Source organism: Mus caroli, unplaced genomic scaffold, assembly GCF_978045245.1.
Source record: "Mus caroli unplaced genomic scaffold, Mus_caroli_1 scaffold_18, whole genome shotgun sequence".
Taxonomy (NCBI): Eukaryota; Metazoa; Chordata; class Mammalia; order Rodentia; family Muridae; genus Mus; species Mus caroli.
This window is the reverse complement of record NW_028227273.1, coordinates 74,311,357-74,561,191: the sequence shown is the minus strand read 5'-3', so window position 1 is coordinate 74,561,191 and position 249,835 is coordinate 74,311,357. Positions and strand designations below refer to the sequence as shown.

The 249,835-nt window shown below is 36.4% G+C and overlaps 2 protein-coding genes and 1 pseudogene across 3 annotated transcripts; all 3 read left to right on the top strand.

Moving 5' to 3' along the window:
- Nucleotides 1-14,927: 14,927 nt before the first annotated feature.
- Nucleotides 14,928-35,221, top strand: LOC110288881 (vomeronasal type-2 receptor 116-like; annotated as a pseudogene).
- Nucleotides 35,222-65,038: 29,817 nt separating this feature from the next.
- LOC110288953 (vomeronasal type-2 receptor 116-like) lies at nt 65,039-187,476 on the top strand. 2 transcript variants are annotated; one of them, XM_085832796.1, is made up of 7 exons: nt 65,039-65,339; nt 120,293-120,436; nt 167,598-167,892; nt 168,224-169,015; nt 169,658-169,873; nt 173,696-173,819; nt 184,211-187,476. In XM_085832796.1, the coding sequence occupies exons 1-7, from the start codon at nt 65,056-65,058 to the stop codon at nt 185,137-185,139; spliced, it is 2,784 nt and encodes a 927-aa protein (XP_085688922.1). In that variant the 5' UTR covers nt 65,039-65,055; the 3' UTR covers nt 185,140-187,476. The 2 variants fall into 2 exon arrangements, with proteins under 2 accessions (XP_085688922.1, XP_085688923.1); XM_085832797.1 differs by lacking the exon at nt 120,293-120,436.
- A 20,830-nt stretch (nt 187,477-208,306) lies between these two features.
- LOC110288954 (vomeronasal type-2 receptor 116-like) lies at nt 208,307-249,494 on the top strand. Its single transcript, XM_021155180.2, has 6 exons — nt 208,307-208,589; nt 228,963-229,257; nt 229,782-230,573; nt 237,022-237,237; nt 239,492-239,615; nt 247,737-249,494. Exons 1-6 carry the CDS (start codon nt 208,321-208,323, stop codon nt 248,663-248,665), a joined length of 2,625 nt encoding a protein of 874 aa, XP_021010839.2. The 5' UTR covers nt 208,307-208,320; the 3' UTR covers nt 248,666-249,494.
- The last annotated feature ends 341 nt before the right edge of the window (nt 249,495-249,835 follow it).

Genomic DNA, 249,835 nt, shown 5'->3' with positions numbered 1-249,835 from the left:
TTATTTTGAATTCTTAATATTTTTTTAATATTTTTTATTATGTATTTTCCTCAATTACATTTCCAATGCTATCCCAAATGTCCCCCATACCCTCCCCCCTACTACTCTACCCACTCACTCCCATTTTTTGGCCCTGGCGTTCCCCTGTACTGGGGCATATAAAGTTTGCATGTTCAACGGGCCTCTCTTTCTAGTGATGGCCGACTAGGCCATCTTTTGATACATATGCAGCTAGAGTCAAGAGCTCTGGTGTACTGGTTAGTTCATAATGTTGTTGTACCTATAGGGATGCAGATCTCTTTAGCTCCTTGGATACTTTCTCTAGCTCCTCCACTGGGGGGCCTGTGATCTACCCAATAGGTGACTGTGAGCATCCACTTCTGTTTTTGCTAGGCCACAGCCTAGTCTCACAAGAGACAGCTATATCTGGGTCCTTTCAGCAAAATCTTGCTAGTGTATGCAATGGTGTCATCTTTTGGAGGCTAATTATGGGATGGATCCCTGGATATCGCAGTCTCTAGATGGTCCATCCTTTTGTCTCAGCTCCAAACTTTGTCTCTGTAACTCCTTCCATGGGTGATTGTTTCCAATTCTAAGAAGGGGCAAAGTGTCCACACTTTGGTCTTCGATCTTCTTCAGTTTCATGTGTTTTACAAATTAAGTTTCTGGGCTATTATCCACATATTAGTGAGTACATATCATTTGAGTTATTTTGTGATTGTGTTACCTCACTCAGGATGATGCCCTCCAGGTCCAACCATGTGCCTAGGAATTTCATAAATTCATTCTTTTTAATAGCTGAGTAGTACTCCATTGTGTAAATGTATCACATTTTCTGTATCCACTCCTCTGTTGAGGGGTGTCTGGTTTCTTTCCAGTTTCTGGCTATTATAAATAGGGCTGCTATGAACATAGTGGAGCATGTGTCCTTCTTACTGGTTGGGACATCTTCTGGATATATGCCCAGGAGAGGTATTGCGGGATCCTCCGGTAGTATTATGTACAATTTTCTGAGGAACCGCCAGACTGATTTCCATAGTGGTTGTACAAGCTTGCAATCCCACCAACAATGGAGGAGTGTTCCTCTTTCTCCACATCCTCGCCAGCATCTGCTGTCACCTGAATTTTTGATCTTAGCCATTCTGACTAGTGTGAGGTGGAATCTTAGTGTTGTTTTTATTTGCATTTCCCTGATGATCAAGATACAATTTGCAAAACACATGAAACTCAAGAAGAATGAAGAAGAAAGTGTGGACACTTTGCCGCTTCTTAGAATTGGGTACAACACATCCATGGAAGGAGTCACAGAGACAAAGTTTGGAGCTGAGACAAAAGGATGGACCATCTAGAGACTGCCATTCCCAGGGATCCATCACATAATCAGCCTCCACACACTGACACTATTGCATACACTAGCAAGATTTTGCTGAGAGGACCCTGATATAACTGTCTTTTGTGAGGCTATGCAGGGGCCTAGCAAACACAGAAGTGGATGCTCACAGTCAGCTACTGGATGGATCACAGTGCCCCCAATGGAGGAGCTAGACAAAGTACCCAAGGAGCTAAAGGGATCTGCAACCCTATAGGTGTATCTCTAGTTGCATATGTATCAGAAGATGGCCTAGTTGGCCATCAGTGGAAAGAGAGGCCCATTGGTCTTCTAAACTTTATATTTCTCAGTACAGGGGAACGCCAGTGCCAAGAAGTGGGAGCGGGGGTGGGAGGGTTAGGGGAGTGAGGTGTGGAATGGGGGACTTTTGGGATAGCATTGGAAATGTAAATGAAGAAAATACCTAAAAGAAAGAAAAAAAGAAAGAAAGAAAAATAGTTGATCAATTTGCATTCTTCTACATGATAACTGCCAGTTGTAACAATTTCTTGAAAATGCTATCTTTTTCTTCCCTGGATCCTTTTATCTCCCTTGTAAAATAGTAAGTATCTATAGGTTTGTTGGTTCAATTCTGGGTCTTCAATTCTATTCCATTGATCTACCTGTCTTTTGCTGTCCCTGTACCATGCAGTTTTTATCATAATTGCTCTGTAGTACACCTTGAGGTCAGGCATGGTGTTTTCACCAGAGGTCCTTTTATTGTTGAGAAAAGTTTTTGCTATCCTATGTTTTTTGTTATTCCAGATTAATTCATAAATTGCCCTTTAAGACTCTGTGAAGAATTAAGTTGGAATTTGGATGGGGATTGCATTGAGTCTGGACATTTCTTTTGACAAGACAACCATTATTACAATATTAATCCTCCCAATCCATTAGCATGGAAGATCTTTTCATCTTCTGAGATTTTTTTTTCTTTATTCAAAGACTTGAAGTTCTTATCATACAGATCTTTCACTTCCTTAGTTAGAGTCATAACCAGGTATTTTATATTGTTTGTGACTATTGTGAAGGGTGTAATTTTTTTCTCAGCCTGTTTATCATTTGTGTAGAGAAAGGACACTGTTTTGTTTGAGTTAATTTTATATCCAGCTACTGCACTGAAGCTGTTTTTCAGTTTTAGGAGTTCTCTGGTAGAATATTTTTGGGGTCACTTATATATATTATATCATCTGCAAATAGTGATATTTTGACTTTTTCCTTTCCAATTTGTATCCCCTTGATCTCCTTTTGTTGTCTAATTGCTCTGGCTAGGACTTCAAATACTGTATTGAGTAGGTAGGGAGAAAGTGGGCATCCTTATCTATTCCCTGACTTTAGTGGGCTTGTTTCAATTTTCTCTTCATTTGGTTTGAAGGGACTACTTTTTGCTTTAGATTGCTTTTATTATGTTTAGTTATGGACATTGAATTCCTGATCTTTTGAATACTTTTATTATGAATGGGTGTTGAATTTTGTCAAATGTTTTCACAGCACCTAACAAGATCATCATGTGTTTTTTGTCTTTGAGTTTGATTATATAGTGTATTAAGTTGATTGATTTCCATATATTAAACAATCTCTTCATCCCTGGGATGAAGCCTACTTGATCATGATGGATAATCATTTAGATGTGTTCTTGCTTTTGGTTTGCAAGAATATTATTGATTATTTTTGCATCAATATTCATAAGGGAAACTGGTCTGAATTTTCTTTCTTTGTTGGGTCTTTGTGTGATTTAGATATCAGAGTAATTGTGACTTCAAAGCATAAACTGGGTAGAATAACTTCTGTTTCTATTTTGTCAAATTGTTTGAGGAGAATTTGAATTAGGTCTTCTTTGAAGGGCTGATTAAACTCTGCACTAAACCAATCTGGTCCTGGCCTTTTTTAGTTGGGAAACTATTAATGATTGTTTCTATTTCATTAGGAGATATGGGATGTTAAGATTGTTAATCTGATTCGAATTGACTTTGGTACCTGCTCTCTCTCTAGAAAAATTTCCACTTCATCTGGGTTTTCCGGTTTTGTTTAGTATAGCCTTTTGTAGTGAGATCTGATGATTTTTTGGATTTCCTCAGATTATGTTGTTATCTCTACCTTTTCATTCTAATTTTGCTAATTATGATACTGTCCCTGTGTCCTCTAGTTAGTCTGGCTAAGGGTTTATCTATCTTGTTGATTTTCTCAAAGAACCAGCCCCTAGTTTGGTTGATTCTTTGTATACTTTTTTGGTTTCTACTTGGTTGCTTTCACCCCTGAGTTTGATTATATCTGTCATCTACTCCTCTTGGGTGAATTTGCTTTCTTTTGTTCTTAAGCTTTTAGGTGTGGAATCAAGATGCTAGTGTGTGCACTCTCTTTTCTTTTTGGCGGTACTCAGAGCTATGAGTTTTCCTTTTTGGACTACTTTCATTGTGTCCCATAAGTTTGGTTATGTTGTGGCTTCATTTTCATTAAACTCTAGAAAGTCTTTAATTTCTTTTTTTTTTATTTCTTCCTTGACCAAGTTATCATCGAGTAGAATGTTATTCAGCTTCCATATCAACATTGGCTTTCTAATATTTATGTTATTATTGAAGATCAGTATTATTCAATAGTGATCTGATAGAATGCATGGGATAATTTCAATATTTTTGTATCTGTTGAGGCCTGTTCTGTGGCCAATTATATGGTCAATTTTGGAGAAGGTACCATGAGGTGCTGAGAAGAAAGTATATACTTTAGTTTTAGAGTAAAATGTTTTGTAGATGTCTGTTAAATCCATATTTCATAACTTCTGGTAGTTTCAAAGTATCTTTGTTTAGTTTCTGTTTCCAGGATCTGTCCATTGATGAGAGTAGGGTTTTGAATTCTCCCAATATTACTGTGTGCTGTGGATTGTGTTCTTTGAGCTTTACTATAGTTTCTTTAAAGAATGTTGATGCCCTTGCATTTGGATGATCGATATGCAGAATTGAGAGTTCATCTTGGAAGATTTTACCTTTGATGAGTATGAAGTGCCCCTCCTTGTCTTTTTTGATAACTTTGGGTTGGAACTCGATTTTATTTGATATTAGAATGCCTACTCCAGCTTGTTTCCTCAGAACATTTGCTTTGAATATTTTTTCCAGCCTTTTACTCTAAGGTAGTGTCTGTCTTTGTACCTGAAGTGGGTTTCGTGTATGCAGCAAAATATTGGGTCCTGCTTATGTAGCCATTCTGTTATTCTATGTCTTTTTATTGGGGAATTGAGTCCATTGATATTAAGAGATATTAAGGAAAATAATTTTTGGTTCCTGTTATTTTTGTTGTTAGAGTTAGGATTTTGTACTTGTGGTTGTCTTCTTTTAGGTTTGTTTGAGGATTACTTTCTTGCTTTTTCTCTGATTTCATTTTTCTCCTTGGATTGGATTTTTCCCTTTATTATCCTTTAAAGGGCTGGATCGTGTGAATTTGATTTTGTCATGGAATACTTTGGTATGGTAATTGGGAGTTTTGCTGGGAATAGTAGCCTGGGCTGGCATTTGTGTTCTCTTAGGATCTGTATAACATCTGTCCAGGACCTTCTAGACTTCATAGTCTCTGTTGAGACATCTGGTGTAATTCTAATATGTCTTCTTCTATATGTTACTTGACTTTTTCCCTTACTGCTTTTAAAATTCTATCCTCATTTAGTGCATTTGTTCTTCTAATTATTATATATCAGTTGGGAATTTCTTTTCTGGTCCAGTTTATTTCTTGTTCTGTAGGCCTCTTGTATGTTCACAGGCATCTCTTTCTTTAGTTTTGGGAAGTTTTTTTCTATAATTTTGTTAAAGATAATTATTTGCCCTTTATGTTGAAAATCTTCATTCTCATCTATACCTATCATTCTTAGGTTTGATCTTCTCATGCTGTCCTTGATTTCCTGGATGTTTTGAGTTAGAATTTCTTAGTATTTTGCATTTTCTTTTGCAATTCTCTCTTCCATCTCTTGATTTCTGTTCCTGATTTATTTCCTAGGCTTTCTATTTCCAGAGTTGTTTTCCTTTGTGATTTCTTAATTGTTTCTACTTCAATTTTTAGATCCTTGATGGTGTGGTTCAATTCCATCACCTATTTGGTAGTGTTTTCCTGTAACTCTCTAAGGGATTTTTGTGTTTGTTCTTTAAAGACTTCTAGCTGTTTGCCTGTGTTTTCCTATAGTTCTTCTTAAAGTCCTCCATCATCATCATGAGAAGTGAACTTACATCCATGTCTTCTTTTGCTGGTGCCATGGTGTATCCAGGACTTGCTATGATGGGAGAGTTTGGTTCTGATGATGCCAAGTAACCATGGTTTCTGTTGCTTCTGTTCTTACACTTGCCTCCTGTCATCTGATTATATCAAGTGCTTACTACTCTTAATATATCTGACTGGAGCCTGTCCTTCCTGTCATCCTGGTTGATTCAGGACTCCTCAGAGTCCAGGTTTCTCTGTGATCCTGTGATTCTGGGCTCCTGTGAACCAGATATTCTGGGTGTGTCAGAGTTCTTGGCAGTCAAGCTTCCTCTGAGATCTTGAGATCCTGGTGTGACCAAGCTCCTGGTATCCTGGTATCCTGGAAACCTAAGATCCTGTTTGTGTTACAGCATCTGGAAGTCCTGTCTCCTCTGAGGAATGTGGGACTGTCTGGAGTGTTTGAAACCAAGGTACACCAGTAAATATAAGAAGGATCCCAACCTTCTTGTCAGGCAGGGATCCTGTGTCCTTGCTCTTGCTGACAAAGGCCTGTCTCAATTGGTTTGGAACCATTGTTGTGTTCCACTCACCAGTGATCCTAAGACTGGATGGGGAGTCTTTTGGGGACCATGGGACTGTCTGCCGAGTTTGTGCCCAATGTGACTTGGTGCTGGCACTGACCAGAAGGGACTGAACTGGAGCCTACCAGAAGAGACTTGTGCCCCTGGTCAGGCAGGTTTTCTGCTTCCCTGCTGCTGGCTCAGGCTTCGCACAATTGGATTGGAACTGATGTTGTGTTACACTCACTAGTGATCCTAAATTGATCCCAAGATTGCATGGAAAGGCCTCTGGGGACCTTGGGACTGTCCGCTAGTTTGTACCCAAGGTGACCTGGAGCTGGTGCTGACCAGAAGGGACTTGTGCCCCTGGTGTTCTTCACATTTTAATAGGGTTTTTATGAGAAACTTCTAATGGATCTGAAGCCTTTTTTTTCTTTTTTTCACATGTTCTAGTACAGAATGTCCATAGAATATTTACATTCATCTTGTAAAGCATTCACCCACATGAAGTAAATATGATTTAAAAAAAAAAAAGAATAAAATTTAAGGAGAGTAAAGTCGGTAATCACTTAAAACTGTTTGCTTGTAAGCCTGAGCCCAAAATGTTATAAACAAGACCCAAAGATGTATAGAACTGCCTCTACCTAATTGCCCTATAGTTTCTACAATGATGCACACACACACACACAATTTAGTATATAAAAAATTCTACTTAGCACGAGTGTACATAGATAATTCCCCTCTTTTTATACAAGAAAGAAAATCACATAATCAAGAAAGTCTTCCTCTATAGAAAAAACAAGCAAACCAAAAATACTGAAATAGTAGAGCTATTGAGGGTGACATCCACTATTAATGGTTAGCTTGTTCACACATCCAAGAACAATATTTATAAACATACATAAATGAAAAATATGATGAAATAAACCTGGGCAAACTGTATGTATTATATTGTGCCACATTAAAAAAAAGTCTCTGTAAGTTTTAAAAAATTTATGAAAGAAATCCTTATTGATCCTCTGAAAATTCATAAACTCTCACTCAAAGTATTTTCATTTCCTTAAGACGAAACTTTCTATTATGAAGACTGATATTATGTCTGTTTATGTGTCTATTGTGAGGGGTGAAGCATAAGTGATAGATGATGAATGATGTATAGTTTTTGATTTTTCAGAAGGGGTGGAGAAAAATAGTGTTAGACCTTCACTCTCTAATCTCTGATTAGCTTGATAGGGTGGGTTCTCATCATTTGTTTCTATGAAAAAAATTCAAATGAAAAAGCATAGAAGAAAAAGTGCTTATTTGATTTAGAATTTTAGGTTATAGTACATCATAAGAAAGAGGTTAAGGAGACAGATCCTTAAACATGTCAATAGTCAAGAACACAAAGCATTGTCCTACCACAGTACTTTTCTCTTGCCTTAGACAGAATCTCTATTGTAGACTGGCTTCCTTCCTCTGTTACTTATCATCCATAGGCCTACTTCAGTTGGTTACCAATGACTCTATAGCCAAAACAGACGATTTTGTTTAGGGCATAACATTCCCTCCTCTTCTACAGTACCCAGTTGTTCTATAATGATGTGTCTTGCCTCAAACAATCCCATTCTATCTGCACATCTCCCACTATTTCCATAAACAACTTTAAACTTCCATGAGAAATTGTATGTAGAGTAAATGTCATTGGATGAAATAATAAAGCTAAAGCTTCAATTGGTCATCTTGCCTGCATACAGTCTTCAGACACACAACACATAAGTCATTGTGCTGTGATAGATATTTATTTCTAAGAGATTTATATTCAACTTCAGTGGATAGAAATGGAAATGTTAATGGTCCCAGGAAACCAGTATTTGACTAACTACTATAAATGATTGGGGACCTATATTGAAAATAAAATTAGGTTTACGATATTGAAGGCCTAGTGAATACCAATGTAAAAGTAACAATAATTTCACTAAGCTATTAGAATCCAACATGGCCAATTCAAAATTTTTCTTTACAACTATTAGGTATTGTCACACGTAAAACAGTGATATGTCTTGTGGAGACACTCAGGTCTTGAGGTATTTATAGATAAACTACCTCTTGTTTCCCCATAGATAAGTTAGTAACTAAAATAAAATAACAATGTTTAGTAGAACTATATCAGACATAAATAATATAACATGTTGTTTCATGTGAATAATATTATTTCCCTTGTGGTTTGAATATTTTGCCCCAAGGAGTGAAAATATTAGGAGGTGGTACCTTGTTGGCATACCAGTGGCCTTCTTGGATTAGATGAGTCACTGTGGGAGTGGTCTTTAAGACCCTCATTCTAGCTGCCTCAAAGTGAGTCATCTCCTAACAGCCTTTACATGAAGTAGTAGAACTCTTAGATCTTTTTGCATCATGTATGTCTTCACTCTGTCATGTAACCAACTTGATGATAATAAACCCAACATCTGAACAGTATGCCTGTAAATTAAGTGTTTTCCTCATAGTTATTTCAGACATTGCTTCTGTTCATAGCAGTAAAACCCTATGATATCTACATTGTAGTTGTTAGAAAATAGTTTATCATTTCCTGTCTCACAATATCTTTGTATAGATACCTGTATGTTTCATTTTTCAATAATACCTTAGTAAAATATTAACTCTAATGATAATTCAAAGAGGTTTCCTGGCCCATGTAAAAGAAATGAAAAAGGCATACAGAGCTTAATAATGCAGTTCATCAGAGAAATATGAGGAAATTGCTTACTATTACTAAACAGCCTAGGGGCTTGCTCTGAACCTACCTGCCCCCCAAAATGAAATGAGCTATTTATTCTGTTACTTATTGGGATACTCTTCTAGAGAGTAAATTGGAAAGTGAATGCTTGATACAACAAAGTGAATTGCTCTAAACGTATCACATGTTCCTCAATTAAAAGGGGCAGACTAATACTAATGAGCAGAATAAGATTTTAAAGATATCAGGAAAAACATATTTTGGCAAACTATAAGTGCTATAAATGTTAAACTGGATCTTAGCTCAAAGTTAAAATTATAATAAGATGGAATTGGGATTGATGGCCTAGTAAATGATGGACAGATGTAAAAATAATTTCACATGACTTTTGAAATTCAACTGGGACACCTTAAAAAGTATACTTGTTGGGAATTGGGACATTGCCTAAGATAAAACAGAGACTAAAATAGATTAAATGTATTGGACAAGAATTTAAAATATTGATATGAAAGCTATATGTGACAGATATAGCCTTGGAATTATGTGGAAGGAATCTATTATACCAATGGAACAAACAGACTAATATTTCTTCAACTTCATTTAGAAGCAACAAATAATGGCATGTCCAGATATAGATTGAAAAATGTTATAAAAAATAATTAAAGACATGTTTGACTCTCCTAATGTTAGAAATTTGAATCTGTTATGCCATTGAAATGGTTAACTAACAAACATGGTCATGTAGAAAAATGGCCCTTAACTAAAAAAAAAGTTTACAAGCCTTAGAGGAGTTGGGCCAAGAAGAGAAGAAAATTGGACATATAGAAGAGATCACCTATGCTTAGAAATCTCCAGTATTTATCATTAAAAATTCATATAGTAGCATATGTGAATAGAATTGGAAGCTATAATTAAATTCATTCTATTTTCCTTAAACTCTTTGGTGTCTAAATCATGATGTATTTTAATTATTCAGTTAAAAGATTGTTTTCTTTTACTACGCCCGTAAAAAACAGAACAAAGAAAAATACTATTAACTATGCCCACCCCCCAAAAAAAGATATCAAGGAAAACTCTTGGCATAAGGACTTTACACAACCATTATTTTTTTTCATAAATTTAAAGATGATGCTGGGAATATTAATTACTAGTTTTCCCAATCTATATTTTATCATAAAATGAATGATATACTATTGAATAATCCGAATATTGATACGTTAAAAAGTTACTAATTGAAGTAAAACTATTTTACCTTACTTGAGATTGCATTTTTTTTCTGGAAAAATACAAAGAGAAAACTTTATCAACTATTTAGCATTTAAAATATGTCTTCAAAAAAATCCAGTAACATAAATTGGAGATTAGATAAGATCAGTTATAAAATATTAATATTTTAGAAAATTACTGGTTGATATTAATTGGCTTTGGTTCACAATTGAATTAAATCCTCAAATCTTACTGATTGCTATCATGGGAATACCTTTACACATTAAAGCTGATAATGCTCTGGTTTATATATGCAGTTAAATTTTTAAAATAACATATTATAACATAAGACCTATATGGGTTTTCTGTACAATTCTATAGATCAAACAATTTTAGAAAAATCTAACTATATTTTAAACAAGATAATAATAAAAGAGGGATATGAGATCACCTAGAGATGCATTTCATAATGATTTATTAACTTAAAAATTTTGTATGTCAGTGACACCGTGTAAAAACTCTTGAATCTTACCATGGAAAGTACAAGAAGAGAAAAAGAGGACAGCAAAGCCTTTGAAGATGTCAAAGTTGAACCCATTACATGAGAACAACTCAAAAGAAAGAGATGTCAAAAACATTTGAGTGCTTAAACTTCTTCCTCGTTTAGGTATTTATGGTAATAATTAAGGTCACAATGCTCATATTTTCCCCCAGAACACCTGCAACAATCAGTTGGATAACTGAAGGAGATAACATAAATGCCTCTATAGTAGCTATCCTCACGCAGAGCAGAGAAAATATTAGCTTCTATGTGCACACCACACATTTCATAATATATCATCAATATAAACATGTCCCTACAATGTTACTTTTAAAGCATTGTGGATTTTCAGATAAAAAGTACCCGGCACCATTAAATTTAATATCATCCTGACAAGAATCACTTCGAAGATGGTAATATCAACAACTCTTCCAGAGTCCAGCCTGGACTCTGTTCAGCTGTTCATTCGAATTCTGCATCCAAGACAGCTTCAAATATATTAGCCCTAGTTTTTCCAGATTCAATGACTGCATCATGTGGGCTTGTAGTTTTCTAGTCACAGATGTTTCCAAAAGGCCTTTATACTGAATGAAAGAGCCAATGCTCCCAGGGCTTGGCCAATATCCCAATTTATTTTGTGTCTCCAAACAGTTTGTTGCTGCCACACAGGAAGAAGTTTTCTGTAGAGAACATTTCTCTCATTCCCGTGAGAGGTGGGATGACTGGTTGCTGTTGCCAATTTTTGGTCATATATTGTGGTTGGTTGCAGTTTGTTGATGGTCAAGGATGAAAGAAAAAATATCCAGGGATTCTTTGTCTCTCTTTCTCCTCTCTCCTTTCTCTTCTCTCTAGTGTTAGGGTGTGAAACCAGGGGTAATTTTGTGGAGAAAGGAAAAGAAGGATAGAATATTATATCTCCCTTTAGAATATGAAAGGGACAAATGTCTGGAGTTAGGTTGATAAGGATTTTTGGTGATGATTGAAATTTTAATGTCATAACTAACTAATTAGATTAACAATAATTAAAGAGTTATACCTAACTACTATGTCTTTGCCAATTGTCCATCATCAAGCTGTTAAATAATTTAGGTAAGTAACAACCTAGAGGTTTTTGGTTGCCCCAAGAAAATAAAATCCTTTCCCAATGTCAGTGATTTAGACAGAAGATTCAACAATCAAATAGAAGGTTGAAGAAGGTGACTACATTCCAAAAAGAGAGCTGTTCTCCTTCTGAGAAGCAATACTTTATTCTCTTCCATTAATATAGGACTGGTACCCATTGCTATGTCAAAGTCAATACTGGCTACTAAGACTTCTCTATGATTTCCTGGAAGAGAGTTTTGGTAAATTAGAATTACACTTTACTCTTTAACCCATGGATGGACTATTGTTTGTTTGTTTTTTAATTTTGCCTATTGTCATGTTCCGTTTAGTCACCTGTTATCATACAGAATGTGTCCATGATTACATATTTAATTTGATAATAAAATAGCTTGATTTTAAAATCCTTAGTTTAAGTTTCTACACTTACAAAAACTACTATTATAAACTGTTAGTAAAAATTAAGAAATTCGCGTTGGAAGTCAGTCACCTTACAAATGAACAAATCATTTAGGGCATTCAGAAATACCACTTAGCCATGCTCAGAATTGATGCACTTATTTTAGCAAATAAGCCTAACATTGTCTGCTGTAATATGTTTCACAGTTTGAGCTTAGAATGACTAACGAGAAATAAGCAAAACTTTTTCTATTCAGATAGACATTAGACAGATAGTTCTTATCAACTACAGAAAACTTGGGAATGTGTCATTTATATTTTAATTAAAAAAAAAAAAGCTTGTTTTGTGATAAAGATACACATCACAGAAGGCAACACTCTGAATCTCCTCCAAAGAAGATGATGGGCAAAAATCAATCTTATGCCCTGCCCCCGACTTTGCTACAAATTTTAGCAAAGTGTCAACTAGACTATACAGATATCTTTATCTTTACTGATGACAGTACAGAGTCCAAACTGTTGACAAGCAAGATACTGAATAGGAACTTACCCAACATTTTCTAGACAAGGTAGGGTTGAATTCCCATGCCTGATCTAAAGCTGTACTACAGAGCAATTATATACTGCATGGTACTGGTATAGTGACAGACATGTAGACCAACGGAATAGAATTGAAGACCCAGAAATGAACCCACACACCTATGGTCACATGAACTTTGATAAGAGAGCTAAAACCATCCAGTGGAAAAAAGACAGCATTTTCAACAAATGGTGCTGGCACAACTGGCAGTTATCATGTAGAAGAATGCAAATTGATCCATTCTTATCTCCGTGTAAAAGGTTTAAGTCTAAGCAGATCAAAGAAGTCCACATAAAACCAGAGGCAGGGAAACTTATAGAGGAGAAAGTGGGGAAAAGCCTCGAAGATATGGGCACAGGGGAAAAATTCCTGAATAGAACAGCAATGGCTTATGCCATTCCAGTAAATGAAATCTCATAAAAATTACAAAGCTTCTGTAAGGCAAAAGACACCATCAATTAGACAAAAAAGGCCACCAACATTTTGGGAAAGGATCTTTACCTATCCTAAATCAGATAGGGGACTGAAATCCAATATATATAAAGAACTCAAGAAGGTGGACTCCAGAAAATCAAATAACCCTATTAAAAATGGGGCTCAGAGCTAAACAAAGAATTCTCACCTGAGGAATACCAAAATGGCTGAGAAGCACCTGAAAAAATGTTCAGCATCCTCAATCATCAGGGAAATGCAAATCAAAACAACTCTGATATTCCACATCACATCAGTCAGAATGGCTAAGACCAAAAATTCAGGTGACAGCAGATACTGGCAAGGATGTGGAGAAAGAGAAACACTCCTCAATTGTTGGTGGGATTGCAAGCCTGTATAACCACTCTGGAAACCAGTCTGGCGGTACATCAGAAAATTGGACATAGAACTACTGGAGGATCCTGCAATACCTCTCCTGGGCATATATCCAGTAGATGTTCCAACTTGTAAGAAGGACACATGCTCCACTATTTTCATAGCAGTCTATTTGTAATAGCCAGAAGTTGGAAGGAATACAGATGCCCCTCAACAGAGGAATGGATACATAAAATCTGGTACATTTACGCAATGGAGTACTACTCAGTTATTAAAAAGAATGAGTTTATGAAATTCCTAGGTAAATGGATGGACCTGAAGGGCATCATTCTCAGTGAGGTATCCCAATCACAAAAGAACTCACATGATATGTACTCACTGATAAGTGCATATTAGCCCAGAAACTTAGAATACCCAAGGTACAAGTTACATTTTGCAAAGCACATGAAACTCAAGAAGAACAAAGACCAAAGTGTGAACACTTTGCCCCTTCTTAGAGTTTGGAATAAAACACCCATGTAAGGATTTATAGAGACAACTTTTGGAGCTGAGACGAAAGGATGGACCATTTAGCGACTGCCATAACTGAGGATCCATCCCATAATTAGCCTCCAAATGGTGACACCATTACATACACTAGGAAGATTTTATTGAAAGGATCCTGATATAGCTGTCTTTGGTGAGGCTATGCTGAGGCCTAGCAAACACAGAAGTGGATGATCATAATCAGCTATTGGATGGAACACATGGCCCCCAGTTGAGGAGCTAGAGAAAGTACCCAAGGAGCTAAAGGGATCTGCAAACCTATAGGTAGAACAGCAATGTGAACTAACCAGTACCCCTGGAGCTCATGTCTCTATCTGTATATGTATCAGAAGATGGCTTATTTGGCCATCATAGGGAAGAGAGTCCCCTTGATCTTGCAAACTTTATATACCTCAATACAGGGAAAGCTGGGGCCAAGAAGTGGGAGTAGATGGGTAGGGGAGTGGGGGAGTATGGGGGACTTTTGAGATAGCATTTGAAATCTAAATGAAGAAAATACCTAATTAAAAATGTTATTTTTTTTAAATACATACATACATAACATACATACATACATACATACGTACATACATACATACATATATACATACATACATTTACAAAGTGAAGTAAAACAAGAAGTTAAAACTGGCAAAGATTTAATTTTTCAAGGGAACAATGTTACTGACCTAGCATGGAACATACCTTAACAGGTTCTGACATGTGGTTATGGCACTAAGAGTCAAGTATTAAAGAAAGACATTCTGGCTTCATTCTCTGTAAATAAGTACATCAGTTAAAGCCAGGCTTATATAAGGGATATCTGTGCATGGAGAATTAGAATAGCCATTATGTCAAACTCCAAAGTAGAAGCCTGGAATGCTTCATGATGTTGAAGATTCAAGAGCTGTGATATAACTGTCCAGGGGAACTGCTAACCGAGAATGGATAAAGCCAAAGATAAAGAACTATTTCGATGTCAGTTAGAGATGAAAGGAATTGGAGATGTAATGCACATTTTGATATCAGACATGGAGGTGCAGAGTTTGTAGTTTGTTCAACTTGTTTTCTGTCTTGCTTTGGTACAGTATTTCCTGACTATGTTCTTTTATCTCAAAATTGAAATGATATTGTAAATTCTGTGCCATGATATGTTGGAAGTATATGATCTACATTTTAATTGTTATTTTTCAGGATTTTACATTGCATGGTAGCATAAATTTCAGAAAAGTCGTTGAATTTGTCCTTCAAACAAACTTGAGGTTATTTTAGGGTATGGGAAATTAACGTGGACTAAATACATTATGAACTATTGTATGGCTACAATCCTATCAGGGTCAGGGAATGAAATGTAGTAGTTTGTACAGGAATGGCCCCAAAGACTATTCTGTATAGATGTTTTGACCATAATATGTGGCACAGTTAGGATGTGTGTCCTTGTTGGAGTAAACACTGATTTGTTAGAGGAAGTGTGTCACTCTGGTGGTGGGATTTAACTATTGAGAAGAACAAGTCTAGCCAGTGTGCCCTAATTTCTACTTTTTCTGCCTGTGGATTAAGATATATAGCACTCAGATAATTTTGAAGAACATTTATGCAGGTATACTGTCATGGTTCCCAACATGACAATAATAGACTAAAACTCTGAAACTGTAAGCCAGCTGCCATTAAATGATTTCTGTATGAGAAAATCCATGTTCTTTGTGGCTCCTCACATCAATAAAACACTAAGAAGAACTCCATCTTAGATAGGGATTGTACATCAGGTTTCAGCGTGAAGCCAAACTCCATTTTGCTTGCTTGTGTTTGATTCACTTGAAGATTCACAGTTCATTTCATGTTATTATATTTAATGGGAGCTCATAAATATAGCTTTCTTCCTGTGTTGAGATTTCATTTTTTCCCTAAGGTTATGTTTATCCTCTGATTCTTAATTTATTTCCACTGCTTTTGACCTAACATTTTTTTTTTATTTATTTATTTATTTAATGTAAGTACACTGTAGCTGTCCTCAAACGCACCAGAAGAGGGCATCAGATCTCATTACGGGTGGTTGTGAGCCACCATGTGGTTGCTGGGATTTGAACTTCGGACCTTCGGAAGAGCAGTCGGGTGCTCTTACCCACTGAGCCATCTCACCAGCCCTAACATTTTAAGTATTGTGGGAGAAGAAATATTTATACAATGAAACCTTAATGAAAGTTTTTTTTTTCTGTGATCAACTGACTTTGACAGATATATTAAGTAATATTATTTTGTTGGTATGTATTTCTGGCCTTTGAGAGTAAAATGTATTTTTTTCCACAAAAGATATTATTAAACAGATAAAGATTCGTTTCAGAGAGTAGAACAAGGCAAGTGTGAGTTATTGAGTTCATAGCTCCCAAAAGAATATGAGTATATGCCTTTAATCCCGTGATTATATGGAGTATATGAGAGAGAATCAAGAGAATCTCTATAGGTTTGCTGTGTAGAGATCTAGGCATATGTGAAATAAAACTAAGAATTTCATCAGGCAGATATGCTGGTGCAAGCCTTTATTCTGTGTAGTCTGGAAAAAGAGACAGGTAGGTGTTTCTGAGTTCATTATCAGTCTGATATACACAACAACATACAGTCCACTAATATATACAGAGTTATTGAGTAAAGGAAGCAAGCAAGTGAGCATTAAATGAATGAAATGCATAAATGTATTAGTGTATTAATACAGAAATACATAAACAAATATAATATACTATAAGTAAAGTGAATAGTTAGGAATCAAACTTGTGTTTTCTTGATTTGAATTTATTCTTTCTGAACTATATACAACTGCATGCTCTAAGAGACATACATTCAAACAGTCTCATATACAAACACCATAATATACACAATGATAACAATGCAAATGTCAAGGCACTGTACTCATTTAATGTCATCTATTCAGATACAGAAGCAGCCTTTTCTGTTTCTTTATATGACACTAGTAATTTCATGCTGTTATACTCAAAAAATTATATGAGAAAAATAGCTACCAGGGTCACATGCAAAGAAATGAACTTTAGATATTATTTAAAATCTGTTTTTAAAAAGTTGTTAAGTTGATAATTAAAATAGAGGGTTTTTATATGTGAAGACTGCAGAAGGCCAATGATCTACATTCCAACAGATGTGCTCTTTGGGGGTAAATAATTCCTGACTTATAAACAGAATGTGTAAACAATCAATCTATGTACTACAAATAATATATTCTTTGAAAATATATAAATAATGGCTAGTAATGGTAAAGGAGCTTACCTAAAGCTATTTACCTAATTTAATGCATTTGGTCATGTTTAAGAAATTAAATTACATATTTTATAGATTCAAAATTAAACTATATAATGTACTGTCTTAAATATGTAAATGGGTGTAGTAAATTTGGTCATCTTCTTATGTGATTTTATGCCACTTTAACAGGTATAACTTTAATAACTACAAGTATATTCTTGCTCTGCAATTTTCAATTGAGGAGATCAATAGGAATCCCAATCTGTTACCCAACATATCTCTTGGATTTGATTTCTACAATGTCAGATTCACTGAGAAGTACACTCTTGATAATGCTTTTATTTGGCTCACAGGTCTTGTGCATAGAAAGTATTTTCCTAATTACAATTGTAAAAAGAGAAATTTCACTGCAGTACTCACAGGAACATCATGGATAACATCTTCCCAAATAGGGACATTGCTTCAACTCTTTAAATTTCCACAGGTGAGAAAATTTGGATTGTGGGAACTGAGAGTCACTTCTCTTTGTTCATATTAGAGCTGTCTTTAAACTGAAAGAGTAATTGATCAATTATCAAAACATCAAAGAAATACTCAGAACATGGAGTTAAATTCTGTTTTCTCTTCCTTGTAAAATAAAGATTTAATGTAGTAAATGAAATCCTAAGTCCTTGAGACTTACAGGCCTAAAAAAAATTCTGTTAAATGTAGTGACTGCAATGACCCTTTAAAATATTCTCCTGTCTTCTATTGCTTTAGGGAGGAAATTTTGATTGATGTTATATTCTTTCTCTTTTATCCAATTTACTTCAGATTACCTTTGGACCTTATGATCCTTTATTAAGAGACCACAGTCAGTATCCTTCTCTCTACCAGATGGCCCCTAAGGACACATGTCTTTCACTTGCCATTGTTTCATTGATGGCTCATTTATGTGGTCATGGGTTGTTCTCATACTCCCTGATGACCACAAAGGAAATAAGATTGTATCAGATTTTAGGGAGGAGATGGAGAGAAAAGGCATCTGCCTAGCTTTTTTAAAAATGATCCCTGCAAATGGACTTCACATTTTGCCAAATTCTGGGAACATATGGATGAGACAAATGTAACAATTGTTTATGGTGATGTTGATTCACTAGAAGGTGTAATGAGGAATATTGAACAAAGCTTATTAACACACAATGTCTGGATCATGAACATTGAACATCATGTTATTGACAGAGCTGACTATTTCATGTTAGACTCATTCCATGGAAGCCTAATTTTTAAGCACAATTATGGAGAGAATTTTGAGTTTACCAAATTTATTGAAACAGTTAATCCTAATAAATACCCAGAGGACATTTATCTTCCTAAGCTGTGGCATTTGTTTTTCAAATGCTCATTTTCTGACATTAATTGCAATGTTTTTGACAACTGTCAAACCAATGCTTCCTTGGATGTATTCCCTCATCACATATTTGATGAGGCAATGAATGAAGAGAGCTCTAGTATTTACAATGGTGAGTATGCTGTTTCTCACAGCCTCCATGAGATGAGACTTCAGCAACTTCAAATGCAACCATATGAAAATGGCAAAGGGATAGTGTTCTTTCCATGGCAGGAAATCACCTTTTTACTGTATTTTATTGTCAGCACTCTGGCATAAGAGATTTGCACCAACACTAACTTAGGTATTGTAAAATTCATTTATCTTGTCCAGTATCAAGAATTGTTTGTTTCTAATCTTCCCTAGAAGTCAAGATAACATATCAAGTGAATGATGTTGGGAAATAGTGTGTAAGATACCAGGAGCAAATATGCTCAGTCAAAATTAAGTTCTTTTCATTGATATCTAGCTGTACAGCCTTCTTACAGTAATAGAGGCAATTAATATACTCATTGCTTAATATATTTGTTACAAGAGAAATTAAAACAGGAACACTTAAGTGAAACAATGATGGTTGGTTCATATAGAAATAATGTCTTTTAATCAAATTCTAGACATATTCTAAATGCAAATGAGTCTTGTTAGGTTTTAAAAAGTTGATATTTTCATAAATCAGTTGTTATTGATTGCTTACTTGAGGTTGGTTCTCTATTTTCACTTGAAGATCAATAATAATGGTATTCTGAACACTTAGGTTTTCACTTAGTCATCATTAATGGAATCTTCATTAATGTTGATGTTCACACCAGAATTTAAGAACAATAAGACATGTTCCAAAACCAATGTTTTATTCTGCCCCTTGTGCACAGTTAAATATAAATTTTTATTTTTTTTAAGCTTAACAGATTCCTGAAGGACACTGAAGTGAAAGACAAAAGGTATTTAGATTGTGGACAGACAATAGATACAGAGTATGACATTCTTAACCTTTGAAATTTACTAAAGGGCCTTGGATTGAAATTGAAAATAGGATCATTTTCTGCAAATGCTTCACAGGGTCAACAGTTATCTTTATCTGAACAGATGATACAATGGCCAGAAATATTTTCAGAGGTGTGTCATATATTATCTAAATGCTTAGTGCCTATATTAATAACACAATTATGTTTTCAAATATAGTGATGCTTGGCTCAAATTCCATGACACTTTGATTATCAGTGTAAAATAGCATAAAGTAATTCTAGTATACTGGCTTTTGATTTTTTTTGCATCAGATAAATGGAATTATATAGTCTTCAATAAGTCCTCCACTGCTAACTCACATGAAGATTTGTTTTTCTCCATTTGTAAATAATTAGGGGTGTGAAACAATGTTAAAGGACATTTTCATCTCCAACTGCCTCATGTGTTAATGTACTCTATAAAAATCTCATTTGGGATTAATGTCACAAAACAATATCACATTTATTTTTTTAATGTATAGTCAGAAAAATGACCAAATATTTGTTTTATAAGAAAGAATAAAGGTTTTTATGGTTCTTGAATTATCAGAATCTACAAATTCCAAACCACTGTGCCATAATGTTATCAGAAAATAAATTCCCCTGCAATTTTGGTGAATATATAATGTCACCAAAAACAGAAATAAGCATTCAGATGCTTTATCCTATATGGAATATTTTTCTTTCATAATACCATATAAGAACTTCATTAGCATCCCTTAATTGTTCTTTGATTCTCAATATGTCCTACCTCATCCAATGTTTAATAATAACTTAAAAGTACTAACAGAACAATTTGAGGGTGAGGAGTGTCATATTTTAAAATACATGATTTACACATGTAAGATGGTGCCGATGATATGATATTCTCTGGATGCAGAAAGCATTGACTACTTTAAATCTTTTCTATCTTCCTTGCAATTGTGACATTTGTAAAATAAATAATGACATTCAAAATTCAACTGTAGCTTTTCGCCTTAGCTTTATCTATATGTTTTATCAAATACGCATATGTACAAATTCATGATTTTTGCTTCCATGGTAATTATAAATCCCCTCAAATTGAAAGTCAAGATTCACAGTAATGGTTGAAATTGTGATGCTCAACATAGGTGTCAGAAAATAGAAAGATAGTATTAGACTAGATGGATCACATTGACTCCTATATCATGTTGTTAATCCCTAATGTTTCAAAAAATTGCCCTTAATACTTTAAGGTTCCAAATATTTTCACACTATGATAATTCTCAGATTAGAATTTTAAAATTTATTCCTTCTCCAGGTCATAATCGTTTACTGTTTTTTAAGTATCTTTTAAAAAATTTTATTGGTTACTTCATTTATTTACATTTCAAATATCTCCCTTCCTTGTTTCCAGTCCATCAATACCCTATTCCTTCCTTCTTCCCTGGCTTCACTTTTGCTGCTGCTCCCATCCCCCTCCCTACTCCTGCCTCATTGCCATAGCTAGCATTCCAGGAATCAATCCAACAGAGGACCCAGGGCCTCCCCTCCAATTAATGCCAGATAAGGCCATTCTCTCCTATCTATGTTGCTGTAGCCTTGGATCTATCCATGTGTATTCTTTGGTTGATGGTTTACTCCCTGGGAGGTCTGGGGATTCCACTGCATTGATATTGTTTTTACTATGGGGTCCCAAAGGCATTCACCTTCTTCAGTGCTTAACTCCTTGACTGGGTGCTGACTCAGTGTTGACTCCTTGACTCCTTGTACTCAGGTGGTTGGATGCAAGCATCCTCATCTGTATTGGTAAGACACTACTGGAGCCTCTCAGGATACAGTTATATCTATCCCCAGTTAGCAAGCAATTCTTGCCATCAACAATAATGTGTGGGATTGGAGGTTGCATATCTATGGATCCCTGGAAGGGGCAGTCTCTGGATTACCTTTCCTTCAGAATCTGTTCCACTCTTTGTCCCTGTATTTTCTTTAGGTAGGAGCAATTCTGGGTTAATATTTTTGAAATGGTTTAATGCCCCCATCATTCATCCCAGGCATTGCCTAACCTGGGGATATGGCCTCAACGGGTTATCTCTACTATTTATGAGGTATATAAAAGCTAATGTCATTATCAATGAATCCTGGGAGTCTCTTGCTTTCCTGGAATCTGTGACTTTATGGTAACTACCACCATTTACTCGTTCCTTATTACTACAAAGGATCTTTTAAATAACTCTTCCTTCTGTATATGACCTTCAAAAACTGTTTTTATGTTTTTTTTTTCATAATACACAAAGCATTAGATAACATTCTTTTCATTCTTTTCAGATTCCCCAATCTGTGTGCAGTGAGAGTTGTAAGCCTGGATTCAGGAAAGTAACCTTGGAGGGCAAGGCCATCTGCTGCTACAAGTGCACTTCTTGTGGAGACAATGAGATTTCTAATGAGACAGGTAAATGCAGATATTATGGAAAATTTCATATTTCTCCACTGGATTCAACTTGGGTGTTCTGTTTCTGGGCTAACATCCACTTATCAATGAGTGCATATCTAATAACTTCTTTTGTGATTGGGTTACCTCACTAAGGATGATATCCTCCAGATACATCGATATGTCCAGGAATTTCATAAATCTATTGTTTTTAATAGCTAGGTAGTATTCCATTGTGTAAATGTATCACATTTTCTGTATCCATTATTCTGTTGAGAGACATCTAGGTTCTTAAATACATTAGAAATGAAAAAAGACCTGAGTAAAGAAGACCTGAGTAGAGTCATATATAATTATTTTTAATTTCTATATAATTATTTTTCATTTCTTCTTTTTTTCTTCTTTGTTGTTGTTGTTTTTCTGGTCGTTTTTCGAGACAGGGTTTCTCTGTGTAGCACTGGCTGTCCTGGAACACACTCTGTAGACCAGGCTGGCCTTGAACTCAGAAATCTGCCTGCCTCTGCCTCCCAAGTGTTGGGATTAAAGGAGTGTGCCATATTGCCTGGCTTTTAATTTCTTCTTTTTTATTAGATTTTTTTATTTACATTTCAAATGTTATCCCATTTCCCGGTTTTCCCTACTAAAATCCCTTGTCCCTTCACCTGCTCAGGAACCAACCTATTCCTATTTCCTGGCACTGGCATTTCCTTACAATGGGGCATAGATATTGCAAAGGACCAAGGGTCTCTCCTTCCATTGATGATCAACTAGGCTGTCCTAGCCTAATATGAATCTGGAGCCATGAGTCCCACCATGCATACTCTTTGTGGAGGTTTAGTCCCAGGGAGCTCTGGGCATACTGGTTACTTCATACTGTTGTTGCTCCTATGGTACTGCAAACCCCTTAAGCCCCATGGGTCCTTTCTCTATCTCCTTTAGTGGGGACCCTGTGTTCCATCCAATGGATGGCTGTGAACATCCATTTCTGTATTTGTCAGGCACTGGCAGAGCTTCTCAGAAGACAGTTCTATCAGGCTACTTTCAGCAAGCACTTGTTGGTATCCACAATAGTGTCTAGGTTTGGTGATTGTATATGGGATGGATCCCAAGGTGTGGCACTCTGAATGGTCATAATTTCAGTCTCTGCTCTATGCTTTGTCTCTAACTCCTTCCATGGGTACTTTATTCCCCCTTCTAAGACAGATTGAAGTACCCATACTTTGATCTTCCTTCTTGAGTTTCATTCAGTTTGGGATTTGTTTCTTGAGTAATCTGAGCTTTTGGGATAATATCCACTAAGCAGTGAGTGCATATCATGTGTGTTCTTTTGTGACTGTGTTACCACGTTCTGGATGATATCTTCCAGCTACATGTATTTACCTAAGTAGTTCATAAATTCATTGTTTTTAATAGCTGAGTAGTACTCCATTGTATAAATGTACCACATTTTCTGTATCCATTCCTCTGTTAATGGATATCTGGGATCTTCCAGGTTCTGACTATTATAAATAAGGCTGGTATTAACATAGTAGAGCATGTGTCCTTATTATAAGTTGGAGCATTTTCTGGAAATATGCCCATCGGTGCTATTTTTGGGTCCTCAGGTGGTACTATGTACAATTTTCTGAGGAACTGCCAGACTGATTTCCAGAGTGGTTGTACAAGCTTGCAATCAGCTTTGCATTGCTTTGCATCAGCAATGGAGGAGGGCTCTTCTTTCTCCACAACCTAGTAAGCATCTGCTGTCACCTGAGATTTTATTCTTAGGCATTCTGACAGATTTGAGGTAGAATCTCAGGGTTTTTTGATTTACACTTCCCTGAGTACTATAGATGTTAAACATTTCTTTAGGTTCTTTTCGCCATTCAGAATTCCTCATTTAAGAATTCTTTGTTTGATTCTGTACACCATTTTTTAAAAGTTTATTTGGTTCTTTGGAGTCTAACTTTGTGAGTTCTTTGTACATATTGAATATTAGCTCTGCATCAGATATAGGATTCATAAAGATCTTTTCCTAATCTGTTGGTTGCTGTTTTGTCCTACTGATAATGTCCTTTGACTTACAGAAGATTTGCAATTTTACAATGTCCCATTTTTCAGTTCTTGATCTTAGAGCATAAGGTATTAGCGTTCTGTTCAGGGAATTTTCCTCTGTGCCCATGTGCTTGAGGTTCTTCCCCACTTTCTTTTCTATTAGTTTCAGTGTATCTGATTTTATGTGGAGTTCCTTCATCTACTTGGTTTTGAGCAATGGATCAATTTGCATTCCTCTACATGCTAACTGCCATTTGAGCTAGCACCATTTGTTGAAAATGGTCTCTTTTTTCCACTGAATGATTTTAGCTCCTTTGTCAAACATCAAGTGACCATAGGTATTTGGGTTCTTTTTTGGGTTTTCAATTCTATTCCACTTATCTACCTGCTTGTCACTGTACTAATACTATGCAGTTTTTCGCACAAAATTGCTCTGTAGTACAACTTTTGGTCTGGGACGGTGATTCCACCTGTAGTTATTTTATTGTTAAGAATAGTTTTCAGTGTCCTAGGGTTTTTGTTATTTCTGATGAATTTCCAAATTGCTCTAACTCTGTGAAATATTGAGTTGGAAATTTAATGGGGATTGTAGTGAATCTGTAGATTCCTTTTGGCAAGTTGGCCATTTTTACTATTTTAATCCTTCCAACTCATTAGCTCAAGAGTTATTTCTACCTTCTGATATATGCTTCAATTTCTGTCTTCAGAGATTTGAATTTCTTATCATAGAGATCATTCACTTGTTTAGTTAGAGTCACAACAAGGTCTTTTATATTATTTGTGACTATTGTAAATAGTGTTTTTTGTCTAATTTCTTTCTCAGCTTGGTTATCCTTTGTGTAGAGGAAAGCTACTGATTTGTTTGAGTTAATTTTAAATCCAGCCACTTTGCTGAAGTTGTATATCAGGTGTAGGAATCCTCTTGTTGAATTTTTCGGGTCATTTATGGATAATATCATTCTATCATATCATCTGCAAATAGTGATATTTTGATTTCTTCCTTTCCAATATGTTTTTTTTTTCTAATTGCTCTGGCTAGGACTTCAAGTACTATATTGAATATGTAGCAAGAGATTGGGCAGTTTTGTCTAGTTCCTGATTTAAGTGGGATTGCTTAATTTTCTATATATTTAATTTGATGTTGGCTACTGGTTTGCTGTATATAGCTTTTAATATGATTAGGTATGGGCCTTGAATTCCTGATCTTTCCAACCCTTGTATTATGAAGTGGTGTTAGATTTTGTCAAATGGTTTCTCAGAATCTAATGAGATCATCATATCTTTTTTTTTGTTTGTTTGTTTTTCTTTCATAGTGGGTTGCTTTGATGTATTTCAATATATTGAACCATCTCTGCATCACTGGGATGCCTACTTATCCATGATGGATGAACATTTTGATGTGTTCTTGGATTCATTTTGCAAGAATTTTATTGAGTAATTTTGCATCAATGTCCATAAGGGAAGTTGGTCTGAATTTCTCAGTCAGTGTGCAGTGAGAATTGTAGGCCTGGATTCAGGAATGTAACCTTGGAGGGCAAGGTCATCTGCTACTACAAGTGTACTCATGTGCAGACAGTGAGATTTCTAATGAGACAGGTATATATAGATATTATGGAAATTTTTTGTTTTTCTACTGGATAACAATGTGCTAGCAAGTGAAAAAGATCTGAGTAGAAGTCATATATGAACATTTTATTTCTTCTTTAAAGGACATGAAATGTCATATTTATCACCAACCACTTTAAATTGCTCAACACATTCATTAAAGATCCTTCTTCATTTATATCTTTAATCCAGTGCCAATTCTAGTATTTGTAGACACAATATACTTTCCTGTACTTTTCTATGCTTTTCATTTCAGAGTACTACTTAACATGTATTAATAAAGTATCAAAGATAATCTTTCAAAATGCATTTTAATGATTTTTAAGAGCCATTGAAGGCTCAGACCTTTTGAATCTTCATAAGGAACAATAACAGCTTATTTCTCATTTTTACTTATTTCATAATTTTATACAATTTTTTTTATCACATTCACCACTCAAACTCTTCCTAGATTTATTGCAGCCTTACTAACTTTTATTGTAGGAATAAAAAAAATCTAATACACTTCAGGATACTCATGTATAGTTACATTTGTGAATGCCACTTAAAGGTTGTTAACCAACCAGGTCCTGTACACTGAAAAGGAAAACTGATTATCCTCCCAGTAGCTATCAATTGCTAATACCTCATTTTCTGGAGATAGGGGTGTCTTCATGGCTATCTCCAATATCTGTGCTGAAATTTGTCCGTGTTAAACCAGTATGCATCTAATACAGTTTCTCATGTGATATGAATTCATGGGAACATTTTCTCTGTGTTCAGAAAATATTATTTTGCAATCTTCTGTACTCTGAAGGTCTTGGTAACTTTCTGGCATCTATTGGATTAGAGTTTTACATAAATTTTTATTTAGATACTAGACCCGTTAGGAAAAATTAGGGATTTTGGTCTTTTGGAGGAGGTGTACTGCCAGGAACTGGTTTTAGGTTTTAAATGTCCATGTGACATCTGATCTCTATTTTTTTCTTTTTCCTGCTGCTGCCTTCTAATCAGGATTTAAGCATTTAATTTGTGTTTCCATGAGATCTAATCTCTCCCTGGCTGCTTCTATGCTTCTTGCTATTATGGAAATGAAAAAAATTCTCTATATCTGTAAGCACATACCATCTTTAACTTATTTATTTATTTATTTATTTATTTATTTATTTATTTATTTATTTGCAATCCAGTAATGGTACCCTCTCTGTGGCAACCCTCCCACAATTCCTTATTCTGTGATTTCATCTCCACTTTGACCTTTGTGCTTCTTAAGATTCTTAATTTCTGCAGGTTTATCCAAGGTTATCTGTGCTTTTTGGCTAATATCAACTTATTAGGAGAGTACATGTGATGTATTTTTTGGGGACTGTGTTCCTTACTCAGGTTGATATTTTATACTTAGATCCATTTTCCTTCAAAAGTCCTTATGCCCTTGATCTTAGTAACTGAGAAATATTCCACTGTGTAAATGTGCCACATATTCTGTATCCATTTTTTTTCCATTATAGGGCATTTGGGTTGCTTCCAGCTGTTGACTCTTACAAAGGAGGCCACTGTGAACATAGCATTGCATGTGTCCCTGTGGGAACTATTTGGGTATATACCCAAGAGTGGTATAGCTGGGTTTTCAAGTAGGTCTATTTCCGATTTTCTGAAGAACTCCAAGAGTGATTTCAAGAGTGGTTGTACCAGTGTGTAATCCCAAAAGCAATAGTGGAGTGTTCGACATTCTGCTCATCCTTGCCAGCATGTACTCTCACCTGAGTTTTTGGCCTCAGCCATTCTAATAGGTATATGTTGGAATCTCAGCGTCATTTTGATTTGTACTTCATTAATCAATAAGTGCTTTTTAGCCTTTAGAGATTTGTCTGTTGTTAATTCTCTGGTTTATGCTGAGTTTCTTGATCCACATGGACTTGAGTCTTCTGAAAGGTTATAAATATTGACCTGTTTTTATATTTCTTAATACAGACTGTTAATTAGAACAGCACCATTCATTGAGTATGCTTTCTTTTTTATTTTTATTTTTTCATTCTTTCTCTCTCTTTCTCTTTCTTTCTTTTTTTCTTTCTTCCTTCCTTCCTTTCTTTCTTTTTTTCTTTCTTTCTTTCTTTCCTCCTTTCTTCCTTCCTCCCACCTCCCTCCGTCCCCTCCCCTCCCCTTCCTTCCTTCCTTCCTTCTTTCCTTCCTTCCTTCCTCTATTCTTTCCTTCCTTTCTTTCTTTCTTTCTTTCTTTCTTTCTTTCTTTCTTTCTTTCTTTCTTTCTTTCCTTTTTTGGATTGTATGTTTTTAGCTTCTTTGTGAAATTAAAAGTGTCCATATGTATGTGGGCTTATGGCTGTGTCTTCTTCTCTATTCCATTTACTGACCTGTCTATATATGTACCAATACAATGATTTCTCTTTCTTTTTTATCAGTATTGCTCTGTAGTACAGCTCTATGTCAGGGATGTTATTTCCACAAGAAGTTCTTTTCCTGTTAAGAACTGTTTATGCTAAGCTGTGCTTTTTGCTTTTCTATGTGAAATTGAGGATTGTTCTTTCAAAGTTTATGAAGAACTGTGTTGGAATCTTGATAGGGATTGAATTGAATCTGTTGATTGCTATTGGTAGGATGGCCATGTATACTATGGTAATCCTACCAATCTATGAGCATGGTTGGTCTTTAAATTTTCTGAAGTCTTCTTTAATTGTTTTCATGAAAGACTTGAAGTTATTGTCATATAGATGCTTCACTTACTTGGTAAAAGTACCACCAAGATATTTTATAATATTTCTGCCTATTGTGAAGGGTGTTGTCTTTCTAATTTTTTCTCATCCTGTTTATCCTTTGTGTAGAGGATGGCTAATAAGTTGTGTGAGTTAATTTATTATCCAGCTACTTTGCTTAAATTGTTTATAAGCTGTAGAAGGACTCTGATAGATTTTTTTGAAGTCGCTTATGTAAACTAATATATCATCCACAAATAATGATACTTGATTATATCTTTTTAAATTTGTGTTGCCTTGATCTATTATTGTTTTCTTACTGCTATACCTAGAACTTCGAGTGCTATATTGAATAGATAACTAGAGAATGGGCATCCTTGTCTTGTACCTTTATTAGTAGGACTACTAAAAGTATCTCTCCATTTAATTAGAGATTGGCTAATGATTTGCTGTATATTGAGTTATTATGTTTCATTAGGGCCTTAAATTCTGATCTCTCCAATACTCTTAACATGAATATTTATTGTATATTATCAAATGCTTTTTCAGCTACTCGTGAGATAACCACATTATTTTCTTTGAGTTATTTTTTTTTATGTAGTGGATTACATTCATGGAATTTTGTATATTCACCCATCTCTGTATCCCTAAAATTCTACTAGAGAACTCTACAGCTGATATAACCAATCAAGAATATAGCTGGATACAAAATTAACACAAAAAAATCAGTACTTTCCTACACATAGGCAAAATAATGTCTGAGAAAGAGGTTAGAGAAACACTACCATTCATAATAAATGCAAATAACATCAACTTCATGTAGCTTTAAGTATGTGAAAGATCTGTATGACACAAACTTCAAGTTTCTGAAGAGAGAAATTGTGGAACTTATCAAAAGATGAAAACATCTCCCTTGTTTGCAGATCCATAGAATTAACATAGTGCATATGGCCATCTAACCAAAGTCGATGTCCAGTTTTATTGCAATCTCCAACAAAATTCAAACACAATTTTTCACAAATTTTGAGACAATTATCAACTTCAAATGGACACTTCTGATTATTATAAAGTGCTCATACAAATATCACATTTCAATAATGGTAAATAATAACAAATTTTCCTCTCAAAATTTTAACCAAGCATAATCCTCACACACACACAAACATAAACATGAATATATAAGTGAATTCTTGAATGTATCCTGTTTATGCATAAAAAGTTTCATTCACACACTAAGAATACATCTGGTCAGTGTATTTTAATTCATTATATTTTACAACAATATGTAGCTCAAAAAATGCTAAACACTGTAAATCTAAAAAGATAACTGATAGAAAGTTAAACAGTAAGTTAATATTACCTATTATAAATTAAAATATCAATTCAATGTTCTTGATGAAGTAAAATTAACACTCTGGTTGTCAATTACATTTTTTAGAAATATAGAAATATTATGCAATCCACTGTCTTGGTGTTTTACTAATGTATGAAACCACCATGACAAAGTCAAAATATATAGGGACAATATTTAAATTTTACTGGCTTACCAGTTCAGAGGTTCAGTCAATTATCATGGTAGGAGCATAGCATCATCCTGTCAAGCATGACTGAGGGGAGCCTACATCTTCTTCTGAAGGCTGCTAGTAAAAGACTGGTTTCTTGGCACATAAGAAAAGGGTATTAAAACCTATGCCCACCCTCACACAACACCTTCAACAATACGTTAGAACACCCTGGGCCAAGTGTATTAATACTAGGACTTTCCACTCTCTGGGCTCCATTTGCATGTTTAACCACTTGAGTTTATGAAGTCAATAGCTAGGCATAACCTTATGAAAAAGTACATTTTGTCCAAACTATAACATTCATATATTTTATAAAATACAACATAAATAAAAGTCCAATTTCAAAGTCTCTTTTGCGATTATTTCAAACTCTTAAGCAAGACACAAAATAGTTGGGCAAATTCCATCCCTGGATATCCAAGTCTGACATCAAAGAGATCTTCAGATCTTCACTACCTTTTCATCTTTGTTGAGTACAAGAAACTTTTTTGTCCTGGGCTTGTTCCAATTCCTGCTAGCAGCTTTCCACAGTAGATATCCCATGGCTCTGGAATATTTAACATTTTGTGGTTTCCAAGGCTACTTCAACATTATTGCTTCTTTCAATATCAGGGAACTAGACATGATCTTCTAGGCTCCCTCAAAGGGATTGCCATATATCTCTAGCTCTGCTCTCTATAGCAGCCTATTCCCTTGATGATTCCACTCTATTCATGTTCATGATTGTGTTGATCATCCCATACAGTTGGCATCTCCAATGCACTAGGTCTTGTATTTCAGCTAGGCTTTACTAATAGCCTCTCATAGGCTCTCTTCATGATGCTAAGCCTCAAATTCATTGCATGACTCCTCTAATCCTAGGTCATGAACTGCAACTGAGGCTCTAACATCTCCAATGCCATTTCAAGGCTTCTTATAGTACCAAGCCTCAGTTACTCTCCACGAGCCTTTCATAATTTGAAATCCAGTAATACCTGGGTAACTGTGACACCAAGTCAAGTTGCAGATCAATGTAAAACCTTGGCCATCTCTGGAACACAGCTTTTTTACTCTCAGAAATGACTTCACAGATGATTTCCCCTCAGTGATGCTGATCAATTCTTAATTATTGCTAATTTCCTAGCTCCAGCTAACCAGCATCCATTGTTCTTTTAGTCTCTTATTCTTATTCACTAATAAGCCAGAACTGAATGGCCAATGATTCTGAGTTTGGCTGCTTACTGGGGCTGGAATAAGGCTCCCCTTTGTTCTATTAGCAGCTTTTGTTTTAAAACTCTGTAACTGCAGAAGCTTGGCTCTCCATCGACTTGCTCTGTAATTTGGCTTTAAACTCAAAATCTGTATGGCTCTGTCCCTAGAATACTTAGATATAATATATGTACTATATCACATGTGGATTTAAGATTTTCCCTGCATTGAACATGCTCTGTCACAGGCAGCCCTGAAACTCAAGGATCTGCTTTGCAGGAAAAAAAGTATGGTAAAATATTTGCTCAGGGTAGGTCCACTGGGTGATGTGAGATTCCTGAAATTTGAATGTCCACATCTCTATGGGACTGCTGGGCAGGTATCACTTTTGGGGTGAGGGAGGATACAGTTTGGGGTCCCCACTGACCAGCTGTATTCAGGCCCAACTACTAGCCACTACAGATGTCATAGGGTTCCATGGAAGAGCCATTTCTAGGTGCCCTGGATTTCAAGGAGGCCAGGGATGACAGATTCTCACTCATAGACATGCCACATGCTGCTCTATGTCATGGATGGGCTGAGAACAGATTGGAAACTCATGGGCAGACTCTGACCCAGGTCTGAGGAAAAGGGCAGCAGGAGATCTCCAGCTGTGTTCCCACAGAGAAGAGAATGTTTAGTTTGGTCAGTGGGGAGGTTGCTTATCTGGAAGCCTTGACTAAACTTTAGGGAAGCTTTCTGGTGGGAAGTTAGACAACACAGCTCTTTAGGGGAAAATGTACTCCATTGCTCCTGCACACTAGATCTCAAAGAGAAGAGGCAGTCCATGGTCTTAGCATGTAAATTGCAGAAAGGTAGAGAGAGGAAGAGAGTAGGGAAATAGAGGCAGGATATACTGGACATGTGAAGACAGGTGGGAAGGGAAGGCAGAGGGGGGGGGAGCAAGGGAACAAGAAAATAAGAGGTAAGAGTGAGGAGCAGGTACGCAACTTTTTTATAGTGCGATGCACTATCTTGACAGTTGCCAGGTAACACTGGGGTACCTGGTTGTTGCCAGGTGACTATAAGGGTAGAGTGCAGACAGTATACCAGTATCTTGTGACATTGCCTACAAGACTAATGGCCATGTATCTCTCGGCAGGGGTCTGTGGGAAGTATAGCTGTGAGAGGATCCAGGCACCCAAGAGGCATGGCTGAACACTTATCCATCATCTAGGTCAAAAGACTGTGTCTTCCAGTCTCAACATATGGATCACAAGTTTGTCGTCTATTTCTAGACTACATTCCTTATTAAAACTCCAAATTATCCCCTTTACAAATGCAAATTCAAACAATAGTTTGGTTGGGTGAGATCTTGCACAGAGATCACCACTCTTTTTACTATGTTTTCTCCTTGAAACTAGCATCTATCTTCATTTCGTTTCCTGGTGCCCATTTGTTTTTACTTGAACCATATGTTTTCTGTCTTTCCATTTTAGACTTGCTATGCTTGTATGAAAATGCTCTTCATGAGACTTAATCAGATATCAAAGCCTCTGTTCATCTTTTGGGGACTTACTGTGTTAATTTAGTTATTATATATGTCTTTATCTTACTCTCAGGTAGGATTTTTACAAAAGGGCAAAAGACAAACACCTCCATCAGCAAAATATAACAAGAGCAGCACCTTATTGAAATTCTTCTCTTCTGAAACATCTACAACCAGTCTTCCACAGTTAAAATCAACCTTAGCAGCAAAGTTTTCCATATTCATTCAAGGGTGGCCCATTAAGCTTAATTTAAAGAATGTTACTCTTTATCAACCCAAAATCTCAAAACTCACATTTTCCCAACCAAAACCATGATCAGATCAATCAAACAAATATCTCACTACAGGCACTATCTGGTGTGTTAGTTAGGGTTTTACTGCTGTGAACAATCACTTTGACAAAGTCAACTTTTATATTTCATTGTGACTGGCTTACAGTTTCAGAAGTTCAGTTAATAATCCTCAAGCTGGGAGAATGGCAGCATCCAGGCAGACATGGAACAGGAAGAGCTGAGAGTTCTGTATTATCAGGTTAAATCTTCTTGGAAAAGAATAACTTCCAGGTATCTAGTATGAGGGTCTGAAAGCTGACTTCCACAGTGACATACTTCTTTCAACAAGGCCACAATTCAAAAGAGTGCCACTATCTGTGTCAAGTATATTCAAGCTATCATATCAACATTATGTATTTTATAAATCTTGGAGCATCTATTTAAAGTTAATCACAATATTAATGAAAATATTAAAAGGTTCCAGGGCATAATATTATATTTATTTCAAAATTCCCTCATAGTTTCTATAAATATTCATAATAAATGAAAATATGTGCTTCCTTCAGATGTTAAGGAAATATAATACTGAATGATTTTAAGCACTGTACAATGTAATAAGGTATATTCCAAAAATTCTATCAGAGAATGAACAGAATTTCAAAACATAAGGAATTTTAAACAAGAAAGTAAATTTAGTATTCATGTATAAGAAAGCATTACCTGAAAATTTTTGCAAAACCTTTTTCTTCTAATCTAGATTTTCCATGTGTAAATTAAGAAGGATTTGAGAATTATGAGTACTATCAAGGCAACAGTAGGTTTTTCTTATGTAGCTTAGTATTATAGTTACTTTCAAAAGAGTTACACTAATGTCAGTAAAGGCAGAAAAATATTGTGTATAAAGAGAATAAAGGCATATCTATTAAAATTTAAATAATAGTCAAGAAGATTTTTAAGTAATTTATTGAAAGTTGTTGAGTAGCTGAAAAGCTACAGTACTGTTCTTCAAAAAGTTAAGGCTTGAGAGTCTCCCAAATTTCCCAGTAAAGTCATTCCCAATTGTACATACATTGGCTCTACTGAATGAACAAAGTGGCAATAAAAATGTCAAAGTAAGAGATAGAGAGCAGAAGGAGTTGTTAGAATAAACTGAGGGAAAGGAAGGTGCATGATAATTTTATTTATAAAAGAATTCATAAAATGATATTATACGTGAAGGTAAAAGTGGAAATTAATGTGGAAGCAACAAAGTTCAGTTTATCAATCTAAACTTCCGCATACTATTATCTGTATTACTTTGTACCTAAGAAAACAAAAGACAGTGGTTTCTTGACAGTCCTAGGAGTTAAAAATGTCTCATAATAAAAGGAATCACCGTGTAATGGACTCCTCTTTTCATGATAACCTATATTTTTGACATGATCAATACCAGTGTGTGAAGTGTCCAGAAGGTCATTATGTAAATACAGAGAGGAACAACTGCTTCCAAAAATCTGTGAGCTTTCTGGCCTATGAAGACCCCTTGGGTTGGCTTTAGCCAGTATAGCTTTGTGCTTATCTGCACTCACATTCTTTGTTACTGGCATCTTTGTGAAACACAGAGACACTCTGAATGTAAAGGCAAATAATTGAGCTCTTGGTTACATTTTGCTCCTCACACTCACATCCTGTTTCCTGTGTTCTTTGAATTTCATTGGTCAGCCAAACACAGCTACCTGCATCCTTCAGAAGACTACCTTTGTAGTTACTTTCACTATGGCTCTTGCCACTGTGTTGGCCAACGCTATTACTGTGGTCCTTGCCTTTAAGGTCAGTTTTCCAAGGAGAATGGTAAGGTGGCTAATGTTATCAAGGGGTCCAAACTACATCATTCCTATTTGCTCCCTGATCCAGCTTCTTCTTTGAGGAATATGGATGACAACCTCTCCACCATTCATTGACCAAGATGTTCATACTGAATATGGACACATCATCATTTTGTGCAATAAGGGCTCAGCTGTTGCCTTCCACTCTCTCCTGGGTACTTCTGCTTCTTGGCCCTTGGGAGTAGTAGTACGGCCTTCTTGTCTAGAAATTTGCCTGATACATTCAATGAATCCAAATTTCTGTCATTCAGTATGCTGGTGTTCTTCTGTGTCTGGATCACTTTTCTTCCTGTCTTCCACAGCACTAAAGGGAAGATCATGGTGGCTATGGAAGTATTCTCTATCTTGGCTTCCAGCACAGCACTCCTTGCCTTCATATTTGGTCCCAAGTGTTACATTATCTTGTTTAGACCAGAGAAAAATTCATTTACTCATATGCGGAAGAAAACATACTCTAGAAAGAAGAAATTTCCTACAATATAGTTGAAAAAAATAAATGTAGCTTTTATGTTAACAATTTCATAAAATGAATCACTCATATATCATTCTAAAATATCTTATACAATACTACGATGAATCCAATTTTATCATGTTATATTCCTTTATCCAACTATATTATACTGTTATAGTGTGAGAGACATTTATTTTCCACGTTTGACAACCACTTTTGCTCTGGTGATTCAACTGCTCTGAGTCTAAGGCCTGATGGCTCCATTCCTGGATCATGTCAAATGTTTCAGTCCTTTCTGGATAGAAACTCTTCTTTTTTATTTATTGTTTTAATTTTTTAAACTTGATGAGTATTCTTCCTTCTGCCAGAAATAACATAATATTTAGTTTAGAAATTCCACTGGAATTTAATTTTTAATGTACATAAATTAATCATACTAAAATTTTACCATACAAGTAGTGTTTAAATTATTATATGTTCAACGAAATATATTTGAAAATGAACAAAATAGAATATGTAATGATCTCATAACATTTAAGTAATTTATAATTGACGGTTTGGATTTTTTTTCTATTGAAACCACCACCTCTAATAATTTAATTGAAAATTTTTATAATTTTATAGCAGTCTAGTTCCAAGCATTATATTTTGCATACTAACTTCGTTGATAGATCATTTAGAAATGTAATTTATTACCCAAAGTAAATTTGAGTCCACCAGATCAATCTACTAAGAGCCAATACTTATAGTTTGACAATATTTTCGACATTTTGAGGTGTTTGTATGTTAGCCAGATACCCTCATATGCATTTAAACTTAGACATTTACATATATATTATGTAGTATATACATTTCTGGTGAATCAACTCATTTGAGAATTGCTGACATCACACCTTTTTCATTTTGAACTTTTGTAATGTTCTGTGATATAAATTGTTTATTTGATTTTTATCAATTTAATATTCACTTACCTAATTTTCTGTATATTGGTGTAAAATATCCAATCAAAATCCAAAATCATGTATAGCCTTCTATTTTATTACTACCCATTGCTACATGATTCATTATTATTTTGTAAAAATAATAGACATTATACATAAAGTAAGCTTTTCTTTCTGTTATCATTGTTATATCATGTATATACATATATATATATATTTATGACAAAAACAAAGTCAGAACATATGTGTTAGTAAAAAATGTATACAATCTATGTTTTGGGGGAAAAAAAAGAGTCAGTTGCTGGGTAGACCCTCACAGAGCACAATATACTCCTGTGTACACATATAACAGAGAGTTACTAGTAGATTCAGGGATTGGTCCTTACTCATAGGATGACTCTCAATTAGAACTGGTTATTGGATTGTTATTCCCTTAATCACTGTTCCATTCTCCATGCCTTTATTTCTTTTTAAAAGGATATATAGTTTGGGTTGAAAGTAGTTGGGATACTGACTCATAACAAGAGGTGGATTCTTCAGGTTCCATATTTCCAGTAGAGTGAGTCACATACAAGGTAAGCCCATTGATTCCTGAGGACTTCTTTTATCCCAGATATCTGATATCCCATTTATCTTCCTGGAGATGCCTCCCCTGCTCAATCCTATCAGTTGCCTATTTCCATTCATTTTCATGGCCATCTAGCCATCTCACCTATCCTTTCACATACCTGACACTTAAAACTTCTTTCTCTCCCCATGACCCCTATATTATGTGTCCCGAGCTATCGTTCTCGCCATCAAGAACACACTCGGACAAACGGAATCTTCTGCAGCAAAAAGCTTTATTGCCTCTTCAGGAGGGAAGACCCAGACCCTGGAAAATGGCCTTGCTTATATAGCCCTCAGCCATGGCGTTTCAGCACCTGATGTGGCTTGTCAGCTCCTAATTCGCTGATCACCCATCACCCCGTTACAACGCCCTGAGATGGGCAGTGACTAGGCGTGAGTTCACTCTCCCACCTGCATACAAGGCTTATTTACTAGTTACGCACAGGGAAGGCCAGCACCATCTTATAATGGCGATTGCTCGCAGCACGGCTCTCCACATCTCCCCCTTTTTATTTTATTAAAATGAGGCTGGACTAGGTCTATGTAATTATGCCCATCCGCTGTGGATCCTGTCTTAGGTCGTTCCTCTAATGTCACAGCCTTTCCCGTTATAGGGTAACCCTATCACCACCGGGCTCCCTGTCTTAGGTTGATCTGTGCATGAGGAATGTTGCCTGTCCCTGGATACTGCAGTGCTATGTGACAGTAACTACTAAATGACCTAGGGCAAACTCTACAAAAGAGGCCAGCCACCAATGTCAACTAATTCTTGAGCATAGATAGCCAGATTTCGGGGGAGGCCCCTTGCTCAATGGCAGCAAGTGCTTGAGCTATCACAACCTTGTCATTTGTTTGTTGGGTTCTGAGCTCGCAAACCAACCAGAGCATGAACACAAGTCCACGGCAGGTGGCAACACCAAATAAACCTACTCCCTCCCATTCCTTAAAATAAGAAAATGCAGATGAAATCCAGGAGGAGAGGCCCTCTGTCAATGACAGGTCCACTTGCCTTGAGTTGATCCTTAAAACTGCCACCCTCTTGGCCTCAAGAGTCTCATCGAATCCCTTGGACAAATTTCCTGCAAGATACAAGGAAAGCTTTCCAGACAAATTAGCTGCATGAGTAAAATTTTCATATTGGACACTGGTAATACACAGAGTGCCCAACTTTCTTTCAAAACCCAACTGTGCCATCTGGTATAGGACACCTATCTGTTCCTCCGCCAGGTCAAGGGGCTGATTCAAAATCATCAGCCCTCCCTTTAACTTGGTACTAGCAGAAGTTTGGACAGTGATGGCATCAGTCAGATCTGCTGAAAGCTGATTTAATTTTGTGCCTGATTGAACCGTACTAGCCATAGTGTACCCTGCAGCTGTAGCAGCAGCTGCACTGGCTGAAATTGCGATGATTATGGCAGCAGTAATGCCAAAATCTCTTTTTTGTCGAAACAGGGATAAGGTGGAGGGTGTTTCCACCAGAACAGGGATCCAACGTGGGATCTGTGTCACCATGACACGGGTGTCCTTTGTTACATTCCAACACTGAGAAATCCAACAAGAATCATTGGAACAGACTTCAAATGAATCATTTGAAAGAATAAACAAGAAAGGGGGGGTAAACACAGACTGGGGTAGGTAGATAATTAATCTGGTGTACCAAAGTTTTATTGAACCCAGTGATCTGTACACTGGTATTAGTATATCCATAAGAGTCCAGGGAGGCAGCATGTATTCCCCAATACTGAGCAAATCTTGAGATGCCAGTAAAAGAGAAGCCTTTCCAACTGCTCCTCCCTGGATAAAGATCAAAGGATTGAGATCTGTACAACTGCCATTGACTCCAGAGAGCACCCACTTGTGAAAGGGATACATTCTAAAGTCCTGTAGGAAAAGTCCCTTTTCATAACAAATTCCTTCTCTGGGTCAGCCATCATGTTGGAAGAAAAGGAAAAGGATTTACTCTGATCTGTCCAACGAGTGATGGAGGATTGACAATCAGACCAAGGCAGGATCAACCCTTCATCTTCCAAGCTACAATGAGGGGCTATTTTTGGTTGGTCGGGACGTTCCTTGTCTGAAAAGTTAGGTGGTAGAAATGTACCATTAACCCAAATTGCCTTCTGCCAGAAGGTCTGATTTGTAATGGTTATATCTGCGTTGGAAGTATCTTGGGTTGTGCTCACCCAGCCTCCTCGGTGCTCATTAAACATCCCCAAGGCTCGGGCTGTGAGGTTGACACATTTTCCTGGTCCATTAATTTGAAAACATAAAGAACCCTGTTCTAATAAAGAGTGATTTTCTCCTAATGGTGCTCGGGTGGGATCATAGGGTAGATATGGTAAATCTAATGTTTTATTAGTAGTAAAGAATTTTCGAAAAACTATAGCATCATGGCGAACTGGCATTGGTTTAGAGAAAGTCGAGAGAATGGCCCATCTCTGTTCGCCCATCATACTAGGAACCTGAGACAAGTTCAGCATTGTCAGGATCAGGAGCAGTCCTCGGAAGGTCAGCATCTTCCACACCATCCTTGATTACTATCTTGCAGGTGAGTTGTTCTAGGCAGCCAAAATGGGTTGTATTCACTTTGTGGAAAAACACAAACAGCTCCCCTGGATCTTATCAAAATAGGATCTGGGCCTTTCCACAGACCAGATAAGACATCCTTCCATTTCACCATTTCTTTTGGTCTATCAGGGTCTGAGCTATGTCGATCATCTGCAGAGCAACCTTGCTCGTCAAGATTCAAAAAAATTAAGTGTAAAGAGTGCCATAGATACAGCTACTCTTGGCACTGAGGGCAGAGTGTCATCAACTCCCCCCTTTTGTTTTATAAAATAAGACTTGAGTGTATGGTGGGCACGTTCCACAATGCCTTGTCCTTGAGGATTATAAGGAAGGCCAGTCAGGTGAGTGACATCCATTTGATGACAAAATTGCTGAAATTTAGTAGAGGTATATGATGGCCCATTATCAGTTTTAAGGATTATGAGCTTGCCCCAAGCACTCCACGCTTCTAAACAGTGCTGTATAACATGAGAGGCTTTCTCACCTGTTAAAGGTGTAGCAAACATAACACCAGAGCAGGTGTCAATGGAAACATGTAAATATTGATTTTTTCCAAAGGAGGAAATATGAGTGACATCCATTTGCCAGAACTGTAATGGCCTGATGCCTCGGGGGTTTACCCCTACATGAGGAGTAGGCAGAAATTGACAACAGTTTTGACATTGGGTGACAATGTAACAAGTTTCCTTCCTGGTTAAAGTAAAACAGAGGCATAATGTTTCAGCCGTCACGTGGAAGCATTTATGAAACTCCCTTGCAGCCTCTGCCTACACTGACAGAGCTGCAGCCACGATTATAGTGGCTTTGTCTGCTAAGTCATTTCCATGAGACATGGGGGCAGGAAGGCCAGAATGAGTCCTAACATGAGTAATATACACAAGATGTCTTCTATGTAACAGGGCTGACTGAATTTGCTGAAAAATGTGAGCAAGCTTGCTAGAGGGTCTAATTAAGCCAGCAACTTCAAGCGTATTAACTGCATTAACCACATATAAGGAATCAGATACAATATTGAACAGTCCAGGAAAAGTTTCAAGAACCTCTAGAACTACCAAACACTCTACAACTTGGGGTGATGTCTCATTATATTGTTTAGATGTTACTTGGACATTTACTACATATGCATCTATACCAGATTTGGATCCATCTGTAAACACTACTACCCCATCCGGAAGTGGGTGTTTGGCTGTTACTACTGGAAACACTATGGCTTGGCTTAAGGCGAAATGTAAAATTGGATGTTTTGGATAATGATTATCAATTTGTCCTGAATAGGAGGCAACCAAGACTGCCCAATCATTAGTTTTTGCTGCTAGGGTTTGAACTTGAGCAGAGGTATAAGGCACAATTATCATATGAGGTTCTTTCCCAATTTCATCTGGCTGGTATCTTTCTCCCTCATAGCCTGCCACTTCTTCCTCTAAGTCTGTTTCCTCAGAGGAGCTAAGTTCCTTATCTGATTCTGAGCTACTTACAGCTAGTGCCTTGAACTCATATAATGGCGGGTAGAGGCTCCTTTCCTTATGTGCCTCCCCACCTCGATCTCTCCTCTTCTCTCCCTTTCCATCCCTTTTTCTAAGCTCTCCCAGGGCATTTTTCCCCTTATATTTCATTTCCTTGGGCTCAAGACCTGTGGAAAGGCCTTGATTCTTTAGTGCACCTTGTTTCCTCTCAGCTCTTACTCTCTCTCCCCTCTCTGTCTCTGATAGACTGTCTTGAATTTCGTCCAAAACTTTCTGCCTGGCTTCAACTATTTGCTGACAATCCTTGTCTGTTAAGCACGATCTCACCAGTTTCCATAATGGCATGGTCCTTGCTTTAAGTTTGCCGTTCTGCTGTTTCCTAACTAGATCTCCTTTCAGTTTGTCCCATGAGGCGACAGTTAATGACCCTGAGCAAGCATACCATGGTGCCACACAGTCTATCTTCCTGACAAATCCCTCTATAGTCTTAGTGGCGATTTTCAGGCCACACTGCTTCAAGACTGACCATAAGGCCATTACTACAGAGTGGGAGATTCCCATACTGGTCACTGTCCAGGCATGACCGCGACTGAGAACCAGTCAGCAATACTGGTCGCTGTCCAGGCCTGACCACGACTGAGAACCAGTCAGCAGTTCCAGAGGTGGAAGCAAAACGAAACCGAAAGGGAAGGAAAAATCACCATGAAAACAATCAATAGGGCGTCTAAGTCTGGAGAAATTTCAAGACTGTACATACCTTACAGAGCCTTAATGTCCTGCAGTTCTGCTTCCACCCCACGAATGGGGGATCTCCCTTGTGCGGATGTGATGGTATAACGTTCGCGGGTTCCTCAGTGCCTCTTGTCCCAAGCTATAGTTCTTGCCTGCAAGAACACACTTGGATATCCGGAATCTTCTGCAGCAAAAAGCTTTATTGCTTCTTCAGGAGGGAAGACACAGAACCTGGAAAATAGCCTTGCTTATATAGCCCTCAGCCATGGCATTTCAGTACCTGATGTGGCGTGTCAGCTCCTGATTTGTTGCTCGGCCATCACCCCATTACTATGCCCTGAGATGGGCAGTGACTAGGAGTGAGGTCACCCTCACACCTGCGTACAAGGCTTGTTTACTAGTTAGACACAGAGGAGACCAGCGCCATATTATAATGGCGATTGCAAGCTGCACGGCTATCCACAATTGTGCACTGAATATTTACGCCTAGCAGATGACTCACACAGATACAGTCATGTGCAGTCATAAAGTGTTTGGAGATAGGGAACTCATGGAATAATAATAAGAAGGATTGCATGTCCCAATGGGATAGAAACTCCACATTAAAACCAATGGAGTCAACTAAACTGGACCCATGGTGCCATCAGAGAATGAACCACCAAGCAAAGAACATACAGGGGCTTAAACTAGGCCTCCCTTTACATATGTAGCAGATGTGCAGATTTGTATTCATGTGTGTCCATAAAAACTGGAGCAAAAGCTTTTGCCTATATGTGAAATGTGTTCTTCTAGGTGGGCTACCTTCTCCTGCCTTGCAGAGGCTTGAAGTCCTATGGTGGGAGTACAAACAGGTTGTCCAAACCTGTGCAGAGGAGAATGGGGGTATGAGTGCGAGTGGGATTGCGGGGGAGGGTGACATGGAGGGGGTACCAATATCTAAAGTTAATAATTAAAAATAAAAATATGATAAATAAAAATAATAATAAAACAAAACCTAAAAGTAATCAATCTCTACTTTAGACTTTCATATAACTAAAGTAAAACGGAACTCTGATCATCCGGAGATCAAGGTTTCATGATTCTCCTGCATTGGACGTCTAACTTACTTCTTTCTTTCTCCCTTTTTTACCTCTTCTCTGCTAACTACTATAAGCTACAGGGACTTGCCCCAAGAACAACATTGTTTCTAAAGTTTTGAATCAGTGACATACCTATTCACAGAGAAATCTTGTTTCCTGTACTCATCAAAGGAATATCTCCTGGCAATATATCCAGATCATTAAAGAAACCCACAATGACTCAAAATGCAGAAATGAAAAGATTAAATCAAAATGGATTTGCAACACACTAATAAGCAAAGACTCATGATTATTTCCTAAAAATTGGGCAGAACATTTTAAGACGAGGAAAACCAGGACGTTTAGAAAAAGTTTGCATCTCTGGACAGGAAACAACTACTTGTAAAATTATATAAAATATCATCAACATGACTATCTGTATATTTCCTGAACCAGAGCCGCAATATATACATGTTGCAGTTCTCTTCTCTTCTCTTCTCTTCTCTTCTCTTCTCTTCTCTTCTCTTCTCTTCTCTTCTCTTCTCTTCTCTTCTCTTCTCTTCTCTTCTCTTCTCCTCTCCTCTCCTCTCCTCTCCTCTCCTCTCCTCTCCTCTCCTCTCCTCTCCTCTCCTCTCCTCTCCTCTTCTCTTCTCTTCTCTTCTTCTCCTTGCCTCGCCTCGCCTCTCCTCTCCTCTCCTCTCCTCTCCTCTCCTCTCCTCTCCTCTGTTTTCTGCTTCTTTCTTTTCCTTTCCTTTCCTTTCCTTTCCTTTCCTTTCCTTTCCTTTCCTTTCCTTTCCTTTCCTTTCCTTTCCTTTCCTTTCCTTTCCTTTCCTTTCCTTTCCTTTCCTTTCCTTTCCCTTTCTTTTCTTTTCTATTCTGTCATTCTTCACTTTCTAACTTTCATTCATTCATTTTTCTTTTTTATTCTTCCCTTTTTTCCTTTATTATTTTTTTCTCTTATTTGTTTCTTTCTTTTTTTTTTTCCTTTCATTTAACAAGTAGGGAATTTATTGGAATCGTCTGCAGACTAAAGGGTGAGGACTTACTCATTACCCATTGAAATAATCACACATCTCAACACATACTTTAACTTTCCTCTTCCCTGAAAGATTTTACTGTTCTTATGACCAGAAGATATATAACTTTTGATAATTTTTATTGCCTATAGGTACTTTCAGACACTTCTCTAGTGATTAACTCTAACTATAAAGATTAATTATTTATGAAGGAATCATTTAAGTAGGAAATTTCTGACTCATGAAGAACATATCTCCTGGAGGAAAATGATTTCATTTGAAAGGCTAGGCCTAGTGTGTATCCAATGTTCATTATGCTATAGAAAGATTTTTAATATTTTGAAACTATAGGGTCTGCCATGCCAAGCACACCACAGTGTGAACCTGTGCATATCTATTAATTGTATGAAGAATGTGTTTCCCTCAAAATATAGGATTTCAGGGGGTGTAGAAATCTCTTGCCAAAGTATTTCCAGATATGGTAATAGTTTTAGCTTTTTATGTGTTTCAATCACCATTTGAAAATTTTGAGTCAGGTGCCTTCTTAGGATGATAAAGAACTTCATGTTTTCTCTGATGTTGCATTCCTTATTCAAAAAAACTCATTGATTCATCCTAAATATAAAATCAGGCACACCATTTCCACTTACCTCCTTGTCCATTTTAACACATTCTCAATTACAACATTCTCCTCAATATCAATAAAAGGATAAAAATATATCTCGTTTAAGAAGGAATACTCTTTTTGTTTGTCCCACAGCATACCATCTGATCCATATTTCTTTACTTACACAGGTTCATTGTATTGATGAATTTATTTAGTCTGATTCCTATTGCTTGTAATGTAGTATGCATTTGGGATAATTACCAGGAACGCTTAGCAATATCATGTTCTTGCCCTGTGTCATTGACATCCTGAAGCTTGGATCTTCAAGGCTGGGCCTTTCATGTACTCTAGCAGACTATAAAATAAACATGTGGGAGGAACCACTCAAAGTTATGAATCTATCTATGACAGAATAATTGCTGAGCTACACCAATACCACCAGACAGAGTTCCCCAGCTATGTTCTGGCTACTTTACTTCATGCTGTAACCAGCATGAGAGAGTCATCACTACTGTTCTCATGTTCCAAGGGTTATCTCTTCTACAATATTCACAGCCATTAACAACTGTTCAGTAATAACAAGGGTATATGCTGGCCATGCTTTTCCTAGTGTTCTAGCCAGGGATAGACAGGGATAGTTTTCTTGCTCTGATTATCTCAGGTCTGACCTCTTGCCTGACATAGTTGGTGAAAAGGAAGGAGCTTTTTGGCATAATTCCATGCCCTATACCAATGCACAGTGAACAAATTACAGGGCCAGAGATCATATAATCGCATCATCACATGCTACTCAACTTTGTCCACACCAATAGCATCATCTCTACTGTGCTACTGCTGTGAGATAAAGGTTATTCTTTAAGGAGTACTTTAGTCAGTGATGGGTACGGCATGATCTGCTATTGTCATAAGCATTGAAATAGCTCCCCAGCTTACTGAATGAAGTGAATAACTATTCTTTTATTTTGCTTTCTTTGTTTTGTTACAAATGCTTTTTCATGTAAGTTATTAAAACAGATTGGAAAAATATACTTGAAACAATGATGTTATATAGGGTTATTCTCTTTTTAATATTTTATTCATTTAAATTATATAGCAGTTATGTCTTGATTAAAGCTTCCCCTCCATTCTCTATTCTCGGGCCCTCCCTCTTATCTCTGTTACTTCATTGACCATGCCAGCCCTCATCCATAAAAATAGGGAGGATTCCATGAATATCAATGGGCCTTGGCATATCAAGTTGCAATATGTTTAATCATATCTTCCTCTGCTGAGAATAGAAACAATACTTCATTTAGGGGAATCTTATCATACTGAAGATTATTTAGATAAATTTTCTTATTAATAGTATTGATTTCTGTTACTTTCTTAAGTGATTTGAGAGAAACCTTGTTTGCAAATTTCAAATTACTTAGTCTCTTTACTTATTGACTTTTTTTTTGTTCATACAATGTATGGCAACTAGTTTTCTTTCTTTGTAGTCCTGAATCATAACAGTCAGAAGTAAATATTACCTGACTAAGGTGCTGACACTACTGTAAATAGTTCTTTCAATTGTTTTAAGTTTATTGTCATTCAGTTTACTAGGAAAAGAGCAGAATATAATGGAGCCTATAAAAAATGAAATAGAAATGCCATGGATGTTTCATTGGATGAGTTCCTGATTGTGAAAGCAAGAAAAATTGAGTTCCATTCTAAGAAATCATATAAGTGTGAAAGGAACAAATGGTTGATACATACTTGTTCACTGGCCTCTATGTTTGTGACTTGTACCTACCACTAAACAATTGTATTATGGTACTTATACATAAGAAAGTTTAAGTGGACTCAAGTGGAGATTTGTTGCCACCAATTCAAACACTTTGCCAAAGAAATAATATAAAGTCTGTCCCCTAAATATCAGATAAGTAGTGAATCATCTAGATTTCATTTATACCTTTCCTGTAGGATCTGATCACTGATTCTTAGTGCTTTCCGGATGTCTGACATAGATTTAAGCTTTATGTTGTAAACCAATGTCATGTTTTCTCCAGAGACTTTTCACAGTCTTCTCTAAGTTTTCCTGAGAAATTTCATTTTCACCTGCCAATTTTCCCAGTTCTTTTCTTCCTTTGGTTTTGTTAAGAATAATATATATTGTGAAAATAATTCTCCTTGTTCTGGATGGTATGGTTCCTCTTCTCTTAAATACTTCTTTAATAGTATATCTTTTTTTTTTTCTGGATTATGTCTTCTAAAGGGTCCATGTACCTCAGAGTTCCAAATGGAGAATTATGTCTCCTTGAATACCCCTTTCTAGACAAGACTCATCACCGATATACTAGCTTAGTAGAAACATTTGCTCCTGACCCAAGTCCACTCTGATGTATAATTATGAGATAGATTTATATACTTTTGTGAGTCTGTTCCTCTTCCCCAAAGCAAAACTTTCACACTCCTCAAAATTGTGCCTGTGGACACAAGAGAAGTTCAAATTAGGGAGAGTTATAGTCAGAGACCCTGTCTCAAAACTGAAATGAACAGCTAAAGTTTACACATTTTTTGAAGAAATCAAAACTTACATTGGAGAAGAATCACTGAAAAAAACTTTTCATCTGCCTGCAATATGACATTACTGGCGTATCTCTCAACCACTGCACAGATAAATACAAATTTGAGTATGGATATTCACTCCATGTCTGAAACATTGAAATTTCCATGAGAAAACAGAGGGATTGTATTTGAAGTTTCAGATACAAACTCTTTGATACATATTTTAGCATATAGTAAATGATCTTCCAAACAGCAAGAAAGGTGAATTCATGAAATTCATTTACCCATAGCAATGGAATCTGTTCACATTGTGACTAGAAATCCTATGGAATGAGAAAAAATAATTTTAAAGTCTGTGTCGCAAAGTCTTTCCTATCTATAACATATAATAAAATGTCCAAGCCAAATACCTCTGTCATTAATTTTCTCATAAATATATACTATAATTTAATGAAAATAATTTTCTAAAATGAAGAACTATAAAGGCCAATAAATATTTCTTTGCATCATTCAACATCATTAACTATCAGAGAAAACTTAATCAGTACTAACTTTATATTCCATGTCATCTCAGTAGAAATGACTTCTTAAAAGACAATATTGAGAAAATATTCATAGTAGCCTGTTGGTCTATCAGAATATTTGTCAAATTCTAATAAACTTAATGACTACTAAGATATTATGGAAACTTTAGTGGAAATTACTAAATACATTACAACAGGCTAAGAACCTTATAATTTCTGAGTAGAAAACCAGAGTATTCTTCATCCAGCTTAGTAATTCTTACTTATATATGTTTATTGTTACAATATTTCTATTCACAAAGCTGTGATTCAGTAGCTAAGCTGATATCCATAAAAATGGCTGTTGTTAAGAAAACTGGTGGGACCTCATGAAACTGCAAAGCTTCTGCAAGGCTAAAGACACCATCAATAAGACAAAAAAACCACGAACAGATTGGGAAAGGATCTTTACCTATCCTAAATCAGATAAGGGACTAATATCCAATATATATAAAGAACTCAAGAAGGTGGACTCCAGAAAGTCAAATAACCCCATTAAAAAATGGGGCTCAGAACTGAACAAAGAATTCTCACCTGAGGAATACCGAATGGCAGAGAAGCACCTGAAAAAATGTTCAACATCCTTACTCATCAGGGAAATGCAAATCAAAACAACCTTGAGATTCCACCTCACACCAGTCAGAATGGCTAAGATCAAAAATTCAGGTGACAGAAGATGCTGGCGAGGATGTGGAGAAAGAGGAACACTCCTCCATTGTTGGTGGGATTGCAAGCTTGTACAACCACTCTGGAAATCAGTCTGGCGGTTCCTCAGAAAACTGGACATAGTACTACTGGAGGATCCAGCAATACCTCTCCTGGGCATATATCCAGAAGATGTCCCAACCGGTAAGAAGAACACATGCTCCACTATGTTCATAGCAGCCCTATTTATAATAGCCAGAAGCTGGAAAGAACCCAGATGCCCCTCAACAGAGGAATGGATACAGAAATTATGGTACATTTACACAATGGAGTACTACTCAGCTATTAAAAAGAATGAATTTATGAAATTCCTAGCCAAATGGATGGACCTGGAGGGCATCATCTTGAGTGAGGTAACACAATCACAAAGGAACTCACACAATATGTATTCACTGATAAGTGGATATTAGCCCAAAACTTAGGATACCCAAGATATAAGATACAATTTGCTAAACGCATGAAACTCAAGAAGAATGAAGACCAAAGTGTGGACAATATGCCCCTTCTTTGATTTGGGAACAAAACACCCATGGAAGGAGTTACAGAGACAAATTTTCGAGCTGTGATGAAAGTATGGACCATCTAGAGACTGCCATATCCAGGGATCCATCCCATAATCAGCTTCCAAACGCTGACACCATTGCATACACTAGCAAGATTTTGCTGAAAGGACCCAAATATAGCTGTCTCTTGTGAGACGATGCCGGGGCCTAGCAAACACAGGAGTGGATGCTCACAGTCAGCTATTGGATGTATCACAGGGCTCCCAATGGAGAAGCTAGAGAAAGTACCCAAGGAGCTAAAGGGATCTGCAAACCTATAGTTGGAACAACATGATGAACTAACCAGTACCCCGGAGCTCTTGTCTCTAGCTGCATATATATCGAAAGATGGCCTAGTCGGCCATCACTGGAAAGAGAGGCCCATTGGACTTGCAAACTTTATATGCCCCAATATAGGGGAATGCCAGGGCCAAAAGAATGGGAATGGGTGGGTAGGGAAGTGGGGGGCGGTATGGGGGACTTTTGGGATAGCATTGGAAATGTAATTGAGGAAAATATGCAATAAAAATATTAAAAATTAAAAAAAAACTAATTATAGCTGACTGTAGGTAAGTCTTCTCCTCGTGGCCTTCAGATAAACACGTACAACTCACCTTCTGGACCATTCCTGCATAGGTCCTGACAAAGCTCCCTCCTTGATGTTATAATAGACTGAATCTCTGAACCTGTAATCCAGCTCCAATTGTCCTTAGTAAGAGTTCCCTTGATTATGGTGTCTATTCACAACAGGAAAACCCTAAGACAGGAGATAATGAAATAATTAAATAAACATGTATTTTAAACAATAAAAAAAAGAAAGAAAACTGTAGTACATGTACACAATGCAAATTTGGTTAAGCTCTAAAAATGAATTTATAAATTATATATCAGGACTCAATATTCCATTCCAAATATCACTGTGTTTTCTGGAGAGCATGACAGCACCACAGGCCCAATTAATGTCCCTGATATATACCATAACTCCTTTTAAAGTACGTCAAATTTGCTTAAACTCTACCCTAAACTTGGGACCTATATTTTGGCCCACAAATTTATTAGATGGCCTCTGCTTTCCAGGAGGCCATACTGAATATAAGGATCCCAGAGGCAACATTAGAAACCAAAAACTAACAGGTGATGTATGCCAAAACTAAATAAAATAACCCCTCCCCCCAAACAAAAACAAAAACAATCAAACAAACAAATGAACAAACAAACAAAGAAAAAAAGTGGAGACACTCAAGTGGACCTGAAGACTCAATGATTCTCAAAACCACGGGGTATGAAGGCCAGAGAAAAATAGAAAAAACAGAAAGCAATAAAGACAGATGTTACTACAGCAAACTGGAAACAGCCTTGATATCCCTCAACTGAAGAATGGATAAATAAATTGTAATTCATGTATAAAATGGAATATTTTCCAGCTATTAAAAACAAAGGCATGTGGTACAGTGATAAACTGAGATTTCACCTCTGAGGAATCTCAAATGGCTGAGAAGCACCTAAATAAATATTCAAAGTCTTTAGTGATCAGAGAAATACAAGTAAAAAAGAACCTGAGGTTTCACCTTACACCAATCAGAATGGCTAAGATCAAAACCACATATGAAAACACATGTTAGAAATGATGTGGAGAAAAAGGAAGACTCCTTTATTGCTAGACAGAATGCGAACTGGTACAACCACTCTGGAAATTCCTCTGGCATTTCTTCATAAAATTGGAAATAGATCTACCTAAAGACACACCTATACCACTTTTGGGAATATACCGAAAAAGTGCCCCACCATACCACAGGGGTACGAGCTCCTCTATGTTCATAGTTGCCTTATTTGTGACAGCCAGAAACTGGAAACATCCTGTCCCAAGACAGAAGAATGGATATAGAAAATGTGGTTCATTTACACAATGTAATACTGCTCCAGTATTGTCAACCAGGACATTCTGAAATTTGAAGGCAAATGGATGGAGCTGGAAAACATCATACTGGGTGAGGTAATTCAGACCCAAAATAACATGAATGGTATGTACTCACTAAAATTGGATATTAGCAAAAATATAAAGAATAACCAAAATACAGTCCACAGAACTCAAAAAGTTCAACAACATGAAAGGAACAAATGTGGATGCCTCAGTCCCACTAGGGAAGAAGAAGACAACGACAATGGGGAGGGAGGGAGGGGCCAGGGAGGGAAAGTGAAATAGAGGGTAGTTGGGAGGAGAGGGGAAACTGATCTGGTATTCAGTGAAGGAAAAAAATACTGAATACTTGAGGGCCAGCAGAAAGAATGTAAACAGGCAACCTTGGGAGGTAGGAGATTTGGTTGGGGGGGGGGGACCTCCAAAATGCACCAGAGGTGAGAGACTATCAGGACTCAAAGGGAGGGACCTTAAATGAAATTCCCAACAGTACGGAGAGTGAACTTATGAACCCCACCTCCAGCAGGAAGACAGGTCATCAAATGAGAGAAAGGGGATGAAAACCCACGGTCTAAATTCTGACCAAAATTGTTCAAGTTTGAAAGAATTACAGGGATGGAAATGTAGAGAAGCCTGGGGAAAAGCAGGTCCAGCAACAGTGTCAAGGAGGTTTCCAACTCAATGGGATGCCCCAAGGTCTGACAGTATTACTGAGGCTATGGAATGCTTACAAAACAAAACAAAAACAAACCAAAAACCAAAACCAAAAACCAAAAACAATCAAAAACCAAAAACCAAAAAAAAAAAAAAAAAACCAAAATCAAAAAACCAAAAAAAAACCCCAAAACCAAAACCAAAAACCAAACCAAACCAAATCAACCAACCAACCAACCAACCAAAAAAAACAAAAAAACAAAAAAAAAACAAAAAAAAACCAAAAAAACAAAAAAACAAAAAAACAAAAAAAAACCTTAGTCAACCACACTCAAGAAGATCCAACAATCAGCTGAAAGAGGTAAATGAAGTTATTTGCACTCAAAAAATTGACAAAAGCAGCTGATACGTGTTGGTGAGTTATGGAAGGCTGAAAGAAGCTGAGGAGAATGGCAAAACCTGTAGGAGGATGAGCAATGTCCATTAATCTAGATCCCTGAAATCTCTCAAACACTAAACCACCACAGAGTCTGTATACACCAGCAGATACGATGCCCCCAACACACACACACACACACACACACACAGTAGATGACTGCTGAGTTTGTGTTCATTCAGAAATGATGCATATAATCTTCAAGACACTGGAGGCCTCAGGGAGTTTAGCTGTCATGTGGAGTGGTGGGTGGGGAGATCTACATGGAAACAGGGTGTGGGGAACAGATATGGGATGTGGAAAAATCAGAGGGTAGATGATGGGGGGTTGTGGAATATTTAGTGTATAAAATAAATTAATTAATCAAAAAACAAAACAAAACAGAAAAACAAAGAAATCATTAAAATTTCAGCTAAGCCAGTGCAATTGAGCATATCAAACTTCATGAAGTAACACATATTCAAATGACATGTATGGTATATACTTATTAATAAGTGGGTATGAGCCATAAAACACCAGAAATCCATTATAAAATCCACAGATGAAAAATAGCTAATCAGGAATGGATGACCAAACAATAAGGCTTGACATCTCACTTAGAAGGGAGAAGAAAAGAGTTGTAGGAGGCAGATGGTGGAAGACAAGTGGCCATTTGAAGAGATGGGGCAATAATATTGGTCCTTTCAGAATGAGATGAGGGGATAAGGCCAGATGACCATGAACATAAATGGAAAAGTAAAACTTGCTGGGGTGTGAGGGTGGGAAAATTTAGAAGATGACCAGAAATATGGTATAGGGGATGCTATTAAGTATTAGTGTGGGTCAGCTTAGCTAAGACACACAGCAGAGGGGATATGGACCACAGAGTAGTCAACTTCTATAGCCAGCTAGGAGCTCTATTGGAGCAAGAGGGACACAAACCACTCACAAAACTTTTGACTCAAAATTTATTCTGCCTACAGGAAATGCTGGGAAAGGGGATAGAGTAGTGTCTGAGTGAATGGTCATGCAATAAGCAGCCCAACAAAATCTTATAACATGGCTAAGCAGTAACCCAGACATTAATATTTAGATTCTCATAATATATAGACTCTCATGGCTCACCTTGCAGAGTCTCAATCCAGCAGTTGACACAGACAGATCCAGAAAACCACAACCAAACATTTTACAGATATTGCAGGAAAAGTTGAGGGCCTAAGCCCTAGATAATTCAATAGAGCTGAAACATAAGAAAATGACATTAAATTCAAAGTCATGAAGACAATAGAGGTAACTAAAATGGAAATGAATGAAGCATTTAAAAAGTCACCATAAGAATATAATAAACAGGTGAAAGTAATGAGGAAAGCTACAAAGGACATGAAACTAAGACCAGAACCTATGAAGAAAGCATTAACTCGGGAAACTGGAGATGGAAAATTTAAGTAAATATACACAAACATGAGAGGAAATCCTCATTGGTTAAATATAGGCTATGGAAGTTATAATGTCAGGTGTAAATGACACTATAGAAGAAATTGATACATCGGTCAAATAAAAAGATCAATGTAAAAAGTTCCTGAAAGAAACGAAATTCTTCAAGGAAATATGGAACACTATGAAAGACAAGACCTAAGAGTAATAGAATCAAGAGAGAATTCATAGATCTATTGCACAAAAAGTATTCTCACTAAAATCATTGAATAAATTTTTTCTACTGTAAAGTAAGAGATGAGTATAAACCTACAAGAAGATTACAGAATATGACATAGATTGAAGCAGAAATGAAATTTTATTCATAATAAAATAGTCAAGGAAAAATAACAGAAAAAAGGAATGGATATGAAAAGTTAGAGAGGGAAAAGGTCACACAGCATATAAAGGCAGACCTCTTAAAATTGACCCTGACTACTCAAGAGAGATTCTTAAGTACTAAAGAGCCTTTATAGAAGTCTTGCAGTATGAAGGATATACAGACACTGACCATGTCTCAAACAACCAGCAACAATATCCATTAGAATAGGCTGAATAATTAATATTTCAATGCCAAAACAAAATTTAAAGAATATGTATCCAGAAATTCTTTCCAACAATAGATACTAGAAGAAAAAAAAACTGCAAACCAAGGAGGTTTATTGCAATCAAGAAAACATGAAAAATAATTTGGTAAAAACAAATAGACATAAATGTGGGGCATTAGGCTATGTACAGACAGGCTGGTTTCCAGTCAAGCTGAGGTGTGTAATCCTGGGACAAGATGGAGATAATTCACCCACATTAGATGATAAGCATTCCCTCATATCTCCTGGAAACCTTTGCTCCTCTCAGAGTTACTGCAACCTCAACCCCCACAGGAGAAGCCTGGCTAGTATTCATGTAGACAATGTCCCAAGCTTCTGACTTTCAGTTTAGACTCCTCCCAGTTACCTAGTAACAGTAAAGATAACATCCCACTAAAATAGCCAAGCAGCCCCACCTCACTCTCTCCTTATCCTCACTCTCTCTTCCTTCTCTCCTCTCCTCTTACTCTTACTCTCTCCCTCTTGCTCTCTCACTCTTACACCAGCCTTTCTTTTCTCTCTCTTTCTTTCCACCTTCTCTCCTTTTCCCCTGCCTTTCTTCAATACAGCTCTAAAACCATAGACTGTCTGTTCATCAAGTCCTTCTGTGCTTGGATGATGGGATAGGCTTTCCTCTAATGAGCCTTTTCTAAACTCCTAGCATAAGGCTTTCCTGTGCTCCAGTCAAGGCCCAAACTAAGGAAACTTGCCTACTTGGGATCCTCTCTCTCTCTGCCCTCTCTCCTTTAACCCCTGAGCCAAGGGTATTGCCCCAGGACTCCTGGTATCAGGGGCTTATCCACCCCATGCTGAGTGGGGTCAGTGGCTTAGATGCCCATGTGGGGACGAGTGGAAAGCACCTGGCAGACCTCCCACTTCTGCCTGCCCAGAGCATAGGAGGAACTCTGTCCAGATGTGGGCTCTTTCCCTCCTTCACCTTCCCCTTTACCCTACACCTCACTAGTTACCAACACACACACACACACACACACACACACACACACACAAAACCACCACCACCACCACCACCACCACCACCAGTATAAATATAACAAAAATTAACTATTAGTGTTCATATATAAAACTCAAATTAGTCTCATTTCTCTACTTATAAACAAGCTAAAAGTAATAACTGGAATACCGGATCAATCTTTCTGCTGCCTACAAGTAACAAACCTTAAAACTAATGATAGACATTACTACAGCATATAGCTTTGACCATTATTTTCAAGCAAATGAATCCAAGAAATAAGGTTGAGTAGCAATTATAATTCCTAACAAAATAGTCATCCAACCAATGTTAATCAAAGGAGATGGGAAAGTCATTTCAACCTCATCAAATGTAATATTCACAAAGATGACTTCTTCGTTCTGACTATCTATGTTCCAAAAGCAAGGGAATCCAAATTTATAAAAGAAACACTATTCAATATTAAAGCACACATATATCAACACTTTCACATAAATCATAGGATACTTGAAAACTCCTCACTCACAAATGGACAAATCAACCAGAGAAAAGTTAATAAAACAAATAATGGGACTAAGAAACAAAACTTCGAATGAAATGGACCAAATGCATACTCACAGAAGAGTTCACCCATTCACCAAAGAATATACCTTCTTCTCAGCACCTCAAATTTTTTTTCCAAAGATATTCATATGTTCAGTCACAACAAAACTCTGATAAGATACACAAATTTTGACATAATATCATGTATCTCTTCAGAGCACATGGATTAAACAAAAACCTTCAACAAAAACAGAAACCAAAGAGAGTCAAAGAACAAAGTAAAAGTTAACTGTGCTCTAATCAATGAAGAAAATGAGAAAGAAATTACAGCCTCTCCAAAATTCAATGAAAGTGTAAGCTCAGCACTCCCACACTTAGGGCACATAATTAAAGCAGCTATGACACCAAAGTTCAAAACATTAACAGCCTTCATTTAAAAAACAATAATATAAAACTTCGAGAAACCCATAAAAGAAACTTAACAGTATCCCTATAAGCTATAGAATGAAAAGTGGTAATCGCCAAAGATAGCAGGTAGTAATCAAATTCAGGGCTGAAATTAATAAAATGGAAACTAAACTAACAATACAAACAATCAACCAAACAATTTGAGAAAAATCAATAAGATACTTGAATCTTTACCCAAACTAACTAAAAGTAATAGAGACAAAATCAAATCTAACAAGATCAGAAAACTGGTAACAGAGCAAGATTCACCAAGGAAATCCTAATAAATTTTGGGTATTATGTCAAAAACATTTGGTAATTACCTAAAAAATGGACAATTTTATTGGTAGACAATTCTGATGGTTTGTATATGCTTGGCCCAGGGAGTGTCACTATTAGGAGACGTGGCCTTGTTGAAGTAGGTGTGGCATTGTGGGCATGGGCATTAATACCCTTGTCTTAGCTGTCTGAAAGATAGTACTCTGTGGCAGACTTCAGGTGAAGATATAGAACTCTGAGGCTTGCTTGAAATATGCCAGCCTAGATGCTTCCATTTTACTGTCTTAATGATAATGGACTGAACCTCTGAACTTGCTAGTCAACCCCAATTAAATGTTGATTTATTTTATCTTTTTTTTAATTAGGTATTTTCTTCATTTACATTTCCAATGCTATCCCAAAAGTCCTCCATACCACCCTCTACTCCCCTACCCACCCACTCCCACTTCTTGGCCCTGGTTTCCCCTGTACTAAGGAATATATATGTTTGGAAGACCAATGGGCCTTTATTTCCACTGATGGCTGACTAGGCCAACTTTTGTTACATATGCAGCTAGAGACAAGAGCTCCGGGGGTACTGGATAGTTCAAATTGTTGTTCCACCTATAGGGTTGCAGATCCCCCCAGCTCCTTGGGTACTTTCTCTAGCTCCCCCATTGGGGGCCCTGTGATCCATCCAATAGCTGACTGTGAGCATCCACTTCTGTGTTTGCTAGGCCCCTGCATAGCCTCACAAGAGACAGCTATATCAGGGTCCTTTCAGCACAATCTTGCTAGTGTATGCAATGGTGTCAGCGTTTGGAGGCTGATTATGGGGTGGATCCCTGGGTATGGCATTCTCTAGATGGTCCATCCTTTCAACTCAGCTCCAAACTTTGTCTTTGTAACTCCTTCCATAGGTGTTTTGTTCCCAGTTCTAATAAGGGGCAAAGTGTCCACACTTTGTTCTTGGTTCTTCTTGAGTTTCATGTGTTTTGCAAATCGTGTCTTATACTTTGGGTATTCTAAGTTTCTGGGCTAATATCCACTTATCAGTGAGTACATATCATGTGAGTTCTTTTGTGATTGGGTTACTTCATTCAGGATGATGCCCTCCAGGTCCATCCATTTGCCTAGGAATTAAAAAAGAATGAATTTATGAAATGTTGATTTTATAAGAGTTTCCTTGGGCTACTAGTCTCTTATCTGTGAGTTCATACCATGCATGCTCTTTTGTGCCTGGCTTACTTCATTGTGATGGTTTTCTATAGCATCGGCCCTGAGAGTGGCATTATTTGAAGGTGTAAACTGTTGTAGTAGGACTTTCACTGTTGGTGTGAGCAATAACTCCCTCATCCTAGCTGCCTGGAAGCCAGTATTTTGCTAGTAGCCTTTAGATAAAAAGTAGAACTCTCAGCTCCTTCTGAAACAGGACTGCCTCTTTGTTGCCATGTTCTTGACTTCATGATTATGTACTTAATATCTGAACCTGTTAGGCAGACCCAATTAAATGCTGTTTTGTAAGAGTTGCCTTGGTGATGATGTTTGTTCCCAGCAGTAAAACCCAAACTAAGACAGAAGTTAGTTTCAGGGGCTGGGTTATTGCTATGATAGGCCTGGCAATACTTTGTCTGGAAGAATGGATTTGGGACTTTGATTTGGGAAAGCACTGGAGTGCTTTAAGTCAGGCTTAACAGGGTAGCCAAGTAAGAGTATGAAAGAATTTATTGCTCAGATTAACTTGAATTGTGCCAACCTGGTCCAATATGGTTCAGTGGAGAAGAATTTCAGTATGTGACCTCATAACTGTTTTTGTTTTATTTTGTTGAAGAATTTGGCTGCTTTCTGCCCTTGTCTGAGGAGTCTACCTTCGACAATAAAATTTACAAAATTTAAATCTATATTAGATAAACCATATCAATAGACTTTAGCTTGTAAAAAAAAATGGAAGCAGTCCTTGAAGGTCATATATCCAAGAAAATTCCAGGGCATTTTGTCTTAGCACACAATTCTTCTAGACTTTCAAAGAAACCCTAATAGCATAATGCACAAATGAGTTCATAAAATAGAAACAAAAGAAAAGCTGTCAAATTAATTTTATAACTACATAGTTACACTGATGTCGAAACAAAAGAAAGACTCAGTGAAGAAGTGTGGAAGTTCAGATCAATTTTTGTCTTGAATATTGATGCAAAAATACTCAATAAAAAACTGAGAAACTGCATCTAGGAACATCTGAAAATGATTTTTTTCCATAATCAAGTATAGTTCCTCATACCAAAGATGCAGGTTGAAAAAAGTTTGTGTCAATGCAATCTACCATATAAATAATGCAAAAATCGAGTATACTTGATTAGAAACTTCTTGAAGATATTAGGGATAAAATAGACATACCTAGTCTATGTAAATGCAATATACAACAAACCAATAGCCACCATCAATTGAAGGGAGAACAACTTAAAGGATCTCCATCAAAATTAGGGATAAGAAAAGACTTGTCACTTAATATGTATTCAGTATAGAACTTTGTTTTAGTTAGAGCAATAAGACAAGAGGGATACAAATATTAAAAAAAAAATGAGTCAAAGTACAACAAGTTGCTGATGATATAATAATATAAATGTCCAAAAGCAAAAAATCCACCAGGGAACTACCACATCTGAGAAATCTTTACAGTGCAGTATACCAATACTAAGTTATCTCAAAATTATTAATAAACTCTTTCATATAAATTATTAATGTGTTTTAAAAGAAATCAATGAAACAACACTATCTTCAATATCTACAAATAATATGAAAATATCTTGTTGTAACTCTATCCAAGGAAGTAGAAGTCCAGTGTGACAAAATCTTCAAGTCATTGAAGAAAGAAAGTAATGGTATCAGAATATGTAAATATCCCCCATCATGGTTTGGAAGGATTAACAGAAATAACTTCCATTCTACTAAAAGCAATCTACATATTCAATTCAATTATCATTAAAATTCCAGCATAATTTATCATATATCTTGAAAGAAAAATTATCAATATCATATTGAAAAACAAATAGCAGTGCTGCAACAATACTGTACAATAATAGACCTGTTAGATGTATCACCATACAGGTACAAGCTGTAATATAAAGCATATATATATATATATATATATATATATATATATATATATATATAAATGGTATTTGTATTTACATACATTGAATGATAAATAAATTTGATTTGAAGACACAGAAATAAACCTATACAACAGGAGACACTTGATTTTCTTGACAAAGAAGAAAAGAAAGCATACAAGGAAGAATAGAAAGAATCTTCAACAAATGATGCTTGTATAGTTGGTTCTATGAATGTTGAAGAATAAATACAGATCCATATTTATCACTCTGCCAAAAACTCATGTCAAACTGGAAAAAATAAAACAAGATAAAATATAGTACAATAAATCTTATTGCAGAGAAATTGGAAAAGGGTGATAAATAAGATGCATAGGAGACAACTTCCTAAGAGATTATGAACAACTTAGTCAGAAAAATTAAGTTAATAAATGGAACCTAGTAAAATTAACGTCTTTTATAAGGTAAGATACAATTTCAAAAGTCCAAAAATACAACCTATAAAATGAAATAAGATATTTCTGTCATATATATATGACATACATATACTGTTGTTTAGCTTCTTCACTTTAAATCCTACTCATTGTCTCTTCATAACTGTTTTTTTTTTTATTTTGTTGAAAAATTTGGCTGCTTTCTGCCCTTGTCTGAGGAGTCTACCTTAGACAATAACACTAACAAAATTTAAATCTATGTTAGATAAACCATCTAAATAGACCATAACTTGTAAGATAATGGAAGCAGTCCTTGAAGGTCATATATCCAAGAAAATTCCAGGACATTATGTTTTAGCACACAATTCTTCTATACTTTAAAAAATAAAAATAAACCTAATACCATAACGCACAAATGAGTTCATAAAATAGGAACAAAAGAAAAGCTGTCAAATTAATTTTATAAGGACATAGTTACACTGATATGTAAACACCACAAAGACTTAGGGAAGAAGTGTGGAAGTTCAGATCAACTTTTGTCTTTAATATTGATGCAAAAAAACTCAATAAAAAACTGAGAAACTGAATTTAGGAACATCTCAAAATGATTTTCTACCATAATCAAGTATAGTTCCTCATACCAAAGATGCAGGTTGAAAAAGTTTGTGTCAATGTAATCTACCATATAAATTATATGAAGAAAATAACAACTATATTAGATGCTGGAAAATGTTTTGCAAAAATCGAGTATATTTGATTAGAAACTTCTTTGACATATTAGGGATAAAATCCTACTCAGTGTCCTCTCCAGGTAACCTCCTTCCACACTCCAACTCCCCATGTCATCTTCTCCTTCTCCTCTGAGCACGAGTTGTCTTCCCTTGATATCCCACAACCATTGCATATCAAGTGTCCAAGGCTATATACATCTTCTCCCTCGGAATCTAGCCAAGTAACCCCAGTTGTAAAAACATATGACAGCAGGCAAAAGCTTTTGTGATATCTTTCTCTCTCCAACAATCCAGGATCCACAAGAAGACTAAGCTGCACATGTACCACAAATATGCAGAAAGTTCAAAGTCCAAGTCATGTATTTCATTTGGTTGGTGGTTCAGTCTCTGAGTACTCCAAGACTCTATTTGACTCTATTGGTCTTCCGAAGGAGTTCCTATCCCCCTCAGGTTCCCTCAATACTTCCTCCTATTCTTCCATACCAGCCCTTAAGTTCTGTCTATTGTTTGGCTGTAGGTATCTGCATCTGTCTGATTTAGCTTCTATGTGGAGCCTCTCACAGGACAGAAAAGCTAGAATCTTGTCTGCAAACATAAGAGAGTATGATTGAATGTATCAGCTATTTGTGCTTGACAATGTGATGGGTATCAATTTGGCAATTTTATTGATTCACTATTCCCTAGCTCTCTACACCATCCCCGATCCCTGCCTTTCCAGCAGACAGGATACATTTATGGTGATTTTATTTTATTTTTGCTTCACACCAAGAAAAAAGACCTAGTTTATGAATATTTGGTATAGAAGAAGGAGAATAGTGCCACCTCCAAGGCCCCCAAAATATTTTCAATAAAATTATAGAAGAAAATTTTCCAACCTAAAGAAAGAAATACCTATAAACATTGTATTCAAGAAGACCAAGTAGGTTGGGCAAGGAAAGACAATCTCCCACAACATAAAAATTACAACACAAAACCTACAAAATAAAGAAAAATATTAAAAGATACATGGGAAAAATGTCATGTAACATATCAGTATTAAACCCAAGTTGTCAACAAACTCCAAAATCTAGAAGGGGCTGAAAAGATACTTTGAAACATCTAACAAACTACATGTGTTATACTAGAATACTATACTCAGAAAAATCTCACTCACCATAAATGGAGAAATCAAGATATTACAAAACAAATCCAAATTCAAACAAGATCTATCAAATCCAGACCTACAGAAAATACTTGATTGAAAACTAAAACCCTACAAAGATAACTATGTCCAAGAAAGTACAGGGAATAGATAATTCCATACTAGCAAAATCAATGGAAACATACCTACACACACACACACACACACACACACACACACACACACACATTTGAATTGACAATCACTGGTCATTAATATATTTTGGAGATATATATATATATATATATATATATATATATATATATATATATATACAAATTCAAAAATCCATACATATATATACACATATATATATATTCCATAATCCATATATATATATATATATATATAATATGGAAAATGTTCCCCAATAAAAAGTCACAAGTATTCTTCATTCTGATACATATAAGAAAAACAACATCAAGTACATATATATATATATATGTGTGTGTGTGTGTGTGTGTGTGTGTATCTTCAGAGTAAAGGGGCTGGATATATTTTCCAAGCAAATAAACCCAAGAAGCTAGCCAACTGAACCATCCGTCTGGTCCAGTTTTTCGTGGGTCTCGAGGGGACTCCTCCTTAAACCAAATGGGGGGTGAGAGAGAATGGAAGCCAAGCACAGAAAAGACACGGAGTCAATCTGAATCTTGTCAAGGCTCCGTTGTATTCAGCAAAACATGTATACAAAAAGATCAAAGGGAAATAACCCTTAAGTAGAAGGGCAGAGGAGGGGCCAGTGGTAATTCTCCTTGGTAACTACAATGATATCTAAAAGTACATCTTGTGGTTACATCTGCTGTTTGTGTCAGTCAGGTCTGGCGTCATCTTGTGGTAATTGTTGGTGACCTTCATCTGGACTTAGCTTGATGAGGGGGTCCATCTGGATATAGACCATTGGTGACCTTTGTCTGGACTTAGTCACCTTGGGGAGGAGGTCCAACTTTATGTCCTAAGACTTGGTAGTTCAGTTGGATTATTATAAAGAATTTAGTTTTGGCACCCAACAGCCAAAGAAGCCTTTCTAATATCTAATAAAATAAACTTTCAACCAGAAATTAATCAAAAGAGACAGGGAGGAAAGTTTATACCTATAAAACTACTAATATAATAAGACTATATCTCAAATTTGAACAACTATAGAAGGTATAGAATGTTTGATCCAAGTACAACTGCATACAACTTTTTCTCAACACCTCATAAACATTGACCATAAAATCTGTCATTAAGTAAGCCTCAACAAACACAAGAAACTGAAAATAACATTTTGTGTTTTATCAGACCCCCTTGGATTAAACCTGGACTTCATCACCAAAAGAAACAACAGAAAACCTAAACACTCCTGTGGAAGGAGAATTCATGTAGAGAACAAATCTCCTGTTACTGTGAAAGGTTGGGAGAATAGTTGCTCTTGCCAGGTTTTGATCATATAGGGAGGTTGATTCCAGTTTGTTGATGGTCAAGGATGAAAGAAAAAATATTCATGGATTTCCCTCCCCCTCCTCCTCCTCCTCTCCCTCTCCCTCTCTTTCTCTCCCTCCCCTATCTCTTTTCTCTTCTGTCTAGTGTTAGGGTATAAAACTAGGGGAAATTGTACAGTGAAAAGGAAAAGAAGGGTAAAATACTGTATCTATTTTTAGAATATGAAAGTGACAAAAGTGTGTAATTTCTTAGGTTGATAAGGATTTTTGGAAGATGATTGAAAAATTATTGTCATAAAGATCTAATTAGATTAAGAACAATTACTTAAAATGTATGTCTAACTACATGTGTCTTTTCTAGATGCTCATCAACAAGCTGTTAAAGAATTTAGATGAGTAACCAAATAGGGTTTTTGGACCCACAAGAAAATCCTTTCCCAACGTCACTGATTTAGATGGGAGACCCAATTCATGAGAAGGTTGAAGAAGGTGGCTGCTTGCTAAAATGGGAGTAATTCACCTTATCTCTGGGAAGAGAAACTTGAGTCTCTTTCATTAATATAGGACTGGTACCTATCACCATGTCAAAGTCACAACTGGATACTAGGAATTCTCTGTGATTTCCTGGAAGAGAGTTTGGTGAATTAGAAATACCCTTTTCTGTTTAACCCATGGAGTGATTATTTTGGTTTTTTTATTGTGCCAATTTTCATGTTTAGTTAAGAGGCCTGTCTCCTTATACACTGTGTCCATGATTACTTGTTTAATTGTATAATAAAAGAGCTTGAATTTAAAATCCTTAGTTTAAGGTTCTATATTTTAAAAAGCCACTATAATAAACAGTTAGTAATAATTAAGAAATCCTTGCTGTATGTAAGTCAGTCATCTTACAAATGATCAAATCTGCTAGTGCATTTAGAATTGCCACTGTAGTCATGCTCAGAATTGATGCACATAATTACATGAAGAACCCTAACATTGTCTGCTATATATTTCTTGCAGCTTAAGCTTATCATGACTAACAAGAAACAAACATTTTTTTTTCAGTTTTGATAGACTGTAGACAGATAAGTTTTCCCACACTTCAGAGAACTTGAGAAGGTGGCTTTCAAGTTATTTAAAAAAAAAAGTTTTTGGGATGAGAAAGACACTTCAAGTAAGGCAACATTGTGTGTCTCCTCAAAAGATGATGGGTAAAAATCAATCTTTATCTTGATTTTGCTACAAATGTCTTAATAATGGACACTAGGCTATAAAATGCCCTTTACCTTGAATGATGACAGTATAGAGTCCAAACTGTTGACAAGCAAGGTACTGGATTGGCAACTACCCCACATTTCCAAGACAAGGTAGAAGATTCCTCTAAATGTGTGCCTCACAGTCAGAACTTAGGAGTCTGCCAAATTGGATGTCTCCACTGACATAGATAAACTTTGGGTGACAGTCCCAGGAGCCATTATGTCTCTGTCTTTTTATTTAAAATAGAAGCTCCTTGGTCTACACATCCTGGTTACTCAAGTGAAATCTTTCCCTCACAAATATTTAATGTGTTTGAAAAGTAGATTAATGATAGAGATTCCTAAGACAAGAGCATAACATTAATCAGTGAAGTTCTGAAAATATTATCATAAAACAAACCTAACAACTTACATTTCCTTAGGATATCTTCTAATTATAAACCTTAAATGCACTTATAGTTTTGATCATTTGACATAATTCTTTATAGAACTTTGGACTATATAAAATAGAATAGAAAAAATTTACTGAAAGATGTAAATACAAATTAAGTAGATATTGTTATAATAAGCCTCACAGTAACAAGTCTCATGAGTTTTCTTATTGTATAAAGTTTACACATATTAGAGATAAACTCCCTTTCTTTGACTAAAAACAGAAAAAGTTGGGATAACCTACACCAAAGTGTATTGCATAAACTCTCTTGGAATTGTTTTCATAATTCACACTTGTTAGATGCCAGCAAAATCTCTGCAATATATTAATTTTGAGTGGTTATACCTGCAATGTTTTCTTTTTAGCCTTTTCTTTTTGAGTTAGTTTGTCTCCTGTAAGGTAACTTGTGGGGATCAGCATAAATTGTTTTTCATACTAAAAGTTTCTTGCTTCATATGGTTAGCTAATTCATCCCAAGAGAAGATCAACCCTGAGCTCTTGCTGTTTGTAGTCTTTGCTGAAGTCATAGTGCCTTTGGCTAGTGAAGAATGTGAACAAACTTAATTCCAAACTTGTTTTTCACATGAATAGAGGGCCACATTGTCAGAGTCCATGTGAAGAAATAGTTTCAAAATTCCCAATAGCATTCTCAGTTCCTTGAAATATTTAGTGTGACAGACTAAGTCATGAACAGACATAAAGCATACATGGTCACAAAAACATGAAACAAGCATATATGTACTGGACACTGTTTATTCTGCATCAAAAAGACTCATGTACTAATAGGATGTTCTCTTATATTTTTATCTTCTGGTTCTTGCAAATAAATAAATTTTTCTCTACTGTTACCTATAATATCAGTATATGTTATTACAAAATTTCTGAAGAATTTCACCATGAAGGAGATGTTGTGATTGGTGCATTTTTCCCACTCCATACTTTCTACACTGAGAAGAGAATGTCACATCCAACTGTACCATATCAATATTTGGACTATTACATACAGTGAGTAGAATTATTAATTTTTGAGTTCAGAAGTCTTATGACATTGAAGGTGTAGTCATTAAATTTTACTTATTGTTTATTTTTTATTTCGATACATTCACTCTTAGTTTCTAAATTCTTTTCATCAGTTTTGTTTTCCATTCAGATTGTTTCTCTCATTCAAGGGAAAAGGAAATAGAAAGTTCAACTGTTTTCACTTTAGATTATTCATTTGATTGTTAACCATAACCACTTATTTGTCATTCTTGATATGCCACAATGTCTGAAGGTTTTTCAGTGTTATGATATATGACATTTCAAGCAATGATGATTTATTCTAATCTTTATGGTAGAAGTTCTGATTGCACCTGTGATATTAGATGAGGACCCTAAATTCTTATAAGTTCTGTTTGAATGTTGTGATATGTGAGTGAAGAGGCCATGAATGTTACATGCAGCTGATTCCAGAGTTAACAACATCACAATTAGAAGTTGTGAATACTTCTATGTTCCATATATATTTTATTTATCTCGTGTTTTATTATAAGGGTTTCTTTTAAAATTTAAGTTTTACTCTCAGACAGATTGTGTTTACCTGTTTACACTATTGGTTTGCAATATTTATTCTTATTTTTATATATGTGTCTATCAAGACTTTTTGACTATGAAAGTTTTATCTAGGTTCTGTTTCTTAGCTTTAGTTAAATAATCCAGGTTAATGGGTATTGTTAAACAGGTATTGCTGAGTTAGACAGAAATATTCATGGATGTTTCCTAGTAAATAAGATGACTTAATCCAAGCCAGACATTCATTTCCAAAGAATACCTTCTTATATATGTATGGAATAGGGTGGGTGGCATGAAAATAGAACAATATTTTTTTATAAATTCCTGTGAACACATGAAGAAATGTGTTAGAAATCAAGAAGCAGACAATGACCAAAAGAAATACATAAAAATTTTAGAATTTCAAAAAGTGAATTTGACAAAAGAACAATTAAAAAAATAAAGTTTAAAGGTGAATTGTGCTCTACTAGACAATACTCTGTGCTTGGAAAAATCTTTTGAGGTATTAAGGAATGAAATTAAAGACAGTGAAGGTGAAAATGGTTCAGATATAAATTAAAACTTACTGTTTTTTTTTTTTGAACAATTTATTTTAAATTTTTAAAGATAACAAATACAGATATATAAAAACATTTTTATTTGGATAAAATAATTAATTGTATTTCTAAATTTTTAGGGGATGATATGGTGACCATCCCAAAAAGCCTGTAATATTTTTTTCATATGCTTAGGAGATGGGGCAACTTTGGTTGTTGGGTAGGCCCTCTTCTATTTCATTAGAATTAATACTCTTCATAAATATTCTTTTCTGGTGTCCTTTACTCTCAGCAGTCCATGTGGCAATGTTTATGGGTATACATTTCTCTTATTTTGTGCAGCAGCAAAGACTTCACTGTAAAGAATGTATTTCCTGACATGTGAGCAAGTTGTCTGGTTTGGTCTTTATAAAGAAGTGGATTAGCCGGGCAGTGGTGGCACACACATTTAATCCCAGCACTTGGGAGGCAGAGGCATGCAGATTTCTGAGTTCAAGGCCAGGTTGGTCTACAGAGTGAGTTCCTGGACAGCTAGGGTTATACAGAGAAACTCTGTCTCGGAAAAAAAAAAATTGGAATGATTCCTGTGAAAAACATTTAACTTGCATAATATCAGAAAAACATAAGCCAAATTAATGACAAAATTCTGTCACTTATTATAATGTATTAAGCATATTTGTTGGATAGTGTGTTGCTTATGAGCATGGAATAATATTAAGAGGAAAGTGGCTTGTTTTATACTTATATTCGTGGTACAGTTTTTAAAAACTTGTTATCACATCCATTATTTGGATGTGTGTATATACATTTGATGTAGCTCAAATTTGCTAGAGAAGGTAAAATTGTTCAAACAAATGTCATCCTGAAATATGTGTGCTAAAATCAAAATCAGGGCCCCAGATACAGCACTAGGATCCTGAAATGAACAAGTCCTACTATTGGTCAATATGTTCAATCCTTTGGTTGATATATCTTGAATCTGTCCATTTCAAACGGATAATTTTCTCTAGGAGTTTATGAGAGTCAAGTTTTTACTTCACATCAAGTAAAATATGAGTTTGATCGCATACGTCAAAATTAATTTGATCAGATTATTATTCATTTTTATTCTTTGTAGTTTGATAAATTAGATATATCATAAGAATTCCATTCTAGGTAATTTTGTTTGTAATAGACGTTATCATTTTACTGGGGCTATGCAACATTGTGTACAACTTTACATATTAAAAGACAAGCCACTTTTCTAGAACATTTCTCATGTAGATAATGACATTTGGGATTCTTCCTACCCTTTATTCTCTCATGTATATTAGCAGTGAATATTGCTGGATTGTAAACTATATTGTGATTATGAATTGGCTTTATAATTGATCTCTTTCTTTGAATTTCAGGAATGCAGTTTTTTAGTATAAAAACATTGACTGATTTTGAATGCAAACACAGTTCCTTCCTGGCTTTATTTTTTTGTTTGAATTAACTACAAAAGTTCTTCCTTGGTGTCTACCCTGTTGTAACCACTGACCTTCATTCATCCCATGTGCACTTTTCCTTAGCAATAAAATCTCTTTTCTGAGCTCTCTTTTTCTCTGTGTGTATTCTAAGGAAGACATAATCTGCCAAGTTATATTCAACCAAATTTTAAAAATACAAACAAAAGCAGCTCATAGCATGTATTTCAGGCTTTGTAGAATATGTTTGTTTGGCAAATTCTCACTGTGGTAAGGACTTATGGCCCTTTTTTTATCAGCACTGTAAGGTTTATTTTACCATTCATCTTCTAGAAGTGGACATGTGCATCCAACTAAAACATTCTCATACAATACTAATATGAGAGTTATAAAGTGATTTTATGTAAAATGTTTCATGGGGAAAATTATAATCTTTCCTGTTGAAGAATATTAAAATTGGGTAAACTATTTCAAAGCATTCATTAGTTACCTACAATTGTGTGTGTGTTTGTGTGTGTATGTGTGTGTGTGTGTGCGCACTCATAGGAATGCTTATTTGTGTGTGTGTGAGTATGAGGGTGCATGTCTGTTTCTGAGAGTGTGAGTATGTGTGGATAAACCTATGAGTGTGCATTTGCATGTGTGTGTGCATTACTTGTAAGATCAAGTCTTGCTGGACAATTAATGAAAGATGACTCCCTGAAATTAAAATGAGAAAGGAACAACATATGAATTTGCCTAGAAAGAATGAAAGGAGAAAATGATACAATCACTTTGTAATCTCAGGAAGAGAAAGGTAAAAATAATTTTCGTTTTCAAAGTATATTTATTATAAATTATGTGCTTTAAAAATTAGGTATGCAAAAGAGAGTGATCAAGACTGTTGTATTGTAGTTGCCTCTGATCATTGTTCTATGACTAGATTTTGAATTTTTCTGCTCATTTTTTAGTGATTGTTATTTAATTCCTCACATGCATAGAATTCTCAAAAATTATATATATTTCTAAATTTTTACATGTATTTATTTGAATATATAATATTTATACATGAGAAAATGTCATAGATCTTGTTTATCATATTGAACATCCTAAGTATCATTTTTTCCTCTGGTCTATATAATTTCTTTTCATTTATATCTGCTTGCTTTCCTTTGAAATTAATATTTGTTAAGATTTATAATTTCTTTTTTATTAGATATTTTCTTCATTTACATTTCAAATGCTATCTGTTTTCCCACCAAACAACCCCTATCCCCTACCCTTCCTGGTGCTAACCAATCCATTCACACCCACTTACTTGCCCTGGTATTCCACTACACTGGGGAATAGAGCCTTCACAAGACCAAGGGCCTCTCCTCCCATTGATGACTTGTACATTCTCTGCTACATATGAAACTGGAGACATGATCCCACCATGTGAACACTTTAGTTGGTGGTTTAGTCCCTGGGAATTTTGGGGATACTGGCTAGTTCATATTGTTGTATTTCCTATGGGGTGGCAAAACACTTCACCTGCTTGGGTCCTTTCTCTATCTCCTTCGTTGGAGACACTATGCTCAGTCCAGTGGTAAACTGTGAGCATGAAACTGTATTTGTTAGTCACTGCTGGAGCCTTTCAGAACACAGCTATAAAAGACTTCTGTCAGCAAGAAATTGTTGGCATCCATAAAAGTGTCTGGGTTTGGTGATTGTATATGGGATATATCCCCAGTTGGGCAGTCACTGAAAGGTCATTCTTTCTGTCTCTAATCCATATTTTGTCTCTGTAATTTCTTTCATGTTTATTTTTTTCACCCTTCTAAGAAGGATTGAACTGTCCACAGTTCGGTCTTCCTTCTTCTTGAGATTAATGTGGTTTGTGAATTTTACTTTGGGTATTCAGAAATTCTGGGATAATATCCTCTTTTCAGTGAGTGCATACCATGTGTACTCTTTTGTGATTGAGATACCTCACTCAGGATGATATTTTTTATTTCCCTCCATTTGCATAAGACTTTAACAAATTCATGGTTTTTAATAGCTGCATAGTACTCCATTGTGTAAATGGACCACATATCCTATATCCATTCCTCTGTAGAGGGACATCTGGGTTCTTTCAAGCTCCTGACTATTATAAATGAGGCTGTAATGAACCTAATGGAGCATGTGTCCTTATTACATGTTGGAGATTCTTCTGGGTATATGACCAGGAGTGGTATTAGTGGGTCTTCAGTTAGTACTATGTTTGATTTTCTGAGTAACTTTCAAACTGATTTCCAGAGTAATTGTACCAGTTTGCAATCCCACCAGCAATGGAGGAGTGAACTTCTTTCTTCACAACCTAGCCAGAATCTGCTGCCACATAAGTTTTTGATCTTAGCCATTCTGTCTGCTGTGAGGTGGAATCTCAGGGTTATTTTGATTAGCATTTCCCTGATAAGTAAGGATGTTTAATATTTCTTTAGGTGCTTCTCAGCCATGTGGTATTCCTCAGTTGAGAATTCTTTGTTTAACTCTTTGTCCCATTTTTTAATAGGGTTATTTGTTTCTCTGGTGTTGAATGTTTTGAGTTCTTTGTATATACTGGATATTTTTCCTCTATCAGATGTAATGTTTGTAAAGATCTTTTCTCAATCTGTTGGTTGCAGGTTTGTCCAATTGACAGTGTTCTTTGCCTTATAGAAACTTTGCAATTATGAGGTGCCATTTGACAATTCTTGACCTTAGAGCATAAGTTATTGGAGTTCTGTATAGGTAATTTCCCCTGTGCCTATGTGCACGAAGATCTTCCCCAATTTCTCCTCTATTAGTTTCCATGTTTTATGTGGGAGTCCTTGATTCACTTGGACTTGAGTTTTGGCCAAGGAGATAAAAATGGATCAATTTGCATTCTTCTAAATGCTAACCTTAAGTGGAAGCCCGACCATTTGTTGAAAATGCTGTTTTTGTTTTTTCCCACTTGATGGTTTTAACTCCTTTGTCAAAGATGATGAGATCATAGGTTTGTGGGTTCATTTCTGGGTCTTCATTTCTATTCCACTGATCTATGTGCCTGTCACTCTACCAATATCATACAATTTTTATCACAATTTATAAGTACTATAGCTTGAGGGCAGGGATGTGATTCCACCAGAATATCTTTAATTGTTGAGAATAATTTTTGCTATCCTAGGTCTTTTTGTTATTCCAGATGAATTTGCAAATTGCTTTTTCTAACTCTTTTGAAAATTGAATTGGAATTTTGATAGAGGTTTCCATTTAATCTGTAGATTGTTTTTAGCAAGATGGCCATTTTTACTATATTAATCCTGCCACTCCATGGGCATGTGAGATAGTTCCATCTTCTGTGATCTTCTTCAATTTCTGTCTTCAGAGGCTTGAAATTCTTATCATGCAAAACTTTTACTTGCTTAGTTAGAGTCACACCAAGATATGTTATATTATTTGTGACTATTGTGAAAGGTGTTGATTCACAAATTTCTTTCTCAGTCTGTTTAAGCTTTGTGTAGAGGAAGGCCACTTATTTGTATGAGTTAATTTCATATCCAGCTAGTTTGCTGAAGCAATTTATCAGGTTTAGGAGATCTTTGGTAGAATTTTTGGGGTCACTTAAGTATACTACATTTTCATCTGCAAATAATGATATTTTGATGTCTTCTTCTCCAATTTGTATCACTTTACTCCCCTTTGTTTTCTAATTGCTCTGACTCAGAGTTCAAGTACTATATTGAATAGGAAGTGAAATAGTGAGCATCCTTGTCTAGTCTCCAATTTTTGTGGGAATACTTCAAGTTTCTCTCCATTTAGCTTGATATTGCTTTTGTTATGTTTATGTATGGACCTTAAATTCCTGATCTTTCCAAGACTTTTATCATGAAGGGCTGTTGGATTTTGTCAAATGTTTTCTCAGCACTAATGAGATGGTTATATATTTTTTTCTTTATATAGAGGATTACGTTGATGAATTTTTATATATTGACCAATCCCTGCATCCCTGGGATGAATCCTATTTGACCATGAGGGGTGATCATTTTGATGTATTCTTGGATTCATTTTAAGAGAAATTTATTGAGCATTTTGTATCAGTATTCATAACGGAAATTGACATGAAGATATCTTTTTTTGCTGGGTCTTTGTGTGGTTTAGGAATCAGAGCAATTTTGCCTTCATAGAATGAATTGGGTAGTGGACCTTCTGTTTCTTTGGGTTTTTTGTTTGTTTGTTTGTTTTGTTTTTTTATGGAATAGTTGGAGACATATTGATATTAGGTCTTCTTTGAAGGGCACTAAACCCATATGGTCCAGGGCTCTTTTTGGTTAAGAGTCTATTAATGACTGTTTCTATTTGTTTGGGGGATATGGAACTGTTTAGATTGCTCATCTGATCCTGATTTAACATTGGTACCTAATATCTGTCTAGAAATTTTCCATTTCATCCAGATTTCGAGTTTGTTGAGTATAGGCTTTTGTAGTAGAATCTGATGATTATTTTTCTTTTTATTTCTTATGTTTCTGTTGATATATCTCCCTTTTCATTTCTGATTTTGTTAATTAGAATATTGTCTCTGTGCCCTCTACTTAGTCTGGCTATGGGTTTATCTATTTGGTTGATTTTCTCAAAGGACCAGTTCTTGGATTTGCTGATTCTTTGTATAGTACTTTTTGTTTCATACTTGGTTCATTTTAAAACTGAGTTTGATTTTTTTCTGCCATCTACTCTTGGATGAATTTGCTTCATTTTTTTTTCCTAGAGCTTTCAGGTGTTCTATCAAGCTTCTAGTGCATGCAATCTCCAGTTTCCCTTTGGAGGCACTCAGAGCTATGAGTTTTCGTCTTAGCACTGTTTCATTGTGTCCCATATGTTTAGGCATATTGTGGCTTTATTTTCATTAAACTCTAAAAAGTCTTTAACATCTTTCACTATTTCATCCTTAACAAAATTGTCATTGAGTAGAGTGTGGTTTAGATTCTGTGTGTGTGTGTTGGGGGGGGGGGGGCTGGGGGGCTGGGTTCTGCCCCAGTGAGCTGAAGCTGTTCCACACCCTGCTGTGCATGAGTCCTGCCAGGAGATCCCTGTTCTCCCAAGAGTGTTTTCACTTCTGGGCTTGGAGGTGAGATAGCCACTAGCTCAAAAACTTTGTGTCTCAAGGCCAGCCAGGAGTAAGCAGGAAACAAGAACAGTGGAGCAGATGGGTCAGGATCCTTCCATTCTTCCATCTGCACCTGTGATCTGAGGCAGTTCCACAGCCAAATGTGTACAGTTTCAGGCAAGAGAGACTTTTCTCCCAGGAATGTTTTCACTTCAGAGCTTGGAGGTGAGATTGTCACTTTCTCTCCAATAACTGTTTTGAGCGGGTCCAGTCAGGAGCATATGGGCACAAGCTCATTAGAACAGCTGGGACAGGATCCTTCCATGCTACCATCTCCACCTGCAAGCTTAAGGTTTTCCACAGCCAGCTGTGCACAGGTCCTGCCAGGAGAGAACTGGTCTCTCACAAGTGCTGAAACAGGCTTACAGACCCACAAGTGTAAAGAGTCCAGCCAGAGATAGCAAGAATATCTAACACAAATGAAAATCAGTTAGTGAAAGATAAAAGCAAGAAACTTACCAAAAGAATCAAAGACTACTTGACAGAATCACAACACAGTACTTCCACCATAGCCTCAACATATGGATCACAAATATGTTGTCTATTTCTAGAGAACATTCCTTATTAAAACTCCAAAGTATTCCCTTTACAACTGCAAATACCAGCAATAGTTGAGTTGAGTGAGATCTTGCACAGAGATCACCACTCTCTTAACTATATTTTCTCCTTGAAACTAGCATCCAGCTTCATTTCATTTCCAATTGCCCATTTTTTCTTACTTGAACCATATATTTTCTATCTTTCCATTTTCAACTTACTATGCTTATACGAAAATGCTCTTCATGAGATTTAATCAGAGATCAAAATCTCTGTTCAGCTTTTTGGGACTTACTTTTTAATTCAGTTAATATATATCACTTTATCTTACTCTCAGGTACGCTTTTTAGAAAATGGCAAAAGACAGACATCTCCTTCAACAAAATATAACAAGAGCAGCCACTTAAGGAAATTCTTCTCTTCTGAAACATCTAGAACCAGTCTTCCACAGTTCAAATCACCATTAGCAGCAAAGGTTTCCATATTCATTCAAGGGTGGCCCATTAAGCTTAACTTAAAGAATGCTACTCTTTACCAATCCAAAATCTCAAAACTCATATTTTCCCAACCAAAACCATGAGCAGATCTATGAAAGTAATATTTCACTACAGGTACTAACTTGTGTGTTAGTTAGAGTTTTACTGCTGTGAACAATCACTTTGACAAAGTACATAATATATATATATATATATATATATATATATATATATATATATATATATAATATTTCATTGTGACTGGCTTAGTTTCAGAATTTCAGTTAATCATCCTCAAGTCAGGAGAATGACAGCATCCAGGCAGGCATGGAACAGGAAGAGCTGAGAGTTCTATATTATCAGATGAAATCTTCTAGGAAAAGAATAACTTCCAAGTATCTAGGATGAGGGACTAAATGCTGATGTCCACAGTGACATACATCTTTCAACAAGGCCACAATTCAAAAGAGTACCACTATCTGGGTCAAGTTTATTCAAACTATCATAACAATATTATGTATTTTATAAATTTTGGAGCATATATTTTATGTTACTCCTAATAATTATGAAAATACTGAAAGGTTCCTAGACTTAATATTATCTTTTTTCAAAAATCACTCAGATTTTCTAAAAATATTTATAATACATAAAAACATATGCTACTTTCAGATGTTATGAAAATATATTATTGAATGATTTTAAGCACTATACAATGTAATAAGTTATATTCCATAAATTGTAGCAGAGACTGAACAAAATTTCAAAATATAAAGAATTTTAAACAGGAAAGTAAATTTAGTATTCTTGTATAAGAAAGTTTTACCTGGGAAATTTTGCAAAAACTTTTTCTTCTAGTCTAGATTTTCCATGTGTAATTTAAGAAGGATTTGCGAATTATGAGTAGTATCAGGGCAACAGTAGGCTTTTGCCATGTAACTTAGTTTTATAGCTACATTCAAAAGAGTTACACCAATATCAGTAAAGGCAGAAAAATGTTGTGTATAAAGGGAATAAAGGCATATGTATTAAAATTTAAATTGCAGTCAAGAATATTTTTAAGGAATTTATTGAAAGTTCTTGAGTAGTTGAAAAGCTACAGTACTGTTCTTTAAAAAGGTAGGGCATGAAAGTCTACCTATTTTCCCACTGAAACCGTTGCCAGTTGCACATACACTGGCTCTACTGAATGAACAAAGTGGCAATAAATATGTAAAAGTTAGAGAGCAGAAAGAGTTGTGAGAAAAAACTGAGGGAAAGGAAGGTGCATGATAGTTGTACTTATAAAATAATTCATAAAATCCTATTATATGTGAAGATAAATGTGGAAAGAAATATGGAAAAAAACAAAATTCACTTTATCAATCTAGAGTTCTGCATACTGTTATATGTATTACCTTGGCCCTGAGAAAACAAAAGATAGTGATTTCTTGCCAGGTCTAGTAAAAATGTCTCATAATAAAAGGAATCACCATGGAATGGACTCCTGATTTCATAAAAACCGAAATTTATAACCAGATGTTTACCAGGGTGTGAACTGTCCAGAAGGTCACTATGCAAATACAGAGAGAAAAAACTGCTTCTAATAATTTGTGACTTTTCTTGCCTATGAAGACCCCTTGGGGATGGATCTAGCCAGCATAGCTTTGTGCTTATCGCATTCACAGTCTTTGTTATTGGCATCTTTTTGAAACACAGAAATACCCCTATTGTAAAGGCAAATAATCGAGCTCTCAGTTACATTTTGCTCATCACACTCACATTCTGTTTCCTGTGTTCTTTGAACTTCATTGGTCAGCCAAACATAGCTACCTGCATCCTTCAGCAGACCACCTTTGTAGTTGCTTTCACTATGGCTCTTGCTATTGTGTTGGCCAAAGCTATTACTGTGGTCCTTGCCTTTAAGGTCAGTTTTCCAGGGAAAATAGTAAGGTGGCTAATGTTATCAAGGGATCTAAACTACATCATTCCTATCTGCACCCTGATCCAGCTTCTTTTTTGTGGAATATGGATGACAACTTCTCCACCATTCATTGACCTAGATGCTCATACTGAATATGGACACATCATCATTTTGTGCTATCCTGTCCCGCAGGATTCAGTTATTTGTGGGTGCGAGGGGGACCGCAAACCTGGAAGGAGATGGGAGGAAAAGAAAGAGAGGCGGAGACCAGGAAGGATACCTATCGAGGTCTCGTTTATTATGCTGAGGTGCCTTCTTTTAAAGCATACATCGAGAGGAATATGGGAGGGGTGGAGGGAGAATTATACAAAGAACAAAGGAGTGGGCATCTGCTGACATGGGGGCTGAGGTCAGGCGCCAAACAGCGGGCACTCTGCATCTTATCTCTGTAACATAGATCCTCCTTGACAGCCTTGGGTGTCAGGCTGGGCTCAGGCATAGCTCATGTCCTTGGATGTCATGGGAACTCAGGAAGAGATAGGGAAGAGGGGACTGTTATTCAACTTTTACAGCCTTAGGTGTTAGGAAGGGAATAAGGAGGAAGGGGGTGACAACCAGCTCTTAACACAAGGCCATTTGATTTGTTAAAGAGATTTGTGAAGGGATCACTTTCTCACGGGATGGTCTCTGACATCTCCCCCTTCTGAATTAAATTTAATAAGGCCACACTAAACTGAGGTGATCAAATAATCTCTTCATCTTTAGATGAGCGGGCATTACTGTGGCTGGGGGGACATTGACCCGATTCCTCTCGCGGGTGCTGTCACAGACCCACACTTGTGGCTCTTGGTATCTTTTGGGGAGGCGAGGCAGAGCCTTAGAAAAATTATTAATTGTAACTGAAATTAGATACCAACCTCTTGTTAAACCGGGTTTGTCTCTCAGGGAACTCAGAAATGGTCTATATGGACCTTCCCCTGCAATACTTAGTTTGCACCCATGCTGGGCCCATACCAGATTCACATTTTTAAAGAACTAGCATGCACAATTCTGAGTTTTGTGTAGTTCTCATTGGAGAACTATCAACCTCAGAGTCAGTAAGGCCTCTACAAGAATTATGTCAATTGTAACGCCACAATTTGTGGCTCTTAAGCTATAATAGGAGCTGGAGGTCACTCTTCTTTGTCCTTATTGTCTCCAAAACCTAAGGAACCAAGGGGACTCTGCATTAGCAGCAAGGGTGGAAAATTGGAGACGAGTCGCTGTTTTTGCCTCGGTGGGAGGAGGATCTTCTTTGTCTGAGTCCTGGATATCTAGCTGATGGTAGTGGACTGCAACCGGCTTGCTTAGAGCAGCTTCGATCTGCGACTTAACAAAACTGGTTAATTTTTTAAAGGCCCAGGGGCCTAAAGACAAAAGCAGCAGAATACCCAAGAAAGGTCCCAAAAGTGTGAGAAGCAAGGTAGTGACCCAGGGAGAAGAAAACCAATTTTTATACCAATATTCTTATTTCTCTCTGCTGCGTTTTCTCTCTTCCAAACTAGCTCTAACTTTATCTATACTATCTTGAACTAAGCCAGTCTTGTCAGAGTAAAAACAACATTCTTCTTTGAGGGCTGCACATAACCCTCCTTCTTTAAGGAACACTAAATCAAGACCTCGCCTGTTTTGTAATACTACTTCAGACAGAGAGACCAAGGAGTCTTTTAGATTTTTTAAGCCTCTCTGTAACTCTTAAATATCTCTGTCCACAGCAAGGTGGAGCTGAGTATATTGTTGTTGGGAAGTGACCAAAGATGCAATGCCTGTTCCTGTGCCCGCAGCTCCTAAGCCTAGGATTACTGCTAAGGTTACTGCAGAAATAGGCTCTCTCTTATCACGGGGTAGATCTGTGTCACTCTTCCAGAGCTGGAGGAGGTCTTCTGCATGGTGTACTGTCAGCTTCGGGAGAAGCTGAACTACAACACAATAATCTCTGTCATCTAAAAATGTCTGAGTGACTATATAGGTAGTAAGTCCAGTAGAACATGCTAACTAAGTACCATTAGGTGCTCTTAGATATCTAGAGGTGGCCTCTACTATAATAGTCTGATTGCAAACCTCTAATAAGGCCTGAGGAGGAAGCATGGAAGGCCCCAAAAGGCATGCCAGACACCTGACTTAAAGTGAGTCCATCATGGCTCTCGGGGTGCCATCCAAGTTTGCTGGAATCATTAATTGCAACAACTGATCCGAATGTTGCCACCCCTTCGTAAAAGGGAGGTTGAGGAGAAAAGCACACCCAACATTCTTCATACTGAGTAGCATTGGCTGCATGTATAGTAGTAATCGATGCATTAACTAAGGATAAAATTAATTCTGCGGAGGAGGGAGATCCAGCAGCTAAAGTGGGCTGGAATATAGAAGTCCCAGGTGGACCTAAGGTAACAGTTTGTGGAATATTTGGTTTTTTAGGATAAGAGGAATGTAAAAAGAGATTGGGGCCTATAGCAGCCAGCCCTAAGGATGGGGTGTTCTTAAGTAACTGGATTCTGAAAATTACTCCGAAATCCTTTTCATTTTCATAGATACGTAAACCCCACTCAGCTCCTCGTGTATTTTCCTAATTAAATTTTTTTCCTGGGTCAGTAAAGGAGATCTCTAAGGTGTTGCACCATCCTTTAGAGGTCTGGTTGGAACTAGCACAGGCAGCATAATCTGGCTTGCTCTGGACCTTTATTAGGTCCCAATTAGAAGTGGGTTTCCAATAGGTGTCTCCTGTGGTCTCACAGCCCCAGGAAGTACAAAAATAATCAGGGGTGGAACCACATTTATAATTAAGAGTGCGACTCCTGTGACTGGGGCCAGGACAAATATACATGCCCCATCTTTTTAAAATATTGGCAAGTCTTCTCCTACGACTTAAACTAGCACATCCAGGAGTGGTATAGGCAACTTTTCTAGGATCATCAATAGCTTGTTCTTGTGGCAGGAATTCTAAGTGAGTTCCCCAGTCATTATGACCTCCTAAGACTAATTTACAGAGGTCAACTCTCAGGATGGGCCATGGGACAGAACCTTCAATCTTGGAGGTGGCATTAGCTATGTCACCTGCCTCGTTGATGATCAACCAGGTGTAATTATAAAGTTTTTAAGGACTTTTCTTAGCTTGGCCTACCACTGACGATACGCTTTTCATCAGGCAGAGACACAGCCAAATGTTGATGATCAGAAGTGACTTCTTTCTTGGCACTTTCATCTTTCTGTAAAGAAGCACATTTAGAAATTTCCTCAGGGTTTTTCTTCCCTGGACAGTTATAAGGTTTAATTAGGCACTCAGGGAGCCATCTAGCATTTTGTGCTTTTGAATCATAGATGCAAGCATGTCCTTTGCCCCATATGAGGACTGGGTCTGGACCCTGCCAGGGATCTCTCCACATAGCTTGTGCATAGTTATTAGCAGTAGAAGGATGCCAGAGGCGATCTGCAGCAGACTTGCCTGCATTGTCGTAGGTTAGAAAGTTTAAAACAAATAATGCATGATTTAAAAGCATCTTGGGGTTACCAGACTGAGGATATAGGACTTCTCCTCCAGACTGTAATTTGAAAAGCATATTTTTAAGGGTATGATGGGTTTTCTCTACAACACCTTGACCTTGGGGATTATAGGGAATTCCAGTAATGTGTTTAATGCCCATTTGAGCACAAAACTGTTTAAAGCTGGCACTAGTATATCCTGGGCCATTGTCTGTCTTGAGGATTTTAGGCTGTGGCACAGCCGCCAAGCATGAGAGAACATGGCTGATAACATGTTTAGTGGCTTCTCCCGTTTGTAAAGATGCACAAATAAATCCACTAAAGGTATCGACAGAGACATGAATATATTTTAATTTTCCAAAGGGAGTGTAATGGGTAACATTCATCTGCCACAGTTCACCAGGAATCAGTCATCGGGGGTTGACTCCCACATGTGGCTCTGGCAAAAGGGTCAGGCAGCCCTTGCACTGTCGGACAATTTGTCTAGCCTGTTCACGAGTGATGGAGAATTTAAGTCTTAAGGTATGCGCATTAAGGTGATGTAAATCATGAGCCTGTTGAGCAGCAGCAAGAGGGGTAATAAACAAAACTGAAGCTATTATCTGAGTGGCCTGATCAACTATATCGTTGCCTTTAGACAAAGGTCCAGGCAGGCCAGAATGAGCACGAATATGCCCAATAAAAATGGAAAATTATGAGTAAGAATAAGACTTTGAAGCTTAGCAAACATTGGAGATGCATTGGTAGAAGGGCGGATATAAGGAACAGTTTCTAAAAGAGGAACAGAGGCAGCCACATAGGCGCTGTCTGTATATAAATTGAAGGAAGCTTCAGGCAACAGTTCAAATACTTTAACAATAGCTGCCAATTTAACAAGCTGTGCTGAGGAGAAGTTTGTCATAAAACGTGAGACCTTTCCATCGATATTAAAAGCAGCCATACCTGAGGAAGACCCATCAGTAAAAACTAACATAGCCCCAGGAATCGGGTTTGACTTTGTTCTCTTAGGGAAAACCACAGGTGTCCTATGTAGAAACTGAACCAATTTATCAGCAGGGTAATGATTATCAATTACACCTTGAAAGGAAATACAATTAACTGCCCAATCATCATTATTCTTAAGTAACCACTGAACTTGAGATGCATCATAGGGGAGAACAATAACATCTGGATCTCTGCCAAAAAGTTTAAGAGCAGCTTCTCTGCCTAGGCGCAGAACATTAGCAACTAACTGAGGATATGTGGGCAGCACCTTGGAGGGAGAAGCTGACATGTGGACCCAAAACAGAGGTTTGAGCTGCCACAGCAGACCTGTAGGTGAAAAGGGAGTAGGGAAGACAAGAAGCTGAAGTGGAAGTTCTGGGGAGAAATACCCAATATTTTGTTCACTGATGGCTTGTTCAGCTCTGGCTAGTGACATTCGTGCCTCTTGAGTTAATACGCGAGGAGAGGATGGATCTGGATCTCTTCTCAGAATGTCAAACAAAGGTTTTAACTCTCCTGTGGTAAGTTTCAGATAAGGACGAAGCCAATTAATATCTCCTAGAAGACGTTGAAAATCATTAAGAGTCTGCAAGGAATCTTGTCTCACCTGAACTTTTTGAGAGAGAATTTTGTTAGGAAATAACTCAAAACCCAAAAACAAGTGAGGAGGGTGGATCTGAACTTCTTTTGGAGAAACCTGGAGTCCTTGATTTTGAAGGGCATTAATAAGCTCTTGGCTAGCAATATATAATTGTTCTTGATCAGGTCCAGCAACCAAAATGTCATCCATGTAATGGACTACATACAGACCAGGGTAAGACATTCTGAATGGATCAATAACTTGTGCCACATATCTTTGACAAAGGGTAGGACTGTTAGCCATGCCATGAGGAAGAACCTTCCATTGGAAGCGAGGAGAAGGACCTATACAATTAACCACTGGAAGGGTAAACGAAAGGCGTTTACAATCTTCAGGATGGAGAGGAATGGAAAAGAAACAATCTTTTAAATCAATCACTAACTTAGCATATCCCCTGGGAATAGCCACTGGAGAGGGAATCCCAGGTTGTAGGGTCCCCATGGGGACCATGGTCTTATTAACTGCTCTAAGATCTTGTAACAATCTCCATTTACCATTTCGCTTTTTAATAACAAAGATAGGAGTGTTCCACAGTGAAGTGGAGGATTCAATATGGCCAGCTGCCAATTGTTCCTGCACCAACTCTATGGCTGCTGACAATTTATCTGCAGGAAGGGACCACTGATCAAGCCAGACAGGGGTATCATCGTTCCAAGTAATCTTATCTGCCTGACGTGCAGGGAGAGCAATGGTCCTTATGAAAAAATGGGAGTTGTAACCTAAACCTGTACGATCTATCTTGGGTATGGCCTCTATTGGGGTAGGCCTTCCCTGGCTATATTTTTTCAGTCCCTGTCTAGGGAAATAACCCTGGGCGAGCATTTGTTGAGTAATGACTTCATTAGGACTGCACATAATGACCCTCATTTGAGAGAGAATGTCTCTCCCCCATAAATTAACAGGCAAATTAGGGACAACATAAGGCTGAACAGAACCAGAGTTTCCCTCATCATCTTCCCAGGTCAACAACTGTGAACTCTGAAGAATATTTTTTGATTGTCCAATTCCCTGTAAATGAGTTAAAGAGGCCTTTAACGGCCAAGCAGCAGGCCAGGCATTTTGTGAAATCACAGTGGAATCTGCACCTGAGTCTAAAATGCCCTCAAAACGCTTGCCGTTTATCTTAAGGCAGAGTGTTGGGCGATCTTTGGTAATTGCTTGTACCCAATAAAGGTCTGATGACCCTGGCTGTGAAGAGCCACGACTTTTGCCCACAGCTGGATAGGAGGTATCTAAAGGTAGGGGCAAGGCTTGTGCCAAGTGTTGTCCTTTGTTTATAGATATTGGCCCTTGAGAGGCACTAACTAAAATTTTAATTTCTCCAGTATAGTCATTATCTACTAATGAGGGATGGACAGTAAGTCCCTTTAAAGTGGTTGAAGCACGCACTAATATTAAAAAATAAGTACTGGGTGGAGGAGGCCCATAGACCCCCATGGGGAGGATGTAAACGCCATCCTCCAGTGTTAATATTGCGCTGGTGGAGGAATACAAGTCCAGCCCGGTGCTGTCTGTGGTGGCTCTGGAGAGACCAGGGGCTGATTTGTCTGCCGGCTGTGCCCGTGGCCGGGAGAAATGAGGTGGTTTTGGGGACTCGGGGCTGTCCCCCATACTCGTTTCCATGAATAGGAGGCAGGGGATTTCCAAACACATCTGTCTGAGCTCTGCAAGTTTTTGTCCAATGTTTGCCTCTCTTACAGTGCAAGCAAAGAGAATTGGGCTGTGTAGGCCGAAAAGAATGGTCAGTAGGTTGTGCTGAAGCACCGTTAAGGGGGGGCGCAGTGGGACACTGTCGTGCAAAGTGTCCAGGCTGGCCGCACTTAAAGCAACCCTTTTGGGGGCCTACTTGTCGAAGAGCCGCGCCTACTGCAAGATTAACTGTTTGGGACATCTTGTGAGTAAACATGTCAACATCACGACAAAGATGTATCATCTCATTAAGGTCTTTGTCTCTGATCTTACCGAGCAAGACTGCCTTACAAGCTGAATTAGCATTTTCAAAAGCCAATTGTTTTACAAGTTTATTGTCCGCATCCTCATGACCTAAGGTCCTCTCTGCAGCCTCAAGCAAATGACTTACAAAGTCACTATAGTCCTCTTGTGCTCCTTGAATAATTTTGGTTAAAGGGGTAATAACAGAACCTTTCATAGGAATGGCACGCCAGGCGCTCAAAGCTGCGTTAGCAGTTTGAGCCAACAGACCGGTTGGAAAATGTTTTTGTCTGGCCTCTGCTGTATTTTCCTTGTCCAGAAAGTTTTTCAAAGGTTCAGCCAGTGGATGGCATTTGAGGGTTCTTTTGATTGGCTATAGCAATTGTCTGGCAGCGATCCAGAAAATCGGCCTTCCAAGAAAGAAACTGTCCGCGAGTTAACACGGTCTGAATTACTCTGATCCACTCACTTGGGAGCATATGTCCGCCTCCTGGGAGGGCTTCTAGGAGCGAAAGCGTATAGGGAGCAGACGAACCATAGGTTCTAACTGCTGAGTTAAGCTCTTTTAAGTCTTTGAAACACAGTTTACGAAACTGTCTGTCTGATAGGAACAGTCAATTGTTCACCTGGCTCATGCTCTATTTCATTGTCACTCTCAGAACCTGTTCTGTCCTCGCTGTTAGTGTCTGAAAGATCGGCCTGGGGCGCTCTTGAAGGCCCTATTTCCACAGAAGCAGATCTGGTACGGATGGTTGAGAGTTGTTCCTCTCCTGTAGAGGTGGGCGGGTCACAGCTAGCAGCTCCTGTAGAGTGGGTGATTACAGGAAAAGCTAATGTTTTGTTTTTTACAGTTCGAGGAGCTTTCTTATTTACGCTGCCCGAGGCTGTGGCCGAGGGAGGGGCAAGAATGGTCTTTTTTAAGGAATTTTGGAGTGACGCAAGCTCTGTGGACAGGCAAGCGTACTGTTGCTGTAACTCTAATACTTCTCGTAATCCTGCTACTTGAGATGCGAGCTTATCTTTGGCATCAATGAGAGTGGGAACTGGTAAAGCTTGAGGCCATGGTGCAGGAGTGCAGATTGGTGGCAAGTAGAGAGGGGGATTGAGAGGAGGAGCTGAGGCACCCTGTAGTCACTCCGGTTTATGGGGCCGGACTACTTGTTCTTCTACCTCTTCTGAGTCTCTAAAAATTAAAGGACCCTCTGCCAAAGATTTTTTAAAGACTGGATTGATTAGTGGCGGGTTGGCAGGGGCAGGCTGCGTGGGCTGCCCAGGCAAGGTGCCTACTGGGACCTGCGGATAAAGAGTAGCCTGTGGAATTTTAGGCCCTTCTGTAGCTTTTGGAGCATTAGTAGTAGGGAGGGAGCCCTCTACAGCTTCCCGAGACAAGGGACGGAGGCAAAATTCTGCCACTGACAAAAGTTGCTGTTTCTCTGGATCATCAACTGTATTTTCTACCAAATCATGGATCAAACTCCAAAAAGTAAATACATTTGCAGGGACCGCCTCGGGGCCCTGCTTTGCTAAAATATCATTTAATTCTCTACCTACTCTTCTCCATTTCTTACGATGTATGTCCGCTCCATCTATAATGAACCACGGGCATACCTGATCTATGAAAATAAAGAAGTCTATCAAATCTTTCTTTTTTACTCGTACTCCTCTTTCTCTGAGAGCTACCTTTAAGCCTTTGATGAAGGCTGCCTCTTTAGATAGCTTATTTCCCATTACCTGAAGTGGAGATGACTCACTCACCAAGGACTTCTCGCTCTTCCGTGAGCAGTGGAAGGGGTCCTTCACTGCTTCTGAATTGTTGGGGTCGCGACGAACTTCTCTGGAACCTCTACCGATTAGGAATTACGAACCCGTCCTGCAGGATTCAGTTATTCCTGGGTGCGAGGGGGACTGCGAACCTGGAAGGAAATGGGAGGAAAAGAAAGAGAAGCGAAGACCAAGTAGATTGTACCTATCAAGGTCTCGTTTATTATGCTGAGGTGCCTTCTTTTTAAAGCATACATCGCGGAGAATATGGGAGGGGTCGATGGAGAATTATACAAAGAACAAAGAAGTGGACATCTGCTGACATGGGGGCTGAGGTCAGGCGCCAAACTGCGGGCACTCTGCATCTTATCTCTGGAACATAGATCCTCCTTGACAGCCTTGGGTGTCAGGCTGGGCTCAGGCATAGCTCATGTCCTTGGAGAGCATGGGAACTCAGGAAGAGATAAGGAAGAGGGGACCATTATTCAACTTTACAGCCTTAGGTGTTAGGAAGGGAATAAGGAGGAAGTGGGGGTGGCAACCAGCTCCTAGCACAAGGCCATTTGATTTGTTAAAGAGATTTGAGAAGGGATCACTTTCTCATGGGATGGTCTCTGACAGATAACCAACTTTGCTCTGGTGATTCAACTGCTCTGAGTCTAAGTATTGATGGCTCTTTTCCTGAATCATGTCAAATGTTTCAGTCTTTTCTGGATAGAAACTCTTCTTTTTCATTTATTCTTTTAATTTTTTAAACTTCATGAGTATTCTTCCTTCTGCCTGAAATAACAAAATATTTAATTAGGAAAATCCATTGGAATATAATTTTAATGTACATAAATTAATTGTACTAAAATCAAAATTGCCATATAAGTAGTATATAAAATTATTAAATATTCAATGAACCATATTTGAAAATGAACAAAATAGTATATGTAAAGATCTCATGTCATTTAATTAATTTATAATTGTCTCTTTGGATTCATTTTATTATATTGAAACTACCACCTCTCACAATTCAATTGAAAATTTTATAATTTTATAGCAGTCTAGTTCCAGGCATTATGTTTTGCGTACTAAGTTCATTGGGAGTTCCTTTAGGAATGTAGTTTACTACCCAAAGTAAAATTTGAGTCCACCAGAGCAATCTACTTAGAGCTGATACTCATAGTTTGACAAAATTTTTGACATGTCCAGCTGTTTGTAAGTTAGCATGTTAACTCTAACATGCATTAAAATTTGACATTTACAAATATATTTTGTAGTATTTACATTTTTGGTAAATCAACTCATTTGAGAATTGCTGATGTCACAACTTTTTGTTTTGAATTTTTGTAATGTTCTCTGATATAAATTGTTCATTTGATTTTTATTAATTTAATATTCACTTACCTAATTTTCTGTAAATTACTATAAAATACTCAATCAAAATCCAATATCCTGCATAACCTTCTAGTTTATTACTACCCTTTCCTACATGATTCATTATTATTTTGTAAAAATAATAGACATAATTAAAAGTAAGCTTTTCTTTCTATCATCATTGTTATATGAAAAAATATATATATAAAATTGTTAGAAAAATAGCACAAGACTTCTGTTTATTATTGTGACTTTTAGTCATGTTCTATTTTTTCTCTTACCACTATGTTCTTGACTATACACTTTTAAGATTTTCTTGGTAACTTACCAATTTGTCAGATGACTAGAGGGAAGCTATGACTTCATTGAAAGTCCATTAAAGTCTAATCAGTGACAGAAATGCCATGAGCCTTGGAGGGGAAGATACAATTCCCACATTACTAAAATAATTGGCACACGCATATCTAATGGGAACTGTAAATCAAAAAGCCAACACAGCTTTTTGACAAAGATCCAATAAAGGAGGAATCCTTGTTAAGGTCATGGTCAACTGTTTTTCAGTTTTATTCTAGATTTGCACATGTTGCAGACTTGAGGGAGTCTTTAATTATTTGTAAAGCTTGGGGATATTATATATGTGGAAAATCACTTAAGAATCATTTATGCCACATTTCATGTATACTATCCCAAGCTTGCACAGGTATTTACAAAGTATACTACCTATCCTGTTTTTAGGAATATGTCTTTATCTTGGTGTACTTGAAGATTCCCTAGCATTGTGCAATTTATGGCACACATAAATATGTCATAGATCTCCATATGATGATATGGTTTCAAGATATTCTTGGAAGATCTGCTTTTTGACTAACAAGTTAAAAAAATAATAAAAACAAAGTAAAATTTGAAAAAGTCAACAAGATTGAAAGGGATAGAGAAATTGGACCAGGATCAAATTACAAGCTTCTATTTATGGTGTACTCAGGCAATTACATTGCATATGAGATTGATAGTTTCATCTATTTTAACCCTCTTCAGAAAAAAAAAAATACACTAACAAAGTTAAAATGGATGACACTTATATTCTGTTTCATAGGGCTTATAGTGAGGGGAAAACAGTGGTCTTGGAGAATTATAAAAAATAAAAATAAATAAATAAATAAAAAATAAAAAGCACCAAGATATCAGGATCTCTGTTTCTTAGAGAAGTTAGCTTACAAAGGGCCACTGTGATGGTTAATGACCAAGGAACAGTATAAGACCAATATTAGATAAATGAAATTTTACCAAGATATGAAAAATTAAGGTTGTATTGTGCCAGAAATTGAAAAATAATGACAGTAACATTTGCCTGAAGATTTTTCTTGGACCCGAATGAGAAATGGTAATTTGGATATTCAAAGTTCATAATGCACCAGTTGGGACATGCAAGCTTCCAACTCTAGTTTGGAGATTTTAATTATGTTTAGTACCCTAGAAACCTCGAAAGCTTCCAGCCAGAGAATGGGCTGTAATACCTTGGGAAAAGATGTTTCTAGATCCTTTTGTAAAAAAATATTTATTAATTTACTACCTGAAAGATGCCCCCATGTTGTTATCTCTTCCCAAATTTCTTCACCCCATTCCTACTCCCCTTAATCTCTGACACAATGTTCATCCTATCCCAGTAATACCCATTTCCTGGGGCATAAATTCTCTACAATGTTAGGTTTCTCCTCTCTCATTGAGACTACACAAGGCAGTCCTCTGCAACATTTGTGTCTGAGGCCTCTGACCAGGCAGTGTTGGATCCTATCTTTACGCACATATTTGCATCAGTAATAGTGTCAAGTATTTGGTGCCTGCTAATGGAATGAAATCCAAGTTTGGCCTTCCTTGCTCAAACTATCTTCACTCTGTGCACAAATTTTGTCCCTACCAAGGAGTGGCTTGTCATTCCTTTATAAAGAATGCCTCTATACTCTTAAATGTTGAAATATGTGTTTGTTGAGGAGATATAATTATAAAAGATATTTCTGACTTATCATGGCTTATCAACGATGACTAAACGTATGACTCCAGACATCATTGTAAATGATAACTTTGTTCAATCACGGTTTATAAATGATGACTATACTTATATACTTATGACCAAAACAAAGTCAGAACACATGTGTTAGTAAAAAAATTATACAATGTATATTTTGGGAAAAAATGAGTCACTTGCTGGGTGAAACCTCACAGAGTACAGTATGCTCTTGTGTGCAAGTATAACAGAATGTCACTAGTAGATTCAGGGATTGGTGCTTACTCATAGGAAGTCTCTCAATTAGAACTGGTTATTGGATTGTTATTCTATTAATCTCTGCTCCATTCTTCATGCCTTCATTTCTTTATGAAAGGACATAGTTTGGGATGCAAGTACATCCTGACTGATATCAATAGGTACCCTCTTCAGGTTTCATTTTCCTAGTAGAGTGAGTCACATATAAGGTAAGCCCATTGATTCTTAAGGGCTTCTGTTATCCCAGATTTCTGTTATCCCATTAATCTTCCTGTAGATGCCACCCTCAATCCTATCAGTTGCATACTTCCATTCATTTTCATGGCCATCCAGCCATCTCACTTATCCTTTCACATTCCTGACACTTAAAACATCTTTCCCCTCCCACTACCACTATATTGTTCTCTGAATATTTAAGCCTAGCAGATGACTCACACAGATACAGTCATGTGCAGCCATAGAGAGGATGGAGATAGGGAACTCATGGAATAATAGGAAGAAGGATTGTATGCCCCAATGGGAGAGAAACTCCACATTAAAAGCAATGGAGTCGACTAATTTGGATCCATGGAGCTGTCAGAGAATGAACCACCAAGCAAAGAACATACAGGGCCTTAAACTAGGCCTCCCTGTACATATGTAGCAGATGTGCAGATTTGTATTAATGTGTGTCCAAAAAAACTGGAGAAAAAGCTGCTGCCTATATGTGGAATATATTCTTCTAGGTGGGCTAATTTGTCCTACCTTGCAGAGGCTTGAAGTGCTATGGTGGGAGTACAAATAGTTTTCCCACACCTGTGCAGAGGAGAATGGGAGGGTGATTGTGAGTGGGATTGTGGGAGAGGGTGAATGGGAGGGGGTACCAGTATCTAAAGTTAATAATTAAAAATAAAAACATGATAAATAAAAAAAAAATAAAACAAAAAATAAAAGTAATCAACTCTACCTTCACAGTGTCATATAACTAAATTAAAACGGAACTCTGATTGTCAAGAGATCAAAGTTGCAAGATTCTCCTGAATTGGACATCTAACTTACTTCTTCTTTCCCCCTTATTACCTCTTCTCTGCTAACTACTATAAACTACAGGGACTTGCCCCAAGAACAACATTGTTTCTAAACCTTTGAAACAGTGACATTAGAATTCACACATAAATCTTGTTTCCTGTACTTATCAAAGGAATCTCTCTAGGCAATAGATCCAGATAATTACCAAAAAAAACACAAATACTCAAAGTGCAGAAATGCATAAATCAAATAAAAAAAAGATTTGCAACACACTAATAAACAAAGTCTCATGATTATTTGGTAAAAAATGGGCAGCAAATTTTAAGGCCAGTAAAATCAGGATGTTTTGTAAGACTTTGCATCTCTGGACAGGAAACAACTACTTGTAAAATTATATAAAATATCATCAACACGACTGTATATGACCTGAACCAGAGCCGCAATATATACATGCTGCAGTTTTCTTTCTCTTTTCTTTCCTTTCCTTTCCTTTCCTTTCCTTTCCTTTCCTTTCCTTTCCTTTCCTTTCCTTTCCTTTCCTTTCCTTTCCTTTCCTTTCCTTTCCTTCTTTTCTCTTCTCTTCTCCTCTCCTCTCCTCTCCTCTCCTCTCCTCTCCTCTCCTCTCCTCTCCTCTCCTCTCCTCTCCTCTCCTCTCCTCTCCTCTCCTCTCCTCTCCTCTCCTCTTCTCTCCTCTCCCCTCCCTTCCTCTCCCCTCCCCTCCCCTCCCCACCCACCTCTTCCATTCCCTCCCATTCCCTTCCCTTTCCTTTCCTCTTTCCTTCCTTTCCTTTTAACTTTCTTTTCTTTTTTTTCTTTTCTCTTCTTTCATTCTTCAGTTTCTTACTTTCATTCATTTCTTTTTTTCTTTTTTCTTATTAGCTTTCGTTCCTTTATTCTTTTTTCTCTGATTTCTTTCTTTCTTTCTTCCTTTCATTTAAAAACTAGGGAATTTATTGGAATTTTCTGCAGACTAATGGATGTGGACTTACTCTGAAACAATCACACATCTCAATACATACTTTAACTTTCCTCTTTCCCTGAAAGATCTTACTGTTTTTATGACCACAAGATATATAACTTTTGATAATTTTTATCTTTAGGTACGTTCAGACACTTCTGTAGTTGTTTAACTCTAAGTCTAAAGGAGTAATTATGTGTAAAGGAATCTTTTAAGGAGGAAATTTCTGACTCATGAAGAACATATCTCCAGGATGAAAATAATTTCATTCATAAGGCTATACCTACTATATATCCAATGTTTTTTGTGTTATGTAAAGATTCTTTAATATTTTGAAACTACAGGATCTGTCACCCCAAGAACACCACAGTGTGAATCTGGGCAAAACTATTAGTTGTATGAAGAATGTGCTTCACTTAAAATATAGGATTGCATGTGGTGTAGAAATCTGTTACCAAAGTATTTACAGATATGGCAATAGTTTTAGCTTTCTTTATGTGTGTCAATCACCATTTGACAGTTTTGAGTCAGGTGCCTTGATAGAATGATAAGCTACTTCATGGTTTTTCTGCTGTTGCAATCCTTATTCAAAAACTTCTCATTGATTCATCCTAAATATAAAATCAGGGAGCCCATTTCCACTCACCTCCTTGTCCATTTGTACCACATTGTTAATTACAACATTCACCTCAATATAAAAAAAAAAGGAAAAAAAAGTACTCATTGTAGAAGGAACACTCTGTTGGTATTTCCCACTGCATGCCATATTGCCCATATTTCTTTACATACACAGGTTCATTGTATTGATGAATTTATTTAGTCTTAATCCTATGGCTTGTAATGTACTATGCTTTTGTGATAATTACCAGGAATGCTCTGCAATATCATGTTCTTGCCCTGTGGCATTGACGTCCTGCAGCTTTGATCTTCAATGCTGGGCCTTTCATGTACTCCAGCAGACTATAAAATATACATGTGGGAGCAACAACTCAAAATTATGGATCTATCTATGACTGAGTACTTGCTGAGCCACACCAATATCACCATACAGAGCTCCCTGGCTATTTTCTGGCTGCCTTACTTCGTGCTGTAACCAGCATGAGACAGAGTCAACACTACTGTTCTCATGTCCCAAGGGCTATCTATTCTACAGTATGCACAGCCATGAACAACTCTTTAGTACTCACAAGGATATACGCTGGCCGTGCTCTTCCCACTGTTCTAGCCAAGGAGAGACAGGGACAGTTTTCTTGTTCACATTATCTCAGGCCTGTCCTCTTGCCTGACATAGTTGGTGGGAAGGAAAGATCTTATTGACATGTCTCCATGCCCTATACCAATGCACAGTGAACAAATCAAATGGGCCAGAGATCATATAATCACATCATCACAGGCTACTCAACTTTGTCAACACCAATAGAATCATCTCTACTGTGCTACTGCTGTAAGATAGAGGTTCTTCTTTAAGGAGTACTTTAGTCAGTGAAGGGTAGGGCATGCTCTGTTATTGTCGTAAGCATTGAAATAGCTCCCAGCTTACTGAAGGAAATGAATAATTGTCCTTTTATTTTGTTTTCTTTACAAGTTTTTTCATTTAAGTTTTTAAAACAGATTAGAAAAATATACTTGAAACAATGATATTGATATATAGGGTTATTCACTTTTTAATATTTTATTCATTTAAATTATATAACAGTTATATATTGATTAAAGCTTCCCCTCCATCTTCTATTCTCAGTCCCTCCCTCTTATCTCTGTTTCTTCATTGACCATGGCAGCCCTCATCCACAAAATTAGTGAGAATTCCATGAATATCAACGGGCTTTGGCATATCATGTTTCAATATAATTAATCACATCTTCCTCTGAAGAGGACAGAAACAACTCTCCATTTAGAGGAAACCTATCTTACTGAAGGTTATTTAGAAAAATTTTCTTATAAATAGTATTGTTTTCTGTCCCATTCTTAAGTGATTTGACAGAACCTTATTTACAAATTTCAAAGTACTTAGTCTTTTTTTTTCCTTTTATATTAGATATTTTTTCATTTATATTTAATGCTAACCCCAAAGCCCCCTATACCCTCCCCTCCATCCTGCTACCCAACCCATCCTCTCCTACTTCTTGGCCCTGACATACTCCTGCAGTGGGGTATATGATCTTCACAGTACCAAGGGACTCTCCTCCCATTGATTGCCAACTAGGCCATCCTCTGCTCCATATGCAACCAGAGACACAGCTCTGTGTTTGTGTGTATGTGTGTGTGTGTGTGTGGGGGGGTGTGCTGGTTAGTTAATATCATTGTTCCAACTATATGGTTGCAGACCCCTTTAGCTCCTTGGGTACTACTTTCTCTAACTCCTTCATTAGGGGCCCTGCAATCCATCCCATAGATGACTGTGGGTATCAACTTCTGTATTTGCCAAGCACTGGCATAGACATACATGAGAGAACTATATCAGTGTTCTGGCAGCAACACCTTTCTGACATATGCAATTGTGACTGGGTTTGGTGGTTGAATATGTGATGGATCCTTGAGTGGGGCCATCTATGGATGGTCTTTCCTTCTGTCTTAGCTCAGAACTTTATATCTGTAACTCCTTCCATGGGTATTTTGTTCCCCATTCTAAGAAGGAAGAAAGTATCCACATTTTGGTCTTCCTTCTTATTGACTTTCATGTGTTTTGCAAATTGTATCTTGGATCTTCAAAGTTTTGGGGCTAATATCTACTTATCAGTGAGTGCAAATCATGTATGTTCTTCTGTGATTGGGTTCCCTCACTCAGAAAGATATCCTCCAGATAAATCCATTTGCCTATTTCATGAATTTATTGTTTTTAATTGCTGAGTAGGTTCCACTGTGTGAATGTACCACATTTCTGTATCCATTCTTCTGTTGAGGGACATCTGGTTTCTTTCCAGCTTCTAGCTATTATAAATAAGGCTCCTATGAACATAGTGGAGCATGTGTCCTTATTACAAGTTGGAACATCTTCTGGGTACATGCCCAAGAGATAAATTGCTGGATCTTCCAGAAGTACTATGTCCAATTTTCTGAGGAGCCACCAGACTGATTTCCAGAGTGGTCTTGCAATCCTTCCAACCAAGTAGGAGTGTCCTCTTTCTCCACATCCTTGACAGTATCTGCTGTCACCTGAATATTTGATCTTAGCCATTCTGACTGGTGTGAGGTAGAATCTCAGGTTTGTTGTGATTTGCATTTCCCTGATGATTAAGGATGTTGAACATTTTTTCAGATGCTTCTCACCCATTCAGGAATTCAGAGAATTCCTCCCTTGAGAATTCTTTGTTTAGCTCTGTACCCAATTTGTTAATAGGGTTATTTGATTTTCTGGAGTCCATCTTCTTCAGTTCTTTATATGTATGGAATATTAGTCCCATATCTGATTTATTATTGGTAAAGATACTTTCCCAATCTGTTGGTCGTCTTTTTGTCTTATTGAAAGTGCCTTGAGCCTTTCAGAAGCTTTGCAATTTCATGAGGACCCATTTGTTAAGTTTTGATCTTACAGCACAGGTCATTGCTGTTATGTTTAGGAAATTTTACCCTGTACCCATATTTTCAAGTCTTTTCCACACATAATCCTCTATAAATTTCAGTGTCTCTGGTTTTATGTGGAGTTTTTTGATCTGCTTAGACTTGAGCTTTATACAAGGAAATAAGAATGGATGAAGTCCCATTCTTCTACATGATAACCGCCATTTGTGCCAGCACCATTTGTTGAAAATGCTGTCTTTTTTCCACTGGATGGTTTTAGCTCCCTTGTCAAAGATCAAGTAGTCATAGGCATGTGAGTTTATTTCTGTGTCTTCAATTCAATTTTATTGATCTACCTGTCTGTCGCCATACCAGTACCATGCAGTTTTTATCACAATTGCTTTGTACTACAGCTTGAGGTCAGGCATGTTGATTCCCCCAGAGGTTCTTTTATTATTGAGAATAGTTTTGCTATCCTACATTTTTTGTTATTCCAGATGAATTTGCAAATTGCTCTTTCTAACTCAGTGAAGAGTTGAGTTGGAATTTTGATAGGGATTGCATTAAATCTGTAGATTTCTTTCAGCCAGATAGCCATTTTTACTATATTAATCCTGCCAATCTATGAGCATGTGTGATCTTTCCATTCTCTAAGATCTTCTTCAATTTATTTCTGCAGAGACTTGAAGTTCTTTTCATACAGCTCTTTCACTTCCTTAGTTAGAGTCACACCAAGGTATTTTATATTTTTGTGACTATTGTGAAGTGTGTCCCTAATTTCTTTCTCATCCTGTTTATCCTTTGTGTAGAGAAAGGCCACTGATTTGTTTGAGTTAATTTTATATCCCGCTATTACAATGAAGCTGTTTATCAGATTAAGGAGTTCTATGGTAGAATTTTGGAGGTCACTAACATATAATATCATATCATCTGCAAATAGTGATATTTTGACTTCTTCCTTTCCAAATGGTATCCCCTTAACCTCCTTGTGTTGCTCTGGCTAGGACTTCTAATACTATATTGCATAGTTAGGGAGAAAGTGGACCTCCTTGTCTAATCACTGATTTTAGTGGGTTTGCTTCCAACTTCTCTCCATTTACTTTGATGTTGGCTACTGGCTTGCTGTAGATTGCCTTTATTATGTTTAGTATGGGCCTTGAATTCCTGAGCTTCCCAAGACATTTATCATGAATGGGTGTTGGAATTTGTCAAATGATTTCTTAGCATCTAAGGAGATGATCAAGTAGATTTTGTCTCTGAGTTTGTTACAAAGTGGATTACGTTGATGGATTTCCAAATATTAAATCATCCCTGCATCCCTGGAATGAAGCCTACTTGATCATGATGGGTGATTGTTTTGATGTGTTCTTGGTATCAGTTAGCAAGAATTTTATTGAGTATTTTTACATCGATATTCATAAGGAAAATTGGTCTGAAGTTCTCTATCTTTGTTGGATATTTTTATGGTTAAGGTATCAGAGTAATTGTGACTTCATAGAATGAATTGGGTAGAGTACATTCTTTTTCTATTTTGTGGAAGAATTTGAGGAGAACTGGAATTAGGTCTTCTTTCAAGGTCTGATAGTATTCTGCAATAAACCCTCCTGGTACTGGTCTTTTTTGTTGTTGTTGGGAGACTATTAATGACTGATTCTATTTCTTTAGGGGATATGGGGCTGTTTAGGTCATTAATCTGACCCTAATTTAACTTTGCTACCTGGTAGGTATCTGTCTAGAAAAGTTGTTCATTTCATCCAGATTTTCCAGTTTTGTTGAGTATAGCCTTTTGTAGCAGGATCTGATGGTGTTTTGGATTTCCCTAGGTTCTGTTGTTATGTTTCCCTTTTCATTATTGATTTTGTTAATTAGGATAATGTTCCTGTGTCCTCTAGAATGTCTGGTTAAGGGTTTATCTATCTTGTTGATTTCTCAATGAAGCAGCTTGTTTGGTTAATTCTTTGAATAGTTCTTTTTGTTTCCAATTGGTTGATATTTGCCCTAAGTTTAATTATTTCCTGTTGTCTACTGCTGTTGGTTGAATTTACTTCCTTTTGTTCTACATCTTTTAGGTGTGCTGTCAAGCTGCTAATGTATGCTCTCTCTAGTTACTTTTGGAGGCACTCAGGGCTATGAGTTTTCTTCTTAGGAATGCTTTCATTGTGTCCCATTAGTTTGGGTATCTTGTGGCTTCATTTTCATTATACTTTTAAAAGTCTTTAATTTCTTTCTTATTTCTTCCTTGACTAAGGTGTCATTGAGTTATTCAGCTTCCACATTAATGTTGGCTTTCTATTACTCATGTTGTGACTGAAAATCAACCTTTGTCCATGGTGATCTGAGAGGATGCATGTGTAATTTCAATATTTTTTTTATATGTTATGGCCTGTTTGTTGACCAATTATATGGTCTATTTTGGAGAAGGTACCATGAGATCCTGAGAAGAACATATATCTTTTTGTTTTTAGTAAAATATTCTGTAGATATCTGTTAAATCCATATCCTTCATAATTTCTGTTAGTTTCAATGTGTGTCTTTTTAGTTTCTGTTTCCAGAATCTGACCATTGATGAGAGTGGGTTGTTGAAATCTCCCACAATTATTGTGTTAGGTCCAATATGGGCTTTCAGCTTTACTATAGTTTCTTTAATGAATGTGGCTGCCCTTTCATTTGGACAATTTATATTCAGAATTGAGAGTTCATATTGGAATATTTAATTTTTATGAATATGAAGTGCCCCTCTTGGTCTTTTTTGATAACTTTGGATTGGAAGTCAATTTTATTCAATATTAGAATGACTACTCCAGCTTGATTCTTGAGACTGTTTGATTGGAAAATTGTTTTCCAGCCTTTTACCCTGAGTTAGTATTTGTCTTTTTCCCTGAGGTGGGTTTCCTGTAAGCAACAAAATGTTGGGTCCTGTTTATGTAGCCAGTCTGGTAATCTATATCTTTTTATTTGGGAATTGAGTCCATTTATATTAAGAGATGTTAAGGAAAAGTAATTGTTGCTTCCTGTTATTTTTGCTGTTAGACTGGGATTCTGTTCCTGTAGCTGTCTTCTTCTAGGTTTGTTGAAGGATTACTCTCTTGATTTTCCTAGGGTGTCATTTCCATCTTTGTATTGGTGGTTTTTTTTTCCATTATTATCCACTGAATGCACTGGATTTGTGGAATGATATTGAGTGAATTTGGTTTTGTCATGGAATATGTTGTTTTGTCCTTCTATGGCAATTGAGAGTTTTTCTGGGTATAGTAGCCTGGGCTGGCATTTGAGTTCTTTAGGGTCTTTACAACATTTGTCAAGGATAGTCTTGTTTCATAGTCTCTGGTGAGAATTCTGGAGTAATTCTAATAGGCCTGCCTTTATATGTTACTTGACCATTTTCCCATTCTGCTTTTAGTATTCTGTCTTTATTTAGTGCATTTGTTTTTCTGATTATTATGTGTCAGGAGGAATTTCGCTTTTGGTCCAATTTATTTGGAGTTCTGTAAGCTTCTTGTATGGTCATGGGCATCTCTTTCTTTAGGAATGGGAAGGTTTTTTTGTTTGTTTTCTTTTTGTATTATGTTTTTTTCCCTATAGTTTTGTTGAAGATATTTACTGGCCTTTTAAGTTGAAATTCTTCATTCTCATCTATACCCATTATCTGTAGCTTTGCTCTTCTCATTGTATCCTGGATTTCCTGGATGCTTTGAGTTAGGATCTTTTTGCATTTTGCATTTTCTTTGATTGTTGTGTCCATGTTCCTTTGGAATCTTCTGCACCTGATATACCTCTTCTATCTCTTGGATTCTGTTGCTGATCCTCACATCTATGGTTCCTGATTTCTTTCCTAGGGTTTCTATCTCCAGAGCTGTCTCCTTTTGAGTTTTCTTCATTGTTTTGACATCCATTTTTAGATCTTGGAAGGTTTTGTTCAAATCCATCAACTGTTCAGATGTGTTTTCTTATAGTTCTTTAAGGGATTTTTGTGTTTCCTCTTTAAGGACTTCTACCTATTTTTGCTGTATTTTCCTGTAATTCCTTGAGGGATTTTTTCTGCTTCCTCTCCAAGGGCTTCTACCTATTTTGCAGTGTTCTGCTGTATTTCTTTAAGTGAGTTATTAATGCCCTTCTTCATATCCTCAATCAGCATCATGAGATATGATTTTAGATCTGAATCTTGCTTTTTATGTGTGTTGGGGTATCCAGGACTTGCTCTGGTGGGCTCACGGGGTTCTGATGATGCCCAGTCATTTTGGATTCTCTTAGTAAGATTCTTTCATTTGCCTTTCGCCATCTGGTAATCTCTGGTGTTAGATGTTCAAGATGTCTCTGGTTGGAGCTTGTTCATTCTGTGGTTCTTTAGCCTCTGTCACTCCTGGGAGACCAACTCTCTACTGCATTCCATTGGTCAGAACACTCTCCACAGGCAGGCTCTCCTCTTGCAGGGAAGGAGCACAGAAGTCTACACCTCAGATCCCCTCCTAATTCCTGGTGTCAGAGCCCTCCCTGATGGTTGACTCTCCTCTAGCAGGGAAGGTGTCCAGGGGTCTGGCTCTCAGCTCTGTCACCAGGCAGTGATCTCAAGATCCCTGGTGTGCTAGCTTGCCTGCAGAGAGGAGAGTCCTCTGGGGACCTTGGGGCCCTCAGCTGAGATAGTGCTGAAGATGGTACAGGGGTGGCACCAACCAGAATGAACCCTAGCTGCTGATTGGGCAGGTGTTCATGATACCACAGGATCCTGTGGATTTTTTGGAACTCGTGTTGTGTTCCACTCACCAGTGATCTCCCCTTAGTCTCTTTTCCTATTGACTTATTTTGTTCATGCAATATATGGCAACTAGTTTGTTTTCTATGTAGTCTTGAATCAGAATAGTGATAAGTAAATATTACTTGACTAAGGTGCTGACTCTACTATATTTTTTTCTTTCAATTATTTTAAGTTCAGTGTCATTAGGTTTACTAGGAAAAGGGAAGAATGGAAAGATGTAATAGAAATGACATGGATGATCTTTTGGATGAGGTTTTGACTGTGAAAGCAAGAAAAATTGGGTTCAATTTTAAGAAACCATATAAGTTTGAAACGACCAACTCTTGGATACATACTTGTTCACTGGCCTCTATGTTTGTGACTTGTGCCTACCACCAAAAAATTGTATTATGGACACTTATACATAATAAAATAGGCGGGAATCAAGTGGAGAGTTGTTGCCACCAATTCAAACACTTTGGAAAATAAATAATATAAAGTGTGTCCACTAAATATGAGATAAGTTGTGTATCTTCTAGATTTCTTTCTTATCTTTTCGGTAGGATCTGATCACTGATTCTTTTTTTTTAAAATTGGGTATTTATTTCATTTACATTTCCAATGCTATCCAAAAAATCCCCCACACACTCCCCCACCCACCCACTCCCACTTCTTTGCCCTGGTATTCCCCTGTAGTGAGGCATATAAAGTTTGCATGACCAATGGGTCTCTCTTTCCACTGACAGCTGACTAGGCCATCTTCTGATTCATATGCAGCTAGAGACACGAGCTCCGAGTGGGTATTGGTTAGTTCATATGGTTGTTCCACCTATAGGATTGCAGATTCCTTCAGCTCATTGGGTATTTTCTCTAGCTCCTCCATTGGGGGCCCTGTGATCCATCCAATAACTGACTGTGAGCATCCACTTCTGTGTTTGCCAGGCCCCAGTATAGTCTCACAAGAGACAGCCATATCTGGGTCCTTTCAGCAAAATCTTACCAGTATATGCAATGGTGTCAGCTTTTGGAAGCTGATTAAGGGGTGGATCCCTGGATATGGCAGTCTCTAGATGGTCCATCCTTTCGTCTCAGCTCCAAACTTTGTCTCTGTAACTCCTTCCATGGGTGTTTTGTCCCCAATTCTAAGAAGAGGCAAAATGTCCACACCTTGGTCTTTGTTCTTCTTGATTTTCATGCGTTTAGAAAATTGTATCTTATATCTTGGGTATTCTAAATTTCTGGGCTAATATCCACTTATCATTGAGTACATATTATGTGAGTTCTTTTATGATTGGGTTACCTCACTCAGGATGATGCCCTCCAGGTCCATCCATTTGCCTAGGAATTTCATAAATTCATTCTTTTTATTAGCTGAGTAGTACTCCATTGTGTAAATGTACCATATTTTCTGTATCCATTCCTCTGTTGAGGGGCATCTGGGTTCTTTCTAGCTTCTGGCTATTATAAATAAGGCTGCTATAAACATAGTGGAGCACGTGTTCTTCTTATCGGTTGGAACATCTTCTGGATATATGCCCAGGAGAGGTGTTGTGGGATCCTCTGGTAGTACCATGTACAATTTTCTGAGGAACCACCAGACTGATTTCCAGAGTGGTTGTACAAGCTTGCAATCCCACCGACAATGGAGGAGTGTTCCTCTTTCTCCACATCCTTGCCAGCATCTACTATCACCTGAATTTTTGATCTTAGCCATTCTGACTGGTGTGAGGTAGAATCTCAGAGTTGTTTTGATTTGCAGTTTCCTGATGATTAAGGATGTTGAACATTTTTTCAGGTGCTTCTCAGCCTTTCGGTATTCCTCAGGTGAGAATTGTTTGTTTAGCTCTGAGTGATTCTTAGTGGCTTTTCAAATGTCTGACATAGACTTAAGCTTTATGTTATAAGCCAAAGTCATGTTTTCTCCAGAGATTTTTCACAGTCTTCTCTAAGTTTTACTAAAAATTTTCATTTGCAGCTGCCAATTTTTCCAGTTCTTTTCTTGCTTTGGTTTTGTTAAGAACAGTATGGATTGTAAAAATAACTTGTTCTGGGTGATGAAGTCTCTCTTCTCTTAAATACTTCTTCAATAGTATATCTGTTTTCTGGAATATGTCTTCTAAAGGGTCCATGTACCTCAGAGTTTCAAATGGAGAATTATATCTCCTTAAATACCCCTTTCCAGACAAGACTTACTAAAGATATACTAGCTTAGTAGAAACATTTGCTCTTGATCTCAGCCTACTCTGATGTATACTTATGAGATAGCTTTCTATACTTTTGTTAGTCTCTTCCTCTTCCCCAAAGCAAAAGTTTCACACTCCTCAAAATTCTCTCTGTGGACACAAGAGAAGTTCTATTAAGTGCAAGTTACAGTCAAAGACCATGTCTCAAAATCCAAATGAACAGTTAAGTTTAGTCATTTTTTGAAGAAATTAAAAACATACTTTTGTGACAATACTCTATACTGAAGAATCACTGAAAAAACTATTCATCTGCTTCAGAAAGATATTACTGGTGTATCTCTCAACCACTGCACAGATAAATACAAATTAGAGTATATATATTCAGTCCATGTCTGAAACACTGAAATTTCCATGAGAAAACAGAGGGATTGTATTTGAAGTTTCAGATACAAACTCTCTGATAAATATTTTAGCAAATAGTAAATGATCTTCCAAACACCAAGAAATGTGAATTCATGAAATTAGTTTACCCACAGCAAAGGAATCTGTTCACATTGTGACTAGTTATCCTATGGAATGAGAAAAAATAATTTTAAAGTCTGTGTCACATTTTCTTTCCTATCTATAACATATAATAAAATGTCCAAGCCAAATACCTCTGACATTAACTTTCTCAAATATAAGTATTGTAATTTAATGAAAATAATTTTCTAAAATGAAGAAATGTAAAGGCCAATAAATATTTCTTTGCAACATTCAACATTATTAATTATCAGAGAAAACTTAATCAATACTAACTTAATATTCCATTTCATATCAGTAGAAATGGCTACATCAAAGATAATAATGAGAAAATATTGAGAGTAGCCTGTTGGTCTATCAGAATATTTATCCAATTCTAATATACCTAGTCACTACAAGATACTATGGAAACTTTAGTGAAAATTCTTAAATACACTACAACAGGTCAAGGAAACTTATAATTTCTGGATACAAACCCAAAGTATTCTTCATCCAGCTAAGGAATTCTTACTTATGTATCTTCAATGAAACAATATTTCTATTAACAAAGTTTTGATTTAGTATCCAAGCTGATATCCATAAAAATGCCAGTGGTTAAGAAAATTGTAATATATGTACACAATGAACATTTGGTTAAGTGCTAAAAATGAATTCATGAACCATATATCAGGAATCAATATTCCATTCTAAATATCACAGTGTATTCTGCATAGCATGACAGCATCACAGGCACAATTAATGACTGTGATATATATCATAACTCCTTTTAATGTACGCCAAATAGCCTTAAACTCAACCCTTAACTTGGGAGCCATATTTTGGCCCACAAATTTATCAAATGGCCTCTGCATTCCAGGAGGCCATACTGAACTTGAAGATCCCAAGGCAACATTTGTAACCAAAAACCCACAGGTGATAAATGCCAAAACTAAAGTGGAGACACTCAAGTGGACCTGAAGACTCAATGATTCCCAAAATCATGGGGTATGAAGGCCAGAGAAAAATAGAAAAAAAATAAATAAATAAAGACAGACATTACTACAGCAAACTGGAAACAATCTTGATATCCCTAAACTTAAGAATGGCAACTTACTTATGGATCCCACCTCCAGCAGTAAGATAGGTTATCAAATGAGAGAAAGGTGGTGACATACTATAGTCACAATTCTGACCCATAACTGTTCGGGTCTGAAAGTTTACAAGGATGGAAATGTAATGGAGCCTGAGGAAAAGAAGGTCCACCAACAGGGCCACAGTGGGTTCCAGCTCAATGGGATGTCCCAAGGTCTGACACTATTATTGAGGCTATGGGATGCTAAACAAACAAACAAAAACCAAAACAAAACAAAAACAAAAAACACCTAGGCTGACACACTCCAGAAGATCCAACCAGCAGTTGAAAAGGTCAGATGAAGTTATTTACACCCAAACAATTGACCAAAGCAGCTGACACCTGTTAATGAATTAGGGAAGGCCAAAAGAAGATGAGGAGAAGGGCAACCCTGTAGGAGGACGAGCAGTCTCCATTAGTGTAGATCCCTGAAATCTCTCAAACACTGAACCACTAAATAGTCTTTATATACCAGCAGATATGATGTCCCCAACACACACAGAGTAGAGGACTGCTGAGATTGTGTTCATTCAGAAATGATACATGTAACCCTCAAGAGACTGGAGGACCCAGGGAATTTAGAAGTCAGGTGGGGTGGAGGGTGGGGAGATCCACGTGGAAACAGGTTGTGGGGAAGAGGTATGGAATGTGGAAAAATCAGAAGGTAGATGATGGGGGGGTGAAATATGGAGTGTAAAAAATAAATAAATTAATTAAAAAACTAAAACAGAAAAAAGAAAAAAAATCATTAAATTTCCAGCTAAGCCAGTGGAATTGAGCATATCATACTTCGTTAATAACATGTATCCAAATGAAATGTACGGTATGTACTTATTAATAAGTGGATATGTGACATAAAACACCAGAAATTCATTCTAAAATCCACAGATGAAAAAGTGCTAAACAGGAATGGATGACCAAGAAATGATGCTTGACATCTCACTTAGAAGGGAGAATAAATAGTTTTAAGAGGCAGATGGTGGGAGACAAGTGGCCATTTGAAGAGATGGGGCAGGAATGTTGCTCCTTTCAGAATGAGATGAGGGAATAAGGCCAGCTGGCCATGAACCTAAATGGAAAAGTAAAACTTGCTGGGGTGTGAGGGTGGGGAAATTTAGAAGAAGTGACAGAAATATGGTATAGGGGAGACTACTAAGTATGAATGTGGGTCACATTAGCTAAGACTCACAGCAGATGGGATATGGATCATGAAGTAGTCACCTTCTATAGGTTGCCAGGAGCTATATTGGAGCAAGTGGAACACAAAACCACTCACAAATCTTTTGACTCAAAATTTATTCTGCCTACACAAAATGCTGGGAAAGGTAATAAAGTAGTGCCTGAGTGAATGGTCATGCAATAAGCAGCCCAACTAGAGTCCTATAACATGGCTAAGCATTAACCCAGACACTAATATTTAGACTCTCATATTCTTGCAGATAAGAGCCTAGCATGGCAGACCCTGCAGAGGCTCCATCCAGCATTGACACAGACAGATCAAGAAATCCACAGCTAAACATTGTACAGATGTTGCAGGGAAAATTGAGGGACTGAGCCCTAGATATTTCAATAGAGCTGAAGCATAAGAAAATGACATTAAATTCAAAGTTATGAAGACCATAGAGGTAACTAAAAAGGAAATGAATGAAGCATTTAAAAAGTCACCCATAAGAATATAAGAAACAGGTGAAAGTAATGAGGAAAACTACAATGGACATGAAACTAAAAATAGAATCTATGAAAAAAGCATTAACTGGGGAAACTGAAGATGGCAAATTTAAGTAAGTATACAGAAACATGAGAGGAAATCCTCATTGGCTAAATATAAGCTATGGAATTTATAATGTCAGATGTGAATGACACTATAGAAGAAATTGACACTTTGGTCAAAGAAAAAGATCAATGTAAAAAGTTCCTAAAAGAAATGAAAATCTTGAGGTGAGAGCCACAATGCTTCTGAGGCAACACCATTTTTGGGCTCCAGACATCCAGCCACCTTCCCGGCCAGAGCACAGGTGTCTGCCTGGCCTGGGAGGTTAGGCTTTTGCCTCAGGATAAGCGAGAGTCACCTCGGCAGAAAGCAGCATGCACATGTGAGAGTGTGGACTATAGAAGCTAACAGCTTCTGGGACAGGCAAGAGCCACAGAGCTTCTGAGGCAGCACCGTTTTGGGGCTCCAGACATCTGGCCACCTTCCCGGCTAGAGGACAGGTTCTGCCCAGCCCGGGAGGTTTTTGCCTCAGGATCCGCAGGAGCCATCTTGGTTCCCAAACTTGCCAGAAAGCAGCCTGCACAGGTGAGAGTGTGGACTACAGAAGGTAAAAGCTTCTGGGACAGATGAGAGCCACAGAGCTTCTGAGACAGTGCCATTTTCGAGCTTCAGACATCTGGCCACCTTCCTGGCCAGAGGTCAGGTGTCCGCCCGGCCTGGGAGGCCCTAGCCTCAGGATCTGCGGGAGCCATTTGGCTCCAGGACTCCTCAGAAAGTAATATGTACAGGTGAGAGTGTGGACTACTGAAACTAACAGCTTCTGGGACAGGCCAAAGCAACACAGCTTCTGAGAAAGGTCCTGTTTTGGCCCTTCATCTTCGGCCAGGAGGAGATCCAAATGCCAGATAACTGTGCACCTTCCCTGTAAGAGGTGAGCTTGCCTGCAGAGACTGCTCTGACCACTGAAACTCATAGGAGAGAGCTAGTCTCCCAGGTCTGCTGATAGAGGGTAACAGAATCACCAGAGGAACAATCTCTAAACAGAGACAATTATAACAACTAACTCCAGAGATTACCAGATGGCGAAAGATAAAAGTAAGAATCCTACTAAGAGAAACCAAGACCACTCACCATAATCAGAACCCAGCACTACCACTTCACCCAGTCGAGGGCACCCCAACACTCCCAAAAAGCTAGATCCGGATTTAAAAGCATATCTCATAATGATGGTAGAGGACATCAAGAAGGACTTTAATAAATCACTTAAAGAAATACAGGAGAACACCTCTACACAGGTAGAAGACATTAAAGATGAAGCACAAAATTCCCTTAAAGAATTGCATGAAAACACAACCAAACATGTGGTGGATTTGAATAAAACCATCCAACACCTAAAAAGGGAAGTAGACACAATAAAGAAAACCCAAAGTGAGGCAACTCTGGAGATGGAAACCCTAGAAAAGAAATCTGGAACCATAGATGTGAGCGTCAGGAACAGAATACAAGAGATGGAAGAGAGAATCTCAGGTGCAGAAGACTCCATAGAGAACATTGGCACAATAATCAAAGAAAATGGAAAATGCAAAAAGATCCTAACTCAAACCTTCCAGGAAATCCAGGACACATTGAGAAGACCAAACCTATGGATAATAGGAATGGATGAGAATGACCATTTTCAACTCAAAAGACCAGCAAATATCTTGAACAAAATTATAGAAGAAAAACTTCCCAAATATAAAGAAAGAGATGCCCATGAACATACAAGAAGCCTACAGAACTCCAAATAGACTGGACCTGAAAAGAAATTCCTCCAGACACATAATAATCAGAACAACAAATGCACTAAATAAAGATAGAATAGTAAAAGCAATAAGGGAAAAAGGTCAAGTAATATATAAAGGCAAGCCTATCAGAATTACCCCAGATTTTTTACTAGAGATTATGAAAGCCACAGGAGACTGGACAGATGTTATACAGACACTAAGAGAACACAAATGCCAGCCCAGGGTACTATATCCAGCCAAACTCTCAATTACCATAGATGGAGAAACCAAAGTATTCCATGACAAAACCAAAATTCAGGTGATAGTAGATGCTGACGAGGATGTGAAGAAAGAGGAACACTCCTCCATTGTTGGTTGGAAGAAGCTGGAAGCAATCCCATTAAAATCAGGGAAGAGACAAGGCTGCTGACTTTCTCCCTACCTATTCAACATTGTACTTAAAGTCCTAGCTAGAGCAATTTGACAACAAAAGGAGATCAAGGGGATACAAACTGGCAAGGAGGATGTCAAAATATCAGTTTTTACAGATGATATGATAGTATATATAAGAGATGCTAAAAATTCCACCCAAGAACTCCTAAACCTGATAAACAGCTTCAATGAAGTAGGTGGATACAAATTTAACTCAAACAAGTCAATGACCTTTCTGTACACAAAGGATAAACAGGCTGAGAAAGAAATTAGGGAAACAACACCCTTCTCAATAGTCACAAAAAAATATAAAATACCTTGGCATGACTCTAACTAAGGAAGTGAAAAGTCTGTATGATAAGAACTTCATGTCTCTGAAGAAAGAAATTAAAGATCTCAGAAGATGGAAAGATCTCCCATGCTCATGGATTGGCAGGATCAATATAGTAAAAATGGCTATCTTGCCGAAAGCAATCTACAGATTCAATGCAATCCCCATCAAAATTCCAACTCAATTCTTCAATGAATTAGAAAGGGCAATCAGCAGATTCATCTGGAGTAACAAAAAACCTAGGATAGCAAACACTCTTCTCAAGGATAATAGAACATCTGATGGGATCACCATGCCCAACCTAAAGCTGTACTACAGAGCAATTGTGATAAAATCTGCATGGTACTGGAATAGTGAAAGACAAGTAGACCAATGGAACATAATTGAAGACCCAGAGATGAACCCACACACCTATGTTCACTTGAATTATGACAAGGGAGCTAAAACCATCTAGTGGGAAAAAAGACAGCATTTTCAAGAAATGGTGCTGCCACAATTGGTGGTTAACATTTATAAAATTGCGAATTGATCCATTTCTTTCTCCTTGTACTAAGGTCAAAACTATGTGGATTAAGGCACTCCACATAAAACCAGAGACAGTGAAACTTATAGAGGAGAAAGTAGGGAAAAGCCTCGAAGATATGGGTATAGGGGAAAAATTCATGAATAAAACAGCAATGGCTTGTGCTGTAAGATCGAAAATTGATAAATGGGACCTCATAAAATTGCAAAGTTTCTGCAAGTCAAAAGACACTGTCAATAAGACAAAAAGACCACCAACAGATTGGAGAAGTATCTTTACCTATCCCAAATCAGATAGGGGACTAATATCCAATATATATAAAGAACTCAAGAAGGTGTACTCCAGAAAATCAAATAACCCCATTAAAAAATGGGGCTCAGAACTGAACAAAGAATTCTCACCCGAGGAATACCGAATGGCAGAGAAGCACCTGAAAAAGTGTTCAACATCCTTAATCATCAGGGAAATGCAAATCAAAACAACCCTGAGATTACACCTCACACCAGTCATAATGGCTAAGATCAAAAATTCAGGTGACAGCAGATGTTGGCGAGGATGTGGAGAAAGAGGAACACTCCTTCATTGTTGGTGGGATTGCAAGCTTGTACAACCACTCTGGAAATCAGTCTGGCGGTTCCTCAGAAAATTGGGTATAGTACTACCGGAGGATCCAACAACAGCTCTCCTGGGCATATATCCAGAAGATGTCCTAACTGGTAAGAAGGACACATGCTCTACTATGTTCATAGCAACCTTATTTATAAAACCCAGAAGCTGGAAAGAACCCAGATGCCCCTCAAGAGAGGAATGGTAGTATATTTTCACAATGGAGTACTACTCAGCTATTAAAAACCATGAATTTATGAAATTCCTAGGCAAATGAATGGACCTGGAGGGCACCATTCTGAGTGAGGTAACCCAATCACAAAGGAACTCACACAATATGTACTCACTGATAAATGGATATTAGCCCAGAAACTTAGAATACCCAAGATATAAGATACAGTTTGCTAAACACATGAAACTCAAGAAGAACGAAGACCAAAATGTGGACACTTTGCCCCTTCTTAGAATTTGGAACAAAACACCCATGGAAGGAGTTACAGAGACAAAATTTGGAGCTGTGACGAAAGGATGGACCATCTAGTGATTGCCATATCCAGGGATCCATACCATAATCAGCTTCCAAACGCTGACACCATTGCATACACTAGCAAGATATTTCCGAAAGACCCTGGTATAGCTGTCTCTTGTGAGACTATGCCGGGGCCTAGCAAACACAGAAGTGGATGCGCACAGTTAGCTATTGGATGTTTCACAGGGCACCCAATGGAGGAGCTAGAGAAAGTACCCAAGGAGCTAAAGGGATCTGCAACCCTATAGGTGGAACAAAAATATGAACTAACCAGTACCCCGGAGCTCTTGTCTCCAGCTACATATGTATCAAAAGATGGCCTAGTCTGCCATCACTGGAAAGAGAGGCCCATTGGACTAGCAAACTTTATATGCCCCAGTACAGGGGAACGCCAGGGCCAAAAAGGGGGAGTGGGTGGGTAGCGGCGTAGGGGGGGTGGGTATGGGGGACCTTTTGGATAGCATTGGAAATGTAAATGAGGAAAATACCTAAAAAAAAAGAAATGTAAATCTTCAAGGAAATATGGAACACTATGAAAGACAAAACCTAAGAGAAAATTCATAGATCTACTGCACAAAAAGTATTCTCACCAAAGCCATTGAATAAAATTTCTCTACTGTAAAGTAAGAGATGAGTATAAACCTACAAGAAGATTACAGAATTTAACATATGTTGAACCAGAAATGAAATTCTATTCATAATAAAATAGTCAAAGAACAATAACAGAAAAAGAAATGGGTATGAAAAGTTACAGAGGGAAAAGGTCACACAGCATATAAAGGCAGACCTCTGAAAATTCACAGAAGTCTTGAAGTATGAAGGATATACAGACACTGACCATGTCTCACATAACCAGCAACCATTTTCATTAGAATAGGCTGAGGAATTAAGATTTCAATGCCAAAACAAAATTTAAAGAATATCTATCCACAAATTCTTCCCTACAGTAGATTCAAGAAGGAAAAAACTACAAACCAAGGATGTTAACTATAATTAAGAAAACATGGAAAATAATTTGGTAAAAACAAGTGGACATACATGTGAGGCATTGGGTTATGCACTGACAGGTTGGTTTCCAGTCAACCAGAGGTGTGCAATCCTGGAAAAAGATGGAGATAATTCACCTACACTGCATGGTAATCATTCCCTCATATCTCCTGGAACCTTGGCTCCTCTCGAAGTTACTACAACTTCAACCCCCACAGGAGAAGCCTGGTTAGTATTCATGTAGACAATGTCCCAAGCTTCTGACCTCCGGTTGGACGCCTCCCAGTTACCTAGCAACAGTAAAGTAATGAGGAAAACTACAAAGGACTTGAAACTAAAAGTAGAAACTATGAAGAAAGCATGAACTGGGGAAACTGGAGATGGCAAATTTAAGTAATATACAGAAACATGAGGGGAAATCCTCATTGGCTAAATATAAGCTATGGAAGTTATAATGCCAGGTGAAAATAACAGTAAAGAAGAAAGTGATACTTTGGTCAAAGAAAAAGATCAATGTAAAAAGTTCCTGAAAGAAATGAAATTCTTCAAGGAAATATGGAACACTGTGAAAGAACTTAGAGTAATAGAATCAAGAGAAAATTCATAGATCTATGGCACAAAAAGTATTCCTACTAAAACCATTGAATACAATTTCTCTACTGTAAAGTAAGAAATAAGTATAAAACTACAAGAAGATTACAGAAAATGACAAAGATTGAACCAGAAATGAAATTCTATTCATAATAAAATAGTCAAAGTTAAATAATAGAAAAGGGAATGGATATGAAAAGTTACAGAGGGAAAAGGTCACACAGTATATAAAGGCAGACCTCTTAAAATTAACCCTGACTACTAAAGAGAGATTCTTAAGTACTAAAGGGCCTTTACAGAAGTCTTGCAGTGTGAAGTATATACAGACAGTGAACATGTCTCACATAACCAGCAATCCTGGAACAAGGTGGAGATAATTCGCCTACATTGCATGATAATCATTCCTTCATATCTCCTGGAACCTTGGCTCCTCTCGAAGTTACTACAACCTCAACCCCCACAGGAGAAGCCTGGTTAGTATTCATGTAGACAATGTCCCAAGCTTCTGACCTTCAGGTTAGACTCCTCCCTGTTACCTATCAAAAGTAAAGATAACATCCCACCATAAGAGAGGCTGCTTGGCCCCACCTCACTCTCTCCTCATCCTCACTCTCTCATCCTTCTCTCCTTTCCTTTCACTCTCTACTCTCTCCCTCTTGCTCTCTCCCTCTTATACCAGCCTTTCTTCTCTCTCTCTCTCTTTATACCTTTTTCCCTGCCTTTTTACAATAAAGCTCTAAAACCATAGACCGTCTGTTCATTAAGGCTGTCTGTGCTTGGATGATGGGATAGGCTTTCCTCTAATGAGCCTTTTCTAATCTCCTAGCAGAAGGCCTTCCTGTGCCCCAGTCAAGGCCCAAACTAAGGAAATTCGCCTGCTTGGGAACCTCTCTACCTTTGGGTCTGCCCCTTATACACCTGATGTTGAGTGGGGTCAGTGGTTTAGATGCCCATGAGGGGATGAGTGGAAAGGTTCTGGTAGTCCTCCCACTTCTGCCTGCCCAGATCATAGGAGGAACTCTGGCCAGATGTGGGCTCTTTCCCTCCCCCACCTACCCCTTTACCCCACTAGTTACCATCACACACAGACACACAGACCCACACAGACCCCCCCACACACACACACCACACGCACACACACACACACACACACACACCCAAAACACACACAAACACACACACACACACATCACTACCATCACTACCAACAACAACAACAATATAAATATAACTAAATTAACTATTAGTATTCATTTATAAAACTCAATTTATTCTCATTTCTCTACTTATAAACAAGCTAAAAGTAATAACTGGAATACTGGATCAATGTTTCTGCTGCATACAAGAAACAAACCTTAAAACTAATGATATACATTATCACAGCATATAGCTTTGACAATTATTTCAAGCAAATGAACCCAAGAAATAAGTTTGGGTAGCAATTATAATACCTATCAAAATAGTCATCCAACCAAAATTAATCACAAGAGATGGGAAACACATTTCAACCTCATCAAATGTAATATTCACAAATATGACTTCTTTGTTCTGAATATCTATGTTCCAAAAGCAAGGGAATCCAAATTTATAAAAGAAACACTATTAAATCTTAAAGCACACATATATCAACACTTACCCATTAATCATAGAATACTTGAACACTCTTCACTCACAAATGGACAGGTCAACCAGAGAGAAGTTAATAAAACAAATAATGGGACTAAGAAACAAAACTTTAAATCAAATGGACAAAATGGATACTCACAGAAGTGTTCACCCATTCACCAAAAATATACCTTCTTCTCAGCACCTCAAATAATTTTTTCCAAAGATATCCAACTGTTCAGTCACACCAAAACTCCAATAAGATGCAAGAATTTTGACATAATACCCTGCATCTTAACAGAGCACCAGGGATTAAAGCTGTACTTCAACAAAAAAGAAACAAAAGAGAGTCAAAGAACACATTGCAACTTAACTATGCCCTAATCAATGAAGAAACTCAGAAAGATATTACAGACTTCCCAAAATTCAATTAAAGCATAGGACTCCCATTCTTAGGGCACACAGTGAAAATACCTATGAGACCAGAGTTCAAAACATTAACAGCCTTCATTAAAAAAAGAAAAACGAGAGACCCATAAAAGCAACTTAACAGTGTCCCTACATGCTGTAGAATGAAAACTGGTAATCTCCAAAGATGGCAGGTAGTAATTAAAATCAGGGCTGAAATTTAAAAAATGGAAACTGAAAGAACAATTTGAACAATCAACCAAATATTAGGTTGGTTCCTTAAGAAAATCAACAAGATACTTGAATCCTTACCCAAACTAACTAAAAATAATAGAGACAAAATAAAAACTAATAAGATCAGAAAACTTGTAACAGAGCAAGATTCACCAAGGAAATCCTAATAAATTTTTGGTATTATGTAAAAAACATTTGGGGATTATCTAAAAAATGGACAATTTATTGCTAGAAATTCTGATTTGTTGTATATGAGTGGCTCAGGGAGTGTCACTATTAGGAGATGTGGTCTTGTTGGAATAGGTGTGGCATTGTGGGCATGGGAATTAATACCCTTGTCCTAGCTCTTTGAAAGATAGTATTCTGCAAGAAGCCTATAGGTATATATATATATGAGCCTTGCTTGAACTATGCCAGACTATATGCTGCCATTTTCTTGCTTAATGATAATGGACTGAACCTCTGAACCTGCTAGTCAACCCCAATTAAATGTTGAATTATAAGAGTTTCCTTGGGCTTCTAGTCTCTTATCTGTGAGTACATACCATGCATGCTCTTTTGTGCCTGGCTTACCTCATTGTGATGGTTTGTATAGGATCTGCCCAGAGAGTGTCATTATTTGAAGGTATAAACTGTTGTAATAGGACTTTCACTGTGGGTGTGAGCAATAACTCTCTCATCCTAGCTGCCTGGAAGCCAGTATTTTGCTAGTAGCCTTTAGATAAAAAGTAGAACTCTCAGCTCCTACTGAAACATGACTGCCTGTATGTTGCCATGTTCCTGCCTTCATGATTATGTACTTAATATCTGAACCAGAAAGGCAGACCCAATTAAATGCTGTTTTGTAAGAGTTGCCTTGGTGATGGTGTTTGTTCACAGCAATAAAACCCAAACTAAGAAAGAAGTTAATTTCAGGGACTGGGGTATTGCTATGATAGGCCTGCCTGTGGAGAGCCGTGCTGTGAGCAATCACCATTATAAGATGGCACTGGCTTCTGCTGTGCCTAACTACTAAACAAGCCTTGTGCACAAGTGCGAGAGTGAACTCACGCCTAGTCACTGCCCATTTCGGGGAGTAGTAATGAGGTGATGGGCAAGCAACAAATCAGGAGCTGACATGCCACATCAGGTGCTGAAATGCCACGCTGAGGGCTATATAAGCAGCACCATTTTTCGGGGTCTGGGTCTTCCCTCCTTAAGAAGCAATAAAGCTTGCTGCAGAAGAATCCAGTTGTCCCAGTGTGTTCTTGCCAGCGAGCATGATAGCTCGGGACACCTGGCAATGCGTTTGTCTGGAAGAATGGATTTGGGACTTTGAATTGGGAAAGCACTGGAGTACTTTAAGTGAGGTTTAACAGGCTAGCCAAGTAAGAGAATGAAAGACTATTGCTCAGATTGATTTGAATGGTGCACACCTGGTCAATATGGTTCAGTGGAAAAGAATTTCTGTATGTGACCTCATTACAGTTTTTTTTTTATTTTGTTGAAGAATTTGGCTGCTTTCTGCCCTTGTCTGAGGAGTCTACCTTAGACAATAAAACCTACAAAATTTAAATCTATATTAGATAAACCATCTAAATAGACCTATAGCTTGTAAGAAAATGGAAGCAGTCCTTGAAGGTCATATATCCAAGAACATTCCAGCACATTTTATTTTAGCACACAATTCTTCTAAATCTTTCAAAGAAACCCTAATACCATAATGCACAAATGAGTTCACAAAATAGAAACAAAAGAAAAGCTGTCAAATTAATTTTATAAGGACAAAGTTACACTGATATGTAAACAACACAAAGACTCAGTGAAGAAATGTAGAACTTCAGATCAATTTTCATCTTGAATATTGATGCAAAAATACTCAATAAAAAACTGAGAAACTGAATCTATGATCATCTCAAAATGATTTTCTACCATAATCAAGTATAGTTCCTCATACCAAAGATGCAGGTTGAAAAATGTTTGTGTCAATGCAATCCACCATATAAATAATACAAAAATTGAATATACTTGATTAGAAACTTCTTGGAGATATTAGAGATAAAATGGACGTACCTCGTCTATGTGAGAGCAATATGCAAAAAAACCAATAGCCAACATCAATTGAAGGGAGAGAAATTTAAAGGATCTCCATCAAAATTAGAGATAAGAAAAGACTTGTCACTTAATATGTATTCAGTATTGAACTTTGTTTTAGTTAGAGCAATAAGACAAGGGGGATACAAATATAAAAAATATGAATCAAAGTACAGCAAGTTGCTGATGATATAATAATATAAACGAGCAAAAGCAAAAATCCTCCAGGGACCTACCACATCTGAGGAAACTTTACAGTGCAGTATACTGGTACAAAGTTATCTCAAAAATTTTAATAGCCTTATTTTATAGAGATTATTAATGTGTTATAAAAGAAATCAATGAAACAACACTATCCACAATAGCAACAAATAATATAAAAATATCTTGTTGTAACTCTATCCAAGGAATTATAAATCCAATGTGACAAAATCTTCAAGTCATTGAAGAAAGAATGTAATGGTGTGAGAATATTTAAAGATCCCCATCATGGTTTGGAAGGATTAACACAAATAATTTCCATCCTACTAAAAGCAATCTAAATATTCAATTCAATTTTCATCAAAATTCCATGATACTTTATCATATAACTTGAAAGAGAAATTCTCAATATTATATTGAAAAACAAATAGCACTGCTGCAACAATACTGCACAGTAATAGGCCTGTTAGACTTATTACCATACAGGTACAGCTGTACTATAGAGCAATTTTATGTATATATGGTATTTGTATATACATAGATAACATCATTAATAAATTTGATTTGAAGACACAGAAATATAACTATGTAACTAGTGAAACTTGATTTTCTTGACAGAGAAGAAAAGAAAGCTTACAAGGAAGAAAAGAAGGCATCTTCAACTAAAGATGCTTATATAATTGGTTCTATGCCTGTTGAATAATGACTAAAAATCAGTATTTTGCAGAAAACGCAAATCAAACTGGATAAAATAAAGCAAGATAAAACGTAGTAAAATAAATCTGATTGCAGAGAAATTGGAGAAGCGTGATGACTATATTGGCATAGAAGACAGCTTCCTAACAGATTATGAACAACTCAGTCATAAAAATCAACAGTTAATAAATAGGACCTCATAAAATTAAAGTCTTTTAAAAGGCAAGAGACAATGACAAAAGTCCAAAAGTACAACCTATATAATGGGAAAACATTTTTTTTCATATATATATGAAAGAGTATATATATATATATATATATATATATATATATATATATATATATATACTCTTGCCTTAAACATTCCTTATTCACTTTAAATCCTACTCAGTGTCCCTTCCAGGTAAACTCCTTCCACAATCCATCTCCCCATGTCCTCTTCTCCTTCTCTTCTGACCATGAGTTGTCTTCTATTGGTATCCCACAACCAATGCATATCAAGGGCCCAAAGCTATATACATCTTCTCCCTCAGAGTCTAGCCAAGTAACCCCAGTTGGAAGAATATATCTGACAGCAGGTAAAAGCTTTTGTGATCTCTCTCTCTCTCTCTCTCTCTCTCTCTCTCTCTCTCTCTCTCTCTCTCTCTCTCTCTCTCTCTCTCTCCAACAATTCAGGATCCACTAGAAGACTAAGTTGCATATTTACCGCAAATATGCAGAAAGGTCCAAGTCCAGATCATTTACTTTATTTGGTTGGTGCTTCAGTCTCTCAGTGCTCCAAGACTCTATTTGACTCTATTGGTGTTCCTGTGGAATTCCTATCCCCCTCAAGGGCCCACAATCCTTCCTCCTATTCTTCCATACCAGTCCTCAATTTCTGTCTACTCTTTGGCTGTGGGAATCTGCATCTGTCTGATTTAGCTTCTATGTGGAGCCTCTCACAGGACAGCAAAACTAGAATCTTGTCTGCAAACATAAGAGAGTATGGTTGAAAGTATCAGGTATTTGTGCTTGACCATGGGATGGGTATCAATTTGGCAATTTTATTGATTCACTATTTCCTAAATCTCTGCACCATACCCCATTCCTGCCTTTCCAGCATACAGCATAAATATAGGGTGATTTTATTTTATTTTATTTTTGCTGCACACCAGGGAAAAAACCTAGTTTATGAATAATTGGTATAGAAGAAGGAGAATAATGCCACCTCCAAGGCCCCAAAAATATTTTCAACAAACTCATAGAAGAACATTTTCCAACCTAAAGAAAGAAATACCTATAAACATTGTCTTCAAGAAGATCAAGTAAGTTGGGCAAGAAAAGACAATCTCCCACAATATAAAAATTACAACACAAAACCTGCAAAATAAAGAAACATATTAAAAGAGACATGGAAAAAATGTCAGGTAACATATCAGAATTAAACCCAAATTTTTTAAAAAAAACTCCAAATCAAGAAGAGGCTGAAGAGATACTTTGAAACATCTAACAAACTATATGTGTTATAGTGTGTTATAGTGAATACTATACCCAGAAAAATCTCACTCATTATACATGGAGAAAACAAGATATTGCAAAAGGAATCAAAATTCAAACAAAATCTATCAAATCCAGACCTACAGAAAATACTTGGTTAAAAACTAAAACCAAATAAAGATAACTATCTCCAAGAAAGTACAGGGAATAGGTAATTCCATACTAGCAAAATGAATGGAAACATGCCTACACAAACACACACACATAAACACACACACATAAACACACACACATAAACACACACACACACACACATTCAAACACATTTGAATTAACAATCACTGGTCATTAATACCTTTAGGTAAATTATATATATATGTGTGTGTGTGTGTGTGTGTGTATTTTGTGTGTGTATGTATATATATATATATATATATGGATTATGGCATTTTCCCCAATAAAAAGTCACAAGTTTAAAATACGGATGTAAAAATAGGATTCTGCATTCTGATACATATAAGAAAAAATGCAGCATATATACTTCAGAATAAATGGATGGACTGGAAATATTTTCCAAACAAATAGACACCAGAAACCAAAGAAACCTTTCTAATATCTAATAAAATAGACTTTCAACCAGAAATTAATCAAAAGTAACAGGAAGGAATGTATATACCTATAAAACTACTAAGCTACCAAGACTATATCTCAAATTTGTACATGTATGCCCCAAACACATTGGTACCCACATTTGTGAAAGAAAAATTGCTAAAATTTAAAAATGGGAGATTTCAACACCACATTTTCACCAATTGGCAGAGCTTCCAGACAAAGGCTAAAGAGAGAAATAACGAAACTAACAGACATTATAAATCAAATGTAACTAAGAATGTCTATAGAAGGTATAGAATGTTTGATTCAAGTACAATTGAATATACCTTTTTCTCAATACCTCATAAATCTTCTAAAAGTTGACCATAAAATCTGTCATTAAGTAAGCCTCAACAAACACAAGAAATTTAAAATAATATCTTGTGTTTTTTCAGACCTCCTTGAATTAAAGTTGTACTTCAACAAAAAATAAACAACAGAAAACCTAAACACTCATGTGGAAGGAGAATTCATGTAGAGAACAAATCTCCTGTTACTGTGAGAGTTTTGGAGAATAGTTGTTCTTGCCAGGTTTTGATCATATAGGGAGGTTGTTTTCAGTTTGTTGATGGTCAAGGATGAAAGAAAAACTATTCATGGATCTCATTCTCTCTCTCTCTCTCTCTCTCTCTCTCTCTCTCTCTCTCTCTCTCTCTCTCTCTCTCTCTCTCTCTCTCTCTCTCTCTCTCTCCCTTCTCTTTCCCCCCTCTCACATCTCATTTCTCTTCTGTCTAATGTTAGGGTATAAAAGTAGGAGTAATTATATGGTGGAATGGAAAAGAAGGGTAAAATATTGTATCTCTTTTTAGAATATGAAAGTGACAAAAGTATGTAATTTCTTAGGTTGGTAAGGATTTTTGGAATATGATTGAAAAGTTATTGTCACAAAGATCTAATTAGATTAACAATAATTACCTAAAATGTATGTCTAACTACTTATGTCTTTGACATTTGGTTATCAACAAGCTGTTAAGGAGTTTAGATGAGTAACAACATAGGGGTTTTGGTGCCAAAAGAAAATCCTTTCCCAGTGGCACTAATTTAGATGGGAGACCCAATTCATCAGAGGGTTGAAGAAACTGGCGGCTTGCTAAAATGGGAGTAATGCACATTATCTCTGGGAAGAGACAATTGAGTCCCTTCCATTAATATAGGACTGTTACCTATCCCCATGTCAATGTCACTACTGGATACTAGAAATTCTCTGTTATATACTGAAAGAGAGTTTTGGTAAATTAGAATTGCCCTTTTCCATTTAAACCATGGAGTGATTATTTTGGTTTCTTTATTGTGCCAATTTTCATGTTTAGTTAAGAGGCCTGTCTCCTTATACACTGTGTCCATGATTATGTGTTTAATTGTATAATAAAAGAGCTTGAATTTAAAATCCTTTGATTAAGGTTCTATATTTTAAAAAGCCACTATAATAAATTGTTAGTAATAATTAAGAAATCCTTCTTGTATGTAAGTCAGTCACCTTACAAATGATCAAATCTGCTAGTGCATTCACAATTGCCACTGTAGTCATGCTCAGAATTGATGCACATAATTACATGAATAACTCTAACATTGTCTGCTATATATGTGTTGCAGCGTAAACTTATCATGACTAACAAGAAACAAACATTTTTTTCTATTTTGATAGACTTTAAACAGATAGGTTCTCACACATTTCAGAGATCTTGAGAAGGTTGTATTTAAGTTATTTTAATAAAATTGTTTTTGTGATAGAGAGACACATCAAGTAAGGCAACATTCTGTGTCTCCTCCAAAGAAGATGATGGGCAAAAGTCAATCTTCACCTTGATTTTGCTACAAATGTCTTAATAATGGACATTAGGCTATAAAATGCCCTTTACCTTGAATGATGACAGTATAGAGTCCAAACTGTTGACAAGCAAGGTACTGGATTGGCAACTACCCCACATTTTCAAGACAGGGTAGAAGATTCCTCCAAATTTGTAGCTCACAGGCAGAACTTATGAGCATGGCTGCCAAAATGGATATCTGCACTGACATAAGCTTTGGGTGACAGTCCCAGGAGCCATTATGTCTCTGCCTTTTTATTTAAAATAGAAGCTCGTTGGTCTACACATCCTGGTTACTCAGGTGAAATTTTTCCCTCACAAGTATTTGATGGGTTTGAAAAGTAGACAAATGATAGATTCCTAAGACAAGAGCATAACATTAATCAGTTAATTTCTGAAAATATTATCATAAGACAAACCTAAAAACTAACATTTCCTTAAGATATCTTCTAACTATAAACCTTAAATGCACTTATAATTTTGCTCATTTGGCATAATTCCTTTATAGAACTTTGGACTTTACTGAAAGATGTAAATACAAATTAACTAGATATTGTAATAGTAAGTCTTACACTGACAGTTCTCATAAGTTTTCTTATTGTATAAAGTTTACAGATATTAGAAATGAAGTCCCTTTCTTTGACAAAAACAGAAAAAGTTCAGATAATCTACACCAATGTGTATTGTATAAATTATCTTGGTTTTGTTTCCATAATTCACACTTGTTAGTTGCCACCAAAATCTCTGCAATATATTAATTTTGAGTGGTTATACCTGCAATGTTTTCTCTTTAGCCTTTTCTTTTTCAGATAGTTGGCCTCCTGTGAGGTAACTTGTGGGGATCAGGATAAATTGTTTTTCATATTAAAAGTTTCTTGCTTCACATGGTTAGCCAATTCATCCCAAGAGAAGATCAGCCCTGAGCTCTGCCTGTTTGTAGTCTTTGCTGAAGTCATAGTGCCTTTAGCTAGTGAAGAATATGAACAAACTGAATTCCAAACTTGTTTTGCACATGAATAGAGGGCCACAGTGGCAGAGTCCATATGAAAAAATAGTTTCAAAATTCACAATAGCATTCTCAATTCCCTGGAATAATTAATGTGAGAGAATGAGTCATAAACAAATACAAAACATACAAGATCACAAAAACATGAACGAAGCATATATATACTGAACACTGTTTATTCTGCATCAAGAAGATCCTTGTACTGTTAGGATGCTCTCTTGTATTTTTATCTTCTGGTTCTTGCAAATAAATAATTTTTTCTCTACTTTTATCTATAATATCAGTTCATGTTATTACAAAATTTCTGAAGAATTTCACCATGAAGGAGATGTTGTGATTGGTGCATTTTTCCCTCTTCATACTTTCCACACTGGAAAGAGAATGCCACACCCAACTGTACCATATCAATATTTGGACTATAACATACAGTGAGTAGAATTATTTATTTTTTTGAGTTCAGAAGTTTTGTTATATTGAAGGTGTAGTCATTAAATTTTACTTATTTTTTTTGATACATTCACTCTTAGTTTCTAAATAGTTTTCATCAGTTTTATTTTCCATTCAGATTGTTTCTTTCACTCAGGGGAAAAGGAAATAGAAAGTTCAACTGTTTTAACTTTAGATTATTCATTTGATCGTTACCATAACCTCTTATTTGTCATTCTTGCTATGCCACAATGTCTGAAGGTTTTTCAGTGTCATGATTTCAAGGAATGATGATTTATTCTAATCGTTATGGTAGAAGTTCTGATTGCACCTATGATGTTAGATGATGACACTAAATACTTACAAGTTCTGTTTCAATGTTGTGATATGTGAGTGAAGAGGCCATGCATGTTACATGCAGCTGATTCCAGAGTTAACAACATCACAATTAGAAGTTGTGAATACTTCTATGTTCCATATATATTTTATCTATCTCATGTTTTATTATAAGTGGTTCTTTGATAATTTAATTTTTATTGTCAGACAGATTACTTATGTTTACCTGTTTACACTATTGGTTTGCAGTATTAATTCTTATTTTTAAATATGTGTCTACCAAGACTTTATGACTATGACAGTTTCATTTTGGTTAGGTTTCTTAACTTTAGTTAAATAATCTAGGTTAATGGCTATTGTTAAACAGGTATTGCTGAGTTGGACAGAAATATTCATGTATGTTTCTGAATAAAGTAAATAAGATGACTTAATCCAAGCCAGACTTTCATATCCCAAGAATACCTTCTTATATAGGTATGGAATAGGGTGTGTGGTATGAAAAGAGAATAATTTTTTTTTTATAAATCCCTGTGAACACATGAAGAAATTTGTTACAAATCAAGAAGCAGACAATGACCAAAAGATATATATAAAAATTTAGAATCACAAAAAGTGAATTTGACAAAACAACAACTAAAAAAAACTAAATAAAGTGTAAAGGTGAATTTTGCTCTATTAGACAATACTCTGTGCTTGAAAAAAATCTTTTGAGGTATTAAGGAATTAAATTAAAGACAGTGAAGGTGAAAAATGCTTAGATAGAAATGAAAACTTAACGTTTTTTTGTTTGAACAGTTTATTTTGAAATTTTAAAACATAACAAATATAGGTATATAAAATTTTTTATTTGGATAAAATATTTAATTGTATTTCTAATTTTTTGTTGATGATATGTTGACCCCCAAAAAAATCATAATATTTTCTCATATGCTTAGTAGATGCGGCAACATTGGTTGTTGGGTAGGCCCTCTTCTATTTCATTATAATTAATGCTCTTCATACATCCTCTTTTCTGGTGCCCTTTACTCTCAGCAGTTCAGGTGTCAATGTTTATGGGTATACATTTCTCTTATTTTGTGCAGCAGCAAAGGGTTCACTGTAAAGAATATTCTTCCTGATATCTGGTTTGGTCTTTATAAAGAAGAGGATTGATGCCTGTAAAAACATTGAACTTGAATAATATCAGAAAAACATAAGCCAATTTAATGACAAATCAGTCACTTTTATTATAATATATTAAGCATATTTGTTGTATAGTGTGTTCCTTATGAGTATGGAATGATTTTAAGAGAAAAGTGCCTGGTTTTATACTCACATTCATGGTACAATCTTTAAAAACTTGTTATCATATCCATTATTTGCATGTGTGTACATACCTTTGATGTAGACCAAATTTGATGAAGAAAGTAAAAGTGTTCAAACAAATGTAATCCTGCAATATGTGTGCTAAAATCAAAATTAGGTGCCCAGGTTCAGCACTAGGATCCTGAAATGAATAAGTCATATTATTGGCCAATATGTTCAGTCCTTTGGTTGATATATCTTGAATCTGTCCATTGCAAACTGAAAATTTTCTCTAGGGGTTTATGAGAATGAATTATTTTCCTTTACATCAAATAAAATATGGGTTTGATCTCATACATCAAAATTAATTTCATCAAATTTGTATTGATTTTTATTCTTTATAGTTTGATAAAGTTGATTTATCATAATAATTCCATTCTAGGTAATTTTATTTTTAATAGACTATCATTTTACTGGGGCTATGCAACATTGTGTACAACTGTACATATTAAAAGACAAGCCACTTTTCTAGAACATTTCTCATGCAGATAATGACATTTGGGAATCTTTCTCCCCTTTATTTCCTAATGTATATTAGCAGTGAATATTGCTGCATTGTAAACTATACTGTGATTCTGAATTGGATTTATAATTGATTTATTTCTTTGAATTATGGAATGCAGTTTTTCAGGACAAAAAAATTGACTGATTTTGAATGCAAACATAGTTCCTTCATGGCTTTATTTTTTGTTTGAATTAACTACAAAAGTTCTTCCATGGTGTCTACCCTGTTGTAACCACTGACCTTCATTCATCCCAGGTGTACTTTTCCTTAGCAACAATGCCTTTTTTGTGAGCACTCTTTTTTTCTGTGTATATTCTAAGGAAGACATAATCTGCAGAGTAATATTCAATCAAATTTAAAAATACAAACAAAAGCTGCTCATAGCATAAATTTCAGGCTTTGTAACATGTTTGTTTGGCAAGTTCTCACTGTGGTAAGGACTTATGGCCCTTTTTGAATTGTTTTGTTTTTGGTTTTTTTGTTTCTTTTTGTTTGTTTGTTTGTTTGTTTTGTTTTGTTTTGGAGACAGTGTTTCTCTGTGTAGCCCTGGCTGTCATGGAACTCACTTTATAGACCAGGTTGCCCTTGAACTCAGAAATCTGCCTGCCTCTGCCTCCCAAGTGCTGGGTTTAAAAGCGTGCACCACCACTGCCCAGCTCATAGTCCATTTTTTTAATCAGTACTGTAAGGTTTATTTTACCATTCATCTTCTATAAGTGGATGTGTCCACCCAACTAAAACATTCTCATATAGTAACTAATATGACAGTTGTAGAGTGACTTTATGTAAGATATTTCATGGGGAAAATTATAATCTTTCCTGTTTAAGAATATTAAAATTGGGTAAACTATTTCACAGCATTCATTATTTACCCTCAATTGTGTGTCTTTGTGTGTGTATGTGTTTGTACACATAGGAATGCTTATTTGTGTGTGTGTGAGTATGAGGGTGCATGTCTATACTGTGAGTGTGAGTATGTGTTGATGAACCTATGAGTGTGCATTTGCATGTGTGTGTGCATTACTTGTAAGATCATGTCCTGCTGGGCAATTAATGAAATAGGACTCTATGAAATTAAAATGAGAAAGGAAGTACATATGAATTTGCCTAAAAAGAATGAAAGGGGGGAATGATACTATCACTTTATAATCTCAGGAAGAGAAAGGTAAAAATAGTTTTCATTTTCAAAGTATATTTATTATAAATTATGTGTTTTAAAAATTAAGTATGCAAAAGAGAGTGATCAAGACTGTTTTATTGAAGTTGCCACTGATCATGGTTCTATGACTAGACTTTGAATTTCTCTGTTCAATTTGTAGTGATTGTTATTTAATTCCCTACATGTATAGAATTCTCAAATATCCTATGTATTTTTAAACTTTTATATGTATTTATTTGAATATATAACATTTATACATGAGAAAATATCATAGATCTTGTTTATCAAATTAAACATCCTAATTATCCTCTTTTCCTCTGCTCTATATAATTTCATTTACATTTTTATCCATTTGCTTTCCTTTGAAATTAATATTTATTAATATTTACCATTTCTTTTTTATTAGATATTTTCTGTACTTAAAATTCAAATGCTATCTGTATTCCTAGTTTCCCCACCAAAAACCCCTTATCCTCTACCCCTCCTGGTGATCACCAATCCATTCACTCCCAGCTTACTTACTCTGTTATTCCACTACACTGGGGAATAGAGCCTTCACAAGACCAAGGGCTTCTCTTCACATTGATGACCGACTTGTATGTCCTCTGCTACATATGCAGCTGGAGCCATGATCCCACCATGTAAACACTTTGGTTGGTGGTTTAGTCCCTGGGAATTTGGGGGGTACTGGTTAGTTCATATTGTTGTTCTTCCTATGGGGCTGCAAAATGCTTCACCAACTTGGATCCTTTATCTCCTTCATTGGAGACACTATGCTCAGTTCAGTGGTAGGCTGTGAGCATGAAACTCTATATTTGTCAGGCACTGCTAGAGCCTCTCAGAACACAGTTATAACAGACTCTGTCAGCTAGAACTTGTTGGTATCCATAAAAGTGTCTGGGTTTGGTGATTGTACATGAGATATATCCCCAGTTGGGCAGTCACTAAAAGGTCATTCTTTCTCTCTCTGATCCATATTTTGTCTCTGTAATTTTTTCATGGTTATTTTTTTTCACCCTTATCAGAAGTATTGAACTATGCACACTTTGATCTGCCTTCTTCTTGAGTTTAAGGTGGCTTGTGAATTTTATCTTGGGTATTCAGAAATTCTGGGCTAATATTGACTTCTCAGTGAGTGCACACCATGTGTGTTCTTTTGTGATTGGGATACCTCACTCAAGATGATATTTTCTAGTTCCTTCTTTTTGCGTAGGAATTTCATAAATTCATGGTTTTTAATAGCTGAGTAGTATTCCATGGTGTATATGAACCACAATTCCGGTATCCATTCTTCTCTTGAGGGACATCTGCGTTCTTTCAAGCTACAGGCTATTATAAATAAGGCTGTGATGAAATTAGTGGAGCATGTGTCCTTATTAAACATTGGAGCATCTTCTGGGTTTATGACCAGGAGTGGTATTATTGGGTCTTCAGTTAGTACTATGTTCGATTTTCTGAGTAACTTTCAAACTGATTTCCAGAGTGGTTGTACCAGTTTGCAATCCCACCAGAAATGTAGGAGTGATCTTCTTTCTTCACAGCCTAGCCAGAATCTGCTGCCACATTAGTTTTTTATCTTAGCCATTCTGACTACTGTGAGGTGGATTCTCAGGTTTGTTTTGATTTGCATTTCCGTGATGAGTAAGGATGTTTAACATTTCTTTAGGTGTTTCTCATCCATGTGATGTTCCTCAGTTGAGAATTCTTTGTTTAGCTCTGTATCCCATTTTTTAAAAGGGTTATTTGTTTCTCTGGTGTTGAATGTTTTGAGTTCTTTGTATATACTGGATATTATTCCTCTATCAGATGTAGGGTTTCTAAAGATCTTCTTTCAATCTGTTGGTTGCAGTTTTGTCCTATTGACAGTGTTCTTTGCCTTTCAGAAACTTTGCTATTTTATGAGATCCCATTTGACAATTCTTGATCTTAGCGCATAAGCTATTCGTGTTCTGTACAGGTAATTTTCTGCTGTGCCAATGTTCACGAGGCTCTTTCCTAATTTCTCTTCTATTAGTTTCAGTGTATCTGGTTTTATGTGGGAGTACTTGATTCACTTGGACTTGAGCTTTGTACAAGGAGATAAAAATGGATCAATTTGCATTCTTCTACATCCTATCTGCCAGTGGAACCAGTATCATTTGTTGATAATGTTATCTCCCAACCCTGATGGTTTTAACTCATTTGTCAAAGGTGAAGAGACCATAGGTTTGTGGGTTAATTTCTGGGTCTTCATTTCTATTCCATTGATCTACCTGCCAGTCACTCTACAAATACCATACAATTTTAATCACAGTATATAAGTAGTACAGCTTGAGGTCAGGGATGTGATTCCACCAGAATTTCTTTTATTGTTGAGAATAATTTTCGCTATCCTAGGTTTTGTTGGTTTTCCAGATGAATTTGCAAATTGCTTTTTCTAACTCTGTTGAAAATTGAATTGGAATTTTGATGGAATTTTTATTTAATCTATAGATTGGTTTTGGCAAGATGGCCATTTTTACGACATTAATCCTGCCAATCCATGAGCATGTGAGATCTTTCCATCTTCTATGATCTTCTTTAATCTCTTTCTTCAGAGGCTTGAAGTTCTTATCATACAGATCTTTTACTTGATTAGTTAGACTCACACCAAGATATATTATATTATTTGTGACTATTGTGAAGTGTTTTGTTTCACAAATTTCTTTCTCAGTCTTTTTATGCTTTCTGTAGAGGAAGGCCACTGATTTGTACGAGTTAATTTCATATCCAGTTAGATTTATGAAGTGATTTATCAGGCTTAGGAGTTCTCTGGTAAATTTTGGGGGTCACTTAAGTATACTAACATTTCATCTGCAAATAATGATATTTTGATATTTTGACTCTTCTTCTACAATTTGTATCACTTTGATCACTTTTGTTTTCTAATTGGTCTGGCTAGGACTTCAGGTACTATATTTAATAGGTAGTGAAATAGTGAGCATCCTTGTCTAGTCTCTGATTTTAGTGGGAACACTTCAAGTTTCTCTCCATTTAGCTTGATATTGCTTTTGCTACCTTTATCTATGGGCCTTAAATTCCTGATCTTTCCAAAACTTTTATCATGAATGGGTGTTGGATTTTGTCAAATGTTTTCTCAGCAGCTAATGAGATGATCATATTATTTTTTGCTTTGAATTTGTTTATATAGTGGATTACATTGATGGATTTCCATATATTAACCCATCCCTGCATCCCTGGGATGAAGCCTACTTGACCACGTGGGATGATCATTTTGATTTGTTCTTGGATTCAGTTTGAGAGAATTTTATTGAGTATTTTGTGTCGGTATTCAAAAGGAAAATTGGCATGAAGATATCTTTTTTTTTCTGGGTCTTTGTGGGGTTTAGGAATCAGAGCAATTTTGCCTCCATAGAATGAATTGGATAGTGGACCTTCTGTTTCTGTTTTGTGAAATAGTTTGAGACATATTGGTATTAGGTCTTCTTTGAAGGCCTGATAGAACACTGCACTAAACCCATATGATCCGGGGCTCTTCTTGGTTCTGAATCTGTTAATGACTGTTTCTATTTCTTTAGGGGATATGGAACTGTTTAGATCACCTATCTGATCCTGATTTACTGTCTAGAAAATTGTCCATTTCATCCAGATTCTCAAGTTTTGTTGAGTATAGGCTTTTGTAGTAGAATCTGATGATTTTTTTTATTTCTTCAGTTTCTTTTGTTATGTCTCCCTTTTCATTTCTGATTTTGTTAATTAGGACACTGTCTCTGTGCCCTCTTGTTAGTCTGGATGTGGGTTTAATATTTGGTTGATTTTCACAAAGGACCAGCTCCTGGATTTTTTGATTCTTTGTATAGTACTTTTTGTTTCCACTTGGTTCATTTCAAAACTGAGTTTGATTATTTCCTGCCATCTACTCCTCTTGGATGAATTTGATTCATTTTTTTTCCTAGAAGTTTCAGATGTTCTATCAAGCTGCTAGTATATGCACTTTCCACTTTCTTTTTGGAGGCACACAGAGCTATGAGTTTTCCTCTTAGTACTGTTTCATTGTGTCCCATATGTTTGGCCATATTGTGGCTTCATTTTTATAAAACTCTCAAAAGTCTTTAATTCCTTTCATTATTTCATCCTTAACAAAATTGTCATTGAGTAGAGTGTTGTTTAGATTCCATGTGTATGTGGGGTTTTTGCACCAGTGAGCTGAAGCTGTTCCATACCTAGCTGTGCATGAGTCCTGCCAGGAGTCTCCTGTACTCCCAGGAGTGTTTTCACTTCTGTGCTTGGAGTGAGATAGCCACTTTCTCTAAAATCTTTGTGTCACAAGGCCAGGCAGGAGCAAGCAAGAAAGAAGAACAGTGGAGCAGATGGGTCAGAATCCTTCCATTTTTCCATCTGAACTCCTTAGCTGAGGCTGTTCCACAGCTTACTCTGCACAATTTCAGGCAAGAGAGACAGGTTCTCCCAGGAATGTTTTCAATTCAGGGTTTGGAGGTGAGATTGTCACTTTCTATCCAATAACTGTGTTGAGCAGGTCCAGTCAGGAGCATATGGGCACAAGCTCATTAGAACAGCTGGGACAGGATCCTTCCATGCTACCATCTCCACCTGCAAGCTTAAGGTTTTCCACAGCCAGCTGTGCACATGTCCTTCCAGGAGAAAACTGGTCTCACAGGAGTGCTGAAGCAGGCTTAGAGACCCACAAGAGTAAAGAGCTCCAACCAGAGTCAGCAAGAACATCTAACACCAGTGGTAACCAGTTGGTGAAAGGTGAAAGCAAGAAACTTATCAAGAGAAACCAAGACTAGTAGCACAAGACTAGTGGCACAATCACAACACAGTTCTTCCACCACAGCAAGACCAGGATTCCCAACACATCAGAAAAGCAAGAGGTGGATTAAAAATCATATCCTTGACTATATTAATGGGTACTAATTTGGCAAGTTTATTGATTCACTATTCCCCAAGTCTCTGCACCATCCCCCATCTCTGAATTTCTTGAAGACAGGATAAATTTAGGTTTTGTTGCTTCACACCATGAATAGACTTTTATTAGGAATAGAAGAAGAGTCCCATTCAAAGTCCCAAAATATATTTTCAACAAATTCAGGGAAGAAAGCTTTACCAACATAAAGAAAGTAAAATCTATAATCATTGTGTTAAAGAAGGCCAATTATGTTGGACCAGAGAAGACAGTCTCTCTTGACATAAAAATAACAACATAAATGTTACAAAATAAATAAAAAATATACTAAAAAATGTCATGGGGAAAAGGCCAGGAAACACACAAAGGCAGATCTATCACATTTAAATCCAAGTTTTCAACAGATTCCAAATCGATAAGGACCTTGAAAAGTCTAATAAACCATATGTGTTATAATAGTACACTATACCCAGAAAACTCTCAGTCACCATACATGAAAAAAACAAGATGATCCTAAACAAATCCAAGTTCAGACATCTATCAAACCAGCCCTACAGAACATACTCGAAGGAAAACTCCAACCCAACAAGGATAACTACATCTAAGAAAACATAGGAAATAAGTAATTTAATACCATCAAAATCAATGGAAATATGCCTGCACACACACACACACACACACAGAGAGAGAGAGAGAGAGAGAGAGAGAGAGAGAGAGAGAGAGAGAGAGAGAGAGAGAGAGAGAAAGAGAGAGAGAGAAACTTGAATTGACAATCACTGGTTGTTAATATCTTTGAATATTAATAGATTTTATTGCCCAATTTAAAGACATAGACGATGTGAAAACAGGATCCTTCACTCTAGTACATATAAGAAACAACAGCAACAATAAATAGACATTACTTCAGAGTAATGGGGCTGAAATTTTTTTCCAAGCAAACAGACACAAGAAGCTAACCGAAGTAGGCATTCTAATATCTAATAAAATATACTTTCAATCAAAACTTAATCAAAAGAGACAGGGAAGGAGACTTCATATATATCAAAGTACTAATCTACAACACTATATTTCTACTCTGAACATTTATGCCACAAACACAAGTGTACCCACATTTGTAAAAGAATTATTGGTAAAATTTAAATTTCACATATAACCCCACACACTAACATAGGGAGGCTTCAGCACAACATTCTCAACAAGTGACAGATATTCCAGACAAAGGCTAAAGAGAGACATAAAGAACGTAACAGGCATTATACAACAAATGGATCTAAGAGTATCTATAGAATCTATAGAATGCTATATCTAAGCAAGAAAGGTTACATTTTTATCTCAGCACCTCATAAATCTTCTCCAAAGTTTACCATATAGTTGGTCACTAACCAATTCTCAACAAACACTATTAATTTTAAAACAATGCTTTGTGTTTTATCCGAGCCCTTGGATTAAAGCTGGACTTCAATAACAAAAGAAATACCAGAAAACCTAAACACTAGGGGGAGACTTTTTTTTTTTTTACCAGCTGCATGCCATGGATGGTCCTGGTGCTGCTTGTATTTTGATGTTAGTTCTGCTTTCCCAGGATGGGTTTTCTAGAAGGAGGAATGAGTCACATACTCATGTGACTAGTTCTGAACCTCCCCCAGAATGAATAAAGGGACCAATCACTTTGTGAGGATACAGGATGTCTGGTAGGTTGGAGGTAGGTAGGATTCTAGTTGTTACACTCAGCAATTGAGTTACCATCATTGCTGACCTAAGTTTGTGTGGTTTTTTCCTTCACATGGCAATACAATTGTGTTCCAGAGAGAAAGATAGGTTGACAAAGTATAAGTTTGCCAGATGTGCACCAAAAGGACATGGGACTTCTGTCGTTTGAGGCTGGCATGGTTGTGACCCAGCAGTGGGAGCTTAGTGAAACTTCAGGAGCTCTGGAAGAGATCGTCTTCCTAGATGAGAACACCCCACTGGTGCCAGGTGTCCAGATAGTGCTGGACATACTGAGGTATATTGCCATTCTTTTTAATATTTCCCACAACAGCTACATGAACATATGAAAGAGTGGTGATTTTCAAAATATATAATGAACCCAAGAAACTATACACCACCTCCACCAACAACAAAAAATACCCAATTTCTAAATGAAAAATTTTCAGTGAAGGATCCACTGGGTAAAGGGACAGAAAGGGTACATAAATGAGAAACTGAATTTGCTTGAAAACTCACAAAACTACACCGTTTTTCATATCTACGAAGATTTACCTAAAAAGGACAGGAATGGCCAGCAAGATGGCTCAGCCAAGTTAGTGTACTTGTTTCTAGTGCAATGATACCAGCATTTACCTGTCGTCTTTATTTCATTTTTATTTATCATTCCACTCATTTATATCTTAAATGATATCACATTTCCATATTACCCCTCCTATCACATCCTCATCCCATAATATCACACTTTCCTGTTATCTCATCAACCAACCCCCACATCTCACATCTGCCCTTCCCTCTTCCCTTTGCCTTAATGAGAGTGCTTCCCTACCCACCCACAATTTTCAGTCCCAACACTCCAGCATCCTCTTACTCAGGGGCAACAAACCTACCAGGGATCAAGGTCCTCACCTCCTAATGCTGTCAGATAAGGCCATTCTCTGCTGCAATGGATTCTTCCAGGTGTATTCCTTGGTTGGTGTTCTAGACTTTGGGAGAACTTGGTAGACCAGCCAAAATATGCTGTTTTTCCAATGGGGTTGCAATCCCCCTACATTCCTGCAATCTTTCTGTCAGCTCCCTCACCATGTTCCCTAAGTTAATTCTGATATTTGGGTCCAAGTATCTGCATCTGCATCTCCATTGGTCAAATACTGACCAGGTCCTCACAAGGGTCCACAACACTAGGTTCCTCTCAGCAAATGCCACTTGACCACAGCAACAGTGTTGGGTTTAGTGTCTGCAAACATCATGAATCCCCAGTTGGGGCTGTCCCCTGATGTCCTGAACTTCAGTCTCTGTTCCATTTTTTTGTCCCTGTTATTCCTTGGGCAGGAACATTTCTGGGTTAAAAAACTTTGAGACAGGTCAGTGGCCCCAACTCTCGACCTGGGACAGTTTCTATCTACTGGAGCTGATCTCCACAGGTTCTATCTCCCGCTATTCTGTGCGTTATAGCTAAAATCACTCCTCTTGGGTCCTGGGAGCCTCACAATTTTCTGTTGTCTTGGACCTTTTAGTGGCTATCCCCAGTTCCTCATCCCCCCTGCTACCGATTTTTCTTCAGTTTCCTGACCCTCTGTACATCTCTCACATCTCTTCTAGTTTCTGATACTGTCATACTTATTTTATGCTCCTTCCTTTTCCCTACCTTGTTCCCACCCATCACCTTGCCCTCCCCCACAAATCTTCCTATTCTCCCCTCAATTCAAGACTGAAACATCCTCCCAATGTTCTTCCTTCCTTATACACTAAAATATGATCTGTAGGTTGTAATCTAGGCATTGTGAACTTTTGGGTAAATGTACACTTATTAGTAAGTGTAAACCATGGGTGTACTTTTCTGTCTCCATTACCTCACTCAAGTAGATATTTTCTAGTCTCAACCTTTGCTTTCAAAGTTCATGAAGTCATTGTTTATAATTATCATGTAGTACTCAATTTGTGTGTATATTCCACATTTTCTGTATCCATTCTTCTGTTGGGGTACATCTGGGTTATTTCCAAGTTCTGGATATTATAAATAAGGCTGCTATGTACATAGTGGAGAATCTGTCCTTATTATATGATGTAGCATGATTTGGGTATATGCCCAGGAGTAGTATAGTTGGGTCTTCAGGTAGAACTGTTTATAATATTCTCAGAAACTGCCAGATTGATTTCCAAAGTAGTATTACTAGCTTGCAGTCCCACCAGCAATGTAGGTATGTTCCTCTTTCTCCACATCCTTGACAACAGCTGCTGTCACCTGCATTTTGATTTTACCCATTCTGATTGGTGTGAGGTATAATATCAAGGTGGTTTTGATTTACATTTCCCTTATTTCTACGGATGTTGTACATTTTTTTAAGTGTTGCTCAACCATTAGAGATACCTCCCTTGGTTGTAAATTCTCTATTAATCTCTGTACGTCATATTTTTTATTACATATTTTCTTTATTTTCTTTTCAAATGTTATCCCCTTTCCTAGATTCCCCTCTTAAAATCCCCCATCCACTCGCCCCGCCTCCTGCTCCCCAACCCACCCAATCCCATTTCTGGTCCTGGCATTCCATTATACTGGGGCATAGAACCTTCACAGGACTAAGCCTCTACTCCCATTGATGACCAACTAGGCCATCCTTGGCTACAAATATACCTAGAGCCACAAGTTCCATTATGTGTTTTCTTTTGTTGGTGGTATAGTTCCAAGGATCTTTGAGAGTACTGGTGATTTAATGTCAAGTTTCCTTTTATGGGTATTCAGTTCCCTTCCCCTCCCTGGGTATTTCTCTGGCTTCTTCATGGGAGACCTTGTCCTCTGTCCAATGGATGACTGTAAGCATCCACTTCTATATTAGCCAGGCACTGACAGAGCCTTGTAGGAGACAGGTATATCAGGCTCTTGTAAGTAGGCTTTTGTTGGCACCTGCCTAGTGTCTGGGTTTGGTGGTTGTTTATGGAGTGGATCCCCAAGATGGGTAGTCTCTGGGTGGTCATTCCTTCAGGTTCTGCTCCAAACTTTGTCTCTGTAACTCCTTACATGGGTATTTTCTTTCCCATTCTAAGAAGGAACAAAGTATCCACTCTTTGGTCTTTCTTCTTGAGTTTCATGTGTTTTGCAAATTGTATCTTGGGTATTCTAAATTTCTGGGCTAATATCCACTTATCAGTGAGTGTATATCATGTGTGATTTCCTCCAGATACATCCATTTGTCTAAGAATTTCATAAATTCATTATTTTTAATAGATGAGTAGTACTCCATTGTATAAATGTACCACATTTTCTGGATTCATTCCTCTATTGAGGGACATCTGGGTTCTTTCCAGCTTCTGGCTATTATAAATAATGCTGCTAGGAAAATACGGGAGCATATATCCTTATTAAAGTTGGCACATCTTCTGGGTATTTGCCCAGGAGAGATATTGCTGGATCTTCCTGTAGTACTATGTTCACTTTTCTGAGGAACCACCAAACTGATTTCCTGTGTGTTTGTACCAGTTTGCAATCCCAACAACAATGGAATAGTGTTCCTCATTCCATACATCCTTGTCAGCATCTGCTGTCACCTGAAGTTTTGATCTTAGCCATTCTGACTGGTGTGAAGTAGACTCTCAGGGTTGTTTTGATTAGCATTTCCCTGATGATTAAGGATGTTGAACTTTTTTTTTTTCATGTGCTTATGAGCCATTCATTATTCCTAAGATGAGAAATTTTTGATTAGCTCTGTACCCCATTTTTTAATAAGATTATATGATTTCCTGGTGTTCATTTTACTGAGTTCTTTGTATATATTGGATATTAGTCCCCTATCAGATATAAGATTGCTAAAAACCATTTCCCAATCTGTTGGTGACCTTTTTGTCTTATTGACAGTGTCTTTTGCTTTATAGAAATTTTGCAGTTTTATATGGTCCCATTTGTTGATTCTCGATCTTACAGCACAAACGATTGCTGTTCTGTTCAAGAATTTTTCCCCTTTGCACATATCTTCGATGCTTTTCCACATTTTCTCCTCTGTAAGTTTCAGAGTCTGGTTTTATGTGGAGTTCCTTGATAAACTGAAACTTGAGCTTAGTACAAGGAGATGAGAATGGATCAATTTGCATTCTTCTACATAATAACTGCCAGTTGTAACAGCACATTTTGTTGAAAATACTGTCTTTTTTCCACTGAATCCTTTTAGCTCCCTTGTAAAAGATTAAGTAACCATAGTTGCGTTATTTCATGTCTGGGTCTTCAATTCTATTCCATTGATATACCTGTCTTTTGCTGTCCCAGTACCATGCAGTTTTTGTCATAATTTCTCAGTAGTACAGCTTGAGGTCAGGCATGGTGATTTCACTAGAGGTTCTTTTATTGTTGAGAATAGATTTTGCTATCCTAGGTTTTTTGTTATTCCAGATTACTTCACAAATTGCCCTGTCTAACTCTGTGAAGAATTGAGTTGGAGTTTTGATGGGAATTGCATTGAATCTGTACATTGGTTTTAGCAAGATAGCCATTTTTACTATATTAATCTTGCCAATCTATGAACATGGAAGATCTTTCCATCTTCTGAGATTTTTTTGATTTCTTTCTTCAGAGACTTGAAGTTCTTATCATACAGATCTTTCACTTCCTTAGTTAGAGTCATACCCAGCTATTTCATATTATTTGTGACTATTATGAATTATGTAATTCTTTCTCAGCCTGTTTATCGTTTGTGTAGAAAAAGGCCACTGTTTTGTTTGAGTTAATTTTATAACCAGCTACTCTACTGAAGTTGCTTATCAGGTTTAGGGGTCTTCTGGTGGAATTTTTGGAGTCACTTAACTATATTATATCATCTGCAAATATTGAGATTTTGACTTCTTCCTTTCCAATTTGTATCCCCTTGATCTTCTTTGGTTGTCTAGTTGCTCTGGCTAGGACTTCAAATACTGTAATGCATAGGTAGGGAGAAAATGGGCAGCCTTGTATATTCCCTGACTTTAATGGTCTTGCTTCAAGTTTCTCTCCATTTAGTTTGATGGAGACTACTGCTTTGCTGTATATTGCTTTTATTATGTTAGGGAATGGGCATTACATTCCTGATCTTTCAAACACTTTTATCATGAATGGGTATTGGATTTTGTCAAATGTTTTCTCAGCATCTAAGAAGATGAGCATGTGGTTTTTGTCTTTGACTTTGTTTATATAGTGGATTATGTTGATTGTTTTTCATATATTAAACCATCTCTTCGTCCCTCGGATGAAGCCTACTTGATCATGACGGATAATCATTTTGATATGTTCTTGTTTTTGGTTTGCGAGGATATTATTGAGTATTTTAGCATTGGTATTCATAATGGAAACTGTTCTGAAGTTTCTTTCTTTGTTGGGTCTTTGTGTGATTTAAGTATCAGAGTAATTGTGGCTTCATTGCATAAACTGGGTAGAGTAATTTCTGTTTCTATTTTGTGAAATAGTTTGAGGAGAATTTGAAATAGTTCTTCTTTGAAGAACTGATATAACTGTGCACTAAACCCATCTGGTCCTGGCCCTTTTTAGTTGGGAGACTATTAATGAGTGCTTCTATTTCATTAGGAGATATGGGGCTTTTTAGATTGTTAATCTGATTTGAACTGACTTTGGTACCTGATATCTATATAGAAAATTGTCCATTTCATCCAGGTTTTCCAGTTTTTTTAGTATAAGCATTTGTAGTGAGAGCTGATGAATTTTTGGATTTCCTCAGGTTCTATTGTTATCTCTACCTTTTCATTTCTAATTTTGCTAATTAGGATACTGTCCCTGTGCCCTCTAGTTAGTCTGGCTAAGTTTTCAACTATCTTGTTGTTTTTCTCAAAGAATCAGCTACTAGGTTGGTTGACTCTTTTTTTTGTTTGTTTGTTTGTTTTTTGTTGTTTTTTTGTTTTTTTTTTTTTTGTTTTTGTTTTTGTTTTTGTTTTTGTTTTTCGAGACAGGGTTTCTCTGTATAGTCCTGACTGTTCTGGAACTCACTCTGTAGACCAGGCTATCCTCGAACTCAGAAATGTGCCTGCCTCTGCCTTCCAAGTGCTGGGATAAAGGTGTGCGCCACCACGCCTGGATGGTTGACTCTTTTTATAGATCTTTTGGTTTCTACTTGGTTGCTTTCATCCCTGATTTTGATTACTTCTGCCATCTATTCCTCTTAGTTGAATTTGCTTTCTTTTGTTCTAAAGCTTTTAGGTGTGAAGTCAAGATGCTAGTGTGTGTTCTCTCTTTTCTTTTTGGAGGCACTCGGAGCTATAAGTTTTCCTTTTAGGACTGCTTTCATTGTGACACATAAGTTTGGGTATTTTGTTACTTCATTTTCATTGAACTCTAATTAATTGTCTTTAATTTCTTTATTTCTTCCTTGACCAAGTTATCATTGAATATAGTGTTATTCAGCTTCTACATCAACATTGGCTTTCTAATATTTATGTTGTTATTGAAGATCATTATTATTCAATAGTGATCTGATAGAATGCATGGGATAATTTCAATATTGTTGCATCTGTTGATGCCTGGTTTTTGTCCAATTATATGGTCAATTTTGAAGAAGGTACCATGAGGTGCTGAAAAGAAGGTATATCCTTTAGTTTTAGCGTAAAATGTTTTGTAGTTATCTCTTAAATCCATATTTTTCATGATTTCTGTTAGTTTCAATGTGTCTTTGTTTAGTTTTATGTCTTTGTTTAGTTTCTGTTTCCATTGATGAGAATAGGGTGTTGAAGTCTCCCAATATTATTGTGTGTTGTAAAATGTGTTCTTTGAGCTTTACTATAGTTTCTTTAAAGAATGTGGATGCCCTTGCATTTGGAGCATATGATATGGAGAATTGAGAGTTCATCTTGGAAGATTTTAAGTTTGATGAGTATGAAGTGCCCTCCTTGTATTTTTTTTTTTTTATATAACTTTGAGTTGGAAGTCGATTTTACTCGATATTAGAATGGCTCCTTCAACTTGTTTCTTCAGAACAATTGCTTTGAAAAGTTTTTGCAGCCTTTTACTCTGAGGTAGTGTCTGTATTTGTCCCTGAAGTGGGTGTTCTGTATGGAGCAAAATATTGTGTCACATTTATGTAGCCAATCAGTTATTCTATGTCTTTTTATTGGTGAATTGAGTCGATTAATATTAAGAGATATTAGGGAAAATAATTTCTGCTTCCTGTTATTTTTGTTGTTAGAGCTGGGATTTTGTACTTGTGGTTGTCTTCTTTTAGGTTTGTTGAAGGATTACTTTCTTGCTTTTTCTATGATGTCATTTTTCTCCTTGTGTTGGATTTTTCCCTTTAGTATCCTTTGAAGGGCTGGATTCGTGGAAAGATATTGTGTGAAATTGGTTTTGTCATGGAATACTTTGGTATGATAATTGAGAGTTTTGTTGGGTATAGTATCCTGGGCTGGTATATGTATTCTCTCAGGGTCGGTTTAACATCTGTCCAGGATCTTCTGGCATTCTTAATCTCTGCTGAGAAATCTGCTGAGAAATCTGGTGTAATTCTAATAGGTCTCCCTTTATAAGTTACTTGACCTTTTTTTTTTTTTTTTTTTTTTTGCTTACTACTTTTAATATTCTATCCTTATTTAGAGCATTTGTTGTTCTAATTACTATATGTTGGGTGGAATTTCTTTTCTGGTCCAGTCTATTTGTTGTTCTGTAGGCCTCTTATATGTTCATGGGCATCTCTTTCATTTTTTTTTTTTGTTTGTTTGTTTGTTTGTTTGGGTTTTTTTTGGTTTTTTTTGTTTGTTTGTTTGTTTTCTTTGTTTTTCTGTGTTTTTTATTATTACATATTTACCTCAATTACATTTCCAATGCTATCCCAAAAGTCCCCATACCCCCCCACACACTTTCCTACCCACTCATTCCCATTCTTTTGGCCCTGGCATTACGCTATATTGGGGCATATAAAGTTTGCAAGTCCAATGGGCCTCTCTTTCCAGTGATGGCCGACTAGGCCATCTTTCGATACATATGCAGCTAGAGACAAGAGCTCCGGGGTACCGGTTAGTTCATCATGTTGTTCCCCCTATAGGGTTGCAGATCCCTTTAACTCCTTGGGTACTTTCTCTAGCTTCTCCATTGGGAGCCCTATGATCCATCCAATAGCTGACTGTGAGCATCCACTTCTGTGTTTGCTAGGCCCCGGCATAGTCTCACAAGAGACAGCTATATCTGGGTCCTTTCAGCAAAATCTTGCTAGGGTATGCAATGGTGTCAGCGTTTGGAAGCTGATTATAGGATGGATCCCTGGATATGGCAGTCTCTAGATGGTCCATGCTTTCATCACAGCTCCAAATTTTGTCTCTGTAACTCCTTCCATGGGTGTTATGTTCCCAATTCTAACAAGGGGCACAGTATCCACACTTTGGTCTTCATTCTTCTTGAGTTTCATGCGTTTAGCAAATTGTATCTTATATCTTGGGTATCCTAAGTTTTGGGCTATTATCTGCTTATCATTGAATACATATTGTGTGAGTTCCTTTGTGATTGTGTTACCTCACTCAAGATGATGCCCTCCAGGTCCATAGATTTGGCTAGGAATTTCATAAATTATTCTTTTTAATAGCTGAGTAGTACTCCATTGTGTAAATGTACCATATATTCTGTATCCATTCCTCTGTTGAGGGGCATCTGGGTTCTTTCCAGCTTCTGGCTATTATAAATAAGGCTGCTATGAACATAGTGGAGCATGTGTTCTTCTTACCGGTTGGGACATTTTCTGGATATATGCCCAGGAGAGGTATTGCTGGATCCTCCAGTCATACTATGTCCAATTTTCTGAGGAACCGCCAGACAGATTTCCAGAGTGGTTGTACAAGCTTGCAATCCCACCAACAATGAAGGAGTGTTCCTCTTTCACCATATCCTCGCCAGTTTCTGCTGTCACCTGAATTTTTGATCTTAGCCATTCTGACTGGTGTGAGGTGGAATCTCAGGGTTGTTTTGATTTGCATTTCCCTGATGATTAAGGATGTTGAACATTTTTTCAGGTGCTTCTCTGCCATTCGGTATTCCTCAGGTGAGAATTCTTTGTTCAGTACTGAGCCCCATTTTTAATGGGGTTATTTGATTTTCTGGAGTCCACCTTCTTGAGTTCTTTATATATATTGTATATTAGTCCCTTATCTGATTTAGGATAGGTAAAGATCCTTTCCCAATCTGTTGGTGGTTTTTTTGTCTTATTGATGGTGTCCTTTACCTTGCAGAAGCTTTGCAGTTTCATGAGGTCCCACTTGTCAATTCTCGATCTTACAGCACAAGCCATTGCTGTTCTATTCAAGAATTTTTCCCCTGTGCCCATATCTTCAAGGCTTTTCCCAACTTTCTCCACAATAAGTTTCAGTGTCTCTGGTTTTATGTGAAGTTCCTTGATTCACTTAGATTTGACCTTCGTACAAGCAGATAGGAATGTATTAATTCATATTTTTCTACATGATAACAACCCGTTGTGCCAGCACCATTTTTTGAAAATGGTGTCTTTCTTCCACTGGATGTTTTTAGCTCCCTTGTCGAAGATCAAGTGACCATAGGTGTGTGGCTTCATTTCTGGGTCTTCAATTCTATTCCATTGGTCTACTTGTCTGTCACTATACCAGTACCATGTTGTTTTTATCACAATTACTCTGTAGTACAGCTTTAGGTCCGGCATGGTGATTCCACCAGAGGTTCTTTTATCCTTGAGAAGAGTTTTTCCTATCCTAGGTTTTTTGTTATTCCAGATGAATTTGCAGATTGCACTTTCTAATTTGTTGAAGAATTGAGTTGGAATATTGCTGGGGATTGCATTGAATTTGTAGATTGCTTTTGGAAAGATAGCCATTTTACAATGTTGATCCTGCCAATCCATGAGCATGGGAGATATTTCCATCTTCTGAGATCTTCTATAATTTCTTTCTTCAGAGACTTGAAGTTTTTATTATACAGATCTTTCACTTTCTTAGTTAGAGTCACACCAAGATATTTTATATTATTTGTGACTATTGAGAAGGGTGTTGTTTCCCTAATTTCTTTCTCAGCCTGTTTATTCTTTGTGTAGAGAAAGGCCATTGATTTGTTTGAGTTAATTTTATATCCAGCTACTTCACCGAAGCTGTTTATCAGGTTTAGAAGTTCTCTGGTGGAATTTTTAGGGTCACTTATATATACTATCATATCATCTGCAAAAAGTGATATTTTGACTTCATCTTTTCCAATTTGTATCACTTTGATCTCCTTTTGTTGTCGAATTGCTCTGGCTAGGACTTCAAGTACAATGTTGAATAGGTATGGAGAAAGTGGACAGCCTTGTCTAGTCCCTGATTTTAGAGGGATTGCTTCAAGCTTCTCACCTTTTACTTTGATGTTGGCTACTGGTTTGCTGTAGTTTGCTTTTATCATGTTTAGGTATGGGCCTTGAATTCCTGATTTTTCCAAGACTTTTATCATGAATGGGTGTTGGATCTTGTCAAATGCTTTTTCCGCATCTAAGGAGATGACCATGTGGTTTTTGTCTTTGAGTTTGTTTATATACTGGATTATGTTGATGGATTTCTGTATATTGAACCATCCTTGCATCCCTGGGATGAAACCTACTTGGTCAGGATGGATGATTGTTTTGATGTGTTCTTGGATTCGGTGAGGAAGGACTTTATTGAGGGTTTTTGCATCGATATTCATAAGGGAAATTGGTCTGAAGTTCACTATCTTTGTTGGGTCTTTTTGTGGTTTAGGTATCAGAGTAATTGTGGCTTCATAGAATGAGTTGTGTAGAGTACCTTCCGTTTCTATTTTGTGGAATAATTTGTGACGAACTGGAATTAGGTCTTCTTTGAAGGTATGATAGAACTCTGCACTAAACCCATCTGGTCCTGGGCTTTTTTTGGTTGGGAAACTATTAATGACTGCTTCTATTTCTTTGGGGGATAGAGGGCTGTTTAGATCATTAACCTGATCTTGATTCAACTTTGGTACCTGGTATCTGTCTAGAAAAGTCTCCATTTCATCCAGGTTCTCCAGTTTTGTTGAGTATAGCCTTTTGTAGAAGGATCTGAAGGTGTTTTGGATGTCTTCAGGATCTGTTGTTATGTCTCCTTTTTCATTTCTGATTTTGTTAATTAGAATGCTTTCCCTGTGCGCTCTAGTGAGTCTCGCTAAGGTTTTATCTATCTTGTTGATTTTCTCAAAGAACCAGCTCCTTGATTGGTTGATTCTTTGAATAGTTCTTCTTGTTTCCACTTGGTTGACTTCACCCCTGAGTTTGATTATTTCCTGCTGTCTACTACTCTTTGGTAAATTTGCTTCCTTTTGTTCTAGTGCTTTTAGGTGTGTTGTCAAGCTGCTAATGTGTGCTCTCTCTAATTTCTTTTTGGAGGCACTCAGAGCTATGAGTTTTCCTCTTAGAAATGCTTTCATTGCGTCCCATAAGTTTGGGTATGTTGTGGCTTCATTTTCATTGAACTCTTAAAAAGTCCTTAATTTCTTTCTTTATTCCTTCCTTGACCAAGGTATCATTGAGAAGTGTGTTGTTAAGTTTCCACGTGAATGTTGGCTTTCTATTATTTATTTTGTTATTGAAGATCAGCCCTAGTCCATGGTGATTTGATAGGATGCATGGGACAATTTCAATATTTTTGTATCTGTTGAGGCCTGTTTTGTGACCAATTATGTGGTCAGTTTTGGAGAAGGTACCATGAGGTGCTGAGAAGAAGGTATATCCTTTTGTTTTAGGATAGAATGTTCTGAAGATATCTGCCAGATCCATTTGATTCATAACTTCTGTTAGTTTCACTGTGTCCCTGTTTAGTTTCTGTTTCCATGATCTGTCCATTGGTGAAAGTGGTGTGTTGAAGTTTCCCACTATTATTGTATGGGGTGCAATGTGTGCTTTGAGTTTTACTAAAGTTTCTTTAATGAATGTGGCTGCCTTTGTATTTGGAGCATAGATATTCAGAATTGATTGTTCCTCTTTGAGGATTTTAACTTTGATGAGTATGAAGTGCCCCTCCCTGTCTTTTTTGATGACTTTGGTTTGGAAGTCAATCTTATCAGATATTAGAATGGCTACTCCAGCTTGTTTTTACATACCATTTGATTGGAAAATTGTTTTCCAGCCTTTCATTCTAAGGTAGTGTCTATCTTTTTCTCTGAGATGAGTTTCCTGTAAGCATCAAAATGTTGGGTCTTGTTTGTTTAGCCAGTTTGTTAGTCTATGTCTTTTTATTGGGGAGTTGAGTCCATTGATATTAAGAGATATTAAGGAAAACTAATTGTTGCTTCCTGTTATTTTTGTTGTTAAAGTTGGCATTCTGTTCTGTGGCTGTCTTCTTTTAGGTTTGTTGAGGGATTACCTTCTTGTTTTTTCTAGGGCGTGGTTCCCATCCTTGTATTGTTTTTTTTTTTTTTTTTTCTGTTATTATCCTTTGAAGGGCTGGATTCGTGGAGAGATAATGGGTGAATTTGGTTTTGTCTTGGAATACTTTAGTTTCTCCATCTATGGTAATTGAGAGATTGGCTGGGTATAGTAGCCTGGGCTGAATTTTGTGTTCTCTTAGTGTCTGTATAACATCTGTCCAGGCTCTTCTGGCTTTCATATTCTCTGGTGAAAAATCTGGTGTAATTCTGATAGGCTTGCCTTTATATGTTATTTGACCTTTTTCCCTTACTGCTTTTAGTATTCTATCTTTATTTAGTACATTTGTTGTTCTGATTATTATGTGTCGGGAGGAATTTCTTTTCTGGTCCAGTCTATTTGGAGTTCTGTAGGCTTCTTGTATGTTCATGGGCATCTCTTTCTTTAGATTTGGGAAGTTTTCTTCAATAATTTTGTTGAAGATGTTTGCTGGTCCTTTGAGTTGAATATCTTCATTCTCATCCGCTCCTATTATCTGTAGGTTTGGTCTTCTCATTGTGTCTTGCATTTCCTGGATGTTTTGAGTTAGGATCTTTTTGCATTTTCCATTTTCTTTGATTGTTGTGCCGATGTTCTCTATGGAATCTTCTGCACCTGAGATTCTCTCTTCCATCTCTTGTATTCTGTTGCTGATGCTCACATCTATATTTCCAGATTTCTTTCCTAGGGTTTCTATCTCAAGAGTTGCCTCACTTTGGGTTTTCTTTATTGTGTCTACTTCCCTTTTTAGGTCTTGAATGGTTTTATTCAATTTCATTACCTGTTTGGCTGTGTTTTCCTGCAATTCTTTAAGGGATTTTTGTGTTTCCTCTTTAATGTCTTTTACCTGTTTGGTTATGTTTTCCTGCAATTCTTTAAGGGATTTTTGTGTTTCCTCTTTAATGTCTTCTACTTGTTTAGCAGTGTTCTCCTGTATTTCTTTAAGTGAGTTATTAAAGTCCTTCTTGATGTACTCTACCATCATCATGAGATATGTTTTTAAATCCAGGTCTAGCTTTTCGGGTGTGTTGGGGTGCCCTGGACTGGGCGAAGTGGGAGTGCTGGGTTCCGTTGATGGTGAGTGGTCTTGGTTTCTGTTAATAAGATTCTTATGTTTACCTTTCGCCATCTGGTAATCTCTGGAGTTAGTTGTTATAGTTGTCTCTGTTTAGAGATTGTTCTTCTGGTGATTCTGATTAAAGTCTATCAGCAGACCTGGGAGACAGTCTCTCTCCTCTGAGTTTCAGTGGTTAGAGCACTTTCTGCTGGCAAGCTCTCCTCTTACAGGGAAGGTGCACAGATATCTGGTCTTTGGACCTCCTCCTGGCCGAAGAAGAAGGCCCAAAACAGGACCTTTCCCAGATGCTGTGTTGCTTTGGCAGGTCACAGAAGCTGTCAGCTTCTGTGGTGCACACTCTCACCTGTGCAGAGTAAGTTCCTAAGTTCGGTGGAGTCCTGGAACCAAGATGGTGCTCCCTGCTCCTGAGGCAGAGGGCTCCCATGCAGGGTGGACCACTGTCCTCCGGCTGGGAGGGTGCCGGATGTCTGCAGCCCCGAAAATGGTGCTGCCTCAGTGGCTCAGTGGCTCCTGCCTGTCCCAGAAGCTGTCTGCCTCTGTGGTGCACACTCTCACCTGTGCAGACTAAGTTCCTAAGTTCGGCGGAGTCCCGGAACCATCTCTTTCTTTTTTAGGGAAGTTTTCTTCTATAATTTTGTTGAAGATATTTATTGGCTTTTGCATTGAAAAATCTTCATTCTCATCTATACCTATTATTCTTAGGTTTGGTCTTCTCATGGTGTCCTTGATTTCCTGGATGTTTTGAGTTAGGATTGTTTTGCATTTTGCATTTTCTTTGATTGTTGTGCCGAAGTTCTCTATGGAATCTTCTGCACCTGTGATTCTCTCTTCCATCTCTTTAATTCTGTTACTGATGCTTGCATCTATGGTTCCTGATTTCTTTCCTAGGTTTTTCTATTTCCAGAGTTGTTTCCTTTTGTGATTTCTTTATTATTTCTACTTCCATTTTTAGATCCTGGGGGGGTTTGGTTCAATTCCATCACCTGTTTGGTAGTGTTTTCCTGTTACTCTCTAAGGGAATTTTGTGTTTCATTTTTAAAGACTTCTTGCTGTTTACCTGTGTTTTCCTGTATTTCCTTCTTAATGTCCTCCATCATCATTATGAGAAGTGAACACACATCCATGTTTTCCTTTTCTGGTATGATGATTTATCTAGAACTTGCTATGGTGGAAGAGTTGGTTCTGATGATGCCAAGGAACCATGTTTTCTGTTGCTTCTGTTCTTACACTTGCCTTCTGCCATCTGATTATATCAAGTGCTTGTAGTAATATATCTGATGGGAGCCTGTCCTTCCTATAATCCTGGTTGTGTTAGAGTTCTTGGCAGTCAAGCTTCCTCTGAGATCCTGAGATCCTGGTGTGACCAAGTTCCTGAGATCCTGGGATCCTGGAATCCTAAGATCCTGTTCATGTTACAGAGCATGGAAGTGGTATCTCCTCTGAGGACTGTGGGACTGTCTGGAGTGTTAAAAATGAAGGTACACCAGTACAGATCAGAAGGATCCAAACCTGCTGGTCAGGCAGGGCTCCTGTGGCCTTGCTACTTCTGTCAAAGTCCTATCACAATTGGTTTGTAATCAATGTTGTGTTCCACTCACCAGTGATTCTAAGATCGGGTGGAGAATCCTCTGGGAACCATGGGATTGTCCACCGAGTTTGTGCCCAATGTGACCTGGACCTGGAACTGAAAAGAAGGGAATGAACTAGAGTCGACCAGACCAGAAGGGTCTTCTGCCCCTGGCCAGGCAAATTTTCTGCTTCCCTGCTGCTGGCTCAGGCTTCTCACAATTGAATTGGAACTGATGTTGTGTTCCACTTACTAGTGATCCAAAAGTTATCCTAAGATTGCATGGAGAGTCCTCTGGGGACTGTAGCACTGTCCACCTAGTTTGTGCCCAAGGTGACCTGGAGCTGGTGCCGACCAGAAGGGACTTGTGCCCCTGATGTACTTCACTTTTAATAGGGTTATTTGTTTCATTTTATGAGAAACTTTTAAAGGATTTGAAGTCTTTTTTTTTTTTTTTCACCTGTTCTGGTACTGAATGTCCATAGAACACTTACACATGAAGTAAATATGATTTTTTTTCAAAAAGAATGAAATTTAAGGAGTGTAAAGTGTCTAATGACTTAAAACTGTTTGCTTGTAAGCCTGAGTGCAAACTGTTGTTAAACAAGACCCACAGATGTATAGAACTGCCTCCATCAAATTGCCTTATGGTTTCTACAATAATGAGCACACAGACACAGACACACACACACACACACACACACACACACACACACACAGGTAAATTAGTATATAACAAAAATTCTACTTAACATGAGTGTACATGGATAATTCCCCTCTTTTTATACAACAAAGAAAATCACATAATCAAGAAAGTCTTCCTCTATAGAAAAACCAAGCAAACCAAAAATACTGAAACAGTAGAGCTATTGAGGATGACATCCACTATTGATGTTTATCTTATTCACACATCTAAGAATAGTATTCATAAACATACATAAATGCAAAATACGATGAAATAAACCTGGGCAAGCCTCATGTTTTATATTGGGCCACACTTTAAAAAAATCTTTCTAAGTTTTGGAAAATTTATGAAAGAAATCTTTATTGATCCTCTGAAAATTCATAAACTCTAACTCAAAGAATTTCCATTTCCTTAAGACCAGTCTTTTATTATGGGGACTGATAATATGACTGTTTATGTGTCTATTGTGAGGGGTGAAACATAAGTGACAGATGATGGATGATGTGTAGTCTTTGATTTTTTTCAGAAGGGGTGGAGAAATATAGTGTCAGACCTTCACATTCTAATCTCAGAATAGCTTGATAGGGTAGTTTCTCATCATTTGTTTCTATGAAAAAAAATTTCTAATGAAAGAGCATAGAAGAAAAAGTGCTTATTTGATTTAGAATTTTAGGTTATAGTACATTATAAGAAAGAGGGTAAGGAGACCGATCCTTAAACATGTCAATAGTTAAGAGCACAGAGCATTGTCATACCACAGTACTTTTCTCTTGCCTTAGACAGATTCTCTAGTGTAGGCTGCCTTGCTTCCTTTGTTACTTATCATCCATAGGCTTATTTCAGTTTGTTACCAATGACTCTATAGCCAAAATAGATGATTTTGGTTAGCACATAATATTCCCTCCTCTTCTATACTATCCAGATGTTCTATAATGATGTGTCTTTCCTCAAACAGTCCCATTCTGTACATCACCCACTATTTCCATAACCAACCATAAACTTCCATAAGAAATTGTATGTAGAATAAATGTCATTGGATGAAATAATGAAGCTAAAGCTTCAATTTGTCATCATCCCCTGTGTGCAATATTGAGACACAGAACACATAGGTCATTTTACTGTGATAGATATTTCTAAGAGATTTATATTCAACTTCAGTAGATAGAAATGGAAATGATAAAAGTACCAGGAAACCAGTATTTTACTAACTACTAAAAATGATTCGGAACCTATATTGAAAATAAAACTAGGTTTATGATATTGAGGGCTTAGTAAATGCCAAGGCAAAAGTAACAATAATTTCACTAGGCTATTAGAATCCAACATGGCTAATTCAAAATTTATCTTTAAACTATTAGGTATTGTCACAGGTAAAACAGTGATATGTCTTGTGGAGACACCCAGGTCTTGAGCTAGTTATAGATAAACTTCCTCTGGTTTCCCATAGATAAGTTACTAACTAAAATAAGATCAATTTTTAGTTGAACCATATCAGACATAGATTATATAACATGTAGTTTTGTGTGAATAATATTATTTCCCTTGTGGTTTGAATATATTTGCCCCAAGGAGTGAAAATATTAGGAGAAGATACCTTGTTGGAGCACCACTGACCCTCTTGAATTAGATGAGTCACTGTAGGTGTGAACTTTAAGACCCTCATCCTAGCTGCCTTGAAGTGAGCCATCTCCTAACAGCCTTTACATGAAGTAGTAGAACTCTTAGATGTTTTTGCATCATTCATACATAACAGTGTTATGTAACCACCTTGATGATAATGAACCAAACATCTGAACAGTATGCCTGTCAAATTAAATGTTTTCCTCATAGTTATTTCAGACATTGTTTCTGTTCATAGCAGTAAACCCCTAAGATATCTATATTGTAGTAGTTAGAAAATAGTTTTTCATTTCCTGTCTCACAATATCTTTGTATAGATATCTCTATGTTTCATTTTACTACAACACTTAAGGAAAATATTAACTAATGATAAATAAAAGAGGTTTCCTGGCCCATGTAAAAGAAATGAAAAAGGCACACAAAGCATATGAATGCACTTCATCAGAGAAATATGAGGAAAATCCTTACTATTGCAAAAGAGCCTGGGGGCTTGCTCTGAACACCCCTCCACCCAAAACTGAAATGAGCTATTTATTCTGTCATTCATTGGGATACTCTTCTAGAGAGTAAATTGAAAAGTAAATGCTTGATACAACAAAGTGCTTTGCTCTAAACTTATCACATGTAACTCATTTAAAAGGGGCAGACCAATTTTAATGAGCAGAATAAGATTTTAAAGATATCAGGAAAAACATATTTTGGCAAACTATAAGTGCTATAAATGTTAAACTGTGTCTTACACCAAAGTTATAATTATAAGAAGATGGAATTGGGATTGATGGCCTAGTTAATGCTGGACAGATACAAAAATAATTTCACATGACTTGTGGAATTCAACTGGGACACCTTAAAAAGTATACTTGTGTTGGGGATTGGGTCATTGCCTCAGATAAAACAGAGACTAAAATAGATTAAATGTATTGGACCGGAATTTAAAATACTGATATGAAAGCTATGTGTGGCAGATATAGACTTGGAATTATGTGGAAGGAATCTATTATACCAATGGAACAAACAGACTAATGTTTCTTTAACTTCATCTAGAAACCACAAATAATGGCATGTTCTAGATAGAGATTGAAAAATGTTATAAAAAATAATTAAAGACATGTTTGACTCCCCCAATGTTAGAAATTTGAAACTGTAATGCCTTTGAAATTGTTAACTAACAAACATGGTCATGTAGAACAATGGCCCTTAACTAAAAAATAAAAGTTACAGGCCTTAGAAGAGTGGGGCCAAGAAGAGAATGAAAATGGACATATAACAGAGTCCACCTATGCTTAGAAATCTCCAGTATTTATCATTAAAAATTCATATAATAACGTATGTGAATAGAATTGGAAGCTATAAATGAATTCATTCTATTTGTTCTCTCTAACATGATTTTTTTCTTAAACTTCTTGGTATCTAAGTAATGATGTATTTTAGTGATTCAGTTAAAATGATTCTTTTCTTTTACTATGCCCTTAAAAGTACAGAACAAAGAAAAGTAATCTTGCAGGAGGGAATTGCCAGAGCAACTGTGGGAGACATCTTGGTTTAGAGATGCCACCGAGACTAGTCTGCACAGCTGAGAGTGTGGGATAGAGAAGATAACAACTTCTGGGACAGGTGGGATACACAGAGCTTCTGAGGCAGCCCCCATTTCGGGCTCCAGACATCCAGGCACCTTTCCTGCAGAGGAGAGGTGTCTACCCGGCCCAGGAGGGAATTGCCAGAGCAACTGCAGGAGGCATCTTGGTTCCCAGACAACACCAAGACTAGTATGCACAGTGAGAGTATGGACTACAGAAGCTAACAGCTTCTGGCACAGTTCCTGTTTCAGGCCTTCATCTTCTGCCAGGAGGCAAGTCTGAATAAAAGATATCTGTGCACCTTCCCTGAAAGAGGAGAGCATGCCTGCAGAGAGTGCTCTGACCACTGAAACTCAGGAGAGAGCTAGTCTCCCAGGTCTGCTGGTAGAGAATAACAGAATCATGAGAGGAACAAGCTCTAACCAGAGAAAACTATAACAACTGACTCCAGAGTGTACCAGATGGTGAAAGGCAGACATAAGAATCTTACTAAGAGAAAATAAGACTACTCACCATCATCAGAACCCAGCACTCCCAACTCAGCCAGTCCAGGGCAACCCAACACACCAGAAAACCTAGACCCGGAATTAAAGGCTTATCTCATGATGATGGTAGAAGATATCAAGAACGTCTTTAATAACTCACTTAAAGAAATACAAGAGAACATTGCTAAAGAGTTGCAAGTCCTTAAAGAAAAACAGGAAAACACATTCAAACAGGTGAAGGAAATGAAAAACACAATACTAGACCTAAAGAGGGAAGTAGACACAATAAAGAAAACCCCAAGTGAGGCAACACTGGAGATAGAAAGCCTAGGAAAGAAATATGGAAAAATAGATGCAAGCATAAGCAACAGAATTCACGAGACGGAAGAGAGAATCTCAGGTACAGAAGATTCCATAGAGAACTTCAGCACAACATTCAAAGAAAATGTAAAATGCAAAAAGATTTTAACTCAAAACATCCAGGAAATCCAGGACACAATGAGAAGACAAAAACCTCCAGATAATAGGAGTAGATGAGAATGAAGTTTTTCAACTTAAAGTGCCAGCAAATATCTTCAACAAAACTATAGAAGAAAACTTCCCAAACCTAAAGAAAGAGATGCCCATGAACATAGAAGAAGCCTACAGAGCACGAAATAGACTGGACCAGAAAAGAAATTCCTCCTGAACATAATAATCAGAACAATAAATGCGCTAAATAAAGACAGATTATTTAAAGCAATAAGGGCAAAAGGTCAAGTAACATATAAAGGAAAGCCTATCAGAATTACACCAGATTTTTCACCAGAGAATATGAAAGCCAGAAGATCCTGGACAGATGTTATACAGACACTAAGGGAACACAAATGCCAGCCCACGCTACTATACCCAACCAAACTTTCAATTACCTTAGATGGACAAACCAAAGTATTCCACTACAAAACCAAATTCACACATTATTTTTCCATGAATTCAACCCTTCAAAGGATAATGACAGAAAAAAACAAAAAACAAACAAACAAACAAACAAAAAACAATACAAGGACAGAAACCATGTCCTAGAAAAAGCAAGAAAGTAATCCTTCAACAAACTAAAAGAAGACAGCCACAAGAACAGAATGCCAACTTTAAAACAAAAATAATAGGAAGCAACAATTTCTTTTCCTTAATATCTCTTAAAGTCAAAGGACTCAACACCCCAATAAAAAGACATAGACTAACAGACTGGCTACACAAACAGGACCCAACATTTTGCTGCTTACAGGAAACCCATCTCAGGGAAAAAGAGAGACATTACCTCAGAATGAAAGACTCGAAAACAATTTTACAAGCACATAATCTGAAGAAACAAGGTGGAATAGCCATTCTAATATTTAATAAAATCGACTTCTAACCCAAAGTCATCAAAAAAGACAAGGAGGGGCACTTCATGCTCATCAAAGGTAAAATCTTCCAAGAGGAACTCTCAATTCTGAATATCTATTCTCCAAATACAATGGCTGCCACATTCATTAAAGAAACTTTAGTAAAGCTCAAAGTACACATTGCAGCTCACACAATGATAATGGGAGATTCAACACATCACTTTAACCAATGTATAGATCATGGAAAGAGAAACTAAACAGGAACACGGTGAAACGAACAGAAGTTATGAAACAAAAGGACCTAACAGATATATACAGAACATTTTATCCTAAAACAAAAGGATATACCTTCTTCTAAGCACCTCATGGTACCTTCTCCAAAATTGACCACATAATTGGTCACAAAACTAGCCTCAACAGATACAAAAATATTGAAATTATCCCATGCATCCTATCAGATCACCATGGATTAAGGCTGATCTTCAATAACAAAATAAATAATAGAAAGCCAACATTCACGTGGAAACTGAACAAGTCTCTTCTCAATGATACCTTGTTCATGGAAGGAATAAAGAAAGAAATTAAGGACTTTTAGAACCCTAAAGCCACAACATACCCAAACTTATGGGACACAATGAAAGCATTTCTAAGAGGAAAACTCATAGCTCTGAGTACCTCCAAAAAGAAACTAGAGAGAGCACACACTAGCAGCTTGACAACACACCTAAAAACTCTAGAATAAAAGGAAGCAAATTCGCACAAGAGGAGTAAACAGCACAGCATAATCAAACTCAGGGGTGAAATCAGCCAAGTGGAAAAAAGAAGAACTATTCAAAGACTCAACCAAACAAGGAGCTGGTTCTTTGAGAAAATGAACAAGATAGATAAACCCTTAGCCAGACTCACTGGAGGGCACAGGTAAAGCATCTGAATTAACAAAATCAGAAATTAAAAGGGAGACATAATAACAGATCCTGAATAATCAAAAACACCATCATTTCATTCTACAAAGACTATGCTTAACAAAACTGGAAAACCTGGATGAAATGGACAAGTTTCTAGATAGATACAAGGTACCAAATTAAATAAAGATCAGGTTAAATATCTAAACAGTCCTATATCCCCTAAAGAAGTAGAAGCAGTCATTAATAGTCTCCCAACCAAAAAAAGCCCAGGATCAGATGGGTTTAGTGCAGAGTTCTATCAGACCTTCAAACAAGATCTAATTCCAGTTCTTCACAAAGTATTCCACAAAATAAAAGCAGAAGGTACTCTACCCAACTCATTCTATGAAGCCACAATTACTCTAATACCTAAACCACAGAAAGACTCAACAAAGATGAAGAACTTCAGACCAATTTCCCTTATGAATATCGATGCAAAAATCCTCAATCAAGTTCTTGCTAACCAAATTCAAGAACACATCAAAACAAACATCCATTCTGACCAAGTCAGATTCATTCCAGCGATGCAGGTATGATTCAATATATGGAAATCCACCAATGTAATCCAGTATATAAACAAACTCAAAGGCAAAAACCACATGATCATCTTGTTATATGCGGAGAAAGCATTTGACAAAATCCAACATCCATTCATGATAAAAGTCTTGGAAAGTTCAGTAATTCAAGGGCCATACCTAAACATGACAAAAGCAATCTACAGCAAACCTGTAGCCAACTTCAAAGTAAATGGTAAGAAGCTGGAAGTAATCCCATTAAAGTCAGGGAAGAGACAAGGCTGCACACTTTCTCCCTACCTATTCAACATTGTACTTAAAGTCCTAGCCAGAGCAATTTGACAACAAAAGGAGATCAAGGGGATACAAACTGGCAAGGAGGATGTCAAAATATCAGTTTTTACAGATGATATGATAGTATATATAGGAGACGCTAAAAATTCCACCCAAGAATTCCTAAACCTGATAAACAGCTTCAATGAAGTAGGTGGATATAAATTTAACTCAAACAAGTCAATGACCTTTCTGTCCACAAAGGATAAACAGGCTGAGAAAGAAATTAGGGAAACAACACCCTTCTCAATAGTCACAAAAAATATAAAATACCTTAGCATGACTCTAACTAAGGAAGTGAAATATCTGTATGATAAGAACTTTGAGTCTCTGAAGAAAGAAATTAAAGAAGATCTCAGAAGATGGAAAGATCTCCCATGTTCATGGATTGGCAGGATCAATATAGTAAAAATGGCTATCTTGCCAAAAACAATCTACAGAGTCAATGCAATCCCCATCAAAATCCCAACTCTATTCTTCAACAAATTAGAAAGGGAAATTTTCAAATTCATCTGGAATAAAAAAACCTAGGGTTGCTAAAACTCTGCTCAAGGATAAAAAAAACCTCAGGTGGAATCACCATACCTGAGCTAAATCTGTACTACAGAACAATTGTGATAAAATCTGCATGGTACTGGTACAGCAATAGACAAGTAGACCAATGGAATAGAATTGAAGACCCAGAAATGAACCCATACACCTATGGTCACTTGATCTTTGACAATGTAGCAAAAAACATCCAGTGGGGGAAAAAAAAAAAAAAGACAGCATTTTCAACAAATGGTGCTGGCATAACTGGAGGTTAACATGTAGAAGAATGAGAATTGATCCATTCCTATCTCCTTGTACTAAGGTGAAATCTAACTGGATTAAGAAAATCCACATAAAACCAGAGGCACTGAAACTTATAGAGGAGAAAGTAGGGAAAAGCCTCGAAGGTATGGGTAGAGGGGAACAGTTCCTGAATACAACAGCAATGGCTTGTGCTCTAAGATCGAGAATCAACAAATGGGACCTCATAAAATTGCAAAGCTTCTGCAAGTCAAAAGACACTGTCAATAAGACAAAAAGGCCCCCAACCGATTGGGAAAGGATTTTTACCTATCCAAAATTAGATAGGGGACTATTATCCAATATATATAAAGAACTCAAGAAGGTGGACTCCAGAAAATCAAATAACCCCATTAAAAAATGGGGCTCAGAGCTAAACAAAGAATTCTTACCTGAAGAATACCAAATGGCTGAGAAGCACCTGAAAAAATGTTCAACATCCTTAATCATAAGGGGAATGCCAATCAAAACAACACTAAAATTCATCCTTACACCAGTCAGAATGGCTAAGATCAAAAACTCAGGTGACAGCAGATGCTTGCGAGGATGTGGACAAAGAGTAACCCTCCTCCATTGTTGGTGGGATTGCAAGCTTGTACAACCACTCTGAAAATCAGTCTCCCAGTTCCTCAGAAAATTGGACATAGTACTACCGGAGGATCCTGCAATACCTCTCCTGGGCATATATCCAGATGTTCCAACCAGTAAGAAGGTCACATGCTCCACTATGTTCATAGCAGCCTTGTTTATAAATAGCCAGAAGCTGGAAAGAACCCAGATGCCCCTCAAGAGAGGAATAGATTCAGAAAATGTGGTACATTTACACAATGGAGTACTACTCAGCTATTAAAAAGAATGAATTTATGAAATTCCTAGGAAAATGGATGGACCTGGAGGGCATCATCCTAAGTGAGGTTACCCAATCACAAAACAACTCACACAATATGTACTCACTGATAAGTGGATATTAGTCCAGAAACTTAGGATACCCAAGACATAAGATTCAACTTGCAAAACACATTAAACTCAAATAGAACGAAGACCAAAGGGTGGACACTTTGCCCCTTCTTAGAATTGGGAACAAAATACCCATGGAAAGAGTTACAGAGACAAAGTTTGGAGCTGAGACGAAAGGATGGAGTATCTAGAAGTTGCCATACCCGGGATCCATCCTATACTCAGCTTCCAAAGGCTGACACCATTGCATACACTAGCAAGATTTTGATGAAAGGACCCAGATATAGCTATCTCTTGTGAGACGATGCCGGGGCCTAGCAAACACAGAAGTGGATGCTCACAGTCAGCTATTGGATTGATTACAGGGCTTCCAAAGGAGGAGCTAGAGAAAGTAACCAAGGAGCTAAGGGATCTGCAACCCTATAGGTGGAACAACAATATGAACTAACCAGTACCCTCTGGTGCTCCTGTCTCTAGCTTCATATGTATCAGAAGATGGCCTAGTCAGCAATCAGTGGAAAGAGAGGCCCATTGGTCATGCAAACTTTATATGCCTTAGTACAGGGGAACGCCAGGGCCAAGAAGTGGGAGTGGGTGGTTGGGGGAATGGGTGGCGGAGCGTGTAGGGGACTTTTGGGATAGCATTGGAAATATAAATGAAATAAATACCTAATAAAAAAAAAAAAGAAAGGTAATCTTAACTATACAACCCCCCCCCCAAAAAAAAAAAGATATCAAGGAAAAGTTCTGGCATAAAGACTTTTACACAGCCATTATTTTTTTTTCAAAAATTTTAAAGGATATACTGGAAATATTAATTAACAACTTTCCCAATCTCTATTTTATTATGAAATGAATGATATACTACTGAATAATCCCAATATTCATACCTTAAAAAATTATTAATTGAAGTAAAACTATATTACCTTACCCGAGATTGCAAATTTTTTTCTGGAAAAATGCAAAGTGGAAACTTGATCAACTATTTAGAATGTAAAATATGTCTTCAAAAATTCAGTAACATAAAGTGGAGATTAGACAAGATAAGTTATTAAAATATTAATTATTTAGATAATTACAGGGTAATATTAATTGGCTTTGGCTCACCATTGAATTAAACCCTCAAATCTTACTGATTGCTATCATGGGAATACCTTTCCACATTAAAGCTGATAATGCTCTGGTTTATGTATGCAGTTAAATTTTTAAAATTACATATTGTATCATAAGACCTATTATGGGTTTTCTGTATAATCCTACAGATCAAACAATTTTAGAAAAATCTAACTGTATTTTAAACAAGATAATAATGAAAGAGGGATATGAGATCACCTAGAGATGCATTTCATAATGATTTATTAACTTAAAAATTTTGTATGTCAGTGACACAGTGTAAAACTCTTGACTCCTACCAAGGAAAATACAAAGAAGAGACAAAGAAGACAGCAAAGCCATTGAAGATGTCAAAGTTGAACCCATTACATGAGAACAACTCAAAAGAAAGAGATGTCAAAAACATTTGAATGCTTGAAACTTCTTTCTAGTTTAGGTATTTATGGTAGCAATTCAGGTCACAATTCTCATTTTTCCCCCAGGAACACCTGCAACAATCAGTGGGATAACTGAAGGAGACAACATAAATGTCTCTACAGTAGCTATCCTCATTCAGAGCAGAGAACATATTAGCTGCTTTGTGCACACCACACATTTCATAATATATCATCAAAACAAACATGTCCCTACATTGTTACTTTTAAAGCCTTGTGGATTTTCAGATAAAAATCACCCGGCACCATTAAATTAAATATCATCTTGGTAAGAATCACTTCGAAGATGGTAATATCAACTCTTCCAGAGTACAGCCTGGTATAGCTGTTCCCTGAAAATCTGCATCAAAGACATCTTCACAGATACTAGCCCTAGTTTTTCCAGATTCAATGACTACATCAGGTGGGCTTGTAGTTTTCTGGTCACAGATGTTTCCAAAAGTCTGTATAGTGAATGAAAGAGCTAGTGCGCCCAAGACTTGGCCAATATCCCTAGTTCCTTTGTGTCTCCAAACATTTTGTTGCTGCCACACAAGAAGAAGTTTTCTGTAGAGAACAATTCTCTCATTCCTGTGAGAGGTGGGGTGAAAAGTTGCTGTTCCAATTTTTGGTCATATAGGGATGTCAGTTGCAGTTTGTTGATGGTCAAGGATGAAAGAAAAAATATCCAGGGATTCTTTGTCTCTCTGTCTCTTCTCTCCTTTCTTTTCTGTCTAGTGTTAGGGTGTGAAACTAGGGGAAACTTTGTGGAGAAAAGGAAACGAAGGATAGAATATTGTATCTCCCTTTAGAATATGAATGGTACAAATGTCTGGAATTAGGTTGATAAGGATTTTTGGAGATGATTGAAATTTTAATGTCATAAAGACCTAATTAGATTAACAATAATTAAAGAGTTATACCTAACTACTATGTCTTTGCCAATTGCTCATCATCAAGCTGTTAAATAATTTAGATAAGTAACAACCTAGACTTTTTGGGTCCCCCAAGAAAATCCTTTCCCAATTTCAGTCATTTAGACAGAAGACTCAATCCATTAGAAGGTTGAAGAAGGTGACTACTTTCTAAAAAGGGACTGGTTCTCCTATCTCAGAGAACTAATTTTGTCTCATCCATTAATATAGGGCTGGTACCCATTGCTATGTCAAAGTCAATGCTGGCTACTAAGAGCTTGCTCTATGATTTCCTGGAAGACAGTTTTGGTAGATTAGAATTTCACTTTCCACTTTAATTAATGGATGGACTATTGTTTTGGACTAATTTTGACTGTTTTCATGTTCACTTTAGTTGCCTGTTACCATATAGACTGTGTCCATGATTATATATTTAATTTGATAATAAAAGAGCTTGATTTAAAAACCCTTAGTTTAAGTTTCTACACTTATAAAAACAACTATTATAAACTGTTAGTAATAATTAAGAAATTCGTGTTGGAAGTCAGTCACCTCACAAATTATCAAATCCCTTAGGGCATTCAGATATACTTCTTTAGCCATGCTCAGAATTGATGCAATTAAACAAATAAGCCTAACATTGTCTGTTGTATATGCTTTGCTGTTTGAGCTTAGAATGACTAACAAGAAATAAGCAAAGATTTTTCTATTCAGATAGACTTTAGATAGATAGTTCTTATCAACTACAGAGAACTTGGGAATGTGGCATTTAAGATATTTTAATTTTTTTAAAAAACTTTTTTGTGATAAAGATGCACATCAAGGAAGGCAACACTAAATCTCCTCCAAAGAAGATGATGGGCAAAAACCAATCTTCCCATTGACTTTGCTACAAATTTGAGAAAACTGTCCACTGGACTATAAAGTGCTCTCTACCTTTACTGATGACAGTACAGAGTCCAAACTGTTGACAAGCAAGATACTGAATAGGAACTGACCCAACATTTCCTAGACAAGATAGGAGATTTCTCCATATTTCTGCTTTACTGTCAGAACTTCTAGGCATGGCTGCCAAAATGGATGTCTCCACTGAAACAGATAGGTGATTGTTCTAAGAGCCAGTATATCTCTGACTTTTTATTTCAAACAGAAGCTAGTTGGTTTCCACATCCTGCTTACTTAGGCAAAAATTTTTCCCCTCAAGTATTTGATGAGTTTGAAAAGTTTATTAATGAAAGACATGCCAAAGTCCACAGTTTAACATTAATCAGTGAAGTTATGATAATATTATCATATCAATAAACTCCCAAACTAGGATTTCCTTAGGTTGTCTTCTAAGTTAAACTTTAAATGCAATTTTAATTGTGTTAATTTGACACAAACCCTTTCCAGAACTTTGCACTAAATAAGATAGAATAGAAGTAATTTCGTGAAAGTTGTAGATACAAATGAAGTACACATTGTAATAATAATTCTTACCGTGTCAGGAGCCATAATGGGACAAGCTAATAACTAGCAGGTGATCATCCTGAAGTGGTGTGCCTCAAATTATTATATAATCTGTGACAGTTGAGCCCTCATTAAGCAAGACTACGAGGGACTCATTTTAGGAAAGATTCCTGCTATTAATATGCATTTCCTGTTATTAGCAAACATATTTAACAAACACTAAGTAGGAGCACACCCCCTTCGAAGCAGATTTCTGCATATCCAGGAAGATATACTATCTTGTAGTTATGTTATATTGACATATAGATGACTTAAGTCTTAAATGATAATCCTATAAGAATTCCTAAAATTGTATCTGTGAATATTAAGCTTTCTTTTTATAATAGGACTGCTATTAGGTCCTTTTCTGATAGTCAAAGTTGCAATTGAGAACTCTGTCAGTCTCCCAAGTTTCACCAGTTAATTGCTCTTAGATGGTAACCAGACTTTCTTCTATACAGAACATATACCAAGAAGTTGTAAAACAATTAACCAAAGGTCTTTAAAAGCAAACTAATTATTTATTATAAGTGTTAGAACAGAAGATAAAATATCAACTGGGTTTATCTATAGAAAACTTCACTAATAATTTAGTTATGATTTTAAACCTTCAGTGAACCTGTGGAGCTCAGACAGGTGATGGATGTTTAGCTAGATAATTACTCCTAATAGATACGCATGTAAATGTTCTCTGTTGTAAACTTCTATTTCATTTTATGATATGATTTTTGTGAGAACTTGTGATGAACTTTTTAACATGTGATCATGTATTCTGAAAGATGAATAAGTACTGAGAACAAATAAATGAGACAGATCTAAGATCATTAGAGGAGTATTTTTTGCCTTTCCCCACTTAGACTAGAATCTTTTCCCTTTCCCCACATAGAGCATTTTTCCCTTTCCCCACTTAAGATCTTCCTGTTTTTCTCCTAAGATAGCTTTCATGCAAAACTTTTTACAACCTGGTAATAACCTCTATAAATACTTCTCTTAAGTGTTTTTTCTTCCTGCATCTTCTGACTAGCAGACTAAAAGTTAGAGCCTAGCAGTTCCTGCTGAGATAGAACACAGGCTGAATTACTTAATCCTCTGCTGTTATGCTACAGTTGTTAATCAACTAAGCCAGCAATCTTTTACCTCAGAAAGAGCAATAAAGTTGTTATGACTTTTTAGAAGTTATCATCAGCATTTCAGTATAATTAGAAAGGTAGAAAGCCCCAAGACCCTCCGACTTGAAAGCCATCACCAGAGTCCTAGTTTGTGACTCCACCACTACACTGGCTGAGTGGGAGGCTCCTTGCATTACCCTAACAATTCTCAAAACTTTTCTTATTGTAAAAAATTACAGATATTAGAGATAAAGACCATTTCTTGGATTAAAGGCAGGAAATGTTGGAATAACCTAAACCAATGCATATTGTATAAAGTATCTTGGAAGTTGTTTCCCATAGTTCACACTTGTTGATTGCCACCAAAACCCTTCAATATATTAATTTTGAGTGGTTACACCAGCAGTGATTTCTTTTCAGGCTTTTCCTTTTTCAGTTACTTGGACTCCTGTGGTGGAACCTGTGGGGATCAGCCTATATTGTTTTTCATATTAAAAGTTTCTTGTATCATATGGTTAGCTAACTCATCCCAAGAGAACATCAACCCTGAGCTTTTCCTGTTTGTAATCATTGATGAAGTCATAGTGCCTGTGGCTAGTGAAGAATATGAACAAACATATTTCTGAACTTTTTTTTCTCACTTGAATAGAAGTCCTAAGTACCAGAGTCCATGTGAAAATAAATAGTTTCAAAATTCCCAATGGCATTCACAATCCCTTGGAATAATTATTATGATAGACTCACTTATCAACAAGTACAAAATGTACATGGTCACAAAACCATGAACCAAGCATATATGTACTTAACACTATTCTACATTAAGCAGAACCATGTACAAATAGGATGTTCACCTGGATTTTTTTTCTTCAAGCTCTTGCAAATTCCCAAATTTGTCTCTGCTTTTACTTATAATATCAGTAGATGTTATTTCATAATCACTGAAGAATTTCACCATGAAGGAGATGCTGTGGTAGGTGCATTTTTCCCTCATCATAATTTCTACACTGAAAAGAAAATGCACATAAACTGTACCATATCAATATTTGGACAATTGAATAGAGTAAGTACATTTATTTCTTTTTCAAATTCAGAAATCTTATGACTTGGAGTGTGTAGTAATTAAAATTTCCCATTTTTTAATTTTTATTTGGATAAATTCTCTCTTAGAGTTCCTAAAATATTTTTATCAGTTTTATTTTTCTCTTAGAACATTTTCCTCACTTAGGCAGAAAGGAAATGGAAATGTCAACTGTATTCACTTAAGTTTTCTCATTTGATTGTTAACCATAATCTCTTATTTGCCATTCTTGTTATGCTACAATGTATGAATAATTTTCAGTGTTTTGAAAGGAAATGGAAAGAAAGGAAATGGAAATGTCAACTGTATTCACTTAAGTTTTCTCATTTGATTGTTAACCATAATCTCTTATTTGCCATTCTTGTTATGCCACAATGTCTGAATAATTTTCAGTGTCTTGATTTCAAGGAAGGATGATTTATTCTAAGCCTTACCTTGCTCCTCTTAGAATTTTGGCAATCCTGATTGTGCCTGGGATATTAGGTGATGTCACTAAATACTTTACGTTCTGTGTATTTGCTGTGATACTTGAGTGAAGAGGCCATGTGGGTTGTATGCAACTAACTCCAGAATTAACAGTGTCACAATTTGAAGTTGTGAATGCTTCTGGGCTCTATAGATATTTCATCTATCTCATGTTTTGTTATAAGTGTTTGTTTGATTATTTATTTATTTGTTTGTTTGTTTGTTTTTTGGTTTTTCGAGACAGGGTTTCTCTATAGCCCTGGCTGTCCTGGAACTCACTTTGTAGACCAGGCTGGCCTTGAACTCAGAAATCAGCCTGCCTCTGCCTCCGAGTGCTTGGATTAAAGGTGTGTGCCACTACTGCACAGCGATAAATTATTTATTATTCTCAGATAGCTTTCCTGTGATTACCTGTTTACTACTTTGGTTTGCAGTATTTTTTTCTGATTTTTATGTATGTGTCTACCAAGACTTACTGGCTATGAAATTTTCATCTTGGTGCTGTTTCTTAGTGTTAGTTATATATTCCAGGTTAATGGATACTGTCAGACATCTATTGCTGACTTAGACAGAAATATTGATGTATGTTTCATAAAAACATAAATAAATTGATTTTATCCAAGCTAGAATTTCCTTTCCCAAGAATACATTGTTATATCTGTATGTAATAGGTAGTATGGCATGGAAATAGAACAATACCTCTTATAAATCACCTTGAATACGTGAAGAAAGCCGCATTTGTAGCAGAGGATAGATAGCCTTGTGGTACATCAATGAGAGGAAAGGCACTTGGACTTTTGAAGACTGAGTGCCCCTGTGTAGGGGAACACCAGGACAGGGAAGCAGGTATGGGTGGGTTAGTGAGCAGGGGGGAGTGGGATAAGATAAGGGGTTTTCAGAAGGGGAAAGATGAAACGGGATAAGATTGGAAATGGAAATAAAAAAAAATACCTAATGAAAAGGAAAAGGAAAAACAGAAGAAGAAATCAACTAGGAGAAAATGACCAAAAGAAATACACGAAAGATTTTAGAATCTCAGTGAATTATGCTTTATGAAACAATACTCTGTGATTGATAAAATGTTTTGAAGTATTAAGGTATTAAAATGATGACAATAGAATTGAAATTATTAGATATAAATTAAAATTAATGGTTCATTTCCTTGAAAAATTTATTTTCAATTTTTAAAACATATCAAATATGGGTACACAAACTTTGTTACTTAGATAAAATATTTAATGTCATTTTTAAATTTATAGGGAATCATATGTTGACTCAAAGGAAATCATGACATTTTCTCATATGATTATTAGATCGAACAATTTTGGTTGGTATGCAAGGCCTCTCCTATTTCACTAGTGAAATAGAATTAAATAATTAATGCTTCTTGTGAATCCACTTTTCTGCTGCTCTTTCCTCTCAGCAGTTCAGGTACCAATATGTTTGAGTATGTGTTTTCTTTATTATGTGCAGCAACAAGCACTTCACTGCAAAGACTGTACTTCCTGATATGTGAGCAAGTAGTCTGGATTAGTCACTATAAATAAGAAAATTGATTCCTGAGGAAAATATTGAACTTGCATAAAATCAGCAAAATCATGAGCTAAATTAATGACAAAGTACAGTCTTTTTATGATAATGTATTAAGCATATTTTTGTATAGTGTTTCTAATGAGTATGGAATAATTTTAAGAGAAAATTGGCTTGTATTATACTCACATTCATGGTACAGTATTTTCACACTTCTTATCACATCCAACATTTGCATGAATGTATGCACGTTTGATGTAGCCTTCACTTGCAGGTGAAGGTAAAAATGTTCAAAGAAATGTTCTCATCCTGAATTTTGTGTTCTAAGTTCAAGATCAGGGTGACAGGTGCAGAACAAGGATCCTGAAATGCATAAATCATATTATTGGCCAAAATATTCAGTCCTTTGGTTGACATGTCTTGAATCTGTCCAAGTCAAAATGAGATTTTTCTCTAGGGGTTTATGAGAGTGAATTATTTTCCTTCACATCAATTAAATATGGATTTGAAAATATATATCAAAATAAATATCATCAAATATCTCTTCATTTAAAATCTTCAGAGTTTGAAAAATTGATGTATCATAAAATTCAATTTTAGGCAATTTTTGATAAGGCAGAAGATAAAATATTGACTAAATATAACCTATAGAAAATTCACTAGTAACATATATATATATATATATATATATATATATATATATATATATATATATATGTTTTTTCGAGACAGGGTTTCTCTGTGTATCCCTGGCTGTCCTGTACACCAGGCTGGCCTTGAACTCACAAATCTGCCTGCCTCTGCCTCCCGAGTGCTGGGATTAAATATTTTTAACTTTCAATGAACCTGTGGAGCTGTGATAGGTGATGAATGTTTAGGCACATATTTCCTCCTAATGGATACACATGTAAACATTCTCTGCTGTAAGCTGCTATTTCAATTTATGATTTGTTTCATGTGTGAACTTGTGATGAACTTTTTCATATGTGATCAAATATTCTGAAAGATGTATAAGTGTTGATGATCATGAGAAATGTCAGAGGAACTGAGCTGAGGAGAATTTTTTTTTTTTTGACAGAACACTTCTTTAACAAAGAAGAGGAGAAGGAAGAAAAATGTTTCACTTGCTTACTTAGCAACTTTATGTTTTTCCTTAATTTTAAGATAGCTCTTATCAAAAATATTTCATAACTTAGAAGTAAACTCTAAAATCACTTTTCAAAGTGTCCCTTTTCCTTCCTGAGACATTCGACTAGCAGATTAAAAATTAGAGATGTGCAGTTCCTGCTTAGATAGATCAACGGACACATTACTTCATCCGTTGTTGCCAGGCTACAGATGTCATTCTCCTAACCCAGCAGCCTTTTACCACCAAAAACAGCAAGAAACCTTTTAGGACTTTTCGACGTTATCATCAGCATTTCATTATATCTGGAAAGCTAGAATTTCCAGAAACCCTGAGACTTTAAAGCTACACTAGGTTTCTACTTTCTACTCTCTGTAGGTCAGGAGACTCCCATAATCTAAATTGGCACCTTGGAATAGAAACTGTGAAGATGGTGTGTCCACACAGATAGGTCTCTCAATTGTACTTTAGAAACTCCTTGGTCAGGAAGTATATTGTTATGGAGTGTGAGAAATAAGAGTTCATATTACCTAATACAAACAACAGAGGCTGATAATGGGGACCATCAGCACTCAGGTTCGTTGGATGAGTACCATCAGTGCCCACTGTAGGCCATGAGCCATCAGCCCTGAGTATAATTGATTGCTGGCACAAGGCAGTTCTCCCAGCATTTCTGGTGGGAGCTGTCAGCATCAACTGTCAGATCAAGAGCCATCAGGTCTGGTTTGTGAGCATTTTCTGTATCTGTCACGGTGACACAAAGTGATTCTACCAAGAGACAGGTCTTTTTTTTTTTTTCCCAGATGTGATTAAGTGTACTGTTAAAGAAAATAGGCATTAAGTTTAGCACTAGCCAACTGACTGACTTTCTTCAATTTTATAAACGGTCAGTCCTTGGTTTCCAGGAAGGAAAATTTAGATATGGATGCATGGTAGAATACAGGGTGAGATATTAACAACTTTGTTACAGAGAATGGAGGATTAGATGTGTCCCTTACATTTGCTATTTGGACTGTACTTAGGAAGGCATATGCAAATGACTAAAAAGTCATATGTGCTCATGAGATATTAGATTCACCTTCTTGTGAGGGGACTCAATGACTACTGTCTCCATCAGGATCCAAGAACAATGTTTATTCCTCAACATAAAAATCTGAGAAAAGTAGCTCACAAGAGGGAAATGATAAATCAAAAAATAAAAATGTATCCTCTGATGAGGAAACTGCCTCAAAAAAGAAATTAAGAATATATAATAAACGTAAGTGCCACACCATAAAGCCTTTAAATATAAGTCATACCAAAAGACCCCATGGAAAAAAAAAAAAAACAACAACAACAACAAAAAAAAAAACCTAAAGCTGTGTACGGGATATTCTGCTGATGTACTCAAGATGTACAACAGGGTAAATTGTTAGGGTGTTTTCCAGTGAGTATAGAGAATAATGATTTCTTATGGAAACATTACATTTTAAATTGTTTATGATTCCTCTTAATCATTTTAAAATAGTCATATCCATAGCCTGCCTAAACAAAAAAGATTTTTTACCGTTGAGATTATATATATATATATATATATATATATATATATATATATATATATGAACTTGGCACAAAAAGAGTTATCTAAGATGTCTGGAAAAAAAAGAGGAGAATGAAAGAGTTAACATATGAAATGTTTATGGAAATGGGGGAATGATTTGAAGATACAACTCACCAAAAATGACAAAGAAAATTCTAGTAAAAATTAGCAGGTATAAATCTAAAAGCAGGGAGGTGCTTGCCCAGTGGAGATACAAGTAGCAAAAGGCTTGCTAATATAATATATAAACAAGAAAAAAATATTTTGTGGACTCTGATAGAGGCTCTGAAGCAAAAGATATCGCTTGAAAACATTTGGCCTTTGAGAATGCTATACTCACTGTCAATCCCTTCTAAAGATAATTAAATCTCTGGAAATTTTTTTAAAGCATGTTCTGAGATTGCTACTTCATATTTTCAAGTTATATCCATTACAACAACCTCACAAAGTCAGAAGACTATCCAAAATCTTAATAATCAAGGATAGAAAAACTTTAATAAATCAGGCTTGGCTCACAAAATTATTCAAGTAACAACCCTGGGCTCATCAGCACATAATGTCCCAGAATGGCAGGAGGTGCCATGAATTTTAATTCTCCTGTCCCAAATCAGTGCAGAAATAAAACTGTGTATCCTTTTTGTCTGAAAGGGTACCACTGGTATAAAAAGTTCAAAATAGCTTTCATAAAAATGGCACTGTCTTATATGGTTGTACTATAACACTTAATAATACAGGCATCTTCTCAAACTATGTGAGAAACCTACCTCAGGCCCGTCATCAAATAGAGGTAATTCAACACTAATAGGCAATCAATCCATTTGTTAATGGACAAATCTCTAACAGGTTCAGCAATGAACCACTGGCAATACATGGCTGATCCTCCACAGAAATATTTATACATAATTCCTTCTCAAACAAGTAACCTTAGTTGTTAAGACCTTAAAATGATTTTTCTCACACAAGAAACCTTTGCATAACAAATAGAGCTAATGACAGTAGTTATTGTCTTTTAAATACTAAGGACAAACCCCTTTTGAAAAATCTGTGTTACTGCTTTATTGCTATTTTACAATGGTAGCACCAAATTTCAGAATTAAAAATCATGCTTCAATTTAGAAAACTAAGAAATCCAGCAGGCAGATATGCTGGTGCAAGTCTTTATTCTGAGTAGTCTGGAAAAAGAGACAGGTGGGTATTTCTGAGTTCAATAATAGCCTGATATACACAACAATATACGGTCAAGTAAAATATATATATAAATATATATATGTATATATATGTATATATATGTAGTTATAGAATAAAGGAAGCAAGCAAGTGAGCATTAAATTAATGAAATGCATAAATGTATTAGTGCATTAATACAGAAATACATAAATAAATATAATATAATATAAGTAAATTGAATAGTTAGGAATCAACATTGTGTTTTCTTTAATTGAATTTATTCTTTCTGAACTATATACAACTGCACTCTCTAAGAGACATACATGCACACAGTCACAAATAAAAACACCATAATATACAGAATGATAAAAATGCAAATGTCAAGGAATTGTACTAATTTAATGTCATCTATTCAGATACTGAAGCAGCCTTTTCTGTTTCTTTCTATGACATTAGTAATTGCATGCCACCGTACTCAAAAAAATTACATGAGAAAAATAGCTACAAGGGTCACATGCAATGAAATGAACTTCAGAATATTATTTAAGATCTGTTTTTAAAAAGTTGTTAAGTTGACAATAAAATAGTGGGTTTTCATATGTGAAGACCACAGAAGGCCAAAGATCTACATTCCAACAGATGTGCTCTTTGGGGGAAAATAATTTCTGACTTAGAAACAGAATGTGTTTAACCAATCTATGTAATATAAATAATATATTCTTTGAGAATCTATAAATAATGGCTAGTAATGGTAAAGGAGCTTACCTAAACTTATTTAACTAATGGAATTCATTTGGTCATGTTTAAGAAATTAAATTACATGTTATATAGATTCAAAATTAAACTATATAATTTATTGTCTTAAATATGTAGATGGGTGTGGTAAATTTGATCATGTCCTTATGTGATTTTATGCCACTTTCACAGGTATAACTTTAAGAACTACAAGTATATTCTCGCTCTACAATTTGCAATTGAGGAGATCAATAGGAATCCCAATCTGTTACCCAACATATCTCTTGGATTTGATTTCTACAATGTCAGATTCACTGAGAAGTACACTCTTGATAATGCTTTTATTTGGCTCACAGCTCTTGTGCATAGAAAGTATTTTCCTAATTACAATTGTAAAAAGAGAAATTTCACTGCAGCACTCACAGGAACTTCATGGATAACATCTGCCCAAATAGGGACATTGCTTCAACTCTTTAAATTTCCACAGGTGAGAAAATTTGGATTGTGGGAACTGAGAGTCAGTTCTCTGTTAATATTAGAGGTGCCTTTAAACTGAAAGAGTGATTGATCAATTATCAAAACATCAAAGAAATACTCAGAACATGGAGTTAAATTTTGATTTCTCTCCCTTATAAAATAAAGATTGGATGTAGCAAATGTAATCCAATAAGTCCTTGAGATTTACAGGCCTAACAAAAATTCCTGTTAAATGTAGTGACTGGAATATCCCTTTAAAATGTTCTCCTGTCTTCTATTGCTTCAGAAATAAAATTTTGATTGATGTTAATATTTTTTTTCTTCTATCCAATTCACTTCAGATTACCTTTGGACCTTATGATCCTTTATTAAGTGACCGTGATCAGTATCCTTCTCTCTACCAGATGGCTCCTAAGGACACATCTCTTTCACTTGCCATTGTTTCATTGATGGCTCATTTTAGGTGGTCATGGGTTGGTCTCATACTCCCTGATGACCACAAAGGAAATAAGATTGTATCAGATTTTAGGGAGGAGATGGAGAGAAAAGGTATCTGCCTAGCTTTTGTAAAAATGATCCCAGCCACATGGACTTCACATTTTGCCAAATTCTGGGAACATATGGATGAGACAAATGTAACAATTGTTTATGGTGATGTTGATTCGCTAGAAGGTGTAATGCGGAATATTGAACAAAGGTTATTGACACGGAATGTCTGGATCATGAACGTTGAACATCATGTTATTGACAGAGCTGACTATTTCATTTTAGACTCATTCCATGGAAGCCTAATTTTTAAGCACAATTATAGAGAGAATTTTGAGTTTACCAAATTTATTGAAACAGTTAATCCTAATAAATACCCAGAAGACATTTATCTTCCTAAGCTGTGGTATTTGTTCTTCAAGTGCTCATTTGCTGACACTAATTGTCAAGTTTTGAACAACTGTCAAACCAATGCTTCTTTGGATATATTACCTCGACACATATTTGATGTTGTCATGAATGCAGAGAGCACAAGTATTTACAATGGTGTGTATGCTGTGGCTCACAGCCTCCATGAGATGACACTTCAGCATCTTCAAATGCAACCATATGAAAATGGAGAAGGGATGGTGTTCTTTCCATGGCAGGTAATAACCTTTCTACTGTATTTTATTGTCAGCACTCTGGCATAAGAGATTTGCAGCAACACTAACTTAGGTATTATAAAATTCATTTATCTTGTCCAGAATTAAGAATTGTTTGTAAGATAACATTTCCAGTGAATGATGTTGTGAAATGGTGTATAAGATACCAGGAGCAAATATGCTTAGTCAAAATCAAGTTCTTGTCATCAATATCTAGCTGTACAGCCTTCTTACAGTAACAGAGGCAATTAATATACTCATTGGTTAATATATTTATTACAAGAGAAAGTAAAACAGGAACATTTAAGTGAAACAATGATAGTTGGTTTAAATAGAAATGATGCCTTTTAATCAATTTCTTCACATATTCTAAATGAAAGTGAGTCTTGCTAGGTTTCAAAAAGTTGATATTTTCATAAATCAGTTGTCATTGATTGCTTACTTGAGCTTGGTTTTCAATTTGCACTTGAAGATCAATAATAATGGTATTCTGAGCACTTACATTTTCACTTAGTCACCACTAATGAAATCTTCATAAATGTCGATGTTCACAGCAGAATTTACGAACTGTATGACACATCCTAAAACCAATGTTTTATTCTGCCCCTTGTGCACAATTAAATATAAAACTATATATTTTTAAAGCTTAACAGATTCCTGAAGGACACTGAAGTGAAAGACAAAATGTGTTTAGATTGGAGACAGACAAGAGATACAGAATATGACATTCTTAATCTTTGGAATTTACCAAAGGGCCTTGGATTAAAAGTGAAAATAGGATCCTTTTCTGCAAATGCTCCCCAGGGTCAACAGTTGTCTTTATCTGAACAGATGATACAATGGCCAGAAATATTTTCAGAGGTGGGTTATATATAATGTCAATTCTTAGTGCCTATATTACTAACTTAATTATGTTTTCAAATATTGTAATGCTTTGCTCAAATTCCATGACACTTTGATTATCAGTATAAAATAGCATAAAGTAATTCTAGCATGCTGGCTTTTGATTTTTCTTAAATCAAATCAAAGGAATTATATAGTGTTCAATAAGTCCTCCACTGGTAATTCATACGAGGATTTGTTTTTCTCCTTTTGTAAATAATTAGGGGTGTAACACAATGTAAAAGAAAATCTTCATCTCCAACTTACTCATGAGTTAATGTACTCTATAAAATTCTCATTTGGGATTAACATCTTTGTCTTAGTCAGGGTTTCTATTCCGGAACAAACATCATGACCAAGAAACAAGTTGGGGAGGAAAGGGTTTATTCGGCTTACACTTCCATACTGCTGTTCATCACCAAGGAAGTCAGGACTGGAATTCAAGCAGGTCAGGAAGCAGGAGCTGATGCAGAGGCCATGGAGGGATATTCCTTACTGGCTTGCTTCCCCTGGCTTGTTCAGCCAGCTCTCTTATAGAACCCAAGACTACCAGCCCAGAGATGGTCCCACCCACAAGGGGCCTTTCCCCCTTGATCACTAATTGAGAAAAATGCCTTACAGTTGGATCTCATGCTTTTAAAATCCAAAGTCTTTTAAAATTCAAAGTCTCTTAACTGTGGGCTCCACTAAAATACTTTCTTCCTTCAAGAAGGAAAAATATCAGGGCACAGTCACAATCAAAAGCAAAAATTAAACACCAACTGTCCAATGTCTGGTATCTAACTCACAGTCTTCTGGGCTCCTCCAAGTGCTTGGGTCACTTCTCCAGCCATGCCCTTTGTAGCACATGCTTCATCCTCTAGGCTCCAGATGTCTGTACTCCACTGCTGCTGCTCTTGGTGGTCATCTCATGGTACTGACATCTCCAAAACACTGCATGACCCCTTCAGTCCTGGGCTGTCAATTGCAACTGAGGCTGCACCTTCACCAATGGCCTTCCATGGCTTCTCACAGTGCCGAGCCTCAGCTGCTCTGTGTGACCCCTTCATGCCTTCAAAACCAGTACCACCTGGGTGACTCTTACACATTACCAAGTCCAGCCACAGCACAAGATACAACTTTGACTATCTCTGGAACACAGCGTCTGTGCTCTCATAAAACACATCCTAGATGATGTCATCTCAATGATGCTGGTCTCTTCTTAATCACCGCTAATTTCTTAGTTCCAGCTATCCAGCATCAATAGTCCCAGTAATGCCAAGGTTTTTCTTTAGTAGTTCTGGTATCTTGTTTATCACAGCTGATTCTTCAGCCCCAGCTAACCAGAACCACAGAATCTTCACAATTCAAACTAGCAATGGCCGTGAAAAGAGTCTTTAAATTTCCTTCTGAAATTTCACAAGCCAGGCCTGCATCTTCTGCACTGTTTTCAACATTATCTTCCAACCTCCTACACAACATCTCACAGAGTTCTTAACAGCGAATGGTTCTTCTAGCCCAAAGTTCCAAAGTCCTTCCACAGTCCTCCCCAAAACATGGTCAGGTTTTCACAGGAATACCCCACTCTGCTGGTACTGATTTGTCTTAGTCAGGGTTTCTATTCCGGCACAAACATCATGACCAAGAAACAAGTTGGGGAGGAAAGGGTTTATTCGGCTAACAGTTCCATACTGCTGTTCATCACCAAGGAAGTCAGGACTGGAACTCAAGCAGGTCAGGATGCAGAGATCATGGAGGGATGTTCCTTACTGGCTTGCTTCCCCTGGCTTGTTCAGCCTGCTCTCTTATAGAACCCAAGACTACCAGCCCAGAGATGGTCCCACCCACAAGGGGCCTTTCCCCCTTGATCACTAATTGAGAAAAATGCCTTACAGTTGGATCTCATGGAGGTATTTCCTCAACTGAAGCTCCTTTCTCTGTGATAACCCCAGCTGTATCAAGTTGACACCAAACTAGCCAGTACAATCATAAAAAAAATCACATAATTTTTTAATGTATATTCAAAAACCATGACCAAATATTTCTTTTATAAGAAACACTAAAGTTTTTATGGTTCTTGAAGTATCAGAATCTACAAATTCCCAACCACTGTGCCATAATGTCATTAGAAAATAAATTCCCCTACAGTTTTGGTGACTATATAATGTCACCAAAAAACAGAAATAAGCATTCAGATGCTTTATCCTATATGGAATATTTTTCTTTCATAATACCATATAAGAACTTCATTAGCATTCCTTAATTTCCTTTGATTCTCAATATTTCCTACCTCATCCAATGTTTAATAATAACTTAAAAGTACTAACAGAACAATTTGAGGGTGCGGAGTATCATATTTAAAAGGCATGATTTACATATGTAAGATGGTAAGAAGATATGATATCCTCTGAATGCAAAAAACATTGACTACTTTAGATCTTTTCTATCTTCTCTCCAATTCTGACATTTATAAAATAAATAGTGACATTTAAAATTGAACTGAAGCTTTTTACCTTAGCTAAATTCATCTATATGTTTTACTCAAATAAATATATGTACAAATTCATGTTTTTTGCTTCCATGAAAACTATAAATCCCCTCAAATTTACAGTCAAGATTCAAAGTAATGGTGGAAATTGTGATGATCAACACAGGTGTCAGAAAATACAAAGATAGCATTAGACTACATGGATCACATTGACTCCTAAACCATGTTGCTAATCACTAATGTTTCAAAAAATTGCCCTTAAGTTTTTAAGGTTCCAAATATTTTAACACTATAGTAATTCTTAGACGAAAATTTTAAAATATTTTCCTTCTCAAATGTTCATAATCGTTTACTGCTTTTTAAAGTATCTTTTTAAATATTTTATTGGTTACTTCATTTATTTATATTTCAAATATTTCCCTTCCTGGTTTCCCACCCACCAATACCCTATTCCATCCTCCTTCCCTGGCTTCAATGAGGATGCTGCTCCCATCCCCCTCCCTACTCCTGCCTCATTGCCATAGCTAGCAATCCATGAATCAATCCAAGAGAGGACCAAGGGCCTCTCCTCCCACTGATGCCAGATACGGCCATTCTCTACTACCTATGCTGCTGTAGCCTTGGATCTATCCATGTGTATTCTTTGGTTGGTGGTTTACTCCCTAGGAGGTCTGGAAGTTCCAGTGCATTGATATTGTGGTTTTTACTATGGGGTCGCAAAGGCTTTCAGCTCCTTCAGTGTTTAACTCTTTGACTGGAGTCCTTGTTCTCAGGGGGTTGAGTGCAAGCATCCTCATCTGTATTGGTAATACAACTCTCAGGAGACAGTTATATGTAGCCCCACTCAGCAAGCACTTCTTGGCATCAACAATAGTCTGGGTTTGGAGGTTGCATATCTATGAATCCCTGAATGGGGAAGTCTCTGGATTACCTTTCCTTCAGTCTCTGCTCCACACTTTGTCCCTGTATTTTCTTTAGGTAGGAGCAATTACGGGTTAATATTTTTGAAATGTTTTAATGCCCCCATTCTTCATCCCGTGGCTTTGCCTAACCTGTGGATATGGTCTCAACAGGTTATCTCTACTATTTATGGGGTATATTAACTAATGTCATTATCAATGGATCCTGGGAGTCTCTTGCTTTCCTGGAATCTGTGACTTTATGGTAACTACCATCATTTATCCATTCCTTATTAATACAAAGATCCTGTTAAATAACTCTAGGGGTGAATAACAATACTCCTGCCTTCTGTGTATGACCTTCAAAAACTCTGATCTTATGATTTTTTTCATAAAACCCTAAGCATTAGATAACATTCTTCTCATTCTTCTCAGATCCCCCAGTCTGTGTGCAGTGAGAGTTGTGAGCCTGGATTCAGGAAAGTAGCCTTGGAGGGCAAGGCCATCTGCTGCTACAAGTGCACTCCTTGTGGAGACAACGAGATTTCTAATGAGACAGGTAAATGCAGATATTATGGAAAATTTCATATTTCTTCACAGAATTCAACTTTGGTGTTCTGCATTCCTGGGCTACTATCCACTTATCAGTGAGTGCATATGTAATGACTTCTTTTGTGATTGGGTTACCTCACTAAGGATGATATCCTCCAGATACATCCAATTGTCCAGGAATTTCATATATCCATTGTTTTAATAGCTGAGTAGTATTCCATTGTGTAAATATACCATATTTTCTGTATCCATTCTTTTGTTGAAGGACATCTGGGTTTTAAAATATATTAGTAAATAAAAAAGACATGGCCGGGCGTGGTGATGCACTCCTTTAATCCCAGCCCTTGGGAGGCAGAGGCAGGTGGATTTCTGAGTTCAAGGCCAGCCTGGTCTACAAAGTGAGTTCCAGGACAGCCAGGGCTAAACAGAGAGACCCTGTCTCAAAAAAAAAAAAAAAAAAAAAAGACATGAGTAGAGTTATATATATTTATTTTTAATTTCTTCCTTTTTTGGTATTTTGTTTGTTTGTTTGTTTTCTGTTGTTGTTTTTTGAGACAGGGTTTTTTCTGTGTAACCTTGGCTCTCCAGGAACACACTCTGTAGACTAGGCTGGTCTCCAACTCAGAAATCTGCCTGCCACTGCCTCTCACATGTTGGGATTAAAGGAGTGTGCCACCATACCCGGCTCAAAATGTCTTCCTTGTTATTAGATATTTCCTCTTTTACATTTCAAATGTTATCCCCTTTCCAGGTTTCCCCTCCTAAAATCCCTTATCCCTTCGCACTCCACCTGCTCACCAACAAACCTATTCCTATTTCCTGGCTCTGGCATTTTCTTACAATGGGGCATAGAGTTTGCAAAGGACCAAGGGTCTCTCCACCCATTAATGACTGACTAGGCCATCCTAGGCTAAATATGAACCTGGAGCCATGAGTCCCACCATGTGTACTCTTTGTGGAGGTATAGTCCCAGGAAACTCTGGGCATACTGGTTAGTTCATATTGTTGTTGCTCCTATGGTACTACAAACACCTTCATCTTCATGGGTCCTTTCTCTAGCTCCTTTATTGGGGACCCAGTGCTCCATCCAATGGATGGCTGTAAGCATCCATTTATGTATTTGTCAGGAACTGGCAGAACTTCTCAGAAGACAGCTATATCAGGCTACTTTCAGCAAGCACTTGTTGGTATTCACAATAGTGCCTAGGTTTGGTGATTGTATATGGGATGATCCCCAGGTATGATAGTCTCTAAATGGTCATTCTTTCAGTCTCTGCTCTATGCTTTGTCTCTAACTACTTCCATGGGTATTTTATTGAAGTATCCATACTTTGATCTTCTTTCTTGAGTTTCATTCAGTTTGTGATTTGTTTCTTAGATAATCTGAGCTTTTGGGATAATATCCACTTAGCAGTGAGTGCATATCATGTGTGTTCTTTTGTGACTGGGTTACCTCAAGCAGAATGATATCTTCCAGCTACATGTATTTGCCTAAGTACATAAATTCATTGTTTTTAATAGCTAAGTAGTACTCCATTGTGTAAATGTACCACATTTTCTGTATCCATTCCTCTGTTAAGGGACATCTGGGATCTTTCCAGGTTCAGACTATTATAAATAAGACTGGTATGAACATAGTGGAGCATGTGTTCTTATTATAAGTTGGAACATATTCTGGGTATATACCCATGGGTGCTATTTCTGGGTCTTCAGGTGGTAATATGTCCAATTTTCTGAGGAACTGCCATACTGATTTCCAGAGTGGTTGTACCATCTTGCAATCCCACCAGCAATGGAGGAGTGCTCTTCTTTCTCCACAACCTAGTAAGCATCTGCTGTCACCTGAGGTTTTATTCTTAGGCATTCTGACTCATTTGAGGTGTTTTGATTTGCAATCAGGGTTTTTTGATTTGCAATTCCCTGAATACTAAGGATGTTAAACATTAGGTTCTTCCCAGCCATTCAGAAATCCTCGTTTGAGAATTCTTTGTTTGGGTCTCTACCCCATTTTTTAAAAGTTTATTTGGTTCTTCGGAGTCTAACTTTGTGAGTTCTTTGTACATATTGAATATTAGCTCTGTATCAGATGTAGGATTCATAAAGATCTTTTCTTAATCTGTTGGTTGATGTTTTGTGCTATTGACAGTGCCCTTTGACTTACAGAAGCTTTGAAATTTTACAATGTCCCATTTGTCAGTTTTTTATTTTAGAGCATAAGCTATTAGTGTTCTGTTCAGGGAATTTTCCTCTGCGCACATGTGCTCGAGGTTCTTCCCTCCTTTCTTTTCAGTTAGATTCAGAGTATCTGGTTTTGTGTGGAGTTCCTTGATCCATTTGGATTTGAGCATTGTACAATGGATCAATTTGCATTTTTCTACATGCTAACTGCCAGTTGAGCCAGCAACATTTGTTGAAAATGCTCTTTTTTCCACTGAATGATTTTATCTCCTTTGTCAAACATCAAGTGACCATAGGTATGTGGGTTCCTTTCTGGGTGTTCATTCTATTCCATTGATCTACCTGTCTGTCACTCTACTAATGCTATGCAGTTTTTCTCACACAATTGCTCTGTAGTACAACTTGAGGTCAGGGATGTTGATTCCACCTGTCATTATTTTTTTCTTGAGAATAGTTTTCAATGTCCTAGGTTTTTTTGTTATTCCAGATGAATTTACAAATTGCTCTATCTCTGTGGAATATTGAGTTGGAATTTTGATGGGGATTGTAGTGAATCTGTAGATTCCATTTGGCAAGTTGGCCATTTTTACTATTTTAATCAATTCATTAGGTCGGGAGTTCTTTCCATCTTCTGATATCTTCTTCAATTTCTGTCTTCAGAGACTTGAATTTCTTATCATACAGATATTTCATTTGTTAAGTTAGAGTTACAACAAGGTGTTTTATATTATTTGTTACTATTTTGAATAGTGTTGTTTGTCTTATTTCTTTCTCAGCCTGTTTATCCTTTATGTAGAGGAGAGCTACTGATTTGTTTGAATTAATTTTAAATCCAGCTACTTTGCTGAAGTTGTTTATCAGGTGTAGGAATTCTCTGGTTGAATTTTTAGGGTCACTTATGGATAATATCTTTCTACATCTGCAAATAGTAATATTTTGACTTCTTTCTTGTATTCTTTGATCTCCTCTTTTTATTTTTTTTCTAATTTCTCTGGCTAGGACTTTAAGTACTATATTGAATATGTAGTGAGAGAGTGGGCAGCCATGGCTAGTCCCTGATTTAAGTGGGATTACTTAAGTTTCTCTTCATTTAATTTGATGTTGGTTACTGGTTTGCTGTATATTGCTTTTAATATGATTAGGTATAGGCCTTGAATTCCTGATCTTTCCAACCCTTTTATCATGAAGTGATAGATTTTGTCAAATGGTTTCTCAGAATCTAATGAGATCATCAAAAAAATTTTTATGTTTGTTTGTTTGTTTTTCGTAATGGGTTGCTTTGATGTATTTCCGTATATTGAACCATTCCTGCATCACTGGGATGAAGCCTACTTATTCATGATGGATGAACATTTTGATCTGTTCTTGGATTCATTTTGAAAGAATTTTATTGGACATGCAAACTTTATATGCCCCAGGACAGGGGAACGCCAGGGCCAAAAAATGGGAAGGGAAGTGGGGGGGAGGGTGTGGGAGACTTTTGGGATAGAATTGGAAATGTAATTTAGGAAAATACGTAATAACAAAAAATATTTAAAAAAAAAGAAAAAAAAAGAATTTTATTGAGTAATTTTGCATCAACATTCATAAGGGAAGTTGGTCTGAATTTCTCAGTCTGTGAACAGTGAGAGTCGTAGGCCTGGATTCAGGAAACTAACCCTGGAGAGCAAGGTCATGTGCTGTTACAAGTATACTCATGTGCAAACATTGAGATTTTTAATGAGATATAGATATTATGGAATTCCTCCCCACACTGGATAACAATGTGCTAGCAAGTGAAAAAGATCTAAGTAGAAGTCATATTTGAACATTTTATTTCTTTTTTAAAGGACATTAAGTGTCATATTTATCACCATCCACTTTAAATTGCTCAATACATCCATTAAAGATCATTCTTCATTTATATCTTTAATCCACTACCATTTCTGGTATTTGTAGACACAATATATTTTCCTGTTCTTTTCTATGCTTTTCATTTCACAGTACCACTTAACATGTATTAATAAAGTATCAAAGATACTTTTTCAAAATTCATTTCAATGATTTTTAAGAACCATTTAAGTCTCCAACCTGTTGCATCTTCATAAGGAAAAATAACAGATTATTTCTCATTTTTACTTGTTTCATAATTTTATACAATATTTTTTTTATCACACTCACCACTCAAATTGTTCCTAGATGTATTGCACCCTTCTTAACTTTTATTGTAGGAATAAAAAAATCTAATACACATCATGATACTCATGTATACTTACATGTGTGAATGCCACTTAAAGGTTGTTAACCAACCAGGTCCTGTACACTGAAAAGGAAAACTGAATATCCTCCCAGTAGCTATCAATTGCTAATACGTCATTTTCTGGAGATAGGGGTGTCTTCATGGCTATCTCCAATATCTGTGCTGAAATTTGTCCGTGTTAATCCATTATGCATCTAACACAGTTTCTCATGTGTTATGAATTCATGGGAATAATTTCTTTTTTTTTATTACGTATTTTCCTCAATTACATTTCCAATGCTATCCCAAAAGTCCCCCATACCCTCCCCCCGACTTCCCTACCCACCCATTCCCATTTTTTGGCCCTGGTGTTCCCCTGTACTGGGGCATATAAAGTTTGCATGTCCAATGGGCCTCTCTTTCCATTTCTCTGTGTTCAGAAAATATTATTATTTAGTAGTCTTCTGTTCACTGAAGGTCTTGGTAAATATCTGGCTTCTATTGGATTAGAGTTTTACAGAAATTTTTATTTAGATACTAGACACATTAGGAACCATTAAGGGTTTTGGTCTTTTGGAGGAGGTGTACTGCTAGGTAATGGTTTTAGATTTTAAGTGTGCATGTGACATCTGGTCTCTATTTATTTATTTTTTTTTTCTGCCGCTGCCTTCAAATCGGGATTTAAGCATTTAATTTGTGTTTCCATGAGATCTGATCTCTCCCTGGCTGATTCAGTGCTTCCTGCTATTATGGAAATGAACAAATGCTCTATATCTTTAAGCACACACCTTATTTAACATATTTATTTATTTATTTATTTATTTATTTATTTATTTATTTATTTATTTGCAATCCACTAATGGTCCCCTCTCTGTGGCAACCCTCCTACTGTTCCTTAACCGGTATCCAAGGTGATCTGTGCTTTTTGGCTAATATCAACTTATTAGGTGAGTACATGTGATGTACTTTTTTGGTGTCCGTGTTTCATTACTCAGGATGATACTTACGTCCATTTTCCTTCAAAAGTCCTTATGCCCTTGATCTTAGTAACTGAGAAATATTCTGTTGTGTAAATGTGCCACATATTCTGTATCCATTTATTTTCTCTTATAGGGCATTTGGGTTGCTTCCAGCTGTTGGCTCTTACAAACGAGGCCACTATGAACATACTATTGCATGTGTCCCTGTGATATGTTGGGGAATTATTTGGGTATATACCCAAGAGTAGTACAGCTGGGTCTTCAAGTAGGCCTATTTACAATTTTCTGAGAAACTGCAAGAGTGATTTCAAGAGTGGTTGTACCAGTGTGTAATCCCAAAAGCAATAGTGGAGTGCTCAACTTTCTCCACATCCTTGCCATCATGTACTCTCACCTGAATTTTGGTCTCAGCCATTCTAATACATATAAGGTGGAATCTCAGGGTCATTTTGATTTGTACTTCACTGATCAATAAGTACTTTTTAGCCTTTAGAAATTTGTCTGTTGTGAATTCTCTAGTTTATTCTGAGTTTCTTGATTCACTTGGCCTAGAGTATTCTGCAAGGTAATAAATATTGACCTGTTTTTATATTTCTTAATACAGACTGTTAGTTAGAACAACACCATTCGTTGAATATCCTTTCTTTGTTCTTTTCTTTTTTCTTTTTTCTTTTCTCTTCTTTCTTTCTTTCTTTCTTTCTTTCTTTCTTTCTTTCTTTCTTTCTTCCTTCCTTCCTTCCTTCTTTCCTTCCTTCCTTCCTTTCTTCCTTCCTTCCTTCCTTCCTTCCTTCCTTCCTTCCTTCCTTCCTTCCTTCCTTCCTTTCTTTCTTGGATTGTATGTTTTTAGCTTCTTTGTGAAATTAAAAGTGTCCATATGCATGTGGGCTTATGACTGGGTCTTCTTCTCTTTTCCATTTACTGACCTGTCTATATATGTACCAATACAATGATTTCTTTTTCTTTTTTCATTAGTATTGCTCTATAGTACAGTTCGATGTCAAGGATAGTAATTCCACAAGAAGTTCTTTTCCTGTTAAGAACTGTTTATGCTAAGCTGTGCTTTTTGATTTTCCATGTGAAATTGAGATTTGTTCTTTCAATGTTTGTGAAGAACTGTGTTGGAATATTGATAGGAATTGAATTGAATCTGTTGATTCCTATTGGTAGGATAGCCATGCATACTATGTTAATTCTACCAATTTATGAGGATGCTTGGTCTTTCCATTTTCTGAGGTCTTCTTCAATTGCCTTCATGAAAGACTTGAAATTATTGTTATACAGATCTTTCACTTACTTGATAAGAGTTACACCAAGGTATTTTATACTATGTCTGCCTATTGTGAAGTGTGTTGTTTTTCTAATTTTTTTCTCATCCTGTTTATCCTTGGTGTAGAGTAAGGCTAATAAGTTATGTGAGTTAATTTATTATCCAGCTACTTTGCTTAAGTTGTTTATTAGCTGTAGAAGGACTCTGGTAGACTTTTTTGAGCTCACTTATGTAAACTAATATATGATCCACAAATAATGATACCTTGACTATTTCTTTTTAAATTTGTGTCACCTTGAACTATTTTACTCTCAGAAATGACTTCGCAGATGATTTCCCCTCAATGATGCTGATCAATTAATAATTATTGCTAATTTCCTAGCTCCAGCTAACCAGCATCCATTGTTCTGTTAGTCTCTTATTCTTATTCACTAATAAGCCTGAGCCACATGGCCAATGATTCTGAGCTTGTCTGCTTCCTAGGATGGAATAAGACTCCCCTTTGTTCTATTAGCAGCTTTTGTTTGAAAACTCTCTAACTGCATACACTTGGCTATCCTTTGACTTGCTCTGTAAATTGGCTTTGAACTCAAAGATCTGGATGTCTCTCTCCCCAGAATACTTAGATATCATGAATATCACACCTAGATTTAAGCTTTTCCTTACTTTGAGCTTGCTCTGGCACAGGCTGTCCTTAAACTCAAGAATCTGCTTTGCAGGAAAAAAGTATAATCAAATATTTGCTCAGGCTAGGTGCACTGGGTGATGTAAGACTCCTGTAATTTGAATGTGCACATCTCCATGGAACTGCTGGGCAGGTGTCACTCTGGGGGTGAGGGAGGTCACAGTCTGGGTCCCCGTTGACCAGCTGTATTCAGGCTCCAACTATTGGCTACCACAGATACATTAGGGTACCATAGAAGAGCCATTTCTAGGTGCCCTGGATTGCAAGGAGGCCAGAGGTGACAGGTTCTCACTCTTAGACTTGCCACAGGCTGCTCTATGTCATGGATGGGCTGAGAACAGACTGGGAACTCATGGGCAGACTCTGACCCAGGGCTGAGGAAAAGGGAAGAAGGGGATCTCCAGCTGTGTCCCCAAAGGAAGAGAATGTTTGATTTGGTCAGTGGTCAGGTTTCTTGAGATTGCTTGGCTGGCAGCCTTGACTAAAGTGCAGGGAGGCTATCTGGTGGGAAGTTAGACAACACAGCTCTTTAGGTGAAAATGTACTCCATTGCTCCTGCACACTAGATCTCAAAGAGAAGAGGCAGTCCATGTTTTTAGCATGTAAATTGTAGAAAGGCAGAGAGAGCAAGAGAGTAGGGAAATAGAGGCAGGACATGTTGGCCATGTGAAGATAGATGGGAAGGGAAAGCAGAGAGAGGTGGAGCAAGGGAGCAAGAAAATAAGAGGTAAGAGAGTGAGGACCAGGCAAGCAACTTTTTTATAGTGGCATGCACTATCTTGGCAGTTTCCAGGTAATACTGAGGTACCTGGTTGTTGCCATGTTACTGTAAGGGTAGAGTACAGACAGTATACAAGTATCTTGGGGAATTGCCTACATGGCTGATGGCCATGTACCTCTCTGCAGGGGTCTGTGGGAGGTATAGCTGTGAGAGGATGCAGGGACCCAGGAGGCATGGCTGAACACTTAGCTTTCATAGGTTTACTGGAGTTCCAGGCCTGTGCTCAACAATGTCCCCAACTGTCTGTGCACAGGGCATCACCCCACACTGGTTGTCTTTATCTCCTTGGATTACAAGAGTGCAAAACCATGCATTTGTCCAAGTTCCTTTTGATCATTGTAATCCATCATCTAGATCAAAAGACTATATCTTCCAGCCTCAACATATGGATCACAAGTGTGTCATCTATTTCTAGATGACATTCCTTATTAAAACTACAAAGTTTACATTGCAACTGCAAATAAAAAAAATAGTTTTGTTAGGTGAGATCTTGCACAGAGATCACCACTCCCTTTACTATGTTTTCTCCTTGAAACTAGCATTCAGCTTCATTTCGTTTCCTGAGGCCCATTTGTTTTTACTTGAACCATGTTTTCTATCTTCCCATTTTAAACTTGCTATGCTTGTATGAAAATGCTCTTCATGAGACTTAATCAGATATCAAAGTCTCTGTCCAGCTTTTTTGGGACTTACTGTGTTAATTCAGTTATTTTATATCTCTTTATCTTACTCTAATGTAGGCTCTATAGAAAAGGGCAAAAGACAGACACCTCCTTCAGCAAAATATAACAAGAGCAGATACTTATGGAAATTCTTCCATAAGAACCAGTCTTCCACAGAATCACCCTTAGCAGCAAAGGTTCCCATATTCATTCAAGGGTGGCCCATTAAGCATAACTTAAAGAATGTTATTCTTTACCAATCTAAATTCTCAAAACTCACATTTTCCCAACCAAAACCATATATATATATATATATATATATATATATATATATATATATATATATATATGAACAATATTTCATCGTGACTGGCTTATAGTTTCAGAAGTTCAGTTAATCATCCTCAAACTGGGAAAATGGCAGCATCTAGGTAAGCATGGAACAGGAGGAGCTGAGTGTTCTATATTATCAGGTGAAATCTTCTAGGAAAAGAAAAACTTCCAGGTATCTAGGATGAGGGTCTAAAAGCCGACTTCCACAGTGACATACTTCTTGAAACGAAGCCACAATTCAAAAGAGTGACACTATATGGCTCAAGTATATTCAGACTATCATATCAATATTATGTATTTTATAAGTTTTAGAGAATCTATTTTATGTTAATTATACTATTTATGAAAATATTAAGATTCCAGAGCATAATATATTTTTTCAAAAATCCCTCACGTTTCCTAAAAATATTCATAATACCTGAAAATGTATGCTTCCTTCAGATTTTATGGAAATATATTATTGAATGACTTTAAGCACTGTAAAATATCATAAGGTATATGCCATAAACTCTAGCAGAGAATGAACAGAATTTCAAAGCATAAGTAATTTTAAACAAGAAAGTAAATTTAGTATTCATGTATAAGAAACATTACCTGAAAAATTTTGCAAAAACTTTTTTTTTCTAATATAGATTGTCAATGTGTAAGTTAAGAAGGATTTGTGACTTATGAGTACTATCAAGGCCACAGTAGGTTTTTGCAGTATAACTTAGTATTCTAGTTACTTTCAAAGAGTTACACCAATGCCATTAAAGGCAGAAAAATATTGTGTACACGAGCATGAAGACATATGTATTAAAATTTAAATGATAGTCAATAAGATTTTTAAGGAATGTATTGAAACTAGTGTTGTAGCTGAAAAGCTACAGTACTGTTCTTTATAAAGGTAGGGCTTGAAAGTCTACCTGTTTTTCAACTGAAGCCATTCCCAATTGTACATACAATGGCTCCACTGAATGAACAATGTGGCAATAAAAATGTAAAAGTAAGAGATAGAGAGCAGAAGGAGTTGTGAGAAAAAAACTGAGGAAAAGGAAGGTGAATGATAATTATATTTTTAAAAGAATTCATAAAATCCTATTATATGTGAAGATAAATGTGGAAAGAAATTGGAAGCAACAAAGTTCAGGTTATCAATCTAAAATTCTGCATACTATTATATGTATTACTTTATCCCTGAGAAAACAAAAGACAGTGATTTCTTGACAGTCCAATCAGTTATAAATGTCTCATAATTCAAGGAATCACCATGTAATGGACTCCTGTTTTTATGATAACCTATATTTCTGAGCAGATGTATACCAGTGTGTGAAGTGTCCAGAGAGTCATTATGCAAATACAGAGAAGAGGAACTGCTTCCAAAAATCTGTAATCTTTCTGGCCTATGAAGACCCCTTGGGGATGGCTCTAGCCAGCATAGCTTTGTGCTTATCTGCACTCACAGTCTTTGTTATTGGCATCTTTGTGAAACACAGAGACACTCCAATTGTAAAGGCAAATAATCGAGCTCTGAGTTACATTTTGCTCATCACACTCACCTTCTGTTTCTTATGTTCTTTGAACTTCATTGGTCAGCCAAACACAGCTACCTGCATCCTTCAGCAGACTACCTTTGCAGTTGCTTTCACTATGGCTCTTGCTACTGTGTTGGCCAAAGCTATTACTGTGGTCCTTGCCTTTAAGGTCAGTTTTCCAGGGAAAATAGTAAGGTGGCTAATGTTATCAAGGGGTCCAAACTACATCATTCCTATATGCACCCTGATCCAGCTTCTTATTTGTGGAATATGGATGACAACTTCTCCACCATTCATTGACCAAGATGCTCATACTGAATATGGACACATCATCATTTTGTGCAAAAAGGGCTCAGCTGTTGCCTTCCACTCTGTCCTGGGATATCTCTGCTTCTTGGCCCTTGGGAGTTACACCATGGCCTTCTTGTCTAGAAATTTGCCTGATACATTCAATGAATCCAAATATCTGTCATTCAGTATGCTAGTGTTCTTCTGTGTCTGGGTCACTTTTCTTCCTGTCTTCCACAGCACTAAAGGGAAGATCATGGTGGCTATGGAAGTATTTTCTATCTTGGCTTCCAGCACAGCACTCCTTGCCTTCATATTTGGTCCCAAGTGTTACATTATCTTGTTGAGACCAGAGAACAATTCATGTACTCATATGCGGAAGAAAACATACTCTAGAAAGAAGAATTTTTCTAAAATATAGTGGAAAAAAATAAATGTAGCTTTTATGTTAACAACTTCATAAAATGAATCATTTGTATATCGTTCTAAAATATCTTATACAATCCTAATATGAATGCAATTTTATCATGTTATATTCTTTATCCAAATATTATAGTGTTATAGTATGAGAGATATTTATTTTCCATGTTTGACAACCACTTTTACTCTGGTGATTCAACTGCTCTGAGTCTAAGGCCTGGTGACACCATTCCTGGATCATGTCAAATGTTTCAGTCCTTTCTGGATAGAAACTCTTCTTTTTCATTTATTGTTTTAATTTTTTAAACTTTATGAGTATTCTTCCTTCTGCCAGAAATAACACAATAATAAGTTTAGAAAGCCCACTGGAATATAATTTTTAATGTACATAAATTAATCATACTAAAAATATAATTGTCATATAAGTAGTGTTTAAATTATTATATATTCAATGAACCATATTTGAAAATGAACAAAATAGTATATGGAAAGATCCCATGGCATTTAATTAATTTATAATTGTCTGTTTGGATTTTTTTTAATATGGAAACTACCACCTCTCATAATTTAATTAAAAATTTTTATAGCTTTATAGCACTCTAGTTCCAGGAGTTATATTTGCATACTAACTAAGTTGAGAGATCATTTAGAAATGTAGTTTATTACCCAAAGTAAATTTGAGTCCACCAGAGCAATCTATTAAGAGCCAATACTTATAGTTTGACAACATTTTTGACATTTACAGCTGTTTGTAAGATAGCCAGATACCCTCGTATGCATTTAAACTTAGACATTTACATATATATTATGTAGTATATACATTTCTGGTGAATCAACTCATTTGAGAATTGCTGATGTCACACCTTTTTCATTTTGAATTTTTGTAATGTTCTGTGATATAAATTTTTCATTTAATTTTTATTAATTTAATATTCACATACCTATTTTCTGTATATTGGTATAAAGTACCCAATCAAAATCCAAAATCATATATAGCCTTCTATTTTATTACTACCTGTTGCTACATGATTCATTATTATTTTGTAAAAATAATAGACATTATACTTAAAGTAAGCTTTTCTTTCTGTCAACATTGTTATATGAAAGAAAAAATATAAGATTGTTAGAACAATACCATAACAAATAACTTTCCTATTTGTCTGATGACTAAAGGGAATCTATGTCTTCATTGGAAGTCTATAAAAGTCTAACCAGTGACAGAAATGCCACGAGCCTTGGAGGGGAAGATACACTTCTCACATTATTAAAATAACATTGGCACACCCATATCTAATGGGAACAGTAAATCAAAAAGCCAGCACAGCTATTTGACAAACATCCAATAAAGAAGACATCCTTGTTAAGATTATGATCAATTGTTTTTCAGTTTTGTTCTAGATCTGTATATGTTGCAGGCTTAAGTGAGGCATTTGTTAATTGTAAAATTTTGGAATATTATATAGGTGGAAAATTACTTAAGAATCATTTATGGCACCTTTCATGTGTATTATCCCAAGCTTACACAGGTATTTACAAAGTATAATACCTATTCTGCTTTTAGGAAGATGTCCTTATCTTGGTGTACTTGAAAATTCCTTAGCATTGTGCATTTTATGACACACATAAATATGTCATAGATCTTCATATGATGATATGGTTTCAAGATATTCTTGAAAGATCTACTTTTCAACTAACAAGTTAGGAAAATAATCAAAAGAAGGTAAATTTTGAAAAAATCAACAATATTAAAATGGATAGAGAAGTTGGACCAAGATCAAATTACAAGCCTCTATTTACAGTGCACTCACGCAATTGCATGGCATATGAGATTGCTACTTTCATCTATGGTAAGCCTCTTCAGAAAAAAATAAAATTACACTAACAAAGTTAAAATGGATGATATTTATATTCTCTTTCATAGGGCTCATACTGAGAGTAAAACAATGGTCTGAGAGAATGTTAAAAAATAAAAAATAAATAAAAAATAAAAAGCACCAAGATATCAAGACGTCTGTTTCTTGGAGAAGTTAGCTTACAAAGGGCCACTGTGATGTTTAATGACCAAGGGACAGTATAAGACCAATATTAGACAAATGAGATTTTATCAAGATATGAAAAATAAAGATTGTATTGTGCCAGAAATTGAAAAATAGTGACAGTAGCATTGGCCTGAAAGTTTTTCTTGGACCTAAATGAGAATTGGTAATTTGGATATTCAAAGTTCATAATGCACCAGTTGGGACATGCAAGCTTCCAACTCTAGTTCAGTTATTTTAATTACGCCTAGTACCCTAGAAACCTTGAAAGCTGCCAGCCAGAGAATGGGCTGTAATACCTTGAGAAATTAAAAAAAATATATTAATGTATTAACTGAGAGATGCCCCCTGTTGTTCTTTCTTCCCAAATTTGTTCACCTTATTCCTCCCCCCCTTTACCTCTGACATAATGTTCATCCTACCCCAGGAATACCCCGTTCCTTGGGCATAATGTCTCTAAAACATTAGGTTTCTCCTCTCTCACTGAGGCTACACAAGGCAGTCCTCTGCTACATTTGTGTCTGGGGCCTCTGACCAGGCAGTGTTGTATCCTATCTTTAAGCACATTTTTTTGTATCATTAATAGGGGCAGGCATTTGGTGCCTGCTCATGGAATAGATTCCAAGTTGTGCCATCCCTGCTCAGACTTTCTTCACTCTGTGCACAAATTTTGTCCCTTCCCTGGAGTGGTATGTCATTCCTTTACAAAGAATGCTTCCATATTCTTAAATGTTGAAATATGTGTTTGTTGAGGAGAAATAATTGTAAAAGATAATTCTGTTCTATCATGGCTTATCAATGATGACTATACCTATGACTCTAGACATCATTGTAAATGATAACTGTGCTCAATCCCGGTTTATATATGACGACTATATGTATATATTTATGATGAAAACAAGTCAGAACACATGTGTTAGTAAAAGGTTTATACTATCTATGTTTGGGAATAAAAGGAGTCAGTTGCTGGGTAGACCCTCACAGAGCACAATATACTCCTGTGTACACGTTTAACAGAGAGTTACTAGTAGATTCAGGGATTGGTCCATACTCATAGGATGACTCTCAATTAGAACTGGTTATTGGATTGTTATTCCCTTAATCTCTGCTCCATTCTCCATGCCTTTATTTCTTTTTAAAAGGATATAGTTTGGGTTGAAAGTACTTGGAATACTGACTGATAACATGAGGTGGATTCTTCAGGTTCCATATCCCCAGTAGAGTGAGTCACATACAAGTTAAGCCCATTGATTCTTGAGGACTTCTGTTATCCCAGATTTCTGTTATCCCATTTATCTCCCTGGAGATGCCTCCCCACACCTCAATCCTATCAGTTGCCTATTTCCATTCATTTTCATGGCCATCTAGCCATCTCACCTATCGTTTCACATACCTGACACTTAAAACTTCTTTCCCCTCCCTCTAGCAGATGACTCACACAGATACAGTCAAGTTCAGTCATAGAGTGTTTGGAGATAGGGAACTCATAGAATAATAGAAAGAAGGATTTCATGCCCCAATGGGATAGAAAATCCACATTAAAACTAATGGAGTCAACTAAATTGGACCCATGAGTCCTTCACAGAATGAACCACCAAGCAAAGAACATACAGTGGCTTAAACTAGGCCTCCCTGTACATATGTAGCAGATATGCAGATTTGTATGCATGTGTGTCCAGAAAAACTGGAGCAAAAGCTACAGCCTATATGTGAAATATGTTCTTCTAAGTGGACTACCTTTTCCTGCCTTGTAGAGGCTTGAAGTGCTATGGTGGGAGTACAAAAAGGTTGCCCACACCTGTGCAGAGGAGAATGGGAGAGAGACTGTGAGTAGGATTATTGGAAGGGGGTACCAGTATCTAAAGTTAATAATTAAAAATAAAAATAAGATAAATAAAAATAATAATAAAACAAAACATAAAAGTAATCAATCTCTACCTTCACTGTTTCATATAACTAAGTTAAAATGGAACTCTGATTATCAGGAGATCAAGGTTGCAAGATTCTCCTGAATAGGACGTTGAACTTACTTCTTTCTTTCACCTTATTACCACTTCTCTGATAACTAATATAAGCTACAAGGACTTGCCCCAAGAGCAACATTATTTCTAAAGTTTTGAAGCAGTGACATTCATATTCACACATAAATCATGATTCCTGTACTCATCGAAGGAATATCTCTTGGCAATAGGTCCAGATCATTAAAGAAACCCACAACAACTCAAAATGCAGAAATGAAAAGAACACATCAAAATGGATTTGCAACACACTAATAGGCAAAGGCTCATGATTATTTGTTAAAACTTGGGCAGAAAATTTTAAGGCCAGTAAGACCAGGATGTTTGGGAAGAGTTTGCATCTCTGGACAGGAAACAACTACTTGTAAAAGTATATAAAATATCATCAACATGACTGTCTGTATATGTCCTGAACCAGAGCAGCAATATATACATGGTGCGGTTTCCTTTCCTTTCCTTTCCTTTCCTTTCCTTTCCTTTCCTTTCCTTTCCTTTCCTTTCCTTTCCTTTCCTTTCCTTTCCTTTCCTTTCCTTTCCTTTCCTTTCCTTCCCTTCCCTTCCCTTCCCTTCCCTTCCCTTCCCTTCCCTTCCCTTCCCTTCCCTTCCCTTCCCTTCCCTTCCCTTCCCTTCCCTTCCCTTCCCTTCCCTTCCCTTCCCTTCCCTTCCCTTCCCTTCCCTTCTCTTCTCTTCTTCTCTCTCCTCTTTCCTCTCTCCTCTCCTCTCCTCTCCTCTCCTCTCCTCTCCTCTCCTCTCCTCTCCTCTCCTCTCCTCTCCTCTCCTCTCCTCTCCTCTCCTCTCCTCTCCTCTCCTCTCCTCTCCTCTCCTCTCTTTTCCTTTCCTTTTCTTTCACTTTCTTTTCTTTTCTATTCTGTCATTCTTCACTTTCTAACTTTCATTCATTCATTTTTCTTTTTTCTTCTTCCCTTTCTTTCCTTTATTCTTTTTCTCTTATTTGTTTCTTTCTTTTTTCTTCCTTTCATTTAAAAACTAGGGAATTTATTGGAATTTTCTGCAGACTAATGGGTGAGGACTTTCTTTGAAACAATAACACATGTCAACACATACTTTAACTTTCCTCTTCCCTGAAAGATTTTACTGTTCTTATGACCACAAGATACATAACTTTTGATAATTTTTATTGCCTTTAGGTACTTTCAGACAGTTCTGCAGTGTTTAACTCTAAGTATAAGGAATAATTATTTGTAAAGGAATCATTTAAGGAGGCAATTACTGACTCATGAAGAACATATCTCCAGGAGGAAAATGTTTTTGTTTGGAAGGGTATGCTTACTGTATATCCAATGTTCTTTATGTTATAGAAAGATTCTTTAATATTTTGAAACTACAGGGTCTGTCATGTCAAGAACACCACAGTGTGAACCTGGGCATATCTATTTGTTGTATGAAGAATGTGCTTCCCTTAAAATATAGGATTTCAGGTGGTGTAGAAATCTCTTGCCAAAGTATTTACAGATATGGCAATAGTTTTAGCTTTTTTATGTGTGTCAATCACCATTTGAAAATTTTGAGTCAGGTGCCTTCTTAGGATGATAAGGCACTTCATGTTTTCTCTGCTGTTGTATTATTTATTCAAAAAATTCTCATTGAATCATCCTAAATATAAAATCAGGCAGACCATTTCCACTTACCTCATTGTCATTTTCTAGCACATTCTCAATTACAACATTCACCCCAATATCAATAAAAGGAAAAAATAGAACTCATTGTAGAAGGAATACTCTGTTGGTATGTCCCACTGCATACCAAATGGCCCGCATTTCTTTACTTACACAGGTTCATTGTATTGATGAATTTATTTAGTCTGAGTCTTATGGCTTGTAATGTACTATCCATTTGGGATAATTACCAGGAATGCTTTGCAATATCATGTTCTTTCCCTGTGTCTTTGACATCATGCAGCTTGGATCTTCAAGGCTGGGCCATTCATGTACTATAACAGACTATAAAATAAACATGTGGAAGGAACAACTCAAAGTTATTGTCTTATCTATGACTGGGTACTTGCTGAGCCACACCAATTCCTCCAGACAGAGCTCCCCAGCTATGTCCTGGCTACCTTACTTCATGCTGTAACCAGCATGAGAAAGAGTCAACACTACTGTTCTCATGTTCCAAGGGCTATGTCTTCTACAATATGCACAGCCATGAACAACTCTTCAGTACTCACAAGGGTATATGCTGGCCATGCTTTTCCTAGTGTTCTAGACAGGGATAGACAGGGATAGTTTTCTTGCTCTCATTATCTCATGTCTGCCCTCTTGCCTGACATAGTTGGTGGGAAGGAAGGAGCTTATTGGCATACCGCCATGCCCTATACCAATGCATGGTGAACAAATTACAGGGCCAGAAATCATATAATCCCATCATCACAGGCTACTCAACTTTGTCCACACCAATAGCATCATTGCTACTGTGCTATGGCTGTGAGATACAGGTTCTTCTTTAAAGAGTACTTTAGTCAGTGAAGGGTAGGTCATGATCTACTATTGTCATAAGCATTAAAATAGCTCCCCAGCTTACTGGAGGAAGTGAATAACTGTTCTTTTTTGTTTTCTTTGTTTTGCTACAAATGATTTGTCATGTAAGTTATTAAAACAGATTGGAAAACTATACTTGAAACAATGATGTTATGTAGGGTTATTCTCTTTTTAATATTTTATTCATTTAAAATATATAACAGTTATGTCTTGATTAAAGCTTCCCCTCCATTCTCTGTTCTCAATCCCTCCCTCTTATCTCTGTTCCTTCATTGACTATGCCAGCCTTCATCCACAAAACTAGAGAGGATTCCATGAATATCAACGGGCCTTGGCATATCAAGTTGCAATATGGTTAATCATACCTTCCTCTGCTGAGAATAGAAACAACTCTCCATTTAGGGAAAACTTATCTTACTGAAGATTAGTTAGATAAATTTTCTTAGTAATAGTATTGATTTTGTCACTTCCTTAAGTGATTTGACAGAAAACTTGTTTGCAAATTTCAAATTATTTAGTCTCTTTACTTATTGACCATTTTGTTCACACAATATATGGCAACTAGTAGTCCTGAATCACAACAGTCAGAAGTAAATATTACCAGACTAAGGTGCTGACTCTACTGTAAATTGTTCTTTCAATTGTTTTAATTTCATTGTCATTCAATTTACAAGGAAAAGGGCAGAATGCAAAGGAGCCTATGGAAAGATGAAATAGAAATGCCATGGATGTTTCATTAGATGAGTTCCTGACTGTGAAAGCTAGAAAAATTGAGTTCCATTCCAAGAAACCATATAAGTTTGAAAGGAACAAATGGTAGATACATACTTGTTCACTGGCCTCTAGGTTTGTGACTTGTGCCTACCACTAAAAAATTGTATTATGGTACTTATATATAAGAAAATCTAAGTGGGACTCAAGTGGAGAGTTGTTGCCACCACTTCAAACACTTTGCCAAAGAAATAATACAAAGTCTATCCACTAAATATCAGATAAGTAGTGTATCATCTAGATTTCCTTCTTATCTTTCCTGTAGGAACTGATCACTGATTCTTAGTATTTTCCAGATGTCTGACATAGACTTAAGCTTTATGTTGTAAGCCAAGGTCATGTTTTCTCCAGATATTTCTTACAGTCTTCTCTAAGTTTTACTGAAAATTTTCATTTGCACCTGACAATTTTCCCAATTCTTTTTTTGCTTTGGTTTTGTTAAGAATAGTATATATTGTGAAAATAATTCTTGTTCTGGGTTATGTGGTCCCTCTTCTCTTAAATACTTCTTCAATAGTATATCTTTTTCTTTTTTCTGGATTATGTCTTCTGAAGGGTCTATGTACCTCAGAGTTCCAAATGGAGAATTATGTCTCCTTGAATACCCCTTTCCAGATAAGACTTACTAAAGATAGACTAGCTTATTAGAAACATTTGCTCCTGCTCCAAGCCCACTCTGATGCATACTTATGAGATAGATTTCTATACTTTTGTGAGTCTGTTCCTCTTCCACAAATCAAAAGTTTCACACTCCTAGAAATTTTTCCTGTGGACACAAAAGAAGTTCAAATTAGTGCGAGTTATAGTCAGAGACCCTGTCTCAAAACTGAAATGAACAGCTAAAGTTTACACATTTTTTTGAAGAAATCAAAAACTTACCTTGGTGACAAAACTCTATAATGAAGAATCACTGAAAATAACTGTTCATCTGCCTGCAATATGACATTATTGGTGTATCTCTTAACCAGTGCACAGAAACATTCAAATCAGAATAGAGATATTCACTCCATGTTTGAAAGATTGAAAATTCGATGAGAAAACAGAGAGAATGTATTTGAAGTTTCAGATACAAACCCTCTGATAAATATTTTAGAAAGTAGTGAATGATCTTCCAAACACCCAGAAAAGTGAATTCATGACATTAGTTTACCCATAGCAATGGAATCTGTTCACATTGTGACTAGAAATCCTATGGAATGAGAAAAATTAATGTTAAAGTCTGTGTCACAATGTTTTTCCTATCTAGAACATATAATAAAATGTACAAGCGAAATACCTCTGACATTAATTTTCTCATAAAGATGTACTATAATTTCATGAAAATAGTTTTCTAAAATGAAGAAATATAAAGGCCAATAAATATTTCTTTGCAACATTCAACATCATTAACTATCAGAGAAAACTTAATCAATACTAACTTTATATTCCATGTCATCTCAGTAGAAATGACTACTTCAAAGACAATAATGAGAAAATATTGATAGTAGTCTGTTGGTCTATCAGAATATTTATCCAATTCTAATAAACTTAATGACTACAAAGATACTATGGAAACTTAATGGAAATTCCTAAATACATTACAACAGGATAAGGACTTTATAATTTCTGAGTAGAAAACCAAAGTATTCTTTATCCAGCTTAGGAATTCTTACTTATGTATGTTCATTGATACAATATTTCTATTCACAAAGCTGTGATTCAGTAGCTAAGCTGATATCCATAAAAATAGCAGTGGTTAAGAAAACTGTAGTATATGTATAAAATGCAAATTTGGTTAAGCACTAAAATGAACTTATAAATCATATATCTGGACTCAATATTTCATTCCAAATATCACAGTGTTTTCTAGAGAGCATGACAGCACCACAGGCCCAATTAATGACTGTGATATATACCATAACTCCTTTTAAAGTACACCAAATTTGCTTAAACTCTACCCTAAACTTGGGACCTATATTCTGGCCCACATTTTATTAGATGGCCTCTGCCTTCTAGGAGGCCATACTGAATATAAGGATCCCAGAGGCAACATTTGTAACCAAAACACCACAGGTGATATATGACAAAACTAAACAAAACAACCCCTCCCCCCAAACAAAAGCAAAAACAATCAATCAAACAAACAAACAAACAAAAAACAGTGGAGTCACTCAAGTGGACCTGAAGACTCAATGATTCCCAAAACCAAGGGGTAAGAAGGCCAGAGAAAAATAGAAAAAACAGAAAGCAATAAAGACAGATGTTACTACAGCAAACTGGTAACAACCTTGATATTCCTCAACTTAAGAATGGATAAAAAAAAGTGTAATTCATGTACACAATGGAATATTTTCCAGCTATTAAAAAAGAAAGGCATGTGGTACAGAACTAAACTGAGATTTCACAACTGAGGAATCTCAAATGGCTGAGAAGCACCTACATAAATATTCAAAGTCTTTAGTGATCAGAGAAATACAAGTAAAAGAGACCCTGAGGTTTCACCTTACACCAATCAGAATGGCTAAGATCAAAACCCCATATGAAAACACATGTTAGAGATGATGTGGGAAAAAGGAAGACTCCTCTATTGCTAGACAGATTGCGAACTGGTACAACCACTCTGGAAATCCCTCTGGCATTTCTTCAGAAAATTGGAAATAGATCTACCTGAAGACACACCTATAGCATTTTTGGGAATATACCCAAAAAGTACCCCAGCATACCACAGGGGTACCGGTTCCACTATGTTCATAGTTCCCTTATTTGTGACAACTAGAAACTGGAAACAACCTGTTCAAGGACAGAAGAATGGATATAGAAAATGTGGTTCATTTACACAATGGAATACTGCTCCAGTATTTTCAACCAGGACATTCTGAGTTTTGAAGGCAAATGGATGGAGCTGGAAAACATCATACTGAATGAGTTAACTCAGACCCAAAATAACATGAATGGTATGTACTCACTAAAATTGGATATTAGCAAAAAATATAAAGAATAACCAAGATACAGTCCACAGAACTCAAACAGTTCAACAAGATGAAGGGGCCAAATGAGGATGCCTCAGTACCACTAGGAAAGAAGAAGAGGGCAATTACAATGGGGAGGGAGGGAGGGACCAGGGAGGGAAAGTCAAATAGAGGGTAGTTGGGAGGAGAGGGGAACCTGATCTGGTATTCAGTGAAGGAAAAAAATACTGAATACTTGAGGGCCAGCAGAAAGAATGTAAACAGGCAACCTTGGGAGTTAGGGGATTTGAGGGGGGGGAGGGGGAACTCCAGAATGCACCGGAGGTGAGAGACTATTGGAACTCAAAGGGAGGGACCTTAAATGAAATGCCCAACAGTAGGGAGAGTGAATTTATGGATCCCACCTCCAACAGGAAGACAGGTCATCAAACGAGGGAAAGGGGATGAAATACCAAGGTCAAAATTCTGACCCATAATTGTTCCAGTTTCAAAGAATTACAGGGATGGAAATGTAAAGAAGCCTGAGGAAAAGAATGTCCAGCCACAGTGTCAAGGTGGGTTCCAGCTCAATGGGATGCCCCAAGGTCTGACAGTATTAGTGAGGCTATGGAATGCTTACAAAACAAAACAAAACAAAACAAAACAAAAATAAAAAACAAAAAACAAAATAAAAAACCAAAAACAACCAAAAACCAAAAAAAAAAAAAAAAATCAAAACCCAAAACCCAAAACCCAAAACCCAAAAACCAAACCAAACCAACTAACCAACCAACCAAACAAACAAACAAACAAAAACAACTCAGCTGACCACACTCCAGAAGACCCAACAATCAGCTGAAAGAGGTAGTTCAAGTTATTTGCACCCAAACAATTGACAGAAGCTGCTGATACCTGTTAGTGAATTAAGGAAGGCTGAAAAAATCTGAGGAGAATGGCAACCCTGTAGGAGGATGAGCAGTGTCCATTAATCAAGATCCCTGAAATCTCTCAAACACTGAACCACCACAGAGTCTGTACACACCATCAGATATGATGCCCCCAATACACACACACACACAGTAGATGACTGCTGAGTTTGTGTTCATTCAAAAATGATGCATATAATCCTCAAGAGATCAGAGGCTTCAGGGAGTTTAGAAGTCATGTGGAGTGCAGGGTGGGGAGATCTACATGGAAAAAGGTGTGGGGAAGAGGTATAGGATGTGGAAAAATCAGAGGGTAGATGATGGCTGGAATGGAATATTTAGTGTAAAATAATTAATTAATTAATTAATTAATTAAAAAACAAAGCAGAAAAACAAAGAAATCATTAAAATTTCAGCTAAGCCAGTGCAATTGAGCATATCATACTTCATGATGTTAAACATATTCAAATGACACGTATGGTATATACTTATTAATAAGTGGGTATGAGCCATAAAACACTAGAAATTCATTCTAAAATCCAGAGATAAAAAAGAGCTAATCAGGAATGGATGACCAAGCAATGATGCTTGACATCTCACTTAGAAGAGAGAATAAAAGAGTTGTAGGAGGCAGATGGTGGGAGGCAAGTGGCCATTTGAAGAGATGGAGCAGGAATATTGGACCTTTCAGAATGAGATGAGGGGATAAGGCCAGATGGCCATGAACCTAAATGGAAAATTAAAACTAGCTGGAGTGTGAGGGTGGGAAAATTTAGAAGATGTACCAGAAATATGGTATAGGGGAGGCTACTAAGTATTAGTGTGGGTCAACATAGCTAAGACTCACAGCAGAGGGGATATGGACCACAAAGTAGTCACCTTGTGTAGGCAGACAGGAGCTCTATTGGATCAAGAGGGATACAAAACCACTTACAAAACTTTTGACTCAAAATTTATTCTACCTACAGGAAATGCTGGGAAAGGGGATAGAGTAGTGACTGAGTGAATGGTCATGAAATAAGCAGCCCAAATAGACTCTTATAACATGGCTAAGAATTAACCCAGACAGTAATATTTAGACTCTCATAATATATAGACTCTCATGGCTCACCTTGCAGAGGCTCAATCCAGCAGTTGAAACAAACAGATCCAGAAAACCACAACTAAACATTTTACAGATGTTGCTGGAAAAATCGAGGGCCTAAGGCATAGATATTTCAATAGATCTGAAGCATAAGAAAATGACATTAAATTCAAAGTCATGAACACAATAGAGGTAACTAAAACAGAAATGAATGAAGCATTAAAAAACTCACCCATAAGAATATAAGAAACAGGTGAAAGTAATGAGGAAATCTACAAAGGACATGAAACTAAAAATAGAAACTATGAAGAAATCATTAACTGGGGAAACTGGAGATGGCAAATTTAAGTAAGTATACAGAAACATGAGAGGAAATCCTCATGGGCTAAATATAAGCCATGGAATTAATAATGTCAGGTGTAAATGACACTATAGAAAAAATTGATACTTTGGTCAAAGAAAAAGATCAATGTAAAAAGTTCCTGAAAGAAATGAAATTCTTCAAGGAAATATGGAACACTATGAAAGACCTAAGAGTAATAGAATCAAGAGAAATTTCATAGATCTATGGCACAAAAAGTATTCTCACCAAAACCATTGAATAACATTTCTCTACTGTAACATAAGATATGAGTATAAACCTACAGGAAGATTACAGAATATGACATAGATTGAACCAGAAATGAAATTCTATTCATAATAAAATAGTGAAAGAAAAATAACAGAAAAAGGAATGGATATGAAAAGTTATAGAGGGAAAAGGTCATACAGCATATAAAGGCAGACTTCTTAAAATTAACCCTGACTACTCAAGAGAGATTCTTAAGTACTAAAGGGCCTTTACGGAAGTCTTGCCGTATGAAGGATATACAGACACTGACCATGTCTCATATAACCAGCAACAATTTCCATTAGAATAGACTGAGGAGTTAAGATTTCAATGCCAAAACAAAATTTAAAAGTATGTATCCAAAAATTCACCCCTGTAGTAGATACTAGAAGGAAAAAACTGCAAACCAAGGACGTTAATTACAATCAAGAAAACATGGAAAATAATTTGGTAAAAATAAGTGGACATACATGTGGGGCATTGGGCTATGGACAGACAGTCTGGTTTCCAGTCAAGCTGAGGTGTGTAATTCTGGGACAAGGTGGAGATAATTTGCCTACATTGGATTGTAAGCATTCCGTCATATCTCTTGGAACCCTGGCTCCTCTCAAAATTACTGAAACCTCAACCCCCATAGGAGAAACCTGCCTAGTATTCATGTAGACAATGTCCCAAGCTTCTGACCTTCAGGTTAGACTCCTCCCAGTTACCTAGCAACAATAAAGCTAACATCCCACAATAAGAGGGGCTGCTTGGCCCCACCTCACTTTCTCCTCATCCTCAATCTCTCCTCCTTCTCTCCTATCCTCTCACTCTCTTACTCTTGCCCTCTAGCTCTCTCCTCTTACACCAGCCTTTCTTCTCTCTCTCTCTTTTTATACCTTCTCTCCTTTTTCCTTGCCTTTCTACAATAAAGCTCTAAAACCATAGACCGTCTGTTCATCAAGGTCCTCTGCGCTTTGATGATGTGATAGGCTTTCCTCTATTGAGCCTTTTCCTATTCTCCTAGCAGAAGGCCTTCCTGTGCTCCAGTCAAGGCCCAAAATAAGGAAACTTGCCTGCTTGGGAACCTCTCTACCTCTGCCCTCTCTCTTTTAACCCCTGGGCCGAAGGTATTGCCCCGGGACCCCTGGTATCTGGGGATGCCCCTTATCCACCCAATTTTGAGTGGGGTCAGTGGCTTAGATGCCCACGTGGGGATGAGTGGAAAGGTTCTGGCAGTCCTCCCACTTCTGCCTGCCCAGAGCATAGGAGGAACTCTGGCCAGATGTGAGCTCTTTCCCTACCCCATCTTTCCCTTCATCCCACTAGTTACCATCACACACACACACACACACACACAACACCAACACCACTACCAACAACAACAATATAAATGTAACAAAAATTAACCTTATTAGTATTCATTTATAAAACTCAACTTAGTCTCATTTTTCTACTTATAAACAAGCTAAAAGTAATAACTGGAATACTGGATCAATCTTTCTGCTGCATGCAAGAAACAAACCTTAAAATTAATGATATACATTATCACAGCATATAGCTTTGACCATTATTTTCAAGCAAATAAACCAAAGAAATATGTTTGGGTAGCAATTATAATTCCTAACAAAATAGTCATCTAACCAAAATTAATCAAAGGAGATGGGAAAGACATTTCAAACTCATCAAATGTAATATTCACAAAGATGACTTCTCTGTTCTGAGTATCTATGTTACAAAAGCAAGGGAATCCAAATTTATAAAACAAACAAACAAACAAACAAACAAACCACTATTAAAGCTTAGAACACACATATATCAACACTTTCCCATTAATCATAGGATACTTGAACACTCCTCACTCACAAATGGACAAGTTAACCAGAGAGAAGTTAATAAAACAAATAATGGGACTAAGAAACAAAACTTCGAATCAAATGGACCAAATGGAAACTCACAGAAGAGCTCATTCATTCACCAAAGAATATAACTTCTCAGCACCTCAAATAATTTTCTCCAAAGATATTCATGTGTTCAGTCATAAAAAACTCTAATAAGATGCAAGAATTTTGACGTAATACCCTGCATCTTATCAGAGCACCATGGATTAAAGCTGTACTTCAACAAAAACAGAAACAAAAGAGAGATAAAGAATACATTGTAACTTAACTATGCCCTAATCAATGAAGAAACTCAGAAAGATATTACAGACTTCCCAATATTCAATGAAAGCACAGCACTCCCACACTTAGGACACACATTGAAAGTACCTATGAGACCAAAGTTCAAAACATTAACAGCCTTCATTAAATAGAGAGGGAGAGAGAGAGAGAGAGAGAGAGAGAGAGAGAGAGAGAGAGAGAGAGAGAGACTCATAAAAGCAACTTAACAGTGTCCCTACATACTGTAGAATGAAAACTGATAATCTCCAAAGATGGCATGTAATAATCAAAATCAAAGCTGAAATTAATAAAATGGAAACTAAAAGAACAATATGAACAATCAACCAAATAATAGGTTGGTTCTTTTAGAAAACCAACAAGATACTTGAATCCTTACCCAAACTAACTAAAAGTAATAGAGACAAAATCAAAACTAACAAGACCAGAAAACTGGTAACAGAGCAAGATTCACCAAGGAAATCCTAATAAATTTTGAGTATTATGTCAAAAACCTTTGGGAATTATCTAAAAAATGGACAATTTTATTGATACAAATTCTGATTGTATATGCTTGGCTCAGAGAGTATCACTATTAGGAGATGTGGTCTTGTTGGAGTAGGTGTGGCGTTGTGGTCTTGGGCATTAATATCCTTGTCCTAGCTGTCTGAAAGATTGTATTCTGCAAGAAGCCTATAGGTGAATATATAGAACCCTGAGCCTTGCTTAAACTATGCCAGCATAGATGCTGTCATTTTCCTGTGATAATGGACTGAACCTCTGAACCTGCTAGTCAACCCCAATTAAATGTTGATTTTATAAGAGTTTCCTTGGGCTACTAGTCTCTTATCTGTGAGTACATACCATGCATGCTCTTTAGGGCCTGGCTTACCTCATTGTGATGGTTTGTATAGGATCTGCCCAGAGAGCTTCATTATTTGAAGGTGTAAACAGTTGTAGTAGGACTTTGACTGTGGGTGTGAGCGATAACTCTCTCATCCTAGCTGCCTGGAAGCCAGTATGTTGCTAGTAGCCTTTAGATAAAAAGTAGAACTCTCAGCTCCTTCTGAAACATGACTGCCTGTATGTTGCCATGTTCCTGCCTTCATGATTATGTACTTCATATCTAAACCTGTAAGGCAGACCCAATTAAATGTTTTTTTGTAAGAGTTGCCTTGGTGATGGTGTTTGTTCACAGCAGTAAAACCCAAACAAAGACAAAAGTTAATTTCAGGGACTGGGGTATTACTATGATAGGCCTGGCAATGCTTTTGTCTGGAAGAATAGATTTGGGACTTTGAATTGGGAAAGCACTGGAGTACTTTAAGTGAGGCTTAACAGGCTAGCCAAGTAAGAGTATGAAAGACTTTATTGCTCAGATTGATTTGAATGGTGCAGACCTGGTCCAATATGGTTCAGTGGAGAAGAATTTCAGTATGTGACCTCATAACTGTGTTTGTTTTATTTTGTTGAAGAATTTGGCTGCTTTCTGCCCTTGTCTGAGGAGTCTACCTTAGACAATAAAACATACAAAATTTAAATCTATATTAGATAAACCATCTAAATAGACCTATAGCTTGTAAGAAAATGGAAGCAGTCCTTGAAGGTCATATATCCAAGAAAACTCCAGGGCATTTTGTCTTAGCACACAATTCTTCTAGACTTTCAAAGAAACCCTAATAGCATAATGCACAAATTAGTTCATAAAGTAGAAACAAAAGAAAAGTTGTCAAATTACTTTTATAAGGACATAGTTACACTGATATGTAAACAACACAAAGACTCAGTGAAGAAATGTGGAACTTCAGATCAATTTTCATCTTGAATATTGATGCAAAAATACTCAATAAAAAACTGAGAAACTGAATCTAGGAACATCTCAAAATGATTTTCTACCATAATCAAGTATAGTTCCTCATACCAAAGATGCAGGTTGAAAAAAGTTTGTGTCAATGCAATCTACCATATAAATAATACAAAAATCGAGTATACTTGATTAGAAACTTCTTGGAGATATTAGAGATAAAATGGACGTACCTAGTCTATGTAAGAGCAATATACAACAAACCAATAGCCACCATCAACTGAAGGGAGAGAAACTTAAAGGACCTCCATCAAAATTACAGATAAGAAAAGACTTGTCACTTAATGTGTATTCAGTATAGAACTTTGTTTTAGTTGGAGAAATAAGACAAGTGGGATACAAATATAAAAAAGAATGAGTCAAAGTACAGCAAGTTGCTGATGATATAATAATATAAACGAGCAAAAACAAAAATCCTCCAGGGACCTACCACATCTTAGAAACCTTTACAGTGCAGTATACTGGTACAAAGTTATCTCAAAATTATTAATAGACCACTTTTATACACATTATTAATGTCTTATGAAAGAAATCAATGAAAAAACACTATCCACAATAGCTACAAATAATATAAAAATATCTTGTTGTAACTCTATCCAAGGAAGTATAAGCCCAGTGTGACAAAATCTTCAAGTCATTGAAGAAAGAATGTAGTGGTATGAGAATATGTAAAGATTCCCCATCATGGTTTGGAAGGATTAACAGAAATAATTTCCATCCTACCAAAAGCAATCTACATATTCAATTCAATTATCATCAAAATTCCAGCACAATTTATCATATAACTTGAAAGAGAAATCTCAATATCATATTGAAAAACAAATAGCACTGTTGCAACAATATTGCCCAATAATAGACCTGTTAGATGTATCACCATACAGGTACAAGCTGTAATAGAGAGCAATTATATATGTGTGTATATGGTATTTGTATATACATAGATACAATGATTATAAATTTGATTTGAAGACACAGAAATATACATATATAACTAGTGACACTTGATTTTCTTGACAGAGAATAAAGAAAGCTTACAAGGAAGAAAAGAAAGCATCTTCAACAAAAGATGCTTGTATAATTGGTTCTATGCATGTTGAAGAATGACTATATATCCGTATTCTGCAGAAAACTCAAATCAAACTGGATAAAATAAAGCAAGATAAAACATAGTACAATAAATCTGATTGCAGAGAAATTGGAGAAGCGTGATGACTATATGGGCATAAAAGACAACTTCTTAACAGATTATGAACAACTCAGTCATAAAAATCAACAGTTAATAAATAGGACCTCATAAAATTAAAGTCTTTTAAAAGGCAAGAGACAATGACAAAAGTCCAAAAATACAACCTATATAATGGGAAAACATATTTTTATATATATATATATATATATATGTGTGTGTGTGTGTGTATATATATATATATATATATATATATATATATATATATATATATATATTCTTGCCTTAAAAATAGCTTATTCATTTGAAATCCTACTCAGTGTCCCTTCCAGGTAACCTCCTTGCACAATCCATCTCTCCATGTCATCTTCTCCTTCTCCACTGAGCATGAGTTGTCTTCCCTTGTTATCCCACAACCATTGCATATCAAGTGTCCAAGGCTATATACATCTTCTCCCTCGGAGGCTAACCAAGTAACCCCATTTGGAAGAATATATCTGACAGCAAGCAAAAGATTTTGTGATCTCTCTCTCTCTCTCTCTCTCTCTCTCTCTCTCTCTCTCTCTCTCTCTCTCTCTCTCTCTCTCTCTCTCTCTCTCCTCTCTCTCTCCAACAATGCAGGATCCACTAGAAGACCAAGATGCATATGTACCGCAAATATGCAGAAAGGTCCAAGTCCAGATCATTTACTTTAGTTGGTGGTTCAGTCTCTGAGTCCTCCAAGACTCTATTCGACTCTATTGGTGTTCCTGTGGAATTCCTATCCCCCTCAGGGGCCCACAATCCTTCCTCCTATTCTTCCATACCAGTCCTCAAGTTCTGTCTACTCTTTGACTGTGGGAATCTGTATCTGTCTGATTTAGCTTCTATGTGTAGCCACTCACAGGACAGCAAAACTAGAATCTTGTCTGCAAACATAAAAGAGTATGGTTGTAAGTATCAGGTATTTGTGCTTGACCATGGGATGGGTATCAATATGGCAATTTTATTGATTCACTATTCCCTAAGTCTCTGCACCATCCCCCATCCCTGCCTTTCCAGCATACAGGATAAATTTAGGGTGATTTTATTTTATTTTATTTTTGCTGCACACCAGGAATAAACCAAGTTTATGAATAATTGGTATAGAAAAAGGAGAATAATGCCACCTCCAAGGCCCACAAAATATTTTGAACAAAATCATAGAAGAATATTTTCCAACCTAAAGAAAGAAATACCTATAAACATTGTCTTCAAGAAGACCAAGTAGGTTGGGCAAGAAAGGACAATCTCCCACAACATAAAAATTACAACACAAAACCTGCAAAATAAAGAAAAATATTAAAAGAGACATGGAAAAAATGTCAGGTAACTTATCAGTATTAAACCCAAGTTTTTTAAAAAACTCCAAAATCAAGAAGGGGCTGAAGAGATACTTTGAAACATCTAACAAACTGTATGTGTTATCCTTGAATACTATACCCAGAAAAATCTCACTCATTATACATGGAGAAAACAAGATATTGCAAGAGGAATCAAAATTCAAACAAGATCTATCAAATCCAGACTTACAGAAAATACTAGATTGAAAACTAAAACCCAACAAAGATAAATATCTCAAAGAAAGTACAGGGAATAGGTAATTCCATACTACCAAAATAAATGGAAACATATCTACATACACACACACATTTAAATTATATATATATAGCATTTGTTATTATTTTATATATATATATATATAATTATATATATATATATAGCATTTGTTCCCCAATAAAAAGTCACAGGTTTAAAATACGGATGTGAAAATAGGATTCTGCATTCTGATACATATGAGAAAAAAGCAGTGTATATATATATATATATATATATATATATATATATATATATATATATATATATAATATATTATAATATAATATATATTAATAATAATATATATTAATAATATATTATAGTAATATAATATATATGTATATATATATATTACTTCAGAATAAATGGATGGACTGGAAATTTTTTCCAAGCAAATAGACACAAGAAGCTAGCCAAATAAACCTTTCTAATATCTAATAAAATAGACTTTCAACCAGAAATTAATCAAAAGAGACAGAGAGAAAAGTTTACACCTATAAAACTACTAATCTACCAAGACTATATCTCAAATTTGCACATGTATGCCCCAAACACATGGGCACCCATATGTGTAAAAGGAAAATTGCTAAAATTTAAAAATGGGAGATTTCAACACCATATTTTCACGAATTGGCAGAGCTTCCAGACAAAGGCTAAATAGAGAAATAATGAAACTAACAGACATTATAAATCAAATGTAACTAAGAATATCTATAGAAGGTATAGAATGTTTGATCCAAGTACAATTGTATATACCTTTTTCTCAACACCTTATAAATCTTCTAAACGTTGACCATAAAATCTGTCATTATGTAAGCCTCAACAAAAACAAGAAATTTAAAATAATATCTTGTGTTTTATCAGACCTTCTTGAATTAAACCTGGATTTCAACAACAAAAGAAACAACAGAAAACCTAAACACTCCTGTGGAAGAAGAATTCATGTAGAGAACAATTCTCCTGTTACTGTGAGAGGTTGGGAGAATAGTTGCTCTTGCCAGGTTTTGATCATATAGGGAGGGTCATATAGGGTCATAGAGACAGGGAGAAATGTTTACACCTATAAAACTACTAATCTACCAAGAATATATCTCAAATTTGTACATTTATTTGTACATGTACATTGGTTCCAGCTTGTTGATGGTCAAGGATGAAAGAAAAAATAGTCGTGTTATCTCATTCTCATTCTCTCTCTCTCTCTCTCTCTCTCTCTCTCTCTCTCTCTCTCTCTCTCTCTCTCTCTCCTCTCTCTCTCCCTCCCCCATCTCATTTTCTTCTGCCTAGTGTTGGTTTAAAACTCAGAGTAATTATATGGTGGAAAGGAAAAGAAGGTTAAAATATTATATCTCCTTTTCGTTTATGAAAATGACAAAAGTGTGTAATTCCTTAGGTTGGTAAGGATATTTGGTAGATGATTGAAAAGACATTGTCGTAAAGATCTAATTAGATTAACAATAATTACTTAAAATGTGTGTTTTTCTACTTATGTATTTGCCACTTGCTTATCAATAAGCTGTTAAAGAATTTAGATGAATAACAACATAGGGTTTTTGGTCCCACAAGAAAATCCTTTCCCAACGTCACTGATTTAGATGGGAGACCCAATTCATCAGAAGGTTGAAGAAGGTGGCTGCTTGATAAAATGGGAATAATTCACATTATCTCTGGGAAGAGAAAGTTGAGTCCCTTCCATTAATATAGGAGTGTTACCTATCCCGATGTCAATGTTACTACTGGATACTAGAATTTCTCTGTGATTTCCTGGAACAGAGTTTTGGCAAACTAGAATTGCCCTTTTCCATTTAAGTCATGGAGTGATTATTTTGGTTTCTTTATTGTGCCAATTTTCATGTTTAGTTAAGAGGCCTATCTCCTTATACACTGTGTCCATGATTATGTGTTTAATTGTATAATAAAAGAGCTTGAATTTAAAATCTTTAGTTTAAGGTTCTATATTTTAAAAAGCCACTATAACAAAGTGTTAATAATAATTAAGAAATCCTTCTTGTATGCAAGTCAGTCACCTTACAAATGACCAAATTGCTAGTGCATTCAGAATTGCCACTGTAGTCATGCTCAGAATTAATGCACATAATTGCATGAATTACCCTAACATTGGCTGCTATATATATCTTGCAGCTTAAGCTTATCATGACTAACAAGAAACAAACTTTTTTTTCTATTTTAATAGACTTTAGACAGATAGTTTCTCACATATTTCAGAGATCTTGAGAAAGTGGTATTTAAGTTATTTTAATAAAAAAGGTTTTGTGATAGAGAGACACATCAAGTAAGGCAACATTCTGTGTCTCCTCCAAAGATGATGGGCAAAAGTCAATCTTCACCTTGAGTTTGTTACAAATGTCTTAATAATGGACACTAGACTATAAAATGCCCTTTACCTTGAATGATGACAGTATAGAGTCCAAACTGTTGACAAGCAAGGTACTGGATTGGCAAATACCCCACATTTCCAAGACAAGGTAGTAGATTCCTCCAAATTTGTGGATCACAGTCAGAACTTATGAGCATGGCTGCCAAAATGGATGTCTCCACTGACATAAAATTTGGGTGACAGTCCCAGGAGCCATTATGTTTCTGTCTTTTTATTTAAAATAGAAGCTACTTGGTCTACACATCTTGGTTACTCAGGTAAAAATTTTCCCTCACAAGTATTTGATGGATTTGAAAAGTAGATTAATGATAGAGATTCCTAATACAAGAGCATAACATTAATCAGTTAATTTCTGAAAATATTATCATAAGACAAACCTAAAAACTAACATTTCCTTAAGATATCTTCTAACTATAAACCTTAAATGCACTTATAATTTTGATCATTTCGCATAATTCCTTTATAGACCTTGGACTTTACTGAAAGATGTAAATACAAATTAACTAGATATTGTAATAATAAGTCTTACACTGACAGTTCTCATAAGTTTTCTTAAAGTTTACAGATATTCGAGATAAAGTCCCTTTCTTTGACAAAAACAGAAAAAGTTCAGATAAACTAAACAAATGCTTATTTATAAATTTTCTTGGAATTGTTTCCATAATTCACACATGTTAGCTCTCACCAAAATCTCTGCAATATATTAATTTTGAGTGGTTATACATGCAATGTTTTCTCTTTAGCCTTTTCTTTTTCAGATAGTTGGCCTCCTGTAAGGTAACTTGTGGGGATCAGGATAAATTGTTTTTCATATTAAAAGTTTTCTGCTTCACATGGTTAGCCAATTCATCCCAAGAGAAGATCAGCTGAGCTCTGGATGTTTGTAGTCTTTACTGAAGTCATAGTGCCTTTGGCTAGTGAAGAATGTGAAAAAACTTAATTCCAAACTTGTTTTGCAATTGAATAGAGGGCCACAGTGGCAGAGTCCATGTGAAAAAATAGGTTCAAAATTCCCAGTAGCATCCTCAATTCCTTGGAATAATTAGTGTGACAGACTGAGTAATGAACAAATATAAAACATACATGGTCACAAAAACATGAACCAAGCTTATATGTACTGGACACTGTTTATTCTGCATCAAGAAGATCCTTGTACTGTTAGGATGTACTCTTGTATTTTTATCTTCTGGTTCTTGCAAATAAATAAATTTTTCTCTACTGTTACCTATAATATCAGTACATGTTATTACAAAATTTCTGAAGATTTTCACCATGAAGGAGATGTTGTGATTGGTGTATTTTTCCCTCTTCATACTTTCTACACTGGGAAGAGAATGCCACACCCAACTATACCATATCAATATTTGGACTATTACATACAGTGAGTAGAATTATTTACTTTTTTGAGTTCAAAAATCTTGTGACATTGAAGGTGTAGTCATTATATTTTATTGTTTATTTTTTATTTTGATACATTCATTCTTATTTTCTAATTTTTTTTCAATCAGTTTTATTTTCCATTCAGATTGTTTCTCTTACGCAAGGAAAAAGGAAATAGAAAGTTCAACTGTTTTCACTTTAGATTTGATTGTTAAACATAACCTCTTATTTGTCATTCTTGATATGCCACAATGTCTGAAGGTTTTTGAGTGTTATGATTTCAAGAAATGATGATTTATTCTAATCTTTATGGTAGAAGTTCTGATTGCACCTATGATGTTAGATGATGACACTAAATACTTATAAGTTCTGTTTCAATGTTGTGATACATGAGTGAAGAGGCCATGTGTGTTACATGCATCTGATTCCAGAGTTAACAACATCACAATTAGAAGTTGTGAATACTTCTATGTTCCATATATATTTTATCTATCTCATGTTTTATTATAAGTGTTTCTTTGATAATTTAAGTTTTATTGTCAGACAGATTACTTGTGTTTACCTATTTAAACTATTGGTTTGCAGTATTTATTCTTATTTTTAAATATGTGTATACTAAGACTTTAAGACTATGACAGTTTCATCTTGGTTCTGTTCCTTGGCTTTAGTTAAATAATCCAGGTTAATGGGTATTGTTAAACAGGTATTGCTGAGTTGGACAGAAATATGCATGTATATTTCTTAATAAGTAAATAAGATGACTTAACCCAAGCCAGTCTTTCATTTCCCAAGAATACCTTCTTATATATGTATGGAATAAGGTGTGTGACATGAAAAGAGAACAATATTTTTTATATAAATCCCTGTGAACACATGAAGAAATGTGCTAGAAATCAAAAAGCAGGCAATGACCAAAAGAAATACATAAAAATTTTAGAATCACAAAAAAGTGAATTTGACAAAACAACAATTAAAAAAAAAAAACAACAAAGTGTAAAGGTGAATTGTGCTCTATTAGACAATACTCTGTGCTTAAAAATGTCTTTTGAGGTTTTTAAGGAATGAAATTAAACACAGTGAAGGTGAAAAATGTATAGATATAAATTAAAACTTGTTTTTTGTTTGAACAATTTATTTTAAAATTTTAAAACATAACAAATATAGGTATATACATTTTTTTTAATTTGGTTAAAGTATTTAATTGTATTCTAAATTTTTAGGTGATGATATGTTGACCCCCCCAAAAAATCATAGTATTTTCTCATATGCTTAGTAGATGGGGCAACTTTGGTTGTTGGGTAGGCCCTCTTCTATTTCATTATAATTAATGCTCTTCATACATCCTTTTTTCTGGTGCCCTTTACTCTCAGGTGTTCAAGTGCCAATGTTTATGGGTATACATTTCTCTTATTTTGTGCAGCAGCAATGGGTTCACTGTAAAGAATGTACTTCCTGATATCTGGTTTCGTCTTTATAAAGAAGAGGATTGATTCCTGTGAAAAACATTGAACTTGCATAATATCAGAAAAACATAATCCAAATTAATGACAAAATTCAGTCACTTTTATTATAATATATTAAGCATATTTGTTGTATAGTGTGTTCCTTATGAGTATGGAATGATTTTAAGAGAAAAGTGCCTGGTTTTATACTCACATTCGTGGTTCAGTCTTTAAAAACTTGTTATCACATCCATTATTTGCATGTGTGTACATACCTTTGATGTAGCCCAAATTTGCTGAAGAAAGTAAAAGTGTTCAAACAAATGTCATCCTGCAATATGTGTGCTAAAATCAAAATCAGATGCCCAGGTTCAACACTAGGATCCTGAAATGAATAAGTCATATTATTGTCCAATATGTTCAATCTTTTGGTTGACATATCTTGAATCTGTCCATTGCAAACTGATAATTTTCTCTAGGGGCTTATGAGAGTGAATTATTTACCTTCACATCGAGTGAAATATGGGTTTGATCTTATACATCAAAATTAATTTTATCAAATTACTATTCATTTTTATATTTATAGTTTGATAAAGTTGATATATCATAAGAATTCCAATTCTAGATAATTTTATTTTTAATAGACTATCATTTTACTAGGGCTATGCAACATTATGTACAACTTTACATATTAAAAGACAAGCCACTTTTCTAGAACATTTCTCATGCAGATAATGACATTTGGGATTCTTTCTCCCCTTTATTCCCTCATGTATATTAGCAGTGAATATTGCTGCATTGTAAACTATACTGTGTTTCTGAATTGGCTTTATAATTGATTTATTTCTGTGAATTTTAGGAATGCAGTTTTTCAGGACAAAAACATTGACTGATTTAAATGCAAACACAGTTCCTTCATGGCTTTATTTTTTGTTTGAATTAATTACAAAAGTTCTTCCATGGTGTCTATCCTGTTGTAACCACTGACCTTCATTCATCCCATGTGCACTTTTCCTTAGCAACAATGTCTTTTTTGTGAGCACTCTTTTTCTCTGTATATATTCTAAGGAAGACATAATCTGCAGAAATATATTCAGTCAAATTTAAAAATACAAACAAAAGCAGCTCATAACATAACTTTCAGACTTTGTAGCATATGCTTGTTTGGCAAGTTCTCACTGTGGTAACTACTTATGGACCTTTTTGCTTTGTTTTGTTTTGGTTTTGGTTTTGGTTTTGGTTTTTTGTTTCTTTTTGCTTGTTTGTTTTTGTTTTTTTGAGACAGAGTTTCTCTGTGTAGCCCTGGCTGTCCTGGAACTCACTTTGTAGACCAGGTTGGCCTCTAACTCAGAAATCTGCCTGCCTCTGCCTCCCAAGTGCTGGGTTTAAAAGCATGCACAACCATTGCCCAGCTCATGGTCCTTTTTTTTATCAGCACTGTGAGGTTTATTTTACCATTCATCTTCTATAAGTGGATGTGTCCAACCAACTAAAACATTCTCATATAGTAACTAATATGACAGTTGTAGAGTGATTTTATGTAAAATATTTCATGGGGAAAATTATAATCTTTCCTGTTTAAGAATATTAAAATTGGGTAAACTATTTCACAGAATTCATTATTTACCTAGAGTTGTGTGTGTTTGTGTGTGTATGCATATCTACACATAGGAATGCTTATTTGTGTGTGTGTGTGTGTGTGTGTGTGTGTGTGTGTGAGTATGAGGGTGCATGTCTGTTTCTGTGAGTGTGAGTATGTGTAGATGAGCCTATGAGTGTGCATTTGCATGTGTGTGTGCATTACTTGTAAGATCAAGTCCTGCTGGGCAATTAATGAAAGATGACTCCATGAAATTAAAATGAGATAGGGAGTACATATGAATTTGCCTAGAAAGAATGAAAGGAGGGAATTATACAATCAGTTTATAATCTCAAGAAGAGAAAGATAAAAATAGTTTTCACTTTCAAAGTGTATTTATTATAAATTTTGTGTTTTAAAAGTTAAGTATGCAAAAGAGAGTGATCAAGACTGTTTTACTGAAGTTGCCTCTGATCATGGTTCTATGACTAGACTTTGAATTTCTCTGCTCAATCTGTAGTGATTGTTATTTAATTCCCCACATGTATAGAATTCTCAAAATTCCTATATATTTTTAAACTTTTATATGTATTTATTTGAATATATAATATTTATACATGAGAAAATGTCATAGATCTTGTTTTTGAAATTAAACATCCTAATTATCCTTTTTTCCTCTGCTCTATATAATTTCATTTACATTTTTATCCATTTGCTTTCCTTTGAAATTAATTTTGTTAATATTTAACATTTTTATTAGGTATTTATTTCATTTACATTTTCAATACTATCCCAAAATACCCCTACTCGCTCCCCCACCTACTCCCCCACCAACCCTCTCCCACTTCTTGGCCCTCATGTTCCCTTGTACTGAGGCATATAAAGTTTGCATGACCAATGGGGCTCTCTTTCCACTGATGGCCGACTAGGCCATCTAAGCTCTGGGGAGTACTGGTTAGTTCATATTGTTGTTCCACCTATAGGGTTGCAGATCCTAACAGCTCCTTAATTACTTTCTCTAGCTCCTCCATTGGGGGCCCTGTGTTCCATCCAATAGCTGACTGTGAGCATCCACTTCTGTGTTTGATAGGCCCCAGCATAGTCTCACAAGAGCCCGCTATATCTGTGTCCTTTCAGCAAAATCTTGCTAGTGTATGCAATGGTGTCAGCGTTTGGAAGCTGATTATGGGATGGATTCCCTGGTATGGCAGTCTCTAAATGGTCCATAGTTTCATCTCAGCTCCAAACTTTGTCTCTCTCACCCCTTCCATGGGTGTTTTGTTCCCAATTCTAAGAAGGGGCAAAGTGTCCACACTTTGGTCTTCATTCTTCTTGAGATTCATGTGTTTAGCAAATTGTATCTTATATCTTGGGTATCCTAAGTTTTGGGCTAATATCCACTTATCAATGAGTACATAGTGTGTGAGTTCTTTTGTGATTGTGTTACCTCACTCAGGATGATGCCCTCCAGGTCCATCCATTTGCCTAGAAATTTCATAAATTCATTCTTTTTAATAGCTGAGTAGTACTCCATTGTGTAAATGTACCACATTTTCTGAATCCATTCCTCTCTTGAGGGGCTTCTGGCTTCTTTGCAGCTTCTGGCTATTATAAATAAGGTTGCTATGAGCATAGTGGACCATGTGTCCTTCTTACCGGATGGAACAACTTATGGATATATGCCCAGGAGAGGTATTGCAGGATCCTCTGGTAGTACTATGTCCAGTTTTCTTAGGAACTGCCAGACTGATTTCCAGAGTGGTTGTACAAGCTTGCAATCCAACCAACAATGGAGGAATGTTCCTCTTTCTCCACATCCTTGCCAGCATATGTTGTCACCTGAGTTTTTGATCTTAGCCATTCTGACTGGTGTGAGATGGAATCTCAAGGTTGTTTTGATTTGCATTTCTCTGATGATTAAGGATGTTGAACATTTTTTTCAGATGCTTCTCAGCCATTCGGTATTCCTCAGGTGAGAATTCTTTGTTTAGCTCTGTACCACATTTTTAATGGGGTTATTTGATTTTCTGGAGTACACCTTCTTGAGTTCTTTATATATATTGGATATTACTCCTCTATCTGATTTTGGATAGGTAAAGATGCTTTCCCTATCTGTTGGGGGCCTTTTTGTCTTATTGACAGTGTCTTTTGCATTTCAGAAGCTTTACAATTTATGAGGTCCCATTTGTCTATTCTTGATCTTACAGCACAAGCCATTGCTATTCTATTCAGGAATTTTTCCCCTGTGCCCATATCTTCGAGGCTTTTCCCTACTTTCTCCTCTATAAGTTTCAGTGTCTCTGGTTTTATGTGGAGTTCCTGCATCCACTTAGATTTGACCTGAGTACAAGTAGATAGGCGTGGATCAATTCCCGTTTTTCTACATAATAACAGCCAGTTGTACCAGAACCATTTTTTGAAAATGCTGTCTTTCTTTCCCCTGGATGGTTTTTGCTCCCTTGTCAAAGATCAAGTGACCATAGGTGTATGGGTTCATTTCTGGGTCTTCAATTCTATTCCATTGGTCTACTTGTCTGTCACTATACCAGTACCAAGCAGTATTTATCACAATTGCTCTGTAGTACAGCTTTAGTTAAAACATGGCGATTCCTCCAGAGGTATGTTTATCCTTGAGAAGAATTTTTGCTATCCTAGGTTTTTTGTTATTCCAGATGAATTTGTAGATTGCCCTTTTTAATTCGTTGAAGAATTGAGTTGGAAGTTTGATGGGATTGCATTGAATCTTTAGATTGCTTTTGGCAAGATAGCCATTTTTACTATATTGATCCTGCCAATCCATGAGAATGGGAGATCTTCCCATCTTCTGAGATCTTCTTTAATTTCTTTCTTCAGAGACTTGAAGTTCTTAACATACAGATCTTTCACTTCCTTAGTTAGAGTCACTCCAAGGTATATTGTATTATTTGTTACTATTGAGAAGGGTGTTGTTTCCCTAATTTCTTTCTCAGCCTGTTTATCCTTTGTTTAGAGAAAGGCCATTGACTTGAGTTAATTTTATATCTAGCTACTTATATGCAGCTGGAGCCATGATTCCACCATGTAAACACTTTGGTTGTTGGTTTATTCCCTGGGAATTTTGGGGGTACCGATTAGTTAATATTGTTGTTCTTACTATGGGGCTGCAAAATGGTTTACCTCCTTGGGTCCTTTCTCTATCTCCTTCATTGGAGACACTCCCTCATTTCAGTGGTAGGCTGTGAGCATAAAACTCTGTATTTGTCAGGCATTGCTAGTGCCTCTCAGAATACAGCTATAACAGACTATGCCAGTGAGAACTTGTTGGCACCCATAAAAGTGTCTGGGTTTGGTGATTGTATATGGGATATATCCCCATTTGGACTGTCACTAAAAGGTCATTCTTTTTGTCTCTGACCCATATTTTGTCTCTGTAATTTTTGTTCATGGTTATTTTTTTCACCCTCATAAGAAGGACTAAACTATAAACACTTTGGTCTTTCTTCTTCTTGTGTTTAAAGTTGTTTGTGAATTTTATCTTGGGTATTCAGAAATTCTGGGCTAATATCCTCTTTTCAGTGAGTGCATACCATGTGTGTTCTTTTGTGACTGAGATACCTCACTCAAGATGATATTTTCTAATTCCCTCCATTTGCCTAAGAATTTCATAAATTCATGGTTTTTAATAGCTGAGTAGTACTCCATTGTGTATATCACCACATTTCCTGTATCCATTCTTCTGTTGAGGGACATATGTGTTCTTTCAAGCTCCTGACTATTATAAATAAAGCTGTGATGAACCTAACTGAGCATGTGTCTTTATTACATGTCAGAGCATCTTCTGGGTGTATGACCAGGAGTCGTATTAGTGGATCTTCAGTTAGTACTATGTTCGAATTTTTTAGTAACTTTCAAACTGATTTCCAGAGTGGTTGTACCAGTTTGCAATCCCACCAGAAATGGAGGAGTGATCTTCTTTCTTCACAGACTAGCCAGAATCTGCTGCCACATTAGTTTTTCATCTTAGCCATTCTGACTGCTGTGAGGTGGAATCTCAGGGTTGTTTTGATTTGCATTTCCCCGATGAATAAGGATGTTTAACACTTTGTTAGGTGTTTCTCAGCCATGTGGTATTCCTCAGTTGAGAATTCTTTGTTTAGCTCTGTATCCCATTTTTTAATAGGGTTATTTGTTTCTCTGGTGTTGAATGTTTTGAGTTCTTTGTATATACTGGATATTATCCCTCTATCAGATGTAGGGTTCCTAAAGATCTTGTCTCAATCTGTTTGTTGCAGTTGTGTCCTATTGACAGTGTTCTTTGCCTTACAGAATCTTTGCAATTTTATGATGTCCCATTTGACAATTCTTGATCCTAGAGCATAAGCTATTAGTGTTCTGTACAGGTAATTTCCCCTGTGCCTATGTGCATGAGGTTCTTCCCTAATTTCTCTTCTATTAGTTTCCATGTATCTGGTTTTATGTGGGAGTCCTTGATTCAACTGGACTTGAGCTTCGTACAAGGAGACAAAAATGGATCAATTTGCATTCTTCTACATTCTGTCCGTCAGTGGAACCAGTACCATTTGTTGAAAATGCTGTCCCCCAACCCTAATCGTTTTAACTCATTTGTCAAAAGGTGAAGAGACCATAGTTTTGTGGGTTCATTTCTGGGTCTTCATTTCTATTTCATTGCTCTACCTGCCTGTCACTCTACCAATACCATACAATTATTTCGTCACAAGTAGTACAGCTTGAGGTTAGGCATGTGTTTCCACCAGAATTTCTTTATTGTTGAGAATAATTGTCGCTATCGTATGTTTTGTTGTTATTCCAGATGAATTTGCAAATTGTTTTTTCCAACTCTGTTGGAAATTGAATTGGAATTTTGATGGAGCTTTCCATTTAATCTGTAGATTGGTTTTGGCAAGATGGCCATTTTTACTATATTAATCCTGCCAATCCATGAGCATGGGAGATCTTTCTATCTTCTGTTATCTTCTTCAATTTCTGTCTTCAGAGGCTTGAAGTTCTTATCATACAGATGTTTTACTTGATTAGTTAGAGTCACACCAAGATATTTTATATTATTTGTGACAATTGTGAAGGGTGTTGTTTCACAAATTTCTTTCTCCGTCTTTTTATGCTTTGTGTAGAGGAAGGCCACTGATTTGTGTGAGTTAATTTCATATCCAGCTAGTTTTCTGAAGTAATTTATCAGGTTTAGGAGTTCTCTGGTAAAAATTTTGGGGTCACTTAAGTATACCAACTTTTCATCTACAAATAATAATATTTTTACTTCTTCTCCAATTTGTATCACTTTGATCATTTTTGTTTTCTAATTGGTCTGGCATAGGATTTCAAACTAGTACTGTATTGAATAGGTAGTGAAATAGTGAGCATCCTTGTCTAGTCTCTGATTTTAGTGAAAACACTTAAAGTTTCTCTCCATTTAGCTTGATATTGTTTTTGCTACCTTTATGTATGGACCTTAAATTCCTGATCTTTCTAAGACTTTTATCATGAATGGGTGTTGGATTTTGTCAAATGTTTTCTCAGCAGCTAATGAGATGATTACATCATTTTTTTTTTTTTTTGCTTTGAGTTGGTTTATATAGTGGATTACATTGATGGATTTCCATATATTAACCCATCCCTGCATCCATGGGATGAAGCCTACTTGACTATGTGGGATGATTGTTTGATGTGTTCTTGGATTCAATTTGAGAGAATTTTATTCAGTATTTTGTGTCAGTATTCATAATGGAAATTTGTATGAAGATATCTTTTTTTTTTTTTTTTTTTGGCTGGGTCTTTGTGGGGTTTAGGAATCAGAGCAATTTTGCCTCCATAGAATGAATTGGGTAGTGAGCCTTCTGTTTTTGTTTTGTGAAATAGTTTGAGACATATTGGTATTAGGTCTTCTTTGAAGGGCTGATAGAACACTGCACTAAACCCATATGGTCCAGGGCTCTTTTTGATTGGGAGACTGTTAATGACTGTTTCTATTTCTTTAGGGGATATAAATCTCTTTAGATCACATATCTGATCCTGATTTAACATTGATACCTGGTGTCTGTCTAGAAAAGTGTCCATTTCATCCAGATTCTCAAGTTTTGTTGAGTATAGGCTTTTGTAGTAGAATCTGAGGTTTTGTTTGTTTGTTTTTGTTTTTATTTCTTCAGTTTTTGGTGTTATGTCTTCCTTTTCATTTCTGCTTTTTTTAATTAGGATACTGTCTCTGTGCCCTCTAGTTAGTCTGGCTATGGGTTTAATAATTGGTTGATTTTCTCAAAGGACCAGCTCCTGGATTTTTTGATTCTTTGTATAGTACTTTTTGTTGCCACTTGGTTCATTTCAAAACTGAGTTGGATTATTTCCTGCTGTCTACTCCTCTTGGATGAATTTGCTTCATTTTTTTCCTAGAGCTTTTAGCTGTTCTATCAAGCTGCTAGTATATGTACTCTCCAGTTTCTTTTTGGAGGCACTCTTAGAGCTGTCTCATTGTGTCCCATATGTTTGGGCATATTGTGGCTTCATTTTCATTAAACTCTCAAAAGATTTGATTTCTTTCATTATTTCATCCTTAACAAAATTGTCATTGTGTAGAGTATTGTTTAGATTCCATGTGTATGTGGGTTTTCTGCACCAGTGAGCTGAAGCTGTTCCACACCCTGTTGTGCATGAGTCTTGCCAGGAGATCCCTGTTCTCCCAGGAGTGTTTTCATTTCTGTGCTTGGAGGTGACATAGCCTCTTTCTCTAAAATCTTTGTGTCACAAGGCCAGCCAGGAGCAAGCAGGAAACAAGAACAGTGGAGCAGATGTGTCAGAATACTTCCATTATTCCATCTGAACTCATGACCTGAGGCTGTTCCACAGCCACCTCTGCACAGTTTCAGGAAAGTAAAAGCAAGAAAAGTAAAAGCAAGAAACTTACCAACAGAAACCAAAAGCAAGATGTGGATTTCAAATCATATCTCATGATGGTGATAATGCATTTTAAGAAGGACATAAATACTCCCTTAAAGAAATACAGAAGAACACAGGTAAACATTTGGAATCCCTTTAAGAGGAATCACAAAAATCCCTTAAAGCATTACAGGAAAACACAACAATTTCTTGTTATAATAGCCAGAAGCTGGAAAGAACCCAGATCTCCCTCAACAGAGGAATGGATACAGAAAATGTGGTACATTTATACACTTCAGTACTACTCAGCAATTAAAAACACTGAATTTATGTAATTCTTAGGCAAATGGATGGATCTGGAGGATATTATCCTTAGTGAAGTAACCCAATCACAAAAGAACACACATGATACATATTCACTGATAAGTAGATATTAACAAAGAAACTTAGACTACCCAGTATACAATTGCAAAATACATGAAACTCAAGAAGAAGAAGGAAGACCAAGGTGTGGATATTTCGCTCCTTCTTAGAATGGAGAACAAAATTCCCATGGAGGGAGTTACAGAGACAAATTTCAGAGCTGAGACAGAAGAAAGGACCATCCAGAGATTGCCCCACCTGGGGATCCATCCCATATACAACCACCAAACCCAGACACTATTGCATATGCCAGCAAGATTTAGCTGACAGGACCCTGATATCGCTATCTCTTGTGAGGCTATGCCAGTGCCTGGAAAATACAGAATTGGATGCTGACATTCATCTATTGGATGTAACACAGGGCTCCTTGTGAAGGAGCTAGAGAAAGTACCCAAGGAGGTAAAGGGGTCTGCAACCCTATAGGGAGGATCAACAATATTAATTAACCAGTACCCCCTTCCCCAGACCTGTGTCACTAGTTGCATATGTAGCAGAGGATGGGCTAGTCGGCCATCAATTGGAGGAGAGCCCCTTTTTCTTGCTAAGATTATGTGCCCCAGTACAGGGGAATGCCAGGGCCAGGAAGCAGGAGTATGTGGGTTGGGGAGCAGGGCAGGTGTAGGGCATAGGAGACTTTTGGGATAACATTTGAAATGTAAATGAAGTAAATATCGAATAAAAAAAGAAGAAGAAAAAAAAAAACCCACAACCAAACAGGTAAAGGAATTAAACAAAATCACCCAGGATCTAAAATGGAAGTAGAAACAATAAAGAAAGCAAAAAAGGGAGACAACGCTGCAGATAGCAAACCTAGGAAAGAGATTAGGAGACTTAGATACAAGCATCATCAACAGAATACAAGAAACAGAAGAGAGAATATCAGGCACAGAAGATACTATAGAAAACATTGACTGACACAACAATCAAAGAAAATGCAAAATGCAAAATGATCCTAACTCAACACATCCAGGAAATCCAGGACACAATGAGAAGACCAAACCTAAGGATAATAAGGGTAGAAGAGAGCAAAGACTCCCAACTTAAAGGGCTAGTAAATATCTTCAATAAAATTATAGAAGAAAACTTCCCTAACCTAAACAAAGAGATACCTAGCAACATAAAAGTCTATAGAACCCAAATAGATTTGATCAAAAAGAAATTAATTACTCCTATCACATAATAATCAAAACACCAAATGCACAAAACAAAAATATAATATTAAAAGCAGTAAAGGGAAAAGGTCAGGTAACATAAAGGCAGACCTATTAGAATTACACCAGACTTCTCACCAGAGACCATGAAGGTAGAATATCCTGGGCAGAACTCATATTTACCCTAAAAGAACACAAATGACAGCCCAGGGTACTATACCCAGAAAAACTCTCAATAAACATAGAAGGAGGAACAAAGATATCCCATAACAAAAATAAATAAATAAATAAATAAATAAATAAATAAATAAATAAATAAATAAAAATTACAAAATATCTCTCCACAAATCCAGCCCTTCAAATGATAATAAATGGAAAACTCCAACACAAGGAGGGAAACTACACCATAGAAAAAGCAAGAAAGTAATCTTTTTTTTTTTTTTTTTAACAAACCAAAAAGAAGATAACCACCAAAAAACATAATTCCATCTCTATTGACAAAAATAACAGGAAGCAACAATCTTTTTTCTTTTCTTTAATAACTCCTAATTTCAATGGACTCAATTCCCCAATAAAAAGACATAGACAACAGACTGCATACATAAACAGGACACAATATTTTGCTTCATACAAGAAATTCACTTCAGTGACAAAGGCAGATACTACCTCAGAGTAAAAGGCTGGAAAACAATTTTTCAAGCAAATGGTCCAAAGAAACAAGCTGGAGTAGCCATTTTAATGTCAAATAAAATAGACTTTCAAACTATAGATATCAAAAAGGATGAGGAAGGAAACTTCATACTCATCACAGGAAAAATCTACCAAGAAGAACTCTCTACTCTGAATATCTATTCTCCTAATGCAAGGTTGCCCATATTCATAAAAGAAACTTTACTAAAGATGAAAGCACACATTGAAACTCACACTAAAATAGTGGGAGACTTTAACAGCCCACTCTCCTCAATGGACAGATCATGGAAAGAGAAAGTAAGCAGAAACACAGTGAAACTGTGAATCAAGAAGTTATGAATTAAATGGATTTAACATTTCTGTAGAAAATTTTTTCCTAAAACAAAAGAATATACCTTCTTCTCAGCACATCATGGTACCTTCTCTAAAATTGACACAAAACAGGCCTCAACTGATACAAGAAGATTGAAATAATCCCAAACATCCTATCAGATCACCACGGTGTAAGGCTGGTCGACAATACCAACATAAACAAGAGAAAGCCCAAATATACATGTAATTTGAACAACATCTACTTAATGATAATGTGGTCAGGGAAGAAATAAAGAAAGAAATTAAAGAGTTTTTAGAATTCAATGAAAATCAAGCCACAACATACCCAAACTTATAGGACACAATGAATACAGTCATAAGAGGAAAACTCGTAGCTCTGAATGCCTCAAGAGTTCTGACAGAGTCTATTACTGATGTTATTATACATAATCTTAAAGAAACTAGTCACTAAATTTAGCACTATCTAGCTAACTGACTTTCTTCAGTTTGTGCAAATGGTCAGTCCTTGGTTTTTAGAAAGGAAACATTAGATATGAAAATTTAGGCAGATAATTACTTCTAATTGATATTCCTGTGAACAATCATTGTTTTAAACTGCTATTTCAATTTATTATTTGATTTTATGTGAGACTTCTGATGGACTGTTTAACATGTGATCATTTACTTTAAAAGTTATACAACTGCTGAGGACCAAGGGAAGAGTAAGAGGAACTGAGGGGATTTTTTTTTTTTTTTTTGACAGAAAATTCTGAGCCAAAGAGGAAAAGAAGGAATTTTTTTTTTCACTTGCATACTTAGGATCTTTATGCTTTCCCTATTTTTTAAATAGGGAAAAATTTTACAACTTAGAAAAAAAATTCTATAGTCTCTTTTCAAAGTGTCCATTGTTCTTCCTGAGACATCCAACTAGCAGACTGAAAGTTAGAGCTGTGCTGTTCATGCTGAGATAGATCAAAAGTCATATTATTAATCCCCTTTTGTCTGGCTACAGATGTCATTCTCCTAAACCAGTAATCATTTACTCCCAAAAAGAGCAAGGAACTCTTTAGGACTTTTTAGACATTATCATCAGCATTTCAGTACAGTTGGAAAGCTAAAATGTCCATAGACCCTCACACTTTAAGCCATACTAGAGTATTTCTCACTACCCCGCCTCTACCCTCTCTAGGTCAGGAGGCTTCATAATCTAAATTGGATACTTGGAACAGGAACTTTGAAGAAGGTACATCCACACAGATAAGACTTTCAACTGGACCTTGCTAACCCCTTGGCCAGGGAGTGCATGGTTATGTAGGGTGAGAAATAGGAGTTGATATTGCCTAATGCCATCAACAGAGGGTGACATTGGGTACCATCAGCACCAGGCTTTCACCATGAGCCATCAGCACTCACCTGAAATTGCCTGTTCTCATCAGCAGAGTCAGAGAGTAAGTGCCATCGGAACATAGCTGGGTTGGTTAAGTACCATAAGTACTCAGAGTAGGCCAGGAGCCATCAGCTCTGGCATTAATTGCCTGCTGTCACAAGGCAATTCTCTCAGCAGTTCTGTTGGGAGCTGTTTGCATCAACCTTAGATCAGGAGCCATTAGTTCAGGGCTGTGAGTATTTCATGTATCTCTCAGGATGGGACAAAGTGATTCTACCAACAGAGAGTTCTTTATAAATGTTAATAAGAATACTCTTAAAGAAAAAAATCATTAAGTTTAGCACTAGCCAGCTGACTAAATTTCTTCAGTTTGTACAAATGGCCAGTCCTTGGTTTCCAGAAAGGTAACTTTAGATATGGATGCATGGGAGGAAACAGGGTTAGATATTAAAAACTGGATTACAGAGAAGGGAGGATTAGGTGTGCTCCTTAAACTGTTTGCTATTTGGATTGTGCTTAGGAAAGCATTGACAAATGACAAAAAAAGATCATATGTGCTCAGGTGTCATTGGATTCACCTTCTTGTGTGGGGAATTGATTAGTCCTGTCTCCATCTGGATCTAAGAACAATGTTTATTCCTTGACATAAAAGTCTGAGAAAAGTAGCATTTAAATATGTCATTCCATAAAACTTGCTGAAAAATACAAAAAGAAAAAGAAAAAGAAAAGGAAAAAGAAAACAGGGTTATCTATTGGATCAACTGCTGGTGTCCTCGAAGCTCTGCAATAGGGTTAATGTTTATGTGGTTTCCCAGAGAATATGGAGAATATCAAAGGGTATAAGGATCTCTTAGGGAATCCTTGCCATTTAAATTTCTTATGACTCTTCATGATTAGTTTCAAATAGTCATAGCCTGCCAAACTAAAGAAGAATGTTTACTGTGGATACACACACACACACACACACACACACACACACACACACACACACACACACACATATGAACTTGGATCAAAAAGAGTTATCTGAGATGTCTGAAAAGAAAAGAAGAGAATGAAAGTGTTAATACATGGACTATTTATGGGAATGGAGGAATGGTTTGAAGGAACAACTCACCAAAAAATGGCAAAGGAAGTTCTAGTAAAAATGACAGCTGCAAAACTAGAAGCATGGAGATGATTTTGTGGTAGAGATACAAATACCAAAAGGATTGCTAAGATAATACAGAAAACTCAGAAACATTTTGAGGACTCTCTTCTTCAACTGACAGAGGCTCTATAGCAAAAGATATTGTTTTAAAATATCTGGCCTTTGAAAGTGCTACATCGACTTGTCAATTTCTTCTAGAGAAAATTTAAAAATCTGGAAATGTATTTAAAGCATATGCTGAGATTGCTACTTCATATTTTCAAGGTATACCCATTACAAAAACCTCACGAGGGCAAAATACTATACAAAATCTTATTAATCAATGGCAGTAAAAAAGTAATAAATCAAGATTGACTCACAAAATTATTCAAGGATCAAGCATGGTCATATCAGCCAACAATGTTTCAGGAAGGTAGGGGATCCCATAAATTTTAATGCTCCTGGTCCACTCAGAGCAGAAATCTAACTCAATATCCTCCTGGTCTGAAATGGTACCACTGGCATAAAGAGTGCCAAACTAGTTTTCACAAAAATGTCACTGCTTTATCTGGTGCTACTATGATTCCCTAATAATATAGGAATCTTATCAAACCAGGGAAACTGTGTGAGGAACTTACCTCAGGCCTCTCAAACAATAGAGGTAATTCAACAGGCTCATACAACCATTCCATTTGCCAATGGAGAACTATCTAACAGCTGCATCAGGCAACCCCTGGCAGTACAGGACTTAAACACCCCAGAAATATTTATACATGACTCCTTCTCAAACAGGTTACCTTAATTACTAAGATCTTTAAATGATTTTCCTCACACAAGCAACCTTTGCATAACAAACGTAGTTAATGTAGTTCTTGCCTTTTTATACTTGCCTTTTAAGAAATCTGTGTCACTCTTTTATAACTATTTTTACAATTTTTGCCCAAACTTTGGAATTATAAATCTTGCATTGATTTAGAAATTGCCTTTTCTCTATTGGACATGTTGAAGTTACTTCTATGTTTTTTGGTCCTAGACATGCCAGTAAGGATGAATTTAATTCATTAACAAAGTACTCTTGCTTTTTCTAGGAAGTTAATTTAACAAAATCTCACAACATCATCAAATCACCTTTGCACTCAGAGAAAATGTTCCTGACAAAGTTTAATACAATTCTGAATCAAGTCCACTTTGTATTGCCTTAGTAACTTTGAGGGTGGGGCCATCCCAGAATGAGACTCGTCTAGAAGAAATCACATTATTGAAGAAAACTGACTCTCCTTCTATAAGTTATCAAATAGCAATATTTTTGTGCTGTTACTATAAATGGGCCCCATAAACTTATGTGTGCAAATTCTTAGTCCATACTGAAGGGCCTTTTAGAAGTAGGTGTGGCTTTTAGAGAGTTACACTTTCCCTATGAAAGGGTGGTTTAGAACTCTAAGAAAATCAGTTTTGCCCAGGGTCTTAACTTCTAGTTCTTGTGGATAAAAATGTATAACACTTAGCTCCTTCTCTAAGAGCATTTCTGCCTGCACACTGCAATGCTTCCAACCAGGATGAAGTGGACAAGATCTCTAAAATTGTGAGTTTTCCTTCATAAGACATAATATGGTCATTGCGGATCTTCAGATCCACCAAGCACAAGGAAGACAGAAGTTGATATTAGAGAAAGGGTTATTGCTTTCAAGGTCATGTTTTTGTGTTTGGAAGAATACTTTTTTTTTTTTTTAACAAGGCAGTGAAATAATTTTTAAGTGCTGCTTAATGAGCCAACCAATGAAGTATGTAGAAAAAAAATGTTTCTCAATGTAATTTGATCTCTGCATTCCTGGCTCAAGTCAACAGAGGAGATGAATATTAGTGTTTCCTGAAGATTGCTCTTTAGATATCTTGGAAAAGAATTAAGCTGGATTTTGACCTAGTCCAAAAAGTGGCCCTGAAGCTAAAGTGTAGGGGTATAGATTTGTTCCATTGGCAAAGAAAATGTAAACATAGCCTCTTATTACCACTGGCATGTGGTCAGTGGTATTTAAGCATATGAAAATATATAAAGAAAAGTATAGAGCTGAGAAACAAAAGTACACAATGTACAGATGGAGTAGAAAATTGTACTAAAATCTGCCATTGACCTAAGTCCTTTGTTCAAACACATACAGATGTTAAAGGAAAGCCTGATTCTAAATGAAATAAAGGTGGTGAAAATCTCAGGACAAAATTCTACCCAGCTAAGCTTCCAACTTGTGAAAAGGTGTTTAAGGACATCAACATTGTATACAGATAGAGTTTCAGGATATCCAAACTTAGAAAGTAAAGGAAAACAACAAGAATAGAAAATTGGTAAAGATTTAATTTTATAAGGGAACCATGTTTCAGCCCATCAAGGAACATAACTTGGCAGGTTCAGCTGTGTTGTTCAGGCGGTAAGAGTCAAGGATTGAAGAATGGTGGTCCGGCATTTTTCTTTGTGACTAAAGACATTTGTCAAGGTCAGTATTATATTAGGGATGTCTGTGCAAGAAGTCATAGAGGATCCATTATGACAAACTCCAAACAAGAAGCCTGGATTTCCTCATGATGAAGATGAGAGAGATGTAATATAAGTGCCCAGTACACTGCTAACAGGGAATGGGAAATGTCCAAGATAAAGAAGTGTTTTGAAGTCAATAGAGATGAAAGGAATTGGAGATGTAAAGAACAATTTGAAATCAGACATGGAGTTGCAGAGTTTGGAGTTGCCTCAGGTTGTTTTGATCTTGCTTTGGTACATTATTTTCTGACTATTTTCTTTTTTCTCAAATTTAAATGATATTCTATTCCATTATATGTTGGAGGTATCTGACCTACATTTTTATTTTTACTTTTTTCAGGCAATTACATTGCATGGTTGCATAAATATCAGAAGAGACTTGAACTTTGGATTTCAAACAAACTTGAGGCTATTTAACAACCCGGGCAATTAAATTGGGCTAAATCCATTTTGCACTACTTTATGGCTACAACACTATCAGGGTCAAGGCATATTGTAGCAGTTTGTACAGGATTGGCTCCATATATTATCCTGTTTAGCTGTTTTGGCCATACTGTGTGGCACTTTTAAGACATGTGTCCTTGTTCTAGTAGGCATGGATTTGTTAGAGAAAGTGTGTCACTCTGTTGGTGGAGTTATACTCCTGAGAAGAACAAGTCTAGACAGTTTGCTCCAGTTTCTACTTTTCTGTCTGTGGATTAAGATGTAACACACTCAGATAAATTTTGAATACCATTTCTGTAGGTATACTGTCATGGATCCCACCATGACAATAATAGACTAAACTCTGAAATTGCAACCTAGCCCAAGTTAAATGTTTTCCTTCATGGAGTAGTCATGCTCATTGTGTCCCCTCACAGCAATAAAACTCTAAGAAGAATTCCCTCTTAAATAGGATTTGGACTTCATAATGATCTCCATTTTCCTTGTTGGGGTTTTGATTCACTTGAACATTCACAGATCATTGTATGTTATTATATTTAGGTTGAGATCATCATTATAACTTCCCTCTTGTGTAGAGAATTCATTGTTTCCATGAGGTTATTGGTAACCTCTGGTTCTTAGTTTCTTTGCAGTGCTTTTGACATAAATTTGTAAGCACTGGGAGAGAAGATAAAGTTCTACAATAAAATTTTAGTGAACCTCTTTTCTGTGGTCCACTTTGACAGAGATAATAAATAGTATTCTTTTATAGGTGAAGATTGGGGCCCTTTTGCAATAAAATGTATCTTTTTTTTACAAAAGTAACTATTAAACTGATGAAGAGATGTTTCACAGAATAGAACACACACAAAGTGTAAGGAACTGAGTTCATAACTCCCAAAAGAATATGAGTACATGCCTGTGTTCCAGTGATCATATGGAGGATAGGAGATTGAAAAAAGAGAATCTCTAGAGGTTTGCTCTGAAGATACCTAGGCAAATGTTATAAGAAAATAAAGAAAACCAGAAGGCAGATACCCTAGTGCAAGACTTTATTCCCAGTAGTCTAGAAAAAGAGATGGATGGTTATTCCTGAGTTTTAGATCATCTTGATATGCACAACAACTTACAGTCAAGTCATAGACACTGTGTTACTGAGTTATTGTTACAGAATATTAAATGAATAAAATGCATAAATGCATAAGTGCATTAATAAGTAAATTGATGAACAAATAAATAAAATATACTGTAAGAAAGGTGAATAGTTCGAAATCAACCTGTAGTTGCCTTTACTTGAATTTATTCTTTCTGAATTTCATACAACTGTATATTCTAAGAGACATGCCTGCATGCAGTTACACATAAAAACACCATAAATAGACATATGATGAAAATATAAATGAATGGTACTTCATTCATTTAATCTCATTTATTCAGATACAGAAGAAGCTTTTCTATGGCTTTTCTATGACAATAGTACATCCATGCTCTCATACTCAAAAAATTATATTAGAGAAATAGCTACAGTGGACACATGCAAAGAAATGAACTTCAGGGTATTATTTAGTTAAGATATATCTTTTTGTCTCATTTAACAGGACTCAGTTTTTTGTGGGTACGAGAGGGACCGCAAACCTGCAAGAGAAATGGGCAGAAGGGAAAGAAAGGAGAAGACCACGGAGGGTTCCTGTCAAGGTCTCAGTTTATTAGGCTGAAAACACCAGGTCATAAGCACACAGCAAAGGGAAAATAGAGAGGGGTTGAGGGGGAATTAACAAAGAACAAAGAAGCAGGCATCTGGGGACATGAAGGCCGAATTCTGACTGTAGACTGGAGGCAACTTGAGTCCTATCTCAGAAATGTAGATTCCTCCTTAACAGTCCCTGGTGTCAAGCTGGGCTTAGCACATAACTCATGTCCTTAGAAGTCTTGGGAGTCAGGAAGAGATTGGGAAGAGAAGGCGACAGGCTTCTTAACACAAGGCCATTTGGCTTGTTAGGGTGGGAAACTGTGAAAGGCATACTTTCTTAATGTATGGTCTCCAACATCTTTTAAATATTGTTGGGTTAATAAAAAAGTACTGAGTTTTCATATGTAAAGACCCCAGTAGACCAAAGATCTACATTCATATAGACATGCTATTTGGGAGAAAATAATTCCTGACTTGTAAACAAGTAAACAGAATGTGTAAAGAATCAAACTATTAAATATAAATAATGTATGATTTAAGGATTTATAAATAATGAATAGTATGATAAAAGACCTAAATCTAACGTATTTGCCAATGTAGTTCATCGATATAGAGTGCAGAAGTTATAGTACATGTTTTATAGATTCAAAGTTAAACTATAAAATTTATTGTACAGAAGAGCTAGGTGTGTGTGCTATATTTGATCATCTTCTTATGTGACTTTATGCCACTTACACAGGTATAACTTTAAGAACTATCAGTATATTCTGGCTCTACTGTTTGCCATTGAGGAGATCAATGGGAACCACAATCTTTTGCCTAACATATCTCTTGGATTTGATTTCTACAATGTCAGATTCATTGAGAAGGAAACCCTTATGAATGCTGTTATTTGGCTCACAGCTCATTCACAGACAAATATTTTACCTAATTACAATTGTAAAAAGAGAAATTTAACTGCTGCCCTCACAGGAACATCATGGATAACATCTGCCCAAATTGGGACATTGCTTCACCTCTTTAAATTTCCACAGGTAAGAAAATTTGGATTATGGGAACTGAGAGTCAGTTCTCTTTGTTCATATTATCAGTATCTTTAAACTGAACGAGTGATTTATCAATTATCCAAACATTAAAGAAATACTCAGTCACATGGAGATCAATCCATATATATTGTGGTTGAAAGAGAAAGGCTGGTGTAGTAAATGAAATCAGGTAAGCCCTTGAAACTTATAGGCCTAAGAAAAATTTCTGTAAAATGTAGTAAATGGAATGTTGCTTTAAAATATTCTCCTATTATCATCTATTGCTTCAGGAATCAAATCTTATTTGGTTTTAAAATTCTTCCTCAGCTGGGCGGTGATGGCGCACACCTTTAATCCCAGCACTCAGGAGGCAGAGGCAGGCAGATTTCTGAGTTCGAGGCCAGGCTGGTCTACAAAATGAGTTACAGGACAGCCAGGGCAACACAGAGAAACCCTGTCTCAAAAAACACAAACAAAAACAAAATAAAAAATAATAAAATAAAATTCTTCCTTTTCTTTCCAATTTGCTTTAGATTACTTTTGGACCTTATGATCCTCTCTTCAGTGACCGTGGTCAGTATTCTTCTCTCTACCAGATGGCACTGAAAGACACATCTCTTTCACTTGCCATTGTTTCTTTGATTGCTCATTTTAAGTGGTCATGGGTTGGTCTCATCCTCCCAGATGACCAAAAAGGAAATAAAATTCTATCAGATTTTAGGGAGGAGATGGAGAGAAAAGGAATCTGCATAGCTTTTGTCAAAATGATCCCAGCCACATGGACTTCATCTTTTGTCAAATTCTGGGAAAATATGGATGAGACAAAAGTCATAATTATTTATGGTGACACTGATTCTCTAGAAGGTGTGATGAGAAATATTGGACAAAGGTTATTGACATGGATTGTCTGGGTCATGAACACTGAAAATCATATTACTGACAGAACTGACTATTTCATGTTAGACTCATTTCATGGAAGCCTAATGTTTAAGCACAATTATAGAGAGAATTTAGAGTTTACCAAATTTATTCAAACAGTTAATCCTAATAAATACCCTGAAGACATTTATCTTCCTAAGTTGTGGTATTTCTTCTTCAAGTGCTCATTTTCTGACATTAATTGTCATGTTTTGAACAACTGTCAAACCAATGCTTCTTTGGATGTATTACCAAGACACATATTTGATGTGGCCATGAGTGAAGAGAGCACAAGTATTTACAATGGTGTGTATGCTGTGGCTCACAGCCTCCATGAGATGAGACTTCAACAACTTCAAATGCAACCATATGAAAATGGCAAAGGGATGGTGTTCTTTCCATGGCAGGTAATAACCTTTCTACTGTATTTTATTGTCAGCACTCTGACATATGAGATTTGCAACAACACTAACTTAGGTACTGTAAAATTCAGTAATTTTGTCCTCAATCACAGAATTGTTTGAATTTCTAAATTTAAATAAAAGTTAAGATAGTTTCAAGAGTAAGATGTTGTGAAATGCTTCTGAACTCAGCATGAGTTCTGGACTCAACTTGAGTCCACCAAGGGCTTGAGAGTGCTCTCTACACTGCAGGACCTTGGGATCACTTCGGGATTACAGGTGAGTGGAACACAGCATCAGCTTCAGAGAATCATGGGGGGTTCTTGTGCCAGCAGAAACAGGGGCAAAGGAAACCGCTAGGCCAGAGTCTGGAATAGATTCCAATTGGGGCCATCCCCGCCCCCAGCCATCTTCCTTCTGAAACCGCTGGAGGCCACCAGGGGTCCTAGAATACTCTCTACTCTGCAAGACCTTGGGATCACCTCAGGATCATGTGTCAGTGGAATCCAACATCAGTTCCAAAGAATCCAGAAGAGTCTTGCACCAGCAGGAACAGGGATGAAGCAATCCTGCATGACCAGAGGCTGGGATCCCCTCAAGTCAGGGGCCAGCCCCACCATCTTCTGCTTGAACCTGGCTGAGGGTGTCTAGGGCCCCAGAGGACTCTCCACACCACAGGACCCCTAGCAATTCCAGATCCTCATAATCACCTGAGAGCATGTGGGCAACAGAAGCAACAGAGCTTCTTGGTCAGGGTTACTTCGGGCCTTCAGCCTCAGACAGGAGGCTGAGCTGAGACCTAGACCCCTAGGCACCTTTCTTGCCAGAGGAAAGTCAGCCTACAGGGAGGGTTCTGACCCCAGGACTCAGGAGGTAGATCAGGGCTCTAGACTTCTGGACACCTGTCCTACAAGAGGAGAGCTTGCCTGTAGAGAATGCTCTGACCAATGGAATTCAGGTGAGAGTTGGACTCCAGGAGTGCTGACAGAGGCTAACAGAATCACAGGAGGATCAAACTCCAGCCAGAGACAGCTTGAACATTAACACCAGAGATTTCCAGATGGCAAAAGGCAAACCTAAGAATCTTATGAAGAGAAACCAAGAACACTGGGCATCTTCAGAACCCAGTATGCCCACCACAGAGAGTCCTGGACACCCCAACACACCCAAAAATCAAGAAGCAGATTTAAAATCATATCTCATGATGGTGGTAGAAGATTTTAAGAAGCGCATTAATAACTCACTTAAAGAAATACAGGAGAACACTGCTAAACAGGTAGAAGACATTAAACAGGAAGCACAAAATACCCTCAAGGAATTACAGGAGAACACTGCTAAACAGGTTTCTTCCTTAAAGAAGAAACACAAAAATACCTTAAAGAATTACAGGAAAACACCACCAAACAGGGCATGAAATTGAACAAAACCAACCAAGATCTAAAAAAGGAAGTAGAAACAATAAAGAAAACCCAAAAGGAGACTACTCTGGAGATAGAAACCCTAGGAAAGAAATCAGGAAACATAGATGTGAGCATCAGCAACAGAATACTAGAACTGGAAGAAAGAATCTCAGATGCAGAAGATTCCATAGAGAACATGAAAAGAACAATCAAAGAAAATGCAAAATGCAAAATGATCCTAACCCAAAATATGCAGGAAATCCTGAACACAATGAAAAGACCAAATCTACATATAATAGGAGTAGATGAGAATGAATATTTTCAACTTAAAGGGCCAGCAAATATCTTCAACAAAATTATAGAAGAAAACTTCCCAAACTTAAAGAAAGATATGCCCATGAACATACAAGAAGCGTACACAGAACTCCAAATAGACTGAACCAGAAAAGAAATTCCTCCCGACACATAATAATCAGAACAACAAATGCACTAAATAAAGATAGAATATTAAAAGCAGTAAGGGAAAAAAGTCAAGTAACATATAAAGGCAAGCCTATCAGAATTACACCAGATTTTTCACCAGAGATTATGAAAGCCAGAAGATCCTGGACAGATGTTATATAGACACTAAGAGAACACAAATGCCAGCCCAGGGACTAATGAGTCACCAAGGACTAATGCTGATTTCAATAACAGCATTAAATAATAAACAGCATAAATAATAGAAAACCAACATTCACATGGAAACTGAACAACACTGTACTCAGTGATACCTTGGTCAATGAAGAAATAAAAAAAGAAATTAAAGACTTTTTAGAGTTTAATGAAAATAAAGCCTCAACATACACAAACTTATGGGACAAAATGAAAGCAGTCATAAGAGGAAAACTCATAGCCCTGAGTGTCTCCAAAAAGAAACTAGGGAGAGCATAATATAGCAGTCTGACAGCACACCTAGAAGCTCTAGAAGAAAAGGAAGCAAATTCACCCAAGAGGAGTAGACAGCAGGAAACAATCAAACTTAGTGCTGAAAATAACCAAGTAGAAATGAAAAGAGCTATTCAAAGGATCAACCAAATAAGGAGCTTGTTCTTTGAGAAAAGCAACAAGATAGATAAACCTTAGCCAGACTAACAAGAGGGCACAGGGAAAGTATCCTAATTAACAAAATCAGAAATGAAAAAGGAGACATAACATATCCGGAGGAAATCTAAATCATCATCAGATCCTACTACCAAAGGCTATCCTCAACAAAACTAGAAAACCTGGATGAAATAGACAACTTCCTAGACAGATACCTGGTACCAAAGGTAAATCGGGAATAGATTGATGATCTTAACAGTCCAATATCCCTTAAAGAAGTAGAAGCAATCATTAACAGTTTCCCAACCAAAAAAAAAAAAAAAAAAGCCCAGGACAAGATGGGTTTAGTGCAGAGTTCTATCAGACCTTCAAAGAAGACCTAATTCAATCTCTTCTCACACTATTCCACAAAATAGAAACAAAAGGTTCTCTAACCAATTCATTCTATGAAACCACAATTACTTTGATACCTAAACGCTAAAAGATCCAACAAAGAAAGAGAATTTCAGACTAAATCCCCTTATGAATATCGATGCAAGAATATTCAATAAAATCCTTGCAAACTGAATCTAAGAAGACATCAAAACAATCATCCATTATGACCAAGTAGGCTTCATCCCAGAGATGCAGGGATGGTTTAATATATGGAAAACCATCAACGTAATCCACTATATTAACAAACCAAAAGAAAAAAATCACATGATCATCTCGTTAGTTGCTAAGAAAGCATTTGACAAAATCCAACTCCCCTTTCATGGTAAAAGTCATGGAAAGATCAGGAATCCAAGGCCAATACCTAAACATAAAAAAAGCAATATACAGCAAACCAGTAGCCAACATCAAAGTAAATGCAGAGAAGCTGGAAAAAATCCCAGTAAAATAATGTACTGGACGAGGCTGGCAAATTTCTTCCTACATATTCAATATAGTACTTGAAGTACTAGCCAGAGCAATTTGACAACAAAGGAGATCAAGTGGATACAAACTGGAAAGGAAGAAGTCAAAATATCACTATTTGCAGATGATATGATAGTATATATAAGTGACCCCAAAAATTCCACCAGAGAACTCCTAAACCTGATAAAAGATTCAGTACAGTAGCTGGCTATAAAATTAACTCAAACAAACCAATGGCCTTTCTCTACACAAAGGATAAACAGGATGATAAAAAATTAGGGAGATAACACAGTTCACAATAGTCACTAAATAAATAAATAAATAAATAAATAAATAAATAAATAAATAAATAAATAAATAAAATACCTTGGTGTGACTCTAACTAAGGAAGTGAAAGATTTGTATGACAAGACCTTCAAGTCTCCGAAGAAATACGTTGAAGAAGATCTCAGATGCAAAGAACTCCCATGCTCATGGATTGGCAGGATTAATACAGTTAAAAAATGGCTATCAAAATCCCAACTCAATTATTCACTGAGTATAGAAAGGGCAATTTGCAATTTCATCTGGAATAACAAAAAACCTAGGATAGCAAAAACTATTTTCAACAATATAAGAACCTCTGGGGGAATCACCATGCCTGAACTCATTCTATACTACAGAGCAATTGTGATAAAAACCACATGGTACTGGTACAGCGACAGACAGATAGATCAATGGAATAGAATTGAAGACCGAGAAATGAACCCACATACCTATGGTTACTTGATCTTTGACAAGGGAGCTAAAACCATCCAGTGGAAAAAGACAGCATTTTCAACAAATGTTTCTGGCACAAGTGGTGGTTATCATGTAGAAGAATGTGAATTGATCCATTTTTATCTCCTTGTGCAAAACTCAAGTCTAAGTGGATCAAAGAACTCCAAATAAAACCAGAGACACTGAAATTTATAGAGGAGAAAGTGGGGAAAAGTCTTGAAGATATGGGCACTGGGGAAAAATTCCTAAACAGAATAGTAATGGCCTATGCTGTAAGATCAAGAATTGACAAATGGGAACTCATAAATGTGCAAAGCCTCTGTAGGGCAAAAGATACTCTCAATAAGAAAAAAAAGGCCTCCAACAGATTGGGAAAGAATTTTTACCAATCATAAATCTGATAAGTGGCTAAAATCCAATATAGACAAAATGCTCACGAAGTTGAACTCCAGAAATTCAAATAACCCCATTCAAAAATGGGGTACAAAGCTAAAGAAAGAATTCTCAACTGAGGAATGCCGAAGGGCTGATAAGTACTTCAAAAATTGTTCAAGATCCTTAGTCATTAGGGCAATGCAAATCAAAACATTCCTGAGATTCCAACTTACACCAGTCAGAATTGCTAGGATCAAAAATTCAGGTCACAGCAGATGCTGGCAAGGATGTGGAAAAACAAGAACACCCCTCCATTGCTGGTGGGATTACAAGCTTGTACAAGCACTCTGGAAATCAGTCTGATGGTTTTTCAGAAAACTGAACATAGTACTACTGGCAGATCCAGCAATACCTTTTCCTGGGCATATACCCAGAAGATGTTCCAACTGGTAATAAGAACAAATGCTCCACTATGTTCATAGCAGCCCTATTTATAATAGCCAGAAGCTGGAAAGAACCCAGATGTCCCTCAACAGAGGAATGGATACCGAAAATGTGGTACATTTACACAATGGAGCAATACTCAGCTATTAAAACAGTGAATTTATGAAATTCTTAGGCAAATGGATGTATCTGGATTTTATCATCCTGAATGAGGTAACCCAATCACAAAAGAAGTCCCTTAATATGCATTGAACGACAAGTGGATATTAGCTCAGGAACCTAGAACACCCAAGATACAATTTCCAAAACACAAGAAAATCAAGAAGGAAGACCAACGTGTAGATACTTCATTCCTCCCTAGAATAGGGAATAAAATACCCATGGAAGGAGTTGCAGAGACAAAGTTTGGAGCTAAGAGGTAAGGATGGACCATCCAGAGACTGCTCCACCTGGGGATCCATCCCATAATCAGCCACCAAAAGCAGACACTATTGCATATGCCAGCAAGATTTTGCTCAAAGGACCCAGATATAACTGTCTCCTGTGAAGCTATGCCAGTGCCTGGCAAATACAGAAGTGCATACTCAAAATCATCTATAGGGTGGAACACAGGGCCCCCAATAGAGGAGCTAGAGAAAGTACCCAAGGAGCTGAAGGTTTCTGGAACCCTATAGATGGAACAGCAATATGAACTAATCAGTACCCCCAGAGCTCGTGTCTCTAGCTGCATATGTAGCAGACGATGGCCTAGTCAGCGATCATTGGGAAGTGAGGCCCTTTGGTCTTGCAAACTTTATATGTCCCAGTACAGGGGAATGCCAGGGCTAAGAAGTGGGAGTGAGTGGATAGGGGAGCAGGGAGGGGGTAAGGTATAGGGGAATTTTGGGATAGCATTTGAAATGTAAATGAAGAAAATATCTAATAAAAATAATTTAAAAAAAGATGTTGGTAAATTTTGTGCGAGATATGAGGAGCAAAAATATTTAGTTAAAATCCAATTTGTGCCATCATATTTAGCTGTATAATATTCTAAATGCAATAGTTTCAATCATAAGACTTATTGCTTTATAGGTGTGTTACAAGAGAAATTAAAACAGAGACACTTAAGTGAAACAAGGATGACTGGTTTATATAGAAATCATGCAGTATACTTAATTTCTAGATATCAGCAACCTCAATTTAGATACTGAATCTCTGCAGATACTTTAAAGGCAAATGGGTCTCCCTACATTTCAAAAAGGTTGATCTTTTCATAGATCACTTGTCACTGATTGATTACTTGAGCTTGGATCATATTTTTCACTTAAAGATCAGTAATAATTCAGAAGCAGAATGGTATACTGAACACTCAGGTTTTCAATTTCTCATCATTAATGGAATCTTCATTGATGTTGATGTTAACAACAGAAATTAAGAACAAAAAGACTCATTCCAAACCAGATGCCTTGTTCTGCCCCTTGTGCACAATGTAATATAAAATTATGTTTCCCTTTAAGCTTAACATTTTTCTGAAGAACATTGAAATAAGAGAAAAAAGAAGTTTAGATTGGAGACAGACAATAAATACAGAATATGATATTTTTAACCTTTGGAACTTACCAAAAGGTCTTGGATTGAAAGTGAAAATAGGATCCTTTTCTGCAAATGCTCCCCAAGGTCAACAGTTGTCATTATCTGAACACATGATTCAATGGCCAGAAACATTTTCAGAGGTAGGTTATGTATTTTCTAAATGATTTGTGCTTATATTTCTAAGGCAATTATGTTCTCTGATATAATGATGATCAGTATAAAATACCATAAAGAAATTCTAGTATACTGGCTTTTTATTTTCCTTGATTCAGATTAATGGAAGTATATAGTATTCCATATGAGGATTAGCTTTCCTCCATTAGCCACAAATTAGGGATGGGACACATGGTAAGAGAAAATTTTCATCTCCAAAAGACTCATGCATTAATGTACTTGAGAAAAATACCTTCTGTGTTATTAATATCATAAAACAATATCAAATTATTTTTTATTGTATGATCAAATACTATGACCAAAAATGATCTTTAAAAGGCTGTATTTTGTTTTATGATCTAGAAGTATCAGAGTCTACAAAGGATAGAAGCATGAAAACAAGTGGTCCTACCGGAGAGTCATAGGAAATGGAAAAAAAGGTTTATATCCACAAGTATTAACAGTAAATAAAGTTAGAATCCTGGAATTAGGGAAAAAATTAATATTTCAATTCCCAACCACTCTGTTCTGATTTCATCAGGAAGTCTGGATCCTCTAAAGTTTCAATAACTTCATATATAATGTCACCAAAAAGGAAATAAGCACCAAAATGATTGAGCCTATAGGGAATATTTTTCTTTACAAATATCATATATCATATCCATTAGCATTCTATAATTGCCCTTCTATTCTCATTATGTCCTAATTCATCCAATGTTTAATAAATAACTTGAAAGAACTTACAGAACAATTTGAGAGTACAGGGCATTATATTTGAAAATGCATGATTTTCAAATGTTAGAGGATGCTGGTGATATATCATCCTCTGAGTGCAGAAAGCAAGGAACACTGCAGCTCTTTTCTATCTTCTCTGCAATTGTGCCATTTGTACAATAAATAGTGATATTTAAAATTTATTTTAACCTTTTCTCCTTAGCTAAATTTATCTCTATATTTCTTCCTACAAATATATGTATATTTTCCTCCATTATAACTATAAATCTTCTCAAATTGACAGTCAAGATTCACAATAATGGTGGAAGCTGAGATGTTCAACACAGGTGTCAGAAAGTATAAAGATAGTGTTAGGCTAGGTGGACCCCCATGGACTCCATTATCATGTTCCTAGTCACTAAGGTTTCACAAATTTGTCATTAACTCGTTAAAATTCCAAAATTTTTAACACTATGATAATGCTCAGACAAAAATTTAAGCACATTTGCCTTTTCAATGGCATAATTTTTATTTTGTTTTTTATTAGTTTTTTTAATATTGGTTATTTTTTTATTTACATGTCAAATTTTATCCCCCTTCACGGTTTCTCATCTGCAAAACCCCATCACATCTGCCACCACGAGCTTCTATGAGGGTGCTCCTTCCACCCCCACACTCCTACTTCATCATCCTAGCTGGCATTCCCCTATGCTGGACATCAAGGCTTTAGAGGACCAATGTGCTTCCCTCCCATTGGTGCCAGATATGATCATCCTCTCCTACATATGCTGATGGAGCCATGGATCATTCCATGTGAATTCCTTGGTTGGTGGTTTAGTCCCTGAGAGCTCTAGTAGTACTAGTTCCTTGATATAGTTGTTCATTCTATGGGGTTGCAAACTCCTTCAGCCCCTTCAGTCCTTAACTAATCCATTGGGGTCACTGTACTCAGTCATATGAATGACTGTAAGCATCCTTATCTGTATTGGAAATGCTCTGGCAGAGACTCTCAGGAGACAGCTATATCTGACTCCTCTCAGCAAGTACTTCTTGGCATCAGCAATAGTGTCTGTGCTTGGTGACAATATATGGGATGGATCTCCAGGAGGGGCAGACTTTGGATCTCTTCCCCTTCAGTCTCTCCTCCACTCTTTTTGTCCCTGTATTTTCTTTAGGTAAGAGCAATTCTTGGTTAATATATTTTTGATAGGTGGGTGGCCCCACCACTCAACCAGGCCTATGCTAACCTCTGAATATGGTCTCTACAGGTTCTCCCTACACTTTGTAGATTATCTCAGCAACTGTAATCCACATTGGATCCTGGCAGTCTCTTGCTTTCCTAGTATCTGGGACTTTCTCGTGGTGTCCTCCAGTTCCCCATCGTTAATTAATACAAATAATCTGTTAAATAACTCTAGGTGTTAATAATAATACTTCGCCCTTCATTGTATGACCTTCAAAAGCTGTGCTTTTATGATTTTTCATAAAACCCTAGTCATTAGATAACATTCTTTTCATTCTTCTCAGATCCCGAGGTCCGTGTGCAGTGAGAGTTGTGAGCCTGGATTCAGGAAAGTAACCCTGGAGGGCAAGGCCATCTGCTGCTACAAGTGCACTCCTTGTGCAGACAATGAGATTTCTAATGAGACAGGTAGATGCAAATTTAAAAACTTCCTATTTATCCACTGAATTCCACAATGTGCTGGAAAGTTAAAAAAAAAAGTCTGTGTAGAAGTCAAATATGAATTTTTATTACTTTTTGAAAGGAATTTCAATATTATATGCATCACCATCTCCTTGAAATAACTTAGCACAGCCATTTCCAATCATTCTTAACTTATGTCTTTAATCCAGTGCCAATATTAACATTGGAAGATACAATATATTCCCCTGTACTTTTCAATGCTTTTCATTTCACTAATTAAGTATCAAAGATAATTTTTTAAAATGTATTTCAATGATTTTTATGAAACATATAAGGCTCAGATCTGTTTCATCTTCATAGATATAATTAACAGCTCATTTCTAATTTTTGATAATTTCATATAATGTGTTTCATCACATTCAACACTAATACTCCTTCCAGAATTATTTCACCCTTTCCTAATTCCCAAAATTTGTAATTAAACTATCTAATACAGTTCATGACACTCATGTATACTTACATGTGTGCATGTCACATAAAGCTTGTTAAGCAACCATGTTCTGAACACTGAAAAGAAAAACTGATTATCCTCCCAGTAGCTATCAAATGCTAATACCCCATTTTCTGGAGAGAGAGGTATATTCATGATACCTCCAATATCTATGCAGTAACTTGTCTGTGTTAAGCCAGACTACATCTACCACATTTTCTTGTATGTTATGAATTTATGGGTACAATTTCTCTGTGTTTAGAAAACAGTAATATTTTGTAGTCTTCTGTACACTGAAAGTTTTGGTAACTTTCTTTCTTCTCTTTAGATAGAGTTTTGCAGAACTTTTTATTTTGATACTGGGCCCATTAGAAAAGACTATGGGTTGTGGTCTTTTAGGGGGAGGTGTACATCTAGGTAATGGTTTTAGTTTTATAAGTCCATGTGACATATTGTCTGTTTTTTTGTTTGTTTGTTTTGTTTTGTTTTGTTTTTTTTCTGCTGCTGCTGCCTTCAAATCAGAATTTATCCCTGGCTGCTTTTATGCTTCCTCCTATTATGGAAATGAACAATTCTCTAAATCTATAAGCACACACTACATTTAATGAATTCATTTACTTAGTTACAATCCAGTCATAGTTCCCACTCTGTGGCAACCCTCCCACAGTTCATTAATCCATTCCTTTACCACCATCTTGGCCTTTCTGCTTCCTAAACTTCTTAAAATCTGTGGGATATATCCTAGGTGTTCTATGCTTTTTGGTTAATATTAATGTATTAGTGAGAACAAATGATGCATGTCCTTTTGGGTCCGGGTTACCACAATTAGAATGATATTTTGTAGTTTCTTCCATTTTTTTCAAAACTCATAATGACATTGATCTTAATAACTGAGTAATATTCCATTGTGTAAATGTGCCATATATACTGCATCCGTTTTTCTGTTATATGACATTTGGGTTGCTTCTAGCTTTTGGTCTTACAAATAAGGCCACTATGAACATAGTTGAGCACATGTCCCTTGATATGTTGGAGCATTTTTTGGGTATTTACCCAAGATTGGTATAGCTGGGTCTTCATGTAGGTCTGTTTCCAAATTTGTGAGGAACTGCCAGAGTGATTTCATGATTTGTTGTACCAGTTTGCAATCCCAAAATCAATAATGAAGTGTTTCATTTTGTCCACATCCTTGCTAGCATGAGCTCTCTTCTGAGTTTTTGATCTCAGCCATTCTTTGTTGATTGGGTTTGCATTTCACTGATCAATAAGCACTTTAGTTCTTAAGTGCTTTCTAGCCATTTGTTATTCCTCAGTTGTGAAATCTTTGGTTTATGCTAAGTTCCTTTATTCTCTTGGACTTGAATATTCTTTGAAGTGGTAAATATAGATCTATTTTCATTTTTCTAAATACAGATTGTTAATTAGACCAGCACCATTCATTGAATATGCCTTCTCTCCTCTTCTCTTCTTTTCTTTTTTTCTATCCTCTTCTTTTCTTTCTTCCTTTCTTCTTTTCTTTCTTTCTTTTCTTTCTTTCTTTCTTTCTTTCCTTTCTTTCTTTCTTTCTTTCTTTCTTTCTTTCTTTCTTTCTTTCTTTCTCTCTCTCTCTCTCTGTCTCTCTCTCTCTCTCTTTCTCTCTTTCTTTCTTTCTTTCTTTCTTTCTTTCTTTCTTTCTTTCTTTCTTTTGATTGTATGTTTTTGGATTCTTTGTCACTTCTATTCCATTGAATGATCTATCAATATATGTACCAACACAGTGTGGATTTTATCACTATTGCTCTGCAGTACAGCTTGAGGTCAGGGATGATAATTACTTCAGAAGTTCTTTTCATGTTAAGAATAGTTTTGTTATGCTGGGTTGTTTTTTTTTTTTGTTGTTGTTGTTGTTGTTGTTTTGTTTTTCCATATGAATTTGACAATTGCTCTTTCAATAATTATGAAGAACTGTGTTGGTAACTTGATGGGGATTGCATTGAATCTGTTGATTGTTTTTGGTAAGATGGCCATATTTACTATGTTAATACTACCAATCTATGAGCATGGGAGGTTGCTCCATTTTCTAAGTTCTTTTTACATGACATTCATGAAAGTCTTGAAATTATTGTCATGAAGATCTTTAACTTACTTATTAAGAGTTACACCATGATATTTTATACCATCGATTTTATCCTCAGGTAGAGGAAGGCTACTAATTTGTTTGAGTTAAATTACTATTCACTTACTTTGCTTAAGTTGTGTATTAGTTGTAGAAGGACTCAGGTATAATTTTTGAAGTTGCTTATGTATCCTCCTCAAATAGTGATACCTTGAATATTTCTTTTAAAATTTGTGTCCCCTTGATCTTTTATTGTTGTGTTATTGAACTATTTAGAACTTGGAGTACTATATTGAATAAATATTAAGAGAGTGGGTGACCTTGTTTTATTGCTTAATTTAGCAATGATTGCTTCAAGTATTTTTCCAGATAATTTGAGGTTGGCTATTTGTTTGCTATATATTGTTTTTATTATATTTACATAAGGGCCTTGAAATCCTGATTCATGCAATGCTTTTAATATGAAGGGGTAATATAGAAATATTGGGTAATCCAGTATCTTAGAGTTTTAATGCTATGAACAAACACCATGACAAAGGCTGCCACACCCACTTCTGTAAAAACTGTGTGGCAGCCCCAAACCTTGGCCACAGTCCTGAGGCATAATATTTCAAGGACACTTGTCTCCTGGAAAGTTTCTGCCACCCCACAAACAGATGTATTTCAGATTTGTCCATGCTATAGTTGATGAATGATTCTGTGTGCTTTCTTTCAGTATTGTTTTATTATAGGTGCCTCCAAAGTATGATTTGACAAATAGCTTAATTAGGTTGAACTTTGCTTCCTGGCCTTCACCAATGACCTAGGCACTCCTTGAGCTGACCCTGGGCTTGGAATTTCATAATAATGTTACTCATTCAGATGAAATGCTTCCAGTGTTGATAGTTAGTAATCAGGCATCCCAAAGTTTGCTGGATAGGAGCTAGAAATCTCAGGGCTAGTTCAAAATAGTAAACGTAGAATTCTCATTACAGACATGAATGGCAGCCTACATTATATAATAGTAGAAAGGAGGTGGGTTGTGGTTTAAGGCAGAAATGGAGTCTTGTATTATTCATGAAAGGTTTAGTAGAACAGAACTTCCCTGTTACGTGTTTTTCACTAGGCCCAGAAAAATAGTATAATTAGGTATTTACTAAGGGACCTGGTGGTGGGTTTAACAATAGACTAGTATTGCACCTAGACATATTAGTCCTTTCACTTGGCTCCTGTGAATAGCTAATTTTAGATAGGGCTGATATTATCTCAGTTGTAAACACTGCCTGACTACTGTCAGCTTTTATTTATGCATTTTCTCTGTTTTATGTAAAGAGCCATTATGCATCTCGGTGTACTTGGCTGATGTATTGTCTAGATTTCTTGTTGATCTTCTGTATTACAAGTCTGATACTTGCTTTGAGAAATTACATTCAGATCACACTCCCATTGTTCCTGTCATTTTTTTCGCTGACTCCTTGCCAAACTGAATTCTCCCATGGGTTGAAGAGCCAACTGAGTCCAGTCCATGGAAAAATGCAACACATATAAGCACAGCATTTAATTGGCAATGTCTTAGCAGTTCAGAGGTCCAGCCAATTATCATTAACATAGGAGCATGGCATCATCCTGTCAGACATGATGCTGAGGGACTGAAAATTCTATATCTTCTTCTGAGGGCTACTAGTAAAAGACTGGTTTCTTGGTATGTAAGAACAGGTTTTTAAAGCTCATGCCCAAAATGACACACTTCCTTCAACAAGACACACCTATAAATAGTGCCACTCCCTGAGACAAGCATATTCAAACTAGAACTTTCTACTGCCTAGGCCTTATAGACATGTTTAAACACTTAAGTCTATTGAGGCAGTAGCCAGACATAGCATTTTAAAAGTACATATTGTCCAAATTACAACATGCACATATTTTATAACAGTTTCAACCATGTTAAAAATACAATTTCAAAGACTCTTCTGAGATTAATTCAATTTCTTCAGTGTAAACTCCAAAGCAAGATACAAACCAGTGGGGCAAATTCCAAACTCTGGATTTCCATATCTAATGTCAAGGAGGTTTTCAGAACTCCACTACTTTTTCATCTTTGTTGACTTCAACACACTTCCTTCACCTGGGCTGGTTCCAATCCCTGCGAGCAGCTTCCCTCAGCAGATATTCTATGGCTCTCGAATCTTGAACATTTGGGGGTTTCCAAGGCAATTTCAACAGCATTGCTTCTCCTTCCAAACTCTGGGTTCTAGAAATGATCTTCTAGGCTCCTGAAAAGGACTTGCATTATTTCTCCAACTCTGCCCTCTGTAGCATTCTAGGCTCTGGTGGACTCTACTCTACTTTTCCTGGTGGTTTTGGTGATTAACTCATGCTATTAGCATCTACAGTACACTGGGGTCTTGCACTGCATATAGGATTCATCAGTAGCTTCTCATAGGCTATCTTCATGGTACTAAGACTCACCTTCTTTGCATGACCCCTCTAGTCCTGTACTATCAATTTCAACTGTGGCTTTACCTTCACCAATGTCATTTCTTCGCTTCTCACAGTATCAGACATCCATTACCCATTCATACTATCAATTCCAGTAACATGGGGGTGACTCTAACACCAATTCAAGCTACAAATCGAGGTATAACCTTGGGTATCTATGGAACACAACTTTTTTACACTCAGAAAACACTTCCCAGATGATTTCACCACATTGATGCTGATCTATTCTTACTTTTCGCTAATTTCTTAGCTCTGGCTAACCAGAATCAATTTTTCTGATAGTCTTCTTCTCTTATTGACCCATAATCCAGAGTTATATGGCCAATGCTGCTGAGTTTTGCTGCTTACTGGGACTGGAATATCCTCCCCCTTATTTCATTACTAGCTTTTATTTTACAATTCTATAACTGCACAAGCTTGGCTGTTCTTGGACTTGCTCAGTAAATTGACCTTGAACTCAAAGATCTGTATGGCTCTGACTGCAGAATGCTGAGTTGTAATGCATATACATCACACCTGTATTTAAGCTTATCTCTACTTGGAACTCTATCACAGGCTGACCTAAAACTCAGATATCGACTTCTCTTTACCTCCTGGGATTAAAGAAGTGTAACATCATGCCTTAGCCTAAACTCATGGCCATTGTTTTACATGATCTGGGTCAAAAGCCTGTGGCTTTCAGTTTCAAGATCTGGATCACCTATTTGCCCTCTATTTCTGGATTGTAGTTCATTTCATATTAAATCTCCAAAGTAATCCCTTTCCAACTGCAAATACAATCAATAGTTTCGTTGGGTGAGATTTTGCACAGAGATTACTACTTCTTAAATCTTTATCTCCTTGAAGCTAGCATTCATGTTAATTTTTGTTTGTTTGTTTTTTGTTTGTTGAGACAGGGTTTCTCTGTGTAGCTCTGGCTGTCCTGGAACTCACTTTGTAGACCAGGCTGGCCTCGGACTCAGAAATCTGCCTGCCTCTGGCTCCCAAGTGCTGGGATCAAAGGCATGTGTCACCACTGCCTGGCTTCATGTTAATTTCATTTCCTGGTGCCACTTTAATTTTATTTGAAACATTTGTCTTCTACTTTTTCTTTCTAAGCTTGCTATGCTTGCATGAAAATATTCTTCATGAAATTTAACCAGATAGCAAAGCCTCTGTTCTGCCTTTTGGGAATTCCTTTGTTAATTCAGTTAATATAAACATCTTTATCTTATCCTCAGGTAGGCTCTTTAGATAAGGGCAGAAGCCACATACTTCACCAAAATATAACAAGAGTAGCCCCATATAAAGATTCTTCTCCTCTGAAACCTCTAGAACCAGGCTTCCACAGTTAAAATCACCTTCAGCAACAAAAGTTTCTATATTCCTACAAGTATTTCACATTAAGCCCCACTTAAAGCTTTCTACTCCTTTCCAAATCCAAAATTTCAAAATCCACATTTTCAACCAAAAACATGGTCAGGTTTATCACAGAAATACCATACTCCAGATACTAAGTTATATTTTAATTAGGGTTTTAATTCTGTAAACAATCATTTTGGCACAGTCTACTTTTATAAGGACATTTCATTGGGACTGGCTTACAGTTTCAGAGGTTCAGTAAACCATTGTAAAGTCTGGAGAATAATAGCATCCAGGCAGGCATGGCAAAAGATGAGCTGAGAGTTCTATATTTTCAGGTGAAACCTAATAAGAAATGACTGACTTCCAGGCATCTAGGATGAGGGTCTTAAATCCCAATTCCATAGTGACACACTTCTTTCAACAAGGCCTCATTTCAAAAGAGTGCTACTCTCTGGGCCAACCATATTCAAACACCCATACCAACATAATGCATTTTATAAGTTTTGCTACATCTATTTTATGTTAATCATAGTATTTATGAAAATGTTAAAAAGTTGCAGAGCAGAGTATCTTTCATAAATCTCTCACATTTACTAAGAAGATTCTATGTGAAAATATATGCTTGCTTCAAGTGTTATGAAAACATATTATTGGGTGATTTTGAGAGCTATCAAATATAATAGTGTCTATTCCACAAACAACAGCAGAGAATGAACAGAATTTGAAAACACAATGATTTTTTTTGTTTTTGTTTTTGTTTTTGTTTTTGTTTTTGTTTTGTTTGTTTATTTGTTTTCGAGGCAGGGTTTCTCTGTATACTCCTGGCTGTCCTGGAACTCACTCTGTAGACTAGGCTGGCCTCGAACTCAGAAATTAACCTGCCTCTGCCTTTCAAGTGCTAGGGTTAAAGGCGTGCACCACCATCACCCGGCTAAGCCATAGGATTCTTAATAAAGGAATCAATACAATGAATTTTAAGGAGAAAAGTGTATTTAGGATTCGCATATAAGAAAATATTATCTGAAATATTTTGCAAATAATATTTCCTCTAATTTAGAATTCCCATGTTTAAGTTAAAGAGGATCTGTGAATTATGCTTACTATCAGGGCCACTGCAGATTGTTGCAATGTAATTTAGTATTGTAAATTATTTTCAAAAGAGTTACAGAGTTGTCAGTAAAGGCAGAGAAATATTGTATGTACAGAGAACAAAGGCATTTAGACAGTAAAATTTAAATCACAACCATGAATTTTTTAAGGAATTTACTGGAAGTTGAATGGTACCTGAAAAGATACAATATTTTTCTTTGAAAAGGTAGTGCTTGAAAATCTGAATATTTTCCACCTGAAGCCATCCCCAGTTGTTCAGATACTGTCAATACTGAATGGACTGAGTGGTTATTAAAATTTAACAGATATAGAGAGCACAAGGAGTTGTGAGTAAAAACTGAGGGAAGGAAAGTTGTGTGATGGTACTATTTAAAGAGAGTTTGAATTAAATTCTATTATATGTCAACATAAATGAGGAAAAAATATGTAAGGAAAAGGTGCAATTTATAAATTTAGACTTATGCATAACAATGTTTAAATTACTTTGTCCATGAGACAACAAAGTACAGTGACTTCTGTGACAGTCACTGACCTTAGAAATATCTAATAAAAAAATGGAATCATCATAGACAGGACTCCTGATATCAAAATAACATATATTTCTGACCAGATGTAGACCAATGCTTGAAGTGTCCAGAGAGTCATTATGCAAATACAGAGAAAAACAACTGCTTCCAAAAATCTGTGAGCTTTCTGGCCTATGATGACCCCTTGGGGATGGCTCTAGCCAGTATAACTTTGTGCTTATCAGCAATTACTGTCTTTATTATTGGCATCTTTGTGAAACACAGAGACACTCCTATTGTCAAGGCAAATAATCGAGCTCTGAGTTATATGTTGCTCATCACACTCACCTTCTGTTTCTTATGTTCTTTGAACTTCATTGGTCAGCCAAACACAGTAACCTGCATCCTTCAGCAGACCACATTTGCAGTTGCCTTCACTATGGCTCTTGCCACTGTGTTGGCCAAAGCTATTACTGTGGTCCTTGCCTTTAAGGTCAGTTTTCCAGGGAAAATAGTAAGGTGGCTAATGTTATCAAGGGGTCCAAACTACATCATTCCTATCTGCACCCTGATCCAGCTTCTTATTTGTGGAATATGGATGACAACTTCTCCACCATTCATTGACCAAGATGCTCATTTTGAATATGGACACATCATCATTTTGTGCAATAAGGGCTCAGCTGTTGCCTTCCACTCTGTCCTGGGATACCTCTGCTTCTTGGCCCTTGGGAGTTATACCATGGCCTTCTTGTCTAGAAATTTGCCTGATACATTCAATGAATCCAAGTTTCTGTCATTCAGTATGCTGGTATTCTTCTGTGTCTGGGTCACCTTTCTTCCTGTCTACCACAGCACAAAAGGGAAGGTCATGGTGGCTTTGGAAGTATTCGCTATCTTGGCTTCCAGCACTTCACTCCTTGCCTTCATATTTGGTCCCAAGTGTTACATTATCTTATTGAGACCAGAAAAGAATGCATTTAGTCATATAAAGAAGAAGACATCTTCTAGAAGGAAGAATTTTCCTAATATATAGTTGAAAAAAAATTAACTTTTATGTTAACAACTTCATAAAAGGCATCATTCATATATCATTCTAAAATGTTATACAATTATAGAATGAATGCAATTTTATCAGGTTTTATTCCATTATCCATATATATTATAGTGTTATAATAAGAACACCATTTATTTTCCATGATTGAAGACCACATATCCTCTGGTGATTCAACTCCTCTGAGTCTAACACGTGATGGCACCATTCCTGGATCATGCCAAATATTTGTCTACTTTCTCGATAGAAACTCCTATTTTTCATTTATTGTTTCAATTTTATTAAACATCATGAGAATTCTTTAATTCTTTCTTCTGCCTGAAATAGCAAAACATTTAGATTGGAAAGTCCATTGAAATATAACTTCTTTCTTTCTTTCCTTTTTTTTTTTTGTTTTTTTTTTGGGGGGGGGTTGTTTGTTTGTTGGTTGGTTGGTTTGTTTGTTTGTTTGAGTCAGGGTTTCTCTGAGTAGTCCTGGCTGTCCTGGAACTCACTTTGTAGACCAGGCTGACCTCAAACTCAGAAATCTGCCTGGCTCTGCCTCCCAAATGGTGGGATTAAAGGCATGCACCACCACTGCCTAGCTGGAATATAGTGTTAATGTCTGTTAATTAATCATGATAAAAACTCAATTGTTATATAACTAGTGCTTAAATTTATTATTTATTTAATTTTCAATGTACCATATTTGAAAATGAATGACATGGTATATGTAAATTCTCATGGAATTTAATTAACATATAATGGTCTGTTTTAACATATTTGTTTATATTGAATCTACCACATCATAATTTAAATAAAAAATGTATAATGTTACAGCATTCTAGTGAATGGGATTATGTTTTGCATACTAACTTAGTGTGAAGGTTCATTTAGAAATATATTTTATTATCCAAAGTAAAATATTAATCAACCAAAGCAATCCAATTACAGCCCATATCCATAGTTTGACAAAATGTAGGACACATCCAGCTGTTTGAAAGATAGCTGATGGGCTCAGTGGGTAAGAGCACTGACTGCTCTTCTGAAGGTCCTGAGTTCAAATCCCAGCAACCACATGGGGGCTTACAACCACCTGTAATGACATCTGATGCCCTCTTCTGGTGTGTCTGAAGTCAGCTACAGTGTACTTACATATAATAATAAATAAAT

What these genes read in the sequence shown, in the direction of transcription:
- LOC110288953 (XM_085832796.1), top strand. Translation starts at nt 65,056, where the DNA reads ATGAAACAAGCATATATGTACTGGACACTGTTTATTCTGCATCAAAAA. An exon ending in TATTTGGACTATTACATACA is followed by an intron (nt 65,340 to 120,292) that starts GTGAGTAGAATT and finishes CTATAATATCAG; the next exon opens with TTCATGTTATTACAAAATTT. An exon ending in GGCCAGAAATATTTTCAGAG is followed by an intron (nt 169,874 to 173,695) that starts GTGGGTTATATA and finishes CATTCTTCTCAG; the next exon opens with ATCCCCCAGTCTGTGTGCAG.
- LOC110288954 (XM_021155180.2), top strand. Translation starts at nt 208,321, where the DNA reads ATGTACTGGACACTGTTTATTCTGCATCAAGAAGATCCTTGTACTGTT. An exon ending in ACCTCTTTAAATTTCCACAG is followed by an intron (nt 229,258 to 229,781) that starts GTAAGAAAATTT and finishes AATTTGCTTTAG; the next exon opens with ATTACTTTTGGACCTTATGA. An exon ending in TGGTGTTCTTTCCATGGCAG is followed by an intron (nt 230,574 to 237,021) that starts GTAATAACCTTT and finishes TTTCCCTTTAAG; the next exon opens with CTTAACATTTTTCTGAAGAA.